Source organism: Crinia signifera, chromosome 3, assembly GCF_055691185.1.
Source record: "Crinia signifera chromosome 3, ASM5569118v1, whole genome shotgun sequence".
NCBI classification, from domain to species: domain Eukaryota; kingdom Metazoa; phylum Chordata; class Amphibia; order Anura; family Myobatrachidae; genus Crinia; species Crinia signifera.
In genome coordinates, this window is record NC_139219.1 from 159,125,737 (window position 1) to 159,414,094 (window position 288,358).

The following is a 288,358-nucleotide window of genomic DNA, read 5'->3' on the forward strand; positions in this document are numbered from 1 at the left end:
GCCTGTGGTGATCACCAGCTCCGGCTGTGCAGGAGATCTCGCATAAGTAGCAAGATCTCGTGCATGCCCAGTATTGTGGCCCATCTGTGCCCACTGATGTACTGTGCGCACAGGATGGCATCATTGGAGGATGGAGTTTTCGCTGCACCACTTCGGCGGACAAGATACATGTTGTCATTGTACTTTCCTGCTTTGCCTTGGAAGCGATGTTGGGCCTTATTCAGACCTGATTGCTGATCTGAATGTTCGGAGGCTAGCAATCAGGTAAATGCCGCCCCATCTAGGTGGATTCCCGCCCCTGTGCACAGATGCGTATATGTTGGCAGCTGTGCACACAGGGGGGAAATTATTTGAAATCACTCACCATTAAATAGTTTTCCCCCTGTTTGCAGAGCTTAAATGCAAGGGCGTAACTACCATAGGTGCAGGGGGTGCAGCTGCTATGGGGCCTAGAGCTGAAGGGGGCCCATCTTTACTGTCTAAGTAATATGTTTTAGATACATTTACCACCATCAGTTGCTAAATAGGGGGCCCTTACAAACTTTTGCTATGGGGCCTATGAATATCTAGTTACGCCACTGCTTAAATGTCAGAATCGCTGATAAGGACACCTGCTCCTAGCTGCCCGGTCTACTTCTACACTTCTACACTGATGGCCGCCAAGCCTCTTGCTCCCCACTCATAGCCGCTGGGCATCTTGGACCACACTGAGCATCTCCAGGCATCCTACTCCCCGCTGACCGCCACCAAGCCTCCTGCTCTCCACTGATTGCCGCCGGGCATCTTGGACCCCGCTAAGCACCGCCAGGCATCCTGCTCCCCGCTGACAGGCCTCCTGCTCTCGCTGAAAGCCGACAACTTTCCTCTTGTTCCCACACTGACCACCACTGCTGGGCCTCCTGCTCCCCGCATACAGGTGCCGGAAGCAGGAGGAAAGGTCAGGTGGATACGAGCCCACAGCCTCTGACAGGGTGGAGGATGGAAAAAAAAAAACTTCAAGAGGGTGCAGGGGAATGCCCTGGGGCACACAAACCACAGCGAGTCACTCCGCGCAACAGGTACACAACTTAGGTCATGGTATATAGTATAAAGATAAATGGCATCCAGCACTTGTACAATTACACCAATGTGGTTATTAGACTTCAACCATGAACCAAAGATAGCAACAATATTTTGAGCGGTTACGGTATAAATGGTAGACAATGTCTAATTCGACAGTCACTAGATCGACCACTAATGGTCGACAATGACTTGGTCGACACCATGAAATGGTCGACATACCCAAGGTCGACATTTACAAAAGGTTGACAAGCTTATGGTTGACAGAGATGGTTGACATGAATAAGGTTGACATGAGTTTTCAGGTTTTTGTTATCTGTGTCGACATATGTCAACATGGACACTGTATAAGTGTGCTTGCCATGGTTTGGGCACGGTGCCTCGCTGCACTTGGCACAATATTATATTCCCTCTCTCCACTCTATGCCCACTTGGATAGTAAAGTATGAAAAACCACCTTTTTTTAAATAAAAATTAAACATCGATTGTGTCAGTTGTGTCTATGTTGACCATAAGCTTATGTTGATATTTGTCAATGTCGACCTTAAATACGCTGACCATTTCAAGGTGTCGACCTAGTCACCCTCAAACATTAGTGGTCGACTTAGTGACTGTTGACCTAGACATTGTCCACCCAGTGACCGCATACCGTTTTGAGCATAGCTCTGCCTTTTATCAAGCACATTTATAAGTGAATGAAAAGTGTTTAAACAGGTTACAGGGTGGCCAAACTGAAGCCATACAGCTTGATGATCACTGATGGGCTGGCAGGGAGTTTCCTGTCTGTGATATCCCAGCTGTGCTGGCGGCAAATGCAATCTCGTGACCCTGACATTTCTCCCAACAATGGCAAATTGGATTTGGTAGAAAAAAAAAAAAAAACCTGCAGGTGTGGTGTATCTGGTTGTCCTTGCATAATTTTCTCCATAGCCATCTCATTGCCTCCTGGATAGCTCTCTGATAGACACTCCATTGCTGCCTACTCGTACTCCCTGCATATCTCTATGACTGCCCCCTCCATCGCTGTCTCATCGAGTTCTCCCTGCATATATCCATAGATCTCTCTCACTGCCATATCCTCCATATGATACTGAGGGGTAGATTTATGAGGCAGTGATAAGGGAGGAGAAGTGATAAAGTGCATGGTATCAGCTTCTTACTGTTAAGTTACAGGCTGGGTTTAAATAGGAGCTGATTGGCCGGTGATAAATTACCAGGCACTGTATCACTTCTCCTCCCTTATCACTGCTTCATACATCTACCCCTGAGACCCTTGCTCTATACACTGACCCCCTCACAGCTCACTCACTGAATACCTCAGTGCCCCCATCTTAGCTCACACTGACCCCCTCATTGCCACCCTAACAACACTCACTGTCCACTTCAGAGCTATCAGTGCCACCAGTGAGTATGGGTCGACTTTTCGACAGAAAAAAGAAGTTGACAGTCATTAGGTCAACCACTATTGGTCAAAAGGCCAAAGGTTGACACACCAAAAAGGTCGACATGCATTAAGTTGACATTGCCAAAAGGTTGGTGACCATTGAAAGATGTAGGAGGTTCCCCCTGCCCTGAGAATGGATGTTATTGTGTAACATTCATTCGCAAGCCCCTGCGATCGAGTCCCCCTTGCGAATTGGTTCTGGCAGCCAACCATTCGCAAGGTGGGGTTTGGTGGACTCGCAAGGCTGCTAATTCATAGCCTTGCAAATCAACCAGAATAACCCCCGTGGTGCGCACCAAGCGTTTTAAGCTAGATACAATGCAAAATGTGCAGTACATACTTTTTGGACTTTATGATGTGATGTACACGGGAGCTCTGTGTATGGGCACCTTTAGTGGCATTAAAGCGCTGTGGAATATGTGTGCGCTATATAAGAAACTGTTAATAAATAAATAAGGGGTAGATTTATTAAGCTTAGTGAAGTGATAAAGTGTCTGGTTTTGATCACTGGCCAATCAGCTCTTACCTGTCATTTTTCAAACCAAGCCTGTAACTTTACAGATAGTAGCTGATTGGCTGGTGATAAATACCAGACACTTTGGGCGGGATTCACTAATAATCCCCGGTGCACATCGCCGGCATTCGCATAGTTAATAATCGCATATGCAGTAACATATGCGATTATTAACGCAAAAGCGATGCCCGGCGATGTGCACCGGGTCCCCCCCTCTCTCTCTGCCGGAACCCTTACACAGCTGTAAGGGCTCCGGTTCCTCCTCCCTGCACTCAGAAGTGGTGCAGGCAGGAGGAAATCACTGGTCCGGGCAGCACAGCAGGAGGCTGCCCGGACACAGGTGAGGGGGGTGCGGCGCAGATCGGCGGGGGGCGCGTGGGGCGGCGGGGGGACGCGAAGGGAAGCCCATAGGCTTTCATGGGGTTACGCCAAATAGGAACTGGCGTAACCCCCGCAGCGAAGCCCCAGCAATGGGGCTTTGCTGCATATGAAAATGCGGTAAAAACCCCGAAAACTGGGTTTTTACGGCATTTTCAGCTTGCTGAATCTCGCCCTATATCACTTCACCGAGCTTAATAAATCTGCCCCTAAGTTTCATCGTTTGCGCGGTACATTGTTACACTGTACTGTTTGCCTTACACATTATCCAGAGGTCAGCCAACAGCTGTCACAGATGAGGATTTTTGATTGGTCCTTCTGCTTGCTCACTAATCACCCTAAACTAAAGTTATTTATTAAACTGATTTGCTGGTCCAAAACCTGTATGTACTGTAGCAGCAGCCGGGGTGGAGTGAGGGAAAGGCCGGTAACATTTGTGCATTAGATGGCTGTGCAGATTTTAGCGCACAGGGGACCCGAGCACAATACAGTGGCCGCACACCAGAGTGCACATAGGCTCTCAGCAGCAAGCCGGTGACAGCGGGAGACCGAAATGAGGACAGATACATGATGCTACACCGGCTGTATGTGTGCGGGGGGCAGACATGTGCTGCGGGTATAGCAGTAGCAAGGGGGCAGATGTGCATACAGGTGCGTGAAGGACACATCCATCTATTCATCTTATCTATCTATCTTATCTATCTATCTATCTATCTATCTATCTATCTATCTATCTATCTATCTATCTATCTATCCTAATCTGTCTGTCAGGCAGGCTCCTAGTACTACTAGCCTATGTAGAACAGAGCGCAACTGCTATTGACAAGGGCGAGTAACAGAGCGGCCGGGCCGGGTAGCCAATCACATCTCGCTGTAGCTGCCTCAACACAGCCAACCACTGGCGGCGTGGGTGTGAACCGTGGAGGGGGCGGGGCCCGAGTCTCCTCCCCGTTCTGCGCTGAGGCTCAGTAGTCAGTGTCGGGCAGGGGACGCGGCAGCAGCATGCCCGGCTACATGTGTACGGGGTGTGCAGTCACCTGCCCAGTGTTCCCCGCCCCGGGGCTGGGGGAGTGAGCAGCGTCCCAGACTCCACCGTTACCAGGAAGGGGACTGGGCACACCCCTCCCGCACTTCCCTCGCTCCTCCCCTACGATAAACTCTCTGACAAACTGCCCGGGAAGTGGCAGCTAGATAGACGGGAGTCGGGACAGAGCCGAGCGGCCCCCGTTACGGAGAGTGCGAGCAGTGTGCTCTGTCCTGTGTGCGGCGTTCTCCACGCTCCCTGGTAACTTTCTGTGCGCCCACCCGGGGACTAGTCCGCAGGCAGCGGTGATGCCGGTCGGGAGCCTGTTGCCGTTCAGTGTGGCCCCGCTGGGGTCGGGGAGCGGAGCGGGCGGCGTTTCGGGGGTGTCGGCCCCCGGCGGAGGGGTGCCCGGGCTGCACTGGCTGGGCCCCGCGGGGAGGAAGCTGTCCGGCTTCAGACTCACCGAGAAGTTCGTGCTGCTGCTGGTATTCAGCGGCTTCATCACCCTCTGCTTCGGGGCCATATTCTTCCTGCCCGACTCCCCGAAGCTGCTGAGCGGCGTCTTCTTCCAGGCGCCCCCCTTGTCCCCTCCGCAGAGGTCCGCGGCTGGCCCCGGAGCGCAGGATGAGGAGGACGGGGGACGCCTGGCCCGGATCCGGGAGGAGCACGAGAAGGCGCTTCGGGAAGCAAAGGACACGCTGAACCGGCTGCCGGACGACATTAAGGGGGACATCCAGCGGGACAAGGACAAGCTGGCGGCTCAGGGCAAGGGAGCTGCCGGCAGCAGACTCTCCCCGCGGCCGTTTAAAGAGCCCATAGGAGCAGTGGGGAAGGATCCGGATGACCCCGCAGTCCTGCAGAAGAGGGACAAGATTAAAGAGGTAACTGCTGCCCGCACATGTGTGTACATGCTATGTAGCTGTGTGTGTAACAGGTGATGCCATCCGTGCTGCGGTGCCCCTGCCTGCTGTACAGGTGTGTGGTGAGGGTCTAACCTCCTCCCGGTGCCCTCTGTGCCGCCTCCACCCCCAATGCAGGGATTACGGGGGTGGCAATGCCCCGTGTGCTGCTGCCCGTGTGTCAGATCAGTGCCCTGCCTGGCAGATGGACCTGCAGGCTTTAATCTGAAACACGGCAGCAGGCTGTGTGCTGGAATATTGGACTTTCCTACCTTGTTTGTCACACGTTATGCCATCTCATACCCCTGTCACTGCGCTCTCTACATTCTCTTATATCATCATCCTTTATTTTATTTCTTTGTTTTTGTATTGTTTTTCCTTCTTTACCATAATACTAGTTATATCTATAGGGGGAATGGAACACATTGGGCAATCCTTCCTAGTTATGTTTTGGCAATGTTTTATAATACTCAGTGCATGTTGTCCATAGGGAACTATGTTAATCTAATCCCATAAAGATGTCTTCTGGTTCTCTTTATAACTTGGGTCTCAGTATATATGTATTAACATGCTCGGTGCTGTGACAGACGGACAGGGTGCCATTAACCATAAGCATACTTGTAATATTAGTCAGTTCACAGTTGTTACCAGTCTTACCAAATGTAGTCTTTTACTTACTGAATGCTACTTTGTGGTATATCCAGTAAGCAACAAATGAGTTATTACTCTTTCATTATGTTTTCTATAAACACATTTGGCTTTGCCTATTCTGGAGCTACATCTGGCAGAGTAACTGAGTAAATCTTCCTGTAATAAGTACATTGAAAACAATCCTATCATATAATATTGTTTTACGAACACAGGTTTCATTTTCCGGTAAGACATGACTGCACAATTTTAACTTCTTATAAATTCCTGATTAAACTTGTATTTTGGGTATATTTTGTAACTTTAGACCAGTTGTCCCCACATTTTAGTTTTACAGTGGCTTTTTGTAAACTTCCTATTGAACTTTTCAACTCTTGCGAATGGCACATACATTAGGCACAATAAAACAATTGGATTATGTGAAATGCATCCTAAAAATAACACATAACTGTGTTGTATTTTATCTGCCAAAAGTCAGCCATATGTAGTCGAGAGTCACTTAACATCTTGGGTGCTTGTTATGGACTGTTCAAAATGTGCCAAACATTTGCTCACTTCCAAACTATGATTGTGTAATAACAGAAATGTTTAGGATGTGAAACAACATAGACAGTTGGTCAGATGATTTCGCTAAGAAGGGTTACTTCTGGGTTAAATTGCATTGGAATATACCCTGTGTTCAATATTTTTATTTACTTGCATTGTTGCATTTGTTTCTTAAGTATGTTTGAAAACTTCTGATGTATGTAGTAAAAAAGACTGTTGTATAGTGCAGTGTCAGAGAGATGATCCCCCCCTTTAGCTCATTAGCATAGTATACATGTGTACCTATTATGTATGTATTATCTGTCTAGCTCTGGGTTTGCAAAATGTAGAATGAAGGAGCCAATCACTGACTTTTTTTTTTCTAGTTTACACAACTGAGAATGATCTGTGACACAAGTAGAACTGCCTCTAGACTCTGAAGTTTGCCCTGTCCATTCCTTCTGGTGGCACAGTTCTAGTAACTTCTCCTTACTTACCATGGTGTGTTAGAAGTGTGTACTTAGGGTTAGTGTTTTAGTATCTTGGTCGCACACACATTGTGGGATTTTAAAATCCAGCAGTTTGTGCTGGATTGGGGCAGCACAGACGGTGTAAAGATTAGCATTACTGCCTCACAGCACTGAGGTCATGGGTTCAACTCCCACCATGGCCCTAACTGTCCCGATTTTGTATATTCTTTCTGTGTCTGCGTGGGTTTCCTCTGGGTACTCTGGTTTCCTCCTACAATCCTAAAAAACCTGATAGATTCATTGGCTCCCAACACCTAAACCCTAGAATGTCTGCGTATGCGAGTGTACATGTGGTAAGGAATATAGATTGTAAGCTCCTCTGGGGAAGGGACTGTTGTGGAAGTTCAGATATTTTCTGTAAAGCGCTGCGGAATATGTGCGCTATATAAATATAATCACTAAGTGGGCAGTTCTCAGCTATTTGTTATAATGAAAATTGTACTAATGTGAGGCTAAACAAAATTGTTGGCAAATGTTTCGGTCCCTGTTGAATTGCAATTTGGCATTACTGTGCCATCTATAGATTTTAATTGGTATTACGTTTTTATCTTAATATTTGTACTTTAGAGCATAAGGTACTAGCTGTATGTGGTAAATGTGAACATATAAGCAAAGTTAGCTTAGCATCTTTAAGCTTGCAGCATAATGTTGCCAGTATCTGTAGTAGTACTGTAGAACATATACCATAAATGAGGCTATTTAAGCAGTTAGTGACAGACCAAAGTACTAAGACTGCTTTATGAGATCCTGGTCACAAAATGTTTACTGCTGCAAAAGCAGTCCTAAACGTGATGGAAGCTAAGTGCTATAAAGATAATCTTTCTCCCTGCTAAAGTTTCCTCATCGTAGACACTGAAGTTTAATGCAGATAAAAATTTTCTTTCTGAACATTTATTTGTTTACAGTTTCTTATATATCGCAGCAAATTCCGTTGCGCTGTACAATAAGAAACGGTGATAAAACAACTGGGTAGTAACAAACCGACATAGAGGTCGGAGGGCCCTGCTTACAATGTAACATTAATGTACATACATAGTCTGTGAAGGTGGTGAGGATTACATAGTTGTTGTACTTTGGAGTATCATCACACCAGTGACGTCAGGAAAGCTGTAGTAAGATGTGTGTGTGCCTTTTTTATTCAGTGCTTATTGCAGCAATACAGGGTGTCTTAGCATTATTTCAATGCATCGCATCATGCTTCAACCCATGATGGCCTAAAGCACATACAGAAGATTAAGTAAATAGATGGAAGGGTGTAGTTTTGAAAGCACATTCACTATAGTAGTGTCATTATTAGTCGAAAACAAAGTTCCTCTTGAGAAGTCACTGAAAAAAAAACAACCCCGAAACGAGACTGAAGCGCTTAATGCAAGCTTTGTCTAAAGTGGTTGATAGTAGCATTCTTGATGTGCCTTTTACACTGTTGCATAATACCTTATTCAGCTAGTTCCAGTTGTTTTGCGGAGGCACTTTGGATAGCAGAAAGGATGTACACACCCCCTGATTTTACAGTGTAAACATTGTGCGAAGCCAAGAAATGCTCAGTGGTGTATCCATGATGTTTCTTTACACGATGTGCACTGGGCAAAAGCAGGTGTATTAAGCTATGCTTCAACCCGTTCAGGTCCAAAGTCTAGTCAGGCTCAACAGCCCTAGCGCTAGTAGCTGATGCAATGGTGAGCCACTTTAAAATAAGAACATTAACATCGTTTAGCATTCAATGTAGACGATTTTTGATTAAAAAAAAAAAAAAAGACAATTAATTTAAACCAACCTGTTTGAATTGCAAAAAAAAAAAAGTGGGCTGCAAAAGGTTAAATTATGGAATTGATCGACCCCTTCTCAGCTTGAAATACGTTTGCTTAATATCTGTGCCTTCATTGTAGGTCCGTTAGGGCAAAATTCAAATATGTACAAAAAACAGAACTGAATCCAGGAAGTGAGAAGTACACAAACTGATACCAGTAAGCAAAATGATCATAAACCAGTTTGTAATTGCTTCTAATACTCAACTGTCTTCTACTATGTGCAAACATTGAATTAGTTTTATAAGTAATAAACTGGAAACAGTATTATAGGTGTTGAATAAATACCTTCCTCCCAAAGTACAAAGTTGTTGTCCTGCCACTTTACCTTTTGTAGTTTCTTAAAGTATGATTTCAGCTTTGCCTGTTTGTTATTGAAGGCCATCAACAACTGGCAATTTAAGGGGAACGCTTTTATTATGTGTAGGGCATCTCATCTAAACTGGAGGCAATCAGTACCTGATAAACCAATACAGTTATAAGGTGACTGCCAGATGGCTGTGACAATGTAACTTACTGATGGAACCATTACTTTATGTACATTGTGCTACAATGCCAGCTGGACAGCCTAAAGCCAAAGTCTCATTTTTATGCCACAAGCATTAGATCCTACATGCCAGTTGTATGCACATTAGACAGTATGACTGGCCATTGCGATTACACGTGTTTACAAGGGGAGCTACAAGTGTATTGGCCTAGGGCACCTGGGACCTTTAATCAGGCCCTGGGGGTGATAATCTATATTGTGAAGAAAACCATGTACATTTTACAGTGAGGTTCCCCTAATACAGTGGTTCCCCACCTTTTTTCTCTCCCGTACCCCTTGATTAGGCTTTTTATTGAAGAGTACCCCTCCTCTCAATTTGAAATATAGACAGTACTTACGAGTGGAGTGGAAGTGAGCGGTATGCCTATCCTTATGCATATCCTTATATTAAGGAGTAACAAACAGGAATGGTGTCCTTCCATGTCTGGCCGCTGTTTGTGTGCGTGCCGGACGGGTTCCCGACAGCCGGGATCCCGACAGTCGTTTACCCGACGTCGGGATCCCGACTGTGAAAATGCCGACAGCCGGGTACCCGACGGCCACTCGCTATTCTCCCTCGTGGGGGTCCACGACCCCCATAGAGGGAGAATAGAATAGGTGGCACCACCGTGTCCGCATCGTGGCGAGCTCAGCAAGCCCGCAAGGGGCTTTTTTTGCGCTCGCCATGCTGTCTGACTCCAGGCAGTCGGGATTCCGATGTTGGGCTAATGACTGTCGGGATCCCTACTGTCAGATTCCCGTACCACACCCATTTGTGTATTGTCTCAAGGGTTCCCACTAACACCTGCAGGATTAATGCAGCTGCTTTCTCCACCTGTGTCAGCGCAGGGCAGATGATTGCTGATGTGTGAGGGCAGCATGGGAAGCTCCCCATGGATTGCTGGTCAGGCAAAAGCACCAGGAGACACTGATGATGCTGAGGACGCTAAAAGACAGAACCGTAAGTGACAAAACATGGTTCTTCTCCATGGCAATGGGTCTTCTTCTGCCATCAAAATACTTTTTTTCATTACCAATATTATTTTCAAGTACCCCCAACTGGTATGCAGAGTACCCCCAGGTTTTTTTTTTATGAATATTCACATAGGTAGTGTGTTTTTTTTGTTTATAGCCTGCCTTTATCAAAAACCCGTACCCTTCCTCTTTCCTGCCTGGGGTGCTGAAATACATACCACACTCTGCTTGCTAGAAGCAGGCAGGGAAGAACTGCTGCATGGTTTTGAAAGCTGCAGGGTGCTAGAAGAAACACTAATAGCTAAACTTTTGTCCTTAAAAAAAAAAAAAAAAAAAATTATATTGCTGAAGTTTAATATCTGATCCCTCAGTATCGCTACTGTATTCTTCTACTATTGTACACTGCAAAAACTGCATGTGCTGCAGCTGCACTGTGTTTAGATACAGTACCAGCTGTTTAATCCCACTGTTAATAATAGGTAAAGTATAATGTTATGGGTCTGTGAAGATGATGATTTTTTTTTTCCTACGGCCGATCAGATGGAATTTCATTGTGTCGGCTCAGTATGAATTAGATTGTTTTGCTAATTATTATTTTTGGTTTTGTTTTAATCTAAGTCTATTGTGCAAGGCATTTTAACTAAATGTGATATTGGGTTTCATTTCACTAAATTCTGTGCATTGTTTATTTGGAATGTTTAAGTTCTCTGTAGCAGTTCCTTAACTTGTATAAGCATCTGTGACCTTTTATTGTCTGTCTTGTCCCAGATCTAGATGTGATGAGGAGAATGCAGAAAAGTTTTTTTTTTTTCTTTCTCACGTTTGCTAAATTACTGAGCGGTAATTCCATAAAGAACTTCAGCCTGCTTGTTGCTTTTTAAAAACTTTTATTTCTTTACAAAAGTGTCAGCTTGTTATCTGACCCCAGGGTCTGCTAGTTGCCTCCACCTCAGGAAAACAATCAGCTAGCTTACATCTAGAAATTGTATTATCCTCTGCCTGTGCTACAAAATTGCTGTAGTTCATGACTTCAAGGATAGTTGTATGGCAATTTATAATGCGAAACAAACGCTTACATGGAGTTTGGTGAGACTGGGCAAGAGACATAAATACAGTTTTCTGCAGGCTGAGTGGCAGTTCTACCTTTGTCTTCCCTGCTGCAATACCATATATTATCTGCCTCACAGTATAGTTATATGGTCTCCTCTGTCCTTGCATTCCTTGATATGAAATTGCTGCTTGTGTACTGGACATGTTTCCCTCATATCTTCTGTTTGCTCAGAAGTATCACTTGTGCAAATTGATATCTGTAATATTGCTATTACTATAGTGCACTTTCATTGCGGAAGACAAACCTAATTACAGTCTAAAAGTATATTAGGATGATCATGTATGATTTATTTTTGTTTACACATTCCTTGCTTTATTTTTATTACATCTTCAGTGAAAATCACACATTGTATATAGATTACTTTTTTTTTAATTTTAAAATTTTTTTTTTTTACATGTATTTTACTGGAATCTGGAAAAAAAACTCTGGCGAAAGTTTAAATTTAGTGCAGAGAACAAGTTGTTTTGCACCTTAATCATGTGAAATGATTGCTTGGATTTACCGGCAATGACCTTTTGAGCTTCTCTCATGCAAACTAAAATAAGTGATGTTTGTTTTATGGATTTCTTTCAGCTGCATTTAAGGGCAGTATTCAATGCTTTTTGCGAGCAGTGCTGAGTAGTCCATATTCAACTGCCCCCTCCCCCCCCCCCCCCCCCCCCCCCCCTGCACATGTCGTTTCCACCTTCCTGGCTTTTTAAAACGGCGACATGGAAAGGCGTGTGTGTGGCTGCCAAAACAGTGAGGCTTGCGGCTAAACGCAGCAGCTCCCTGCATTAGCCACAAGCCTCGCCGTTTGGGGGAATCCACCGGAACCTTGAATACGGAGAGTGGCCGTATTGAATACGATCGCATTGAATACAGCCCTTAGAGTTTGACCACCTTGCTAGTGGTGCAGTCAGCTCCCGTTACCTGCATTTCACCCCCCTGAGTCAAAAAAGTGACCAGTTTGAACATTCAAATGAGATTTTTCACTTCACGCCCATTACATTGGCATAACACAGCTAAACTCGACCTCTCTGAGTGCAATTAGCACAATAAAAAAAAAAAAAGGATATGTCCTCTGATCTCACTCTATATAGACAGGAGGTCTAGCACCGTTAAACATTTGATTCTTGACCATAGAATGCTTTCAGAATTTGAGTATTTCAGCAGGATGGTGTTGACCTTGTGCAAGGCAGTGACTTGTCCAAATATTATTGGTTTAGATGACAGGACTATATGACAAAAGCATAGTACTTGAAATGGGGAAGAAAGGTTAACAGTACAAAGTACACATGTTGTTTTAATTCACATTTTAGTAGGAAAAAATATTGCGTCATCATTTTTTTTTTTTTTTCATGATGCTTAATACCCTAACCTAGTGGTTATTATTTAGCTAATTGTTTCCTTCATGCATACACACTCAAATGTGGAACCTGTAGCTATATTCATTTTAATATCCAATTAAATTCTCACTTTTGGTATGGTTTTTTTTCTCCTATATTCTATCAATGCCTGGTCACAAATGGTGTATAATGCTTTTTACCATCTGAAAACAATAACCCATGAAAAGGCATTAGAGTTGCCTGGATAGATCCTAAGAAATTATATATTCCACTATTTTTATGCAGCATATGCTAAACAAATGAGACTGCTATCTTTAATCCTATAAATTAAGGAGTCTCCCAAAGTATTCCCACTAGCATCTAAGTCCTCATCGCTAAATCCTGTACATGCTTTTCCTAAATTCATTTAAAGTAATGGGTTTTATTTTCTTTAACTCAAATTTTTCTTATATTTTGTTGGAACATGACTGTGTACATTTCTCATACATGGCAACTTACATTCTGAAGACTGCTATGTGAACATAAAATTGGGAAAAAAGGGAAATGTACAAAGGGTTCTAATGGTAATTTTAAGCAATTGAGGTTAATTTACCCACCCAGCTACTTTAAACCTTGGTACATCTTTATTTTATTTATTTACTATTAGTTATAGAGCACAGCATATTTTGTTGCGCTTTACATCTACTTTTATTAATTTATTAACACACAATGTGAGAGTATTTTATTGAAGCAATATGCACGTTAAGATCCAAGTTTCCTGGGTTGAAGCATATTTATAGGAAATACTATCATATATATCCTGTAGGTCACATTTTGCTCACAGTGCAATACTGACTTCTCTGTGTGTGTGTGTCCCCTTTTTAGCCACTTTATTTTAGTCAGTATGCTGTTTTAGGTGTATGTCTGCAGTAAAAGTGGGATTATCGCAGGCAGCATGGATGGGGTAATGGGTAGCATTACTACCTCACAGCACTGCGGTCATGTGTTCAATACCCACCATGGCACTTACTGTGCATAGTTTGTATATTCTCCTCGTGCTTGCGTGGGTTTCTTCCGGGTACTCCAGTTTCTCTCCACAATCCAAAAATATATTGGTAGGTTAATTGGCTCCCATCAAAAACTAACCATAGAATGTGTGTGTGTGTGTGTGTGTGTGTGTGTACAGTACGTGTGGTAGGGAATATAGATTGTAAGCTCCACTGGTGCAGGGACTGATGTGAATGTTCAACTATACTCTGTTAAGTGCTGCGGAATATGTGTGCGCTATTTGAATAATTGGTCATACATTTTCCAGGTTTTGTCTAAATAACTGGCACTAATCAGTTGAGCACAGATGAAAATGGCTTTAATCTAAACAGCTGTTTCCTGTAGTTGCTTGTTTCTCATGACTGTGGGCTCTAGTTAAAAAGCAGTGAAAAGCCCTTTTCACAGTGATAGAATACTTTTTCACAGCTTCGGGCTGTTCATGTAGTAGGACTCAGCAAGCTTTTCTTTTACTGCATTTTTAAAATGAAAGCATAGTGCCATCTCAGGATGGTGTTCTGCTGGACTTGCTGGTCACTGATCCATAATCTAGGTGGTACTGCACATGTGTGATTTCCATTTTGAACAAAGTTGTATTGATGAAAATAAGTTCTGACTGGGCCTATGCTAGCCACCGTTTTGGCTCACACATACATGCCAGTGTGGTCATAGTTCTCTGTTCTGCATGTTGTGGACTCTACTGCCTGTGCATGTTCTCTGTAACTGGTGAAAAGCCCTACTGAAGGCTTTTTAGTAGTTCACCTGGGGTCAAGGAAGATGTGTGGTTTTTTTTTTTATTTACTATGGGAAGAAATGTAAAGTTGTTTTTTTCTACAGACAAATGGGTACTTATGTAGTATCTGGGCGCCCGATTTTTTTGATTGTATGCCTTAAGTTAAGGCATACAATGCGATGCGATATCGCATCGCATCCGACCATCGCATGCGATGACCCGATTTTTCCATAGGATTCAATGTTAAAATGGACTGAGTCCATTTTAACATGGAATTCAATGGGAAAAAGGGGTCCTTTTCATACCCCTACTATCCAAGTGGGCATGGAGTTGGATATAAACCTGTAGCGAGCCACCGAGCCCGAAGCGTGGCGAGCGGACACAGAATACCGTCCCCTCTCGGGGCTCGCCACGCTTCGGGCTCGCTACGCTCGCCACAGGTTTATATCCAACTCCATGCCCACTTGGATAGTAGGGGTATGAAAAGGACCCCTTTTTTAATTCTATGTTAAAATGGACTCAGACCATTTTAACATTAAATCCTATGGAAAATTCGGGTCCATCGCATCCGATTTGGTCGCATGCGATGCGATGTGCCCGATCCGACCCGATTTCTAAATCGGGCGCCCAGATACTACATAAGTACCGACAAATGATTACCATAACTACAGAAAATGCTATGAAAAGATGGTTATGGTATAAAACATCTACAGTGTCTAGGTCTACAATCATATGGTCCACAGGGTCTAAGTGTACCGGGCCCCCGCAAACCTTTTAAACGGCTCTTAAGACCCACTTCTTCATTAAATCTAAATCTAACCAATTCTCATAATAATATTATGACCATGCTCACTTCGACCCCTGCTGTAAAGTACATTTTGATGAGTATTTAATTTGAACCCCTTTGGTGGTATACCTGAAAATTTTCCAGGCTGAGCTGCACTGACATGAAAGTGTGCCCGGTTGTCGCTCATCCAGTCGACCACATGCGCCCCCCCCCCCCCCCCCTTCGTCGATCATCTGGAAGCCCAAATTAGTGTTCACTCAAGGAGTGACACCGGGCAGGGCGCTGGGGGGTGGACCGGGCACACCGACGTCACAGCTGGGGGCGTGCCCGGGCACACCGACGTCACAGCTGGGGGCGTGCCCGGGCACACCGCCGTAATGAAAGAGGCGTGCTTGGGCCGCCATTGTCATCAAAGGGGGCGGGCCTGGCCCCTCCGAATACACTGTGCTGCCGGGGAAGCGCCAGACATAAAATGCACAATATGGGGAGAGAAGTGGCTTCAGAAAAGATGTTTTTTGTTGATCCTTACATTTTTTTTAATTTACTTATTATATATTAAAAAAAAGGTGCCATATCAACCAGCTCAGAAAGTGTGCTGGGGACCTTTTCTGAACCTGAGAGAAAACAGATATACACCTTTTTTCTATTTTATCTGAACACCATGGTGTTAGAAAATATGTATAAAAACAGTGTATTACCCTAATTAAACAGTGTAACGGATCATTTATTTGGAGAATTCGCACAGTGCTGAGACTTTTTACATAATTTGATCCAAGCACTCAGTATCATTTACTTTTCTTCCTCACAATCCATGACAGCCATTACTCTGGGATATTTTCCTTTCCCCTAGTTTTATACAGGTAGTTTTTTCTTCTATCTCTACCTTGGCCCACCTTGGTTATATGATGCGTGCATGCCATAGACTTCAATGGTGCAATCATCTCGGGTCGTTTGCAGTTTTCCACAATGCATTTACTAGTGTATATGCATCACTGGAAAGCTAAGACTGGATTCATCTAAATATATTTGCTATTTAATATATATTATATTGCTTGAGAACCTTGGCACTCCAACTATTATTGAACTTAACATACTAGCATGCTCTGCTACAGTTTTGCTATTTGGCCATGCTAAAGCTGTTGCAGGGCATGCTGGGATGTGTAATTCAACAACAGCTGGAGGGCCAAGGTTCTCTGTCACTCCAACCTGATGGTACTATTCTTAGGGCCCTCATACATTAGTTTGACTTGTCCTACTCCGTCTTGGCCAAATTGCATAGTGTATGGGGGCCTTTAGATCAGCTGTGGCTAAACCTGTCCTCAAGATCTAGCAACAGTTCATGGTTTTTCAAACTGGAATAAATGCAGCATGTTCAAAAATTACAGTTAGTAATAAATACAACTGAGCACCAGCTAGGTGATTTGGGAAATATGGACTGTTGGTAGATCTTGATGACCATTTTGGCCAGCCCTGCCTTAAATGCTTTGGTGCCATTATCTGTTTCCCTTATACTCTTTACCAGCTGTGAATTCACTTGTGATTTTCCTGTTTTACAACTGGCTATCAATGCTTGAGTCCCGATGGTTAAATTAGGTTTACCGAGGTACTAATTAAGTAATCTGTGCTCAAGCATGGATACCATTAAAACCTGTACTGTAATGGCAGAATTTGGGAATCTCTGCAGTAGAACAGCAGTTCAGTTAAATTTCCTGAGCCAAACCTGTCTACAAAGTAATGCAAGTAACCAATAGCTGCAATGAAGACGAAGAGGGAATTCTTTAACAAAAAAAGTGCTATTGTGACCTAGCACTCATGACTTCAGGAGTACCAGGGGAAGCCTTTATTTGTTTCTGTACGTGAACTGCAGCACAGTCTCCGATATGACTTATTGCGATTTGCTTCCGGGGTAGGGGGCTGATGTTGCATGACCTCGGTGCCAACTGTTTTATTCGACCCGGACACCGCAAGTATAGGACAATCGGCTGGCGACCATCAAATTAATTTGCCCCTGTACGCTCTCCCCTGTTAATGGATGTTTATACAAAAGATCCACTTTCAATGCGCCGGGAATGTATGTGTGGGGGGGATTCGCTTAACCGGCGGGCGGCGTTAGTTGGCTAGCTAAGCAAATTAATCAGAATCGGGCCCTTAGTACAAGGAGCTCACCTGTGTGCAACTAAAATATAGCATGCTCTGTAAATCGAAGTTTAAAGTAGGCTTTATAAATCTGGACATTTTAATAGATTTTGTAGAAGAGCATGTACAAATCTCTAAGGTAATCGCTTTCACTGGAAAGTGTGTTGCAGGCACCACCTCTATTGTTATACAGGGGTGGAGTCCTGGGGTGCACACTAATTGAGAGGCGCGACCCTGCGGAGACCTTTCAGTAGAACTGCATACAAAGTCAAAGGTGCAGGTGCACAAATTAAACTCCCAATTTAAAAATTTTTGCAATAAAATTTTGCATTTTTAGCGAGGTTCTTCGCTTATTTATGGCCATAAGTAACGGCTTGCCCACCGCGTCCAGGTGACCTCATTAGTCGGGCAAGTCCCTAACATTTTGAGGGGTACAAATCTAGGGTGTAAGACCTCTCTACTCACAAGAATAAATGTAAAACTGCTTCTAGTCAGAAAATTTTAGGGTTACGGATTGTCCTGCTTAAAGATAATTTTGCCTGTAATTTTGGCACAATCAGCAGCTACCATCATGGTCCAGATAACCATTATTATGTCAGAGATTGGATGCAAAGTTTGTTGCTCCCGGCAAGAGAAATTTGTGTTTTGCTTGAAGGTCTATAAAGTTTCACCTGACATTATTCTGTTGGAAACAAAAAATGATTTCACAAAATTAGCTAATTTTGGTAAACATCCTGAGCCACTATACTGTATATTCATTCTAGAACCTGTTATGTGCATAATTTTTAGTATGTAGCAGATATACAGCTTTTCCATATTTTGTACAAGTGTACTTTGGAAGCTTGTGAGGGAGAATAAGACTTGATTAATCTCGAACACTATCTGAGAACATTTTGTTATTGCAGAATATCCTCTTACATTTAGCTGCGTTACGTAATTTTTAGATGTTTTTTTTTTTTGGTTATCCACTTCAAATTCTTTTAAAACTAAAGAAACAAAACTAAACCTATGATTTGTTTGTCCCCCCCCCCCCCCTACAAAATCTGTTAAACAAAAGCATGCAGCACTGAGTGTACCACTACTAATTTAACATACATGTTGAAAATTGCCAATATGTTGCGGAGTGACATCTCTCTTCTCAAAATAGCTCATTAATGTGACTATCAATGGATGTACACAGCTTTTTATAAAGCAAGACTTCACATGTACTAGCGTTCTATGGGCTATTTCACACACTCCGGCTCCTGCAGGGCGGCAAAACCCCACACGGCCAGGAAGCCGTGCCACACACAGTATTTAATAATGGACACAAATTCATTCACACGGGATGGCCACGGCCTGGCTGCCTGGTTGCAGCCGGATCCCACCACTGGAAGAGACGGCTGCCGGGCTGTGGCCATCCCCTCCATTGTATACTACTGTGTGCGGCACGGTTTCCTGGCTGTGCGGGATTTCGCCGCTCGGCAGGAGCCGGAGCGTGTGAAATAGTCCTAAGGGGGGTGTTCAATCACAGGCGAGCATCTCCCGTCGGGAGAGTTGGCCGCCGGGCCCTATTCAATGCTGTCTTCCTTGGCAGCATTGAGCAGGGGATCTCGCAGAACGAGCCCGACTTCACAAGCAGTCGGGCTCGTTCTGCCGGGAATTGACAAGCTCATGGCCGCAGCTCCACTATTCCCAGCCTGTTCTCGTGGCCACACCCTTTTCTCGACCCAGAGAAAAGGGACATTAAATGGCACCTGCTTGTTCTCAGTCGAGCTGACCAAGAACGAGACTGGGTCACGGCTGTTGAGCCAGCTCGACAGCCGTGACCTCCAGATTGAATACCCCCCTAAAGCTAAGTTGCTGGAAAATAAATTTTCTTACAACCTGGCATGGATTTCTTTCCTGATCTCTATGTCTGAAGGTAAATGTGATTGAGAACGTGCTTCGTGATGTTCATTAAGGTGACACTCTTTTATGATCTAAGCATCCAACAGCATGTCATTTTACACTCGAAGTCAAAATAATCATATTTCTAGTTAAATATATTTGAATTATTTTAATGGAATTTTTGGGGTGTGGATCGTATTGTCGACCCGACTAAGGTAGACACCGGTGGGTCGACAGGCAACTAGGTTGACAGGTCGTGCAGTCGACATGTTTTTTTTTACCTGAATGTCGACAGGCACACAGTTGGAAATCAACCGCATCGCACGCTATGTGCGCTCAGCACACTATTTTATTCTCCCAACACGCCCTAGTGGATGGTAGGGCATGAAATACCGCCCGTCGGTTCAAAAAACAGTAAAAAAAAAAAACCATGTCGACCTAACACATTTGTCGACCTTGTCCCATGTCGATCTTGACACCTGCCGACCCAACGGTGTCAACCTAATGACTGTCGAATTAAGTCGGGTCGACATTGACCATATCCTGAATTTTTGTATTTTATAATTATTATTATTTTTTTTCATATTTGCAAAGCTTTTGAAAGGAGTGAACGTATACATAAAATATTTTCTTTCACTTGTTGTACATAAAACAAAATGCATATAGTGAAAGATTACACCATACAGTTACAAGTTAATTATAACAGCGTATCACATGATGATTTTCACAATCAAATCAGAATAGTTTTTGCAGTTCCATTAAAAACCTAGTTGTGGGTATCGCGTATTAAGTCTGCTGTGTGAAGAGTGTAGAAGAGTGGGGAAATCATCCTGAACTAAAAAGTGTGAAATAAGATCGCTAAAGGCTATAAGAACCGTGTTAAGCAGATCTTAGAAGGTGTCACAAGGTTGAATTTTACAACGTATATTAATGAAGGAAAAATTATAACCATCCTGAGTATTTCAGCTGAAAGTTTTTTAGTGCAATTAAATATCTCTCGTGATTACTAAGTGTATAATATAGCTAGTAAAATATTTGGAATAAAAAATTGCCATTACATCTGTAAATGAAAAGCCTTCTCCCATCAGTAAAACACCTCAGCATACAGATCTAAATAATTGAATCCACTAATCTGCCTTGAAGTCTTAAAATTAAGAAGTCTTTATTTTAAAGTAAAAATGTAAGGGTAATGTGCCGTAACCTTTCCAATTATGTGTGTGTCGGATGGGGGGGGGGGAATGCAAGAGGGTTAATACAGCTTATACCCACATGTTTTTGTTTTTTTAACCCTGATGATATACCACGTGTTTTTTTTTTTTTTGTTTTTTTTAGTTGAATCAGTTAATCTGTGTCTAATTTAGTCACACGTTGACTCTACATAGGATTTAACAATTTTCTTTGCTGCTGCTGAGCAGGTTACTGGTTTGAGAAAAACCGTATTCAAAGGAAAAACATTTGAACTTTCTTAAGAACCCCTAATTTTTTAATTGGCTCAATTTTGGCAATAATGACATCCCTTTTTTTCTGCAAGATTCTAGGTAAAATGATTGATTAATGCTGTTATACGCAATATATACATATTGGAACTAATGCCTAATGCGCCTTAGCCTGTCCTTACTCGATATAAAGCGGTAATTTTTACTAATGCTGTTTTAAAGAAAGCGATTTATCTTGCCTTCCGGTGATTGAGGAACTTCCTCCACTGATCTGATTTAAGAAGAAAAGACCATTCCTGCATGGTGTACAGGTTGAGTATCCCTTATCCAATGATGTATCTTGCATTTATGTTGTACATATACATCAAACACATGAAATACACAGAAATATGTTTTATTTGTGCATAAAACAAGGTTTCAAAACATGAAACAAAGTTTGTGTACAGTCTCAGGCACTGAATTTAAATGCCAAGCAATCATTGTCTTGCACATATATAGTGCCAGTTACATATCATTCCCTCAGTAGTGCTGTTACAGATGTCCCCAGAAAGTTTTTAGCAAAAAATAATAATTTTTGTTCACTTTCTGGAATTTATGGTTTTCGGAGTAATTCGGATAATGGATATTCGGATACGGGATACTCAACCTGTATTACATAAAATATTCATTTATGTGTCGCCACAAGAGTTCTGCAGCATCTGACGTAAATAGCTAGGCAAAAAAACAAGAGAATCCAGAATTACAGTGCAAGGCAATTTAAGACAAGTACATGGTAAATAAAGATCGTTGCAGTAGCGTATGGAACACCTTTGCAATTATCAGGGTGTGATTAGTAAAAATGTGGTATTCGGCCATGTGGGGTTGGGGATGTTAGAACATCCCACCCATTTTCTGAGAAAAGCACATGAGTATAGAAGGCCCTGCTAGCGAGAGCTTACAAATATGGCTGCCTTCTTTTCATCAGCATTAACAGCCTTTTCCTATAGGCCTTCATTTCTGATAATTGGCATAGTGCAGTTACTTATAACTGCATTCCTTTCAATCAATTTTGTTTGAATTTTATTTTAATCAGGATATAGAATTATTACTTTAGCATAAGTTAGATAAGACAACAAATTTGTGCCAGTTGTCTTGGTTGGACCTGGTTAGAATGCCAAGAATGTGTCTGGACAAGTCAGCTAGTATAAGGAAGACTGGTAATTTGCTTGTCTTTTACAATAGTGTGGCTGGGCATATGAGGGGGCTGAACATCCTACCCCATATAGGATCTCTGCACATTCCACTGGCTACACGGTGCTCGATGCATACGTCTCCCAAATGTTAAAGACTTCATGTCTTTGCATACAGGGATTTTCCATTTTAGACAAAGTATTGGGTTCAGTACTAGGGTCAGTTTTGTACAACCCCATGGTTAAGGGGCCCACACACTAGAAAGATCTGCGATCATAAGATGTGCGCGTAAATTAGCCTTGATATCTTTTGCCCGTCCTGGACGAAAGTTTCCGGAAAGCACACATCTTTACCAAAGATTTTTCTTAAGATCCCGTGTGCATTCCTATGAATTTTTAGTTAAATCTTCTGATCTTTCGTGCAGCACGTAAGATCAGAAGATTCAGCTAAAGATCCACGGGAGTGAGCATAGGACCGATATCGGCCGATTATCGGTAAACATTGGCTGATTTTTATCGGAAATGGGTCAATCGGCCCAAAAATCGTTGTAGTGTGTGGGCACCTTTAGTAGTGTCCCCTGATGGAGTCTTGTCTTTATTCTTCAACCTGGAAATGTATGGGAGCAAATGACAATCAAAAATTTGCTTCCAAATGCAGGAAAACAGACAAAGGTCAGTTACACAACTTGGTTATCAATTTCCAAGCTATTGTTTTTGCTTATTTCCAGTATTTGGGAGCAAATGCTGATTTTCATTTGCTCCCGTACATTTCCAGATTGGACAGATAAATATTTAGCTGTGTACCCAGCATAACTGTTCAGGATTTAAGTATATCCATGCTTGGCCACAGGTGATTTAATTAGTACCTCAATTTGATTTAACAATCTGTGCTGAGCCATACTTAAAACCTGGATGATTGGGGTGCCTTGAGGATCGCGTGTGGAGACCTCCGAGTTAACCTGTGAAATTATAGTTTCTCAACCCTCACTATAGGCCTCACTCAGACTTAGTCGCTGCTGTGTATATTTGCAGAGGTCTGCGATCAGATAGCTGCCGCCCAGAGAGATTCCAATTCTGCCCAGTACCAGTCTGCGAATGGCTTGATAATAGATTGCGAAGTTGCAAATCAATTCGCAGCTCACTTACCATGGAATGTTTTCCCCGATCTGTGCAAGTGTGTAATTCTGACCCTTCTACAAGTTTGCGACAGAGAGGATGATCTAGGCCGGTGCTGATGTCGCACCCCCGTACTAAAAGTGCCTGGGGATGTAATAGTTTTTTACTGCCACTCCCAGAAACCGGACGGTTACTACCCACAAACTGTGTTTTCCTGACAATCAAACTGTTGAGTGATTGCAAATGAATAATTTTTTATTTATTTTGGCTGTTTGGCATTTCACAGTCGTTAATCGATCGGCTTGTAGTTTCTCAAAACCACGATCAGCCCTGAATAAGTTACTATACCCCATGGTCTTCTAATGTGTCCCCTAGATGGACTCTGGGAAAGATTTAATGTAAGCCCTGCATAACGTAGAGGGCAATGATTGAGTCCAGATTAGGTTCAGTCATGAACATCCTGACACCGCCAGGCTCCTGGTGGCCCAAAAAGGGTCTGGTCACTACACAAAGTGGGTCAGGAATGCAAGATATGTAAGATTTACATGACCTAAAGGTGGTAGAGGACATGGGGTTTAAATTAAAAAAAAAAACCTGTGGTCAAATCCGGGAGGTGTATGCCGGTCACATCATGGGCATGGCAAGCAGTTAAGCTTAAAACAAAAGGACACATTTCAAGTAATGCTAATTGCACAACCAAACCTGAGTACCACCAAGTACCTCCGCTAGTAGAAATAATAAAAAAAAAAAATACTTTTTTATACAGTTCATGAGAAGTTTTAAGAACCATATGATTAGTTTTTTTATAATTATTATCCCTACTTCAGGCACCTTTTATCACAGCGATCCTGGACCCTTCTATCTTTTATAGATGTGTCAGGAATTGGATAGTGTAAAAACTCCTATAATAGGAAAATGTGGCAATTGAAATAAAAAACAATGGTGTAGGAATGAAGAATAATCATCCAGTATCTGTCAGCAGGTGTCACAAAGCCAAAAAGGGTTATTAATGTTGTTCAACTTTTATGGTTTTCATTTAGATTAGCCCCATTCAGTAATGATAGCATTGAATAAGCTTTTCTTCGTATACCTGGTAAAGGTTAATAAAACACTTGCTATGTGAAACCTGTTTTGTACAAGCTGCTCAGAACCTGTCTGTGATATTATGAATTGTAGTGCATGTTTTCTGTACTTGCTTAAGGGTTTTTGGTGTAGATATCCTAGCATTCATAACATAGAGCGCTTTGTAAATGACAGTCTTGAATGGATCAATCATCCCTTGTGCCATGTAGCAGCATGACCCAGGATATTTTGGATACTTTTCGATCTGATGGTCGCCACGCTGGCATTTTTTTGCTATAACAGGTAACCCGTTTTCACATTGCATAAGTATATTAAAACTTTGACATTTATTGGGGTACTTGTGTATTAGCCGGGCACCCGGTACGTAGATAGGGTACTTGTTAGTTGGGGGCCCACTAAGCTATTTGCTTAGTTTTATGCGGGGCCCGCTATGCTCACCACGCTTCAGGCTCGGTGGCTCGCTGCACTCGCCACGCTATATGAAATCAACTCCATGCTAACATGGCTAGTGGGGATATGAGCCTACTTACTATAGTGGGCGCCCAACTAACATATAAGTACCATAGTTAGCGTATCAGCGCTGTCAGAATCAGCGTAGTGTTCCCGCGAGTGTCCCTGTCAGAATTAGCATAGTGTTCCCGCGGCCGCGTAGCCAGAGTCTGTCAGAATTAGCGTAGGGTTCCCGCTGTGATCTTTTTTTTCTTTATTATTAACTAAAATCCAGTTAACACATGTTGTCATTACTGTATGATATGGCAGGTGTTAATGTGTTCCTGACACCCCCCAACTATTCACACCAGCCTGAAGCGTGGCGAGCGGACTCGTTACGTGTTCTCCCGACCTGTTCATATCCCCACTATCCACGTCGGCGTGGAGTTGATTTTAAAAAGTGTGGTGAGTGGACGCGGATTACTTCACGTGTTGAGTGTCCCCTCGCAGGGCTCAGTGCCTCGCTGCACTTGCCACACTTTTTTAAAATCAACTCCACGCTGATGTGCATAGTGGGGGTATGAACAGGTCAGGAGGACGCGTACAGTGATGGGTTTGAAAATGCCTCCTTTATTGTGCATAGGACGCACTTGCGCCCGCATACCCCCTTTATGCATGAGGCGCATGTGCTAATAATTACTGAGACCCAGAAGCGTCTGAGACGCACCTGCGTCTCAGACAGCTGGAGTGCCTCTTCGCCGGCGCCCACATGATCCCTTCTCCGCCAGCGCAGGGGATCTGGCTGTAACCGGCGCTGTGTGAGAGGCACTCACTAGACCAGTGACTTTCAACCTTTTTACCTTGCGGCACACTAAATAACCTTTTAAAATTGCCACGCACACCATGAGATCCCCACAGGGCAAAACTCATTGGCCCCCACAGGAAAAAAAAAAAACCATATTGGACCCCATATAAAAAGCAATCACACTGGTCCCCACAGGTAACAAAAATAAAATACATTGGCCCTTTACATGAAAAGAAGAGACCAGTAAATGACAGTCGAACTGGTGGTGGCTGTAAACTGGTTTGGGCATCTCTAGATCTCGGGGCACACTTGAGAACAGCTCAAGGCACACTAGTGTGACACGGCACAGTGGTTGAAAAACACTGCACTAGACTTTGCACGGATGCCGGGGACAGAGCTGGGCTGCCGTTGAGTGACTACGCTAACTACGCTATGCAGCCATTCTAAGTTTGCGTTAAGGAGATGTGATGTGTGTGATTTATTTTTTTTTATTTTTTTCTAATCATGTTTTCAGTTGTGTAGCTATGCTCTCACTGTCCTACAAAGTTTAATAATGAAAACAACCCATAATAAAAAAAAGGATTATAATAAAACGTTATAGATTTATCACGAGAGACAGCTATGTTGCAGCCAGCCACATCTAGTAATTGTAACTGCTTCATCACCCAGTCGGCACATTTAGAATTTTCAGCCATTGAGACAGGCATGTTTAATTACTGTTGTATTCTGCAGAAACCTTCTGTTATGTTGCTTCAAGAAAATGCTTTATTTTTTTTTGAAAGCCAGGTGGAACAGCAAGGACTTCTGCACCTGCGTATGCAGAAAACTTGTTGTGGAAAGAACCTTACGGGTATGAAACTTTGAAGAGCAGATTAATTGTCTCAATTAGCATAAATGTTTATCTGACATAAAGGAATAGTATGTGTCACTGATGCACAAGCTTTTATAGCATTATTTGACAAGGACCTACTGAAGGTTAACTGTCCCTTTGGCAGATTTCAGTCAGTTTAAATTTACACTCTTTCCGTGTTAAGTCCTGTTTTTAGTTTTCAAAGAGAATAGGCTGTATGCATGCAGATGTGCTGTGGTTACTGGGTTTGCTGTGTGTTCCCTGCTTTGAAGGTTTAAACAGGATTTTTGGGACATGCTATATGGGCAGTGTCAGGGCCTGTTTAAGGAAATGGGCGGGCCCGTTTCCATTTTGTAGGAGCGCAGAAGCCAGGATCTGTATATTCTGTTGCAACTTCACTGACCACAGCAGCTTGAACCTACCAGCCATCGAGTGTTACTTGTGGGTACAAAGACTCCATAGGGATGTGCATATGTATGGGGAAATTCTGTTTTAACAGCTGGGCAAAGTGACTGAATCCATCTAAGTTTTGCTTTGGACGCCCTTACTCCTGACTTATCACACCTTTACTGAATGCTACCTTAGGAAACTACAAGAAGAAGAAATGTATGCTTTTGCAGATATTTCTAACCTAATGGAGAAACCATTGAATTGCTCCCTTTGGCACTGATGGAAATAGCCACGGGCACAAAGAACTGAATTGCCTTCATAGGGTTATTAGGTTTTATGTGGTGGTAGAAATGTTAACATACTGTATCTGGAAAAATCTGAGATTTGTTTGTTTAATCAAAAACCTTGCAAAGGAAATGAGATGCAGAGTCTAAAGGTCAACACACACCGAGTATTCAGCTTGGAAAACCTGGCATGAAGAAGATTCCTTAAGACGTTGTTAAGATGTTGGCATTTCATTCTCTAATAGATTTAGACAATGCAATTACTGTAGATATCTTCATTTTGTAATTTCTTCTGATGGTTTATGGTACTGGATGTATGTGCATATTCCTGCATAATCTAGCTGTCGTCTTTTCTTGCAGCATCACACTGTCTTTGGGCAAACAATAGTGATTCATGCAAACACTAAACCGTCTTAGTTTTATGGCGCAATCAGACTTCAGTGTTTCTGGAAACACATTCAGTATAGCAAATTATCCACCATCAACCAGTGATTTATTTTGGGAGACATGCAACATTTTTTTTTTTCGGTATCTAATTCGTGGTTTAAGACCTAGCCCTCAAGATAAATGTAGTTTTAATTTTGTTTATATGGTTCGTTCCTTATGATTTATTAAATGTTAATTGTGTACACCATATATCTGTCCATTTCTATTAAACTGAAAAATAAAATAATAATGATAATAATGGGTTGTCCAAGGCACAACTAATGTTATGGTGGACACATGAATGAAGAAAAGCGGACATGGTGGTCTCTATCGCAAACTTTATGTTGGGGATCGAGAACTATACGTTATTACAGATGTCCTCATACTCTGCTCTCATGTGAATTAGTCCATTGCACAGCCAGGTTCTGTGGCAGTTGGCTTGCACAGAACCACTTCTCGAGGCAAATTTGATATGCAACACTTGTTCTTCAATGAGTCTGTGCCTATGGGAAGCTCCGCGATGTAGCAGACCATTTTTCTCCTGTGCAGTTATAATTTTGGCTTAGGGTGTCTGTTACAAGTTTAATCAGATAAAGGTTTTTTTTATTTTGTTTTGTGACCGCTCCAAATAGCTCCCTCACTCATGATAATGTACACCGCATGGTATATGAGAACACACCAGAAGCTTAACTCCCCCCCCCCCCCCCCCCCCCCCCCCCCCCCCCCACCCCCAGACTAACCAATGCTAAACCACACTGCATATAGCATGGAGGCTGACAGTTGGGACACCGGTATTGCCGTCCTTATCGATGTTGGGATTCCGGTGTGCCAGTCTTGTGGCTGCTAGCTGGGATGCCTGCATTTGTAATTTGACTGCTGACATTCCAGCTGGTTTGTTAATGAAATTCTCCATATAGAGTTTGAAAAAGGACAATATTAAAAGCTATACAGTTGCCACAGTCAGCTTGCCATTGTTTACTTTCAGGATTAGTCCATCAATAAAGGGTTACCTAGTATAAATGCTGTATGCTTTTTATGAATTGTTATTCACTTGCTTAACTACATTATTGTATATAAATTACATTTTTATTCATTTATTTATACTTATGTCCCAGCCTAAATCTAATGAGGGCAATTCCCTGACATTGATCTGTTCCGTCAGCCAAAAACTTTGTTCTAAATCCCTTGTTTTTTTTTTTTTTTTATTATTATTATTTTTTTCCCAGAAGCTTCAGAAGACTGTAAAATTGCACAGATTCTCCCTTGATTTAGGGACCCTACATCAAGGGAGAATCGTAGTTGGTATTCTTTATGTGAAAATGTTGCCACTACGTAGAATGAAAAGAATATATTTAAAACTTAATGACATCTGTTCTCTAAAAGATTCCAGATCTATAAAATGCAACACTAATATCCATGCATATGCTGCAGGTTCTCTTCTGTCAATACCTTCCTGCGTTAGTTAAAAATATTGAAGACTGGGATGCAACTGTATAGTAGTCATACTTCCCAGCATTGGTAAACTATAAATGGAAACATCGGGCTGGTTAAGAGATGAAAGGAGATAATGTAACAACCAATAAACTCCCAACTGTCATTTCTCCTACCAGCAGCAGGGGACACTGCAGTATTCACGTGTGGGATAGAGTGGGTGCATTGGTGGAGTCGGCACTTTAAGTGAAAATTTGAATGTGGCTGGCTCCTCCCCCCTCTATTCCCACCCGGACCCCAGTCTTAGAAAAAGTGCCGGAGGAGTCGGTACTCCAGGCACTGTCTCCTGAGGAGACTAGGTTTTTGTTTATTTTATTTTGTTTTCTACATGTTTGTGTAGTAGCACAGGCAGCACCGCGGATAGGGTCTGCCTGTGTCGAGTAGGAGCTCTGGAGAGGCTGGTCGACACTGCTTGCAGTGTTCCTCCAGTTCTCAGCCACCGGAGCGTCGGCTCCGGGGACCCGCCGCAGCTGCTTGCGGCTTGCGTTACGGGTCCACGGCAGTTCCCCCCGTTCCAGAGCGGTGTTGGAGGCGCTAGGCGCCGGGAGAGGGGGCGGCCAGGTTGGCGCGCTGGCTGAGCAGCTCGCGCCGGATTTTCGTGTGCGATGACGTCACCGCTCCCCGCCGGCAGCGCGCTGAAGACGCGAGTGGCTTGTGGGAGGAACTTTTCTGCACAGTCGCCATTGCTGTCGGCGTGCTGGTGAGCGGTGCTGCTGCAAGGAGAGAGTCTGCAGACCCGGTTTTCTGGTTCCTGCGAGGCTACTGAGCGCTACCTTCCTACGCTACAGGGGTACTGTAAGTTGTGGAAGGGCTGTTTAACACACACACACATATCGGGAGGGTTGTGGCTGCTCCCTCCCTGTGGACACCCGGGCCCTGGGCTGCAAATTGGTATATTCAGGGCTATCTTGTGTCTGATTTGAACTGTGTGTGTGGGTGTGTTTGAGTGTCCTAATTTGTTGCTATTTGGTACACATTATAGGACTGTGGGCAGTTATGGCTGGAAAAACTTCTTCCAAGGCTGCAGTTAAATTGTATTCTTGTAAAACCTGCAAGGGGCAATACACCCAGCATGTGAAGGGTGTCTCTCTCTGTGAGCAGTGTTATGCTGTGACAAAATCTTCTGCTCCTGTTTTGTCCCCTCAGCCTCCGCAGATTGCTGTGGATCCTTTTCAAAATGTATTAGCAGGTTTGACTGCTGAATTGATGGCGTCTAGAAAGGATAGGGAGTTGTTACAAACTCAGCTCACTAAGCTTGCTTCGTCTGAACCAAGTTGGGCAAAGACGCTTATCAATTCGGTAGATTCTCTGTCACAGTCCTTAGCGGACTCTGTACAGAAAAAGATTCCTTCGCCAGCCGTGGTTAAAAGAAAGGCACCGGCTGCTTTGTATTTGCCTCAGCATGAGGATGAGGATGAAGGGTTTGAATTTCTTGAGGAGGGAGAGGTGCTTGCAACTCAGGACCCTCCAGAGACTGATCTTGATGAAGAGGAGGCTCAGGGAGTGGATGGTCTCATTAGGGCTGTTAGAACTACCCTTAATTTAGAAGAGACACAAGTCCCTCCCCAGGTGTCTATCTTTGGACGGACTCAAAAGAAGCCTCTGTATTTTCCAGATTCTGCGGAGCTGGACAACCCGTTGCTTGATATTTGGAAAGTTCCAGACAAGAAATTTCAGATTTCTTCACGGATTAAGTCGTTGTATCCGTTTGATCCAGAGTCCAGGGGAAGGTGGGAGATTCCCCCGTCTCCTGATGTTTCTCTGTCTAGGCTCTCTAAGAAGACCACGCTTCCGGTTCCAGGGGCGGTTTCCCTTAAGGAGGCTCCGGATCGCAGGTTGGATACTACTTTAAAAGCTATTTTCACTACTGCTGGGGTATTACTGAGACCAGCGATGGCCTCCGCCTGGGTGGCTAGGGCCATGGAGGTGTGGGCTACTCAGCTCATCTCAGGCCTGGAGCAGGACTCTCCTAGGGAGGATTTGTTATCCTTGGCGGAGTGCATCAAGGATGCATCGACGTATATCGGAGAGGCATCTTCGGATGTTGCGTCTCTAGGTGCTAGAGTTTCTGCCTCAGCTGTGGTGGCCAGGCGTACAGTTTGGTTGAGGTCTTGGCAAGCAGAAGCGGAGACCAAGAAAGCGGTGGAAGCGTTGCCATTTGCAGGGGAGACGTTGTTCGGGTCTGAGCTGGATAAGCTCATATCTCAGGCCACAGGGGGTAAATCAGCTTTTTTACCATCCTCTGCTCCGGCACCAAAGAGGCAGTTCATGGGGCCTTCCTTTCGGGCCTTTCGTGGCTCCTCCAGTGGTCGAGGTAGAGCCAGAGGAGGTTTTTCCTCTTTCAGAGGGCGCAGGGGTAGAGGGGCAAGAGTTGCTCCAGCCGCCTCTGCCGCTGTTAGAAGACAGGATCCCAAGCCCACGGACAAGCCAGTGGCATGACGGGCTCGCAGCTCACGTGGGGAGTCCCACTGTGGGTGCGCGTCTGCTGCTGTTTGTCGAAATGTGGAAAACCCATTGCAGAGATGCGTGGGTATTGGACATAATATCGCAAGGTTACAAGCTGCAGTTCGCTTCTCTCCCCCCGTCAAGATTCTTTCCAATTGGCCTTCCCAAACTCGAGGAAACAAAACAGGCTCTTTTTGGAGCAGTTCAAGGTCTTCTGGATTCAGGAGTAGTTATTCCAGTTCCGGCTCACGAGCAGGGAAGGGGATTCTACTCAAGCGTATTTGTGGTGCCCAAGCCGGACGGCTCGGTGCGACCAATTTTGAATTTAAAAGATCTAAATCTGTACATTTGCTATCAGAGATTCAAGATGGAGTCCATTCGGTCAGTAGTGGCGTCCCTGGAGGGAGGAGAATTTTTGATGTCGCTAGATATAAAGGACGCATATCTGCACGTTCCCATATGGGTCCCGCACCAGAGGTTTTTGAGGTTCGCAATAAACGATTGCCATTACCAATTCAGGGCTCTGCCGTTTGGCCTGTCATCGGCGCCCAGAGTGTTTACCAAGATTATGGCGTGCATGGTTGCAGCTCTCAGACTCAGGGGTATTACAATTATCCCGTACTTAGACGACTTGTTGATCAAGGCTACAAGCCGGGAAAAGTTGGTCGAGGATGCTTTGGTCACATGCAGATTCTTGACAGATCTTGGTTGGGTCCTAAATTTCAGAAAATCACATCTAACTCCGTCCAAAAGATTAAAGTTCCTGGGACTCATTTTGGATACAGAGAACGAGACTGTTTCGCTTCCCATGGAGAAGATCACAGCCATACAAAGGATGGTTCGTCAGATCCTCGCTACTCGCAGAGTGTCGGCTCACGTTTGCACTCGTTTACTGGGCATGATGGTGGCCGCGTTCGAGGCTCTACCCTATGGTCGGTTTCATACCAGAACTTTCCAAGGAAACCTTCTGTCCCAGTGGTCAGGGTCCCATTTGCAGATCCACAAGAGGATTCTTTTGTCCAGGGAAGCACGGCTGTCTCTAAATTGGTGGCTGTCCACTCAACATCTGTTGAGGGGCCGCAGTTTCAAGCCCTGCGACTGGACCATTCTATCGACGGATGCCAGCCTGACAGGTTGGGGGGCGGTGACCCTAAACCATACCTTTCAAGGAAGGTGGTCCATGCAAGAGGCGAAGTTGTCCATAAATGTGTTGGAGCTCAGGGCCATCAGACTGGCGTTGTTCCAGGCCCACGACTTGATCAGGGGCCGTTCGATTATGGTACAATCGGACAATGCGACGGCTGTTGCATATATAAACCGCCAGGGGGGAACCAAGAGCAGGGCAGCAATGAAGGAGGTTCGGCCAATTCTAGAATGGGCGGAGGCCTTTGCCCCCAATTTCTCAGCAGTGTTCATTCCGGGGGTGGAGAACTGGCAGGCGGACTATCTCAGTCGCCAGGATTTTCACCCAGGAGAATGGGCCTTGAATCCGGAGGTTTTCGATATGATAACTCGGAGATGGGGCACTCCCCAGTTGGACATGATGGCATCCAGGCTGAATCACAGACTTCCCCTCTACTGTGCTAGGTCGAGGGATCCAGCAGCGGTGGCGGTGGACGCCTTATCAATCCCTTGGGATTTCGAGCTGATCTATGTATTCCCCCCGTTTCCTTTGATACCGAGGGTTCTCAAGCAGATAAAAAAGGGATCAGCGTCTGTAATAATGATAGCTCCAGATTGGCCGAGACGGGCCTGGTACTCGGATCTGAAGGGTCTACAGGCAGACGTTCCGTGGCGTCTACCTCTCAGGGAAGATCTGTTGCAGCAAGGACCATTCGCCTACCCAGGCTTGATGCAGCTGCGTTTGACGGCGTGGCTATTGAGGCCGACCTGTTAAAAAGGAGGGGAATCCCGTCGTCGGTGGTTCCCACCATGCTAAAGGCTAGGAAGGAGGTCACCTCTGCGCATTATCACAGGATCTGGAGGGCTTATGTGGCATGGTGCCAACAGAAGAAGGTGGAAAGAGCGGTCTTTCGGCTTTCTCGGTTTTTGGAGTTCCTCCAGTCGGGTTTGGACAAGGGGCTGCGTTGGAGCTCTCTTAAGGTCCAGATTTCGGCATTATCGATCTTCTTTAACCGTAAATTGGCACTTATTCCAGAAGTGCAGACCTTTTTGAAGGGGGTCCTGCGGCTGCAGTCCCCTTTCATTCCACCGTTTGAGCCTTGGGACCTGAATTTGATCTTGAAGTTCTTGAAGTCTGACTTATTTGAGCCTCTCGAGGGAGCGGATCTCAAGTATTTATCTTGGAAGACGGTTATGCTTCTGGCCCTTGCTTCGGCCAGGAGGGTTTCAGAACTGGGGGCGTTGCTTTGTCACCCTCCGTTTCTGATTTTTCATAGAGACCGAGCAGAACTTAGGACTAAACCTAATTTCCTTCCGAAGGTGGTCTCAAGGTTCCATGTGAATCAGCCGATTGTGGTCCCGGTTCTGTCGGGCTCCGCGGAGTCTTTGGACGTGGTAAGGGCGTTACGTGTCTATGTGGACAGAACGGCGTCTTTCAGGAAAACTGAGAGTTTGTTTGTTCTCTACGGTGCAGAAAGGAAGGGATGGCCGGCATCTAAACAATCTTTGGCCAGGTGGTTGTGCTTGACTATTAAGGAGGCGTACGCAAGGGCTCGTATGCAGGTTCCGTCACGCATTTCTGCACACTCTACTAGATCGGTCAGCACCTCGTGGGCGGCAGCCCGAGGGGTATCTATTTCGCAGGTTTGCAGAGCTGCCACCTGGGTGGGCTCCAACACCTTTGCGAAGTTTTACAGATTTGACAGGTTTGCCAGAGAGGAGTCATCTTTTGGCAGAGCTGTTTTGCAGGATCCTCAGCGCTCGCCCTCCCGGGTGTAGTGCTCTGGTATTATCCCACACGTGAATACTGCAGTGTCCCCTGCTGCTGGTAGGAGAAATAAGGAATTTGGTACTTACCGGTAATTCCCTTTCTCCGAAGCAGCAGGGGACACTGCACGCCCTCCCAGCGCTGAGTTTTGGGTTTTGTTTTTTTTCCTGCCGTAGCTGTTCAGCAGTCCTGTTTAATTTCAGTTTTAGCGGTCTTGCTAAATTTAAGTCTGTTGACAGATTTATGTGTTGTGAATTGAATGATTGTTGTCATTAATGTTGGTTTTGTTGTAAGTAGGTTCCTTCGGTGGTCTACCTCTAACTCTCTCGGACACGGTTTTTCTAAGACTGGGGTCCGGGTGGGAATAGAGGGGGGAGGAGCCAGCCACATTCAAATTTTCACTTAAAGTGCCGACTCCACCAATGCACCCACTCTATCCCACACGTGAATACTGCAGTGTCCCCTGCTGCTTCGGAGAAAGGGAATTACCGGTAAGTACCAAATTCCTTATTTTTGAAACACGGTTGGCTGTTGCATTCTCCTTCCACTTTATCTCTTCTCCAGGCTAAATAAATCTGCACCATAATTTGTAATGCTAGGCAATGCTCCGATCCTACATAAAATAAACATATTGCCATGTACTGGAGGTCCATGTGGTAGGGAATATAACTTCCCAAGTTCCTGCAAATGGAGGATGCATAGGCAGTTGCATGTATTTTAATATGAGGAACGCAGCAGGTGCTTTGACTTTGGCTGAATCACTGTCAGAGTATTAAAGCCAATCACGTTACCAGTTTGTGATACAGTACAAGTGCTGACTTGGCAACAAACATGACTGGTGCAGATCTGTATTTAGTAACTTGCTTATAAACACACCTGCCAGTTATTTACTGCCAGTTATTTACTGTCATTTCCCCCCAGCTCAGTTGTCACAGGAATACTTGTTAATACATTTACATTTTATGAAATACTACACTATGTGAATATTTTTGTTGTTGTTTCTTGAACACTTATAAAGAGGCACTTGGCAAAGCTAAAGAAAAGTTGCGGTAAGCACTGAAGAACATCTATTTGGTAAGCCTATTGGCACAAATTCAAAACCTGCCACTTTAATTGTTTTCACAAATTTCCCAAGGTATTACACTTTTGGGATTATTTTTATTTGGCTGTTATAGACACCCTATTTTGCATATGTACCACACTATAATTAATATTGATGAACACTTATGTATGGCTCTTAAGTAATTATTGGTGAACAAGACCCCAGAGATGACACATACTGCACTATTGGGTGCCTGCCCTATTTCCATTGTTTTTAGATTAACCACCAAATCCATATTTTGAATTTTGAATGGCAAGCAACCACCCTTCATTACGTTGGGGAAGTGTATTTCTTGATTATCACCATGCCTTATAGTTTGAAATTTTTAATTAGTATGTTTTATTTATAAGATGCCACAAGTGTTGCAGCACAATACATATGGTACACATTAGAACAATGCAGTGTACACAGAACTAAATATAACCTTAAAAACTTAAAACCGAGCACAGGTAACAAGTAGCTGTACAATTCCAAGTGCACCATACAGCTGAGATGTAAGAAAGCAACGTAGTTGTCCAGGGGCAGGTAACCATTCGAAGAGATGAATAATTTCAAGTAAGAAGAGAGCTGTAGTGTTCATTCTAGCACCCGCTATCTTTGAAAACCCATGCAGTTCCTCTTCCCTGCCTGGGGTGTCACTGTCTGCTGTGGTGTTTCTAGCACAGGTCTGGTTTGCATATCAGTGCCGATATATACAGACCACACTGTGCTAGAAGCACTACAGCAGACAGCAACACCCCAGGCAGGGAAGAGGAACTGCATGGGTTTTCAAAGTTGGCGGGTGCTAGAATGAACACTAAGATGGTTATCGATAGTCGCTGAGTAAAGTTGACCATACACTTGGCGATTTTATTATTTTTTTTTTATTTTTTTTTTTATGCTGTTGTGGCGATCAGTCGTACTGTAGCCTGCGAGTTGCACTGGCTGCAGAAGAGATCTGTTCAATCACAGCCAGGCAGACTTCTCTGCGATCGCATGATATATATTCTAATGCAGTCCTTTCGCATACAATATATTTCCTGCGATCCTGCCACCCGGCAAGGTCCCGGACGGCACAAGGGGGGATTGTGAGACTTCTCTGGAGAAGTTGCACTAGTGTAGAGGCCTTAAGAGGGGAGCTATAATTTAAGTGTGAGGAAAAAGATCCCTGCTCCATGCAGCTTGCAATCTATAGAGAGGGAGAGCCATAAGATTTTCAGCACCTCCTATATGTATGTGTGTAATATATATTTATATTTGTAAGTTCTTTTATGACAGTACTATTCACATGATCAAATTTGGCATCCATTCATTCTCTATTTTGTTGTTGTTCCTGTTCAGCCCATGCTACAGTTTTCCCATTGGGTACTTTTTCTTCTAGACAGGAATGGCTAGATAAGAGCCATGACAACTGAGGTATCTAGTTAAATAGCTGAAATTGAGAGCCTACTGGGTTCTTTAAAAAAAAATATCACACTTTGCACTTCCCTTTTTGTCTCATTTGCATGGAATAGCTGATGAATATTATTCCTGTTTTTTGGCAGTTTTGCCTTCCTTGGAGAAGGGACAATGGCATACTGTTTGAAGAGACACTTCACATTCTAAGCAACCTGCTGTGTAGTTTATGGTTTATTTAATACAGGCTTTCTTGAACAATGAAGCTTTCCTGTTCAGTTTGAAATGAGTAACAGCAAAAGTAAATGTTTTGTAAGACATTATATAGTTTGGTATTTAACCAATAAGAACGAACCATCAGAAGGACAAGTGTTACCTTGCCAACCTGTGGCTCTCCATGCATGCCCTGCCACAGTTGTGGTGTTAGTAAATGCTAAAACCGTGTGGCATGGCATGCTGAGATGTGGAGTTTCAGAACATCTGGAGAGCCACAGTTTAGCCTGGCCTGAACTGTGTTTCAGTGCTCTTAAATAATACAGCTTGCAAAACACAAGCGTGCATATGGTCCATTTTTTTCCCTTCTAATTATTTTCCCAAATCTATCAGGAGCTTACACTTGACTATCTTCAAAATTAAAACCGTAGTTTTTTTTTTCCATGCATCAAAAATGTAAGAATCACTGTGTCATAGGTAACCGCAGGGGAGTGTCTGGTGTGGATCCCAATGGCTAGCAGCAATAGGGTTAAATAAAGTCAAAGCACAAGTCAGAGGTTCCATAAATGGGTAGAAAAGCAGCATTGCAAAGCTATAATCAGGAATGTAGCCAGGGGCATTGGAGCGGAATGTTTGTCAAAAAGCCAAGGGTCAAAAGTCCAGGAAATCCAACAGCAGAAGAGCCTGTTATTAGGAGTATTGATTATGTGTACTCAATCCAGCAATGGCAGTACGGATACCTGCATGGATAATTACACTGCTACCCACTGATATTGCATATGTGTGTTGTATGTTTGTGCATGTGTTTTGTTTATGGCTACATAAAGCTGCTCGTTCCCTTTTGGGGTTTCCCTTTACTAGCTGATAATTAGCCTTTGTGGTTTGGACTAATAAAAAACAAGGTAATGCATGGTTCTCATGAATAGTATTCCTCAGACCCTGAACTTAAACTTCAAATACCTGCAAGCCAATCTTTTTCTCACACTTTCAATAATGTGATTAGGAGGTCCTGGGGACGACTTGTTTTGGTCACACTTAAGCAGAACTTAATTGAGTCTGTTGATTTGGACAAAAGCAAATGAACAAAGCTGGGGAACTCTCTTCATTTCATGGACCATTCATTTCAATTGAGTTTCTACATGTCGTGTGCAACTCTTGCAAATAATAGGAAAAAATATAGCACAATGCTATTTAAACCACTTGTATTAGTCCCTGAGAGTGATTTATTCCCATAGAGATGATTGTACATTTCCAAAATCTAATATACTGAAATGTAGCAAGCAGTGACCAAAAAAAGTTATGAACCTATAGTATAGATTTTCCTTTTCTCAATCTTTCCACTTTAATTAGGATCTTGCCCTTAGGCAAAACTACATAACTTGTTACAAAAGCAGATACTGGTTTGATCATACGTACACATTTTTTCTTTTTTTTTTTCCTTCCCCATATAGAACACTGAGTAACATTTTTTGGTTGCACAATGTTTGTGAGGTTTTCCAGAGCCTCTGGTCAGGGCCATGTTAGTATGACTGCCATGGTAATTCATGAGACCTAATTATAACTCATTAATGGCAGCTTGAAGAAACGGACCACAGAAAAATGGTAAATGCCAAGGTTGTTGTGGCTGACGGGTACAAAATTATGCAATTTCTTTGTTTAAAGAATTTTGCTTTTAAGAGTATGCCTTTCAGTATTTTTCAACATCGTACTATGGGTCTTTACAATTTGAATCCCACATGAGTTAAGGTGCATATCAGTAATTCTTTTTATTATAGATTTTAGGCGAATCAGTATTTGTTACCACATTTGACAGATGTGTCCACCTACATCTAGCCTCAATATGCTATGCGCTTTGATATGCCTGGCATGACACTGGTTGTATTTGTATATAAAATGCTGCACTACATTGCTTTTCAGGAAAACACTATACTATCCAGATTTAACCGCAGTCATTGTGCCCACTCACGATGAGAGGTGTGCTAGGTGCAATTTGAGCTATACAATGTGTGCTATGCTATTTGAACTTTATACACTGTGCTAAGTTTTTGACTAGACTACAATGTCATTTAATTATGAAACGTTTATATCACATGTGATTCCCTATACAGTGTACGATTTGAACTAGACATGTTGTGATGTAGTACAAAAATACCTACCTGCACATACTTATTTGCCTTGCGATATGGACTACACAGGAAAGCGCATGGCATGAAAGGAAGGCAAAATAAACACTGTGCGATTTGAACTAAAATGTTAAAATCGCATGCGAGAATGTGTGTGGGCACCTTAACACACAAAATATAGGCATGCCACATATCATTTAGTTAAGTAAGGTTTGAATTAAGTTGTGTTATATGCATAGTGCTGTGAATAAGGCACATTTTATAGAAATAGATGCACAAAGACTCTCAGCACTATAGTCACATCATGTGTCTAGAAGGGCTGTTTTATGCGTATTTAGACTGGATATGGACACATCTGTAACTGCAACAATAAAGAGGTAATGTATGACCAGCATTCCTTAATCCACCAACAAAGGAACCCACTTAAGGTCACCATGCCTTACAGAGGCTTCTCATTGTGGTTAATTTTATTTACAAATCTTAACATTCAAGTTGAAAATACAACCCCATAGGTAAGGGTTACTGCATATGACCTTTTTAGAAGGGCACACTTTAAGGTATAAGGGGAAGAATAGAAAACCCCCGGGTATGTCTCCTTCTCATGATGTGCTCCTACTTGAGGTCATTCAACGCTGTTTGTACTCTGGACTCCTTTCCTTTTTCAAAGTAAACACATACACTATATAGACATATTATTGCTAAAAAAATTAGTATATACTTTTTTTGCTTGGTTTGTAATTGGAACTGGGAAGGCTTGTCCCACGCAGCCTGGTCTTGCTTGCAGATTTTCAAATACAGCCCTATTGGATTGCAAAAAAATTTTGGGAAGGGGACTAGACTAAAAGCTAATATTGTTAACCCTGTAGTTGTTGACTAGAAGTTGATGATATCACCGGTTTCACCAACAAAATGTAAACTTATAGAATTGCAATGTAAAGAAGACTCTTGTATGCTATTGATCTAAAATAGTCACATTATTTAATTTAAAACTGGTGTTGAAACAGTAAAACAAATGTGAATGATTAATGCTAAGGTCAGTAACTTATTTGATATCTGTACTGTTGTTTTGGGATTAATTGATGAAATCGCATGGATTTTACTCCCAAATCAACACCAATGCAAATGAGCATATTAACTACTAGCTTTAATGCCACCTCGTCACTGTCTGTAACATCACTAAACTGGTTGGACAGGTCAAATACAGTGGCTGATTGGCAATAAGATACAAGGAAGACTCTTGTAGCCATTTGCACCTATAGGGCCATCTGTGACTGTGAGAGTAGAGGGTTACAGATTAATTAGCTGCTGTACTTTACCACAACCTAATTGAAGCAGCAGGGCTACTATGTTTTGTTATACAGAAGCCTCCAGTTAGATAGGATTCATTTTTGAGTCTCCGCATTAAGTGGCCTGTTGCAGGTGCTACGGCCAAGGTAAGCATAGGTCCAAGAACTCTCATTAACACTAATTTATCGGAGAAAAAGGTGCTCCAATTGAATAGCCTTGTTTGTTAATGTCCATGGCTACCATGCTGTTTCCCCCACGGTGAATTTTCACTGCCAATCAAATCCAGCCCCAATAATGTGTAATAAAATCATATTTTGCAAAGAGAAATGTAAGTATTCTGAGTTTTGGGCACTTTTTTTTACATATGGAAAGGAGTCCTGTAATTGCAAATGGTAGGTCTCACTGTTTACGCCGTTATGTACCTGATAAATCGGCAGGATGTATTGCCTCCAAACTGCATGTATTGTGCATCCCATTCTGCATTTGAATGGCCTATGTAACTTTTTTTCTCCTTTCCAATACTCTGTTTCCATGTGCTTGTTCCTAAATATGTCTGCTTACCTGTCACCTTGTTTGAATACAGGTTGAATATCCCTAATCCAAAATGATCGAGAACTGAAGCATTTCTTATAATGGATTATACTGTGTTGCAGAATTTTTTTTTTTGTATTTCAAGAAGGTATCTTGAGGACAGGACCCATCTGTGCATTTATGTTGTATAAACACATCAAACAGAAAGAAATATACACAACTATATTTTATTTGTGCCTAAAACAAGGTTTCAAAACATGAAACAAGGTTTGTGTACTCTCAAAATTTTCTTGCACATATTTAGTGCCAGTTACATATCATGTTCCCAGTTGGGTTAGTTACAAATCATACAAACAAAGTGAAAAGCAGTGCTATAGATTAAAAAAATACTATTTCACCAAGTGAATCAATAAGCATGTAAGTTTTATTCACACAATCACATTAAGAGTAAAGGAAAAAAAAATAATTTAAAAACAATATCGGGAACCTGATGCAAACAAGATGTGATAAACTGCATAGGGGTATAAGCTGCACTGAACTTGGCTGAGGGCCCCCTTGTCTTGCTGGCGGAGTCTTGTAAATGATTTGTAATCCTGGGGACCGCTTGAGGTGGTGTCATGTAGTTGGAGTTGATTATATTCCCAAGTCCACACTTCCTCCGCTATTAGGTGGATCCCATCCAGGTAGAGAACCAAGTACTCCTCAGTATAGGGGCATCCGTTTAGAAGGCATCAGCAGGTAAAGAATAAAGCAGAATTCTTGTTGCAAATAGGTCCTGGAGCCACCAACGCGTTTCACTAATCTGTCAGCTTTTTCAAGGTGTCCTGGTGTTGTGCAGATCCACATATTTATACCCAAAATGCTATTGGGTCAAATTTGCATATCTAATTCATTCACTCATTAGAAATCGGGAAAAAAACAACATATCATCAGCATGACCTCAGACAGAATCATAAATAGTATCCTAAAAGGATTATAATACAATTTTATAATAAAATACACATTTGACCAGAAATTGAGTAAATTCTAAACCTTTTACTTCCGGTTTGTACCAGGTATTCATGGGAAATGTAGTCCGATTTTGTTCAGAAATCTTTGAGACTATGGTTAGTATACATCAGAACCACTGGATAGGTTCCTAGAACAACTCTGATGCAGTTTATTACTCATAAAGTGAAGAAAATATCAGAGAAAAGTAAGGTGATGTTATACATCACTCGATCGTGTACTGGAAATTACGTTGCGTCCCCCCAATTATTGGGTAAGAGTCCAAATGTCACTTCCGGTCTTCTGGAACATCGGCTATTCTCTTCCCCGTCCGAACGTTTTAACTCTCCGGTGGGAGTCGACCTATATAGATTTGTCAATGTCCGTGTTATATTGTTTATCTCGGGAAGGGAGAAGGTGATACATGTATCGGGACCGTGTCCCGGAAGTGACGTTACGCTCCCATAGCCTTTGGGAGTACCAGACGTCACTTCCTGTTTGCGGAGCATATATCCACCCTAATCTGCCCGGAGATTGTGTCTCAGTGGCAGATGTGATGTCTACAGGGAGCTTCGTCTGTGTGGAATTGACGTTACGGTCTTCCCCACATCAGTCCCGTCCTATTAACCCACATTGAACTGGAACTTAATCAATAGTTCAGATATAGGTTTGAATTGGTTGTCATTTCCTATGTCTGGAACGCGGAAATGGCACATGCGTTTCAACTATACTGAAATGGCAACCAATGAGAGTACAAAAGATGCATCAATAAAAAAGGAATTAGTAATTTGTACAGTAATAAACTGCCATTTTCTGAATTAATCAGTTATGAAATATTTAGTGCTCTACAATATTGCATTATAGTAAATATATATATTTTTTGGGGGTACTTGTTTCCTAGCACAGCGCCCAGGAGGTATGCGATGGGACCCGACGGACCCGATTTTCAGGCTTTTTTTGAGGTTTCCCAACAAATGTTAAATCGGGTCCATCGCATGCCATTATAATGGCATGCGATGCGACCGACCCGATTTTACATTGTAAGCATTGTATGTAATGTTTAATTCCTATGTAAAATCGGGTCCATTGTATGCCATTTATAAGGGCATACAATGCGATGGACCCAATTTTACATAGAAACCCATGTTAAATTGCCCCCCCCATACCCAATTTTTTATAGAAATTACCCATCAGGGTGGGTATACAATGTCAAATGCCCCCCCATTGTTAACACCACCCCACGATGAACGCCAACCCGAAGCGTGGCGAGCGGGCACGTAATACGTCTGAAGTAATGCGCGTCCCCTCGAGGCGCTCGCCACGCTTCGGGCGCGGTGGCTTGCTGCGCTCGCCGCACTATATAAAGTCAAGTCCTCAACCAACGTGGATAGTAGGGGTATGAAAAGGTCAGAGGACGTGTACCGCTGCCACGCTTCGGGTTCACGTTGATCTTGGTGTGGCGTTAACAATGGGAGGGGGGCATACAATGAAAAAAGGGGTCTGGGGGGCATTTAACATTGGGGCCAATGTAAAATCGGGTCTCAGGGACCATTTAACATTGGTTCCAATGTAAAAAATCGGGTCGGTCGGGTCAATCGCATTGCATGCAATTTTGTTGCATGCGATGCGATTGACCCGATTTTTGCAACCCGATTGCATACAATTTAAATCGGTGGCGCCGTGCTAGGAAACAAGTACCTTTTTTTTGTTATAACTATAGTGTACTTATCTAATGGGATACAGAAAAAAGAGAAGGTAAGAGGGGGAAAAAACATCCACTTTGGTTGTTTCATATAATGGAACAGAGAATCTTAAACAGATTGCCCCCATGATTTGTGGTTTTTATATGTTCAAGTCCCAATAATTTCAATCTTTTTTTTGTTTAGAATGTTCTTAGTGTTCCAAAAATCTGACCCTTAGGGCTCTTTTTGTTCTGCCTACATACCTGAGCCCGCAGCTACAGGTTAGCAGGTAAATAACATATTCTGTGTTCCAATCAACTCTCCTGCAATGTCAATGTTTAATGTCTCATTTAAAATAAAGCTACATGTAATACATGAGTTTCTACCACATTTATAACATCCCTGTGTTTTATGAGATAACCACATACTTGTTGGATTGGTTTCAACCTTATTTGTGTTATTTTTCAGTTCACTTGGAGCTAAGTTTTTAATCTATTTTTCTTAAATATGAAGGTTGGCTCAGAAGGGAGTAGTTCTCTCAATGAAATATCCTGTTTTAAAATATTGAAATTTTACTGAATAATACTGGAAATGGATGGTAAATTCCTATTTTTATTTAAGGTGGGGATTTTCTGATTCTGTTTTAGTACCGGTTAATAATGTATGTCTATCAAGATTTCTTGCTTCATCCATAGCTCCTCTTATGAGGTGTTCTGGATATCTTCGTGCACGAAACGCCCTACCAAGATAACATGCTTGTTCCTCCATAGGTTTGTAAAGCGGAGCAATTTCTCCTTAGTCTCAACATCTGGCCTTTTTGGAATATTTTTTTATCCAATTTGGATGGATAGTTACAAATAATGTCCCCAGAAGTGCTTTAAGAGTTTTGGCCAGATGCATGGAAATAGTAGACACTTTTTATTCCAGAGTTTTGACTATGAAAATAATTACAATGCTAATAGCTTGTAGTTTTTTTATTTTTATGTTTATTTATTTGCCTCCACGAACCACACATCATTGATACATATAGATATGTTTTATTACAACTGTATTGCTCACATCAGGGCAAAGCAACATTAATGTGGAATGCAAAACATGCTGAACATTGCACTTCATGTTATACCCCTTCTATACCAAAATGCCAGGTCGCACCTGGATTTTTGGTCCCAGCTTCAACCCGGGTGCTACCCGGCGTATGTTACCACCCACCCAATGCAGGCGGTTCCTGAGCCGCTGCTTGGAGATTACATCATCTCCAAGTGCCGATCACTGCCGCCGGAACCCAGACCGTTGCGCTGGGGCAAGCCCAGCACTAAGGTAATCTGCTGGGCAGCCCCTGTGCACCCCCCAGCCATCGGTGAATGGATGCTGCACCCGTTTACACCAACCTCTACCCATGTCCTAGCCGTGTTCTACCTAGGTCAGGACCTGGGTAGAAGTCTTGTGTAAAGGGACACTGTGTGACCCATTTACACCACCGCTGACCCGGGTATGACCTAGGTTTTTGCTGTGGTGTAAAAAGGGTATTAGTGACAGGAGGACTCTCCATTGCTTTGTATATTGGTGATCATCTGAAAAGGTAGAATTTACATGTCGTAGTCTGTCATCTGTATAAAGACCGTATTTTAAGCAAATGTTTCAGTGTTCTTTGTTCAGTGCAGTAAGCCAAGGCAGATCATTGAACTATGAACAGCAATGTCATATTGGAGTCCGTGGAATTTTATTTGAATAAAGGGAACAAAGCCATTACTGAAGTTATGGATTCTCCTATGTTACGGAGCATCTGTCTTCTGAGTTAGACAGTACGAAGCACTATCATAAAAGTAACTGGAATTATTCCTTGTTGCCTTTCCAGGCACAAAATCACTTTGTAAATGGCGGCCAGTTGTCTGTGCTCAAGTGGTATTTATCATGTTTTCTTTGCCAAACGCACTGTGTGGATCAGGCTGATATCTTTGTTTTTGTTATTTGTAATAGTTTTTTTTACTTTACTGTGTAGGAAGCTCTCTTCTTTCTACAATATAAAGTGTTAATGTTATTAATACTTAGAGATGGCATGTGATCTACATCATGAACCCAAATACTGCCACCTACAGTAACTGGTTGAAAGGTTCTGTTTAAAATGGTCCTGCAATGCTGTACTTATTGCTTACTTTTGTTTGGCTGCACTACTTGATGTATATGAGATAGATTAGGATAAATAATATATACCAAGGTGTGTAGTTTATAGGAATTTGCACCAATCAGCAGAGGTAGCACTCCTGCCCTTGGTACAGTAAAAAGTTCAGAGTTTCAGAAAAAAAACACTGTACCAAAATTGTGCAGGTCATGCTTATGGCACCAATATACTAACCCACTCTGGCATGGATGCCACAATAACAGTCCTGTTTTTCCTTTGCTCCCTGCCCTTTTCTCATTCCTTTCAGTGCTGAAGAGGGGTCAGCAGTGAACATAGAGCTAATGTGACTTGTCAGGTCTCCCGTTTTGTCTCCTCTGTCTGAATGCTCCACTTACTGATTGCTTGTGGTTTTCCTGCAAAAATGGGGCAATGGCTCAATCACTTGGTGTCCGTTCACCAAGCAGGCTGGCTTTCTTTTTTACTTTCTCCTAATATATTTTCAAAGTTAGTATTGTAACTTGTGTCCACGACCCTTATTTATTACATATTGGCTAAGCAGAGTAATCGCAGAACTCTTTCCCATGTTGTATTGGTCATTGAGTCTGCAGCCAATAGGTCGACCACTATTGGTTGACAAGCCGTAGGTCGGCATTTGAAAGGTAGGCCATGGGTGTACATGGTCAAAAGGTCAACATGAGTTTGTCTGTCGATATGGACACCATATGAATATACCATGTCCCCTCGCATAGCTTGCTTTTCTCCCCTTCCTACACTCGCCTTGCTATTCAACGCTCTATTATAATCTGTCATCTTGGCTAGCAAAGTATTAAAAAATTGTTTTAGAAAATATTTGAACATTTCATGTTGAACTTTCCCCCTATTACATGTGTCAACCTTTTGACCGTGTCAACTTATGGCCTGTCTAACAACAGTGGTAGACCTGTTGACTGTTGAACTTTTTATTGTTAACCCGCCGACAGCATCCCTTCCAATGTGCAGTCTGTTCTCAACCTCTCTCCTCAAGTACCCCCAACAGTGCATGTTTTCTAGGTCACCCAGCAGGTGCACATGTGCACTCATTATTCACGGACACATTTTAAAAGCTAACAGGTGGAACTTATTATTTTACCTGTGATTCTGTGTGGAGACCTGCAGAACTTGAATTGTTGGTACTTGAGGACCGAGGTTGAGAACCACTGATATAAATCACCACCAGAAATGTCTATATTGTGGATAAACTACTAGTAAATAAAGCACAGGGAGTGAAAAGCCACTAAGCTACACCAGTGTGTGTTGTGTGGGGACAATAGTTAGCACTGTCATAAGGGCATCAGTAAGATATATATATATATATATATATATATATATATATATATATATATATATATATATATATATATATATATATATATATATATATATATATATATATATATATATATCCAATATCTGCCGGCACTCCAAGTGAATAAACAACAACTTGCCCCTGGTGCCTATAAAAGGTATACAGCAATCCAAATCCTCACGGACAGAAAGGCACTCAGGAGACGGTTTCATGCAAACAAAAATGTTGTATTGAATGGGGACGTTTCGGGGTATGAGCCCCTTCTTCAGCCCACTCCACTACTTTGGAGTGAGCTGAAGAAGGGGCTCATACCCCGAAACGTCCCCATTCAATACAACATTTTTGTTTGCATGAAACCGTCTCCTGAGTGCCTTTCTGTCCGTGAGGATTTGGATTGCTATATATATATATATATATATATTCATGCAGAAAAGTATCATGCAGCTGCACTCAGGACTTGCATTTGTTCAAAAAGAAGGCATTTATAAAAAAATGCAGGTGTTTGACGTTTCGGAGCTCGCACGCTCCATTTTCAAGGATACAGTGAAGACCTGTATCCTTGAAAACGGAGCGTGCAAGCTCCGAAACGTCAGACACCTGCATTTTTTAACAAAGGTCTTTTTGAACAAATGCAAGTCCTGAGTGCAGCTGCATGATACTTTTCTGCATATGTGTGTGTGTGTGTGTATCTCTATCTCATACATTTTGGCCCTTATTCTGCTTACTCGCAAAGGCAAATTCCTTCTCAAATGAACAAAACCATGTGCACTGCAGGTGGGGCAGATGTAAGTTGTGCAGAGAGAACTAGATTTGGGTATGATTTTACTTCAAAGTGAAATATATATTGTGTTGTAAAAATAAAGCAGTCAGTATTTTCCCTGCACATAAACAAAATAACTCACCCAAATCTAACTCTCTGCACATGTTACATCTGCCCCCATGCAGTGCACTTGGTTTTGTCCATTTGAGAAGGAATTTGCCTCTGCGAGTGAACCAGAATAAGGGCCTTAATGTGGATTAAATTGTTAGCACTTGTAATGGAAACAGCTGGAATCCTCACTAAATAAAAAGTGCAAACTAGTATTTTAACACCTACTAAGATCAACGATTTTATCCTTTGCTTATGCCAATTTTAGCTATGCCTTTTAACAATATACCAATAAAACATAACTGGGCAATCCTGACCATAGAGACTACAGAGCACTGCTCTCACATGTGTAATCTACAGAGAAATAGTAATATGTTTATGAAAATAATTGGTACATATCACAATGTAATTGTAAAATGCAGATTTGGGGTTCTGCCCTAGATTCTTCTAACATGAATATGAAAGTTCAAAGGGTGACTAACATTATATAAGGTGTGAAGTATATTTGACATCAACAGCCTGAATTGACTAGATACAGTAAGAATGCTGGCAAATAATATGGATAGATAATAAGAATTGTTGGTGTTCCCTGAAGACTTTGTTATGGGTACTCCTGGGGATGATTATCTATCTAGTTTGCCCGGTCAGTGGTTTGTGTAAGGTGTATCCTGATTTCTCTAATGGGAATTAATTAGTAGAATAGTTAATGGAGGTTATGTAGGTAGCTCTGGGATTTAATAAGCTGGTATTAAGAGGTAAATTCAGGGAATGCTTGAAGGTTATAGACTAGAAGATAATTATCTTGTGCTGGGAGGTCACTTCAGAGTGGGAATACTATGTACAATTAATGGGCAAAGACGAGCAAAGAAATGTATGTTAGGACTTTCTGTTTCCATATCCTTGCTAGTCCAGCACCATTCATATAGAAGCTTAATGTTAAGAGACTAACCAATGTGTTGTAGTGACACCCTCTGTAACACACCCATCTGTATGTGTGTTGGGGATGTTTTCATTAGATTAATTATGTCTGCCAGGCCAAAATATCTGATGGGCGCACATCATGTAGTGTGCTCCCAGCTTTAGTTTTCTTCTTGCTTTCAGCAGAACTTTATTGTTCTAAAAATAGGGAACATTCACTTTATTGGCTTTCTCCTCTTGCCCTTCAGTGGCTTTCTGCAGGATAATAATCCATCTCATTTGTTCAGAGATACAGGAGTATGATCTGGAGGGTTGATTCAGCAGAATGAATTACAGACATCTGTGCATGCCTTAATATGATCCCTGCTTATATACAATCATATGCTCAGTATTTTAGCTGGAGGTTGCACATCTTTTCTTTCCCAAAATTAACTACTTGGATGTACACAGCCCTGTTAATAGCATGGCCCTCTGTAGTTCTCCAATTGTTTACTTTGTTTAATGTCTTATCCAAATGTTGATCTGATTTATTCCAATTACTTGTTCAAGAATAAAGGACGATCAACATAAATGATTTAAAGACCTATTTTTGTTGGATGTGAACCATCAAATGATTTTGCCCCGTACGCTCCCCTGCGACATCATCTAATGGCATTGCAAATTTAAGCCGCTTAACGAACCAACCAAAATAAGGCCCTAAATGCATAAAGATCCATTATCAACTGAAGACCGCAGCAGTGAAGGTCAGAAATGCATAACAAAGGAATAAATCCAGCATTTATACAGATTTATGATGGTCAGCCTTTACAAATAAAAGATATATGAAAGGGTATATGTGTGCATATATATCTACGCATATCTATTAGCGTAAATTCCTGTGAGCAGGCAACAAATCGCCAGGACAGATTAAATCCTAATAATTGTTAATTTAAACACTCAGCAAATATATAAAAAAAACACAATAAAAATTCATTTTCTTTATTGTAATCGTTAAGCATCTTTATTGAGCAACTTTGATCTGGGGGTAATAAGAGTGCACCCCACCCGAGTTTCTTTTTCTTCTTGTTTTTCTTGTTAAACTTATTATAAACTCGGGGGTGCACCACTGACCATTACAATAAACAGGCTAAGGCCAGAGGCAGAAGCCTGTATGTAATGCTAACTATAGAAGGTATTCCTTAATTTTTGTCAGTTATATCCCCAATCCACCATCTCCACTCCTTAATCATCACAAAATTGTTTAACCCCACCTAGTGCAGACCTCCCTCACCCTTTTCTTTCATTTATACAGTCCTTTCCTGCAAAGTATTTATTTAGAAAGTGTGACAAATAGACAATTTAACAATCCTGAACACACTGTTCATTTTTTCTTTCAAATTGGCTGTGATTCTTAAATGTTACATCAATATTTTGTTTAAATGTTTGAGTCAAAGCAGAAATCTACATTTCATTGCTGTTGAATTGTTTAATTTCAAATTGCTACTGATGGGGCATATAGACAAAACTATGAAAATTGTCTAAATATATGGTTTTAAGGATATGTTCGTTTATTGATCAGTGAAGGCGTTCTTGTGTTTGTATTAATATATGATGACCTTTAATTCTTTCTTGAAATTGCAGTTTGTTCAGTTCTTGTCCTCTGAATTCACTGTAGCTTTATTCTATTTAACGTCTGCTTTTCCTGTTATTCCTGTCCTCTCCTCGTTTCCTAGGCATATGTCTGTTTTCAGACTTCAGCTTCCCTCTTCCTGCTTTTCCTTTTGTTCCAGTTTCCTAAAACTTGACATTACAAATTACCTTTGGCCTTATTACCTACGTCACACCAAATAACTCCCTGCTTGTGTTATCTTTGTAACTGCAAAAATATCTGATTGTGCATATTTTGTTTCATACCCAGATGTTCTATTTTATTTAACCCTTTCAGTGCCAACATCTGAGATGTTTTGCTATACAAGGTAAACCTTAAAAGTCATGACTAAATGTTGGTGCTTTCACACCTATTTTTGAAAAATTCACTGTCAAAGGGTTAGGTACTGTGTTTTTATTTTATTTAGTTTAGTAAGTAAAAAAATCAAATATAACTAAAACTATGCTAGTGTTCATTCTAGCACCCGCTATCTTTGAAAATCCATGCAGTTCCTCTTCCCTGCCTGGGGTGTCACTGTCTGCTCTAGTGCTTCTAGCACAGTGTGGTCTGTAGATCAGCACTGATATGCAAACCAGACCTGTGCTAGAAATACCACAGCAGACCATGACACCCCAGGCAGGGAAGAGGAACTGCATGGGTTTTCAGAGATATCAGGTGCTAGAATGAACACTATGCAAAACAAAATAATGGAGTCATTATGGAAAAGTCATTCCAAGCCTTCTCCATACTATTTTTTTTCCATCATTCTTTTAGAGCCCATTAGTCAATATCAATATTGAATGTGTCATGTCATTTAAATGTGGTATGCCTTGTTATGGTGGGATAAAGGAGAATGCATAGTACTGTAAGTTTTCTATGGTAATTGAAAGGAAGAGGACCAGAATTTGCCATTGGGACAACTAGGGGACACAGGTATAGTTAAAACAAAGATGGTGAGATGTCCTTAAAATGAATCCATTGCACACTGAACAAGATGTTGAAATCTTCAATGAAGATAAGTAAACTCTAGGGTAGGATGGATGGAGCCCAAAAGAGCAATTCCATTGGCTGTTTTGGGCGCCAAATTGTCACATTTTTACTATAGTAGGTTTATCCACTTTGAGGCTAAACCCAGACCTACAATGACATGCATGATCAGAACAAAACCCTTACTTTTCAGCTGATCTCCAGCCTCTTTAGTCAGGATATCAGGTGTTCAGAAACAACTGAATCACCCTCTCCTAAGTAATATCTTCAACTAGTAATAAATTACATGGAACTTGTATGAAATATCAAAACTAATCTGGGCAGTAGCCCCTATACATGTTATGTATCCTATACTGCCTCAGTTCATATCCCAACATTTCACTCGGACCAACCAAAGTTTAAGCACTTCAGGGATTCTTTCTTTCCTCAAAACTTGTTTGGTATTCTCTCTCTTATTAGTCAGCCTCTATTCACCGCCTTCCCAACATGCTCTGTACATCCTGTATGGGGGAAAAGTATACCTTCAGTATACCCTCTGTCTTTAGAGCAGGCATGTCCAAACTATGGCCCTCCAGCTGTGGTGAAACTACACGCCCCATCATGCCTTGCCACAGTTTTGCTATTGGGGAATGCTACATCACATTTCAGTATTACCATTTGTTGGCTACCACTAGGGGGTGGTAAACTAAGCAATTCAATTGTTCTGTTTACATTTCTGGTAGCCATGGGGGTGACATTTCTTTGCACAGCCTCCCGAGGTGCAAGAAGAAATGGAGGTAAAGTCTGCACTGTTTGGACATCTGCCCTTAACAGTCCAGGTTTCAGTGATATCCATACTACAGGTGACTTAATTAGTACTTCAGTTATTTTATACCATGTTCTCACTGCAGCCAAATTCTCGGGTCTAGCATGTAGACCCGGGAATTTTCCTTTTTACCACGATTTTTGGCAGTGTGAACGGGTCGCATACCCAGATCTCAGACACGGGTAAAACCCTTTTTACCCGTGTCCGAGATCCGGGTATGCAGACACGGGTTGACCCATTCACACTGTCGAAAAACCCGTGTTAAAAGGCAAATTCCTGGGTAGAACTTCTTCACCCGGGAATTTGCCTTGCAGTGAGAACGGGGATCCAGCGCGGCTGTCCCCGTCATTTCAATGCCGGGGAAAAGCCGTGTATTTCACAATCTGTGCTGCAGCCTGGATATCTGTAAAACCTGCATGGTTAGTGTGCCTTGAAGACCGAGGTTGGAAATGTCTTGCTTAGAGGATTATTTGCCCTTTGTGCATTCATGACCGTAGTTTGCCGGTTTGTATGCGCCATGCTTTGGAACGCTGGACTTTGGCTTCAAATTGCATTTTCATGAATAAAAAATACCTACCGGTAATACTTCAATGTTCAAAACAATATTTAATTGAATTTTATTTTTACAGTAACTATCTCACCATACTTGGTTGAAAACTATTGCTGCTGATAAAATGCCACGGGGAATGTTTTTTTTATTTAATTATGAAGATACTGGTGTTGGCATAGAAGAAAAGACTTTATCCCATTACAAAATGGGAGGCTAATAGTATGATTTTTATACAAGGAAATAGTGTGAGGTTTATGAGGTGTATTGGATAGCTATTAATACAGCTGTAAATAAAAACACTCCCTAGCCAAGATCAGCACTGAGATGTTCGGTTTTGTTCAAATATTCATCTTTCACACTTAAGCCAGTGTTAAACCCCCTTTTTTCTAGTTCTGATATACTATTTGTCACATTTATTTACACCCATATGCTGGTAGATGGCTTAGATTTTTGGCAGTATAGTTTTAACAGTCGGGACATGTTTTTTTTTTTTCTGGATTTCAGAAGTGCCAGTGAGCATGTAGTTTTTTTCCTCTGCATTTGCAAGCAGCACTTGATTGTGCAGTTTAATTTTAATTCATCAGAAACTACCCTGCTTTGGGGAGAAATGCAGTAATGAACATCCTAATTTACAAAAACACAACAATGCCTTCAAAATCTTCGATTACTGTTGTCAACAATGCTGTCTGTTTCCCTTTTTATATAGCAAACATCCACATACTGCACTGGTACAGGCTCTTATCCCATGTTGATTTACTATGTATTCTACAATGCAACAAAGGAAGCACTGGTTAACAGACCGGAGGGTGTGTGTTTCAGTAGTGATGTTTAAGCTAGCAGGGCTGTTCTGTATAAAAGAAGTTTAGGATGTGAAGTGTGAAACATTTTTTTGTGTGCCGCCTTTCAGCTGTTTCAGATGAAGGGCACTGTAGAGTATACCGCAGTGTTTATGTACACTCACAACTGGTGATCTACATTCATACTGTTGTTAGACTGTACTACTACTGTGATCTTGCTGTAGGACTAGTGCTTATGACTGGAGATTTTAGCTATGACTGGTACTGCTGCATTTTATTTATTATAGTGGGTTGTAATGAGCATTGCTGCCCCCGTTTGCATACCAGCTTATAATACTGTAGGTGTTTTATTAGGGGACATTGCTTATATTTTATCTTATTTATCTGATTACTACCAGGCAGTACATCTACCACTGGCCTACTTATAGATAGGTGTTGTATCATTGGTTGATGGTCTTTAGGTCCTCGCAATAGTGTCAATGGGTCGAGTTGTTGCTCAAATGAGTTGAGGCCACACCAGGCTGGGCTTTCCATGACATGTTTTCATCTGATGCAACCTATCAGAAAGCCCACTGTGCGATTTGCAGGAAGGGGGTCTGTGCCAAAGAAAAGAAAGAAGTGGGGCATCTCCGTTATGCCAATTAGTTTAAATGGGTTTAGCAGCTTTATGTAGCTTATCCCTGTCTATTTGGGCATGTTCAGCAAGGAAAGGGGAAGGGCACCCAATGCTGAACAAAAAAAAGTTTTAGCCATTTGATGGTTAAAGGCTAAAACTGCAAGGACATGTCTTTTATACCTGCCGACAAGAATACGGGAGTAAAATTCCAGACGTGTACCCCTATTCTTATCTGATCTGTGAGCTACATAGACTATAGATTAGGCTGAGTATTATCGGTATCTGGTCAATAGGTCGACACAGGTAAAAGGTCCACATTGATTTTTTAGATATGTTTATACTTTAGCATCCATGTGGACGAGGCACCTTTCCCAAAGGTTGATGAGTGAGCCATGTGATGGAATGATTACACTAATTGGGGGTCACTGTGATTAACGTATTGACATGAAATACTCCTATTGCCTTTAATTTGTTGTACATGTCAACCTTTTGTGGCGACCCTTTGTCAACTTCGCATGTTGACCCTATACCATACCTGTATAGTCACCATCCATTGGATTTATGGCTTGGACTGTAACTTGTGAATTTTTTTTTTCCTATGGATGTTGACAGCTGTGCAGAAAAGAGTTTTGAGACTATACAGCTTAAAGATTATGCACCAGACTAAAATTTGTCGGATGTGGAAAGTACCATTGTACAGTTTACCACAATGGCTAGAACTACATAGTTCCTCTTACAGCCTAATTTTAGGGTTTGTGATTGGTATAGTCTACTCCACCAATGGTATTTTCTCATTTGAAGGATAAGCACCTACATCTATTCATGCAAAATTAAGATGCACTACTATAAACTGTTTTGAATTCTATTACATTTCATGTCTTTTAATTGATTACTTTGTCAAGTTATGGTGAGTGCTTGGAACCCATTTACTATCAAGGAATAGAATGTCCCCGCTTTCCACAGCAGCTACTAAGACTCGGGTGTATGTGGACACATCTGTAAACAATTCAGAAACATGCCATTTACAAACTATACGAATCATTTAACAGAAACTTTTTCTGTACCCCAAAATGAGTGTAATACTTTAATTTGAGGAAACAAGTTTACTGGCATTCTACCATCCTCCCCTTCACATCACAAACTAAAGCAGGGTTCACCCTGGGCAATGTGCCGTCCGTCCGGTCAGATTAGACCAGCATATTGCTCATTGTTTATGCATGCTCCCACTTGCAACGATGCAAAGTTCGATGTACTGCAATCTAGCGGAGTCATACATGTTGGCGGGTACGGGTGATCTGGGTTGACAAGAATGTCTGAACGAATCCCCTTCTCCAGGGTGTAACCGGCCTTAGAATGACACATTGACACACTTAAGTTAATAATTTTTCCTGAAATTCTCGATCAGAAACATCTGACAATTTGTAAGTTAATGGTTTACTTGTAGCAATTTAGAATTCTCATCTGAAAGATCCTGAAATACATATGTTACTGTTTTATGATTCAATACTTGGCATGAGTGTAATATACTGATATTCATTTAGATCGGTGTGCATGTATATGTACCATATTTAACATTTTATTTTTAGCTATCCAGAATGGCAGCCTTATCCATTTCACTGTTCATTCTTTTCTTAAACAATTAAAGGGTTTACCTTTTTATGTTAACTTTCTTTCACCTGATTGTAGTTGACAACTCATTGTTAGGACCTGGGACAAAGGACCATATGTTTGCTTTATGCAACCTATATAACACTTAGAAATTAACTCTTTGAACCATATTACTTTTTCTTTAAGCATTTTTTTTTATTGAAGCAAAATATCAAAATACACAAGTCAAATAGGCATTTAAGCTATTTTGGAGGGAGAGAACAATTCAGGTCCGTTTACACTATATCAAGAGACAAATACAGTCATGGAAGTATGCCCCCATTAGGTCGGCAGTGTCTACTTTGACAATCAATGGGTTCACCACTGTTGGTCAACATATGGTAGCAAAAAGGTCTGCAGAAATGGCGCACAGGACTCCTAATTGATGTTTAAAAAAATCTGGACCCCTTAGGGGATGTATTAACCAGATAAAAATTGTATTGCGTTAATACCCATTTGCTACATATGTAAATCCCAAAAGAGTGGGTGTTACTCTTCTTTTTTGGTCAGCAGAGGGCAGCTAGGGGCTCCACAGCTAAATATAGCGCAGTTAATACCACCAAAACCCTCTATCTAGCACTGTTGGTCAACAGGCAGAAGGTCATTACATAAAAAGGCCAACATGCATTCGGTCAAAAGGTTGACTGTTTTTGTTTTTTTAAACACTTGTCCATATTTTACCGTCCCAGTGGGCATAGAGGGAGAATATAATAGTTTGCCAAGATCAACGAGGCACTGTGCCTGAAGCATGATGAGCACAGCAGTACCCTTTTACAGTGTCCATGTCGACAAAGACAAAAAAAAAACCCATCAACGTTTTTCATGTACACTTTTTTTTTTTAGTTGACCTTTTGACAATGTTGACATAATGCATGGCCACACTTCTCATGTGTTGATTGTCTGTATCGACCAAAAGGAATCAACCTTACTCTTGTCAACCTAATCCATACCCCAGGGAACATCATGGCGAATCATCGCTTAAAGCCAAATTCGTTACATGTAGAGAAGAGGCTGCAGAACCCATCTAAAGATGTTGTGATAACTAACAAAAGTGTCCAATTCATCAGATGGTACAGCAGTTCAGACTGGTCTGCCATCTGATGTGTGCAAGAACAAAGCCCAATAAGTACACAGATTTAAAAAGGTGTACATCCTATAACTTTAAATATACTGCTAAAGAAGTACTGCTTTGCTGTATAAGAAACTGTATTTAAATAAAATACCATAAATCACTTCTACCATTCTCAATAAATAGGCATGCTAGGTAATGTAATATAGATATAAAGATTTTGACACAGGGAGATCACGCAGCACATCCAGTTAGAGGGAAGAGGTGCAGTGTATCTTCTAAGCTGTAAATACGGAGTGACTGTATGTTACGGTATGACCTCCTTTATCTTGGAATAACACTTAAACTGGTATTTCTTTTTGAAGTTTGAGATTTGTAGCTGAGGCATGAACCATTACTGCTGACTGAGTACTGGTAAGTATGATTACCTACAGTGTGATTGGCTCCATCTATGATGACAAAGTTGTGATTTTCCTAAGCGGTTTTGCTGTACAGCTGCTTCTTCCAGGTTTTCTATAGAGGATAGGGTAATTTTACCACAGCATATTATGTAAAGTACACCTAACTCCATACTGGCACAATATCTGGTATACAATATTTACCAGATGTTATACAGACATTCCTGAATCAGTTCCAAACATAGCTGTGGTGTTTGGCATTTTGTGCATGTGCAATAATCTGTGACCGCTGAAAGATTGGCAGCAGACTGTCAGTCGTGGAATACTGCCATTTTGGGTTGGTCATGGCCATCGTTTTAAGGGCGTGACAAGGCCAGGAACATTTTCTGGCGGCTTTGTTGGATCTGCGGGGGCTGGCTTGCACAACCCTATAGACCATTCAGCCACCCAATGGTGGCACAGACACAGGTTAGCTATTTGTGTTTAACCTCTATATATTTAGAAGATGTGAATTTACTTAGTTATACCTGTTGGTTTAATGGGAAAAAAGAGTTTATTGCATCCAGAAATTAACTATTGTATAGTGTTCATTCTCATGCTAGTAGTACCAAAGGTGCTTATTATAAAGCATTGCAGTGCTAAATAGTTTGCTTACTAGTCATAGTAAGTTCCACAGACCTTTTATACTCTTTATGTAAAAATGTATTGAGCATTTTGAACAAAATCCGAATCCATTATTAATTGCAGTCTAGCAGTAGCTATGGCCCAGATGTATGTATCGAAGCTTGGAGAGCGATTTTTTTTTTTTTTAATTTGAAGAGAATGAAACAATCCATTCCTAACTGTCTTTTTACAAGTAGTGCTTGAAAATAATGGCAGGAGCTGATAAGTTGGTATTTCATCTCTACACTTTTTTTTATTTCTCTGCACTTTTATAAATCTAGACCTTTTACATCCATAGATGAAAATCTCTGCATACAATTTAAAAAGACCAATGGCGGTATGTCACAAAAAAAAAATGCCTGACTCAATGGCCAGCAAAGATCAGCTATCCTTCAAAACAGGGAAGTTAAGCATTTTAAAAATGCATGATTCTCCAGTCTGAATTTTTAAATCTGTTTTAATATTCCCGATCACCTGACCTGGCCGTTAGACACTGACAGCGGCACTTAGAAAAGGTTGTAGCTCTTTGCCTTTCCTGCTCACTCTGGAGACCCTTGACTTCACCACCCTCTTTACATCCAAAATTAAATTCATCCATCAGGATATTGCATCCTAAGAGAGATTGCATCCTCATCATTTCCTCATCTGATTTTGCATCATTCCACTCCACATTTTTCTCATCCATATTGGCAGCTGTAATTTCCTCATCCCATTCCACCCAACCCAAACCACACATTCAGTACCGGTCCTGCTGTTTCTGTCTCGGCAATATTTGTTGGATCACACACTTTCTTACCCTGGAAGTCACTAAGGGGCCCCTATATAATTCAATACACCTGTTATCGGGGTTAGCCACAAATATTAAGTATCACTGGAATGTATGTAGGAGGGACGGAAGCAGAAATTTCTGTTCCCTGCTGCCATCCCTCCTGCATCGTCACTGGCCGCAGCCTCCATAGGTTTCTATGGGGGATGCGAAGCTGCCTGATGTATCAACATGGGGTAGCAGTGCTTCACATCCCTGGGCTACTGCCATTCTGAGATGGCAGTAGCCTATTTTTGGAGCCCTGCCCCTGCATGGGGGCATGATACAACCAACTGATAGGATCGCATTTTGCAATACGTTCCTGGGCAGTAATATTCCGGCCAGATGGCATTGTAAATGCGATCCTTGATAAATGGGCCCCTAAGACCCAGTTATTGGTCATCTCTAAACTGGACTTCTTCAGCCTTCTATTTTCAAACCTCTCTGTCTACCTCATCTCTCCACTTACAATCTGTCTTCAATTACTATTTCTGTCTAACCCTCCTCTTTTAAAACACAATTCAAACTCCTCACGCAGTTGCAATGCCATTAACCAATTCTCTGTTTACTTTTCGGTCCTCCTATCCTATAATACTCCAGCTCATCCACTTTGCTCCACAAATGAATGCTGCCTCTCCTAATGGATTATTATTTCCCAATCTTAACTTCAAGATTTTCCCAGGCAAACTAAAACCAAATCTAATAACCCCACAATTTTTTTTTTTTTAGAATAGTTGCAAACTGATCTTTGTTTTCCATGTAAGCTGTTTTGCCTAAACTGTTAATAACATGCTTGTCCTATATGTATTGATACATCCAACCTCTCCTGGATAATCCCGAATGAACAATCTGACTTGCTGTTTAATCGGATTCCTCTACTAATTGCGTTGCCTCCTATATTTTCACTCTACTTAGTGTTATTATGGTATCTTATCAGCTGCTTCCCTTAATTGTTATTTCTATCTGTGTATAAGAACTTAAGTCTTTTCTTAGCTGGTGGAAATTGCAACAAGTATAAAAGCATACCAGCATTAAGATGCAATTCTGGGGCTGCTAGACGTTCTAGTATGAACTAGCTTATTTTCAGTTTTAAATGCACAGTATTTATTGTGTAGTTCATTGAATTTCTTGTTTGTTAAGGGTTAATAATGGTTAACTTTTTAGATTATTTTTACATGTATTATGCTATGTAATTTGTGTTAATGTCGCTAGCTTCCTGTCTTGGTGAATATGATATTTGTTAATGTTGCTAGTTGTAATAATGTTACCAGTTGACTGTCTTTGGTCAGGCTAGACCAGGGGTAGCCAACTCCAGTCCTCGAGAGCTACCAACAGTTCACATTTCCATGTCTCCTCACAGAATCACAAGTGAAGTATTTAGCTCCACCTGTGGGTCTTTTAAAATGTGTTAGTTAGTAATGAGTGCACCTGTGTACCTGGGAGGTGAGCTGGAAAACGTGAACTGTTGGTAGCTCTCGAGGACTGGAGTTGGCTACCCCTGGGCTAGACCATCACACCAGTACTACTTTTTCATACTTTTTCCATGTGAATAAATGTCAGTGGTGCCACTCGCATCTAAAAGTTGTAGAACACAGCAAAAACAGACTTACTGTACAATGTGAAAGTGCATAAAAATTTTTTATGTTGCCTATGCACGGTGGGTTGTGGTCTGCCGATGCGATGCATGCTCCGACGTACGGTCCAAAAAGTATGTGCTGCAGGTGCTTTTTGAACTAGATTGCATCGTATTTAGTTCATAATGCAGGCTGCATTAGTACATCGGATGCGTTTTGAACTAGATGAGATGTAGTTCAAAACTCACGGTTCGCATCACAATGCATTTTGTCTTTATCCATTATCCTTTTGCACTTGAGAATGAGCTCTTAAATTAATGTAGTCAGTCTAACCTATTGTCTGTGATTTTATGCTTTGCTCCAAGTACAGTTACTAATGAAATCAGGATGTACAGTTCTATCCTTTATCATGTTTTCTGTAAACAAAGAAAAGTTTCCCCTTGTCTTTTTGAAAGCTGTCATCCGGTGCTCTGTCTAGTGCAATTCAAGTCTTAAAATTGTATATATTACAGTTTTCTTATTTTGGAAAGCCTCAGTGTTTGAAAGATAAGCTTCTTAAACCCGATTACAACAGCAGAATGTTTCCATCTGGTTCAATACTTTAAGCTGGCCCCACATGGCCAGTACAACAGCTCAGTGTAAGCCCTGGGTGACGGAAAGAGTGTCCAGTTTGGCCACACACACATGATCATGCTAGATCACGTCTGGTGTCACCGGAGATGTCAACATGTACAGGCTTGTAGAGGACATCTGGTGATAACTTACAGTATACCTTGATCTTTATTATTTGAAGACAAACAAGCACCCAAAAATTTTGGGAAGCATTCTGTTTTCCCCACAGCCTTTAGAAACTATTTGCTTAAAATTCCACTTGCAAATGCTTGTAGGATCCTGATAAGTTACAGCAAAATGGAACTTATTTAGCTATTTCTAGAGGTATATCTAGGTTAATTTATCTTGAGGTGGGGCCAAGATTAATTTTCCGTATGCATGTTCTTGTAAGGACATCTTGACAAAAAAAAGAAATGTACTTTTTTTTTTTTTTTTTTTGCAAGTCATGCTTTCATTTTGCTTAACCCTTTGAGTACCAACATCTGAGATGTGCAAATATCTACTAAAAATGGCAGTGTCGCAAACGTGCGTGTGTGTGTATATGTATGTATATGTGTGTTTATATGTATGTATATCTCTATCTGAGTTAGTTTGTTGCAGTGAGTGCTGGCCCCCTGTGTTTGTGTGTGTGTGTATACACACACACACGGCCCATAACTCCTTGCAACAAACTATCTCACCTTGACATTCAAATAATCAAATAAATAATGGGGTTTTAGTTCATGAATTGATCAATGCATTTAAGCTTGCAGCCCATCGCCAAGGGACCCCATTTCACTGCAAGTCCTACACTAACAACTGGTTTTCTTAGGAACCTGGCTACCGCTTACACATCATAGCTAAAATGAACCATAAGGTAGTTGGCAGTTGGGCTTTAACCCAAGAAAAAAACACATTTAATTGATTATTTGAATGTTAAGATTATTTGAATGTTAAGTTGAGTTAGTTTGTTGTAGTGAGTGCTGGGCCCCCTGTGTTTGTAATTACTAGAGTGTGTGGTCACAGGCCACGGCACCCCAGCCTGGGAAGTGGGTGCTGATGTGTGATGAGATAGACATATCTATATATATTTCATCGCACCATGGCGCTCTTCACACTGTCATAAGGGGCACCGCCCCCTTAACACGTGGACCTCTTTATTGCGTGAAATATCGGTTGTATTATATGGTGGATTTTTTTGTATAACTACTTTAGATAGGTGACATATTTTAGATTAAAAGGGCATGTGATTGAAGAGGGTGTAGCCTATTCCGTCGGTATGAACAGTACTTAGGGCGGGATGTATTAATATTCATCACCGTCCTTCGCCACGCCCCCACCGCGATGCCAGCGTATATGTACTAACCTATGCGGCTGGTGGTGCGGTGACGGAGGGTCTCCGTCACCTCGCAGCTGCCTTCTGCTCCCCTGCAGCCGGGAAAGCTCAGTGTGGCTGTCCCTGGCGCCGCCCCCCCCCCCCTGCAGCCGGAAGGACATCTGGCTGCGTTGCTAGTGGGAGGAAGGGCTTACCTTCCGGAGTCCAGGAGGACCTGCAAGAAGGTAAGCTGGAGGGAGGGGAAGAGGGGGTCGGCGAGGCGGCAGGCAGCGAAAAGAAGCCCATAGGCTTCTATAGGGTATCGCCACCCAAAGGTGGCGATACCCTACTATGTGGTATCGGTGCGGACGGGTTTTAAAATATAGGGAAATGGGGGTTTTACCGCATTTTCAGCTTAATGCATCTCGCCCTTGGAGTAAGATGTACAGAATGGAATTATGAAGGAACGGTGTAGTAGTGGGGGGTGTGCATGGGTGGCGGAGTGGCTCGTGAAGGGGTACTTCAGTTGTGTGCAGCTTATGTGCAGTGTGGCTGTGGGAGAGGTGTGTGTGTGTGTGTGTGTGTGTGCGCGCAAGTGTTCTGCAGGTGGGGGAGCTGCGGGTGCGGTGGGTGGGATAGGGCTGTGTGGGAGGGTAGTGTAGGTGCTGGAGGGGCGAGTGCGGCAGGCAGCATGTAAATGGGTGACAAGCAGCAGCACCCTAGGGGCACCCCCTCCCCTGGCACCGGCAGGCCTCTACACTAACATGCAGACCCAGGTCACCCCCAGTCTGGGAGTAGGGCAGTGGGAGTGCTGTAGGCAGCCTCGGGGCCATGTTATATAGAAGTGAAACTTCCCACTTTGGACTTATAGACATCGTGTCCCGCACCCTGGTGGATGGAGGGTCGCACGTAAGCAGCAGCATCGCGAGGTGTGACTGTCTTTGGGGGGAAGCATTTGTCCTGTGCTCGGTTATACTGTATGCGGGCTCGCCCCTAATACTACTGTTATTGGAAGTAATGATATTATATTGGAACTTTTGTTATCTTTTACTATATATTTAGCCAGAACTGAGTGTACGTATGTTATATATATATATATATATATATATATATAGAGAGAGAGAGAGAAAAAGTGGAGTTTCAGAGGGCGCTGAGATGGTGAAATGACTTTCATTCACATCATTTAATATATAAAATGAATAAAAATATCACATAAAAAACACCTATCAAGGTGTAACAATGTACATATAATATTTCAAGTACATAAAGGATTGTAGTGGTATCTCTGGTGGATTGGTAAGTTCAGTCTGAAGCAAGAGGCCCAACGCGTTTCGTCATGAAAATGACTTCCTCAGGGGCAACAGTACAATCAATATAACTGTGTATATCCAATTGTAATAACCAGACACGTATTTCCAATAAGATCCAGAAAATGGGGCATCCAAAAACAACGCACAACACTGTTTTTCTTCAAATAAATCTTGTATAGGTTCAGCAGTGTGAGAACCCTCCAAATTTAGAGTTCAGAGGGAAGGTGCTCACTGCATAACTCCACAACAGAGTCTCGAGTCCAGCTTTTCCCAAAAAGGAAATTTAAGGTGTGGCTGATTAGCAGCACCTGTGTCTTTCTGTTAAATCTGTGATCAGAACAGAGGGTAATGGCTCCTGATGGTGAAGTAGCTGCCCAGGAGAGAGACTGGGGTTGCGGTCTATGGTAGGGCCATTGGAAGCTGTGAGGCATATATATGGTGAACTGTGCTGCTGTCACCTGTATGCTGCTGTACTGTAACCATGTGAATATACTGGAATGCTGTTGCCTACTACAAATAAAGACTCGGAGTGCATGTGCGTCAAGTGTATGTGTTTCCTTGTATAACTTTTTTTATTTGTGAATGACATTGAACATTTTTTTTTGTACATAATTTATCCGTTTATCCTCTAATGCACTATTAACTTTTCAACGTAGTCCCCATCCATTTCCTCCTATGTGCACCAACGCTTGAAGAGTCGAGCAAACCTTTACTAAAGCTGGTGGTTGAACGGCAGCTTTCACCTCATAGTATGAGTTGAAGTGTTGACCCTTAAGGTGCTCTTTCATATTTTGGAAGAGTGTTGCAGCGCCTGCAGTTCAAGGAGGTTCTTTCACACCTGTCTTACAGCCCCGGCCTTGCGCCCTGTGATTTTCACCTCTTCCAAAAGATGAAAGAGCACCTTAAGGGTTAACACTTAAACTCTGACGACAAGGTGAAAGCTGCAGTTTAATCCTGGTGTGGACAACAACCATATAAGTATCTCTATCTATTCTATATAATCCAGTAGAGAGAAGAGACGCACTTTTTTTATTTATTTAATCATGATATATATAGGTGCTGAGTCCCATATAGAATTAAATTATTTATGGCCGGAGTGGGACAAGCTGTGTACGTAGCTCCCATAGCATGTGCACTGTGGATTTTCATTTAATTATGCATTTAGTGATTTTTGTTGGACATTTGCATTTTTTTCTCAATACAAAAAAAATATTTTTTAATGTGCTGGTCCTCCTTCATTCCTTGCTGCGTATGTGGACAGGATGATACGTCTTTCTAATGTTGCTTTCACACTGCAGAAACAGGTAAAGACCCGGTATTTGTAAACGGGACTTAAAAAATGTTTGCGCCATAAAGACCCTTTCACACTGCGTGTTGTAAACGGTGTATTACTGGTCAATTACCATTTTTGTACTTTTCACATTGAACCCCTTGTGGAAGGTACAAAAACGGTAATTCACCAGTAATATACCACCCATTTCCTGGCACCTGGTCTGAAACCCCCCCCCCCCCCCCCCCCCCCTGTCCCCTGGTACCTGGCAGCTGGTACCCCAGCTCCCCCCCAGGTACCTGGCAGCTGGTACCCCCTCCCCTGGTACAGAGCAGCGTTTCTCCGCGCTGTCCTCATCTTCACTGCAATACTGTGTGTGGGCACAGGGCTAGGTAGGCATAGTCCAGCGGCATGCCAGGGTCGGAGTTGCTAGTTGGCATGTGCCCGGCTGATGCATGGTGGTGGAGGCTGTAGCAGGTGTGGGCTGGCTGTGCAGTTTGTAGCGGGGTTGCCCGCACTGGGTATCCAGGCAGCGGGTCCCTGCGGCAGATGAATATACTGATTCAGACCCATTTACTCTGCACAAATAACGGGTCTGAACCATGTAGGAGCCTTCTTTTTACCTGTTTTGCATTACCGGTTTTCTTGAACCGATAATTTAAAACTGGTGCTTTCACACTGCAGCTCTATTTTAACGGGCTGAAAATCAGCAATATATCGTTTTAGAGATGCAGTGTGAAAGTGGTATAATGTACGCACTAACCTTTTTAGATATATAAACAGAAAATGTATTGGTCACTTGTAATGGAGACATTGCATGCACGGAAACATTTATGGGCCTGCTCTTTATCTGCATATAAAGGCTTTCCTTCAGTTTGACATGCTGTTACCTGGTATTTGTGAGTATGCCTGAGCAGTAGGAGGTCTCCCATGCTGACAATATTTCATAATTGAAAAGCATTTCACAATTAGTCTTTCCTGTGTCTGTTTCCCATATCTTTAATGCAATGTATTGTTAACATAAAGTATTTGTGTTGCTGGTGGGTTATTTTTCTATATTTTATTCTTATATTTTTTATAATTAGTTTGGCTTAAATAGTAACAAAAGGAGAACTACAGGAATATTTCAGCTCCTTTCTATCACTAAATAGGATCTGAACAAAAAGGGCTGAATAAGGAACCCCTTACAGATGTCATGCAGTTTAGTATAACAGGGCTTTCGTTGATTCTGTCACATGCTTGTTTCCATTTTTGTTGCAGAAGTTGGGCATTACACAGATTCTGCTGGGCCAATTAATTATTGTATTGGTCTTTGTAATTGGGTTTCAGTCTATAAATAAAGGTCTCTTATCCTTTTTATACATTTTTCGGTACTTGCTTCCTAGAACAGCACCCACTAAGCTATTTGCTTTGTCGGGTATTTTGCGTTGGGAAATCACATCGTATAGGCTATTGTAGTGCAGTGCAATGCGTTTTTTACATGTAATATTAGGTATACAATCATATTATTGTATGTCATAAAATTCGGTTTTTCGCACCCCCCCCCCCCTAATAACACACCACCCCAAAGCGTGGCGAGCGCAGTGGTACGCATCCTACGACTTTTTCATACCCCCCCTATCCATGTCTGCATGGAGTTGATTTTATGTAGTGTGGCGAGCGCAGCGGAATACATGTAAAGTTATCCACGGGGCTCGCTGCGCTGGCCACACTATTTAAAATCAACTCCACGCCGACGTGAATAGTGGGGGTATGAAAACGTTGAGTATGCGTACTGCTGCGCTCGCCACGCTTCTGGGTGGCGTGGATAGTGGGGGGTGCGTAAAACATCATTGTATGTCATACAATCATATCATTGTATAGCTAATGTAATGTCATCGCACACCCTATAAAATCGCATGTGATGCAATTTTGCGGGAGATGCGATCCCCTGGAGCTCACAGAGCAGTGAATAAATGACAATTAAAAAAAATCGTATCTCATCGCACGCCACTAAAATGACCCATGCGATTTCCCTACGTTTGCGTACGTAGAAAATCTGGGCGCCGTTCTAGGAAACAAGTACCCATTTTTCTTTGGTGGTGCCTATGTGTGAAGGGAAAGGTTATCGAAGTGGGAATTCAATACAGCACCATGAGCTTGGAGTACCTCTGGAATAGAAGGAAGAAAACAAAGTTAGCGGTCAGTCCTATTCCCCATGCGGGGTGTGGAACATTACATCGACAGTCAATAGATTGACTAATATTGACTATTGGTCGACAGGTTTTAAGCAGTCATTGACACAAGCAGACGGTTGAACTGAAAATGGTCGACACACAAGGGCAACATGGGTTATTCACTTTTTGGGAGGGGGGGGGGGTGTAAGTGTACTTTGCCTCCACCCATGGCTTGCTGTGCTTGTCATGATTCAGGCACGGTAACTCGCTGCTCTCAGCACACGATTATAAGCTAATGTTATGCCCACTTGGATAGTTAAGATCATGTTTGAACAAAAAAAAAAATTTCAAAACTCCTTTCAGGTTTTTTGGAATGTGGACACTAATTCCGGTCTACCTCTTTTATGTCGACCTATTGCCTATCAACCCAATAATGGTCCACATAAGTACTGGCCAATCAACCGCATCCCAGTGTGTGAAGTGCCCTAGCCGCAGAGTGTAAACCTTAGCAATATCGCACCCCTCGCAGCCCCTTTTTGTGCTTGACTCTCAAACTTTTAACAGCTTTAGGGGGGGTTCAAAAGAAACATCTGAGTCAGTGGTACTGTAAGTGCTGGCACCTGTGATGGTTTTATTGGTTAATAGAATTGACCCCATAGTTTCCCATAAAGTGTGTGCATCCATGCAACCAGGCAAAGTTTAACTACACCGCACTGCATTAAGTTCACAGTAGAAACATAGAATTTGATGGCAGATAAGAACCACTTGGCCCATCTAGTGTACCCTTGATATATTTGAAAGTTTCTATCATGCCCCCCCTTTCCCTTCTCTGCTCTAAAGTATTACATACATATTAAGATATTTTAGTCTCTCCTGGTACGTTTTGTGAGGCATGCCATGCACCATTTTAGTTTCCCTTCTTTGTACAGTCTCTAATGTATTTATATCCTTCTGGAGGAAGGAAGTAGCTGTTCACTTTTACTATTGGTTCTGTTTACTGAAATTCTGCAAGATCCTTTTGGGTTAATTCAGTTGTTGCTCAGTTTGGGTGCGAATATCTTGAGTACCCATTATTTCTGTTAGTTTTCAGCCGTATTTGTTTAGGAGACACTTACATTTCAATTCTATTTGGACTATGTCGTTAAAATCTAATTGAAATGGACTCTGACTCGCACCGTGTGTAAAGGGCATTAATCATATTGAAGTGATTCAATTAAGAAGTTGTATGTATGTTTTTATTTTAGAAATGTGAATGGTAAAACTGACTAATGGTGTGTACACACGGTAGATATGCTGTGTTATGCAAGTCCCGATACGATCAGATCGGGACGCGCATAGCACGGCATGCATGCAGTGGCACATATTTGACTATATAGTGCAGATCTGCATTATATAGTCTTGCCTGCCCTCTCTATTTTACCACCGACTTTCACTCACGCGGGAGTGCGCATCGCTTGCAAGCCCTAAAGCATACAATCACCATGAGATATGGCTTCCGATGTTCACTATATCTGCAACATCGGAAGCCATATGTCACCGTGTGTACACACTATTAGCTTGCAGAATATGCTTTACCTAAAGCAAGGTGATATTTTAGAGGTGTGAAATTTGAAGACTTAAGTTCACGGAGTACAGGTACTGTAGTTGTCTGAAGTTGTGGAGAAGTTATTTTACTACAGGTTTCGCCTACACTGTTAACAACGTTTTTACAGGTTCTTCCATATGGAATGAAGGTTGACATTTGAGTTTATTTTACTTGCTAAACAGAGACTATGTTGAACATCTATGCCTGTGCAGGCAAAAGGGCATGAGTGGGAAAGCAGAGTTTAATTTTTTTTGGTCATTCGTGCATTGCATTTGGAGGGATTGATAAACTATTACACAGTGAAATTACTGCATTTTGGCATGTGTGTCCTGGAGTCCAACAATGCATTTAAATCTTTTTAGTGATTTTAAGAATTTTCTGCATAATATGGGGACCTAATTATGGTGACTAGTTAAAGAAAAATATTGTACCCTTAGCAACCAGACTTAGGGCCATATTCCCTAAACATCAAATAAAATAGTGATAGTCAGCCAATCAGCTCCTGGCTGACATTTTTCAAACACAGTCTGTGACATGGCAGGTATTCGCTGATTGGCTGTTTATCACTCTCCATTTTATCACTTTTGAAGTTTAGAGAATCTAGCCCTTTGTTCTTTTATTTTCAGTAGAATAATTGGTACTTGTGTATTATCTGGGTGCCTGATTTTTTAATCTTATGTCATTGTACAACCAAAAATCGGTCGCCTCGCATGCGATCAGATATGTATGCGTCCTCTGACCTTTTCATACCCCCACTATCCACACCGGCGTGGAGTTGAATTTACATAGTGTGGCGAGCGCAGCGAGCCACCGAGCCTGAAGCTTGGCGAGCACACGCGCATTGCTTCACATGTATTCCGCATCCCCTTGTAGGGCTCGCCACGCTTCGGGCTCGGTGGCTCACTGCGCTCACCACACTATATAAAATCAACTCCACGCCAACGTAGATAGTGGGGGTATGAAAAGGTCGGAGGACAAATCCCATGTAGTCGTTTGGGTAGCCCTTGTGATAGTGACGGGAGAGTGCAGCACTCATAGGACTTGATATAATGAGATATCCCACTGGGACATCTCTAACTAAAACCTCTTTTACACTATAACCATTCTACATCTTGTATGTGTGTTCCTTCAAATGAAAACTAATAGCACTTTAGAAATGGTCTTTAAAATAATCACTTACATCGGTAAAATAGATCACTGCAATGTTTCAGTGCCTTTTATTTAGCAGCATTTTCATCAGGACAAAGATGTATACAAAAAGTTCTTACCTTAAGTACAAAACACCCCTGTGTTCACTTCCGGATCGGGACCCGTCCATGCGGCAACTGGGCAATGACTTCATCATCTGTCGCCTAGCTGTGTGCTCCCCGTCTCCATAGTTACAGATGCTAACGTCTATCAAACATAATATAGCGAATATATAAGTTCTGCATTTGTTAGCTGTGTCATGTGAAATATATCAGACATGACACCAATAGACAAGATATTACAATTTAATTAATAAAAATGGATAACATACAAAATAAAAATACACAAAATATTATGCATGCATGCAGAAACAATTTAAAACATGTACATCAATAAAGTGCTGTTTAAAAATGGCATATATTTATCAGGTCCCGGTTGATTGCTCAATTATGCGCATATATAGAACAGGTGTAAGTGTCCTGAATAATATGGGTGGAATTCCCAGCGCTGTATTGGGGGACAACAATGGGGGGATCAGTGGATTTTTTTTGTAAGTCCTCCCAACATGGAATTGTAATCCACAGTAAAGTTCCTTAAAAGCTCCTTAGCAGAAAAGTTGAATACGGAGTAGGCACTTTATTATTACCTTTAGTTGGTACGGACCACAGTGATAAGGCTCATTATTGTAACTTGTGGGGCTCTCGGCAGGTCCCAGTCGGGGTACGTGGGTGCACTTATCCGTCACACGCCTGCAGTGTTGGTTGGTGTGGAGCGGCTACACCGGCCAGCAAGCCAGGTGTGAGCCACTGAACACTGCGGCGGGCGGAAACATCCTCTCTGTGGGGTCTCGTGCACGTTGCTGCCGTACGCCGACGGGATGGCAGGTGAGCTGTGTCTTGTCTGAAATGACACTCCGTATCTGCGCTGGTGAGATCTGGCGGGGACCGGGGTGTGAAGAGTTGTCGAAGCTCACACTGGGTGAAAGGTTCTCCGGGTCTTCGGTCTCAACCAGCAGCAGGAATTCCTTTTCCTATTTTCCTTTTCCTATTTTTCTTTTCTATTAATTAAATTGTAATATCTTGTGTGCAAAAGGCGCCTACTGGTACTTTTCTTTACCTCGCTATTTCTGAGGGCGGGATCCCTCTCCCAGAGGGCAGCCACTTGCACACAGCACCCAAGCACTTGCCCCTAGCGCTCAAGGTACATTGTTCTTTTGACACCTATAGATAAAGCCATACAATGCAAAATACGAAGTTATACAGTCATCACTAGTCATTTCGAACATATTACAATATAATTGGAATATGTTCAAAGAATGCTGATATGTTACACTGTGTATTTATATAGCGGCAAGTATATTTTATGAGTTGAAAAGTGCTCCTACTTATTTTCGATACAATTGTATCAATCCAAAATTGTAATTTAGACCTCGTGGTGAAAGAGTGACTAGTTGCATATCCATTGTGTCTCTAGCCTTAGGAAAGTGGTTCTCAACCTCGGCCCTAGGGTGACCAACTCATCCCTTTAATCCAGGACACACATTAATTACACAGGTTCTGTGGCAATTTAAAACCAGGTGAAATGGAGGTTTGAGGTGTTGCAGTTTAAAACCAGGTGAAAGCCAGCCACAGAACCTGTGTAATTAATGTGTCCCGGATTAAAGGGATGAGTTGGTCACCCTATTCGGCCCTCAGGACCCCCCCAACAGTATACGTTTTCCAGGTCACCCGGCAGGTGCACTCATTACTCACTGACACAAAAAATCAGCAGAAGGAACGAAGTATTTCACTTGTGATTTTGTGTGGAGACCTGGAAAACATGCACTGTGTGGGGGGTCCTGAGGACCAAGGTTGAGAACCACCACTGCCTTAGGAGCTTAGCTTCTCTATCTGCACCGAAAGCGAAGGGGGGATACAATCAATATTAAGATAATAGTGTTCATTCTAGCACCCTCTATATTTGAAAACCCATGCAGTTCCTCCTCCTTGCCTGGGGTGTCGCTGTCTGCTATAGTGTTTCTAGCACAGTGTGGTCTGTATATCAGCACTGATATGCAAACCAGACCTGTGCTAGAAACACCACAGCAGACAGCGACGCCCCAGACAGGGAAGAGGAACTGCATGGGTTTTCAAATATGGCGGGTGCTAGAATGAACACTAGAAAATGAATGGATGCAATGAGAAAATGGCGAGGTACTGTTTGGTCACTTTTTGTTTGGAGGAAAGGGCTAATAGAATAGATGAGCAATTCACTGTCATGCGCTCACAAAATGTATTCTCAGTTTATCAATATCCGTTTTGCCACATGGTCAAATCAATTGGTAAACAACAAAACAGGATTTACATGCAATTCCGTGTTTAATATGTAAAGTTATTCCTCTACACAGATGCTGAAAAGTATCTCCTGCAATTAAGAATTGGCATGTGGTACATTCACATCTAAAACACCCATTGTCTGGTTGTGTAAAGAAATAGGTGGTACGATCTGTGGTGTCTGTTATAGCATTTTCAACAAGTATATCGCAGAGACTACTCCCACCCTTATAACAAGACATTAACCGTGTATTTTGCAACTGGAGTTCAGGATCATATTAAACTGTCATTTGGCAGGATTATAAGTATACACCCCGGGTATAAAAGGGATGACATTGGATTTATCTGATTGTTTGAAATTCAATTTTGGTGTGGCTGATATTGATGAAACACATTCTCTTCCAGGCCACAAATATAAAGTAACACCCCCTCTGCGGTGATTTATTTGCCATATGACAGTATATACTGACTTCAATGGAATTGTGGGACAACATCTTTTGCAGATTATGATACCATAGTTACTTCATGATATCAGTTACTTGTATGTTATGTTTCAGTTAATTGAGAACGGTATACAGCCACAGTTACTAACTTTACAATTGTGTTTAATATATTTTGACCCTATTTCCCTCTCCCCTGCAGATGATGAAATTTGCCTGGGATAATTATAAACGATATGCATGGGGATTAAACGAGCTGAAACCTGTACAAAAGCAAGGGCATTCAAGTAATTTATTTGGTAAGTATCGTCCACTACATTTACATTACTTTATGGACTATGATAATTTTGGTATAATCTAAATATGTACTTCACTAGGGCCAGTGCCACATGAACACAGTCCATATGGAAATCTTTGGCAATTTACACCATTTGGACATTTCTTTTGCAGAATGTAAAGTTTTAGATGTAAGTGTATATACATGTGCCAGGTGTGTGTGTGTGTGTGTGTGTGTGTGTATAAAACTTATTTTATTTTTTACTAATATATTATACCTTTTAATCTGAGACGCCTAGGATTTCCACAGGTTTCTGCGACATGTAGACTTAAATTTAGCCAGCCATTGAACTGAACCTGCGGAAACTCATGTATTTCCTAGACTAAAGGGATATTGGACCTAATTCAGACTTGACCGCTGGGCAAATTTGTTTTCAAAATGCGCAAAACCATGTGCAGTGCAGGTGAGGCAAATGTAACCTGTGCAGAGATTTATATTTATGTAGGGTCTGTTCAAACTGAAATCTAAACTGCAGTTTCTTACCATGGCTGCTACAAAGTCACTCATCCACTCACTTTTCATTTGCATTTTGAACTACTATAATATCCTCTGATCTGGCCTCCCAGGCAAACGCCTCTCTCCCCTCTAATCTATCCTCAATGCTGATTCCTGGCTCATCTACCTCTCCAAACGTACTACATCCTTGTCACCTCCCCTACGAGTACTTCACTGGCTCCCATTTTCCCTTTTGAGCCTATTTGATCTACTCCCACCCAATGTTCCCTCTGATTTTACGAAGGCTGTGTGTGGCAAAAGATTTTGGCTGTGCAACTTTGGAAGGAGATTTGCATTTGTGTTAACTTTACTTCAAAATGATATTAAACATGTAAACATTCAAAACACTGCACACAATGTAGTTATTGGTTGAAACACACAATAATTGAGTCCACAACTGCAAAAAGGGACCACTGCTGCTTTGTGCGCTCTGTCTGTGCGCACGCTCGTCGAGTTGTGTGCGCGCGCACAGCTTAGAGGGAACACTGCTCCTGCCCTCTTCGCTCCACCAATACATACCAATTCTTCTGCAAATGTTTATTTACTTCCAATTCTGATTCTAAAAATTTTAGCCATGGTGCTCCCATGGAATTCTCTACCTCTCCCTATACTATTTTCCACCTCTCTACAATCCTTTTAAATAGGCTAAGATGCCCTTCATCAAACCAAGACATTTCTCGTCACTGCTATATTCTCACTTGTACCCCATCCATGTCACCCCTGTCTGTCCCTCCTTCCCTTATAAGCAGGACCCTCTTCCATCATGTGCTTTAATTCTGTTAAACCATTGTGTACTCGACAATCCTTGTGGAACATCACCTAACCCTGTTTTTATGCCACCCTGGTGACTGTTTAGGTGTCCTGTAACCTAATGCAGAATTGTTTATACGCCATGTACTTTTACTACATTGTGTAACCCTTGAGTCACCGTTTCAAGGAATAACCCTGTTTATCAAATGTACACTATATACGGTACTTGTTTCCTAGCACGGCCACACCGATTTCCACATAAAGTGTGGCGAGTGCAGCGAGCCACCGAGCCCGAAGCGTGCCGAGCGTACGCGTATAACTTCACAGGTATACGCGTCCCCTCGCAGGGCTCGCTGCGCTCACCACGATTCGGGCTCGCTGCGCTCGCCACACTTTATATTCTCAACTCCACGCCGACGTGGATAGTAGGGGAATGAAAAGGTCGGAGGACGCGCACCGTCGCCCCTCGCGGGCTCGTCACGCTTCGGGTTCGCGTCAATCGTGGGGTGACGACGGGGCCATATATAATGTGAAATGGGTCATATTGGCCCATTTCTCATTGTTTCCTATGTGATATGGACTAAATCAAGTCCATCTCATTTTGTGCCATTATAATGGCACAAGACCGACGCGATGCTCCCGAGTTCAATGTAAAAAATTATTTTAACATTGAAGCCTATGGAAAAATCGCGGGCGTCGGGGGCAATGATAATGGTTGCGACCGACGCGATGCCTGCGATTTCGCCTTTGCCGGCAAAATGGACCGGATTTCGAAGGAAATCTGGTCCATCGCGGGCATCGTGTACCTTAACTTTAAGGTACACGATGCCCGCGATTGTGGCCGTGCTAGGAAACAAGTACCCTATATACTTAGATATATGGATATCCATCTATAGATAGATCTCATAATCAAGGAAGTGCAATATGGTGAGATGATGGAAATCCATAATTCACTCATTTCAACATAAAAGTGATCAGTAATGTGAATTTGCTGGGTCGATGGTTCCTATTTTTAGAAATAATCAAAATGGCACATGTTGGGAGCTACTTGATAGGAGAAGTGTGTGTGTGTGTGTGTGGCTTAAAATGGTTCTGTCATGTTTAGACCAACTGAAATGCTCTTTAGTTTGTAGGAGTAATAAGTTGAGCTAGATCCACCTATATCCTTGTGACATTTGGGAACTTATTTTTAGTATCTGAATGAAGGCCTCTCCCATTGTTATGAAATGTGTTTATTTTTAGAATAGCATTGCATGATTCAAAATGCTTGCTTGTTGTCACAGGCGGAGTGTTGTGGGATTTATTGTGTCTTGTTTAATTAGCGAAGTTAATTGTGTTCTTATTTATAAAAAAAAATGTTGTGACTTGGGTCTGTGTCTTCAGCCTCAGGCATGGCTAGCTGTTTAGGCTGACACCGGAGTAAAGGCTACAGATCTTACCCTCTTCTCCTGCAGGGTTGATACTGCTGTGTGACTCTTGCAGTCACACAACTGTATTAATTTATTTTTTAACCGTTTCTTATAGTACAGCAAATTCTGTTGTGCTTTACAATTGGAAACCGTGATACAACTGGGTATTTACAGACAGTCAAAAAGGTAGGAGCGCCCTGCGCGCAAGCTTGCAATCTATAGAAGTATCCAGGAAGTTGTTGACTGTCAGGCAGGTACTGCCAAGTCTGCTGCTGTTGGTGAGGAGGAGGGGACACAGGGATTGTGCATCCTTGTGCTTTACTTCATGGCTTCTATAGACTTCTATAGATTGTAAGCTTGCGAGCAGGGCCCTCCTACCTTTTGACTGTCTGTAAATACCCTGTTTGTTGTATCACTGTCTCCTTTTGTAAAGTGCAACAGAATATACTGCGCTATATAAGAAACTGTAAATAAATAAATAAATTAATGGTGCTTTTCACGTTATGCCTATTACTTTGGTCAGGTTTACCTTCTGCTAGTGGCTAAACCTGATCAATGGGTATATTGAATGCCTTTCCACAAACTTTATCATCATTATACTGAGAAAGTGGTTTTTTTTTTTATAGTCTTAAACGGGCAGCTCTAAAAGCGATCATATCACCAGATCTGAAAGCTTTATTCTTTATGAGCTCTTGACAATAACTGTGCCCCCTACTGGCTGATGGTGGTGTGAGGGGTTGAGGTATAAGTGTGTTGAGTGGATGTGATCAATACCAGTACATGTTTGTTTTCCTTCTGCATTCTCATAAGGTGTGTGTGTGTGTGTTTGTGTGTGCTCAAATCACGATGTCCTAAATAAAGGGAATGCCATTTATTGTTCCAGATGATTGTTTCATAGCTTGTGCTTGGCAAGCCACAATGCATTTTTAAAGTAGATTGTGGACAGGATGAAACATTTGTTCTAGATTTACACTAGGCGACATGCAAGCGATTAGATGTTTATGAACAATGAAGTGCATACACACTGAGCAAACTTGCAAAATATATAGTCAGTGGCCACATTGATTGCTATGAGTATCCTCACACTGAGTTGCATGAACAGATGGCAGGCTGTGTCTAGTGACCCACGGAAGTGAGCATCGCTATCACATTATTGTACACACAGAACAATTTTTTTCTAGGGTGTACCTGGCTTTATAGTTTTGGGTTTTTTTTGTGTGTGAAAGAAACTGCTACAATGAAGGTAGTTTTTCTTAATTTTGATTCAACTAAACCTGGTTTAATGCTGGTTTCTTATACTGCTTTCATATTGCAAACCTTCTTTAGACACGGTATTGTATATGTTTCTCAAAACGGGTTTGAGACTGTTAAACACCATTCACATTGCTAGTTCTAAATGTTATATAACAATTTTAGTACCATTTATGTACCTTTCAGTTTCAACCCGTTTCACCCATAGAAAGCCATACACTCCCGCAAATCAGGGCAAGGGTCCGGGTGTAATCCCTGGGGAAGTGCAGCAGCAGATCCTGTGCGCCCCTCTCCTGCCTGGTGTCCTGAGCCAGCTGCTGGCAGGGAGATATGGGATCCTACACTGACCGTGCCTGCAGCAGGCTCCCAGTAAATCCCCTTGAGTCAGCGATGAGCTGCAGGGGGGGCACACTTCAGTCTCCCCAGTGCCACATAGCGTGGGGTCCCTTCAGCGAATGGGTAGTGAGTGGTGGGGTCCCCTGTGTCAGATGGGAACTAGTTCTCATCCGCCGTGGGGATCACGTTGCTCACGTCCCATTCACCGTAGGGACCCCGCTGCCTCCATAGCGATGCATGGACACCCCCTGCCTGGAATACCGTGCCGGCTGTCCATGTACCAGGGAAGGGGAGGGGGGGGGGGGCCTGCTTTGGTCCAGGAAGGGGGGGGGGGGATTGGACTGCGCTGCCCAGTTACCAGGGGAGGGACAGGCCAACATTGGTCAAGGGGGGGGGGGGGGGGGGTGTTTGATCGCACTGCCCAGGTATCGGGGGGAGGGGATGACACACCAGTGTTGGGTACTAAATACCGGTTCAGAACCATTCACACTGCAAAAATAAAGGGTTTGAACCGTATAAGATCCTTCTTTATAACCATTTTGAATTACTGGGTTTTTTGAACTGGTCATTTAAAACTGGCGCTTTCACACTGCAGCTATAACCGTTTTGAAACGGTTTAAAATCTGCAAAATACTGTGTGATGGGGTATTCGCTTCTTATATCCTATCCATCCAGGCTGCTTGCAGCTTACAAATAAAAAAAAGATGTTTGGACCAGTCCTGCAAGCTTATGAATAATAGTTGCTAGTTTGGCAGACAATACAGAATATTTTAAACAGAGGGTACACTGGGCATGCTACATGGCTTTCCATTTTTAATATCAATGTCAAACCTCAGTTGTGTAATGGAGCATTGGAGTGCTAGTAAAGTTTATTGTAGATATGAAAGTTTAGTGATCAAAGTGACCAAGAGTTTTGTAGGATCCATCCAAGGCAGGAAGGATAGCCCTGTACTTCATAGAGTACAAGGAGGTGAAGGCCATAAACATAATAGCTAGAAAATGTCAGAAGTACATTGATCAGTGACTTGGAGTAGTTCAAAATGTCTTATTGCAGACAATAAGCCCCCCCCCCACCCCACCCCACCCCCCCAAGAAATAAATAGAAATCCAACATTTTTATGGATCATGAACAGACCACAGAGAGAGCATTGGACTCTTTCACTCCTAGCTGGTAGGGGGGGGGGGGGGGAGCAGCAGCATAGTCAGGATCACACACATGTTTAGGAAGCTATCTGACCGTTATGCACCTTGCCCCTAAAACAAGCACTTAGGACAGGGGTTCCCAAACTGTGCGCCGTGGCTCCCTGGGGTGCCTCGGGACACATGCAGGGGTGCCCTGGGTTGGTAGTCCAGGACCAACTCAAATTATTAATGGTTAATTATTTATAAGCAAAACCAGTGCTGGTGGCTGCCAATCATAAAATGTGTACAAACAGAAGCAATTCCTGCCCTTTTCCCTATAACTGACCCTAAGAATCGCATATAAACCAATCTAATTAAAATAATTTTGGCCTAGGGGTGCCGCAAAAAAAATTCTTATACTTTAGGGTGCCGTGATTAAAAAAGATTGGGAACCCCTGACTTAGGACCTTGTGGGTTAGTACTCTGCTTACTGCAGATGCTGGCAGTCATTGTACCAACGTTACTGCTGAACGTTGGCAAATTTGTGTTGATTACACAAAACAAATATCACCTGGCAATGAAATGGAAATACTGCAGGTGCTGATGAAATCCCAGAGGGTGCCCATGGGTGTTTACACATGTACTCTAGTTTCTAGTATAATTGTGAGGGCTGTGTACACTTATTTTTTTATAGGTGGTTGTGACCTAGCAGTACAACTAGATCTTACACTAGATGTCTTTTTTGAATAGACATGTTAAACCCTAAGTTACAGATAGTCAAGTATGATTTTGTAAATCAAAGAACATGGTAAAAAAAAGTAGTGTTGGTTCTAGCACCCTGCATCTTTCGAAACCCATGCAGTTCCTTTTCCCTGCCTGTGGAGTTTTCTCTGCTGTGGTGTTTCTAGCATATCAGTGCTGAAATATAGACCATCCTGTGCTAGAAACACCACAGCAGAATGCAGAACAGGTAGATGAGAGGAGCTGCATGGGTTTAGGAAAGATACAGCGTATTAAAATGCACAAAGGAAAGTGTAGCTTGAGGTATGAATTCAATACTTAGGCTGGTATTAAAGTACCATGGGTGAAAGAGGTATTTTCAGGCTTTAACTACAGAGCTATTCAATTATATTCCTTTTTTCCACCATTTAAAGTAGTGTTTTAATAAGCATTAACAGGTCAACAGGCGATAATATGCAGAATGTATAGTTTGGATTTGTGTGTTAACAGGGTCGTGGCACCCATTAACCTACTGGTTATTGGGGAGGCAGGTGAAAAAATTCTGGAACCTACTGGATTCGGTGCTCATTGTGGCATAAGTTATCCAGTGTCAATAAACTGTGGCTAATTGAATCCCAGCCTTTTGCTGGGTACACATGGGCAGATCTTTCCACAGATCAAATAATCTGAACATATGTTCTCCATACACAGTCCGATCCTTCTGGTTCGCCTCATAACTGTTTGGGTGCACTTACATATGGCCGCTCAGTTGACCTGTCATTCCCTGACTGCTACTGTGCGCGTGTACAGGTGTATCACCCAAACAAACAGCAAGAAGCACTGATCTATCGGGCACCAGCTGCGTTGCAAAGCCGAGGCAATTTGTTTACATATTGGTACACACTGGCAGATGTTCCTTTGATATATCAGCCAGTGTGTACCTAGCATTAGTCTTGCTGATATAGTTTGATACACTGTTATGATTTGAATACTATGTTATGATTTCCAACTAATGTCTTGTAATGGATCAACATTGTTACAAATCTGTATGTAACAACGTTGATCCATTCTGTATGTTCTTTTGAGTTTGAGTAAGTTATTCTATAAAATGTGAAACCGTTTCTGTCTGATTTTAATTAGCTGCGAAATGCTTAACGCAGGTTAACTTTGCGTGCCATGCAGTTGACCCTTTTTCATGCCTGTTAATGAGTGGTTTTCATTGCGTGCTGTATTTTCCATTGAAATTATACTACCACACCATAAAGTGATCTAATTAGTTGTGAATGTTAAATGATCCCAGTTTTCTGTTTGCATTGTAGGAGTATGTGTGCAATATAAAAATCATCTTTGTCATTTGTAATCAAAATAAAGTAGTATACTTGATCTTTTCACCTTGCTCTTTGTCCCTATTGCTGCCACTGTATATGAATTGCATACCATTAATGGGTCATCATTTATATTTTTTTAACTTGGTTATAAAATGTGGTGTTCTTTATGTTTAATAGCTGTAAATGGCTTTTTGTTTTCCAGTACACATCCAAACAAATCCCCTATGTTAGCAGTTTGCCTTACCCTTCTAGAGTAGTGACTGACATGCCAACGCTGCAGCTGCACAACCATGTAGATGGTAAAAAAAAATTACACCAGCACCCACAGCTTGCTAGCTAAGCCACCCTAGTAACTTGTCACTTATATAATAAGCATACCTTTGCCACTATACACAGGGTGACATTTACTAAACCTTAATATTTACATTTATTGTTCTAAGCTCCAGAATGTGATGCATTCCAGTCTTGGTCCTATTGAATAACTTGTTGGCATTACATAGAAGCCCATGGGCTTCTTTTTGCTATTTTCCCCCCTAAGAGGGATCCAATCTGATTCCTCCCATCACCACCCACAGCTCTGCACATGTGCAGAGTAACTTCTGGTTCCTAAATATGGAAGTCCTTCTGTCTCATTGGGAGTGCTTTCCTTTGCACAGGTTTTGGTACACACCTGCATTATTTATGCAAATAAGTGTTGCACTGTACTGCGTTGTGAATGCGATGCTTAGTACATCCCATCCATATTATTTTTGAGTTTTATATTAATCCATAGAGAAATGCCATCTGCAGATACTAAATGGCAATTTAACATTTCATATGAGATCTTTCCTCCGATGGTCAGACAGTGATCTGTCCTGTGGATATTTACACTAGCTCTCTTGTTTTAACGGAAGTCCTGTATTGCCAGCTTAAATCTCTGCACTGTTTAAGTATGCCCCACCTGCAGTGCAGCATGGTTTTGAAAAGGTACACTTATTTTTTGTGTTCCCAACTCTGAGTTAGCCCCAATAGCTGTTTCTATAGCTTCTAAACTTTCAGTTTGTAATATCACTTTAGGTGTAATATGTACATTCAAGTTTAAGACCTTACACTTCTGATTATTCAATTTATATCAAGCATGAAGTTTCTCCATTTGCTACTGTACATCTTTATTTGGAAGTTATAAAGTTGTCATTACACCGACCTCTGAATTTGGACTGCTAAAAGCCCGACAGATGGGCAGCAGCTATTTTCCCTCATGGGGGTCCATGACCTCCATAGAGGGAGAATAAAATAGGTGGCAAGGGGCTTCATTGCACTCACCTCGCTGTCTGAGTCCCTCAGTCGGGATTCTGACGTCGGGCTAATGACTATTGGAATCCCAATTGTCGGTGTTTATTAATATTCCTTGATAAGGTCAGGTGTAGGATGCATTAAGGTGTATAGAAAAAACAAGAATAGCAGCGCTGTACAATAATAACTATTTGAATAGCAAGTGAATTCAATTTGTTAAAAAAATAACAATTTATTGGCACATATAAAAATTAATGGTCCGGATATTAATGATCCGGGTATGGGTAAAAAGCATATATAAAAAAACAATTGATAAAAGTTAGGTGTGGTGGATTACCAACAATAGAACCAAGGTGACCTTGATAAAGCTGACAGAGGTCAGCGAAACGCGTAGGTGCTGTGGTGCTGAGTGGAATTTACTTTCTTTATCCATACACTGGACTTCGCTACCTGCTTACTTCTCTGGACCTGAGTTCACAATCCTGGAAAGAACCTATTTGCAATTGGGACATCCTTCACCGCATACATCGTTGAGGTAACTTCAAGCGTGGATAATCTTCATCCTAATCCAAAAAGGCTTCCAAACCTCCAGCGGCTTCGACTATTAAGGAACTCCCATTGGTTCACCAAGGACCTTTATCCAAAGGACTCATACCGAATCCAGAGCAGGTTCTATTGTTGGTAATCCACCACACCTAACTTTTATCAATTGTTTTTTATATATGCTTTTTACCCATACCCGGATCATTAATATCCGGACCATTAATTTTTATATGTGCCAATAAATTGTTATTTTTTCAACAAATTGAATTCACTTGCTATTCAAATAGTTATTATTGTACAGCGCTGCTATTCTTGTTTTTTCTGTGTTTTTATAAGGGAGCTGACTACCCCCTTTTCAGCAGCTGCTTAGTTATTGAGGAGGCAGCCGGTGCCAAGCGCTCCTAAATCAACTTTGGTTGAAAAACTTCTTTGCATTATGGTGTATGGCTGGCCAATGAGCACTGATATGCGCTCCCGCATCATCACTGTCCACCGCCTATCATCGGATGTGTAACAGGGTGGATGGCTTTCCATAGCGCCTGCTATGAAAAGCTGTCTACCCCTGCGAAAATTGCTTGATGTGCAGAAATTGCTCAGTGTGTATGCACTGAGGTTTTCAGATCAGCAATTTTCCACATCATCGCTGTGCATACATGCTGCCCAGTGTGCATGCACCTTTTTTAATGTTTCTACTTCTAAAGCTTTCAAACATGTTCAGTTTGCTTATGTCCCTTTAAGTAATGCTTCTAGAAACAGATTAGAGTAGGTGTTGGTATATTAGGTTGATAATGTCTAAGGCAGGGGGGGCTAATTCTATTCTCAAGATCTACCAACAGTTAATGTTTTTCAGGCAACATATCGATCTATAGTAGGAACAAATGCAGCATGTTTGCAAATGTGACTGTTATGACTACAGCGGGGCACCAGGTACGGGCTTTGGAAAACGTGAACAGTTGTTAGATTTTAAAGACTATGTTGGCCACCCCTGGTCTAAGTCAACACCAAAAGGTCTACACACACAAGTTTTTCAGCAACAAAAGGTAGACACATGAAAAGGTCAATGTGGGTTTTCATATTTTTTGGTGTCAATGTCGACACTTGAGCAGGTGGACCCCTGATTAGTGTAGAGCAGGGGTGGCCAAACCTGTCCTCCAGATCCACCAACAGTTCATGTTTTCAGGCAACCTGTGGATCTATAGCAGGAATTGAATGCAGCATGTTTGAAAATGTGACAGTTAGTAATGACTACAGCTGTGCAGCAGCTAGGTGATTTGGAAAGCATGGAGCGTTGGTAGATCTTGAGGACCGGTTTGCCCACCCCAGGTGTAGTGTCCTCGCATGGCTATCTTTACTCGCCACTTCATCCGAGTCAACGTGGATGGTAAGATATAGTAGTCCATCAATTTGAAGAAAAAAAAAATGCCACAACTCATGTCGACCATAGCCATGTTGACCTTTTGGCTTGCTTTAACCTTATGATCATGTTAATTTATTAAAGGTTGACCTAGACGTTGTTGACCTGCCATCCAGATACCAATATGTCTTTTTAGTATTCTTTAATCTGCTTAGTGCAGTTAAATATCTATCAAACACTGTTTCTCTATTGCCCTTTCGTTACTTCTATATTGATGGTTAAAAATGGCAAATGTAAAGATTTATATACCGCACACTTTCTATATCAAACTAAACTGTACTACATTTTTCCCAATCCTTTATGATGGATTCTCTTCATTTGCCCTCTAGTGGTAGGGTTGGTTATATTAAAAATACATTGAACATATAAATACATTTTTTTGTTTTTTCCTTTGACCAGCAATTTTTATGCTTCTAACACACATTTTGGGTACAAATGTTTGTGTGGTGAATGTTACATCTTCTTTTAAATAATATTGTATGGGATGTTTCCAGCATTTTTACACCATTGATGCGGAAACTCTCATTCTCTGTATGCAATTGGATTAAACTTCTAAAATGTATAAATGTTTCATGAAATGTAAATATTATAGTGAAAAGTAAATGCAAAAATCAAATACACAATTAATATAATTACAAACCAGAGGTATCCCTTTTATAGAAAAACAATGTTTGGTACTTGTTTCCTAGCAGGGCGCCCATCACATTGTATACCATAAGACTAAATAAGGCATACGAAGTAAAGTCCCTGTGCACTGGGTCCAACTTGTCCTTAGGACAAGTCCAAACAGTTTGCCTGGCAGCTCCCTGGGAGGCTGCTTACGATTTGGCAAATTATACATGCAATAAATCGCATGGGGAGCTGGCGGGGTCCCTCTGCGGCACTGGTCAGCGGGCCCGGCAGATGGGAACTGAGTGAGTAGCGCTATTTGCCGGGCAGCGGCACGAAAGCGATGCTGAATTTGAAAACACTGGCCGGAAGCTGATTGGTTGCGATTCATCCAATCAGGGTACGGCCAGTGTTTTAAAGTTCAGCATCGCTTCCTGCACCACCGCCCCGGCAATAGCACTATTCACTCAGTTCCCATTCGCAGGACCCGCTGGCTAGCGCCGCAAGGAGTCAGAACCCAGGCCCAAAGTGCCCAAATTGCATGTGATTGACAGCAGTTCCTATGCAATGTGCGGTACCATGCACATCACAGTAGCCTGCGAGTCACATCAGCTGCAAAAGCAATCTGTTGAATTGCTTCCAAGCTTGACTGTGATCTATATATCGCATGCAACCCGGAAAGATACCGGGTGGCTCAATTGGGATCTCGGGCATTTCCCTAGTGTATACACAGCTTTAGTTTACAGACACAACAGGAAAGGGTTATTTTATTGCATCTTGTACTTTGTTCCTACTCCATTTTTTATTTCCAACCGAATTGGCACACATCTAAGCCACATAAGGGGAGAGCTGCTGACTCTTGGATTAGGAAGATGTGCATGGGTCTTGCTCTTATGTGCTTTTACTTAGTATATTCTAATGAAACTAAAAGTAAAAAAGATGTTGGTTATAGCTCAATAGAAATATTTTATGTTTTGTGACAGATTTTTTTTTTTGCAATAAAAAAAGGGAAACTAATGGGTTTTCTTCTATCCTGGCAAATGGCAATGCCTTTTGCAGAGTACCATTATCCATTGCTTGTCTAGGTATGTGCTGCTCAGCCTCAAATTTGTAACTGTGCAGCCATATTTGCTTGTGTAATAGTAATTTAAACAGGGCTCTTACTTGTGTCCTGCAGCTGTAGGAATCCTGCCTGCAATGGATGCTTTACAATAAACAAATGTTATTACCGTAGGCGAGGAAATCAGTGCGGAGTAATAATGTGGAACAAATGCTCTAAGCAACACTGTCAAAAATGTGATGGAGTACATTAAAAGAAACTTGAGCAGCTAGCAAAAGAAAAAACTTGCCTCTGTATAGAACCCTGAGTTAATTCACGGCATGGCAAGACTAGGAGGGCTAGGAGGATAGATCTATGTGGGCGCATTTGAGCTTAGTCAAAGTAGACAAATGAGAAGATGTAATATATGTCAAGCTTTCAGTGTAACAGTTTGTATTAGAAAAAGGAGGATGCAAACAATTTGGGTGAAAACCAAAAACTTACTGTAAGATCTATCTGACACTGTGCTGTATTATGTCTGGTTTGTTCGCTATGTAGAATGATTGGTTTAATTTTAAGACCATTAAACTATTGTGTGAATAAAATAAATCTCTTACATACAGTAACATTTACCATAGACAATGTAAGTCATTTTTACACAAAAATAAATAAAAGAAATGAAAACAAATAAAGAACATTGCTCTAAAATAATGTCTGTAAAATGTGTGTTTTTTTTTTTTTTTTTTTGTTTAAATTGGGTTGTGCAGTTAGTCTCGGTGAAGAGAGAACAGCTTGGTTTAGTTCTGCCAGTTCTTTACTCTTGAAATTCATTTATCACAATAATTCCTGACCTATGACAGTACACAGTATTTCAGTCTGCTGCCTTATGGTTTGCCTGTTTGTCTTTGAACTTCAATAAACCTGACATTTGTTTTCAAAAGTTCTTGCCTAGCACCCTATTACATGCCAAGAATCCACAGGATTTTGGATGATTTACATTTTTTAACTATTTTATACTGCTGATAAACTCCCATGATATTAACGCTTTAGGAAGGTCAACTCCTTGTTCTAAATATAACCAGTTTATCTGATGCTTCTATGTAATAAAAATATTATAAAACTGGAATTTCTTAAGATTTCATATTTTAGAAATTACACTGTGCACACACACTCCTTAAAAAACAAACTTGCTTCTTAACCAAACAGTACACAATAAATAAATGGCTTTTTTTTTAGTAATTGCAACAAATTAAATGTGAGGTATCAGTACTTGTAAATTGGCTATTGTATTTAGGATGCACTGTGTATCACTCTTATCAGACGATGGAAAAAATATATTATGGTCCTCAGTAGAAGGTATGGTTAAAGAAAAACTCATTGTTTAGAAATTTGCATCCAGTACAGCAGTTTATACATATGTGGAGGTCAGGTGTTCAGACTGGCTGTCACAGGATCAGATTCTGTCCTGTGTGATCCCCACGGTCTTCTGGACTCTGGACACTTGCGATCAGCTGACCTCTGATTCTCCAACCACAGCCTCCATAGCCGTGAGCTGACATGGTCTTCTAATCACTGCTGGCCAAGGAAAATAAAAGAAGCTTAGACCATGCAGATGCCTTGGACAACCTCTCTACTTAGAGCTGCGTCCCTCGGATCCAGATTTCAAGTTCTACTGATGCCTGTTCATCCCTTACTTAACTCTCTGCCTGGATGTCTCAAAGACTTAATGCCATTGCTTCTCTTCTTCGAAAATATCACTATGTACATTATGTAACCATTTCAGTTTACCTTGATTCCCCAAAAGTCTTGTCTGCACTACCTTTGCTTTTACTTCTACAGCTTTTCACATTGTTTCTTAGGTTTTTTTCCCCCCTACTCCATTTTTTTTATTCCCCCCCCCCCCTCTCTAAACAGCACTACTGTACAGCTCTACTGTACTATGGCTTCTCATCCCTGTCCCAGACAATCCACTGTGCATGCTCATAACTCCTCTCCCCTTCCAGACCAGCATTCACAATCCAGTCAACCTGAGCTGCGTCATCCCTCCCATTCTCTTGTGCACTATGGAATGCCAGATCAAGCTGCCCATTATCAAAAACATCCATCATCTCATACTCTTTACCACCTTCCTATCACTGAAACGTGGCTCTCATTTTCTGACTCTACCTCCCCTTTTGGCACCTATTATGGGGGCTTCTCCATCACCCACTCTCAGGCCTGATGACCACCAAGGTGATGGAGTGGGCATCTCCCACCCCCAAACTACAGCTTTTAATTCATCCAAACCTCCATCACTTTCTACGCCTTTTGAGGTCCACTCTGTTTAACACTTCTACACCATTCACCTCACTGTGGCAGTTATCTGCTGCTCCTCCCCTCTGTTTTAACATTCTCATTGACCTCACTAACACAGCATCCACGCATTGTCTTGTCCTTTATTTATTTTTTTCTCCTTTGGCCTTTCCCACGGAACCTTTCTCCCTACAACCAGACCCACCCTCACCAGATGCATTTTCAGGTCTCTCAATCCCCCTATCCTAATCCTACCTTAGTACTCTTTTTCCTCTACCCTCCATGGCCTGTCCCAACCAGGCAGCCTCATTCTATAACTCTCTCCTCTGCACTCTATTTTGTTGCTCAGTCTCCTCTATTCTACACTCTAACTCTGGCACTCCAAACTTGTTCCTGCAAAAATGGTCATACACTGCCAAGCACATCCTGGAGGAAATCTTGTTCTACAGCTTTTCTCTCTCCCTCACCAAACAATCCTTTTTTCATAATTCATTCCTGCAGTTTTCTAGTCCCCACCTCTTTCAGACTTTCGACACACTCCTTCACCTGCCATTGACTTTGTCTCAAATTTGACACAAAATCACCTGCCTCTCCTCAGAAGACCTGCTACCCCCCACCCTTCTCCAGCCTTCCCATCCTATGTTGCTTCAACCCCACCATAGACAAGGAAATCCACTCTCTCATTTTATTCTCTCCCCCCTCCACCTGTTCCCCTGGACCCCTTCCTTTCTTGCCTCCTCTGCAATCTCTCTATGCTCACCTTGCTCAACTCTTCAGCCTATCACCTTTCTACCAGAATCTTTCCATCGCCATGCTCTTGTCTTGCCTAGATCCTGACTAACCCACTAGCTGCCTTCCCATCTCTTTTCTCCTGTTTACCTTCAAACTTCTTGAGTGGCTTTTATACAGCTCTTTCATAACTCTGTCCTTCATCCTCTTCAATCTGGCTTTTTCCCAGTCCACTTCACTGAAATTGCCCTGCTTTTGGCTAAATCTAGAGGTCGCTTCTTTTTGTTCATCCTCCTGGACCTCTCTGCTGCCTTTTGACACTGTGGATCATTCTCTCCTCCCCACACTCCAGACCATTGCCACCTTTATCACTGTTCTGGCCTGCTTCACCTATTCCCTTGCTTCCATCTTGGCATCTGCCTCCAGCTCTTTTTCATCCCATTCCATTGCTTACATCAGGCCGCACCTCTCCCAGAGTGTAATTAAACTTACTATCCACTCACTGGTCATTCCAAACCTCGACTAGTGCAACATTCTCCTCACTGTTCTTCACTCCACAGCTAGACTTCTCTTCATTTCCCGTTACTCACAACCTTGAATAGCTTTAAACAGACACTGAAAATGTACCTGTTACTCAAAGTGCATCCTTCGGCATAATATTGTGTTAAGGCTGCTCTCCCTGCCTCATGCCTTAACCATCTCTGCCTCTTGATTCCTTCCATGAGTCCATCTTTCTTGTGCCTGTCTGTCTCCCCCTCCCTCCATATCAGGCATGGTCAAACTATGACCCCTCAGCTGTTGTGAAACTACAAGTCCCACCATGCCTTGCCACAGTTTTAGCACTCCCTAATAGAAAAACTTTGGCAAGGCATGGTGGGACTTGTAGTTTCACAATTAATGCAGGGCCACAGTTTGGCCATGCCTGCTCTATATTGTAAGCTTCTTAAGGCCTAGCCCTCTTTTCTCTGTTTTCACAACCCTCTTCTCTCTTGCACTTCAGATAATGCGCTCTCCTACTCAGTCAAAACCTGCTTTTCTTCTCAACTGTAATTTGTTAAGCTCTTCCAGTGGGATGCAGTCAAAATCCCGACATATAGAATGTACAAGTGAAACAGTCTACATGCCTTTTGGTCGACAGGTGTGAGGTTGACATGGGTTTTTTCACTGTTTTTTTTTTGAACCGACGTGTGCCGAAAGGCGGTATTTCATGCCCTACCATCCACCACGGCGTGGTGGGAGAATAAAATAGTGTGCCGAGCATAGCGAGGCACCATGCCCGAAGCGAGGGGCTGCGGTTCACTTGCAACTGTGTCCATGTGGACTGTGTCGACATTGGGTGAAAAAACCCATGTCGACCTCGCACCTGTCGACCGAAAGGCATGTAGACTGTTTCACCTGTACATTCTATGTCAGGATTTTGTCCTTGTCTGTATTTTGACAGTCGGGATTTCATACCGAATCCGTTCTGAGAGACCCAAATCAGAGGGCTGCAACCTGCACTTCGGGTGCAGCAAAGTCCAAATACCATTTCAGGAGTCCCTGGGGAAAGCAACCTGTGTGCAACACTTGAGTTCTCACTAAGCTCCTAATTCAGATCTGATCGCAGGACAAATTTGTTCTCAAAATAGGTGAAACCATGAACAATGCATGTGGGGCAAATGTACCATGTGCAGAAAGCGTTTTTGGGTGAAGAAAGATTTGGGTGAGTTACTTTGTTTTTATGCAGTGTGAATGCACTCTGCTTTATTTTTACACTGCAATTTAGATTTCAGTTTGAGCACACCTCGCCTAACTGTTTCTGCACAAGGTACATCTGCCCCATCTGCAGAGCATATGGTTTTACCCATTTTGAGAACAAATATGCCCTGTTATCAAGTCTGATTTAGGCCACAAGTCTTATAGATTCTAGCCATTCCTCTCCTTGATGCTCATCACAGGAACTACCTCAAGCCTCCCAACTTTAAATACCAAGAGACGCATGTAATACAATGTGAGTCCAGTGGCTGTGCAGGATGCAGCCTGAACTTGGAGGGTATATTTATTGCATTGTTTTGCTCAGCCACCGGATTCGAACAGCATTTTATCCAGCCCCAAGTTACTACCACTGGTCCACTAGAGTCACAGCCAGGAATACCTAGAACCCAAGACCTGTCACTCATCCTATAAAGCTGTGATCAGTGGTCGCACTAATCCTCGATCTGCAGCCAAAAGCATAGACTGCTTACCTGGGTGGCCCTCAGAGCAAGAAGTTGGAGGCGGTAGTTTGATGTGGGAGTGAGGAACACTGATTTGTTTGTTTCTGCGCATACCTAGGACTACAATGATAACTGTCACAGATAAATTGATATGTTTCTACCATGTAAAAGCAACCTCTGTAGGAAGTCCCATGAAAAAACAAAGGGTGGTCAATAAATTAAAGAAACTCAAACGTTGATATACCTGTACTTCTGTTGGCATAAGTCTTGCAGCTGTGTTGGAACAAATTGTGCTTTTTGAATTTTCAAAATTATTTGAAAGGGTAATACAAGCCAGAAGCTGTGTATAGTATTCGTTGAGAGATGTTTTGTTTTAAAACTGTTTACATGCATTGGTGGTACTTTTACTGTTGTTTGACTCAACATTCCTATAGATCTATAGCCGTGATGTAGATAAGCAACCTTGCTGTCTTGCCCAGACACAGCCTACAGTTGTTTGACAATAAATGGCTTCACCTAACCTCTAACCATGAGTGAAAGAAAAGTTTGTGTTTAAGTTATCATTCATATTCTGACAAATCGGCAGAAAATCACAAATGTAGATCTAGGAACAGGGCATTAAAAGGTGCAAGAAAAAAAACCTGTTGTATAAGATAACAGAAATAGTATTATTGGTCCTAGACTACATTGTGGTAATGCTAGAGAGCACCCCCCCCCCCCCCCCCAAAAAAATGCAGAAAAAGACAAAACATCTAAAATGCAACCACATGTAAAAGCAATAATAACAAACAATATTTGCCCTTATTCTAGGATCTTAGCACTTGTCCTTCTGGTTTTTACTCTAATATCACTTGACCAAGAAGATTACATGTTTTACATCAATATCATCAAACAAAACCAAAGGAGGATTTAGTCCTTTTTCAGCTGAATGGAATGTTTCTGTCATTGCACAATAAATAGCCTTCGTGTTTCACAGTATGCCTGCCAATTCCAGCAGTCGGAGCCGCTGTATCTAACTTCAGGGGGATAATTTGGTGAACATAAAACATTTGGACACATTTATAGTATTATATTTACTAGATGATCAGAACATGTTATTTGTGGTAGTTACACTACTAAAATGTTTTTATTATAGTATTTGACTTGGTGTTTTTTTTTTAAAGAAACAGTTTAACACTTGTTACAGCATAATGGAAATAACAAAATACGTATGTATGTAAATACATTTCTGTACTGCATTGAATAATTGCTTTCAGACCTTCAGTAATGGCAAATAAAGGTGCAATCTATCTATCTAGACCTCGCCTATTATCACACATCTTGTCTTATAGCAGCTGTATGACTGTCACATTGTATTCTCCAATTCAAAACCATTTTATTGTTTTTTCACCAAGCTAAATTGATTAAGTTACAGACAAAACCCTAAAGAAATAAAACTGCCGGCTTCTTATTAAGAATGCAATGAGTTTGTTTTGAAATTGGGACAATCAAATATAAAATACATTAGTCTTTTAGTGTGTGAATAATATATTTTTATAGTCGTCAAATGCCCACATAAAATATGAACAATTCACTAAATTCAAGTGTAAACAAAGCAGCATATACAGGAACAAAAAGAAAGACAACATCAGAATACAGAACTATCTTTCATTACCACCAATACTCCCACTAATTATTTAAAGTGCGAATTGCCACTGGGAAGAAACTACCCCTAAAAAGTCTAGTTTTACACACAATTGAACAGTATCTCCTGTTCGATGATAATGGGGAGAACAACTCTCCAATAGGGTGCAGGGGTATCCCTCAAAATACTTTTTCACTTTTGACAGGAGACGTTGTTTCCGTATACATACTAGATGCTTATTAAAGCAACCCCAATTATTTTACTTGCCTTTGAAACAACTCCTCTGAAGAGATTTGCGTTCAGTGGCAGAGGAATTTTATTTTCCAGAAGTCAGATAGACCTTTTTCAAAAGGAAATCCAGAGATGTCTCTTAAATTAGTACAGATTGAGTATCCCTTATCCAAAATGCTTGGGACCAGAAGCATTTTGGATAACTGATTATTCCGTATTTTGGAATATTTTTGTATTTCAATGAGGTATCTTGCATTTATGTTGAACAAACTCACACAAATATATTTTATTGGTGTATGAAAGATGGTTTAAAATCATGAAATAAAGTTTGTGTACTATCTCAGGAAGTAATCTTGAATGCCAAGCAATCATTTTCATATTTAGTGCCAACTACATATCATGTCCCCAGTAGTGCTGGTGCAGTTGTCCCTAGCATTCTTGAACCTATGATTTTCGGAATAACTGATATTTGGATAAGGGATACTTAACCTGTATTTCATAAATTCATGAATTAATACAATGACTGCTCATCTGCAAGAATAGTTTATGATATCTACTGTATTTAGATTGACATGAACATTTATTTTTTGGTTCAAATCCTTTATGTTTTGAAATATTGTCTATAACAACCATCAATGGTTGACTTCTTTGCGCACCATTCTTCAGGCAAGTTGATGAGCTACACTTAGCGGGTTACTTTTCCCAACCATAGTCCACATGCATTAATAAATCACACAACTGTTGGGAAAGCATGAAAAAAAGTGTTTTTTTGTGTATTAGCCTTAGCCCATATTGTGTCGACCTGCTGACTGTCCACCTAGACATTGTAGATCTATCACCTGAAAACCTTGCCTCCCAACCTCTTGTACCACTCGGTGTGAGAGGAAATGATTCAAGGGCGAATCAGGCCACCAGGAGGACAGGATAGTCCCTGCTGGGCTGGCTCATTGCCCCTCTGTGGCTTGCACCTCGCATATGTGCCAAAAGTGTTTGAGTTCCAGTATAGATTTAGACATACAGCAAAGTACTGTAAGAATTACTATTATAGGTTGCAGGGGTTTAGCTAATCAGATGTACATGTAACATAGCCTGAGAATATTATAATATGACCTTGGTGTGGTGATGAAAGTTGGTGCATACAGATATGCTGAATCTCTCACATCGGATTCCATATTCTGGCTGTTTCGTTTTTTTTTTTTTGTCTGTACTACCAATGGTGACGTCTAAAGTCTAATCAGCAAAAAGCATGATTGCAGCATCTATAGATACTGAAAGTGGGTGACTGTCATTTAAAATTCGGGCAAACCGATGTACACTATGGGATGGTCTTTGTGGTGACATTTAGCATATAGTCCAGGGATGATGAGCCTTCGGCCCTCCAGCTGTTGAACAACACATCCCAGGGTGCCCTGCTCCAGTTTGGCTATTTGGCCATGCTAAAACTGTTGCAGGGCATTCTGGGATATGTAGTTCAACAACTGGAGTGCAGAAGGTTCCCCATCCCTGATAGTCACACACAACTTCAGCACAATGCAAGGGAAGCTGAGACTACCTCCGAATAGACTGTAAAAAGAGGCTCAAATCTCCCCCCCCCCCCCCCCCCCCCCCCCCATGAGGACTCCACCCAGAAATTTCCTGACCTAAATTTCCATCCCAATCTGCCCTGAAAGAATACATTTACTGGTAGGAAATATCCCTTCCATTTATTGGTGTTGCTTTTATTGTCTTTTTCTTTACATTTTGAAGTATACATATATATGTGTGTGATCAATCTGAGTGATATTTATATCTTATATTACGCAACATAATCATCCTGTTTCAATATAAAAGGGTTCACTCCATAAACTCCACATAGCAATAATTTGTTTTGTAATTGCAGTTAATATGTGCGGAAGCTACAATGTGACCTCCCTCTTAATTGAATCCGTCCCATAATACGTAGGTTAATGTACAATGTGTTGGTTATTGAAAACTCTGGGTGTTTTATATTATATTGTATTACCTGAATATATATAAACAATTCATTTGTATACACCTTTTTAAAAAGAGTAAACATTGTTTGTGGGTTACTTGAGCTGCATGACAGCTTCTTAAGTAGAAATATATACAATGGTAATTACTTCTGCGAAGGAAAATAGTGTTCGACATAAGGGATAACTTTTTTTTCCTTCTATATAAAATGAGATTTGGCAGTCATAAATATTAATGTAAATTGTACTTGCCATGGCAATTTTAGCAGAAGTGTTACATAGTTTTTGATTGTCATGCTTCTTTTACAATTTATTACAGCTACAGTATCCTAGGATTTGCAAATTATCCCTAATAAAACACTGCATGGGAATAATAACACCCAAGTCACAATTTGTTTATTTTTTTATTGTAGCCCTTTTTGTATAGCAGTGTGTTTTTTAAGCGATCTTACTTCCTCATGTATGGTTAAGGAGCAGTTCAGTGTGTGAATCACTTCATGCAATATACATTCACTAGGCTTATTTTAAACCTCTCTTGGGAAGAACTATAATGTAGTGAAACTTTGGGTTCTTCTCTGTGGCCAAGGTTAAGTGCACATTTTGCTATAAAAGAAAATGAAGGTTAATACTAATCAGTACATCTGGGCACTGTGTAATTGATTTATTAGTAAATGTCCTATAAATACTACTTTATTCTCTTCAAGGTACAGGCACCCTCTGTTGAAAAATCATTTAATAGAGAGTTTGGCTCGTGTATTGTTACTAAGATACACAAGTTTTATTTTAAATAATTCAATTCTGGGATGATGACTATACCAAAATAGCTTGTGTGTGTGTGGATAATATATATACACTGGGCACTCACCATACGTCAAAAAAAATGCAGGTATATTACTTATACATAGACTTATACATAGACTTCTGTAGGTGTATGCGGATATATATATCTCAATGGGAAGGGGGGGTTGTGACCTTGTCCTGCGCTTTTTGGATAGCAGCACTACTCTAGGGCCTCGCTGTTAATAGAGGTCCAATGAAAAAGATAGAGAGAAAGATGTAGAGGTGCGCTTAAATGTGTTTTCACCAACAACAGATTCATGTTTAAAATTTAGAATATATTTATTCCAGACAGTAAAAAAAAATATAAAATACATTTATTCTGAACAATATACAGAAGCTTTCCAGTAGATCCTTTCACATAGGTGTATAGATTCCTGATTTGACCTTAGGTGTGTGTGGGTCTAGAAAAACCCTACGCGTTTCATCCCTTAGGGACTTATTCAGGGGTAATACACCGAGATCAGTCGGTTTGACAGCTTTCACAAGTATATATAAGGTGTGAGAAAACACTCTAGGGTGTATAGTTTGAAGATGAGGCTGGTATTCATATATCACAATACGGCTTCGATCACGTATATTAATATGGTCAGAAATGGTAAATATAATTAAACACCTCTCCAGCTGGTGTCTTTTCCGGTTCTGCGGTATATTCAGTGTCAGGGTAGAATAGCGTGTCCGCAGTCAGGGTAGACTACCCTGACTGCGGACACGCTATTCTACCCTGACACTGAATATATATGAAAATGTATTTTATATTTTTTTTACTGTCTGGAATAAATATATTCTAATTTTTAAACCTGTATTTGTTAATGGTGAAACACATTTAAGCGCAGCTCTACATCTTTCTCTCTTTCTCTATCTATATCTATATATCTCTATATACACACATATACAACTATCACTTTAAATGGTGAATGAGTAATAATGGTTTCCTGTTTGTTTTGCATGATGAAGTAACTTTTTTTTTTACAATTGATTTCAGGTAACATCCAAGGCGCAACAATTGTAGATTCTCTTGACACATTGTTTATCATGGATATGAAGGATGAGTTCAAGGATGCTAAGGAGTGGGTGGAGAAGAACCTAGAGTTTTCTGTGGTGAGTTGGCCTGCATGTATACCGTACACTTAAGTTTGAAGGAAATACCAGGTGCTAAGTGCAGAGATTATGGAGATATGTATCAAAGCTAATGTAGCTCATTCACTACTAGTGCGATATGGCATACCATCCTTCGATTTTGACTGCATCTCTGGAATAAATCAAAGGATTTTATGCACAAATATGTAGTCCCCTGACACGATGCATGTCGCATTGAAAAATATAATTGTGCTGCACATCATATTTATCGAATTGCATGAGCGATCCAAAACCAGCATTTTACCGCATTTTTGTCTAACTTGAGCTTTACACCACTCTGCTCTTTGGCATGTGCCCGGTTTACCAGTCTTGGCAACTGTAGCTCACTCATGACTATAGTCTTTTATACACAAACTATGCACTGTTGTTGTAGACATTAGGTTTGGAATACAGGAATTAAACTCCGCATTCACTTTTGCAGCAGCTTTCTTAATTTTGCCCTTAATAATTCTTGCCCATATGTCTCTGGTGCTCAGTTTGCACTTTCGTCCACACTGGCACAGTAGCATATGGTGCTTTTTTTGAACCATAGAACATTTGATACAGTTCTCTCATGATATTCCAAATAAACTTGCTAGTGTGGTCACACTCATCCAATCAGGTGCCCACAATTTGCCCTCTGTGCAATACGTGGCCGTGTGTTTCCGACTGTTGGAAATGAGATTTATTTGCTGCCGTTAATCTTTTCATACATACAAATGCATGCAACATAAGCCGTTAATGGGGTGACGGCACAATCTAGTACAACATATGCAGTATGTTCTGTGTGCAACCAGGGCATTCCCTGCCAGCAATTAAATGAGTTAGGCAGAGCCTTGTAAATCTGCTCCACTATTCTGTCAGTATCTTATAGCACTGAAATGAAAGTTTGAAGAGATTGAGGAATAGAAGTAGAGGAAGCTTACAGAAGCCAATACTTGACTAAAATTGTATTAAATTATTACATTTCAAAGAAAATAGCAGGGATTTAGGGTACAGAAGTAAAAAAGGGAGGGGGCAACAGGTACATATAGATGACCTTATTCTGGTCCACATGCAGAGCTGCCAATTCCGCAGCACTGCGTGTGGTATTAACGCTGCTCGTACAGCTGGTTGCCCCCACTCCCGTGCCCACAGAGTTCCGCTTACTGCTGCGAATGGATGTATTGAATAAAAATACTTCACAGCCGACCAGCGAATGATTTCGAATGAGTACGCAAAACTAAGACACTCTCAGGCGCCTTCGTTTTGTGTGTTCCCTGTAGGGGAACAGGGTGACATCTGGTGATGTTAGCTGCCCGCACCCGGCAGCTAATTTCCATGGGAATGCCCAGCATTGTCATGGGAAAATTTTCAGGACTGCACTGCATTAGTACATAGAGCTCTATATTAACAACTCTGCTTAAACCTATTTATTATGAAATGTATACTTTCTAGCCCTTATGCAAATACATACATTTATACATTCTGGCAATACTGTTTTATACAGTTTGTTAGGATGACCATTTAATACCATTGTGTTTGAATGCATTTCTTGTACAAATCGCCTTGCTTTTGACTTTCTGTAAGATGGTTTTTGATATGCAGCCAGTGTTAATACTTTTTAATTTTTTTGTTTATGCAAGTCTATTTTTGTAGTCGGTTACAGTCCAGTACATTATAAATGTAACCGCATGGGGTTGAGTCTCTCCTCTAAAACTAGTATGAATTCATTTGTGCAGGTTCGGTTTCTCAATTTAATAATTTAGTGCAAACTCTGAGCTACTGTAGATTGTGTCAGGCCCCCTCGAGAAGAAATTAGGTTGTTTTTTTATTTATTTTTTGGGGTTTAATTTCATAAATGCTAATGCAGTAAGCAGTGTAATGTGCCTTTTTAGTTTATCCATCATTCTAATATTCTCTGTCGTGTGATACCTTCCAGCAGCTTTCTAAATCATCCAAGAAATCTCTGCTGGTGTGAAAATTATTATACATATCGCTTCAGGAAAGGTTTTTTACAAACAGTAAATGTTAGCTCCCTAGACAAACTTGGATTTGAGAATTGTATGACTACTTCTGTTGTATTCTAAAAGTATGCTGCGTTGTCCACACTTCATCTTGGAAATACACATATTCCTTAACATGCAACAGTACTTATAAAGTGCAAACACTTAAACACTGTAATAGTCTGTTTAAAATGCAATAAGTGGAACTTATTATTAGCAAAGACTTTAGGGAGGAAGTTATGGTATCTCCTTGAGTAGTAAAACACTATGATAAAGGAAGATGCCGCTTTCCAGCAGCTAAAAATTCATTGGTGGTGTATAAGTGGGTTGGTTCTTTTGTTAGTGGGTAAACAGTCACCACCAAGAAACAGGACCATGAGATTGCAAATGAACATCTACATATATTTGCTGGACTTTCTTAAGGCGGACCAGTTTGCCCTTGAGAACCCCCTGGCAGCTCCCCGGGAGACTTGCATGCGATCTGTCACTTGATGTGCCATTTTTACACACAATAAAACATGCGATTTATTGCATGTATTTCTCCCAGGGAGCTGCTGCGGGGGGTTGTCAGCGGGGTCCGACCAGCTGGTGGTGGTGGCGGGGGGTGATCAGCTTGTAGTTGCAGGCTGCGTGCTTGTAGCCACTTTTCGCCAAGCGGGATGCGGCTGCTGAATATTTCAAAATAACTGGCCAGACACTGATTGGCTGAGAGATTTCTCTCATCCAATCAACGTCCGGCCAGTCATTTAAAAATATCAGCAGCCACATCCCGCCACGCTGCCTGACAAAATGCTACTACAAGCTCCCAGTGGCCGCTGCTCGGATGCCCCCGCCACTAGGTGCTGCTTGCCCCCCACCGAATGGGGAGGGACATCCCAGGTTGGGTAGTTGGACAGCCAGCAGGTCCAACTACTGGCTCAGGTCCAGTGTGCATCGGACCTGAGGGGACATCAAACTGCACCAATTTGGGGAGATTTCACGGTCCAATTCATCAACATTGTCCCAATTCGGCTCAGTTTTATGGGCACCTTTATCCGTTTACACAACTTAACATTTAACATAAACCAGGGCTCGACAAAACCCCGGGGTCCAGATTTTCTTGGGGAGGAAGCAGAATCTGGTCATAGCTGGAGCACTTGCGGTAACAGCCGGGCAGAGAGGCCATTGATCTACCCGGCAGTATGAAAGCTCCGATGTTAATCCCTAAAGAGCAGGCCCGCCGCGGCATTGGGAGCCAATCACAGTTTGAGGTTTGGCAGCCAATCAAAAGCTGCAGCTCCTTATTGTCTTGTCTGTCAGACCGCAGGGACCTCGGCAGTGTGGTAACATTAATGCTGTAGCCGCTCGTGTCTGCCCTGGCAGCTCTGAGCCGCCCCACTGCCGCACATCAGAGCCGCCCGCTCCTGAGCCAAGTGGTGAGGAGAGAGCTGCATTAATTGAGTTAAGAAGTATGTGAGCTGTGAGGGCCAGGGGGAGAGTAGTGTCAGGGTCAGAGCTGCGTCTGGTATGGTATTGGGGGGGGGGGGGGGGGGGGGAGTCCTGTATCAGTGGAAGAGCTGGGTCAGGGATATGGCACAGGGGCAGAGCTGTGCTAGTATGGCATCATGGGGAGAGCTGCGTCAGGGGTATGGTGCCAGGGGGAGAACTGCGTCAGGGGTATGGTGCCAGTGGGAGAACTGCGTCAGGGGTATGGTGCCAGTGGGAGAACTGCGTCAGGGGTATGGTGCCAGGGGGAGAACTGCGTCAGGGGTGTGGTGCCGGGGGGAGAGCTGCGTCAGGGGTGTGGTGCCGGGGGGAGAGCTGCGTCGGGGGTGTGGTGCCGGGGGGAGAGCTGCGTCGGGGGTGTGGTGCCGGGGGGAGAGCTGCGTCGGGGGCGTGGTGCCGGGGGGAGAGCTGCGTCGGGGGCGTGGTGCCGGGGGGAGAGCTGCGTCGGGGGCGTGGTGCCGGGGGGAGAGCTGCGTCGGGGGCGTGGCGCCGGGGGGAGAGCTGCGTCGGGGGTGTGGCGCCGGGGGGAGAGCTGCGTCGGGGGCGTGGCGCCGGGGGGCGAGCTGCGTCGGGGGCGTGGCGCCGGGGGGCGAGCTGCGTCGGGGGCGTGGCGCCGGGGGCGAGCTGCGTCGGGTGCGTGGCGCCGGGGGGGCGAGCTGCGTCGAGGGCGTGGCCTCAGCGGAGAGATGCCAGGGGTAACAGATATATATATTACTGTTGCCATGTGGGGGGGGGGGGTGAGCAAAATTTATAGTTACGCCACTGCGCAATGGACCTGCTTTCATACAGCCGGCTGGATTGATGACTTCTCTGCCTATCTGTTGGATGGTATGCTATGGTAATCACAGGGAGCAGGAGGGATAATTCCCTATAACGAACATGGTAACCCCATTGCAACTAGCATGTTAACCTCTGACAGAGCATGTAACTCCTGGCAATGAGCATGTAAGTAAGCAGAACTTATGTGGCATAATATGTAATGGGCATTACAGAGTTTGGTATTATGTGATTGGCATGATGGCATGTGGTATATGTAATGGGTGTGTGACATGTGTAATAGGCATTACAGTGTAAATTTTTGGTGCGCGGCTTTGGCACGCACTGTTCCTATTTTTTAATCTGTCTGGCTCCTACTTTTTCATCCTGGCTCCTAGATTTTAATGAAATTTGTCAAGCCCTGCCATAAACTATATTCTCTTTACATAACTAACCTGAAAAAATAAGAAAATTGTTTTCATTGGAATTAGATTTTTTTTTTTAACGGGTAAAATCTCCATAAAACCTTTTTTTGCATACATTTCTAGTAGTAGTAATTGGTAATGTAGGACACCATATGGTAACAAAAACATGGGGAAGCTTAAAGTGGTTGTATCATCTAAAGAAAATCCGTATAAGCAGGCAACTTATAAATAACATACATATGTTGCATGTACTGTCATAGGAGGTAAAGCTAGGAAAAAGGCAGTGCAGCTGTTAGGCAGAAAGCTTGTAAGTTTTAATGATCAGTATCGTGTGCTGTGTACAAACAGGCTCCCTGTGCTCTTCATAAACCTTGTGACACCATCAAATGTCTGCCAGGATTGAGGTTTCGATTTGATGTATCAGGATCTCTAGCTCGTAGAATAGCTAAAATATTAGTAATGCACATAGTATTATTGCAGGATGTACAAATAAAAGTGTAACTGCTTTAATGTACTTCCCCCTGTATTAACTTGGCATTGTGATTGGTTTCTCATGGCGTTATTGAAGTTAGTTATTTATAGTAAGTCCAGCGTCCAATTAGGTGTTCATTTACCATGGCTAATTAACTCCTCCAGGGCTATCCAATGAACCTGATGCTGGCATCTATCTGGGATTTTATTTTGAGTGCCTCAGGCACACAAAACATAATCCCTGATAACCATTACTTAAGAACCCCATTTATTTTTCTTTTTTCACAAAAACACATTGGTTCGGAACTGATCCTAGATCCCATGTGTTTATGGCAGAATATAGAACGTTTTTCATCTTAAAAAAAGGGGGAATACTTGGATGAGGTGAAAAAAAATAGTCGCTAAAATAAACATCTGTTGCTTCCAAGTGAATGTATGGATTTTCCAATCAAACAAAAAGAGGTACGGTATAGATAATAGACCAGATCAGTTACTAGGTCAGTGGTCGGCCCTCATTACCCCACACAGTGCATGTTTTGCTGGTAACCGAGCAGGTGCACCGGTGTACTAATTACTCAGACACATTTTATAAGGTCCGCAGGTGGAGTTAATTATTTCACTTGTGATTCTGTGAGAAGACCTGCAAAACATGCACTGCGTGGGGTAATGAGGACCGAGTTCCCTGACCACTGAACTAGATCAAACACGTATGGTTGACAGTGACTAGGTCAACACGGAAAAAGGGTCGACATAACATAACACAAGCTTATGGTTAACTTAGGCACGGTCCACACAAGTTTTTTAATGATTTTTATTTTTTTTTGGTATCTTTGTAGTCGTACGTATGCTTCCGGCAATATGCCTCGGGGCGCTCAGCAAATTATTATAGTCCCACTATATGCCCACTTGGATAGTGAAGGGTCGGTCGTTATTCAGATCCTACTTGCAGCAGGTAGGATCTGGAAATGACCATACACCCGTGTGCGGGTCGCCATCAGATCGGACCCACTCACGGTGCACATCGTGTGCGGGTCGTGCCTTCCGCGTTATTGTGAGCGGTCGGAAGAAACACTGACAACCCCCTCACGATGTGCATCGTGAGGGGGTTGTCCTGGTGTGTACCCCGTATTAATGAACATAGTTGGTCCTAAGGGGTATACACACTGTGAGATTTTGACAGGAGATTTTGATTGACCATACAGTCACAGAGGGTAGTACATCTCCAGGCAATAAGTTCTGCTCTTCGATCCAGTAGGCAAACAAGGGATAATTATCCTAAGTGCTAGCAACAATAATGTATGTGACAGCAGAGGTTCTGGCAAGTTTAATTGGCGTCTCCAACTGGCACAGGGAAGCAGATTAAGTGGTTGTAGTTGGGTTCCATATTTCCTTTGGGACTGGGCTGTGACCCCTTTTGAAAAGCCACTTTCTATATTTACACTTATGTTGCAGCTACAACAGTCCAGAACCAGGTGTAAAGATTTTCTTTCCTTTCACAAAAGCAATAATATTCAATTGTTAAACAGAAAATTCTTTTTGTTTCCCTATCGAATGCCCTTGCTAATAAGCATGTGGGAAAATTGTAGAATTTGTTCTAACATTTAAAAGATAAGTCTTAATCCCCAATCTTAAATGTAAAATGTGACGTTCCTCTGTGATCTCCTAGCAGAAAGTGCTGTGTTACTGCCATAGGCAGGATAGCAATCCCAGTGGTTCACCTTCAGAATAGGAGATTGCTTACTGACTAGGTGATCAAGGTAACGTTGCACTTTGTTGTAGACAGCAGCACCAAGCTTTAACCCCTTCCCGACATTTGACGTACATTTACGTCATGGCCGGGAGGTACTTCCCGACACATGGCATAAATGTACGTCATGAGTTTAAACTGTCACTGCGTCTCGAGACGCAGTGACAGAGGGACGATGTCTGCTGTCCCTGACAGCAGACATGTCCCTGCATGCCCAGGGGGGGCTGCGATGCCGCCCCCCCGTCGGCGATCGCTGTGATTGGCTGTTCAGTGTGAACAGCCATTCACAGCGTTTTCCTGTGTTACCAGCGAATCAGACGCTCGGTAACACAGGTGTCAATCACCGCCGGGCGTCAGGGGGCATGAGGGGGTCATCGGTGACGATGACACCTCACCCCACCCTCACCCCACCTGCCCCCAAGGCTGTGATTGGTCCGTGGGACCCACGGACCAATCACAGCCAAGGCGCGACATTTAAACTGACGGTGACTGCGCTGCAGACGCCATTCCGGTCTGGAATAGCGTGCAGAACGGTCACCGTGCCTGCCTGCCGTGAATACCGACCTGATCCTTGCTAATACTTACCTGATCCTTGCAAATACCTTACCTGATCACCTTATCACTGCTTGTAGCGTGCTGGACGCTTCCTGGATCTGACTTCCTGAGACTTCCTGCTGCTGCTGCAGTGTGATAGAGAGAGAGATAGAGAGAGAGATAGAGAGAGAGATAGAGAGAGAGATAGAGAGAGAGATAGAGAGAGAGATAGAGAGAGAGATAGAGAGAGAGATAGAGAGAGAGATAGAGAGAGAGATAGAGAGAGAGATAGAGAGAGAGATAGAGAGAGAGATAGAGAGAGAGATAGAGAGAGAGATAGAGAGAGAGATAGAGAGAGATAGAGAGAGATAGAGAGAGATAGAGAGAGATAGAGAGAGATAGAGAGAGATAGAGAGAGAGAGAGAGAGATAGAGAGAGAGAGAGAGAGAGAGAGATAGAGAGAGATAGAGAGAGATAGAGAGAGATAGTGACAGAGAGAGCTATATTTTGTGTCTGCTACCCCCCCTTTTTGGGGGTGCAGGGGTTTTCTATATATAAATAACTGTCAGTGCTGCTGCTGCAGTGTCATACAGTGATAGATAGTGATAGATAGTGATAGATAGTGATAGATAGTGATAGATAGTGATAGATAGTGAGAGGTAGTGAGAGGTAGAGAGATAGAGAGATTTGTGTCTGCTACCCCCCCTTTTTGGGGGTGCAGGGGTTTTATTTTATATATATAACTGTCAGTGCTGCTGCTGCAGTGTCATAGAGTGATAGATAGTGATAGATAGTGATAGATAGTGATAGATAGTGATAGATAGTGATAGATAGTGATAGATAGTGATAGATAGTGATAGATAGTGAGAGATAGAGAGATAGAGAGAGATAGTGACAGAGAGTGATAGAGAGTGTATATTTTGTGTCTGCTACCCCCCCTTTTTGGGGGTGCAGTTTTTTTTTATACATATAACTGTCAGTGCTGCTGCTGCAGTGTCCTAGAGTGATAGATAGTGAGAGATAGTGAGAGAGAGAGAGATAGAGAGAGATAGTGACAGAGAGTGATAGAGAGTGTATATTTTGTGTCTGCTACCCCCCCTTTTGTGCTGATCAGTATATCTGTGCTGATCAGCAACTTTTTGGGGGCGCAGAGGTTTTTTTTTTATATATATACCTGTCAGTTGCTGCCAGTTGCACTGTCAGTTGCACCAAAGGTTGTGCACCTGCTGTCCCTCACTGGTAATCAGTGTCGCATCACTGATCACCTTTTTTTTTTTTGTGAGTGCTGTGGGGTCTTTTTTTAATTTTTTTTTTACACACACTGATTTTGTGGGTGTCCTGTGGCCACTGTGCGCCGATCAGTGACGTACATCACTGATCAGCTTTTTCGGCACAGGGTTGATCAATTTTTTTTTTTTTTTTGATCAGATTCCTGTTGCCTTTGAGCGCTGTTCAGTGACAGACGTTACTGACCAACATCTGTGCTCAATTTTTGGCGCAGGACCTTTTTTTTTTTTTTTTAACCCCTTCAATTTTTTATTTTTAACCCCTTCATTTTTTTTTTTTTTTATTGGTATAAAGTATTTTTTTTTTTCTGCACCACATACACACTACACACTACATACCCCCCGGATTGAAATAAAGTTTGTACCCCCCCCTACACTATACACGTGTTGAAACATTTCACTACCAGTAACACAAAAATAAAAATGGCATCCCAAATGTCCTCCCAAATGTCCTCCCAAATGTCCTCCCAGTCATCCAGGAGAATGTATTCAGTGGAGGAGGCATATGCCATGCTTGCCTCTGACTCTGACACAGGCAGTGATGCAAGCGGGGAATTTGAAGGATTCGTCTTAAGCTCCTCTTCCTCCTCTGGTGATGAGGGACCCCCTCAAAGACGCCCCCGTAGATCAGCTGAGATTCCCCCCCCAATAATTGATCTAGTATGGACCCCACCACCAGACAATTTTGAGCCCCAGGTTCCTGAGTTTTTGGCCATGCCAGGAATCCAATTTGATTCCACAGGTCTCAGAGAAATTGACTTTTTCAAATTATTTTTCTCTGATGATTTTATAAATTTAATGGTGGACCAAACTAATTTATATGCCCAGCAGTTTATTGCTCAAAACCCCACGTCATCATTTGCTAGGTGGACCCCTGTAGATGCAGTAGAGATGATGACGTTTTGGGGTCTGGTGTTTCATATGGGCATAGTAAAAAAGCCAGAAATTAGGCAATATTGGAGTACAGATGTTCTGTACAGTACTCCATTTTACCGTATGGCCATGCCCCGGACTCGATTTGAGACAATTCTTAAATTTATACATTACACCGATAATGCACAGTGCCCACCCAGAGATGATCCCACCTTTGACCGGCTATTCAAAGTCAGGCCGGTCATTGATCATTTCAGTGCCAAATTTGAAGAGGTGTACATCCCTGAAAAATTTATTTGTATCGACGAGTCCCTTATACATTTTAAAGGAAGGGTTAAATTCCGCCAGTACCTTCCCAGTAAGAGGGCAAGGTATGGCATAAAAATGTATAAACTGTGTGAAAGCACCTCAGGGTACACCCACAGGTTTAGGGTTTATGAAGGGAAGGATTCAAGAATTCAACCGCCAGAATGCCCCCCCTCCCTCGTAGGTGTTAGTGGGAAAATTGTCTGGGATTTAGTGCACCCCTTCCTGGATAAAGGTTATCACCTCTATGTGGATAACTTTTACACTAGCATCCCCCTGTTTAAGGCCCTTGGTTCAAGAGGTACAGCAGCTTGCGGTACTGTGCGCAAGAACCAAAGAGGCCTCCCAAAAACGCACATTGCCCAAGTAATGAGAAGGGGTGAAAGCAGGGGAATATGCAACGAAAATATGTTGTTGGTCAAATATAAGGACAAGAGGGATGTCCTTATACTGACAACAATTCACGGAGACAGTACCACCTCCGTCCCTGTACGAGGTACCAGTACCCACACCTCAAAACCTAATTGTATCCTGGATTACAATAGGTACATGGGCGGAGTGGATCTTTCAGATCAGGTACTGAAGCCGTACAGTGCCCTGCGGAAAACAAAAATCTGGTACAAGAAGGTGGCCGTGTATATCATCCAGATGGCACTGTATAACGCTTACGTGCTATTCCGTTCTACCGGCCAGAGGGGGACATTTATGCACTTTCAAGAGGAAGTCATAAAGGGCCTAATATTTGGGAACCAGCAGGCAGAGGGCCCCAGTACTTCTAGTACTGGCCCCCGTATTGTACCAGGGCAGCATTTTCCTGATGAAATCCCCTCCACTGGAAAAAAGGGCAGGACACAAAAAAGGTGCAAAGTTTGCTATAAAAAGGGAATAAGAAAGCAAACTATTTTCCAGTGTGACACTTGCCCCGACAAACCCGGCCTATGTATAAAGGAGTGTTTTAAAATATACCACACATCTATGGAATATTAGGTTCATAATTTCACCGTGCTTCGGGGGTCTTGCTAATGCCACATAGCACCCACCATTCATTCCACCAGAATCTGTGCTGCAAAATCCAAAAATCACTCCTTCCCTTCTGAGTCCTGCCATGCACCCAACTGGTATTTTTTGGTCACATGTGAGGCATTGCCGTACTCGGGAGAAATTGGGGCACAGATTTTGGGGTGCTTTGTCTCCTTCATTCCTTGTGAAAATGAAAAATGTTGAGCCAGAACTGCATTTTTGTGTAAAAAAATGTAATTTTTCATGTTCACTGCCCACTTGTATCAAAATTGGTGAAACCCCTGGGGGTTTGAAATGTACACTATACCCCTAGATGAATTCCCTGAGGGGTGTAGTTTGCAAAATGGGGTCACTTGTGGGGGGGTTCCACTGTATTGGTGCTTTGGGGGTCTTGCTAATGCGACATAGCACCCACCATCATTCCACCAGAATTTGTGCTGCAAAATCCAAATATCACTCCTTCCCTTCTGAGTCCTGCCACTTTTTGGTCACACATGAGGCATTGCCGTACTCGGGAGAAATTGGGGCACAGATTTTGGGGTGCTTTGTCTCCTTCATACCTTCTGAAAATGAAAAATTTTGAGCCAGAACTGCATTTTTGTGTAAAAAAATGTAATTTTTCATTTTCACTGCCCACTTGTATCAAAATTGGTGAAACCCCTGGGGGTTTGAAATGTACACTATACCCCTAGATGAATTCCCTGAGGGGTGTACTTTGCAAAATGGGGTGACTTGTGGGGGGGTTCCACTGTATTGGTGCAACATAGCACCCACCATTCATTCCACCAAAATCTGTGCTGCAAAATCCAAAAATCACTCCTTCCGTTCTGAGTCCTGCCATGCACCCAACTGGTATTTTTTGGTCACATGTGAGGCATTTCCGTACTCGGGAGAAATTGGGGCACAGATTTTGGGGTGCTTTTTCTCCTTCATACCTTCTGAAAATGAAAAATTTTGAGCCAGAACTGCATTTTTGTGTAAAAAAATGTAATTTTTCATTTTCACTGCCCACTTGTATCAAAATTGGTGAAACCCCTGGGGGTTTGAAATGTACACTATACCCCTAGATGAATTCCCTGAGGGGTGTAGTTTTCAAAATGGGGTGACTTGTGGGGGGGTTCCACTGTATTGGTGCTTGGGGGGTCTTGCTAATGCGACATAGCACCCACCAAAATTCCACCAGAATCTGAGCTGCAAAATCCAAAAATCACTCCTTCCGTTCTGAGTCCTGCCATGCACCCAACTGGTATTTTTTGGTCACATGTGAGGCATTGCCGTACTCGGGAGAAATTGGGGCACAGATTTTGGGGTGCTTTTTCTCCTTCATACCTTCTGAAAATGAAAAATTTCGAGCCAGAACTGCATTTTTGTGTAAAAAATGTAATTTTTCATTTTCACTGCCCACTTGTATCAAAATTGGTGAAACCCCTGGGGGTTTGAAATGTACACTATACCCCTAGATGAATTCCCTGAGGGGTGTACTTTGCAAAATGGGGTGACTTGTGGGGGGGTTCCACTGTATTGGTGCAACATAGCACCCACCATTCATTCCACCAGAATCTGTGCTGCAAAATCCAAAAATCACTCCTTCCCTTCTGAGTCCTGCCATGCACCCAACTGGTATTTTTTGGTCACATGTGAGGCATTGCCGTACTCGGGAGAAATTGGGGCACAGATTTTGGGGTGCTTTTTCTCCTTCATACCTTCTGAAAATGAAAAATTTTGAGCCAGAACTGCATTTTTGTGTAAAAAAATGTAATTTTTCATTTTCACTGCCCACTTGTATCAAAATTGGTGAAACCCCTGGGGGTTTGAAATGTACACTATACCCCTAGATGAATTCCCTGAGGGGTGTACTTTGCAAAATGGGGTGACTTGTGGGGGGGTTCCACTGTATTGGTGCTTGGGGGGTCTTGCTAATGCGACATAGCACCCACCAAAATTCCACCAGAATCTGAGCTGCAAAATCCAAAAATCACTCCTTCCCTTCTGAGTCCTGCCATGCACCCAACTGGTATTTTTTGGTCACATGTGAGGCATTGCCGTACTCGGGAGAAATTGGGGCACAGATTTTGGGGTGCTTTGTCTCCTTCATACCTTCTGAAAATGACAAATTTGGAGCCAGAACTGCATTTTTGTGTAAAAAAAATAATTTTTCATTTTCACTGCCCAGTTGTACCACAATTGGTGAAACCCCTGGGGGTTTGAAATGTACACTATACCCCTAGATGAATTCCCTGAGGGGTGTAGTTTGCAAAATGGGGTCACTTGTGGGGGGGTTCCTAACTTTTAGCATCTTATGGTGCCTTGAAACCTACATGGTGCCTAAAAAATAATCTCATAAAAAGGAGGCTCCAAAATCAAGTAGGTGCTCCTTCTATTATGAAGCCTGTGGTTTGGTCACCGTGCACACTAGGGCCACATATAGGATATTTATGAAAACAAAAGAATTGGGGGAATCAATTTTTAGTCACATTTCTCTAGTAAAATGTACTGTGTTCCTTATAAAAATGTATTAAAATTGCAAATCTGCAAAAAAAAAGAAATTTTGAAATTTCACCTACACTTTGTTTTAATTCCTGTGAAACACCTAAAGGGTTAACAAACTTCCAAAATGCTGTTTTGAATACTGTGAGGGGTGCAGTTTTTGAAATGGCATCATTTATGGGGGTGTCTCACATACAAGTCCCTCAAAGTCACATCAGAACTGAACTGGTCCCTAAAAAAATCAGTGTTTGAAATTTATTTGAGAATTTGCTATTCATATTGTAAGCCTCATAGTGTCCCAAAAAATTAAAAGGAAGTTGAAATAATGATGTCAACATAAAGTAGACATATGGTCTATGTTAGTTATTCACTATTTTGAGTGGTAAGATTATTTGTCTCACAAGCAGAAAATTTAACATTTTGCAAATCGCTAAATTTTCCATTTTTTCACGATATTTTGGTATTTTTCACAAAAAAACACAGACTGTATCGACCCAAATTTACCACTAATTTGAAGTACAATGTGTCACGAAAAAACAATCTCAAAACCACTGGGATAAGTAAAAGCAAAAAAAAGTTATCCCCACTTAAGTGAGACATGTCAGATTTGAAAAAAAGGGCTCTGTCAGGAACGCAAAAACTGGCTCTGTCAGGAAGGGGTTAAATAAAATAAATTAACCATAAAAAGTAAATACTTTGATATAAAACAAATATATTATATTTTGTAAGGTACAATTTTCCTATAGTCAGACTGTTCTTCCATTATGCTTAGCATATTAACAGCTTATCTGTCCTTTTTAATGTTACGCATCATTGAAAAGACTAATTTTAAATGAAGCATTTAATGTGGCAGTTATTGCTCATAATCAGCAACTTAAATGTAAGGATTATGTTTTCCCTTTGAAAGACAACCAAACACCTATTCTGACAGCCCAAAAAACAGACAAGGGCAGCAAACTGTATGATTGGATGTTTGTAATTAATGGTTACTATCAGCCTCACTGTGTCCTCGGCATTGGCAAATTGGACTCCCCTTTGTTTTGCAGCTACGCATCCAATTCCAGACCACACGAGTCCTTTGCTACCTGTGCTTATATTGGATAGCTATTTTAAGCATGTACTGAAAGGCAGCAGCATGCGGCTTCCTCAGGCTGCCAGGGGCATGTATTTGAAATGCTAGTGGTACAGCGAAGATGCATCTGTATGTCATTCCTACAGTAGGCTGTTCTGCTACATCTTATGCTTTTGGAATCCACTCTTCCTAAACTTCTTTGTATTTTGTACTCAAAGTACAGTGTTTTACAATTTGGTTTCATCATTGTTTCAATATTGCTGGCTTTCATGGAAGCTATGTAAAGAGATGGAAGTGACAATAAATGTGCATATTTTAATTGGAATACATTAATATTTAATCTCTTCATCTCTTTGGAAGTAAATTTTTATCATGATCTTGAGGTTGCACCAAAAGCTGGTCCGCTCCTAGGTAATTGTATTCATCCCAGTCTCGTTTCATTGTAAGATTTATGAACAGATATTTAATTGTATCAATTTTTAAGGCTATAGAAGTGTACTTTGTGCTACTTTTCCTAATCTTAAATACATTTCAATTAACTTGCATAACTTTGTATTTGGATTATCCCCCTTAGTAGTTTTTTTTTTTCCAAAGTAGAAAGGCTGTCCCTATTGCTATTGCAAATTGTAAAAAATGTACATTTTTCTTGCAAACGTGCTTTTGAAACATCCAGATATTTTTTTTTATTTTTTATTTACTGGTGGTTAGCTGCACGTCCATGGTGGTGTATTCCCTTGTAAAAGAGGTCACTGTCCCTATCAGGATCTGGAACTGCTCGATGTACTAGGGTGTAGCACATGGGTCTTCAAACTGTGGCCCTCCAGATGTTGTGAAACGACAAATCCCAGCATGCCTTGCAACAGTTTTAACACTCCCTTATAGCAAAACTGTGGCAAGGCATGCTGGGATTTGTTGTTTCACAACATCTGGAGGGCCACCGTTTGAAGACCCATGGTGTAGCATAATGACCTAAAATGTGATCTTTATTTATTGGTTATAGGGAGCAGCAGTATATTGATTTGAGAAGACAGATAAAAGGAGTGTTAACTGCATAATACAGTAGATAAGTAGAATAATAGGATTTTGCTGTCTAGAGGGCCCAACACATGGAGAGATTTGTGCCAGAGATTCTTAAAGGGAGATGCAGCATGAGAGATTAAAAGTCTCTCACTGAAAGGCGACTTCCAGGGAATAAAAAAAGTATTCAAATTTAAATAATGGGTTGGAATAAAGCTTGGGGGAGTGTCTTCTTCATTTGTCTATAATAGAAAAATAAATAATGTAATAAATTGGTGTGGGGTCCTATCCATGAGCATGACCAACCCCGAGCTCTCTGAGACAGTAATGGTTTCTCAAATACCGGGGGAAAATTAAGGTCCTATTATATTCAATAAACCAGCACCGGGCTCTTGGACTGGTCCTAGTTATCAAAATATGAGGGACAAAGTGAGTGGGTGTCCCCCGTATTTTAGGGATCACCACCCGGCTCCACTAGCAGGGGGTGTAATGACCAGGGACGTGCGGTGAGGTAAATGGATGAGGTGTACCTGGCAGGTACCAGAGTCAGATTTGCACACAAATTATGAGCCATGGGGTACATATGGGCATTATACACAAGTGCAGCAGTATATACTTTTTTTTAGTAAGAGATGTGTAGAAAAGGTAGCAGGTGAGGCACTGCCTCATAGTCTTTTTACGGTACTCTTTACCTAGAACGGCGACCATCGTATGCATTAAAAAACGGGTGCGATGCGATGCCCGCGATTTCCCATAGGGATCAATGTTAAAAGTGAGATTGGACGCGATTTTAGTGTTCAATGCCCGCGATTTTTCCATAGGAAACAATGTTAAATGGGCCACAGAGCCTAAATAGTCACCCTAAAGTCTGAAATGGCCCCCACAATTGTTAACGCCACCCCACGATCAACGTCAACCCGAAGCGTGGCGAGCGCAGCGGCGGTACGCGTCTTCCGACCTTTTCTTACCCCCACTATCCACGTCGGCGTGGAGTTGAGAATAGAATAGTGTGGCGAGCCCGAAGCGTGGCGAGCGGACGCGGATACCTTCACAGGTAAACGCGTCCCTTCGCGGGCTTCACAGGTATCCGCGGGGCTCGCCACGCTTCGGGCTCGGTGGCTCGCTGCGCTCGCCACACTATTCTATTCTCAACTCCACGCCGACGTGGATAGTGGGGGTATGAAAAGGTCGGAGGACGCGTACCGCCGCCCCTCACGGGCTCGCTGCGCTCGCCACGCTTCGGGTTCACGTTGATCGTGGGGTGGCGTTAACAATTGTGGGGGCCATTTAAGACTTTAGGGGGACTATGGCTCTGTGGCCCATTTAACATTGTTTCCTATGTAAAAATCGCGGGCATTGAGGCATTTAACACTAAAATCGCGTCCAATCTCACTTTTAACATTGATCCCTATGGGAAAATCGCGGGCATCGCGTCGCACCCGTTTTTTATGTGCATACGATAGCCGCGATGCCCGCGATTTTTTCCCGCGATGCTAATCGCGGGCGCCGTTCTAGGTAAAGAGTACCCTTTTTACTCCAGAATATTGACTATAAAATTATTTACATAAACAAAATAAGATTTTTTTTAAAGATTCTGTGTATTTTTGACATACTTTATAAACTCTGGCGTATATGTTAGTATGATAGGAAAGGCTGTGCCTCACCCCACCGCACGCCACTGGTAATGACCTAGCCAGGGGACACGCTTAACAGGGTCCCATGGCCAAAGCTTTACCCACCCTAACTAGTCAGCACAGGCCGGGAGTTTGGGGGGAGGTGGTTTAAAGAGTAATATTGTAGGACTACAAGACCCAGCATGCCTGCCCCACATGTTGGTAGTTGGGAGAACCACAGGAACCAGCATGTGGGGCATTAAAAGCCCGCCATTACCTATAGCCCCCTGTAAAGGAAATAAAATATTTTAAAACCTGTTTTTAATTTATATATTACACTGTATCTTTTCACTTCAGCCAGGCCCCCCAGGGCTTCAGCGGTGTCTTCCCATGGGGGTGGTGGCCTTTTAAGCACATTTGCATGGCTGCCACCTCCCAGGGCTTGTTCTTTTGAACCTCTTCTCTGCTCCTCCTCCCGCCATTGGACTGCCTGCCCCCTGTCTCAAACTGGCTAATATAGCCGGCTCTAAGGTTCAGGACGATGACCTGGCAGCCATGACTTTTTTCTGCTGGCGCCGATGGATAAGAGCATGACCCAAACCACCGCGCCTGGCCTGGACTGCTGCCGCCGCTAACTAAGTGGGTGAGTAGGGTTGGGGGGTGGTGAGGGGTGACCGGGGGGGGGGGGTGGAGGTGCCGTGGGTTAGGAAGGGGGGCTTGGATATGCCATTTGTCTGGGAGGGGGGATGGGGGTGCCACATTGCCCGCTCGGAAGGCCCTGCTCATCTGCCCACATCACACATACAGGAGATGTATGTGTGATGTCTGCTGAGAGACTGCACTTAAATATCCGAGAGGGCTATTCTGAATAGTGAGCAGATTCAGAACGGCAGAACCGTGCATTTAAATTGATGTGTGGGCTACACACACACAGCGATTAACATATGTTTTCAGGCATCTTCTGAGTGGTTTGCTCAGAAAATGCCTGAATGTTGCCCAGTGAGTGCGGCCCACTCGTTTCCGTTTAGTGAATTAGCATTAAAGGCAAAATAATACTGAGAAAATGATTCTAGTGTAAAAAAAAAAATAATAATTATGAAATGTATGAGATGTAGTAATATTGGAATGAATAATAGGGTATAGTAATTGTGTGTAAACTAGATTAAGCAATTTAGGCAGGTATTCAGTTACTCCGATCATTGGTCAAGGATAATGGTCTGCCAGGGGCTATTAAATTAAGCTGCAGCATGGCTTATCAGAGCTATCAGGGATTCTGTTTGTTTGGAGCACATTGAATACCGATTACAGGTTTAGACTGGGCCACAGGGTAAAATCCTCAATGCATTCCCCCTCCCAACCGTAATACACTGTTACAGCAACCTAAGTTCCCTGCTAGTGCCTAAACCTTATCTCCATGCCCCACAGCCTTTACCCTAACTAACACACACACCCCTTCCCCATCTGGATGCTAGTGCTGCCTAAAAAATACTTTCCATTTGGGATCCTCGCAGTAAGGATTCCGGCGACTAGAGAAACTAGCCTCATTTATTGCTCAGGTGTGATTTTGGCCCATTCTTCCACACAGGTTCTTAAAGTTTGTCATCGGAACCCACCTGGTGCATGTTTTGCAGGTCTCACAGAATCAAGTAAAAAAATTTTGCTTTTGTGATTGGATGGTTTCAGTGGATCTTTTAAAATGTGTCAGTAATGAGTGCACCTGCCGGATGAACTGTGTGGGGTCCTGAAGACAGAGTTTGAGAACCACTGGGCTAGGCCACAGGCCATTGTCATGGGGATCTGTGTAAATCTCCGTAGTCATTTCCGGAAAACTCCGTTACCATGGTGACGCGGAAATGCCATATGTCTCGGTCATCTGTTCATAAACAGAATGAAAATGTACCTCCCCTGATGACCAATGTTTGGTAAATTCTGCACATGCATTATGTTAAAAATCTGTGTTGATCAGAGGGGTTCAAATTTGTAAAATATGATACTCTTGGGAGCAGGACCTAGTTGCAGCTGGTTCATGGTGAAATTATGTTCTTTCCACTTGCAAATTATGGGCGTTCGCACAGGGGACCGATTTTTAGCGGCTGCGTAGTTATAGACATGTGCAGATGCTTTGCAAATTGCATGTTTGCCATCCCACTCACAGCTAGCATTGCGGGTGGGAGGATGGTGGCAGGGGGCACAGCGTTACCATGGAAACTGATGTCAGCTTCCCACACAGGGTGTTCAGGCTCAGATCTGCGAGAACTGGAGAAATCTTTTGATGGTTGCAGGAGATCGTGGCATGCGAGGGGGTGTTGGTTGCGTCTGGGGGACTGGCAAGGCTGCAAAATTCTTACTAGAACCTTCAGAAGTTTAGAAATTCTTTTAATGTTAATGAGATGTTTCATGTTTGACAACTTTTTCTATAGGCCGTCAGTTGGGGCTGAACCAGTTTATATTAATTTGCTCTTACAAGGAGCAGGGTTGCTTTCTATTTACTGATAAGAGTTCAGCTGGTGGCTTGGCTTTCCATTCCTATTTGCACCTTCCTTTTTCAATTTGTTCAATACTTTTACCCTGTGTCTATTCACATTATTACAGAAACTTATGGGCATCTATGGTTTGTGTGGATTGCATGGTTTGTTACTGGCATTTGGTGAAAATGTAATTAAAATAGCCCCATTACAAATATATTTACTAGGAAAAATGTGGATATGTTCAATATTTATTTTACCAATGTATACATGCAACTACAAAATATATGAATACTTATTCTGATCTTTCTGCCACCAAATTCTATTTTTAGGCATTTTCATGTGAGTTTTAAATGATGTAGCTAATATATTTTAATCTGTTTAAATTAATTCATATTAATGTTTTGCCCCTTTTTTAATTACACTTCAGTTAATACTGTTATATTATGTTAATGGATGCTTGCACAGAATTTTAAGTCTGAAGTACTATATTTTCTTGACTTAACAGGGTTTCGGCAAAGGCATATATATATGCATATATATATATATATATATATATATATATATATATATATATATATATATATATATATATATATATATATATATATATATATATATATATATATATATATATACCGTGTTTCCCCGATAATAAGACACTGTCTTATATTTTTTTTTCAGTCCAAAAACACCAAAGGGCTTATTTTAGCTCCTCAGTCCTTCTTTTAGCTACATCATGCCCCTAAATCTCCTTATACTTTAAACACAACTGCCGCTTTCCTTTCCTTCTGCATTTTTCAGCCACTCAGCCTTTCCTCCGCTGCCGCTCAGTCACTCCGCTCCCGTCTGTGAACAGACGCCACTCAGTCCTTGAGGTGCGCAGTGACGTCACATGCACAATGCATCCCTGGGACCGCTGATGCGAGCAGAGGCTTTAGCGGTACCAGGGCTGCTACCGTAGCAGCAGCATCCATTTCATGCGCGTGGGTGGGGGGTTTAGCGGAGCTGGGAGTTTAGCACAGGGACTGGGCAAAATGGGGATTAAGCTAGGGCTTATTTTCGGGGTAGGGCTTATTTTGGACCGTTGTCCAGAAATAAGGGTAGGGCTTATTATTGGGGTAGGTCTTATTATCAGGGAAACAGGGTATATATATATATATAAATATATATATATATATATATATATATATATATATATATATATATATATATATATATTTTTTTTTTATTATTTCTTTTAATACCAGTTTCTCAAATTAGAGAGTTTGTGTATATCTACAGGCAATGCTTATAGTTAGGTAATTATTTACCAGCGATTATATACAGAATATAAATATTTCTAATATAAATAACTACTTTCAAATAAAGTTTTTAGTGATTTTTTTTTATTTCCTTCTGCTTTGTCCTACTTTATACCCATTATACACATTATGAAGCTCACAGAATCTGATGTTTGAAACCTCCTTGTCGTATGTTTAAGACCATTAACTATTTTTATATTTTTTTTTTTCCTGCAGAATGCTGAGGTATCAGTCTTTGAAGTTAATATCCGTTTTGTTGGAGGCCTCCTATCTGCATATTATCTCTCTGGGGAAGAGGTAAGGCTTTCTGATTATTTCTTCAGAAATATTATTTTATTTATTAAGAGTTATGGTCTGCTTTGTCTTTATAATTTGTGCTATGTGAGCTCTTGTACATTCCAAACGCATACTGGCAGGTTAATTGGACTCCAGTGGGTGTCTATGGGCATACGTGTAGTTGTCTGTGCATGAAAATTAGATTATAAAGTCCTTCGGGACATTGATTCATTTAAATAAACAAGCATTTCCTGATTGTAACATGCTGTGTAATAAGCTACTGCTGAATAAATAAAATTAGAATATTTTGGCTTTGAAAGGCAAAATAAACTTTAGTTTTCTCAAAGTAAACTTCTGGCTAACTTTTTTTTCTTTGGGTTACAAAGAGTCTATTGAGGGGGAGGTGGGTATGACCACGTTAGTAAGGAATACAAATAAATCTAGAGGATAAATTAAACACAATGTTAGGGACGCAACTAAAAATAAACTAAATGCCTACTGGCTAATGCAAGAAGCTTAGCAGGTAAATCGGGGAACTAGAAACTGTGGTCACTAGGGATGATTATGACATTATTGGTATTACAGAAACATGGTGTAACGAGTCGCACAACTGGGCATTAAGCACTCTACAGCAGGCATGTCCAAACTATGGCCCTCCAGCTGTTGTGAAACTACAAGTCCCATCATGCCTTGCCAAAGTTTTGCCATTAAGGAATGCTAAAACTATGGCAAGGTATGTTGGGATGTGTAGTTTCACAACAGCTTGAGGGCCACAGTTTGGACCTGCATGCTCTACAGGAAAGAGGTAAAATAGAAGGGGTGGGGGTGTGCCTATATGTAAATAATAACTTAACATTGTGTGAGAAAGAAATGAGCACAGGTACAGCGGAAGATTACACGGAGGCCATGTGTCCAGAGATAACCGACAATAACTAAACCTAATACCAAAATTTTAATAGGGGTATGCTATAGACCGCCAAACATAAACAAAAGGGATGACTCTCTTTTAAACCAAATCAAACAATCATCAGATCAGGGTCAGGTATTAATTATGGGGGATTTTCATTTACCTGATATTGATTGGAAAAATGAAACCTGCAAAACAGCAAGAAGCAGTGGGTTCCTAAGCTTACTTAAAGACATGTTTATCACACAAACGGTAGAAACTCCAACTCATAATATGGCACTATTTGGATTTTGTATTAACAAATAACATAGATCTAGTTTCAAACACAAAAGTAATTGAACATCTAGGGAACAGTGACCACACTATGGTTTCACTGGAAATCAACTTCAGTAAATTACATCATAAAGGATCAGCAAAAATACTAAACTTCAGAAAAGCTAACTTCGAATTATTCAGGGAAGCACTAAAAGGAATTGTGTGGGAAACTGTTTTTGAGGGGAAAAATGCTGAGGAAATGTGGGATACTCTAAAAAATGTACTGGAGTCATTAACTATTAAATACATTCCTGAAGTAAATAAGGGTAAGTTAAATAAAATAAAAAAGCCACCATGGTTGGACAAAAAAGTTAGGTCAGCAATCAACAATAAAACAAGAGCATTTAAATAAATAAAATAACTTTAAATGAGGAGGCGTTCACCAAATACAAAGAAGCAAATAGGTAATCAAAGTAGCTTAAAGGGATTATGAAGAGTGCATTGCCACTGAAAGCAAAACTAACCCCAAGAAGTTTTTAAAATACATAAATAGTAAATGTATAATTAAGGAGTTTTTTAAAAGTTTTACGGAGGATAAGGGAAAAGCAGAACTGTTAAATGAGTTCTTCTGATCAGTGTTTACTAAGGGAGAGCAGACTGTGGAACGCACATGTACCATAAATGGGATGAACAAGCCGGAACTTAATATTGATTTCTCGACCAAGGAAATAATATTGAGGCTCAGCAAAATCAAAACAAATAAAATCACCAGGGCCAGGTGGGATTCATCCTATGGTACTAATGGAGAAACTAGCTACCCCTCTACATTATATCTTTGATAATTCACTATCATCAGGAAAGGTACCAAAAGACTGGAGAATAGCAGAAGTAGTGCCAATATTCAGAAAAGGAGGATCCCGCTAATTACAGACCTGTTCGTTTAACATCAATAGTGGGTAAACTATTTGAATGATTTTTAAGAGATGGTATCCAGGAATATTTCGACTTTCATAGTTTACTCTGTAATAACCAGCATGGGTTCGTGAAAAAATTTACTTGGTTTCTATGAAGAGGTTAGCAAACACCTTGATAATGGAAATGTTGTAGATGTGATTTTCCTAAAGCCTTCGACACAGTACCACACAAGAGGTTGATAAATAAAATGGAGGACCTGGGATTGGGGCAAATATCTGTAGATGGGTAGGGAACTTGCTGTATAAAAGAGTGGTTGTGAACAGTGCAGTATCAAATATGTTACCAGTACTAAGTGGAGTGCCACAGGGTTCAGTTCTAGGGCCCATTTTATTTAACATTTTTATTAACGATATTGGGATGGGGTTACTCAGCAATGTATGCATCTTTGCGGACGATACAAAACTGAGCAGAGTTATTAAATCACCAGGAGATGTCACCACGCTTCAAAATGATCTTGACAATCTAGATGAGTGGGCAAAAAAGTGGAAGATGAGGTTCAATGTGGATAATTGCAAGGTCATGCACCTTAGGAGACATAACCAGTGTGCTAGTTATAACCTAAGCTGGGAGGAATTGGGTAATTCAGTACTCGAAAAAGATCTAGGAGTCCAAATAGACAACAAACTGGGGTGTAGTGCTCAAAGGACATCATAGAAGTAGAAAAAATCCAAAGAAGAGCAATAAAGCTTATTAGGGGAATGGAGAATTTAAGCTATAAGGAAAGATTAAACAATTTGGGACTATTCACACTAGAGAAGAGACAATTAAGGGGGGACATGCTCAACCATGTACAAATATAGCAGGGGCCAAAATAAGGAACTGTCAAACACCCTTTTTTCTGCTAGGAAGGAATCTAGGACGCGAGGGCACGAGTTTAGATTAGAAGGAAAAAATCTTTACGTTCAGAGCAGTCAAACTTTGGAACTCTCTTCCTGGAGAAGTAGTGTCGGCAGACACAATAAATTAAAATAAGGTTGGATAAACATTTATTGGTTAAAAACATCCATGGGTACAAATAAGAAACATAATCGGTCTTTAAAATAGAACATACTATACAACAAGGGATAAACTATTATAAACATAGGTTGAACTAGATGGACGCAAGTCTTTATTCAGCCTTAACTACTATGTAACTGTAACAAGGAGCGATCGCTTTTTTTGTAGTGGTGGGGGGAGGGGGAAGCACTTTTGTAATAAAACATAACACTTTTTGTTCAGTATTAAAATATAAGGACACAAACTAAGAAATGATTGATGGTAGTTAGTAGAATATTTGTTATTATAGCAATCGGGCATAGGAGATACAGTATATTCCCTTCTCAGAACAACAGATCTGTTGATCACGTTGTTTAAGCCTTGAGGTACCTGGTAAAATAAGAATGGAGGTTGAGCAACTAGATACCATTTTGTTTCTGAACTAAACCTACAATGGGGTACTGCTCACCCCCATCAATGCCTTCTGGTATATGAAAAGTAGCAGCATACAACAACTGCATACGCTGATTCCCAATTGCACCGTTTCTGGAGAAAGGGGGTATAGGCATATGCGGCTGCAGAAGCAGCGAGACCGCGGCTAAATGCAGCGGGCTCCCTGCATTAGCCGCGGGTCTCGCTGTTTGGGAGAATCGGATTTCCCTGGAAAGTAGAAATGGGTGAGCAGCTGGCGAGGGGGGTTAAACGGCGAGGATCGCTGGCTTTCTGTGATCCCTGCCGTTCAACCCCCTCGATGGCCGCTCACCCCCGGCAATGAATACTACCCTATATATTGTTCTAACTTATAATAACATACTAACCCTACCTCTATAACTATATATCTGCTACATTCAGGGTACCCTCATTGTATGATTGTCCCTGCGCTGATTCAACAGTAATTACTGGGACCATACTGCAAACACAGATACCCTCTATACTTACCTATATACCGGTTTAAGGTAAGAACACGCTCACCTGATATAATGCATAGCACACAGTGGGCAGTAGCTGCCCTTTCTTCACTCTGAAATGGAGAACAATTTTTCTCTTTGCGGTCCACTGTTACAGTACCTGCTGATTGTCTTAATACCTGTATTTAATGTTCTGTGGGTTTTATAGACCATGTACCAGTACTTAGCGTTTTTGGAATTGTGCATATAAATTAGTACTGTTTTATCGGAAACCGACATTTCCCTTGAGATAAATGTGCATATGTCATGTTCTATTCCATTGTGGTATCTGGCTGCTATTGGTGGCTGAACCTCAATACTTGTTGTTTACCAGGTGCATCAACACTTATGCAATGTAATCAATTAATTTTGTTTGGCGGAGAAGGTGATCTATTTCCTAAGACCTTGATTGCTGCAATCTGTTGTGAATTTCCACTTTCATAGATAATAACTATTATTTTGCTAGCTTGCCCTTAAACATAGAATCTTTTTTATTTTATTTGGCAAGGTTGTTTTCCTCACGCCCTATCTGACCACAATTGGTTGCATTGCTGAATGTCAAATTACATCCCCAAAGTTTCTACATTTTGTGTTAGCTTTGCTCTCTATTAAAAGATGTTGAAGATTACCCGAAGAGAGCAAAAACCTTATGCTCACTGTAATGTACTGTAGCTGAGCGAGAATAGCTTTCATGCTGTTTCAGCTGATTGGTGGTTGGGGCAAATGCTAAAATGTATTCATCTCCTATTCCTTAATGCACTGGCTGAAGACTGTCCGTTCATGTTAGAATGGTAAGCAGGGTAATACAGGGGTTACGGATAGAATTGTCAGTAACATTGTATTGATTTGCTGCAGTTGATGTAGCGATGTCTCTGGTATTGTTTTTTGGACTTAAAAGGGACAGTGTGTGGCGTGTGTGCAGGGGCGGATTGGCCATTATCTCTACCGGGAACTTTCCCGGGAGGCCGATGGTAGTGAGGCCGAATTTATAGCTGCAGGCAGCAGGGGCAGCAGAGAGCACAAATATCCAGCAGCTGCTCACAGAGCCGGCTGCTGTCAAGTGTCAGTCATGCGGGCTCTGAGCTTCTGACTGACGCCTCACCCACCCACTCAACCATGGAGGCGCTGGGCAGGAGAGACATCCTCTCTGCTGTCCTGCTATTGCTGGTCCGGCTGCTGCACTTGCCTCAGTGTGTATGAGTGCAGCGCCGGAAGCATAAGATTTCAATCCGGAAGCTGATCTCTCCTTCCCCGCAGTGCCTCCCCTGCTCGTCCGCACAGGCTGGCAGTGAAAGTCAGCATCTCCCTGCTGCTTTCTGTTCCTGCTACTAAGCACGGAACGCTTCCCCCTGCACTCCAATTACTAGCCCTCCCCTCTACATGCTGCTGCTGCACGGAAGACGGAGAGCCAGACAGATTTAACACTTTGACTACTATTTTACTACAGTAAGCTAAAGTACAAGTGTGTGTGTGTTTTTTTTCCAAAGACATATAGGGTCTGTGTGTTTGCATGCATGTGTGTAATAAATATATATATATATATATATATATATATATATATATATATATATATTACACACACACTGTATATATTGCATATTTTAGATATCTGTTGTACCCCAAATTCCATTCTCCTGTCACTGTCTCCCCCCAAGGTCTCTACCTCTCTCCCACCCAGCCACTGCTGTTGCTCCCAGTGGTCTCTACATCTCTCCCACCTAACAGCTGTTGCCCCCCCATGATCTCTACCTTACCTCTCTCCCACCCAGCCATCACTGTCGCCCCCGTGGTCTCTACCTCTTACCCGCCCATCCACCGCTGTCACCGCCCCATTGATTTCAGACTGACTGCATTATCTCTGTGGGATTGGTATGAAATCCTGGCACCAGATCCCGACCGTCGAAATCTCCAAAAGGGGGGGAAGTGGTTCGGGATAATAACTGGTAATAATAGTCTCTGTACAGCGCTGCAGAATATTTGTGTGCTATATAAATAACTGGTAATAATATTCTCTGTACAGCGCTGCAGAATATGTGTGCGCTTTATAATAACTGGTAATAGTCTCTGTACAGTGCTGCGGAATATGTGTGCGCTATATAATGTAACTGGTAATCATATTCTTTGTACAGCGCTGCGGAATATGTGTGCACTATATAATAACTGGTAATAATAATCTCGGTACTTGTGAGTTATCCGGGCGTCCGATTTTTTTGATTGTATGCCTTAAGTTAAGGCATACAATCAGATGCGATGCGATGCGATATCGCATCGCATCGCATCGCATGCGACCATCGGATGCGATGACCCGATTTTTCCATAGGAATCAATGTTAAAATGATTCCTATGGAAAAAGGGGTCCTTTTCATACCCCTACTATCCAAGTGGGCATGGAGTTGGATATAAACCTGTGGCGAGCGTAGCGAGCCACCGAGCCCGAAGCGTGGCGAGCGAAGCGAGCCCCGCGAGGGGACGGTACTCCGTGTCCCCTCGCGGGGCTCGCTACGCTCGCCACGCTTCGGGCTCGGTGGCTCGCTACGCTCGCCACAGGTTTATATCCAACTCCATGCCCACTTGGATAGTAGGGGTATGAAAAGGACCCTTTTTCCCATTGAATTCCATGTTAAAATGGACTCAGTCCATTTTAACATTGATTCCTATGGAAAAATCGGGTCATCGCATCGCATCGCATCCGATGGTCGCATGCGATGCGATGCGATGTCCCGATCCGACCCGATTTCAAAAACGGACGCCCGGATAACTCACAAGTACCATAATCTCTGTACAGCGCCGTGGAATATGTGTGCGCTAAATAATATAACTGGTAATAATATTCTCTGTACAGCGCTGCGGAATATGTGTGCGCTATATAATATAACTGGTAATAATGGTATCTGTACAGCGCTGCGGAATATGTGTGCGCTATATAATATAACTGGTAATAATGGTCTCTGTACAGCGCTGCGGAATATGTGTGCGCTATATAATAACTGGTAATAATAATCTCTGTACAGCGCCGTGGAATATGTGTGCACTATATAATATAACTGGTAATAATATTCTCTGTACAGCGCTGCGGAATATGTATGCGCTATATAATATAACTGGTAATAATAATCTCTGTACAGCGCCGTGGAATATGTGTGCGCTATATAATATAACTGGTAATAATGGTCTCTGTACAGCACTGCGGAATGTGTGCACTATATAATATAACTGGTAATAATGGTCTCTGTACAGCGCTGCGGAATATGTGCGCTATATAATATAACTGGTAGTAATAATCTCTGTACAGCGCCGTGGAATATGTGTGTGCTATATAATATAACTGGTAATAATGGTCTCTGTACAGCGATGCGGAACATATGTGCATTTGTATGTACTGGCATTTTATCCATGCCTTATTTAATTGCAATTTTTTTTGCTTTTTAGGCCCTTTTACAACATAATTTATATAGTATTTGTCCTATATATGTAGCTTGTTTTCTGGACCAAGCTATAGTTGTAGCTCCTGTTCATTATGTTATAGTTTTTAAAAAAATAGAAAATAAGGATGCATGGAGAATTGCATCACTCAGTTAAGTTACAGTGGTGGCCAATATTGTGGACACTTTTTGAAAATTGCATTGTTACTGTAGGTTGCTTACTTAATGATACAAACACATAGTGTGTAGTTTTGTTACAAATTAGTGTGTAAGTTTTAGGGCCTGTATTTTGTTTCTCTAGTGTGCATGGGTAGATAGTGGTAGTGCACCTTTGAGGGAGGACTGCTGTGTTCATTTAATCCAGCCGGTGCTGAGATACCATGACATATCCATCCATCTGAGTGACTAATGTGAGTGACATTTTACAGTGTCACCAACAAACAAAAGTTAATATTAATCAATCTGATATTCAGACACTATTGATGCTTTAGTTTTGCCTGTCAAAGTATAGTGATGTGGTAATCCCGCCTACTGTTATGTTGGCTCCGCCCATTATTGAATTGTTGCCGCCCACATGAGGCCACTTCCAGAAATATTCCAGGGCCACTTTTAGTCCCCAATCCGCCCCTGCGTGTGTGCAAGTATTCCTAATAATAACATAGCTAGTAACATAGTAGTAACATACATATGAGAATTGTAGCGATAGATAGATAGGAACTACATCTTTCTCAAACATGCACAAACTCAGAAGAGAGCCGATTATCTTTCGAAGCTTTTTCTTTGAGCGGGCTTACTCATTAAGGGGTATATCTTACTATCTGTGCTGTGTCCAAATTGATGAATAGGGACTCAATGTGTTTATAAGCATCTGGTTACAGATCTCTACAGACAAAAATAATAATCAGCAAGCAGCGGTATGTATGGTGTCCTTAGAAGGCAGCGGCTCACTCCTCTGCTGACTACACAGTCAGAAGCATCTCATGATGTTGTCTTGGTGATGCTACTGATAACCATGTTACCTTGACATGTTGATTATTAATGGGGTAGTGGGATTGTGTCCTCCCTATGTCTTTATCAATCTGCTCCTAGTATTCTAGTGTGGTACTGCAATGACCTGCAGGTACTGCAGAGTAATTTGCACTGACAAAAATCTGTCTGTACCGGTTCAGTGCTCTAACTTTCCAGGGGGAGAAAAGTCTGGTTGGCTTTTTTTTTTTTTTTTTGAATAACCGGTATTCCCCAGCTACTACCACAGTTTGTACATGTGTATTTTCCCTCTCACCATTGTTTTGCATTTAATGGGGAACTTGTTCTAGTGCATTGTTCCTATGTTGCAAAAACAAACTTGCAGTGCTACCACAATTCTTTTGTGCATAAAATTGCTAAATAGGCTTGCCATAATATTTCTTTCATTTGGGACATCTGATTCACACAGGTTCTGTGGCTGGTTAATTTTAAGCCTACATTGACCTGTGATTTTTTTTTCAGCCACAGATCCTGTGTGTATCCTAGATGTCCCAGATTAAAGGGATATAGTTGCAAGCTAGCTACATTGTATTTGTGTAAAAATGCATAAACAGAGAGCAGATTGCCCTATCTTATTTCCAGTAGCATGGTAAGCAATTTCTGATCTATTTAAGTTTAGATATTAATAATTTCCACGTGACTATTTTATCACCAGCTTTTTGTAGTTAAATAAGACCTTTCTTCTCAATTTGCTTATTAAGTGGAATACTCACTTATGTGATACCATTTATCTCCAAACTTTCCTCCTTTTTTTTTTTCCTAGGGAAGATCCTTCAGCTTGTTACCCCACAGGTCAGCATCATATGCAAAAAGTTGGTGTGCCAATTAGCGAGCACCACATTTGGATTGCTAGCAAATCTATCCTCCTTATGTAGTCCAACTTTTAAACCTAATTTCCAACTTGAACATTTTAAGATAAATCTAATATCTTGGAGAGCTATCACAATCCCTGTAAAATAGTTATTAGATCTAAAATGCCAATTCAGTTTTTAAAGGCCTTTAAACTAATTTCCATCATTGCATTGTCCTTAGTATTCTAATTTCTCTATTTCATTCCATATTCTTTTTTTACTGTCTGCCTGCCTTTGCAAAATGTTCTCTGTACCCCACCAGTCCTTTACGTCTTTTTTATAACCTCCTCTCGGTCTCCTTTTATTGGTACTCAGCTCAAAACCTTCTTCTGTACCTTGTGCACCATTTATCCCAATGTCTCCCAAATTCAAATGTGTTAAGACCTGCCTTAACATGGATCTCTTCTGCTAAACAGATTGCATAGGTCACTCATAATTTAAATCACTTTCATTTAATTTCTACTTCTTAAACCGCATCTTTCCAACCATTCTTAACCCCTTGAGTGCCAACATCTCTGCGAGATGTTCAAAATATCCACAATAAAATGCCAGTATCACTCCTATTTGTTACATGTATTCAAATAAACAATGTTGCCTAAAAAGAGATTATATTTCCTATATAAGGTAAACATTACAGGTCAATATGATGAATAAAAATGTTTGCTTGGCAATTTTCACACTTATTTTGATAAATGAACTTGGCACTCAAAGGTTTAAATATGTACAGTACATTAATTGTTCATTCATGTGATTAAGCTACAGATGGGGCAAGCCTTATGCTTGCTGGCGAATCGCCAGCAGCATGCCGCTGGCGATCCGCCAGCAACACGGCGCGCCATCTGACTGAGACGCGCGTGCGTCCCCCACGCACGTGCGTCTCAGTATCCGGGCGGCCGGCGGGCGAGGCGGACGCAATACTGTCCGCCTCCCGCTCGAGGGGGGCTGGGGGGACCCAAGGCGGCTGTGGGGGGGTGCGGGCGCCCGGTGTGGGCACCGGGCGCCCGTCGGAAGGGGACGGCAGCACCGTCGGAAGGGGACGCGCGCGCACCTCGTGCGCGCGCGTCCCCTTCCGACACACAGATGGCGCCGGAGCAGGGAATGGCGAATGGCGTCGCCATCGCCATCCCCTGGAAAGATGAGCCCGGCCCCATCTGTACTTAGTCTTTGGTATTGTGATATCCTGGTACATGGAGTTTAGATTTATAATTTTTTTACACCAAGGCATATTACATCCCATTCTTCAAGAGTATTTTATAATAAAACAGAGCAAGCCTGATATTTTATTTGAAAATCCATTTACAATTGAGTGATTAAGAAATTTGTTTCACAGTTTATTGCTAGTGCTAATTAAATTAATGGGTTACTTTCTATGCGCTTTACAATAATTTGTGTAAATGTGTACTGTTTTAATCTAGACCTATTTAAATTCTATTCCATTTGTAGCACTTACAACATGTTCCCCATGTCAACATTTTTAGCGTGAATGACAGACAGAAGGAAGCTTATGGGAAATAGTTTGTCATCTGACATGACAGGCATTGCATGAACAGATGTCAGCTTTCCCTGGAAGGGTCGATTGCATGAGCCCAGAAGAACCATTTTTTTAACTGGGCATCAAAAAATCTGTTTTGTTTTTGAGCTGACAGATTTAAGGAACAGGATAAAACCTAATTATGTTGGTTCATTTCACAATTGCACAACAGATCTGCAAATCTTGTGACTGCACGTTGTTTCAAAATTGAATTTATATATATATGTGTGTGTGTGTGTGTATGTGTGTGTATATGTGTGTATGTGTGTGTGTGTGTATATATATATATATATATATATATATATATATATATATATATATATATATATATATATATATATATATATATAAAAAAAAATTATTTATTTTTATTCCAAGAAATTGCAGCACTCCAGCCTATTAAGATAATAATTTTAATTTCACCACCGCTGTGGTGAAATAAAAATGATCTAAAATGGCTGGAGTGCTGCAATTCCTTGGAATGTATATGGACTATTTCGAAAGTAGTTTGCGGGCACCTGCCAAGCAAGTTTGAAAAAGTGCTTGTGCCGGACCTACACGTGTGTGTGTGTATATATATATATATATGTGTGTGTGTGTGTGTGTGTGTGTGTGTGTGTGTGTATGTATGTATGTATGTATGTATGTGTGTGTGTGTGTGTGTGTGTGTGTGTATGTATGTGTGTGTATATATATATATATATATATATATATATATATATATATATATATATATATATATATATATATATATATATATATTCTCAAAAACTGGAAGATCCGGCACTCAGATAAACATGGGCAACTGCTCCAGGTGTCCTTGCTAATAATAACATATGCACACTAGCTCAATGAAGAGCAATGGCCGGCACTCACGGAGACACAAGAATTTAGAAGCAACCCCAAAGTGTGGTCAACATTTCTGAGGCGTTTAATAACCTCTTTCGTCAGGAAATCCCCAGTGTGCATATAGATAGATATAAATCATTACTAGGGGCACCAACTCACTACTGTGCTCCATATCTTCCCCATCTTCTTTATATCCGCCATCCAACAGGGAATCTTGTGAGATAGGCAGCCCCGCAAAATTACATAATTTCTCTGGGCGCGACACAAGAGTCTGCTCTACATTTTGTTCTTCTGTTGGTAACTCTTCCTGGCAAAAGGATGCCTCTCTTTAAAGATCGCAAAAAAAAATCACTGAAATGCAAATCGATTTTTATTGAGTGAGAACAGGTGACAGACGATCGTGAACAATGACGACTACAAGTCTATTTAATTATATGGAAAAAATCTCTGTTAAAGAACTGAAAAACTGGTATGATCTCATTACCTTAGAGAAGTGTCTAGAAGTTGGGAGGATCCCTAGAGGCTTTAAGTTGAACAAGACCCCTACTATGTGTACTATCACTAAAGAATTCTTGGTAAATTGGAACAAGATACTAGATGAAAGTGCAGATAAACTCGTGGGCCTAATAATTAATGAGAGAAAGAAAGAACTAGTGAACTTAGATGAAGAAATGGCAAAAATCAAATCTGCATTGGCCAAATTCGAGAACGATGATGAATTCCAATGGGATGTAGAAGACCTCGAACAGAAGCTTGATTCCCTAGAGAATGACATCATCACCCGCAAACAAAAAAAGTTTGCAAGAGATCAATTGGACTACGATAACGGCAAAGTCCATGAGAAAGCAAATAACGATTACCACAGAACCAATTAGAGGAACAATAATCTGGCCCATAATTGGCAGAGGCAAGGTGATGACTATAATGAAGTATTTGTAAGAAAGAGAGAATAATTCCAACCCCAATATAGACAACAGAACTACGCACCCAATTATGGAAGGAGGTCCAATAGAACACCCTCATATGGCGAGAGAAGGGCCACACAGGGCTATAGACCCAGGACACCACCCAGAAGGGACTACTTTCTTCCATCAAATAGAAGATACCAACCCAGATCACCAGGTTCTCCATTAGGACAGACTTTTTTTAGGAGAAAGGAGGAGGGTTGGCTTTCCCCATCTACTAGAAGAAGAAAAACTCCACACCAGACTGGATTCCCCACAGGGGAGGAAGCGTTCACTAAAAGGAGAGGATGTAGAGGAGGCCGACTATTCCCCCCCCCCCCCCCCCCCCGGAAATGAAAAGACCTCTAGCACTGGAAAAGGAAGCAACATCTTCAACCTATCCAAGTAGGTTCTATCAAAATCAGGGACTGCAGTACTAGAAAAAGGCCTAATATTTGCTCCTTACAAACATGCTGACCCGTTACAATTATTTGTCAACCTCAACAAGTACATATGGAGGCTGACACTGCAATGTCACTTTATTAAGAACCCCACTAAAGGGGACTCCTCTTCTCAGCAAAAAAAAACATTGGTGGCTTTACCATCCAAATATTATCCAGTAGAGTCCAGAGGAAGCCATATAGATATATTCTATGAACAGTGAAAGATTCCTTTAAACTTATGAAGAACGTTGACAAGTACAATAGGAACCTCCTTACCTCCAACAAGAAGCACTAAAAGAACTGAAGAAGGACAAAGAAATAGCAATCAAACCGGCCGACAAAGGGGGTGCCGTTGTGATCCAAAGCAGGGCTGATTACATTATGGAAGTCAAGAGACAAATCGAAGACAAATCCATCTACTCCAAAATCGCTTACTGACCCTACACAACAATACAAGGACGATCTACTCAAAGTGCAAAAAAAAGTCACAAGATTGTCATCTGTCAAAAAGATTTTAACGCCAAATATGGAGGATCAGAACCCATTAGAGGATTAAATCAGAAACTCAACTGGTTCATATAAGCATTAAGAATTCTCTTACCTCACATTTACCAATAACTGGGATTTTAATCACCATACTCTTAAGCACCTTTTTGTTTTATGTTAATTTTGAAGATTCATAGCTGAAGACTCGTACAAGAGAACCTACTATTTATCATTGTTTTATTTCTTGATTATATTCTATGTAAGTGATTTGAGGGATATTTATATAGTGTATGTGTATATGTATATATATTTTACAAGATTCCTAGCATGAGTGAGCAGCCATGTCCCGTGCACCTCTGCTAACTTGGGTGTCCTTTTTCTTTTCTGGCACTGGTAATACAGAACATCTAGTGTGTGGAGCTGAACAGAGTAGCAGGCAGCAGTGCTCCCGCTTACTTGTTAATAGAGGCAGTAGGCGCAGGTAGTGTAGCGCAAGCATAACCACCCTGCATATGCATGCTCTCAATAATAATAGGACAGAATTGGGGAACTGTGGCTGGGGGAGGATTTATATATATAGTAGACGGGGGCGGCGGCACTCGGCGAATAAATAGACAGCAAGGCAGGGTTTTCAAAACCCTGCCTTGCTGTCTATTTATTCGCCGAGTGCCGCCGCCCCCATCTACTTATCTATATAGGAGACGCATCTGCACCCCCTATCTGGCAGGCACCAGCCATTGTTTGGGGCTCCATTTATTGCCCAGTACAGCACACTATCCTGGAGTGCCACCTAAGGAACATATATATATATATATATATATATATATATATATATATATATATATATATATATAAATTAGAGAGCGCTAAAGAGCCAGCATATCCATTGCAAAAATCTTCTTTATTATATTTTATTAAGCATACTAAATTATTCACATGGTGGCAAATGGACACATCCAGGAGTAGATGTTCTTGTTCAGTAGTGCAACATACAGTTCTAGTGTTCATTCTAGCACTCACGATCTCTGAAAACCCATACAGTTCCTCTTCCCAGCTGGGGTGTCGCTGTATGCTGTAGTGCTTCTAGCATATAGAGGTCTGTATATCAGCACTGATGTGCAAACCAGACCTTTGCTAGAAACACCACAGCAGACAGCGACACCCCAGGCAGAGAAGAGGAACTGCATGGGTTTTCAATGTTAGCGAGTGCTAGAATGAACACTACAGTACCATATTATGGTTTTAAAGTGCAGACTATATAAGCTTTAATTTCAGGGTATTTCTATTTTTAAACTTAAGTTTAGGAATTACGGTACTTATGTAATATCTGGGCTCCCGTTTTTCTTATGAGACCGCGTCCCCTCGCCGGGCTCGCTGCGCTCACCACGCTTCGGGCACGGTGGCTCGCTGCGCTCGCCACACTATATAAAGTCAACTCCATGCGTAGTTGGATAGTAGGGGTATGAAAAAATGGGGTGCATTTAACATGGGAGCCCAGATAATACATAAGTACCGGAATTACAATGGCTTAATATGTAGCCCCCTCTGTAACTGGGCAGTTGACACAAAAGCGGTTTCGTGGACAGGTCAGGGCCATTGCTTTATTTCTTCATAAATGAAGCAAGCTTAAGGTGTGGAGTTTATTTCCAATGTGAGATTTTAGTTTTCAAGTGGTTGATGTGATCCCTTGAAATGCGGTCAAAAGAGGTCTAAATGCAAATGAAAGAAGCCAGGTTTCAATAACCTATTGGAGAGATAGCACGAACCTTAGCAGTGGCCAGGTTAACAGTTTGGTACATTCTGAGGAAAACAAAAGGCACTGGTAAACTCGGCAACAAAAAGGTGTCTCTACATCCACAGTGATGGGTAAACGTAGGATCCATTCCATGGTAAAATGAAGCATCACAAGATCCAACCACAAAATAACTCTCTCCAGGGGTTAAGCCTACACATTATCAAAGTCAACCATTAATTGGATACTTCACATGAGAAACTACAGATATACAACTGTCATATACTAAATTAATAAGTAATTAGCAGTTTCCTCATGTGCCATAGTGTGTCTGTATATGTATGGAAAAAACGAAATTATATTATTATATATATTTTTTCATATTTTCAAACATACCCTGCTAATAATGGATGCAGAATATAGTTTGGAGTGATTATAATATATATGGTGAGTGTAGCCCATACCCAGTCCAGTCAAGGGACACACACTCTTGTTTATGACCAGCTGTACTTATACAAGTCCTATATAGTTCACCTGCTAGTTATATATATGTGCTGTGCCAAACATGCCATACACTTCAGTTCTTCACCTTAATAGCTGTGTGGTGGGTTTTTTTTTTTTTTCTGATCAAGAGAGGGGGGAGGGTGTTTAGGTGGTGAGTTTGCACTTAAGGTTTCCATGTGTACAAATTATTAAACTTAATTTGATCCGTCTGCGCAATCAATGGCGGTGTAGTTAGGATTTGTTCTATTGCTTGTAACTAAATCTGCTCAGGATATTACAAAATTAGAGCTCCCACTTCCCAAAAAAACAAAGATCTACATTGCATCATGCCTCCTATAGGCAGAGGAAGCATGGTCTAGAATATCATCTAATCTATCACAGAGTATTGATTGGATTAAGCAGCCTGTAACACAGGAAGTTAAGTGGGCAGCTGCAGTACTTATAAGAAAACAATCTCTCTCATGTACGCATGATTAAGGTTGTCGAATGCTGAGAAAGTCAGTTAGGAGTTTAGGATTGAATGCTCAGAACAGTCCACTTGTATCGAAAAGGGGCACCGACACACAGGGCAATAGTTTGATCTGGCTCACGTAGAGCTATCCACGTATAATCAGAGTTTATCGTTTCAGATGATTGCTTCAATTCTAGGACATTTACTACATGCGTTAGTGGCCTAATTGCATTGATCCAGTCACTTGGCATTCATAATCAATATGTGAAAGCCCCAGTTTCCTAATGAATTTATCATATACCAACAATTCTGCTAGCTAGTCTGTTGACATGGCAGTTTGTTGACGTTTGATAGTTCTGATGCTTTCATTGATTTCAAGTCGGTTGCAGCACTATATACTTTATAAAGGCTTGCACGGGCATGCAAAATATTTCCTTTATAAAGTCAGTAAATAGCCCAGTGTTGGCTGGTTTAAACCAAATTACTCTTTAAACATATTTTTTATTATTATGCTGTGACTATAGGAATGGCACCGCAACTTATTTAAAAAAAAAAAGGTACTTGTGTATTATAGCGGCGCCCCTGATGTTGGTCGTGTAATGTTTTTATCGCATCGCATGCCATACACCCAATGGCATGCGATGCGACGCGATTTTTTCCTCCAAATGGGTGCTTACAATGTTCAATGCACCCCCACGCCACCCCCCGCCCACTATAAACGTGAACCCGAAGCGTGGCGAGCGGCTGTACGCGTCCTACGACCGTTTCATACCCCCACTATCCACGTCGGCATGGAGTTGAGAATAGAAAGTGTGGTGAGCGCAGCGAGCCACCGAAGCGTGGCGAGCGCACGCGGATACCTTCACAGGTATCCGCGTCCCCTCGCGGGGCTCGCCACTTTCTATTCTCAACTCCACGCTGACGTGGATAGTGGGGGTATGAAAAGGTCGTAGGACTCGTACCGCCGTCCCTCGCGGGCTCGCTGTGCTCGCCACGCTTCGGGTTCACGTTTATAGTGGGGGGTGGCGTGGGGGTGCATTTAACATTGTAAGCACCCATTAGGGTGCTTATACAATTTTTAATCGCATCGCATTGTATGCCATATACAATGTCATACAATTTTAAAATTGTATGACATTGTACAACATCGCGCGATATCGCATCCCATACCATCGCATGCATTTTGGTATGCGATGCGCGACTCTATAATACACAAGTACCAAATAAATAGCCTATTATAAGGGATAATCTGCATAGCATCTTAGATTCAAGAAACTCCTCCCCTGACTATCCATTTTGATAGGAGAAAGCAACAAATAACATTCTCGTTTTCCATTTCGTCTATTTCTGAGTATACTTTATTTATTAATACATTCGATGGATTATTAATAAAAAGCAGTTAAACTTTGTTTTATTGACGTATGCTTTGTTTCCAGTGGGTTTTACTTTTTCTCAACCCAGAAATAGCCTTAAAAAGGTGAACTTGGTAAACATTCTCTACCGCCTTTCTCCTGTGAAGGCTCCGGTATATTAGGTAAGAGCAGTGTTTGTTGCAGGGGGGGGGGGGGTTAAAGTGATTAATGTAAGAAGAGACGGCAAGAGTTGGTCTTTTTTCAAGGAGTGATTATTTAGTTGTGCTGGGTTTTTAGGTTTTATAAACTAAAGGAGATTCTGCTCATTTTAAAGAGGTATATTTGCAGCAGTGGTTGTAGCACATGTTTACATAGAATGAATATGATTTCAGTTTTCCACTAGATGATATTCTACCTTTTGATGTCTTTGATGCATTTTATTTGTAGTATCTGTGTAAAGACCTAGAATGTGCACTGTAAATCAGCATATATTCTATTATTGAAAGTGATGAGACTCCGCAACTGTTACCATAGTCTCTGTATTTGTGTATTTATTTACTAGTCCATCAAAATGACGGAACAGCATAACAGTAATGTGTGCCCCCAAGAACAGACTTTCACAGTCTGTTGCCCTCCAGTGGCCACAGCATGCAAACACTTGAATTTGCTCCATAGAGTTGTGCAATGGCCTTTTACACGTATGTCAGATGCTTGTATGTTTACAGTGAGAAAATTGGAGAAATATCTAGACTTTGTTTAGATTACACTTATTTTATTTCCTTCTGCCTTTTATATTTTTGTTAAACTTGAACTTCAAAGAATTGAACAATAACATTAAATTGTTTAAGATAATTGCTTCAGTGTCCTGTCCCCTAATGCAACTATCTGTATTAACCATGCACTTAAACTGTCTTGTAATGTAATTTGTAATGTGTTTGCTCATAACTATGGTCTGTACAGTGCTGCGGAATTTGTATGCGCTATATAAGAAACTGTAAATAAATAATAAAATAATTATAAGTAGCAGCCTAGTCTTCAATGGTAAAAATTAGATCTCCTGAAGTTTACAAGGTATGGTAAAGCACTATATGCATTTTAGTTACTTGAAATAGGGCTTCATTGACTGGCTGTGATATGATCCTCTAAGGAAGTTTTCAAAATAGGGGGTCCTCTGTAATTCATGAGATTTGATCATGTCCATTTGCCACACCTTAATTTGGATGTGAGACCTAACCAGGTAAAAAACTTGAGGACCTAGTGCCCCAATTTTGGATTACCATGTGTATGTGCACACTCAATACCAGCATTACCCAATTTTGAAAAAAAAATATGCAATTGTCATCTCTGAACCCTGTGGCATGAGTAAAAATAAACAAATTGGCTTAAGCCACATACACACTAAAAGATGGTGAAATATCTTTCATAAAGCCCTTTCTGAAATATATATTCCACTTTATCTTCTATTGTGATGCACGCTTCCGTACATAGTTGGCGACCCTCTCCCTCATCAAGCATGTTTAGTCAAAGGATGTCCTCGTTAATGACTGCCATGCTGCCATGCTGTAGCGACAGCGCCGCCATCATCGCAATAACTATTAACAATGAAACCTTACCAGTACAATGCTTAAAAAGAGAGGTGGTAAAATAAATTTGGCAGGCTCTTACTGGCTTATCCCAAAAGTGATGCAGTGGTGGTGAAGGGCTCTCGTTTTCAAAATCTGCATGAAACAGGTTAAACTCACTATTGTGAAAACAATAGCATTCGGTGTCCCATAAGGTTCTCCTTCTGTCTTGCTCAAAACAGGCTCACAAATTCCTAATCTATACCTAGGAAACGCAGAAAGCTCAAATTGTTGACAAGTGGTTCACTACAGCTGGAGATTGTGGTCATCCACCATTTGCACATTCTTTAGAATGTGAGCTCTAACAAGCAGGGCCCTCTCTCCTCATGTGCTTTTTTTAAGAATATATCTCTGCCGCTGTTATAATTGCCTCAGTGTCTGTGGCTGCAACTGTCTTTTATTTACCATGTATTTGTCCTAATTTGCATTTGTACTGTAAATCACTATTTTCTTTTTTTTTTTTTTTCATTCTTTTGATCATCTATATGTTGTCAGGTGCTGCGGAACCCTTATGGTACCTTATAAATAAGATTATGAATAATTCCCATTTTTTTCAGGCTTAGATTCATCTTTTTGTTATGTGTAACTAGTTGTATAAGTAAGGACTTATTGTACTTAGACTATATTACAACCATACAGCCTAGTCAAGGGTGCTTTAGAGGGAGTCACAAAATAGCATGAGCAAATATTATGGGACCCACTGATCTAGGCACATATAGTGTGCAAACGTAAGCAGCACAGGGAATACCTGCTGGTATAGTACACCCTACCCACCCCAGTGTGTTAATTCCTAGGTGTAGATAACTGCCATCTGTTAGAATTAAAATGCAATCTCAGATTATATCTTCATACATTTTGAAAACAATTATTTTTATTAGCACGTATTTATACATTCTTAACTCCCCCAAAAATTAATGATCAAACTAAGAAAATATCAGAACCAGAGTAAGTAATTTACATACTGTATAGTATGCAGTAGCTATTAAGTGTTCGTCCCTTTCTGAGATTAATTTTTGGTCACAGTAGAATCCTAAAAGTAAGCATAGTTGAAAATGGAGGGCTACAGATGAGTCCCCTTAAACATCCTTTCTACTAATGCCAAAGATCCGGGATGTCTTTTTATGCAATGTTATGCACTGAAATGTATACTACTGTATTTGCTAAGCGAGTAGGACACAACCAGCTTACACTGACTAAAATGATATGCGGCATGACTATTCTCCATGTGTGACTTCCGCTGTGGCTGCATTTGAAATGCCACGCTACTGTACTTTTTTTTTTTTTGAAAGAACATACGAACATTATATTTGTTTTTTGTTTTTTTCAGTCATAACATTTTTATTGAGTATATAACATCAACTATTAAAAAAAAAAAGGTACATTTAACAGGAAAAGATAAAAATATATATATATGATGCCTTGCAGTGGTTGGTGAATTATTAATGAAAAGTGAACCAGGAAAGAGAGGCATATGTAAAATAGGTCAACAAAAATTCCTGAGTAATACAACAGTGAAATTAAGTCTAAATCACCGGGTGACATGCATAGATGACGGGGGAGGTAATTAATGACCCGCATGACAGTACATTGTTTGTGATTTGTAGCATACACACTAGACAATATTTAAAAGTATATTATTTAGAAGTGCCAAAATTATCAACCTGCTTTAATAAATTGCCCAGTGTGTACACATGTTAAGATGCTGCCATAATCCTGGATCTCCCCTTGGTCAGTGAGAGTCTGACCGAACAAGTCTGCTCTCCTCCTAGCAATGAAATAATGTCCTTCTCTACATCCGTATCCCTGTCGCCAGTATTTGCATACACTTCAGTGGTGCATGCAGGGGGGAATATAAGGTCCCTAAAAGGGCCCCTCTTTCCATGGGTACAAGAATTGTAAGAATCGGCCCTGGGGAACCTGGAGATATCTGACTTCAAAGCCGTGGTCCCCATCCAAGCCTGTTAATTGCTTTTCCCAGTCAGATATTTCAGGTTCTGTTTGATGGCTTCTGAGGGTATATTCCAAAATCTGGGACTCTCCCCCTTTGATGGACACTAGTAGCTTGTCTCTTCTGTGCCCAGAACCAGAGATATCAGCCTTCCAGCAGCTTGTTACTGCTCCAGCTCCACACACCTGGTATGTAGTTTTATATTCTCATTGGCGGATTGCTCTGCCTCCTGAACTCTGATCCTAGTCCCCAGTACCATTTGGTAGGTGGGATTCTCTAGTTTTTAATTCCATTAAAAGCTAAGAAATCTAGTTCTGGGAACTGGATATATCTGCAGTCAAGCAAGCTGTCCTCCCACCAGAAAATTATGAATAATAAGCCCACTCCACTACACACCCCTCCTCTGCATATTAAACATCCTCTACCACCCTGGAAGTTATGTATCAGGGCCCCTTCATTCAGCACAATGCCCCCTTCTCCCACCCAATCTCCCACCATCTGTGCAGTAAAGGGGTAATTAGTGGAAATTACTGATCCAGGCCCTACACACTGAGCGGTTGACAGAATACCCCCTACCACCCGTGGGACATCAAAGCTTCTGCTCATAGCACCCCCCACCCCTACCACTGGAGGATAGGTAGGGGCCCCAATACATTGCTATGCCTAGGGGTCTACACTGCTGTTATGTATGTGTATAATATTATTATTATTATATACATTTGGTCTATCTATAATAGTTTAACTGACCCGGCATATAGTGGGTCACCTAAGTGTCCATCTCCGTGCTTTGCGCCGCCCCTCTGGAAACCCACTTTTGAAAATCCTGTGTTTGCCCCTGAGCATGTTCAGTAGACATTGCTCTGACAATGAACTTAAATAAAAAAAATGAATGTAAAGTAATAGTTCTTATATACCTTCTCAGTGAATATGTTTTCTCTAAAATCATTGTTTTGTGCATCTTTAAACATTTTAAAATTCATGACCTGTCTTTCAGGAGAAACATTAATTTTGCTCAGTTTAGAGATTACTTCAGTGCATTCTTCCCTCATTTATGTGTCTAATTCAAAGTGGCAGTTTAGTTACATGGCTGCCTTTATAATGGTTTCCTAATTTAATTTTGCTTCATATTATGTTTAGAAGCACAAAGGAACACAATGGAGAATAGTCACTCTATGCCTATACATTAAAGCAACAATAAGTGAATTACGTAGATACAAGAACATGTAAATATTCAGTGACTTTGGTTCCTATATTTTATACCGGATTTAAGCTTTGTAAAAAAATATATAAAATCTACAGAAGGTCACCTCTAAGGATTAGGCAGTAGGTAAAGGGTATCTCCTATGAAGTCTCTGTAATGGTCCTTTAGATACAGAGCCAGAAAGTGATTCACAATATCACAACAATTTTCTCCTTTTGATCTCCTTTTTATGGCGTTACTTCAAACTACAACTGGGCCAAAGAGGACTGATCGTAATATGGGAAATCCGATTTGTCAAAATCAAAATTTTTTCTGTGAAATTTGAAGTGGCAAATAAAACCAAAAAATATCAGTAAACACCATAAACTGTTGATTACCAGAGTAAACTTTTGATCCCAGATAATGTATGCCGCAGCCATCTTAATCTGAATGATGTTGGAAGGTACAGCTTCGATGTCACTTAGGTTTATATATAACATTTAAGAAGATGCAGTAATGAGTGGGCAGATTAGGATTAAGTACATTATACTACTTTATACATTAAATGTAATTACTAGTGTAAGCTGTATGACATTACTAGGTCATATGTCATCCAATGTATTTTTCAGACTCAGGGACAGATGCATCAAGCTTCAAAAAGTGAACTACGCACCGCTGGCGGAGCTGACCCAGGCAGCAGTGAGCGCTGAGCTTGTCCCGCTCCATGCATATGTAATGAGCGGGGACCCAGCGCAGTGCATATTTAATGAGCAGGTCCCCGCCCCATGTATATGTAATGAGGGGGACCTGCTCATTACATATACAGGGGGTGGAGACAGGATCATTCAATATGCACTGCACTGGGTCCCTGCTTATTAGTTATGTACATGGTGAGACCACCTCAGCGCTCACTGCTGCCTAGGTCACCTGTCAATTCAGCCAGTGGCGCCCACCGCAGACCTCACTGGCGCCGCTCCCCTAAGCCACCGAAGTGTCTGCTACATATGTAGCTACACCACTGTATTGATGCAAGTGCAGACCAGCAATCATATTACCTTTTGGGGCATACAGTATATAGACCTTTGGGATATCTTTTGCAGCTGTTATATGGCAGGTGTAAGTTTAAACTGATCATGAGAAACAGTAGTAAACCAAGCTCCAGTCTTATTTCTATGGGTGCCGGATGACGCTCCGAGTGGGGATCCCGACAGTCAGTATCCTGATGTCGGGATACAGACTGCCGGTGCTCCAACAGGGGGGATCCCGACTCACAGGGGCTATTCTCCCTTGTGGGGGTCCACGACCCCCATAGAGGGAGAATAGAACCTGTAGCAAGCCACCGGGCCCGCAGCGCGGTGAGCACAGTGAGCCCACAAGGAGCTTCTTTGCGCTCGCCTACCTGTTGAAGCACAGGCAGTCGGGATCCCCACTGTCAGAGCCCCATACCACAGCCGGTTTCTATACAGGTTCAGTCTCCCATATACTAAATACATAATATTTAAAGTGTGACTAAAATAGTGAAACCTTTTTGATTTCTGATGGTTCATTGTAATCAAACAATTAAAAATAGTGTATCAAATTACCTTTAGGCTATGTGTATAAAATGTACACAAAAGAAATGCACTGCATGTATGTACAGTATACAAACTTTAAAAATGCTATTTAAAATATCTTTAGGCTAGTGCAGAAGTTCTCAAACTGTGGGTCCTAACCTTCTCAGCATGGGGTCCCGACTCCATGTTGCTGATCATCAGGTTGATGATTTTTGTAATCTGTCAGTGATTCAAGGAGTCTGAAAAAGCTGTTGAATTGTCTTAGACTTTTCCCATCATGTTGTGCCTCCACAGTGCTGCCATGTATGTGCTGTCTGCTGACTACATATGTGATGTGATGACATCCTGCAGTAAATTGCCAAAGTCCCGTAATTATTTTTAGTGTCTGATGGGGTCCCAGAGCAAAATAGTTTGCGGACCCCTGGGCTAGTGTATAAGGTGTACATAAAAAGCATTGTGTTTGATATACAGTAGGTCCCATCCTCAAAATATCTCATTATGGTATTCAAATGTTCCAAAATATAAAAAAATAAATCTGATATCCCAAATACTTCTAGTCACAAGCATTTTGGATATGGAAGACTCAATCTATATATGCAAAAATAGGCAAAATGTCCATCCGCTTCTCTTTTGCATAATATACAGTATACTTGTCAGTCCCTATCTCTCTGATCATCACACAACTTTCAATGCAAGACTAATAATACACAGGTGAAGTGTTCAGAGAAGCTATATTACGAGTTAATAATTAAAATGTATGCGTAAACTCATGCTAATGACAAAACTGGTCCTCGAAATTCAAATCTAGTCATAAACTAATTCTAACATTTTCCCTAATATTAACACATGCAGATTTTTCAGAGCTACTGTATAATCTTTCACCAGGTTTAAATATCCAGCTGCAAATATCAAAGTATTTGTTACTATGACCCCATAAAGAAATTTGATAAATTCTTTGAAAGTCTCCTGTGTGAACAAGCATTAAATGAAGACCTTAAACAGCCCAAGGATATGCACATGTCGCAACCCAGTATGCTCAGACAGGGAATCCTGGTATGTCCAGCAATGTCATAGGTTGCCTACCCCTACAACAACCTAACACACTTTTTGATTAAAACACACCAAGGAACTTGAGGTGGTAGACACATGTCGCAGCATCTTGGACTAGCAGTCCAGAAACCAGCTACATCCGTCCTTGTACCTGCTCCAATCGGTGTGTTTGCTATCACACACCTGGAGAAAGATTGGAGAACCTGACGTCAGCACGCACCGTCACATTCAGTGAGCCACAAACAGAACTCCGGTGGGAGCAGGAGCACGAGGTAGCACAGGTGAGAGAAGCGCTAGCCACCTCGCTGCAGTATCATTTGTATGCAACATTGTACAACTGGTGAACGATACTTAATCAAATACTTCACTCGGTGGGTACCGCAGCCCGGCACCACTGTAATTGTGATTGAGCAGGTCTCGATTTGGAGATCTATCCATTCTTATTTTGAGCCGGCAAATACAATATACAGATAAAAAGTAATCTGTGCTGGATTATGGACTGGGTATCAATTTATATAGCGATATATACACAAAATTATCCCAAGGCTCATTTTTAACTATATGAATTTCTTATATTATATTAACTTTGATCAATAATGTATTGCAATTGTTGTTTTGTAGGTGGCCGCCTATAATATGTAATTTTTTTTATTGCTTAATAATAAAATGATACTAATTATATTAATTAATACGCTGAGTGTCCGTGTGAAGTGCATTCATCTGTGGTGCCTAAAATTAATAGCGCAGAAACTTGTGCGATATGTGCCCTTTTCATCCGATTCCAAGGCATTGGGCAAACGGATCTGATGAAAAGGCCTTAAATTGCTTTGGTTTAACATCTGATTCCGATGTGGTCCCATAACTGGATATGGTTAGTGCTGCACCAAGGATCCATTGGATCCTGCAGCAGGGAATGGTATTGTATGTGATATATTGCATGCAAAAGGTCCTCATGCTATATAGCGCATGCAATCCTGCCGCCCAGAACCTTCCCTGGCGGCTAAAGGGTGGATCAGCAGTGACATCTGCCCTTTAGAGAAGTCTCTGTAGTGCGTGGGGGCAATAGAAATCCACCTGCCTTTTTTAGCTTCTCACACATATGCCAGTATGCTAATGTTTTTCTATTCTGTTACATTATTGCTTTTTTGCAGTGGAAGTGCGGTTCTGTGAAGGCAGGCAGACCTGGGTCAATAATTGCTTGATAGGACATTATTAACATTCATTTTTCTAAAACAACTAAATCTTTATATATCGGAGATGGTGGTTTCGATTTGCTAAAGGTGTCATGGCATTAAGTCACTAAATAGCATTAGAATTAAAAGTGTCAAATTTATGAGGCAAAGAATGAGCATTCTGCATGCAGTGTTTACTGTGATGAGCGTCTAATTGCAGTTCCACATCCCGGCTCCTATTTGTTCTCTCCATCAGCCTTACTGCAAATCACTGCTCACAAGCAGTCTGTTTCAGAGAATGGTTTATATGCAAAGTAGCACCTTTTTGTTCATACCTCAGCTCACATTAATATAATGACTGTTTGCTGCTGCAGTTTTTGTTCCATACACAGCGCTAAATGTTATAAGAAAATTGGGAACCAGATGCTTGAAGCTTGACAGAGAGTATGGGATAAAAGATGCTTTCGATTACTGGCAGATCTAGGGATTGCTCATTGAAGAGGCAGCTGTGCTCTTTTGGAATACAGTCTTAATACTGCTGACCTTTTCTCAGTATTGTTTGCATTGTCATTTATTTGTGCCCACCACCCAAAACCAGGCATTTAATAAACCATAAAAATTGCTTTAAATGTATTTGCTTCATACCAAAAATAAATGTACCAAAAATAAATGTACCATAAAAGCACAAATATAATCTCCCCTAAAAACAACTACACCACATATAAGGGATATTCAATGTGAGGGTCACGGCAGTCGAGCTTGCTCGACCTCAGTGACCCAGTCCCATTCTCGGTCAGCTCGACCGAGAACATACAGGTGGAATTCATTTCCCACCTGCCTGGGAGCGAGAAGGGGGCGTGGCCGTGACTTGCAGCTGGGAAGAAGCGAGCTGCAGCCGGCAGCTCGTCACTTCCCGGCCGTTCTCGGCAGAACGAGCCCGACAGCTTGTGATGTTGGACTCGTTTTGCGAGATACCCTGCTCAATGCTGTCGGGGAAGACCGCATTGAATAGGGCCCGACGGGAGATGCTCGCTGGAGATTGAATACCCCCCTTAATGATGGTAGTTAGATTTGTTTCTGTGCAGGGTAAATACTGGCTGCATTATTTTACACTGCAATTTAGATTTCAGTTTAAACACACCCAAATTTAACTCCTCTCTGCACATTTTACATCTGCCCCACCTGCAGTGCACATTTGCCCATTTTGAGAAAGATTTGTACTGCGATCAGATCTGAATAAGGGCCGAAACCTGTATGGAACTCACAGTATATTACGTTTACCTGCAGAACATTTACTTTGTTTTCTGTAAATAGTTAACAACATAATCAAATATTAATAAAACAAATCATAACCTTCCAAATCATTTCCCATTGTTGAGATTACTAAGTTCCCTGGGTACACACTTATTAGCTCCAATGCAGTTTCGTCCTATGGTCATAATCACAGTATACAATTAGCAGCCGTTTTTAATCACCTGAAAATAGACCCACGATTGGGCAAAAACGCATAGAATCGTGAGAAAAAAAATCCCCAACCTCATGTGTCTTGTTGCTGATCTCAGTGGCTGCTTATAGGCAATTATAAAGCTTTTTAGGTACTTGGGTATTATCTGGGCTCCCGATATTTTCATTGTACAACCAAAAATCGCATCGCATTGCATGTGACCATATCACATGCGATGTGATGCGATTGGACCCGATTTTTAATTGTACAGGCACCCAGATGCCTAATGTTAAATGCCCCCCCAGACCCGATTTTTTTTTTTTTTATTGTACACCCACCCTGATGGGTAATTACGATGTTAAATGGCCCCCCATTGTTAACACTACCCCACTAACAACGCCAACCCAAAGTGTGGAGAGCGCAGCGGTACGCGTCCTCCGTCATTTTCATACCCCCACTATCCACGTCGGTGTGGAGTTGATTTTATATAGTGTGGCGAGCCACTGAGCCCGAAGCATGGTGAGCGCAGTGGATTACTTCACATATATTCTGCATCCCCTCGCGGGGCTTGCTACGCTCGCCACGCTTCGGGCCCGGTGGCTCGCTGCGCTCACCACACTATATAGAATAAACTCCACGCCGACGTGGATAGTGGGGGTATGAAAAGGTCGGAGGACGCATACTGCCGCCCCTCGCGGGCTCGCCACGCTTCGTGTTCGTGTTGATACTAGGGTGGCATTAACAATGGGGGGGGGGGGGATTTCACATAGTAATCACCCATCAGGGTGCCTGTACAATGTAATATTGGGTATAATCGCATAATGGCATGCAACGTGATACTAAAATGGTATACTCTGCCCGGGAAAGCCTCAAATCGGGTACAATCGCATTGCATGCCTTAATTAGTGGCATGCGATGCGATATATCGGGTGCCCAGATAATACACAAGTACCGCTTTTTATATACCTGATCACAGTAGGTTGTTGAGGGGGCATACTGCATCGGGGATAATAGAGTTGTCCCAAGCAAACCTATTATCAGCAATGAATTGCCGATGCTAAAGGATACCCCCTTAGTGGTATACCCAGCCCAACATCACTGCCGGCAGGAACTGGTATGCGGCTTGCCAATGCCAGGTCCAACGGCTGGCGGGGCCATGTTAAATTCACGTCATCAATAGCGACATCCCTTGTGTCGCATAGCAGATGGTGGATGTCATTAGCGACATTATAGGTACACACTAGATGACCCAAGCAGATATGTCACTGTTCCGTGCAGTCGGTCATCGTATTGTCTGATGGTGTGCACCCAGTTTTAGTGGGGATTTCCAAATTATTTATTTTTATTTATATGTTTGGATGTTTAAGCATTACTCTCCACATAATGACTTTTGCATTATACAGTACCAGTTTTGTATGTTATATGCAAAACTATATGATGATCATTCTGTAAACTATATAATTGTCATATTGTCTGTATTGTAAAAAAAGGGACACTAAACCTGTGGAGTCGCAGATTCTTAGGTTGCACAATGAATAGTTATGAAAGAGAAATTGACTGTCTCTGTCCATTTTTTTTCTTTATTGACATTAAGATTCTGGTTATGGACTCCTGGGATCTGGTTCTGTAAGAAAGTGATGCATCTTCTTTAGTGACATGTCTGGTCCCATCAGTTTGCCTAATGCTAAACATAGGATCGGCTTTTGTTTTGACAGCCTTAATAGTGTACATCTTCACAATAAAATAAAAAATAATTCTTATGGGTTCTTATTTCATTACTGCCTGTTTGTTGGTGCATGGGGTGACATAATTCCAGAGAAATTGGTGATTTTTTTCATTCCAAAATAGATCATGAGATGTATATTTGATAAATAATGCTTTTTATGTGCACAGACAAAAGTAATGATTATCTGTCAGTTTTAGAAGACGGGCTTCTTTCACAGATGTTAATGTATGCTTTCTGTATTCAATTGTGAAATAGTTTTGCCTACCCCTGCACATTATGCCTGACATTAGCCGATATAGACTGCCTGAGTTCATCCTGTTTTGTACCTGTACTAGAATTTCTAATACCCAGTGTGTAATTTTCCTGATGTCTGTTATTTTTGTTTTGTCAATATCTGTTTGCTGTAGATTACTCTAAATATGTAAATCTTGGAGTGATTCCAATCTACAATATTTCTCTAAAACCTTATGAATGATGTGGTCCCAAAGATATTAATTGGGACATATGCTAAGTTAGATACTCTTTATCTGTGCTATTTGACAGTTACATCAAGCGTTCCCCCCCCCCCCCCCCCCCCCGTGTCCATTCCCTGGCTCAATCCGGTCTGTTCCAGCATCATAGCATTGCTCACACCGGGCCTTTTCTCTCCCAGATTGAGACTTAACATATTATTCACTCACTGGTCGCTTACTGCAACTTCTCGTCACTGGACTCCCACTTTACCAGCTTGGTCCCCTCCAGTCTGTAGCCAAAACTGCAGCTAGACTTCTTTCTCTCCCACCACTCCACTGGCTCCCATTCTTATACAGAATCTACTTCAAACTCCTCACCCTTTTGAACTCCACTGCTCCCTACATCTCCAACCTCCTATCCCCACACACTCCCTCCCGCCCTCTCCGGTCCGCCAATGACATTTGCATCTCCTCTACCCTTGTCAATGCATCCCATGCGCATATGCATGGGTTTGCCTGCACTGCCCCACTTCTCTGGTTAGAGTGCTCACACTTTTAGTACGCTCTCTCCAACCTTGCAATGCTTCAAATGTTCACTGAAAACCCACCTGTTCATCAAAGCATACCCTCCTGAATAACCTAGTACAGATACTTCTCTCCATACCTACCACTTTATGTCCTGGGCATCCCTGCCAAGCTCACTTCTTGCCTTTTTGAACCTCATTTTGCCTGCCTGTCTCTCTGTTCCTCTAGACTGCAAGCTCCTTGGAGCAGGGCCCTTTCCCCTCCTGTTCTCACTTCCCTCTTGCATTTAAATTACTGCGTTTAAATCAGGGCTTGACAATTTTTCTTAAAATCTAGGAGCCAGGATAAAAGTGTAGGAGCCAGACAATCTGAAGGCCCCCATACACTAGTCCGACTTGTCCTCAGGACAAGTTGGACCCAATTTCCCCTGAGCTCCCCTGACAGCTCCCCAGGAGATCTTGCGAATGATTAGGCCATGGGTCCTCAAACTGCGGCCCTCCAGATGTTGTGAAACTACAAATCCCAGCATGCCTTGCCACATTTTAGCTATAAGGGAGTGTTAACACTGTGGCAAGGCATGCTGGGATTTGTAGTTTCACAACATCTCGAGGGCCGCAGTTTGAGGACCCATGGATTAGGCCCTTGATGTGCCATTTTTAATATGCATGCTATTTATTGGGGAGCTAGGCAGTGACAGGGTCTGGGCTGCACTGAGCGCCCAAGGGGTGTGGTGCAGGCAGTCCGGAGTGTCCGGGAAGAGCTGAGCGGACCTGCGGCCAGCGGAGGCAGAATTTTTTTTCAATATTCAAAAGATAGGCCGGACGCTGATTGGCTAAGTGTACTCTATCTCTCTGCCAATCAGCAGCAAGGAGGTTGGTATAGAATGATGGGAGATGCACTGCTGTTATCTTTCAGCAGGAGAGGGGGGTCAGGCTTTGCTGCCGCTGACCTCCAGAGGGCACAGGGGGGTACTGGTCTGCCCACAACCAGATTCTGCTTCCTCCCTGCTTAAAAATCTAGTCGCCAGGAGGCAGAATCTGGTCGCCATGTCGACCTGGCCCCTGGGATTTGTCGAGCCCTGATTTAAATTACTGCTCTTATTCACTTATCTATATCCACATCTCTTCTAACTTTTCTAACCTCTCTATATGACTGGCAACTTGCCTCTTGTAACATACAGACTGCTCCTCTGCATCCCTACATCTCAGCTGTATTGTGTACTAAGAATTGTGCTGCTAATTGTTACCTGTGCTCTGTTTTTGTTCTTCAGTTACTGATATGATGTGTGTACCCTGTATTGTTCCAATATGTGCCCTGTGTACTGTACCGCTTGTGGCACCTGTATAAATAAAATGTAGTAATAATAATATCAAAATAGATATCCTAGAGAAATCATTTTTCTCAACAGTGTCTGCAATCACTCAGTAAAAAGCAAGGGTCTAACCTGCCAGTATGTGTACAGTGGCGGCATCCATTGGTGCTAGTCTGCACACAAGATCTCAGAATGTTTGCAAGAGCTTGCGCATGAGCATACAGACTTTCAAGAAGCAACATATCCGCACTAGGCTGATGCATTGTGGGCCATGCACAGATTGCCAGAGGGGAATATTCTCTACTCTACATTGGCGTTATTGCGTCTTGCTTTGCCATAATAAGTGCAGCTACAGTATAATAGACCCCCCTCCCTGGAGTGTGATTTCATTGTTTATTTATTTACAGGTATTTCGCAGCAAAGCCATTGAATTGGGAGAAAAACTTCTGCCTGCTTTCAATACTCCAACTGGAATTCCATGGGCACTGTTAAACATTAAGAGGTAAATTTACATAAAATATGTTCCTTTTGGCCTACTTTATCTTCCACATTTCCTTTTGCTTTCTCACTTTTACATGTGCTTAAGTGTGTCCATGTGACTAGTGTCATACTGACAGATGTCTGCTAAAAGGGAGTAGTTCCTCAGTCTGCACTCTGCGCATACCCGCTGCAGCTCCAGAAAATGTACCAAAGGCCTTTCTTTTTCTTTTCTTTTTTAAGGTTTTGTCAGTAATGTTGTTTTTGCTCAATAAAATGCCAGCTGTAGCTATTGCAGGAAGGATAATAGAGACAGAGGAGAAACTGAAACTTTAGTATGTATTTTGAAGGTTTATACAGATCATTTTTCATAATCTGTTCTGGCATACAGATGTGTTCTCATACATCTTTGCTGCAGTTGTGCCAAACAGCCAGTCTGTGTATATTTGTGTACGACTCAAGTCTCTGATCTGTATATGAAATGCAACAATGTAGCACCTGTACATTTTTCCATATCAAGTTCTGTTGCACTTCATACACAGAGTCCATCGCACATATATATACATGTCCCGTATCAAGTTAATCTGCACAGTTTACTGGTGTCCCCGTCTCATCGCGTTGCGACTTATGGATGAAACTGTTTAATATGTTTATACTGTTAAAAAAAGAAAATTAATTTTCATTGCATTGATTTTTGTGTGCTTGTTTTTTGCGTCCGTCTGATAATAGTATTATAAACTTTTCGCCTTTTAGTACTGATGTGATTTTGTGCCTTCCTTGACCAGTGTTTTAATACTCTGAGGAAGTATTCAATGTGACAGTCAAAAATATCTGCGCACACACCTATTCAATATCTGTTGTTTCAGCCTTTTCTCCCCCATGCAGAGTCAACCTTTTTTAAAAGTCGAATTTGCATAGTCCAAAACGGCCGATAGATTGTTGAACCTGCAGCTGTTTTTGACAAAGGATCACGAGTTTTTGCCTAGACCAGTGTTTTCCGACTGTCTTTAAAAAAGAGATTGAATACCCCCCCTCCCCCCCCCCCCCCCCTCTGCTTCTATAAACATGGATTCTAAATATACAGATGTGTATACATACATCTATCCAATACCGGCACTTCAGTGTCGGTATAACAGTCACATAGAAATTGTAAACTGTTTTTATTTTCTTATTTGTACATTAACGGAAATTATGTACCTTTTCTCCTAAAAGGAGGAGGGAGAACCATAAAAACAGTTTTAAATATAAAAGTGAACCGACAAAAATAATAATATATTATTTAATGAAAGATTGAGGTGGTCTTATTTGAAAGATCAAGTATGGATTCAAAGGCAAATTTGTACAGGGAACTGGTAGTTGTATAAGACCTGATGTGAGATTCTTTGCTTTCTAGAAGTAGTTCTGCAACAGAAATTTTATGTCCTTTGTAATAAAAGGGTTAAAGCACTTGTAACCATAAATAACTGTATTGTGTTTGGCACTTTAAAATAGTGTGCTGTCATCCTTCTTGCAAAATTGAAGAGTTAAATGGTTTTCTCTTTTCATTGATTTGCAAATGGTACATGTTTTAAAACCACTGTGACCATGCAAGAGCCTTGCACAGCAATCGAGTATCACTTTGTGGTATCTCTTGCTCTATTTGCTCAAATAGGGCTTGTCTAGGTAGATAATTGCTTTTTCAATGTACAGTACTTTTACAGTACCGTTTAGAACGCAATGAAAGTAAACTGCAGATACATTTCTACAAGAATCCATTGACCTCTGCATAGACATCCCACCTGGATAGCAATAAAATTAGCTCACAGGGGTAAACACAAGGTGAGCTAGTGTAATTTAAATACATAAAGCAATGTTTCCAAAATGTTTTGAATCACTGCACCATGAAGTATCAGAATTTGTTCCCTGGTACCCCTAGGATAAAGTTTCTTATTCAAAAACTTAAACTAAAAATATTAAACTAAATATTTTTAGGTCATCCTTAGGTTTTATTATTTTGTGGGGATGGACAGGGTACAATTATGTTTGTCCACATAGTTTGATTTGCAGCCACCAGCACTGGTTTTGTCTATTATGATGACCATAAACAATTAGCATTGCTCCTGACTTAACAGCCCAAGGCACCACTGCAAAGGTTCCAAGGCACCCCAGGATGCCACGGCACACAGTTTAAGAATCACTGACATAGAGCCTAATCGAATCACAATAATATATGTCTGTAATGCAAATCCCTACAAAATAGCATTTAAACAATGTGCCTTTTACATCATCGCTGTCCATACACGCTGGGCAAAGTCGCCCAGTGTGCATGGACCTTTTATACAGGTTCTGTGTTTTTATCTCACAGCATCGGACAAAAACCAGAGCATTGTGCCAGCGGAGCAGAGGGCAAGCGTAAGCGGGTGGTCTGATCGCAGACCATAACCCAGCCCCCTACAGGCACACTCCAAACATGTTTTCAGAGTTGTTAACCTAAAAAGTTTGATTGTGAATACAGTATTAAGATGTTAAATCTGTAGGGGAAAAAGAAACCATATTTTCAACATTGTTTTGTTTTTGTTGTGTGCTTGAAAACACATTCATATAGATAGATAGTATCGATCTAGTTTTTGTTCAAATTTTATGTATTCACTTAAATCATTAGCTAGTATTTGTAGTAGTATGTATTGCTTTGTGTGTATGGGATCATGCTACAGCTGTTCTCTTGGATCACAAGTTATATGAGTGTTCCTTGTCCTCCAGTAAACTGCACATCCTTTACTTGTTGATTAGACATTGGTATACATTACATATTGTGCATGTGGGTACAAGAACAAATTAATTTTATAGTTCATTTTTATAGCAGCTCTTCATGCTGTAGTAGACAAACTTACAAACCTTGCAAATATGACTTTGGAATTATGAAGGAAAATGTTAAAAAAAATTGGTTCTCTTTGTAAAAGGAGACTTTAAAGGTTTAAGATGCAATTAAGACACCATACTGATGTTGTGCGTGTGGTGTGTGGTCAGGGTTTGTCTGGTTCTATTTATTCTTTAGCAAAAATCCTAAACTTCTTTCCTAATCTAATTAATTACACATGTATAGAGTTCTTGAGTATTTGTCAGACAATAGTCTCTGTGAGAAGAAATTGGCCTCCAGAAGATCTGATAGTATAAGCTCTGTGTTGTGTAATTGCTTCATAACAAACCATCTTTATCTGGTTTAGGATTATAGTTATACGATTCTATCTTAAAATAGTTTGCTCTGTAAAAGTTGTTGATTATGGTTAGAGATTGCTAGTGAGGCAATACTGAAATGGAGCCTTCTAATCGGCATGGGATTCAGACAAAGGAATTGCATATCCTGTCGTGATTTGTTAAGGAGATTGCTCAGTTTTCTTTTCCACTTAAACATGCTATTTAGCTGCGCTAATCAGAACATTATAACCGTAGCTGACAAATATGCTCATTTCATCGGAGACAATGGCACCTGTTGTCTTCAGTTGGTTTAATCATTTGTACAACACTTCATTGTTTCTACAGGTATCATTATGTTGGTGTTTCAAGCAGGTAAATTGTAGAAGTGCTTTGCTTGATTAAAATCTGCTTTAATACATTTTTATATTTTGGGGTTTCCGCTCTATTTACAGGCAAGATCGTAAGTGTGCTATTATCTGTAAATTATAACTTTAGTTGGCTTACTTTCAGTACTTTGAAGGCATTTTCTTAACGTGCCTGTAACCTAGCGTTTATAAAAATAGTATGTAATGTTCTCTAAATTATTCAGCATAACTAGAAGTCTATAATAGGGATGATTGAACACTACAGATGGGGCCGTTCTCCCCTTTGCCGCCAGTGCACCATATCTAAGTATCTGGCTGAAGGGGATGTGCGAGTGTCTCACATGCTTGCGTGTCCCATTGCCGAGAATAGGGTGTGTGAGTGCCCCATTCTGGCAGGTGGCACGATGGGAGCCACTCTTGAGTGGCCCCATGTGTATGCAGAACAAGTGTTTAGTGTGAATGCTAGATCACTCGCAGATAGCCCATAATTGCTAAACATTATGCGGCACGACAATCATGTTTATCCCTAACTGGAGAACGCATCGTTAACAATAAATTGGGTACACACTGATTGATATGCATGATTATATTGTTAATGCATATCATTCATGAAAATTGTATAGTGTGTGTTTGTCCAGCTTTAGAGAATGTTATTTCACATCTCATTCTAGCTGGGGTTCACAGTATAATATTATTCAGCTGAAGAAATAAACCATGGACACTTTAAAACATTTATGTATGCAACCAATACTGCTGAAAGTTTGTTTAGTAGTTTTAAAGGTAGGTAGTTATCATTTTGTAGAATTTTCTTTAATTCCCTAAACTTTTAGTCCACCATTGCTTTTGCTGATATATATATATGTGTGTGTGTGTGTGTATAATTATTTATCAAAAGAAAAGAGGGAGCGCACACATGAGCAAAGTAGTGACCAGTATTAACTTGGAAAAAGTGTAGGCTCACATACAATTCAATAAACAGTAGTCAGCATGGGGAGTATTCACCGCTCGCTAAACAGCCTGCAGCACGCGGACTAGAGGATATCCAGCAGAACCGGCACAGAAGGATTGGCGGCAGCGTTCTCTGCACTCGGACCACGGACGGACTGGAAGCAGGGATCCGGTACATCAGACTACCACGCCCAATGCGTTTCGTCACAAAACTTTGTCAGGAGAAATGCTCCTGTTGACATCAGCAGGGGATCTGTGTCTTGTTGCTGACGCCGGATGGAGGCTAGGTGTATGCGCCCACAGTGCAGATGTGCTGTGGGCAAGGCACTGATGGGATGGCACACACCTAGTTATGGCCCTGCATACTCCAATAGTTTTTAATTTAATCACTTTACAGATATGAAGCTTTGTTTTAAAAAGCTGTAAGAATATCAACACATTTCTCTACATCTGTGTTTAAGGTTTGGGGTAGTCTTCCTATTCTCAATTAAAAAGAATGAAACCTTTCAATTGGGTAATCTCTGGCCTAAATAAGATAACCGATGAAATGTTAAGAGGAGCCTGTGTCAGTTTAAGAAATTAAGTTTTAACTATATGGATTCTTTAAAAAAATATATTTTATGGCTCCGAAATATGATACATTTCAGCCATTTTTTGACATTTACAAAGAATGAAATGGGAAAGGATACGTTGCAGCATACGTATTTGTTTTATGTTATCTTAAGCAACAATGGTATGAATCAGGTGCAGTTATATTCTGAGAATTCTTAAGAAATGAACACACGGGGCTCAGCCCAGCAATTTTTGGTTGATCCCCATGTGTATAAAGATGTAGTTAAGCCGTCAGAGATGGCAAACTACATCCTGCCAGCTCCGGGAGTCACAGCCAAATACACAGTGTAGCAAGCATATTCTTGCCTGCACTGATTATTTTGCCGGGCGATAGGGATGTTGCGGGGCCGCGCATTGCTATCACCCACTGTGTACACATGGGGCGATTCAGGCAAGCCTACTAAGCAATTTTGAGGATTTAGCCAAAATTGCTTAGAAGAATACATACATCAGGGGTATTTAACACTCGGTCCTCCCGCTGCTGTAGAACTACATATTCTAGCATGCATTGCTACAATTTTGCTGTTGCAAGTAAAGCATTCTAAAACTATGGCAGAAAATGCTGGGGTGAATAGTAACAGCAGTTGGAGGGTCTCATGTTGAAAACCCTTTCATCCTGTTTAAATAGTTCACTTAACATAATAAAAAATTAAAATGGCTACGGATAAGATTATTTTTTAAATGTCTGCAATTTTGCATGCTACTTAAGTCTTCAAATTGTGCTTGCATGTTTATATGTTATATGTTTATTGCATGTTTTATACCCTCCATTCATTTTGTGATTATGAAACATGGATTGACATTTACAGACATTTCTTCTTGACACTGTCAAATTATTATGTCTATAAGAAGAATGCGTTTCTAACTACTTTTATTAGATGCGCCAAATCTAGATTGCGCATTAATTGGACAAACTCCTGAGTGCTACGGTAACCTTTGTTTTTAGAATAAATATTTTTGTATAATGTCTCTTTACAAAAATCTACGTTACTACTAATCCAATTTTAGGGTTTAGGTTTCCAATTACAATTTAGTTAAAGCCAGCAGTCAAATTTAATTTTGAACCACTTCAGAACAAAACAAAATGGCATTGGCAGGCAAGTTGGCAGTAATGTAAGCAAAGCTATTAAATAAGCCTGTTTTTTTAAATGAATGTTTCACTTTACTTTGCTCCATTTTACAGCATTTCTAATCGCATTTGTCCTCAACTCTTGAAAAATCCATTATTAGATATCTTTAAAAACCATTTCCTTACCAACATTGTCTATATTGTTTCTGTAAAATTACCAGTTCACGCTGCTTCAAGGTCAATCCGATACTAGATGTAATTTGAAATGCTGTGTTTAGTAGAGAAAGTGCTACCCTAAAATGAATTGCATTTATCGATTTTCAAGTGTTTTTAACTAGCATTTTTAAGTATACAGGTCCCATGTGTTATGCAAGATGGCCACCGTAAGTGGCCCCTTATGCAAGATGGCCACCGTAAGTGGCCCTTGTGCAACTTTTGGTTGCATGTCATCTACAAATACCAGCCACTCATGGGACACTATCACCTTTACTAATCATCCACAGGTGGTAACAATATCTTCTTAATACCAGCTACAGTATATTGTCTAATAGGGATGTATTTAGGAATGCACTCTTTCAGCTATAGAAGTTTACAAGTGCAATCATTCATTGTTGTTTTTAATGTGTGATATATAGAAGTATATATAAAATTCTCAATTAAATATATTAGTTGTAAAGACAATCCAATGTTTTCCTTTTTTTTTTTTTTTACATTTCATTAGCGCTTCTTTTTACTTGCCCTAACACAAGATGGCCACCATTCCAACCACACATACTCGTTGACCCCTGGGGCCTGATTCAGATGTGAACGTAGATGTTATTGATGCTGCTTACATGGAAGCAGCAGTGATGAGTCTAATATGGTAATCCGTCTCCTATGTTTCCCTCCCCTCAGTGGTGGTGATATTTGCAAAATGGAGGCAGTTGCTGCTCCCTAACACCCCCACCAGACTGTCAATGCACATATGCGGTACATTTCTATTGCCTGGGCAAAGTTCCAATCATCTATATTTTATGCTATGTGTACCGTTTATACTCTACTCCACATCTCCTGGTGTGCAGTGGGTTGGTTCTAGTACAAATGTGTCCTAATATATCCTTGCTGCAGTCACCCTAAACAGCCCTTGTAGTCACACAATGCTGTGGCATGACTTTGTAGCGTAGAGCATCTTTTCAGGTGTTCCAGATTCTGTACAATAATATGCTAATCCTACACTCATTGACAAATCTTTATTTTTAAATCCCTTACCATGGTTGCTGCTACCAGTGTCTGGTAATGTGTCATTAATCTAGTTTGTTTGATTTGTTGTTTGCTTAATTAGTGGATTTGCAGAAGATAATTTGAAGCTAAGCCGTCGCTTACTCATATACCCTGACAGTATCTGGAGTAGCCTCTAATGACAGTTGCGGATGGCCTACTCTAAAGAGATAGAGGGACAGATTTATTAAGCTTGTGAAGTGATAGTGTCTGGTTTTTATCGCCGGCCTATCCGCTTCTAAAGGTGGCCATACACACGCAGATTTATCTTCAGATCTGGCTGGTTGGAACAAAAACATGGTTATGGATAAGAGGAAATGACAGTTGACCATTTGCTTGGAAATGCTGTCAAACTGACAAACTGTCACTCATCCATAACCATGTCTTTGTTCCAACCAGCCAGATCTGAAGATAAATCTTACTAGTGTATGGGTATCTTAACACTAGGATCTGATGGATGCGGGGTAACACTAGAATCTGATGGATGCGGGGTAACACTAGGATCTGATGGATGCGGGGTAACACTAGGAGCTGATGGATGCGGGGAAAGACAAGGGAACACTAGGATCTGATGGATACACAAGGTAAAGGTGGCCATACACACGCAGATTTATCTTCAGATCTGGCTGGTTAGAACAAAAACATGTTTATGGATAAGAGGAAATGACAGTTGACCATTTGCTTGGAAATGCTGGAAAGCTGGAAAACTGACTAACTGTCACTCATCCATAACAATGTTTTTGTTCCAACCAGCCAGATCTGAAGATAAATCTTACTAGTGTATGGGCACCTTAATTGTGAAGTTACAGGCTTGGCTTGAAAAATTACAGGTAGGAGCTGGTTGGCCGGTGATAACAACAAGATACTTTATCACTTAGCCGAGCTTAATAAATCTACCCCATAGTTTTATACAGCATGTCTATGTAAATACAGCAGTAGTGTTATTATAATGTTCCAGTGAATGTTTGGTCTTGAAAGAGTAAAAGCAGGTGGTGTGGGGTTTATTATCCAGAATACACTTGGCCTAGTATTTCCAGAATTATGATCCTATGATCCATTGCCTAAAATATACTTTATTATGTTTAAGAATTGCCCTATTACAAATGTCCATTTTCTTTGCCCGGCTCATTAAACGGTCTAGCAGTTCTCACAGTGACCGTATTATGAAACACTGGAGGGGGGTGTAATAGGATGTGAGAATCGTTAAATTATGGTTTGTGAGTGCAAATTCTCTCGCTTTCTGATTCTCATACCCCATTACACACATATACATATATATATATATATATATATATATACACACACACACACACATATGCAGGAACAACTGGGTATGGACAGGGTCAGCCAACCAGGCTGGCTGACCCTGTCCATACCCCGGTTGTTCCTGCGCTGCTGACTTCTAGATACTTTAATGATAAACGCTCCTTGATAAAGGTCCATGTTGGGACCGAAACGTCGGAGCATACATACCTCAGATGTATATAACCTTGTTGAACCAGTTGTGATAAAAAGCAAACGGGTATTTTAATCCAAGGCTGATTTGTGATTTCGGAGAGTGCTCCACTTCCGCACATTGTTGTGTGGATTATCTGGACTATTTTTGGGTACATGCAGTTGCATGCACCTTGGCCGGGCACCCCGCTGTTGTCTTAATTGGGTGAGAGTGCGGTCTTTCCACATTTATTTATTTATATATATATATATATATATCACCAAAAGAAAAGTCCAATTAGCGCGCAAGTCCTTGTTCTTTTTAAATAGCAGGAATGAAACTGGCTTCTTCCACACAGAATATCACAGCACTTCAGATCATATGAGACCGGCAGCTTCCTCAAATTACCCTTGCGGGCACCTGGATTCTCAGGTAGTGGATTTTCTAAGAGAAGAAAAGAGGAGCGCTCCAAATAGTGCTTTATCTTTTTTTTATTTTTCAGCACAATAAAATATCCGACAGGTACACTTCAGAATGGCATCACGCACCGCAATAAACGGTTAGGCACAACCGCGGGTGATAAACAGCATAAATCAAAGCTGACAAGCAGCAGAATAGCAGGATGACTGGATACAAGTGCTCTCACCACTCTCTCCAACACGGAGTTCAGACCGACGCCAGGCCACGCCCCTACGCGTTTCGTCACGAGGACTTCGTGACGAAACGCGTAGGGGCGTGGCCTGGCGTCGGTCTGAACTCCGTGTTGGAGAGAGTGGTGAGAGCACTTGTATCCAGTCATCCTGCTATTCTGCTGCTTGTCAGCTTTGATTTATGCTGTTTATCACCCGCGGTTGTGCCTAACCGTTTATTGCGGTGCGTGATGCCATTCTGAAGTGTACCTGTCGGATATTTTATTGTGCTGAAAAATAAAAAAAAGATAAAGCACTATTTGGAGCGCTCCTCTTTTCTTCTCTTAGAAAATATATATATATATATATATATATATATATATATATATATATATATATATATATACATACATACATACATACATACATACATACATACATACATACATACATACATACATACATACATACATACATACAGGCAAAAACGGCGGTACTCTCCAGATTTGTTTTCAAGGATTAAAAGAAAGCCTTTATTGATCCTACGGCGTTTCGGGTTTCCCCGTTCTCAAGGACATACAAATGGCAAATGAACAGTACACACTTTTAAAACAGTAAACCCCACCCCCATTACCCACCCCCTGTCATTAGATTTAAAAGAAGGCAGCTGGACTCATCACCTCCTGCACACCGCTCCTATCTCCACCTGCTATAGCAGGATTTTCAGCATAAGGGTAATCACCCCAGTGTGTCGGACACGCCGTAGTTCGGCGCCAGCAGGGAACGCTGGATGTCAACGTCATTAAGCTGGAAACAGCATGTAGATGCTGATTGGAGGAGCTGAGCGCGGCTTGGTGGGTAGTCAAGACGCCGTATCCAGGCAACCGATCCCGGTACCTGGGAGATATATAAAATACAGAAATTAATAAAGAAAAAATATATACAATTAAAATGTCTAGACTATGTGTGCAAGAACATACTGCCAGAAGAGAAACAGCACGTGAGATATTGGATACCATAAGGATTTAACCATTTAAGACAAAAAAGGAAAAGGTCGACACAATGACGACACTGTAAAATATAGCTTAAATTGTATCCAAAATCGCACAGTGAACAGAGGATGCATAAAGGACTAGTATAATAGAAAACTATATAAGACAATATGAATTTATATATTCTATATACTTATAAATGATGTTCCTGAAGCATAGAATTTCCTTAACAATTATCAGACAAATTTACACAAGATCATCAAGGGCAGTAATGCATAACATGAATGCTAGCAAGGAAATGAAATAATTTTTTCAAAGATAAAAAAGATGAAGAAAAAGGAATGCAGGAAATATACAAGGGGAACATGAGTTTATAAGAAACATTGGAGCCCCAATGTCTCATTTAGCCCTTTTGGGGATATTGTATTTAATCTAAATATCCACCTACATTCAAGTTGTAGTAATTTTTTATTTCGATTACCCCCTCTCAAAGATAAGGGTACTTGGTCAATGATCATAGACCTCATACTGGCGACACTATGACCCAGGTTAATACAGTGACGTGCGACAGGTTGGTCGCTACGGCCACTCGTGAGACCCTGATGTATGGCTGACCTATGCTGGGCCATACGCTCCTTAAAGGAGCATTGTGTCTTCCCAACATAAGTCACGCCACACGGACATGTAAGAGTGTATATTACATGTGTGGAATGACATGAGACAGAATGGTTAATCCGAATTTTCTTCCCTGAATGTGGGTGATTAAAAGTAGTACCCACTGACATAGAACGACAGGTAAGACAACCGAGGCATCGGAAGCAACCGTTTTTTCTTCCTAGAAATTTAGGGCCACTTGGTTTATTCCATCCACTAATGTCCAATTTCACTACATGGTCACGTATATTCTTACCGCGGGTATAACTAGGCATTAATGTAGTATTACTTAATTGTGACAGATCTTTATCAGTGGACAGGATTGGCCAAAACCTCTTGGCTTGAGCTGTATTTTTGTTACTCCTGATATTATACCTATTGACCCATGGTATACGGGTCTTAGTATTATCTCTGGGCAGATGTTGACTATTTAATAACTGCGAACGCGATAGTTGCATAACTTTCGCCTTGGTCTTAATCAGAGCATCTACTGGGTATCCTCTGTCGACAAAACGGATAACCATGTCATCCAGGGCTGAGTCTATCATCGACTCATCGGAGGTTTTTCTCCGCACTCTCAACATTTGGGAGTACGGTAACCCCCTACGGGTAGGTACAGGGTGGAAGCTTTCATTGCGGAGGACAGTATTGCGGTCAGTGATTTTCCTATAAAGGGATGTTTGTATATGACCTTCCTTGACACAGATATTTACGTCAAGGAATTGTACCTCACTTGCATCCATGTGCGTGGTGAACTTAATCACATCAGAAGACAAACTGTGTGTATTTAACAAATCTGTGAGGGCCTGCGGCTCTCCCCGCCATAATAACAAGAGATCATCTATGTAGCGATGATAAAGAATGAGCTCGGTCTTTAAACAGCTCTGCTGATAGAATAAACGCTGTTCTACCTGGTGCATAAATATGTTTGCATATGCCGGAGCCACAGGGGACCCCATAGCACACCCCGATATTTGTAGAAAAAACCTTGCATCAAATACAAAATAATTTCTTGTTAAAATAAGACTCAGTAATTTCAACAACAATGACACTGGAGGACCATCATAGTCATGCAAGTCCCCTATAAATTTGCGAACAGCCTCTACACCTGCATCATGAGGGATGCAGGTGTAGAGGCTGGTTACATCAGCAGTACAAATGCAGGTAAATTGAGACAGTTCTGTACTATCATGAAGTCCATCCAATTTTTTCAATAGATCAGTGGTATCCCTTAAATAACTTGACATTTTTTGCACATATGGGTTTAACACACTGTCTAAATATGCTGCTGTAGGGTGGAATAAGGACCCACAGGCCGAAATTATTGGCCGGCCAGGTGGGCGTTCCCTATTCTTGTGTACCTTTGGGATTGTGTAGAACAAAGGCACAACAGGATGCTCAACCATCAAAGCTCTACCCAGTTCATTTCAAATGTCACCTTTAATAACTGCCTCATGCAAGACAATATCAAGCTCACGTTTATACAGAGAGGTGGGGTCTTGTGATAATACCTGATAGATGTCGGCATCACCCAGTTGACGATTACATTCCTCTCTGTAGTCTTGTACATCTTGGACAATTACAGCTCCCCCTTTGTCTGCACTTCGTACCACTATGTCCCTCCATTTTATTAAGTCCAATAAGGCACTTCTTTGAGCGCTAGAGAGGTTATGATGGTAGTGGTTTGCGGGCGTCTTGGTGACTTCTCCCATCTGTGACAGAAGGCGTGAGAGTTTTTATCGAGGGGTTTGTGGAAACCGGATCAAATCTGGATGGTGGTATCAATTTTTTCACTTGAGCTGGAATGGTGTTCTTTATAGGTTGGTCAGTGGAATTTGACTGATTTTTGCCGAAATATTCCTTTAGTCGTAGGGAACGTTGAAATTTATATGCATCAACCTTCCATTGGAAGGGATCAAGTTCACATGTGGGTATGAATGATAGTCCCAAAGAAAGAACATCCTCCTCCTGTTTAGTGAGGGGTACTTGCGATAAATTAAAGACTAATTCTTTGCCTTGCGGGGCGGACATTGCCTTAATTCGACGGTTTTGTCCCGCCCTCCGCGTCCTCTTCCTTTTGGGTAAGGGGGAGGAATTTGCCCCCGTCCACCTAAAGGGCCACTTGCCTGGTTTGTGGATGACGTGGTTGCATCAGATTCATTAGCCGACGTGGATGAGTCATTAGTGGGATGTTGTGGTCTGAATCGGCCCCGGCGTTTAGCAGGTTTAGATGAATATTGTTGCCGCTGATTAGACAGGATCCAATTGTAAACTTGCTTCTTAACATAATAGAGTTGCACCTTGCGCATTTTTTCTTTTTTAAAGGTGATCAATTCTCGACGATATTTGTCCAATTGTTCCTGGATTTTGTCCATCCAATTATTATTAATCTCTTCTCTTCACAATACTTTAATCTGAAGGTTTGCTTATACTTAAAATTATTCTCATATGTATAAACATAGAGGGTAGGCTCCAAAGTGAATAAATGGTCCCCTTATAATTAAAGCAAAAAAATTCGATCCGATAGAAGACCTTATCAGTGGTCTTCTAACACTTAAATGTGTTTGTCACCAAGGTGCAGACGACATTACTTTATGGTTTTAGAAATATATACCCCGTTTAAGACTGCCAAATCAACTTGGGTTATTGCCATGTTAACCCAGGTTGGTCTGCGGTGTGGATGCACCACACACATTTCCTGGGTCGAGCAAGCCAGGGTTGAGCATGGCTGTGACCTGGGTTGCTGTAAAGTGTGAAAGGGTATGCCGGGTCGAGCAACCAGGGTCCCATTCACACTATGGAAGAGGCAGTGCTTGAATACAGTGTCGGCTCCAAGCTCTGCCTCCTTCTCCACCCCTGATTACGCTCTGGCCTGCCCCCATCTGACATCAACTGCCCAGCAATAAGCGCAGATGCCGGGTTCGCTCCCAGGATTGACCAGTGTCCAAAAATAAAGCTGTCCATATTTTCCCTGCACAGAAACAAAATAACACCCAATTCTAATTATCTTTGCACATGTTAAATCTGCCCCCTGCAGTGCACAAGGTTTTTCCATTTGAGAAGGAATTTGCCTTTGTGAGTGAACCAGAATAAGGGCATATATGTAACTGATATGATTAACTCTATTTTTATGCATGTATGCAGCATTATTTAAAGTCCATTTATATCAACTAATAGGCAATGCAATATTAAAGCCATTCAGCAGTGAGGTAGTTAATGGTTGTGTAATACTATTCAAGCACATTAAAGATAATAATTACTTCTGCTAAAGTTGGGCTGTATTTTAATGTGTGAACATTTATCAGTTTGCTTTATACTTGATGAAGGTTACATAGCCCCTGGCTGCACATATGGGTGATTAAGAAATGCTAGAACTCCTTAAGAGTTTATTAGGAAACAAAATATTCTGTTTTATTTGGTTGTCCTACAGATAAAATGCTATTTTATTTCTTTTTATAATTAATTACCTCAATTTGTTTGCAACCATTTTAGAAATAAATTAAGCATTTCCGTATTGGCATCATCAGAACGTGAACTTTTCTTCTCGTTGGTTGTCTAGGAAATCTAGTGTAAAGTGGGAGACTTGCTCCCTGCAAAATACATAGTAGTATAGTAGTTTTTGTCTCATTTAAGGTGTGTACAGCATTTACAGTTAGATATGGAATTCGATTCAATATGCTATTCTATTTCTACTATATAGTCTTTTTTTTTTGTATTTGTAGTCTTTTTTTTTGTATTTGTTTATAGAATTTTTAGAAATATATAAAATACAACATTTGGCAATGTAGCCAGCATATCAGAAAATATGGAACAAATTTAACAGAAATGGATCATGAAGCGTTGTACGTAAAAAATCGTCAAAGTCCATATATAATGTCCAAAAACAGATCGCACAACTGGAGTATGAAAAACAGACAAACTACTAGCTAAGACTGACAAAAAGACATACAGAAGAAGGGAAGGAGTGAGAGGAAAGTGGGAGAGAGGGGTAAAGGAAGGGAGTGCCGATGGAGCCTCAGTGAATATGCAGATCTGCCATTTAAGTGTTGGCCGAAAACAACCGGGAAGACTTAAACTCCAACCACAGATACCACGTAGCTGTAAACTCCTGAATCCATTCTGGAGCCACCCTCAGATCCTCCATTGTCCTATACATATCAATTCAGGCAAACCAGTCTTTATCGCTGGAGGGAAAGTAGACCGCCAGCATACTGGGATCACCGCTTTAGCAGCACTATTGAGGGACTTCAGTAAAGATTTTTTATAAGCCTGTACTGGGCCAGGGTACAGATTAAGGAGCCAGAACGAGGGAGTAGTAGGAGCCCCGTCACCAACTATGGACTTAGTAATAGACATCACTTGATCCCAGAAGGGGCGGAGTAGTCTGCATTCCCTCCATATATGTAAAGAAGAGCCTGTCTCCATTACACCTCCAACAAGTGTCAGGCATCCCGGGGAACATCTTTGCTATAGTAAGTGGGCATCTATACCAATGTGAAAGTACCTTGAACTGGGTCTCAATCACAGATTAGCTGGAAAAACAAGCAAATGTAGCCTGAAATATTTTTGTCTGAGTCTCATCTTCTAAATCAATGGGAAGGTCATTTCCCCAAGCAGAGGCGTACTTAGGTAGGGAAGAATACATGTGTTCAGTTAGGAGACCATAGCCTCCTGAGAGAGAATGCGCTGGACGTGATGGTGTAAGGCACATGTTCTCAAAGTGAGTCAAAGGTCTGTTGGCTGCTGTGCGTACATCCCTCCCTTGTGCATAATGCTTTATTTACAAGTATCGAGGGCAGATCCCATTTATCTTGTAAAGCAGGAAAGGGCATCACTTTGCCCCCGTCCATCAGCTGACCAACCCACTGCACCCCATGTTTTTTCCATATATCAAGTGCGGAGCTAGTAACTCCTGGGGGGATTTCAGGGTTACCAAACAATGGGGGGAGAGTGGAGAGGAAACGCAGGAAAGTTTCCTTAATCTATTCCAACGGGTCAGGGTGGACCTATAGTAGGGTGAGAACTCGGAACCTAGATTGCCAAGTGTAGTGTTCGATAGGTGTGGGCAAAAATTAATTTTCCAAATGAACCCATTGTTTTATGTCAGTTGTCCGTGACCACTCCAACACCCTACCCAGCATAAGAGCATCATAATAAACTGAGAAATGTGTCAATTGAAGTCCACCAATATGTTTCTGTCTAAAGTATTGCATGCTGGAATCGTGGTCTTCTATTACCCCATACAAATGATCTGACCTCATTATGTAGGTCACGGAACCATATTTTTGGGACATGGATAGGCAATGTTTGTAGTACGTTCATTTTGACTACGCTAATTCTACCAAGCCACGAGAGGCGTTTATGCCCCCAACTTCTAAATTCAGAGTGGAGTGTGAGAAGTAAATGTTTAAAACTTTCAAAAAGACTGGATAGATCAGAAGACAGTGAGACGCCAAGGTATTTGAGGCTAGTAGGGTGCCAGGCAAAGGACTGCTTGAGTCCTTCCAGGCAATGGGGTAGGGTAGACACATTCAGAGCTATGGATTTTGATAGATTAATCTTAGTGTGAAAGCGAGCCAAATCTCTGAAACTCAACCATGAGGTTGGGAATGGAAATAGTTGGGTTGGACAGCACAGCCAATAGATCATCTGCAAACAGGGCAAGCTTATAGTCAATATCCCCGACTTTTAGGTGAGTATTATTTGGGTTCAGTCTAATAGAACAGGCCAGGGCCTCCTTACATAGTATGAAAATAAGAGGGGACAGCCCTGCCTGGTTCCATTACTAATCAGAACCGGTTCAGAGAGAGCCCCATTAATTCTCACCCGGGCTGAAGGGAGTCTATAAAGTGCCAAGATGCGGTGTAAGCTAACAGGGCCTAGGCCTATATGTTGCCAGACTCCTTCCATGAACATCCAACTAACCCTGTCAAATGCCTTTTCGCTATCTGTGGACAACCTCACCACAGGGACATCCTTCGTAGAGGCAAGATGGATCAGGTCAATACTCGTGCCTCCCTCCCAGGTATGAAACCCATTTGATCCGAATGTATATAGTCTTGTTCTATACTCTGTTGTTCTTGTCCTTTTTTTTTCCATTCCTATTTAATTTATGTGAAAAATTATAATTTTTTGGGCAAAGAAACCCTATAAAAACTTGGTTGAAAAAAAATAAAAAGCCTATTGCTGTAAAATTCTAAATTGCTCCTATGCAAAGCCAGGCGTGGTCACTAGTGTTGTAAACGCAAACATTGTATTGGCAGGGACTGATGTGAATGTTCTCTGTAAAGCGATGTGGAATGTGTGTGCGCTATATAAGAAACTGTTAATAAATAATAATCATATAGTTATAGATTCTTTGATCCCACTGGTAGGTAGTGGGATCTCCAAAAGTAGGGTATGGTTGTTCTTGCTGCATTTCAAAAGTGCATGAACACTTTCTTAAACTGGGAAAGAGCCATATCCATAAGACTGAGAAGCTACATTTTAAGGTTGTCAGAAAGTGTAAATCTTGTGATCATCTCCGAGACTGACTGGACTGCAAGCTAGCATTGGATATTGCCACCAAAGTATGGTACTTTGTGCCTGACCACATCTCCAACAGAGGTCAGAGAGATTTGGAAACATTAGGTGGAGTTGGGCATGGCACCTATACCACCGAGACAAAATTTGCACTGTCTCCAGTACCTGTAATGAAGACTAGCAAATGCAAATTTAAGTATCTGGGACCAATGGTCCTTAGTTAAGTGTTTAGTCCATTTCTTGTGCCATGCTGAACTACTTTTAAAGGTCATCCCTGCAGGTGGGCCATGATGAGGGCACATCACTTGTATCATTAGGCCCTGCGAGCTCACAGCAAATTACAGTAAATTGTGCATATTGCAATGGAGATGGTCCTAAATTACGCAATTAACCTAAAATCATGTCACTTGGCCCTGCACAGACTGCAGATTCTTATTCTCCCCATTCTGCCCACTTCATTAGGAAGTGGGCAGAATGGGGGCTGCTCAATCTTTTGTCTGTGTAGGGAATTACCCCAACAGTTAAGAATCCTCCACTGGATCCGTGGGAGTAGGCTAGTATGATGAATGCATTTGGTGCCACTCATTTGCAATTTTATTGATGTATGAGATATAATATCTATATTTCTTATATTTCTTTATTTGCATTTTCCAATAGTATATTTTATACCATTTTTGGTTTTACATTTGTTAAAAATGTCTTGATGGCACTAATTAATACCCCTTTCAGACAGAAAAGTCTAAAAATCCTGGCAAATGCACGGCATTTCAAATGCCATGTCATTTAGCCGGGAGCAGCCTGACCCCCCTTCACACAGAAGAACAATTTACCGGGTTGAACATTTCTACCTGGTAATTTGCTGAATAACACGGGTATTTCTTCTGTGTGAAAGGGTCAACATGGGTTATAAATCCTGTGTCCTAGACCCTGATCAATTCCATGGTCGGAGACGGGATTTACGACACGGGTGTGCCCTTTCACACCAAAAAAGGACCTGTGTATTTAATGAAATTCCCGGGTGGAACTGCTTCACCCAGTTATTTCATTTTCTGAGTGAAAGGGCGTATAAGTTTTCTTTTTCTTTTCAATAAACTGAGAAACTTCAATCTGTATATCGCTGTACTGAGAGGTGTAAATATAGGACCTGTAGCTTATTATGGCCTATAAAAGGATCAAAGCATGCATCGAAATATGCTGCACTATATAAGAAACTGTAAATAGTATCTGTCGGCCATTTCACAGATTTGTAGCAGACACACAAACGCGCACACACACACGCAAGGCAGAATACACTGTAAAAATCCAAGTAATGTCACAAGTCCTAAAAAAATTAGATTTTATACACGCCTAGCCCATCATTAATATAAGACTTTTTATAAGTATTTTGATTTAAGCATCTATTAATGATTTATATTTTGCCGAATGTCATTTGTTTACAGCATGACCTAGTAAAAAAAATACCTTTCTCTACCATCACATGACCATCAATAATCTGGCTCAGGAAAGAGGCCTCATTATTCATCATAGCCGCTAGGCTATATAAACGAGTGTTCTTTGTTAAATATACACATCTTGCTTTGTAAATTAAAAAAAAAAAATCCTGCTGTGATTCCACCTTTTAAATATATAGACTTGTACCAAAACATTCCCCAATTCACGATTTGAGGGTAGTGTAATGAGGGTTCTTATTGATACACATTTGCATTCCATGGTGGCTCTAGATTGGATTGAAGCTGAGCATGTGAATAACTGGGATTTGTTAAAGATTGCAGCTGGAAGGTGTCTAATACTCCTTTCACATTGCAACTAATTACCAGGCACAAACCTGTTTGATCCGGTAATTAGTGCAGTGTGAAAGGGGTTACTGTGTCCTGTAAACGGGTAGCAACACGGCAATAAGAACTGGTAAGAAAGCAGAGCTTTTACCTGTTTGTTGCCGTGTTGCTTGGTGTGAACAGGTTAAACTGGTCAAGCGACCCATTTCCCATTCCATGGAGGAGTATTCCAAGGAAAATATGCTAATGGGAGTGTCCCATGAGCATAAAAAGCAGCGCTAGACACTTATAAAATTAAACACTTTTAATAAAATACAAAAAATCATCACATAGATAAAGGCACAATCACGATTAAAAAGGGGTCTGAGATAAAATAACCACATCAGTATGCGATGGGTCTGGGGATAATGATAGCAATGTTTTTCCAATTGTATATGGAGGAATAAAGCTGCTATTCTGAGCAGGGAAACGCGTCAGTTGTTTTCATTGGATCTGAGAGACTACTCTGGGGACCAGCCTAGGATCTATTCCACACAAGGAGGATGATATTCACTTTAAAGGTGGACTTTTCTCTGTTAGAGGAACTGCAAAAACATCTTCATTTGGATTGCATGTATCTAAGGATGACCTTTCCATCCAACTTGTGGCGACAAAAACCTCCGGAGCTACCCCTTTATTCCTCCATATACAATTAGAAAAACGTGGCTATCATGGTCCCCAGACCCATCACATATTGATGTCGTTATTTTATCTCAGACCCCTTTTTAATCATTATTGTGCCTTTATCTATGTGATGATTTTTTGTATTTTATTAAAAGGGTTTAATTTTATAAGTGTCTAGCACTGCTATTTATGCTCATGAGACACGCACATTACCATATTTTCCTTGGAATTTACCGTTTTGTGAGGACTGACTATCCAAATAAAGCAGCTGCAATAGAGAAAACACACATTATCAAGCGCTCGGAAACATAACTCTGGTTATTTTACATTAAGGAGGAGGCAGGGCTTGGACCAGCGCCAGCTCGCAGTGCTGCCTCCTCCCCCGATGACACACCGACTCCCCGCTACGCCCTGTATGACGTCAGCTAACCGGCAATAATGCTGATTTGCTGTGAGGATGTGAACATCCCAAAATGCAGGTTCGCGACGCGACTTTCAATGTGAAAGCAGTATAAATCTTCTCTGCATCCAGGAAATGCTGTTTTATTAATTTCTATTTGTTGCTTATTTGGTGGTTGTGAATTAATTTTTGTACTTGACAATGTCTAGGTCAACACCTGAAAATGGCCGACATACCATAGGTCATCATTGACACAAGCTTAAGGGGGACATGGTCGACACAAGGTTTAATATTTTGGTGTCTGTGTCGACATGGACACTGTGTAAGTGTGCGGCGTTGCCAGCATGTCCGTCAAATTTGATATTTTCAAAGTTGAAAAGTTGGCTGCATTGGGTAGTAAATACCCTGCTGTGGTAGACCACCGGACATTTCCCCTTGTGCTTTACATTGGAAGGAACAGGTAAATATCTGTCCTCCCCAGGGCAGAGCGCCTATATTATGGCCAATCCACTGTGAGACCTTTCACAGTGATATCTGTGCTATCTGAGGCTACCAGGGAAAATGACTGTCCATCTGACTGGCATTTTATCTGTATGTATATGCCTGACATCAGTTATACAATAATTGCCACAGCAGCAAAAGCATTTTGGAGGTTTGTAGTACATACATCTGTATTTCAAGTGTATGCATTGTACAGTATTCTTACATTTGGGCAGATTTTTTGAAAATGCTGAAATATTACTCAGCACTGTACATTGAGGGGATCCTGATTCACACAAATTACATACAATGAGGAAAAACATAAGGTATGTCCCTGCCTGATTTATGCGTAAAAAAAAAAAAGAAACCTTACAAACAGAAATAGTTTATTTGATGTTTTTAAAGACTTTTTTGTTATTAATTTAATGGGGTCTTTTTTATTTTTTTTGGAACAAGCCGTGTGACTTTCTAAACACAGATTCAGCAAGCATAATAGACCTCTAATAATACTTTTAGATTAGGAACACTGTTCTGACTTTGGCGTGTTCTGTATTATGCAATGCTGCATATTATATGATGTACTGTAATACAATTTGCAGGTGCCGTGCTGTCTGAGTCTGCTAGTGGTCCTAAATGGGTAATGATATTGTTTGTACAAATAGACCTCAAATGATCCACTGAGCTCACTGCCTCCTGCTAGCTAATGCTCGGCAAGTCATGTTGCCATTTCTTTTTGCACATTTGGCATTTTTCAGAGCCTAAACATTCACAAAGCTGCTGCTTTCAAATTTTAAATGACTCAAGTGAGATACATTGCCACATGTAATCTTTTGACAGCAATTTAGATTCTGAAAAAAAGATAACTTTTTTTTTACATTGCTACCAGCTTCTTATATAATGCGTATTGTCATCTGTGCAGCTTTGATTAATCCTGTTTGTAAATAGACTATTGCCTGCTAGCACAGACACAACAGTTGTAGGACCATCTGAGTCATGGCTCTCCAATGCCACATAATTACCAGAGGCCAGTTAGAGTGGCTGGGAAAATCAGATGCTCAGAGCGTCAAGCAGAACTTGTCTCTGTCAGTGAAGTTATAAATAGATGGACCCAGAGTTTTTACTATTGCTTGTCTGTCTAGTACTATGTCAGAGCACTGTGTATCACTCTAAACTACTATGTGTGTGTGTTCGTTCCTGGGGCAGTCCAGCACTTATGGATGGCACGCGTTGAGTGACCCCCGGAAGGTCTCTATCTGCACCTCTGATTTGATGTCCAGTTTGAGCACACCCAGATAAGCGGTTTTCTTTAAACTTAAATGTACAAACCTTTATCATTGTATTGAAGTGTCTTTACTATATTACAATATCATTATCCATTTCCTTATGTGGGCATACGTATGTACTTATATGAGAAGATCCTGACGCAGATTGCCACGGAGAGAAATGCTGTATGTACGCAGAACATCATTTATTTATTAGCAGTTTCTTATATAGCACACACATAATCCGCAGCGCTTTACAGAGAATATTTGAATATTCACATCAGTCCCTTTATATTCCCTACCACATGTACATGCGCACACATTCTAGGGTTAATTTTTTGGGAGCCAATTAACCTACAGGTATATTTTTTGATTTATGGGAGGAAACCAGAGTACCCGGAGGAAACCCACGCAAGTACGGGGAGAATATACAAACTCCGCACAGATAGAGCCATGGTGGGAATCGAACCCATGACCTCAGCGCTATGAAGCAGTAATGCTAACCATTACACCATCCATACATCATGATACTTCTAATTGACAAATTATGAACAAGAACACTTAGGAGAACTAGCAGCTGACCCTTCGAGCAGGGGGAATATAAAGCCTTATTAGGTCTTTAGCTATATATATATATATATATATATATATATATATATATATATATATATATATATATATATATATATATATATATATATATATATATATTATACTAATTAAGAGGTTCTTAGCACGTTCTACACTGTGGATTGAAGTCTCCAGAGTGCCTTCTCATAAAATATATATACATACGTGCCAAATGAGGGACATTTGTTTTCGGGAAGTGGTGCATAAACTACTGGTGGCGTTTTACATGAAGGTGGTTCTATTGATGCGGAAGAAGTAGATCCAAGAGGGGGACAGCATCTTGGAGACCAATGAGGAGAAAGGTGTAAAAGAAGAAGTGGTCAACAGTTTTGAAGGCAACTGGTTATGGAGGATGAGGAAGGAGAAGTGCTTTTGGATTTGGTGATGAAATGGTCATTGGCAACCATGGTGGGTGGATACCAGATAGAAGGGTTGATAAGGGATTTGGCACATAGGAATGTGGAAATAGACGCCATTCTATTGGAGCTTTTTAGGTCAAGGCAGAGTTTCAAATGCAAACCGAGTTATACAATTCAACCCAAAAAAGTAATATTTCCCAATCCACCGGTGGATGAGAGGGAATACTGCTGCCCAGCAATACTATCACCATCACATTGGAAGCTGCCCTGGAGACCGGACCAGCCTTATACAAATATTATTTGCACTGCCACTTTACCATTGCTCCTCCCAAGGACTAGAGGGAGTACTTGCAGACCCATCCAGTGGATCTCCTTTACAATACGGCCGGGGTGTGCTATCCCTTAAGTGAGAAGATTCCACACAGGTCAACAGAGCAAAGCAGTTTGCAAAAGCCTTGGACTCCCAGTCTATGGGATTTATCCAGGACACAACTAAAAATAGGCACTATAGGAACGGACTCCATCTCCATATCAAGACTGATACGATACCGTACAAGTTGATAACACTACATATTCCCTCTCAAACTATTTTTCTAGCAGCATTTTTATTTTTAAATACTGTCTTGATTGATTTTAAATACTATCTTGATTGTCTTTAATTGTATATGTTATTAAATGTCTTTTCATTTAAATGATAATACCAGTGTCACCTTAGTTGCTTATTTTATATGTAATCTTTGTTAAAATTGTTTACTAGATTATAGCGCAGTGTACGCCTTTCTTTACGGTTTTATTGTTTACCTGATGGGTGTGACAACCCTATACCAGTACACCACAGCTTGGCAAGGCAACCCATATTCTTGCGCCCTTACCTGATAAGTTATCACAACCATGTCCATCCTAGATGTGAATGTACCTGTGCCTGAATGGCGGCCAGTCTGTTCGTCTCTGAAATTGTAACATTTTAAAAAAAAACTCCTATTCATGTACAGCATTGTTTTATAATGATTTTCTGTGTTCGTTTACAATCTTATTACAGGCATGTTCAAATTTTGTCCTGAACATGTTTTATTCTTGGCTGCAAGTTGGTAAATCTTTACATACGTTCCGAAGAATCTGTCCATTAACTGCATCCAAAGCAACAAGCAACAAGTCATAAGCTGTTCTGAATATTTGATGTAATGTGAATTGGCCCCTCTCCCAGTACAGAATGAGTTTACAAGATTTGAGCCATGGCAAAACACTGCAATTGAGGTCTTGTTCTGTTGTAAAACAAAGCAGTTTTTCATTATAAAATAATATAGTAACAAGCATGTGGCGAGCAGAGTCTTAATATTGGCTACTGTGACACTACTGCTGGTCAATAGAATTCTTAATCCACTAAAATAACAGAAAAGGTTTTGCGGCTTATCCACAAAGGGTTCATAAAAACAAACGTTATACTCAAATTGTACAGTACCTGTTCGCTGATTATATGTACAATTATTTTTGTACTTCTGCTGGTAAAGCAAGAAATATACTTTTACTTCGACTTTATACTTTTTTTGAATTATGCAACAGGTTTTTTTTTTTAATTTTTTTTTATAAATATGCTCCTTTTATGGTTTTTTGACTGTTTTGTATTGGTAATGAGTTGTTATGGCATTCTGGTAGTACGCATCTAAACCAACACTAGGCAGCACATTTCACTATGCATCAGAATGGACAAATATTTTGTAATGGAGCAACTGCAAAATCAAATTATTCTGATCGTTCTTAAACTTCACTGACTTACTCCTGTAACTTAGATTTAATGGTTTGTTTAGTCCTTCTTTATAACCCCCTGTAATTCTATTTCTTGCTGTATTTTTATATATTTATACGTGCATATGAGTAAAATATGTCTGCATTAATCTGTCACCATCATTCTCACCAACCTAATTACTAATGGTTGTGCTTGCTCTCACTTTCTCTATAAGAGTGTACATGTTCTGCTCACACTATGCCAGTGACCATGATTTTTCTGTTCCCTACTGGTGTTTGCTCTTTATAAGGGTGCCCTTGTTTGCAATATATATCTCCATACTCCCACTCTCTCTACCTGCACCTGTACTGCTCTATATCTTCGGCCTGGCTTTCTATATCATTGCTCTCAGTCTTTATACTAGTGCAGGGGTGGCCAACCCGCGGCTCTCGAGCCGAATGCGACTCTTCTCCCTCTCATGTGCGGCTCGCTGGCTCCCTACCTTTCATGTGTGGCTGCGGTGGGTTCCTCGCTTTCATGTGTGGCTGTGGCTGCTTCCTACCTTTCATCTATAGCTCCGGCGTACACAGCGCCGACGAGCCGCGGTGACCTGGCGCATGCGCAGTGTCCATGAGTGGCAGCGTCCACGGCGCTGATGTGCTGCGGTCGCAGTGACCCGGCGCATGCGCAGTCGCCCAGGAGGCAGCGTCCCCGGTGACATTTTAGTCACTGCGGAGTGTGTCCTTATTGAGCTCTTGTGCTCCGTCCGGGTCCCGCTCCGCCTCAGCCTCCCGCTCCACCTGCAATGCTGAGCCCTCCTGGGCAATATTACAAGTATGTAATGCCGCCTGCCTCCCTGAGCTCTCCTAGGCTATTTTAAATATATGTAATGCCACCTTCGACGCTGAGCCCTCCTGGGCTATATTACAAGTATGTAATGTCACCTGCCTCCCTGAGCCCTCCTCGGCTATATTAAATGTATGTAACACCACCTTCCACGCTGATGCCACCTTCCCTTGATATTTTTTTTGTAGCAGCGCTGCCTGTACCGTACCTTGCCCATTCCCCTGATTGTCTCAATTATTTTAAGCTCCTGCTCCCCCTTCCCCCCCCCCCCCAACCACACGCCCCACACAAATAGACCACACCCCTTTTTTGGTGCGTGCGCCGAAGGCGCGCGCATGTTATTGGCTCTTTAGCTTGGCTTCAGATATTTTTTTGGCTCTTTACCTCTGACCGGTTGGCCACCCCTGTACTAGTGCATGCTCTCTATACTCGCACTCACACTCACTCTATGTAACACTCAAACCCAGCCACAATAATGGTCGGTCCCTCCTTTCCTTCTAAAGTATATTGATAGTATTTTATCATTCTGCACGTAACTTTGACACACTTGCTGAATACATCTATATGATTCATTCCTTGCTCTGTGAAGGCTACAGTTTGAGAAGATTTCAGTTTTGCATAAAAGTTTTTCTGCTGGTTATATTTCACTATACAGTATAACATCCTTGCACTGAAATTCGGTTCTCCCATGGTGTGGTGATTGATTATGTTGAACAATCTTTGCTCATCTTTCCTTGCACCTGTACAGATCTCTCTGTAAAATACATTGGTGACCATCGTGGAGAACTTAATTACCTCCCGTGAAGTCCAAAATATACTTCTTTGAGGGCAACTTTAAAAATAGAAAAAGAGCTTAAGTAGTAGCAACAATTTTATCCTATTCTGTTTTTATTGTAGCAATAAAGCTAAAGTTTATGGTGGCATTTGAATTCATACTTTGTTCTCCAGCCTTGTTCTATGAAATGAGTACGTACTATATAGGCCTATATTTTATGGATTTTTATGCTTTTTTTGTTTTTCTATTCAGCGGCATTGGCCGAAATTGGCCCTGGGCTTCAGGTGGTAGCAGTATCCTGGCGGAGTTTGGAACCTTACATTTGGAGTTTATCCATTTATCTCAAGTATCTGGAAATCCAGTTTTTGCCGAAAAGGTTTGTACATTCTTTCTTGTTTTGGGAATACTAAAGCATACTAAATTGTTACAAATACATAAAGGAAGCTTCCTCATTCCATAGCCTGTGACTAATTGCTCTTCATTAATTGATATTTGCTGTTTAGAGGCAATGACCTTTTAATATCTCAACAAATTTGAGGTCCGCTGTTAACAGATGATGGTGGTTTTTGTAAAATGTAATTCTCTTCTAATATTTTGTTGACGTTTCTTGGAGAATGCCATCTTTATTTTTACCTGCATACACTTTCCAGCAACTCTAAAGATGAATACAGAATAACAGTGTGTTGACAATTGGAAAGCCTGGCGCCTGCTGAGAGCCGTAATTTACAAACAGCATGCGAGCGCACCTTGATTAATGAATGATGTAGACTGTTTGAATAGCAAGCCAAGAAGAAAATATTAGCATTTAGTTTTCAGCTTCTGGAAATGGTTTTTTAGTGTCTCTTCATAAGCATTTTCTTTCCCCTTTTACCTTACCAGTAACATCTATAACACTGTGGAATATTTCATTCAAGTGGAAGGTGATAACGCACCAGCCAATCAGCTGTGCTTGAAAAAAGACAGAAGCTGATTTGCTGGTGCGTTACCACTTTACACTTTATCAATTTACCAGGCTGAATACATATGACCTTTTAGTGTGATATCCAGTTTGTATAGACACCTGATAATATACTCACTCAAAGCAAAAGATCTTCCTTTAGACTGAATACATATAATGCATTATAGCGTTCATTCAGATGATCTAGGATATTGTTGAGTAAATTAGTGTGTGTACACCCAATATATCTGTGAGCAACATCATTCACAGGTATATAACATGGGCTGCAGAGCGCATGCCAATAGATCCTGTACAGGTGACCAATGTTCCTTCTAATTTTACGAAGGCTGTGTGCAGCAAAAGATTTTGGCTGTGCAACTTTGGACGGAAATTTTAATTTTTGTGCGTTACCTATATATAACTGGAAAACAACGTTCAGCATTTGTGTTAACTTTTCTTCAAAATGGTATTAAACATTCAAAACATTTAAACATTCAAAACACAGCACATGATGTAGTTAATGGGTGAAACATACATTAATTTAGTCCGCAACAGCAAAAAGTTGACCACTGCTGCTTTGTGCGCTCTGTTGTAATGTCTGTGCGCATGCTCGGCGAGTTGTGTGTGCACGCACAGCTTAGAGGGAACACTGCAGGTGACCCATAGGCCACTTGGTGTAGTCAGCAACTATAATGCCAATAGGTCTCTTATGAGAGAGAACACCAGGCCAATTTTTAATTTTTTAAATATAAAAAATATATATTTATTGTACATATATATAGCAATAAAAAATCAGCAATTAATAAAAATAAATCTAAAGAATTAATAATAAAATAACATATCATGTAAATCAACCAGCATAACCATATTAACCCCTTCCCGACATTTGACGTACATTTACGTCATGGTCGGGAAGCACTTCCCGACACATGGCGTAAATGTACGTCATGGATTTAAACTGTCACCGCGTCTATAGACGCGGTGACAGTTTCAACATGTCTGCTGTCCCTGACAGCAGACATGTCCGTGCATGCCCAGGGGGGGCTGCGATGCCGCCCCCCCGTCGGCGATCGCTGTGATTGGCTGTTCAGTGTGAACAGCCATTCACAGCGTTTTCCTGTGTCACCGGCGAATAACGTTCGCCGGTGACACGGGATCAGAGGTGATTGGTGCTGTAAAGTACAGCACCAATCACCGCGGGGTGTAAGGGTGACACTGGTGTCACCCCACCTCACCCCGCCCGCCCCCAAAGGCCGTGATTGGTCCGTCGGACCGACGGACCAATCACAGCCAAGGAGGGGGATTTAAACTAACGGTGACTGCACTGCAGACGCCATTCCGGTCTGGAATAGCGTGCAGTGCGGTCACCGTACCCCCCTGCCGCCATACTGACCAGAACCTTGCTCCATACTTACCTGATCGCTGCTTCATCACTGCTTCCTGGATCCTGTTGCTACTTGTGCCTTCCTGTGCTGTGAAATTGTGCTGCTGCAGTGTAATAGCTAGATAGAGAGATAGATAGAGAGATAGAGAGAGATAGAGAGAGATAGAGAGAGATAGAGAGAGATAGAGAGAGATAGAGAGAGATAGAGAGAGATAGAGAGAGATAGAGAGAGATAGAGAGAGATAGAGAGAGATAGAGAGAGATAGAGAGAGATAGAGAGAGATAGAGAGAGATAGAGAGAGATAGAGAGAGATAGAGAGAGATAGAGAGAGATAGAGAGAGAGATAGTGTCAGAGAGTGCTATATTTTGTGCTGCTGCAGTGTGATATAGTTATAGATAGAGAGAGAGAGATAGAGAGAGAGAGATAGATAGAGAGGCCTAGTGACAGAGTGCTATATTTTGTGCTGCTGCAGTGTGATAGTTATAGAGAGATAGAGAGAGAGAGATAGATAGAGAGAGATAGTGACAGATTGTGCTATATATTTTTTATATAACTGACTGCTGCCCCCTCCTTTTGTGCTGATCAGTATAAATTAACTGATCAGCAACTTTTTGGGGGCGCAGTTTTTTTTTTATATATAGATATACCTGTCAGTGCTGCTGCTGCAGTGTCATAGAGTGATAGATAGTGAGAGATAGAGAGATAGAGAGAGATAGTGACAGAGAGTGATAGAGAGTGCTAAATTTTGTGTCTGCTGCCCCCGCCTTTTGTGCTGATCACTATATCTGAGGTGATCAGCAACTTTTTTGGGGGTACAGAGGTTTTTTTTTTTTTTATATATACCTGTCAGTTGCACCAAAGGTTGTGCACCTGCTGCACCTCACTGGTAATCAGTGTCGCATCACTGATCACCTTTTTTTTTGTGTGTGTGCTGTGGGGTCTTTTTTTAATTTTTTTTTTACACACACTGTGATTTTGTGGGTGTCCTGTGGCCGCTGTGCGCTGATCAGTGACGTACATCACTGATCATCTTTTTCGGCACAGGGTTGATCTATTTTTTTTTTTTTTTGATCAAATTCCTGTTGCCTTTGAGCGCTGTTCAGTGACAGACGTTACTGACCAACATCTGTGGTCAATTTTTGGCGCAGGACCTTTTTTTTTTTTTTTTTAACCCCTTAAATTTTTTATTTTTAACCCCTTCATTTTTTTTTTTTTTATTGGTATAAAGTATTTTTTTTTTTTCTGCACTACATACACACTACACACTACATACCCCCCGGATTCAAATAAAGTTTGTACCCCCCCCTACACTATACACGTGTTGAAACATTTCACTACCAGTAACACAAAAATAAAAATGGCATCCCAAATGTCCTCCCAAATGTCCTCCCAAATGTCCTCCCAGTCATCCAGGAGAATGTATTCAGTGGAGGAGGCATATGCCATGCTTGCCTCTGACTCTGACACAGGCAGTGATGCAAGCGGGGAATTTGAAGGATTTGCCTTAAGCTCCTCTTCCTCCTCTGGTGATGAGGGACCCCCTCAAAGACGCCCCCGTAGAGCAGCTGAGACCCCCCCCCAAATAATTGATCTCGTATGGACCCCACCACCAGACAATTTTGAGCCCCAGGTTCCTGAGTTTTTGGCCATGCCAGGAATCCAATTTGATTCCACAGGTCTCAGAGAAATTGACTTTTTCAAATTATTTTTCTCTGATGATTTTATAAATTTAATGGTGGACCAAACTAATTTATATGCCCAGCAGTTTATTGCTCAAAACCCCACGTCATCATTTGCTAGGTGGACCCCTGTAGATGCAGTAGAGATGATGACGTTTTGGGGTCTGGTGTTTCATATGGGCATAGTAAAAAAGCCAGAAATTAGGCAATATTGGAGTACAGATGTTCTGTACAGTACTCCATTTTACCGTATGGCCATGACCCGGACTCGATTTGAGACAATTCTTAAATTTATACATTACACCGATAATGCACAGTGCCCACCCAGAGATGATCCCACCTTTGACCGGCTATTCAAAGTCAGGCCGGTCATTAATCATTTCAGTGCCAAATTTGAAGAGGTGTACATCCCTGAAAAATTTATTTGTATCGACGAGTCCCTTATACATTTTAAAGGAAGGGTTAAATTCCGCCAGTACCTTCCCAGTAAGAGGGCAAGGTATGGCATAAAAATGTATAAACTGTGTGAAAGCACCTCAGGGTACACCCACAGGTTTAGGGTTTATGAAGGGAAGGATTCAAGAATTGAACCGCCAGAATGCCCCCCCTCCCTCGTAGGTGTTAGTGGGAAAATTGTCTGGGATTTAGTGCACCCCTTCCTGGATAAAGGTTATCACCTCTATGTGGATAACTTTTACACCAGCATCCCCCTGTTTAAGGCCCTTGGTTCAAGAGGTACAGCAGCTTGCGGTACTGTGCGCAAGAACCAAAGAGGCCTCCCAAAAACGCACATTGCCCAAGTAATGAGAAGGGGTGAAAGCAGGGGAATATGCAACGAAAATATGTTGTTGGTCAAATATAAGGACAAGAGGGATGTCCTTATACTGACAACAATTCACGGAGACAGTACCACCTCCATCCCTGTACGAGGTACCAGTACCCACACCTCCAAACCTAATTGTATCCTGGATTACAATAGGTACATGGGCGGAGTGGATCTTTCAGATCAGGTACTGAAGCCGTACAGTGCCCTGCGGAAAACAAAAATCTGGTACAAGAAGGTGGCCGTGTATATCATCCAGATGGCACTGTATAACGCTTACGTGCTATTCCGTTCTACCGGCCAGAGGGGGACATTTATGCACTTTCAAGAGGAAGTCATAAAGGGCCTAATATTTGGGAACCAGCAGGCAGAGGGCCCCAGTACTTCTAGTACTGGTCCCCGTATTGTACCAGGGCAGCATTTTCCTGATGAAATCCCCTCCACTGGAAAAAAGGGCAGGACACAAAAAAGGTGCAAAGTTTGCTATAAAAAGGGAATAAGAAAGCAAACTATTTTCCAGTGTGACACTTGCCCCGACAAACCCGGCCTATGTATAAAGGAGTGTTTTAAAATATACCACACATCTATGGAATATTAGGTTCATAATTTCACCGTGCTTCGGGGGTCTTGCTAATGCCACATAGCACCCACCATTCATTCCACCAGAATCTGAGCCGCAAAATCCAAAAATCACTCCTTCCCTTCTGAGTCCTGCCATGCACCCAACTGGTATTTTTTGGTCACATGTGAGGCATTGCCGTACTTGGGAGAAATTGGGGCACATATTTTGGGGTGCTTTGTCTCCTTCATACCTTGTGAAAATTAAAAATTTTGAGCCAGAACTGCATTTTTGTGTAAAAAAATGTAATTTTTCATGTTCACTGCCCACTTGTATCAAAATTGGTGAAACCCCTGGGGGTTTGAAATGTACACTATACCCCTAGATGAATTCCCTGAGGGGTGTAGTTTGCAAAATGGGGTCACTTGTGGGGGGGTTCCACTGTATTGGTGCTTTGGGGGTCTTGCTAATGCGACATAGCACCCACCATCATTCCACCAGAATTTGTGCTGCAAAATCCAAATATCACTCCTTCCCTTCTGAGTCCTGCCACTTTTTGGTCACACATGAGGCATTGCCGTACTCGGGAGAAATTGGGGCACAGATTTTGGGGTGCTTTGTCTCCTTCATACCTTCTGAAAATGAAAAATTTTGAGCCAGAACTGCATTTTTGTGTAAAAAAATGTAATTTTTCATTTTCACTGCCCACTTGTATCAAAATTGGTGAAACCCCTGGGGGTTTGAAATGTACACTATACCCCTAGATGAATTCCCTGAGGGGTGTACTTTGCAAAATGGGGTGACTTGTGGGGGGGTTCCACTGTATTGGTGCAACATAGCACCCACCATTCATTCCACCAAAATCTGTGCTGCAAAATCCAAAAATCACTCCTTCCCTTCTGAGTCCTGCCATGCACCCAACTGGTATTTTTTGGTCACATGTGAGGCATTGCCGTACTCGGGAGAAATTGGGGCACAGATTTTGGGGTGCTTTTTCTCCTTCATTCCTTGTGAAAATGAAAAATTTTGAGCCAGAACTGCATTTTTGTGTAAAAAAAATGTAATTTTTCATGTTCACTGCCCACTTGTATCAAAATTGGTGAAACCCCTGGGGGTTTGAAATGTACACTATACCCCTAGATGAATTCCCTGAGGGGTGTAGTTTGCAAAATGGGGTCACTTGTGGGGGGGTTCCACTGTCTTGGTGCTTGGGGGGTCTTGCTAATGCGACATAGCACCCACCAACATTCCACCAGAATCTGAGCTGTAAAATCCAAAAATCACTCCTTCCCTTCTGAGTCCTGCCATGCACCCAACTGGTATTTTTTGGTCACATGTGAGGCATTGCCGTACTCGGGAGAAATTGGGGCACAGATTTTGGGGTGCTTTTTCTCCTTCATTCCTTGTGAAAATGAAAAATTTTGAGCCAGAACTGCATTTTTGTGTAAAAAAAATGTAATTTTTCATGTTCACTGCCCACTTGTATCAAAATTGGTGAAACCCCTGGGGGTTTGAAATGTACACTATACCCCTAGATGAATTCCCTGAGGGGTGTAGTTTGCAAAATGGGGTGACTTGTGGGGGGGTTCCACTGTATTGGTGCAACATAGCACCCACCATTCATTCCACCAAAATCTGTGCTGCAAAATCCAAAAATCACTCCTTCCCTTCTGAGTCCTGCCATGCACCCAACTGGTATTTTTTGGTCACATGTGAGGCATTGCCATACTCGGTAGAAATTGGGGCACAGATTTTGGGGGGCTTTGTCTCCTTCATTCCTTGTGAAAATGAAAAATTTTGAGCCAGAACTGCATTTTTGTGTAAAAAATTTAATTTTTCATTTTCACTGCCCAGTTGGACCACAATTGGTGAAACCCCTGGGGGTTTGAAATGTACACTATACCCCTAGATGAATTCCCTGAGGGGTGTAGTTTGCAAAATGGGGTCACTTGTGGGGGGGTTCCTAAATTTTAGCATCTTATGGTGCCTAGAAACCTACATGGTGCCTAAAAAATAATCTCATAAAAAGGAGGCTCCAAAATCAAGTAGTTGCTCCTTCTATTATGAAGCCTGTGGTTTGGTCAACGTGCACACTAGGGCCACATATAGGATATTTATGAAAACAAAAGAATTGGGGGAATCAATTTTTAGTCACATTTCTCTAGTAAAATGTACTGTGTTCCTTAGAAAAATGTATTAAAATTGCAAATCTGCAAAAAAAATGAAATTTTGAAATTTCACCTACACTTTGTTTTAATTCCTGTGAAACACCTAAAGGGTTAACAAACTTCCAAAATGCTGTTTTGAATACTGTGAGGGGTGCAGTTTTTGAAATGGCATCATTTATGGGGGTGTCTCACATACAAGTCCCTCAAAGTCACATCAGAACTGAACTGGTCCCTAAAAAAATCAGTGTTTGAAATTTTCTTGAAAATTTGAGAATTTGCTATTCATATTGTAAGCCTCCTAGTGTCCAAAAAAATTTAAAGGAAGTTGAAATAATGATGGAAACATAAAGTAGACATATGGTCTATGTTAGTTATTAACTATTTTGAGTGGTAAGATTATTTGTCTCACAAGCAGAAAATTTAACATTTTGCAAATCGCTAAATTTTCCATTTTTTCACGACATTTTGGTATTTTTCACAAAAAAACACAGACTGTATCGACCCAAATTTACCACTAATTTGAAGTACAATGTGTCACGAAAAAACAATCTCAAAATCACTGGGATAAGTAAAAGCAAAAAAAAGTTATCCCCACTTAAGTGAGACATGTCAGATTTGAAAAAAATGGCTCTGTCAGGAACGCAAAAACTAGCTCTGTCAGGAAGGGGTTAATATATAGCTCAACTTTGGTATTTTATAGAAAGTTCCTTAGAAGGTGAATGCACTTTTATACTTCGAGTTTATTTAAGATAATAATTAGTTTTGCCATTAGAGAATGCTAAAACAATTGCAAAGCATGCTGGGATATGTAATTTCACGGCATCTGGAGGGCCAACGTTAGACATGCCTATGTTGAGCCTTAACAAGTGATGAATGCAAGGGTGATAGAGAGATAAACGTCCAGCCAATCACCTGCTTACTGCCATGTTACAGGCTGTGTTTGAAAAAAGTCAATAAGGAGCTGATTGGCTGGATATTTGTCTCTTTTTTACCCTTGCATTTATCTCTTGTTAAGGCTTAATACATCTGCCCCATTGTTGACTGAATGCAGGGGGGGCGGAGGGGCACAGGAGGATTCTCTGGAGATGGTTCAGCTGGTAGATCTGAGGAAAATGCAGACACCTGCCTAGCGAAGAAACGCGTCAAGAAAGAGCTTAAATCTACCAGCTGAACCAGCTCCATAGAATCCTCCTGTGCCCCTCTGGTCCCCCTGCATTCAGTGGACTGTGTATGTTCCAGAGTGACAGCAGTTGACTCCCTGCCTTACATCTGACAGCCACCTTGGACGCCAAGGAGAGCGAGCAGCCGGATGGAAGGTGGTGACAGTGGCAACTGCTGGGATTATTAGCACATGGTGAATGGCACATACCCAACACATAATCCCTTTACTAAAAGAGACACTACAGTTGGTATTTCGCATCTGAACACTGTGGCACATGTCACTGTTTCCAAACATCACCCTTTGTAACTGCGATAAAGCCTATCCACAAAAATTCTCCCTCCCAAGACAGGAGGTGCAGTGGTGAACTCCAACCAATTCAATTAATCTGGAGGCACAATTTATACCAATAAGGACAAGGACTGATCTGAAAATCCATAAAATAAGGATTATTTCCTTAATACACTCGAATTATAAAAGTGCATTCACCTTCTAAGGAACTTTCTATAAAATACACAAGTTGAGCTATATATTATGGTTATGCTGGTTGATTTACATGATATTTTATTATTAATCAAGTAATTATGTTTATTTTTATTAATTGCCCCTTTTTTATTGCTATATATGTACAATACCATATATACTCGAGTATAAGCCTACTTTTTCAGACCATTTTTTATGCTGAAAATATAAACCGCAAAGAGGGTTATTTAAGTGTTGTATGTGGGTGTGGTATGACTGGCCGACGGTCAGTATACAATTGGAATCCCGGTCACCGGGACTCCGACAGGGGTAGAGCATAAAAAAAAGCCCCTTGCTCTCACCACAGGTTCTATTCTCCCTCTATGTGCATCATGGTCCCCCACATGGGAGACTAGCCCCTGTTGGTTGGGGTGCTGATTTCTTTGTGGTTTTTGGAAAGAATAATAACCAGTTATGTGGATAAACAGTTCTGACATTGATGGACAGCCTTATAAATACATAGTCGCAAGAGCTCAAAATAACATTTAACCCTGTACAACGTGCGATATTCATTATTTTAACTTTGTTGAAGCTGTGTACTGTACTGGTTGAATGGTACATTGTGGGCCTTTTAATAATGAAACTTTTTATTTTTTCAAATGCATCAAAGTGAACTACGTATGCTTATTTTATTTTAGGTTTTGAATATTCGAAAAGTATTAAATCGATTGGACAAACCTCAAGGGCTTTATCCCAACTACCTGAATCCAAACAGTGGCCAATGGGGACAGCGTAAGTGTATTCATTCCTTTTTAGAATGTAGGTTAATTTGTAATTCATTCAGCATGGTTAGTTTTTTTTTTTTATCTTCAGGACAGATAAGCTTTTGATTTAGTTTGATAGTTTATTGAAATGTAAAATATATATACCCCTTGAAAAAGTCTCAATGATAAAATGCGTTCGGTGGTGCCTACTACCACCTCCTCTAAATGAGATAAGCTACCTTTTATCTTTTTGATTGTTAATATGCAAAAAATGTTAATCTATTTTTTATTGGTTGCTGTATTTAATTTGATATAGTAATCTTCTATAGCTTCTTTCAGTTTTTTCACCACAAAAAAATGCCTTTTTTTATTCTACAAAAATATTCTTTTATGTGTACCTTTTTTTAAAATAAATACTTTGTTTTCTTACATTCAATATAGTTTCCAGCGTATGACCTATTAGTTGCTGGACCCCTATTACTTACTTCACATATCTTCCTTACACAGCATGTTACCACGGCTGTAATATTTAGGGGATAGCTGACGCTCTATATAATTAAGGGATTGTCCATACAACCTCACTACTTTTTAATGATTTTGTTTACATATTGGCAATTCTGCACATACACATATAACAATTTTTTTAAATACAGTTACGGTACAAGTGGCGCCCTGCATCTATTGTTTGTTTGTGTGTGTGTAGATATATATATATATATTTTACCTCTGTGGTATAAGGTGAGCACAATTTTATGTAATTTGTATCCTGACAATATTTCCGTGTGGGAAATGAAACGTTGATAAGACAAACTGTCTGCCTAGTGTCTTTATTTGGGAGGATCTGCGTGCCGCTACACGGTTGTGTATGGGCTGCATTGTTTGGACGGCGGGGCACCGGAACCGAGCTGACTGGGCTTTGAAGAGTGACGGCTCTACTTGTGCGTGTATATGTATGTGTGTGTGTGTGTGTGTGTGTGTATATGTATATATATTTATATGTGTGTGTGTGTGTGTGTGTGTGTGTGTGTATATATATATATATATATATATATATATATATATATATATATATATATATATATATATGAGGATAGAGAGCCCCTCTGTCCTATGCCACCACCATCAAGAGTTCAAATAGCAACCATAATTTAAAACATTTTATTTATTTATTTACAGTTTCTTATCTAGCGCAGCAGATTCCGTTGCACTTTGCAATGGTAGATAGTGATAAAACAAACTGGGTAACAGACAGACTTGGAGGTTAGAGGACCCTGCTGCAAGCTTACAATCTATAGGGATATAGGAGGGAAACACAAGGACAGGCATCAGTAATAGCAGAGCAGTCCCACCAAGTTACAAGTCCAGAAGGGAATCTATATAATACATAAGTGCCTCAGAGGGTTATGCGTGTAGAACTTAAATATGATAGGCTTGCCTGAAGAGGTGAGTTTTCAGGGAACACTTGAAAGTTTGGAGGCTAGTGGAAAATCTTATTGTGCGTGGAAGGGCATTCCATAGGATGGGAGCAGCCCGATGAAAGTCCTGTAATAGTGAATGGGAGCTAGTGATCCATGCAGAAGAGAGACGCAGATCATGTGAAGAGCGGAGTGGTCGAGATGGGAGATATTTTGTGATAAGTAAAGAGAGATAAGCTGGTTCAGTATGGTTAATAGCTTAATATGTGAGTAGAAGTATTTCATATTGAATACGGTAAGATACAGGCAACCAATGAAGGGACTGGCAGAGCGGATCAGCAGATGATTAGCGTCTTGCAAAAGGAAGATCAGCCTAGCAGCAGCATTTAAAATGGATTGCTGTGGTAGTTAGAAGACTATTGCAATAATCCATGTGGAATATAATAAGTGCATGGATAAGAGATTTGGTAGTGTCTTGTGTGAGAGAGGGTCGTATATCAAAATAGCAATATTTAATAAAATATATAATAACCAATAGAACATTCTCATTTGTTTGACATGGTTGAACTTGTTCAATACCCAGGAAACAAGCACCCAATGTGTTTCGTCATAGCGACTTCTTCAGGGGTAATGTGCTATCAGATGTTCATAAGGGTGGAAAAACTACTTTTTTGTTCCACCTTAGGTGTGTCACCACCTGATCTATATATGCTGGAATATCTCAGAGTTCCTTTTGGAGAACCGATCAAGTGATATCAATCCAAATTAATAATTTGGATTGATATCACTTGATCGGTTCTCCAAAAGAAGTTGGAGAAGGACATTTGTTAGATCCACTTCTAAGAGATTTATCTGTGGAAAACCTATGAATGGTGGTCCCTTTCCAGACCTGCAAATAGCTGGTTTTGAAATTATTCATTTGGATTGATTTTCCTTTTGGAGAACCGATCAAGTGATCTCTGAGATATTCCAGCCTAAAGAAACGGTCTTCAATAAATTCACAAATTTACCTCCTCACTGCTAAATCTAAGAGCACTTCTCTTCTGTTCCTAGATCTCATGGATCTCACTAGCCCCTACTTCTGCAAATCCTCCATTCTTTTTGCTACAGTAATACCGGTAATCCCACTCTACCTCTTCACGTGGAGTTCTCATTGGAATGACCTTTGGTCTTCAATACCATCTGTGTGCTGACAGAATACAATTTTGGATATTTTTAAAGCCTGTACCATTAGCGTTCCTTGAGGACTGGGTTTAATCCTCTGGGATTACCTTGTTGCCTCTGCCTACACTTAAGGAAAGCTAATTAGCAGCTCATGGGCGGCACTGCTATCTTTAACAATGAGATGATGTTGCTGTTCAACTTCCTGTAAAGTTCTGATAGAGGCTATAAGCAGCTTCATGCTCTGTGAAAGATTTTACTGTATCAGTGTCGGTAGTTGAAAAGAGGCTACCATTCCAAGGATATATTTGTCTTAAGCATGCATGATCTTAAAATCACAAAAACCCTGGAATGACAGATGGTCACCATTGAAACTTCCCCTTCTTCCTTTTCATACCACCCTGCCCTCCCCCATATGTAGTTCATAGTGGTCCACCTCTTGCTTGTGAACCCTTCAAACTAGTGAACCCAGGTTCTCTCTAGAGGTTCTATGTAGGCTAGAGTCCTCATGCATGTCCTCAACTAATGCTTTTGCTCTAAAATGTATAAATAAATGCAATACCATAAGTTAGCGCTTTGTGATAGTATTTTCTATGGCGCTGCTTAGACACACAAACATGGTGGTGCAGTAAACAGTCTATATTTTGTATTATTTTGCTTTACTTTCAAAACTGTGAAATAGGACCATAAACTGCAACCAGATGAGTATGCATTGAAATTGGCATTGGTTGCTGTTTGAAGTCTCTAATAATAGTCTACCTTTTAATGCCAGTATGCTGTACGGATGAGTAATTGTTCCTTACTGGCTCCTTATATTCTGGTTCCTATATTTTGATCTTGGATTATGGAATTTTATGGACAGTATCTAGTTTGGAAAACCTAAAAGGTTTGAGATTTCAAAAGTATTTTTGGGGCATGGAGTAGTTGTAATATACTGGATCTTGAATGTAAATTAACCCAAGAGATCAAAAGTGTTGTATTTGGTTGAAAAAGAGATGCACAGTTTGTAAAAACGACATCCCTTGAATAATGTTTTGTACACAATAACAAGTAATTCTAAAGCGAGTCTGTCTGTATGTGCTGATGGATAATGAGCTGAACTGAGCACATCAATACAGTGGGCTTAAAAGAGCTTTAACAATAAAACTTTTGTGCCTTTGTCAGTCTTTCTGTTTCTCTTAATATGTATATCCCTATTCGTAGTACTATTACTTCAGCAGAAATATTTCTGTCTCCAGTAACGGTAACCAAGGGACAAGTAAAGGTGTTTTTTTTTTTTTCCAAAGATGGCTTTGTAATGTCTAAAAAACCAGCCTGCTTGCTTAACCTCAATATCAGTTTATCGGATGCCTAGATTTTAAACCTACACTTTGTTTGTTCTTTTGCCAAGTTATTCTATAATGAGGATTTCCATTGTGATTTTTGTGTACAGGAGTGTGAGTGTTGCAAGAAACTTTTTTGTTTGTTTTTAGTTTAACATGTGACCATAGTTTACATTAAACTCAGCCTTTTTGTGTGCTCACTAATGTGACCATTATGTAAGTGGTTGCGACTGAAGCTGGGTACATAGTTGGCAATCTAGATTCGACATTCTATTGAACAGGGTTGCACAAGTTAAATCAAATAATTAAATCAAATGATTAAATCATGGATTTAAGTCAGGAATGGGGAATGCCCTGCAACAGTTTTAGCACGGCCAAATAGAAAAACTTTAGCAGGGCATCCTGGGATGTGTAGTTCAACAACAGCTGGATGGCCAAAGGTTCCTCATCCCTGATTTAAGTCAAAACATTAAAATTAGAGATGTGCAGGTTCGGATTTACTTGGATTTTCCCAGATTTACCCGGAACTCAAAGCGGGATCTTATTGGCTATCCGCTGTCACATGATATGGAGTCAAATCATGTGACAGCCGATAACCGATAAGTAAATCTGAACCGGCACATCTCTAGTTATAATACAACTTTCTCTTAGAAAGAGATAGCTGTGTAGGCACACAAAAAGTGACAACAAGGAATAGTGAGCGCTAAATAAACCCTCAATGTACGGTGTTCCAGCTGCTAGCTAGGCAGGATTACCAATCCCAGTGAACAAGACAGAAAAAATAAAGATGGCGCTAGGAACAGATAAATAATAGAAATATTATAAAAGACAGTCAAATGGATTATAATCAATATAACATTTATATTAATGAATTAAATAAATATACATAAAAAGGATATAACATTTAATAAGTACACAAATATGTACCTGCCAATATGGCAAAACAAGAACATAATAAAAATTAAGTTAAAAAGAAAAAATTTAAAAAATACAAATAGCTGTAAAATACAAAAAGGGGGGGTCTATTTTCTGGCTTAAAGCCTGATTGGTAGTCCACTGACATTCAATTGCTCAGTAGATGGTGAGCCGATAGATGTTGTTTGCTCAATGTACAAACATTTAAGTTGGAATAATGCTGGAGTAGTGGCTGCAGCGAACTAATTAGTTCCAGAGTACCTTGATAGTAAAAGACCATACCCTGGTTCACAGTCCAGACTCCCGTGTGCCGGCCGGCATTGGATGGATGATAGAAAACTCAAGACCTGACACGTTTCCCCGCCTACATCTGTCGGCGGCTTTCTCAAAGATCAAGTGTATCCATCACTTATCATCCCTCGTTTAAATAGGGTACTCTGTTTTCCCGTCTGTGTGCTGTTGCGGTAATGGGACCGGAAATACATTTATCGGCGTGTCAAGCCTCACTCGTGTTGGTGTAGCTGATTGAATCTGGTGTCGGGACGTCATTTAGCCTGACGATTGCGTGTCAAGCCTCAGTTTCACTTACATCCCCTCCCGTATGAGCACATCACTCAGTCCTGCCCATCATTAGTATGGCATTCATATGGTAATCAGGATGCCGTCACAGAGTGAGGTCACTCAAGCCTCCCATATTAGTCATATAGCCAATAGTATCGATTATAATGTTATTTTCGGCATCTGTGCAGATAATAGCTCAGTGAAACCAATGCTGTGGGAAGCAATCAAACTACAGTAGAAACATATATTTTATTATAGTTCTGTTCCGTGTTAACTTCCCTTAGGTATGGCGATGTGATTTTGAATTCTCCATAATTTTGGCATCATAAACTCATATAAAGTTCAATAGTATTTTCAAATATAAAGGTCTATTGGGGGTTTAGATTTTGTTTAAAGATTATTGCGATTACTTTCTATAGCAGTTATTTTCAACCTTTTTCAACTCGTAGCACACCAAACAAGATTTAAAAATCGCCAAGGCACACAATGAGACCCCCAAAATGAAAAACAATTTAGACACATCGGGGAAAAAACAGTCACAGTGGTCCCCACATGTGACCAAAATAAAATACATTGGCCCTCACATGAGAACAAGAGACCAGTGAGTAACAGATGTACTGGTGGTGGTGGCTGTAAACTGGTGTGGGCATCTCTAAATATAGTGGCACACTTGAACAGCTCAAGGCACTACTAGTGTGTCATGGTACAATGGTCCAAAAATGCTGTTCTATAGTAATGGGATAATGATCTACATGTCAGTGTGCTGAGTCTCATTGAGAAAAGTAATATCTATCTAATGTAAGTTAGTACAGATTTGCTCACCTATATCTACAGTATACTACCTTAATTTAGAACAGCCTTTTTAATCCTACCATGCCGTGACATGACATGGAAAAAGCCATGTGTAAACACATTCTGTGCTACCATTAAAATGCATCTTATTAACAAAACAATGCAAATAGGACCCACAAGCAGCTTTTGTTGATTATACTATGCATCATGCTTATTCTGTGTGTCTTCTGCAGCTGTATCTGCATACAAAATGCAACACTTCAGTGTTTTCCTAGAAAGGAGGGTCTGTTTGTGCATCTCATTTGAATAGGATGCATTTTTGGCATTTTCACGCCTGGTGATAACGGAATCTGGTATAATATTAAGAGTGCGTACACACGTGGGGAGATATATTACTTGCAATATATTGCTCAGTGTCTCCTTTTCATCAGCGACCAGAGATGGTCGCTGATGAAAAGGAACCTCTGCTGGGGGAGCCGCAGAGGTAATTAGCTGGTCACAGGAGCTTGCCAGCGATTACAATGGGGCAGAAAACGGGAGCGCGCACCCGGCGATTTATCGCTGGTGCGCACTCCAATCACTGGCAATATGGTCGCCTGCGACCATATTCCCAGTGATTATCGCCCCCGTGTGTACACAGCATAACAAAGTAAAATCTCTGTCTCTGCGCTCCCTCTTGGATGCTGCAGGGTGCCTGATAGTACCACCCCCTACAGTTAAATTATTAAAAAGAATAGGAACACGCTCTTCCTATTGGGGAAGGTCCTATCAACATCTACCCCAATAGGAAGCACGGGTTCCTATTCTTTTTACTTTCCCCTTAGCTCACTCGCCTGGCATCTCCTACAAAGTGGTATATTTAAATAAGATGTATGAAGACACATATGTACCTTGATCCAGTTTGATGGGATTTTAAAACCTAATGCCTGCTTTATCCTTCCCACATAGTAATTGGGAAGGTCTCTATAGTATGTTTTAGCTTGGTTGTAAGTAATCTATTAAAGAGAAATATAATTAAAAAAAACATGGAAACTATTTGATTTTTTTTGCTATTGTGAGCATACAAAAATAGAGCCATCAAAAATCTGAAACCTCTTATAGCATGGCGGCTGTAGGTGGAGATGGACAACACAATACAATATTCGTATGTATTACAAAAAAAGGTAGTGCATGCATTAAACACTTAATAATAGTTAAGTGTTAAATAGTGCCAGAAACATTTTACTTGTATATACAGGCAATTAGAGCTTGCATTGTACAGGGTTGAAAATGAGAAAATTCACAATCCCCTCTATTTACAGAGCAGAAGGTCTGAACAGTAAGTTAAAGTAGGCTTTTCCTCAATGTCTGCCAAGTTAAATTAAACCAAGTACCCATTCTACAGTATGGCCTTAAAAAAGACATTTCTAAGAATATGGGGTATCTACATCTTTAGCAACAGAAACTCATCTTCTCTTCTTTTAGGTGTGCCGCATTCTCTAGCATAGTGAAATATTTGTTGCTGTTGCTACCCAATATATGGAGCCATGCATGGTATGACAAAGTACAATTCTGTCTTATTAAGTTGAAGGCATATTGGGGAGATTTTATTGCATAAACTTGTTCCATCTGCCCAGTAAACTCAAAAAGCCAAGATGTATGTTTTTTCTATTGCAATGTTTCCTGTTTCTTTATGGCCAACTAGATAAAAAGCGTTTATATAGTTGCTTCTAATCCTAAGCAGGGCACACATTTCCTGTTGAGACTCTTCTGGATGTAGAAGTGTCATGCTCTTGGTTCTGTTACAGTATTTGTAAATGTTCTTGATTTGTATAAGAGGTTACATAGTTTCAAGTATGACTTGGACAAGTTCAGTGTTTGCAACTTGGCTGCTGGAGAAGTCTCTATGAATGTATCTGTTTTGCATATGGAGAAGTATAAGTGAAGGCTGTAGGAGGTTAAATTTAGTGGTTATGGCCTGAATAAAGATTCCAGGTGCCCTAGGTTAATACACATGTAATGCTGCTAAATCTGTGTATAGGCACTCATGGACTTGCCATTCACTCTAGGATTCAGCCTATTGGTTAATCATGCACTGTTTGTGGTAACTTGTAGGTTTGTAATTACACCCTGTATGTCTTAAAGTGCAGTGTACAGAGTATTGCAAACAGGCATAGCTACCTCAGAAGTTTTGCAATTAGAGCTTTGGAACCCACGCACTCCTATTAGACACCCCCATAATCTCTGACAGTAATGAGACATGTGTGATGGCGTTGAAGGCAGAATTACCAAAATAGAAGCTTATGGAACTGCTTTTTATTGAAATAAAGCATGGAGCAATCTACAGCTTTTGTCCAGTCGCTTTGATGATCCAACTTTACCTCCACACATAAACGCACCTCAATTGAGATGAATTTCTCTTAATGTATGATGAAAGCTGTAAGTCCAAGTGTGACTAATCTTAATTACATACCAGTCAGATAGTATGTGTAATGTATTAAGTAGCTATTTTACACGTCTGTTTGGTTTATACCTTAATTTCTCTGACATGCAGCAGGGGCCACTGGGATCACATCGGGTATTAGAGCTGGGAATGCCGGGAGCAAGGCACAACTGAAATTAATTAGGGAAGACTAGCTCCTCCCCTCTAAGACCCATCAGCCCCCAGTGAGAAAATTGTGCCGAGGGAGCAAGATCACAGTTTTCACTGCTCTTGCTTTTTGTACAACATTGTTGCAATTGCTCCAGGTTCCCTTCCCAGCCTCCTTGAAAGGTGTGGGTCCGGGTTCCCTGCGCCCCTGGTTTACCAGGCTTCCCGGTCAGGACCTCCTGAAGGTGCCTGCCCGGTATTCCGTGCTCCTGCCGTCCCTAGCTAAAGGGCTCGCCAGCCACGACGTTTGAGTCTCTGAGGTGAGTGTATATCTCTTATCTACTGCTTCCCTGCTTCCCTGGCTCTGCCGTGCTGTAGCGCGGTGCACCTGCTTAAGCGTCACCATTATTTCGCCGGGTGAGACACGCTGTGTCCCAGCGCTCCGGCGTGTAGCTGCAGGAGTCTGCGGGGACGCCGGCTGTGTCTGATTAGCCGGCTACGGCAGCGCAATAGGCGGCTGCGAGGCTTCAGTGGCGGCAAGTTCTGAGGGAGAGGGGAGCAGAGTATGCACAGAGGCGGGCATGGCGCGGCCCGACTTTTAACACACACACACACACACACGCTGATTTTAACAACGCGGTTTTCCTTTTTAGGTTTCTGCGTCCAGCGTCTTCTGTAAGCCTTGCTGCAGCAGGCACAGAAGGGTTTTGTTTCACACACGGCTTATTCTCCTCTAGGACTCGCAGCCCCTGAGGTTTTGGTCCTACTGCTCTGTGTGTGTGTGTGTGTGTGTGTGTGTGGAAGGAGTTTTTTTTTTCTGGGAAGGCTTCTGTCCTTTTCAGCTACCATGACGGGCAGGTCCAAGGCTTCCCAAAAAGCTTATACTTGCACCTCTTGTTCAGCTAAGTTTGCGCAGTATTCAGCAGAGGGTAAGGCTACTGTTTGCCAGGCCTGTTCTGATGATATGTCTACATCCGCCATAGTGGAAGCTCCCACTCCGCAGTGGGCCTCTGTCCTGGTGGGCACTATGTCCAAGTTGTAGGCAGAACTGGCGGAGTCCCGCAGAGCGGAACCTGCCTGGGTTTCTACGTTAGCTAAATCTGTGGATGCTTTAGCTGGGTCCATGAATAGGCCCCAGAGACCGACGTCCTCAGGTCAGAAGCGCCCTTTTCAAATTCTTTTGCAGGATGACTCTGAGGAGGAACCCGAACCATTTGAAGAAATGGATGCGGGGGAGTGGGAGGAGGTACAGGATGCTCTTCCAGAGGCGGAGCCGACTCCAGGAGGGATTGAAGCCCTTATTTTGGCAGTAAAGGAGGTGCTTAAGCTGCCGGAGGATCCTCTTCCTGAACCTCAGGATTTGGACCTTTTCGGCGTCTCTCGGAAGGCTTCGGTTGTGTTTCCTTTCCCTAACCAGGAACAGCTTTTGGCGGCTTGGCAACATCCGGATAAACGGTTTCAGATTCCTAGGCGGTTTCTGTCGTTGTATCCGTTTGAACAGGCGGCCCTCAGTAAATGGGAGACGCCTCCGCCGGTGGACACATCTGTGTCTAGGTTGTCTAAAAAGACTACTTTGCCTGTCCCTGGGGCTTCTTCTTTGAAGGACCCTTCGGATCGGAAGATGGAGGCGATGCTCAAGACCATTTACACTGCAGCAGGAGCCCAGCTTAGACCAGCCATTGTGTCAGCATGGGTGAATAAAGCCAACGTCAAGTGGGCAGAGAAGATTATTGAGGGTCTGGACTCGGGGTCCTCGTTGGAGGAGCTGCGCCACTTGGCGGAGCATATTAAGGAATCCGCCTCATTTTTAGGTGATGCAGCCAAGGACATTTCCTTGGTATCGGCACGGATCTCCGCAAACGCCGTTTCAGCTAGACGAGCCTTGTGGCTTCGTTCGTGGCAGGCGGATGCGGAATCTAAGAGGGCCGTGGAGGGCCTCCCTTTCACTGGAGATATCCTTTTCGGACCCGAATTGGATAGGTGGATTTCTCAGGCCACTGGAGGTAAGTCAACATTCCTGCCTTCGTCGGTGCCTCCACCTAGGCGTCAATTTACAGGTCCGGCTTTTCAGTCCTTTCGGCCTCAACGTTCCTTTCGTGGCAGAGGAAGAGGTTTTCAGCCTTCCAGAGGTTCCAGAGCCAGGGCACGTCCTCAAGCCGTCCCCAGAGTCCAGGAGCCCAAGCCGGCCCAGAAGCCAGTGGCATGACGGTTTGCCAGCTTCCTTAGGCGATTCCCCTGTGGGAGCTCGCCTTTTGGAATTCAGAACCCAATGGTTCTCCTTCTTGGAGGATCCTTGGGTTCGCAGACTGGTGTTGGAGGGATATCGGATTCAGTTCGACACACCTCCTCCCAGGCGTTATTTCACCACGGCGCTCCCGGTTTCTGCGGACAAGAGGTCCGGCCTTCTTCTAGCAATTCAGACTTTGCTGGAATCGCAGGTTATCATTCCGGTCCCGTTTTCAGAAAGGAACACAGGATTTTATTCCAACCTATTTGTGGTCCCCAAGCCGGATGGGTCAATGCGGCCCATATTGAATCTCAAGTCCCTCAATCTACTGGTGACCTACCAACCGTTCAAAATGTAATCAATTCATTCGGTAATTGCTTCCATGGAGCCAGGGGAATACATGATATCGTTGGATATCAAGGATGCTTATTTGCATATCCCCATTTTGAAGTCTCACCAGGCCTTTCTGCGATTCGCCATCGGTCGGGACCATTTTCAATTCAGGGTTCTCCCGTTTGGCCTATCGTCAGCCCCCAGGGTCTTTACCAAGACTTTGTCGGTGGCTATGGCATCTCTCAGGAGCCGCGGGCTGACGATAATTCCATATTTGGACGATCTCCTCATCAAGGCCCCGTCACCAACGTTGTTGGAGTCGCACGCCAGGTTGGCGATTTCAGACGCTCACCAGTCTGGGATGGGTCATGAACTTCAAGAAGTCCTCTCTGGTTCCCACCCAAAGGATTCTATTCTTAGGTCTTTGGCTGGATACAGAAGCACAGAGGGTGTTCTTACCGGAGGACAAGATCCAGGCGCTGCAGCTTTTAACACAGAAGGTTCTACTTCCCCAGAGGGTCAGCCTTCATCTTTGTGTACAGCTCTTGGGGAAGATGGTGGCTGCATTCCCGGCATTGACGTGGGGACGATTCCATTCAAGGCGGTTTCAACTCGATCTTCTCAGGAAAGGTGCGGGGTCTCATCTGTTGTTACGGAGATTGATTCGGTTGTCGCCCCATGCGCGAGTGTCCTTGCTTTGGTGGCTCCGGAGGGATCACCTGTGCCAGGGACGTCGGTTTGCGATAGAGAACTGGATCGTGTTAACGACAGAAGCCAGCCTTCACGGATGGGGGGCGGTGGTGCTGGAGCTTCGTCTACAGGGCAGATGGAAGCCTCAGGAGCAACTGTTGCCCATCAATGTGTTAGAACTCAGAGCGATTTACAACGCCCTACTCCTGGCTCAGGAGCATCTTCGGGGTCGTCCGGTGAAAATTCGATCGGACAACGCGACGGCGGTCGCCTATGTGAACAGACAGGGCGGCACCCGGAGCCGGTTGGCAATGGAGGAGGTTACAAGAATCCTTCAATGGGCAGAACGAATGGAGGTCGTTCTCACAGCCGTGTTTCTCCCAGGAATAGAAAATCTAGAGGCCGACTTCCTCAGTCGGGAGGTTCTGCATCCAGGGGAGTGGGCGCTGCACCCCGAGGTGTTCAGGGATCTCACCTCTCGGTGGGGCACTCCCGAGGTAGATCTAATGGCCTCCAGAGGCAATCATCAGCTTCAGAATTATGTGTCACGCACAAGGGATCCCGGCGCAATAGCGGTCGATGCCCTGTCAGCACCGTGGGAGTTCAGGTTCGTGTATCTGTTCCCTCCTCTGCCTCTCTTGGGTCGGGTTCTCAGGAGACTGAAGAGGGAGTCAGTGCAGGCAATCCTCATCGCTCCTTGTTGGCCTCGCAGGACTTGGTTCTCAGACATCCAGATGATGCTAGCAGACGAGCCGGTCCGTCTGCCTCTCAGGCACGATCTCCTTCAGCAGGGCCCATTCTTTCATCAGAATCTCTCGGCTACATTTGACGGCGTGGCTGTTGAGACCGCAGTACTCCGGGCAAGGGGGGTGCCTCGGTCAGTAATACCTACGATGTTGAGGGCTCGAAAACCTTCTTCGGCGGCTCATTATCACCGCATTTGGCGCTCCTATGCTTCGTGGTGTGAGTCAAAGGGTTGGTCTTTTCGAGTTTTTAGGTTATCCCGTCTGTTGTTGTTTCTTCAGAAGGGCTTGGATGCGGGTCTGCGGCGTTCCCTCAAGGTCCAGGTTTCGGCCTTGTCAATCCTGTTTCAGAAAAGGTTGGCTCTCCTTCAGGAGGTTCAAACCTTTTTTCAGGGTGTTCTTCGGGTTCAGCCGCCCTTTGTTCCGCCAACGCCTCCTTGGGATTTGGACTTAGTTTTGTCTTTTCTTCAGTCGGACACCTTTGAGCCTCTTGATAAGGTAGATCTGAAGTTTTTATGTTGGAAGACTGTTCTCCTCTTGGCTCTGGCTTCGGCTCGCAGAGTGTCGGAGCTCAGTGCCTTATCATGTAAGTCTCCGTACCTCATTTTCCATGAGGACAGGGCAGAGTAACGGACACACTCGGCATTTCTTCCTAAGGTGGTTTCTTCCTACCATGTAAACCAGCCTATTGTGGTTCCAGCCTTTAAGGGGGATTCGCCCGAGCAGGTCTCTTTGGACGTGGTCCGAGCTCTAAGAATATACGTCGCTAGAACACGTGCGTTGCGAAAATCCGATAGTCTGTTTGTTTTGTATGACGCGTTCCGCAGAGGTTGGCCTGCGTCAAAGCAGACAATTGCACGGTGGATAAAGTTGACCATCCGCAGTGCGTATCTTCATGCGGGAAGAATCCCGCCTTCCTCTTTAACGGCTCATTCCACCAGGTCGGTGAGTACGTCATGGGCTGCTAGGCGAGGGGCGTCAGCCTCACAGCTTTGCAGAGCAGCCACTTGGTCGTCTATGAACACTTTTGTTCGTTTTTATCAGTTTGACACCTTTGCAGCTTCATCGACAGCTTTTGGGCGGTTGGTGTTGCAGGATCCCCAGCGCTCTCCCTCCCGGGGCCTGGTCTTTGGAACCTCCCCGATGTGATCCCAGTGGCCCCTGCTGCATGTCAGAGAAAAGAGGATTTTGGTACTCACCGGTAAATCCATTTCTCTGAGATCAGCAGGGGCCACTGGGCGCCCTCCCAGCTTGTGGAGCCTGCCTGCCTGTTATGGTCGCTGTTTGGGGCGGGTTCTGTTCCAGACTGTGTGGGTGTTGATTTGTGTGGTGTTGGTGTTTTTTTTTTTCTGTTACCTTCTCCTCTAGTGGGCCAATTTCCTCACTGGGGGCTGATGGGTCTTAGAGGGGAGGAGCTAGTCTTCCCTAATTAATTTCAGTTGTGCCTTGCTCCCGGCATTCCCAGCTCTAATACCCGATGTGATCCCAGTGGCCCCTGCTGATCTCAGAGAAATGGATTTACCGGTGAGTACCAAAATCCTCTTTTACTGTCCATCAAAATATTTTCCTGCTTTGCAAAAATGAAACTTTTTTTTTGCTGATTGTTTTGATTGGAGTACACACTCACCTCACCTTCCCCCAGTGAGTAAATTGGTGAACAAAGGTTTGGAGGGTAATAAGAGTTTGAACAGTTGTTTCTGTATGTTAGTCACATTGTATTCATGTAAATAGTGTGACTGTGGCAATGTTGTCTAGTGCTGGGGCTGGTAAAATAATTTGTATGATAACCATCCACCCAGTTTTAGGTTTTCTGAATTTGTGGAATTTCTGGCCAGTTTCCTCCCACATTACAAAAATATACTTGTAGGTTAATTGGCTCCCAACAAAAATTACCTTATGGTGTAAGTATGTCCATGTACTTGGGCAGACCTCCCAACTGTCCCACTTCTAGTAGGACAGCCCTACTGGTCGAATACTGTCCAAAGCACAGGCAGCAGTGTCCCAACTGGTGCTGTTTGGTGGCCTCCAGCACACACAAAACTTGAATTCCCCTCTCCCAGAGGTGAGAAGCAGCATTAACCGTACAAAAAAAAAAACAAATCCTGTCTGCCTAAAGTCTAAAGGGGCAGTGGTGAAAACTTTTGTCCAGAAACAAACAAAAGATTCCAAGGCTACTTTTATGTGAACATCTTAAGATCGCAGAACTTTCTAGTGTGTGGGCACCTTTAAGTCCTATTTCTTCCAAGATAGTTAAGTTGCCCACACACTAGAACTTTTTTTTGGTTGATTGCCGACCGATCGGACGATTTATACTGCAAAAACGGCCTATCTCGCACTGATCCCAAGGATCTTTTGCTAAATCATCTGATCTTACATGCTGCATGAAAGATCAGAAGATTAACTGTAGCAAAAGATCCACATGGGATCTTAAGAGACTTATTTGGTGAAGATGTGCACTTGCCTGAAATTTTTTGTCCAGGATGGATAAGATTTCATGGCTAATTTTATGTGCACATCTTAAAATCGCAGATCTTTCTAGTGTGTGCGCACCTTTACATATGGAGTTAGCTTTTTTTCTGCCAACAGATTTTTGCACATTGAAGGTGCATACACATGGAACAATGCCGGAAGCATTCACGGGTGTATCAAATTGTTCATTGTGCGTACACACGGAATGATTTCATACACTTTACAAAACATTGGTCTTTGATCTAGACCATGGGTCTTCAAACTGTGGCCCTCCAGATGTTGTGAAACTACAAATTCCAGCATGCCTTGCCACAGTTTTGCTGTAAGGGAGTGTTAAAACTGTGACAAGGCATGCTGGGATTTGTAGTTTCACAACATCTGGAGGGCCACAGTTTGAAGACCCATGATCTAGACCAGGCATGTCCAAACTGTGGCCCTCCAGCTGTGAAACTACACATCCCAGCATGCCTTGCCATAGTTTAAACATTCCCTATTAGCCAAACTGTGGCAAGGCATGATGGGACTTGTAGTTTCACAAAAGCTGGAGGGCCATAGTTTGGACATGCCTGATCTAGACAATCGTTAACGATCGGCAAGTACATGCATCTGTAACGATGCAAGGAATGATTTGAACAATTGGTCATTCCCATAGATCAGGAATACCCACATTGTCCTAAAAATCATTCTGTGTGTACGGGTACACACACAGTTCAAATGGGATGTCTTCAAATGATTGCTGTAATGCATTGGTATAATAATTAAGAAAAAAATGGGTATTCTTTGAATTGAATCTTTATTTTACTTAGTGAACACTTAGTGAATTATTTGTTTAAAAATGTAGTACATTTTCTTGATTTACCAAAAGAAGAAAACCATTTCCACACAAACACTTCCAAACTCGGATCAGATGCAATACATTGTTGGTGCTAAAAAGCACCCACGATGTACAGCTGACAGCTGCACATACGATTTATCTTAAGTACAAGCCTGTCTGACCTCCAACTCTGATCCAATGTGCATTGGATCGGATGTCAGGCACATCCGATTTGGAACCGATCCGTCGGAATCAGGTTAAATCGGGCCCAAATCGGACAAGTGTATGGGCAGCTTTTTAGTTTATGGAAAATACACAAACAAGTAAATTTATACACAACAACACTGAGAAAGTTTTATATGCATATTATAATTGGTTTGTAGTTACAACAAAAAGACAATACAGGATTGTTCAGAGGGGTAACATTTATCATAATGGATGAGTTCGTTCTTGAGCTTAAAGGTTAGAAAATCTAGACTCTTTAAAACTAAATACATTAAAACTTAGATTCAGAGCCAAATGCTGTACAGTTGTGTTGTGTCATTTTCCATTTTCCCCGTTAGTTCTTTTAGTTTTGTTAGTTTTGTTTTTGCCAAAGAATGTCTGTTGCATTGGATGAAACTAGAATAGATCTGGAGCTTGTTCTGATTAATTTGATATGCAACACTTGTATATCTGTCACCAATCTGATAGGAGTTATAGATTTTATGCAGCATAAACAATTGTATTTGCTGAAACCTAGGGCCTGATTTTGGTTCACTTGCTAAAGCATATTTTCTTTTTAATACCCCTTTCACACAAAAAATGGAATTCCTGGGTTAAGCATTTCCATGCGGAAATTTCATGAAGTACAGGGGTAATTTCTCTGTGTGAAAGAGTCAGTCCAGATCTTAAACTCCGGTTCTCCAACCCCGCAAATAACCAGGGACGGAGACCCGGAGTTTAAGAGCCGAATTGACCCTTTCACACAGGCAAAAACCCTGTGTAATAGAGAAATTTACCGGGTATAAATGTTAGACCTGGAGTTTTGCTCTCCTGTGTGTAGGGGGTCTGACAGTGCGCAGCCAAATAATCCGGCGCATCAAAAGCCGGGTTATTTGGCCGCCGCTGTTTGAAAGCGGTATTATAGACAAAACCATGTGCACTGAGGGGGGCAGATGTAACGTGCAGAGAGCGCTAGATTTGGTTGAGGTTTTTAGTTCAAACTGATATCTATATTGCAGTGTAAAAACAAAGCAGCCAGTATTTTTCCTGCACAGAAACAAAATAACTCTTCCAAATTTAACTCTGCCCATTACATCTGCCTCCCTGCAGTGCAAATGGTTTTTCCATTAGAGAGAGAGCTTGCTCTTGCAATTGAACCAGAATCAGGCCCCTAATGGTTGGAAGTTTAGTGTCTGGTATGGCAAAGAGTGATACATTGTAGTTCAAGATATGAATTTATTTTCCATATTACTCATTCTCTTATCAGAAGTGGTTGGGAACAATGTATTTTCCAGTATGTTGTGAAACCCCACTCCTCTGTAGCCTGGAAATTAGTATAGTATTTTGTCTGTATTCTCAAAGGCTGCCAAGTGTGACTCTATGCTTTTTACTGGTAAATGAGTGTTCTAGTCATGTGTATTATCATAACAATGATACTTTAATGATATCTGCTTTCCTTCAAAATTAAATTTTGGGTACATAAACTGGCAGTGTAGTTTTTCAAGCCAGACGTCTACAGCTTTGGCTTCATTCATTATTTTTTATTTATTTTCTTACTAAGGTTTCCCAGCATGCTGGCGTTTGCCGTATGACACATTTAATTGATTACAAAAGGAATGTATAAAATATATTGATTGAAAGTTCAAGAATTGCATTATGTAGTAAAAGGCTTTTAAATCCAAAACACATTGTTACCAGTTGTCAAATGTCAATTTTTATAATCAAACTTATTTGATAAGTTATGTCTAGTTGTTAAAAAAACAAAAACGCTAGAAGTAAATAAAGTTGACATTTTTATATGAGCCTGTGTATGTGCATATGAAATATGCCATTCTGTTAAATTTACTAGGCACCTACTCATAAAACATCTCAGATCTCTTTAATATCCTATAAAATAATGCGGTTATGCTGCTTCTCACCTGTTTGCAGGAATATGAGTGTTGTGCATGCCAGCAGCCACTACATGGTGCCCACTGAGCAGTTAAGCGTTGCTTCATTCAGACAGCCACCGTGTAGTGTAGTGTGACACCTCATTTGGCCTGAACCATGGTGAGCGAAGGTTATGAAGTTTATGGGCTACACTAATTGGGGGTCTACATGCTATCGTACTTAACACCAACTATACCTGAAAACCTCCATGTTGACATTTTCATGTGTCAACCTATTGTCACTGTCGACCGACTGCCTGTCTACCTTGTGTTAATTTTGACCTTTTGGTGCTGACTTATTGACTGTCTACCTAGACCATTTCTGTGAGCTAATCTACACCTGTTTGTAGAGAGATACAATGTGTGCAAATAGGAAGAATGTAGCTGTTTAATAAAGTGTTGAACATTGCAGTCTTAACCAAATGGCTAATTGAGTCCACCCAAAAGCCTCCACACTAGCGATTGCCGCAGGTTAATGGCAGATGCATACACACTTTCCGATGCCGGCAGGGGGGAGTGGCCTTGTGAGAGCGGGGCTCATGTTGCCTAATCTGCTCCCTCGTTAAGGAGGCATGAGCACAGATAATGCAGGGGGTTGTTAATGACCCCTGGGAATGCACACACTAGGCCTTATATTGAAATATCGTCCAGTGTGTACATAATGTAAATGTCTGTGAATGAAGCAGGAACATTGTCCATCAATAAAAACATGTAGTTACTGACATATATCTCATAATTTTGCAAGGCTGGTTGGCCTGCATGGATTAATGAGATCTGCTATGGAGGGAGTTGCAGCTATGTACTTTCTCACACTTAAGATACATATACGGTAACATAACTTGTACAGAAGAAAGTCTTTTATTTTCTTTGTTTCCATTTTAAATAGATTATGATGTGTCCTTTATTTTGCCCTTTTCTTTCAGATCATGTGTCTGTGGGAGGGCTTGGAGATAGCTTCTATGAATACTTGCTAAAGGCATGGCTAATGTCAGACAAGACTGATGAGGAAGCCAAGAAGTTATATTATGATGCTGTTCAGGTAAATCAAAATTACACGTCCTTTCCATATACATGTATGCTTTTGCACACGATCCATCATTTCTGCCATCTCTAACTGCATCATATAAGTTTTTATAAATGATGCATACTGTATCTGGTTGATGCTAAAACTACTTTTGTTGCCATGTATCATGAAGTGATAAAGTGAATGTAATCATAGTCACATGACTTATTGTTTCCTTGCAGTTACTGTAACAATGTTTAGCATGTATGTTAAGTTTACTAGTTCATTTTTATAAAAGCACACAAAGATGATAAAGCGTTAAGTACATAATATCCAAGTGTGTTGCTTTTATTGTCTTGAAGTCTTTATTTGCATATAATTTTAAATATGTGGGGTAGATGTTTATGGCTGTTGCTTTGCTAGTGGAACAACTGTATAACTGTGTCAGACATGTATCTGACCATGTTAAGCAAAGAGCTTTTCGAAATTTTCAATGAGTTTTCCAGTACGTAAATCAATCATTTGTAATGAATGGGTTATATAAAATGAGTAATATGCTAGTATGTAACGATCAGTGCTTTACACCCTGGGTGTGTTCTCAAGCATGCAGACAAAAAGCATGAGGATTACCCTCTAATACCCCTTTTACACCAGAGCCGCAACTTGGATTATTGCCGCTCCAGTCTGGGCCGGGGCTTGGTTCTGTTACCCGGGTCCGACCCGGCAAATGTTCAGGGTCGGACACGGGGCTTCCCCGGAGTCAGGGGCTGTGTAAATGAGTAACCCGGGTCATCCGACCCAGTGACCCATTTCCTCCAATTAGGGAGCCTCAACCTCCGGACTGCAGGGCCCTGAGGTCAGTCCAGAGGTTGGGCAGGGGCTGCATACAGCCTCCTCTCCTGTTTGTGGTACTATTCAGACAGCAGCAGAGATGAATGGATGCCTGTGTGCGGCATCCATTCACCTCATGCATGGAGGCTGGGGGCAGCCCAGAAGCTTACCTGGGTGCTGGGCTTGCCCCCAGCATGTCCGGTCGACGTTGCGGGGGTGTCAGACGGCGCTGCCGGGGAAAAAATTGGAACTTCCTGTGGTGTCTCTCCAGATGCTTTCAGCCATCCAGCAATTAGCATTACCTGTTTGTCTACAGGCCGGTAGAGAATGTTTCCCCGCAGCTCTGATTTTGTGTAATTCACAACCAAAGCAGCTGGGCTCCCCTGGCCTCACAAGAAACTTCAGGGGCACCAGCAGACCCTTGCTCGAAGGCCCCTAGAATTGTGGGGCCCGAAGGCAGTTGCCCAGTAATCCCATGTGTTAAGATGGCCCTGGTCCGGTGTGCGATGGAGCCTATACAAACTTCACAACCACAGGGTTCCTAGCAGATGTTAAGGGGGTCCCTAGATATAAATATTGTTAAAAAAAAGCATATTGAAATAAAACCAAATACAGTCCGCAAAGCACTGCTTATACTGCAAAACTCCATTCGGATGTCTTACATCTCTAATGCTATAGGAAAGAAAGTTTTTGTCCAAATATGTGCGCAATGAAATCAATGTGCAGCTATTCACCAATTCAACAGGTAGAAACACCTAAGACTACCAAACATACATAGGCAAAGACAGGGAGTGAATTGGAGGTAACAGCGCTCACAGATAACCAAGCAGCATTTACAACCAATACAAATCTTGGCAAGGTTCACAGGTATGTAGTTGGGAGTAAATCAATCTCCAAATTCTTCCTGTTATGAATATATGGAAGACATAATAGAAAGCAACATAGTGCAATTCAGTAAAATCAAACAGAAGGTTTTAATTGAGTAGGATACACTCACAATAAAAACACTTGTAAAACAGCATTGAAAATGTGTCACCCAGGACAAGCAGCATGCAGATGGTATCAGCGTTAAAGTCCCTCAGACTGGGTCCCTTGATCCGGAATACAAGGGGGAATCAGCAAGGTCTCACCGCTCAGCAGCACTCTGTCCACGGGTCCACAAGTCCACACAAGCATGCAATCACGCTTAAACGCGTTTTCGGAACGAATCCTTCATCAGAAGCGTAATTTGCATGTCCAAACCAGGGCATTTATATACCCCAGTAATCCTAAAACATGTGTACAGCATTTGCCGCTAATCGGCACACAGCGTCCGGTCTCCGAGTGAAATCCAAGATGGCGGTGCGTTCCAAAGGCCCGGAAATACGTCACCGCATGCGTTTCAAATGGCGGAAGTGGTCATCTGAAGCTGCTGTCAGACGGCTGTGCGCTCCATCCAGACAGCGCTTGCGTTCCAGCTCATAGCAAACTGTAAATACTCATTGGGAAAGCTTTTAATTCATTGCCAATCCTTCACAGGGAGATCGGATGCTGCTCACAATATACACCTAAAAATATATTATAAAAAACAGTATAAAAAATACATGAAGCATTTATTGCACATCCCAGCACCATTTCTATATCAAAAGATAGTGACGGGGAGCCTTAAAAAGAAGTATAATGGAATAGATACCTAATTAAGGAATGGTTTTAATTCAAATTCAGTGTTAAGGCCTCTAGGTGTTAATGTGCCCAGATTATAAATCCAGCGCATCTCTGTCCTAGAGAGTCTTTTAGCCAGATCATTAGAGCGGCTCTTTGGTAGTACTTGCTCTACAGCGCAAAAACTGGTAATTTGACATTCATTAGAATTATGAACCAATCTAAAGTGTTCGTTGTGGGTCCTGTCTGGCATGTAGGACAGTTAAATCAAATGAAAAAAAGATAGAACAATTTGCTGTTAATGGAGTCCATTACCCAATCAAACAATTCCTGACTTGTCATTCCAGGAATATTGTGTATGTGCTACAGTGTAGTTGTGGTTTAGCGTATGTTGGAAAGACTTGTAGGCAGATGAAGGCCCGCATCGCTGAGCACATCTACAATATTAGAAAAAAGCTACAAACACACAGTGTCCCTGAACACTTTAGATTGGTTCATAATTCTAATGAATGTCAAATTACCAGTTTTTGCGCTGTAGAGCAAGTACTACCAAAGAGCCGCTCTAATGATCTGGCTAAAAGACTCTCTAGGACAGAGATGCGCTGGATTTATAATCTGGGCACATTAACACCTAGAGGCCTTAACACTGAATTTGAATTAAAACCATTCCTTAATTAGGTATCTATTCCATTATACTTCTTTTTAAGGCTCCCCGTCACTATCTTTTGATATAGAAATGGTGCCGGGATGTGCAATAAATGCTTCATGTATTTTTTATACTGTTTTTTATAATATATTTTTAGGTGTATATTGTGAGCAGCATCCGATCTCCCTGTGAAGGATTGGCAATGAATTAAAAGCTTTCCCAATGAGTATTTACAGTTTGCTATGAGCTGGAACGCAAGCGCTGTCTGGATGGAGCGCACAGCCGTCTGACAGCAGCTTCAGATGACCACTTCCGCCATTTGAAATGCATGCGGTGACGTATTTCCGGGCCTTTGGAACGCACCGCCATCTTGGATTTCACTCGGAGACCGGACGCTGTGTGCCGATTAGCGGCAAATGCTGTACACATGTTTTAGGATTACTGGGGTATATAAATGCCCTGGTTTGGACATGCAAATTACGCTTCTGATGAAGGATTCGTTCCGAAAACGCGTTTAAGCGTGATTGCATGCTTGTGTGGACTTGTGGACCCGTGGACAGAGTGCTGCTGAGCGGTGAGACCTTGCTGATTCCCCCTTGTATTCCGGATCAAGGGACCCAGTCTGAGGGACTTTAACGCTGATACCATCTGCATGCTGCTTGTCCTGGGTGACACATTTTCAATGCTGTTTTACAAGTGTTTTTATTGTGAGTGTATCCTACTCAATTAAAACCTTCTGTTTGATTTTACTGAATTGCACTATGTTGCTTTCTATTATGTCTTCCATATATTCATAACAGGAAGAATTTGGAGATTGATTTACTCCCAACTACATACCTGTGAACCTTGCCAAGATTTGTATTGGTTTTGTTATATCGGTATCAGGTTGTAAATGCTGCTTGGTTATCTGTGAGCGCTGTTACCTCCAATTCACTCCTTTTCTTTGCCTATCTCTAATGCTATGGCAGTCTTGATAGTTTTAATCCTAAAGGAAATGGACATAATGTTTAAAATTGGATAAGCCATACATTGTTAAAAGTTATATAAACACAATATCTAAATATTAATGAACCGGAAAATCTTTCAATTTACAGAATTTTTAAACTGTATTTGTCTTCAGACAAAATAAAAAAATGCTACTTGTCACCTTAGCTAACCCAATTGACCATGATTCCCCTCTTCTGCTTAGCCAGCCACACTACCCACAGTGTACTTGGCTGGTGGTGAAAGGGAATTACTGGGAACTATTTTTGAAATCTTTTTGATGTTGAGGAAAAAAAATAATTGCTGCATTGACTCATACAATGTTAATGGAGTTCCTACATGAAGGTCATAACACCGTTGTAAAGAGCTTTAGTAATCTGTGGGAACAGTACTGCCAGTGAATATGTGCTTTCCCAAAGACATACCGGTAGATGGTTTTCTGCAATATGTGTAGACAAGCTCTGAACACACTGACGCCCGGTGTGAACCCAAATGGATATGCTATCCTATAATGTGCCTTTTCTAACTTGCAGGCACATGTTTTGTACTTGCATTTAAACTTTGCATCTGCATTGCGTTTTAATGCCAGTGACTTCTATAACATCACTTTTTAAAATCAAATTGCGGGCAGAATGGAAAATATGTAGTATATGAAACAATCACATTGGTCATCACCATAGATGGCACTTCTTCATAGGGTTCTCATAATATTGACTGTGCGAATTGGCCCTCTATCACTCATTTATTTTGAATTTAGGATTGAAAGTACTGGCTTGTGTGTTTTGAGAGGCTCTTAAACTTTATTTTGTTGTTTTACGCTTGTTCAGTTTACATCCATCTGAGAAGCAATATTTGTGATCTATGATTAGTTTATGCGGTTGACTTGCTTTAAAATAACTACTTTCAGCAGTCCTGTGTCTGAAATGGCAACACAGTGAAGTAATAATTTCAGAAGTGTTTCAATTCTCACTTGGGAACCAGTATTCCACAAATTCCTCTAGATGGTTTTTGTTTTTAATGTTCATTCAGCTAGCGAGCGCTATATTCTGTCTTCTATTCCTGACAATTGACTGAAAATAGATACTGAGGGGTTTCATGGTTTTGCAATATTTTTCTTCACCAGTCTTCAATTTGCCGCGTTATATGTTTTGTATTTCAAAAGCTTATTGGTTATATTTGTCATATCTGTGGTATTGGTCTTTGCTCACAACACAGGCATAATTGTATACTGATCAGCTTTTTTATTGTAGAGTACACACCTAAACATATATCTGCAGATCAATTGATCTGATTATATCTGCAAATGGATCGGACTGTGTTCTTCATACTCACTGCCAGATCATACCTGTTGCACGGTCAATCACTGCCAGCTTGTTCAGCGAATGTACATGGTCAATCAGACACACTGCTGGTACACACGGACCAGCAATATATCGGCCATTCAGTTGTGTATTTACCATCAGGCAGTAAATGTAACGTAAACAGGATTTAGTTCACATTTGATTACAGCTGTGAGGTATGTAAGAGCTGCACCATTAAAGAGTTATTTTTAAAGACGCAAGGGGACTGTTCTAGAACCCTGGAGCACCACTCATACTCTGTGCTTGGCACCACTGATTTTGGCGTTGAGACACTCCTGATATTGGGCTGTGGCTTTTCCCTTTTGAGTGTGTGTCCTTCCTTTTACATATTGTCACTGTAGGTTAATCTAGCTGCTCCCCTTCATCAATGCATATTGCTCATAGGGAATACATATATATGACCGGCAGTCAGAATACCGATGCCAGCATTCAGATGCAGGCAATCCCATTAGGATTCAGTAAACTTACCTTCACCCTGCCGTCCCCTAACCCTCTTTTCCCCGAAACCTAAAAGTAACCCTCCCTGCTAGTGCCCAACCTTAACCTTCTTACACGCAGCCTTAACCCTAACTGGCTCCCCTGTATTCTAACCCTGTGCCCCCTAGTGCCTGATCCTAACCCCAACTCAGGATTCCGCTGTCTACATCCTCATCCATGTCTGCATTCCGGCACCAGTCTATTAGCCTCTAGTCTATATACTGAATGGCAGCATCCCATCCACCGGGATGCTCACCGCATCCAGCTCATACAGGTGCAGGAGGTGAACAATGAGAACAAAGCTGATCTAACCCATATTATACACATGTAAAAAAAATAATGGTCCTGATACTGGTCAATTTTTAAAAGTTACTGAATTTGGTTATCTGGTTAACACGTCACCAGCTAGTTTCTGACTTCTGCAACTGTTCATAGTTTCCCAAAACCTTGCTTTTAAGTTGTATAGTGCAGGAATGGGTTATGGGGAAACGTCTTGCTTTTTATTAATGTGCATTCTTAAGTCGATTACCTCTTTCAGGAATAGAACATCTTTTTAAAAGCCTGCTGTTTCCAGATTTACTATAAAACATATCTCAAAACCCCTGTATAAATAAAGGCTAATAAAATGTCCCTCACTCATTGGGATGTGTGATAGTTACACTATGTTTTGCTCATTGCTGCAGAGTTGATAGACACAGCCATAAACCAATAAATTCCCACTGCAATAAAGAGGAAAGAAACAAAGTATCTTCTGCCTGCAGAATGCTGGCGTTCTTCATTATAAGCTTTCATTAATGCTATATATCTGTTGTTGTACAATTATTGCACATAAAGACTGTCTACTTATCTCCCTCTACAACTTTCCTAGCCCATTTTCTTTGGTAGGTGGGAGATGGGTTTCTCCTGCAAAAACAAACATTATTAGACTTTTCATTTGACCCTTGTGATTGTGAGTTCCCACAGGTTATCCTTCATGTCAGTAATGTCCAACACTGTAATGCTTACCATTGTAGGTACTGTGTATTTGCCTGCTAGTATTAACCCAATCCTGTATCCTTTTTGGCTTTTACTCTAGGAAGATGAAATTGTAACCCAAAATGGAAAAATAACATATGATAACTGTATAGAGGCATGCTTGCCTACCTGACCCTCTCCATGAGTGAGAAAATGCTCTGTTCCTGGACTTCCCTGGTAATGTCTGATTGCCATCACCTGTGGGGATCTTGGTAAAGGTGTTTCACCACAGGTGATGGCAATCATACATTACCAGGGAAGTCCAGGAACAGAGCATTTTCTCCCGCATGGAGAGGGTCAGGTAGGCAAGTATGATAGAGGGCATAATAAAAAGGTTTTGGGGACCTTAGAGGTGTGCAATATGCATTTAAAAATAAAAACTGAAAAGATAAGGCAAGCTTTTTTTGTGTAAGTAAATGGTCTCCTAAAATTTGGGTTACATGAAAATGGTTAGAAGTATGTATTCGGGTCAAAGACACTTTCAAAAACCTTGCAAAAATAAGATTACTCCCACCTACAATCCTAAAAACACTTGTCCCACTCATAAAGCACACAAATATACCTGTCCCATACCAAAACTGGTATCTCATTATTGGCTAATTAAAGATAAATAAAAACTTCACAGTGCCTAATTATTGATTCTGAACCCAGTCCTGACATTTTAACCCCAAAATAAGGATTCTCCCCAACTTTCACCTGGTCTGAGTAGGTGAAGACCAGTCGCAATAAACCATATAAAGAATTATTGCATGCGGATAATAGGATAAAAAAATATTTTATTAAACAACATTTTTTATTTGAAGTTATATACAAATGTAAGCATTTTTGGTGGATGATTTGTACATCTCTCAAAGATGATCAAATATGATCCCAAATATTAGTGTATTGCAGTATTTTAAGAAAGGTAAACCCTTTTTTCTACATATTGCTCGATTGATGCCGTATATCGCTAGCACATTGGTGGTTGTGTACACTCGATAATTTGTGAATGACCACATTGACAGCCAGATGTGTGTCCGTCCGTCTCCTCCCCCCCCCCCCCCCCCCCCCCCCCCAACTGGGCAGCATCTCCTTGAAGCGGAGATGGCGTTCGCCAGTGAAAGGGATCTGGCGGGCACCGGGAACTGTACATGTAGCTCAATCTGAAGGTAATGTCAAATATGGCATACTCCTGGATGTTGCCTCTAACAAGATAATTTGTAAAACTGTGTGTGTACTATATCAGTTGCCAGGGAGTTCAGTGGCAAATCATTGATTACATTGCAGTGTTGTCTAGTGTGTACCCAGTTTAAGACTGGCTGCTCAATAGGTACTGTATGCCTAAGCAGACCTTGAATACATTGTCTCTAGGGCAGGCGTTCCCAACCACGGTCCTCAAGGCACAACAACAGTGCAAGTTTTAGGGTACTTAGGTACTATCACGGCGCCCATGATTTCCATCGTATGGGCTCCTAAAAATCTCCTGGAATATTGCGGCATGCGATGCGATTTTTAATTGTACAAGCACCCATGCCATGAGATGTGATGGGTGCTTACAATGAGATGTAACCCCCCCCAGTATCCACACCATCCCGAAGCGTGGCGAGCGGTGGCGGTACACATCCTGTGATCTTTTCATACCCCCACTATCCACATCGGCGTGGAGTTGTTTGTAGATCGTGTGGCGAGCGCAGCGAGCCACCGAGCCCGAAGTGTGGCGAGCGGACACGGAATACGAACCCGAAGCGTGGCGAGGGGACATGGATTACTTTACATGTATTCCGCGTCCCCTCGCGGGGCTCGCTGCGCTCGCCAAGCTTCGGGCTTGTACTCCATGTCCCCTCGCTGGGCACACTGCGCTCGCCACGCTTCTGGCTCGCTGCGCTCGCCACACTATATAAAATCATCTCCATGCCGACGTGGGCAGTGGGGGGGTATGAAAAGGTTGCAGGACGCGTACCGCCGCCACGCTTCGGGATGGCGTGGATACTGGGGGTTACATCTCATAGTAAGCATCCAACACATCTCATGGCATGGGTGCTTGTACAATTAAAAATCGCATCGCATCCCATTTGCTGGCATGCGATGCTATGCGATATTTAATTGTACAAACATCGCATCGCACACCACTAAATCTGGTACACGATGCCATGCGATGGGTGCCGTGATAATACACAAGTACCGGTTTTAGTGATATCCAGGCTTCAGCACAGATGGTTTAATAGGAATCCCTTAGGTACTAATTGTCACCTGTGCTTAAGCCTGGATATCACTAAAACCTGCACTGTTGGTGTGCCTTGAGGACCGTGGTTGGGAATGCCTGCTCTAGGGGATGGGTGTTTTTAAAAGGATTTGCTATTAGACCTAAAGCAAGATGTGCTAAGCCATAAGAAGTGATAAAATGAGCATGATAAACCCCAACCAATCAGCTCTTACCTGCCCTTTTTCATATACAGCCTGTGACAAGGTAGTTAGCAGCTGATTAGCTGGTGGTTTATCACTCTCCATTTGATCACTTTTCAAGCTTAGTACATCTGGACCATATTGGGCAGCAGATTATTTAATTTATCTTCATAAACTACTGTGCAAATGCCATTACAAGATGCCTGATCAGTAGAATAAGTGTATACCCAGACTTCGTTGTTCACTGTAGTCTTAACGTAACGTTGACTTACCTGTATTCTGCACATTGCAATGTCTATGTATACTTGCAAACCTTACTACATATGTGTATGTATAGTAAATGAAGTGTGTGCAGTGCACACCCTGCATCCATGTTTAATTACTTACCTTTCAGAAGTCCCACCATTGGTGCTAACGCAAATAACACCAGCAAAATGGTTGCCATGTATGAGCAGTAGTGTTAAGTCATCAGAACATGGTGGGTGCCCTGTCTCAGGAGACCTATGCATGCACAGAAGACTCTGGCAAAATGTCAGTCTACTGCGCTGTAGAGAGGAGGGGCCCACCCGAAGTCTGCCGCCCTCCTCTGTTAAAATGCCCATGCCTATATGTGACCTGTAATAAAATATTTGCAAATTTAAGATCAGCAGTATGCTTCAGTGTAATGGTCAATATATTATAGAAAAGTATTGTATACTGGCTTGTTTTCTTAAGCAACAACTACCACAACAGATTTTTATTTAGTCTGCGGAGCTCCTCAGAGAGCAGATTGCTGCCAGATGAAGTATTCTTTTTTTAGTCAGGACTGGGCATATCCCAGGAGCCTGGAAGCCAATACACCTAACAAATTATTGTTGGCACCTACACTTAGAAAGTGATTTCTATTGATGCCAGTAATGATGCACGTCTTCCCAGGCACATAAGCTTCTGACTACTCCTTCCTACTTCAGCCCAGTGTTTGGGGGGAAAAAAATAAACTTTTTGATATATGTTTTTGTCAAGTGTTCCACGTTATAAGTGTGCATTGATGAACAGATGTGGTTATAAAATCTGTAAAACATTGACTGTATCGCTCTACAACATATTGCAACCACAGTCTTGTTTTCTTTTAAATGAATATATTGTAAGAAAGAGAAAAACAAAACCTGTTTTCCGAATATCTATCTAAAAGCCTTTTTAAATGACTTTGGAAGCATGCTGCAGTGTATAGTCAAACACCATTCATAGGTGGGAATCGCACTATTGAATAGTGCCAGAAATGAGTGCATGTAGTTATTCAATTTGCTGCATTTCATCCATAACTCTGGAAATTCAAATTATAGTGCCTAAACAATGCTGTTTAGTCATGGCAAACTGATTTAGGGGCCAGGTGCAATGCTGTTGGCACGGGCGGTAAGTTGGCAACTCACAATGCAGCAGTAGCTTTGTTGTATCTCTACTCGCACCTCAGGAGGTCATAAGGAGAAATCTGTGGTTAATTGAATCGCATACATTTCCGTTGCTGTGTTCAATAGCCCAATTGTTTTGGTTATTTTTGGTACCCTAAAAAGTACATATGTGCAAATGATCTCTTCACATACATAGTGTTTATTCTAGCACCCGCTATCTATCTGGTTTGCATATCAGTGCTGATGTACAGACCACACTGTGCTAGAACCACTACAGCAGACAGCGACACCCCAGGCAGGAAAGAGGAACTGCACAGGTTTTAAAAGATAGCGGGCGCTAGAATGAACACTAATACATTTCAATTCTCTAGAAAGAAACAATGGTTAAAATGTCACAAATTTCCTGAGTGATATCTTGCCAAAATGGAAGCATTTAACTTGAAATAATTTTCTTTATCTTTCCATTGAACTGTGTGAATTGCATCAAAGAGGTCTTGTAGGAAATGTGTAATTGCTAACCTTCTATCTGTTTATTTGGGTTAGCATTGCTCTCTCCGATTTTGCCCTTCCAATTAGGTTTTTTTTCCTGGTAGCTCAGTTCAGTAATACTGTGGAAACTAAGTGGTGAAATAAACTGTTGATCCCTTATGCTTAATTACAATTAAGTGGGGTATTCAATTAAGTGCCATTTTCTTGCCAGTTGAAAAAAACTGCAAATTCGCCATTTTTAGGTCAAATTTAGATTCCACCAAATCAATCAAAGTGCCGATTTTTTAACTAACCTAAAATACGTGGAGCAGCAAATTACTTGTGGCAATTTTTGACCATCTTTAAGTAATTTTTTTTTGCCGATGCAGGTTAAAGTGAAACCGCAATTTTAGAAAATGACTAAAAATAAACAGCCTAAAACATCAGCATTTGAATATTAAAACCTATTTTTAATATTCAATCAAAGCGCATAGCAATATGTCTGCTTGTTTTTTGGCTAATAAAATAATGATGATTATTTTAATTCTAAGCAAGCAACCTCGTAGTGTATCATCCATGCATACTTTGGAGTATTAATCCATCCATTCTCAGAAGTCATATGTCCTTTTCACATAACTCTGTTTTTATGAAGTGAGCCGATTCAACAAACAGGATAAATTGCTGCTATTATTTGCAAGGTAATGGGTTTATATCTTCGCCACACACTCTCCATGTGTTCATTAAGCAGCCATGATTCTTGGCACTAACTTTTTCCGTAATGACAGTCCCTCATCAGTATTCTGTAAAATCTGTGTCCACCATGCGTCCATTAATCATGACATAAAGAAACCTCAGAGGTAATGCTGATCTGTTTTAGTGTATTGTCTGGAACGGCTTGATATGCAAAACATAAATATTTGATTGTTTTGTGTTTGTGATGGTTTCATTTGTCAAAACTGGTGCCAAAATTACAAGCTTTATTGTAATGATGACTTATTAGCATAGCACTGATGCTTATTCCAAGTTTGAATATGGTCCTTTTGTTGCGAAACCTTTTCTTGTTATCAATATAATTTGCATTTATGTAAAGCATCTACTGTTCTGTGATTACTTAATGTAATGGAGATCTCACTGGTTATATTAATGTCCTTTCCTGTACTATAGCTTATTGAAAGTAGACTTATTATATATGGAAACTGCATAATCTTAAAACAAGTACATTAGTCACAATAATTAACCAGCTATATATAGATATAATTGGTGTTTGTGTATGCTTGTTAATATGCAATAATTAAACCATAGCATTTATTTTTGTTTAATCTATAGAACGTATGTATTTATGGTCGAATTTTTCTTTATTCTACATAGCGAAAATAGAATGAAAAGAAAAATACATACAGTAGCAAGTAATCTATTGGCCAGAACAAATTTAGACATACAGCACTTGTTTTGTCCCTAGTTACAGCACAAACTCACTGAGGATGAAACTATTGGACAACTCTTGACCCAATATTATTGTGCAGGAGAATCTCTTAGCTGTTCTCAATGTCAGCTGATAAAGAATATTGAAGCCTGACTGCAACAACTGCACTTCCTATCAGTAAATGTCCATTTATCTCTTCTTAGGGGGGAATCTGTGTACATTAGTACAAGTCGCAGTGCTGCAGAGGCAACGTGAAACTATTTGGTGGGAAGAATGGAATGGGTCATTGGGTTGACCACTGAAGGTTGAAAGGCTATAGGTCGACACAGAAAAGGGTTGACATCAGCATTAGGTCGCCAATCAAAAGGTTGACATGGCTTTTTCGCTTTTTTTTCCCCGAATGACGACATGGGCACGGTAAAAGTGCACTGCTAAGCTCAGCCTCCACGCCCTAGTGAATGGTAGGGCATGAAATAAGGCCTGTCCGCAAAAAAAAAAAGGTTAAAAACCCACGTCGACTTTTTGACCCTGTCGACCTTAGTAGGCATGTCTTCCTTTTTCATGTATCGACCTTAAGTGGTCGTCCCAATGTATGTTTACATTTAACTGTCGTCCTAACGACCGTATACCAGGAAGAAAACATCAGTCACAATTGTGTTTTTACACAATAAAATTAATTAGAATGTTCTGTATTTGGATTGGTTGATAAACGGATAGCCATATGTCAATGGTTCGGAGCCGTAACTACTGGTTGGTCATGACTGCAGGTAAAAATGGGGTTATCATCAAGGGAAGGAGCATTCCTCACCAACAAATTTTAACACCAAGCTCCATGGCAAATTACCTTCAACTGACCTTTGGTTCAAGCTCATGGCTCCCTAAATGAGCCTTCATGATGTTGAGGTGCAAAAGTGCATGTCAAGAAAGAAGTTTAGCTAGATGAATTCAGCCAGTGATGCCCAGACTCCTAGATATATATACTGTATGGATATACTTAATAGTCTGGTTATATCATAACAAGTAATTTTATCTATAAATATTTTTAGCAATTTCCCTTGTATTGTGTTAGGAGGCCTTTAAATGTATGCCTGTTTTTTTTCCCTCTAGTGCATATAAATGTACTATTTTTTACATTGCTGACTAAATTGAGCTCAGAATTTATATTCCTTCTCACTTTTTTATTAACCATTTTATTTTCCACAGGCCATCGAGACACATTTGATCCGTAAGTCCAGTAATGGCCTGACGTACATAGCTGAATGGAAAGGCGGCCTCTTAGAGCACAAAATGGGACATCTAACATGTTTTGCTGGTGGTATGTTTGCTCTTGGGGCTGATGGAGCACCGAGTGATAAAACTGGGCACCAAATAGAGCTGGCTGCGGAGATTGCCCGCACCTGCCATGAATCCTATGATCGCACAGGTGAGTCGTGCATTGAATTGTACCAATAAAACAGACCCTTCCATTTGAATAGCACCAAAGCTAAAGTTCTTATGAACATATGACTTTATTTAACCCTCACAATAATGTAAAACGGCAATAGTACGCCATTTGCTTAATCAAGACTGTTGACGAGTAGGGCTGTCTGTCCTGAGATGGTCGCAGTGCTACCAGTTCTGTTTGCAGTTGTGTACACAAGTATCTAATTGTAGCCAAGACCACCAAAGCAAGGGAGAAACTAGAGGGTACATAGGTCCCTGGGTCCAGTTTTTAGAAGACCACATGATAAACATATGAGTTGAGGAGACTATTTTGGATGGTGACACCTTCTTCTTGGCAGCCATTTAAAAAGATCACCAACCATATGCAGTTGGGCTCCAAGTTAAGCCCAGACCTGACATTCCCAAACAGAAGTAATATCAGTATAAAGCTAGCCAGAGTCTCTGAACCACCCATGACATAACCCTTATTTGATAAGAAGTCTAATCTCTTCAAATGAGAGCTGAGCTTTGGGAAATATGCATACTGCCATTCCAGTTTCTTTCAAGTTCTGCCCTATTATACTTCTGAAAGGGTTGAAACAAAAGTTTATATATTTTGTGCATCATATTTCTCAGAAAATGTAGTTGATTTGAAATAAAATTGGCCAGTGTAAGAAGGACGATAAATTGTTACTTTCATCACATATTTTATCTTAATAAATGGAATGTAATGCAATGGTGAGCTCTCCAAAACTGTGAATGCAGCGTTCTATCATTCCATTATTTCTTTCCAAAGACATGATTTAAGTCTTATATTTTATGTTGTCTTAGTTTGCTGTTAAAAGCATGCTAAAAGTATAGCAGTATTTGTTGTACAAAGTTGTAAAAATGAATAATTTTAACTTTAATGATTTTATTGACCTGGGTCACTAAAAGGCATTTTTTGCCACCCTTGAAGGAAGTACAACGTGTACTACTTGGCTATGCGTTTGATTAATAAATACATCAAACCATCTAAACTGTGTGCAGTAAAGTAGTATGAATTAATAAAATATTAATCTTTATTGTGCCCTTTTGGCAGTTCTAAAATGCCATTGCACAATGTATACATGTGAGTAATCTTTAAGCACTGGAATTATATAGAACTTAAGATCGGTTTTTAACCCCTTCGAGTGCCAACATCTCTGAGATATGCAAACTATCAGCTAAAAATGTCAGTGTCGCTCACATTTATTATATAAATTCAAATTTAAAAAGTGTAAACATTTTTTTACTATATAAGGTAAACATTACAGGTCATTATGATGAATAAAAAAGTTTGTTTGGCAGTTAATTTTCACACCAATTTTGACAAATTCACTTGGCACTCAAAGGGTTAAGGTTGTGACATCAGGTATTTTAAAACAAAATATTGTCACATTCTGTATTCACTTTATCCCAGCTGCACCGGTGCTATAGATTTTTAAGCCAGTAAACCATGTGCCAATGCGGTTAAAAATGTAAAAACATAAGATTGAGCTTGACAACCTTTTTTTCCAAAGAACGTGGCAGCCCAACACTTAACTACTCTGCTTTCTTGCATGTGCTTGTTGTCCTCCGCTCTTATGTCACTGACTGAATTTAGATCCGTTTCTTTTTTCTTTTAATTGCTTGTTTTGATCAGCAACGAAGCTGGGGCCAGAAGCTTTCAGGTTTGATGGGGGTGTAGAAGCAATCGCTACAAGACAAAATGAAAAATACTACATTTTGCGACCAGAGGTGATCGAAACCTATATGTACATGTGGAGATTTACACACGACCCAAAATACCGGAAATGGGGTTGGGAAGCAGTTGAGGTAAGTGTGTGGTGTTTTCTATTTATTTTGTATTATCCCAGCATTTTAAATTGTGCATTCAACAATAAAATTTTCTAACGTTCTCCTCCCTGCGCATAATAGGTGTCAATGTGTGCACAGTGATAGAAAATTCTTTCAATTATAGTGGAACTTATGACAATATCTAAGCATGATTGACCTGTCACTGCCTACAATAATGCTCATAGGACTGTAATCCTTTCCCCCTATAGATTGTAGTTGTTTGGCTGTATCTTGTAGTTTGCTACCTTAAGTATACAAATTACCCTTTTTGACAACCCTATAATCACCTCTTCTTTTTTTCATGCAGTGCTTTCATAGACAAGTTCATAGTATTTAAGGAATTGTTTAATGCAACGTCTGTATTTGTGTTGCAATTATTTATCTGGCACAGGCATATTTCAAACGTGAATAGGACATTATTAATTATACCATTCAAACAATGCGCCTAATTCAGACCTGACCGCTGCTGTGCAAATTTGCACAGTGGTCAACTATCGCTACACAGTGCATGCGACTGGGCAACAATGTGCGTGCCCAATGCCGTCCAGTGATGAAAATCCTGCAATTTTTCTCCATCGCTAGCCGTTTGTAAAGTGATTGACAGGACGTAGGTGTCTGGCGGTGCTTACCGGCCATTTAGCGGGAGTGCCAGAAAAAAAAGCTAGTTATGCCTAGGAAAAAGCATGTGTGCCCAAGCATTTTAGGGGAGGGTGTGCGGCGTCGGCTCCAGCATCAATAAGCCTGTATTCATCGCAGACTCAGTCAGTCCAGGGCTACGTGGCACTTGCAATGAGTGGTGACCAATGGAAAGATCAGTCAATGCCTCTACCTGACCACTGGCTGCTTCCATTTCTCACAGCATCGATCAGGTCTGGGTATATTTTCTCATCTGGGTATATTTTCTCATGCACTGCGTGGGGTGATGAGGACCGAGTTCCCTGACCACTGTCCTACATCTCTCCTCATTATTCACGGCAGCACAAGACATATGCAACTCTTCTAGCATCAGATTTTTTTTTTTTTTGTGCCAAAAATGCATCTCGCTAACAATGCGGGAGAGATGGCTGATTATTTAATGTGTGATAGTTGTATATCTGGGTGCGACTTAAGCCCCATACCCACTAGAAGATAAAGTAAAAGATAGCTTTCAGAAAGCCTTTCTGAAAGCTATCTTTTACTTTATCTTCTAGTGTATATGCTGGATAACGACACCCTTCCTCGTCCAGCATTTCCATGCGACATGATGGCCATGCTGCAGCGGGAGCACCCCACCCCATTGCAGCCCACCAGCAGTAACCTGAGCAATCTGGCTGGACCAATATGCAACCAATGGCTAACTGCATTTTAGGTTATCTAGTAACTGAGAGCTCTCTTCAGAGTTCCTGTTCCAAACAAGGCAGGTTACTGATGTCACAAGGAAAAGGCATATAGCACCTATTAAAATCCTGCCTAATGGCTGACAGGAGTTGTAGTTTATTGCTTTAATCATTTCACTAGTGTACGTTTCATGCAAAGACTCCCTTTTGTAGAAATATAAAGCCACAAAGACAGCAATAAAGTTACCACATTTTTTGGCAAATGGAATTCTTTAAATGCGCACCTGAATGGTGCCCAAGCTATTGGCTTTCACACAACCCTTTCTCTCATACCTAGCCAACACAGCCAACACAGACATCTGCATTGTAATTCACCTCTGCTGTTCTACACTTTGAGTTATTCTTTAACATTCATTTAAGGTACAACTATTATCTTATTTCTGGACTTAATCTTAACTTAATCTTAACTACAGCATTAGCATGTATATATTTTATGGAAATTAGGATTTTTATGCACAGGACGACAATTTCCTATTGTGCTGGTAGCTTTTCATGCAGAGTGAATTTATTGAGAAACATAAGTTCGCCAAGTAAATGAGTAAATCTATCTACTGGACCTGTCCATACATATTGCATGTGATAAATGGCCAGCACCCTATATGTAGGCACTAATGCAGCACATGATTAAAGAATATTGATTGTCTTGTCCTAGTGGTATACAATTATGGGTTCATGTTCCCCTCTGTAATGAACCTTTTAATAATGCATCACATGGTGGAGAACATAAATACCTAATGTTATTGCTTTACAGCAGTTTAGGTCTGTGGCCATAAGAAGTATCTGTTCCTTTCAATGCAACGTGTGTGTGTGTGTGTATTTATTAAATAAATGAGGCCAAGTATTTAAGAAATCACTCCTTCATACCAACCAACATTAAAGTGCTCTGTGCGTGACAGTGGGCCACGGGCCGACATTTCAGTCTGCCTTCAGACCTTTTTCAGGGCCCCCACTACCTCCTCCTAAAGTGCATAACTTTTATATGCAAAGTGTGAGCTTTTTATAATCCAGTATTCCCCTCTATAAACTCTGCCCACACATATCCCATACTACCTCCAGGCAGGGCTAGGCTAAAAACAGTATATACATGCATATATACGACCAACAAGCACGTTACCTATCAGCCATTCCGTGGCCAGTGGCTGACACTTGCATTTTTAGCACATAAGCTGTGTGTAACTACAGCCGCGCCGTCCATTCCTCCTGTCTCCTTGCGTGTGTCCACCCCAGACATTTCACAAGCCTGCTTCTGGGTCTGTGGAACGCAGAACCCGGAAGTGTGTGTTTCACTTCGCTCTGTGCACCTCTCTCATAGAGTTTAAGGCTCTAGAGACGATGATATGTCACACAGCTCCTTGTCTATTAGCTCATATAAAAACGTATTAACTATAGGGGCACCCATAATCTTTTTATTATATAAATGCCTGGTGCCGACTTACCTAAGATGCCACTTAGCACTTACAACCATAATATCAAAAAACATAGAGAACAACTAAATAATACAAATAAAAAAAATAAACTAGAAGAGCGTATTAAATATTAGAGCAGCTCAGACCATCCTCACATCCTATAATAAAGGGGCTATCAGAGAAACAGATGGATAATTATACTCCATTTAAGCCCCTTGGGGCCACAGTGTAATTTTTAAAATCCATTTAGCCTTGTATTGTAGAAGAATCAATCCCAGATCCCCTCCTCGCACCAATGGGGGAACCCAATCGATAATCCTGTAATTGAGAGTAGCAGTCTCGGAAAATGGGCTGCCACCGGTTTGTCAGTAGATTTATGATCATATAACAACCGAATTGATGACTGGTGCTGGTTCATCCTCTCGCGAAAAGTGTGAATGGTTTTACCCACGTAAAACAGCCTTCATGGGCATCTTAAGAAATCTATCACTTGATCCAGTTGGCACGCCTCATGCTGACATATAGAGATTTTGCTCCCTGTGTGAGGGTGGTGACAAGAGGGACCACTAATCATCCCTCTACAGGTGGTGCAACTCAGATATTTGTAGCACCCAGGTGTAACGTCAGGCCTCAGCAAATTGTCCTTCACATTTTTTCACCATTTGACACCAATCAAAGGGGGTGTCATAGTAACACTTTTGAATGCTGGATCAGTAACCAAGATGTGCCATTGCCATGGCAGCTCCCATTGTGTTTTTAGCCTGGTGTCTCATTTGGTCACCACTGTCATGCGGTTAGTAGAGCTTTTGTTCTTCTTTGTTGTTGGTGTCTGATGCATCTGTCTTGCTCTCTTGAGACTATTCTGAATGTCTCCTTATTGTTAACCACGCTCCCGAAATCTCACAGCATTCAGAAAGCTGTATCTTCACCACATCTGGAACAAAGTTGTTTCTGAGAACCCTCAGCATTTGTGATATGGGAAGCTTTGTCTTCAAATTATTAGGCTCTTCCTGTCCGTGGGGTTTCGATAGAGGGTATAGTCAAGGTGGGTACCCTTATTTAGGACTGTCACATCCAAAAAATCATAATATATCTATCTATCAAATATATATGTGTGTGTGTGTGTGATCATCCGCTCCACCAGGGTAATGAGAAATGGAGACCACCATTTTCCCCAAGAAAAAGTTGTATTAAGAAAAAAGCAAATGTCCAATGCATAATTAAATAAATATCCACAGTGTACTTATATACTTATAACTGCTGAGGGAGCTGTATACACAGATTATTCTACTCTGGCCTGACAGCTGTTTCGGTGCGCCAGCATCTTCCTCAAGTGCCCTTAATTAAACTTGTTGAATTGTTATGACCAAAAAACACTTGTATTTAATGTAAAATGCATCATTTGAGCCAACCACAGACCTATGTATAGCCACGGTCATAAGAAAGTCCATGTATTGTAGCTTTGCCTGCTTGACTCAGTTGAAACAAAATCCCTGAAAAGCATCAGCATTGGGACTAATAGGATAGACCTCAGCGATACAATTACCCGCTGTATATTACCACAGGTAATTGGATAGCCACCATTTATTTATTATTGAATGCACCGATAATGTAAAATATTTTAGGTTTTTGTTCAAAAAAGTATCCAGTATGTACACATGTATACATGTAAAACAAAATTGTCCAGAAAGATGAGTAAACCTGAATATCCTACATAAAGTAAAAAAAGAAGCCATTTGATTAATCTGAGCTACTGTATAGGTAAGCAAGTTCAGCATGTTCTCGCTGGTGCATTATAATCCTATGGTAAGAAACATGTTACTTTATCTTCGATACTTCTCTTGTCTGTCCAAGTATTGATTGCTGACAATTGCATCTTTTATCATCCGCTTTCTCATCACCTCAATTTTAATGTGATGTGAAAATAAGATCCCATTCTTTTAGTGTACATTATGAGCCAAATGACAAGACCTCTGAACACTCTACTTTATTGCTATGAAATCAATTCACTGTAACTTTTCAATTATATTCATTTAATGTAATTTCTAATTGAATAGTCAACAGATCAAGAGCCTTCCACTTGCTTCGGTAATATGTCCTGCAATTGGAAGTCTCACAAATAAAAAGCTCTGTGCTGTTTCCTTTTAAGTTATTATTGGCATGTTCCAGGAAAGGGTTTTCGCCAAGTACATCTGAGATACGTTCACTAGGTCTGCAAGCATTAGGTCGACATGGCTGAAGGTCAACAGGGTCATTAGGTCTACACAAGCATTAGAACGACATGGTGAAGGCTGACAGTCAAAAGGTGGACATGGGGTTTTTCACGTCTCTTTGGAACCGACATGTGACGACAGGCAGTATTTCATGCCCTACCATCCACTAGGGCGTGGCAGGAGAGTGCAATAGTGTGCCGAGCATAGCGAGGGGACTCGTTGCTACATTTCAGTGTCCATGTTGACTGTGTCGACATTCGGGACAAAAAAAATGCTTGTTGAACTAATTGCTGTCTATCCAATGATATATACCTGTACATCTTTGACAAAATATGAATTTTCCAGACACCAGATTAGATCGTCTGTGGGGTGTGGTAATATGTATTTGTATTATTACATTTAACTTGTGCCAATGACTTTTAGGGGTGAATTTAATTTGCCACAATGTTTTCTCATGGCAAATTACTTTGATCCTATTCAATTATCCCCTACAAACCAGATTGAGATGCAGGCAAAACAAATCTTGAAAATAGCTCAGTTAAAGTGTGGAAAAAGGCCGGTTTCTCACATAAACATACAGGCTTTACTGTGTGTTCATCAGAATTTATTATTTTTTTTTTCCCCGAAGACCTAATATGAAAAAAATATTGGAGAAACATGAGGATGTTTCTTCTTCTCTAATTGAAAAATATATGCTCATAAATCTGACATAGTGTTTTAATATATAAGCTTTTGCTGTGTTTTACAAGAAAATTACTTTTTTAATAGTTACATACAGATGCGTACACTGAAATCTATTCTCCCTGCAAATTACACCCATTCTTTACTCCCAACACTGGCCACCTTTAAGATGGCGGATTGCTTTTAATGGCTTAATGACTTTCAAAGCCTAAAATTCACACCACGTACTAGAAGGGCTGTTTAATTTTAATAATAATAGAAAACACTGTAACATAGTATTTTGTATGCAGTTACAGACCCCATTACCCACAGAAAATAGGCATGCTGTAAATCATTTAAAGAGCCTTGTGCATTTTTATTTCACCTATTGATGCATGGAGTATTGCGGCAAGATGTATGGTAACATATCAGTATCTTTTATTATTTAGTCCCCATTTATGCTGCTTGGTGCACTCATTTAAAGTTGCAGACTGTCCATTTTCGAATAGGTAGTGCTTATCTTAGCTTTTATGCCCGAATGACCTGCCGCATCACTTACTACTGGCTAAATTTAGCCACAGGGAGCAAAAATACTGTTTGCAGTGCAGGCAGATGGCTAAAGTACATTTATGGAGACACTTATTGTTAACAATGGTTGAATGGTTATTTAAAAAGCTATTGAAATTGTATTTTATTTTATTATTATTGCCATTTATTTTTGATAATGTACTATGACTAATATTGACCATTATGATTGCTGCTAATTTAACTTTATGTGGCAATATACAAGGAATATTATTCCTGCCATAAAGCATCTTAGCAATAGACTTAAGTCACGGGGTGTTTCCTCTGTTTGAAGAACTGTAGAACTTAAATAGAATTGAACAAGCTCTTAGAGGAAAACCTTCTGCAGACCACAAGATGCATCGGAGTGACTGAAATAGATAACCAATATCAATGTCTTGGAATGGATATCGATTGTGTGTAATGCTTTAAAAAATTACAACCAACCAATATCCCCAACAATCACACTTAGTGGTCCCACATTACTGAGGTATTTGTGTAACTCCAGAAGAAAATTTAGACAGTCTTAAGTTTTCCAACAAAAAATATCCACGATCAAATACACTTCTACTGTACCAATACTAGTCAAGTTCAGAGCCAAAGCAATTCTGTTTAATGACCTCTTCTTTGACCACAATGTTGTCAACAGTGGCACCAATAGATTGGTGGAAAATGCACATTGGTTCTGAAACTGTAGCTGGTAATGAAAATCTCATGGTAGTAATAGAGCAATTGCTAACAGCTACAGTATCGTCCGCTTCAGTAGAAAGAATATTTTCCACATTTGGTTTGGTGCAGCCAATACTGAGAAACCGCTGTCAATACTGACAGCTGCAAAACTTGTTTTTCTTAAGGCATTCCATAAACCTAAGGTGTAATCTTATTCAGATTTGCACATCAGGCAAGGCAATTGCCAACTATTGTAACTTTTGACATCATTGCTGTTTCTTTCCTTTTGCACCTCGTGATGTGTGTAGTTTGCTGTGCCATGATTTATGGTGACATGGTCAAGTCATTTAAATGAAATATATTAAAGTTACAGTATGATGATTTTTTTTTAAATCATAAGTTTTTTTTTTTTTCACACCTTAAGTCTATCCTCTTTCATCCATCCGGGGAAGCTCAGCAACCTATGGGTACATAGTACGGGCTTTGAATTCTAACAATAAACAAGTTTAAATCGGTTGCCTTCACTCCATATAACCCCTCCAGAATTACAGTACCTCTGTCTTTTTTTTTTGTAACTTGGAGCAGGGCATGATAGTCTAGCTTTAAGTTAGGTTATAGTTCTTTATTTTTTGTTTTCAATTGGGGTACTTGGCCTGTTTACAGGTAGCAAGAACTGACCGAGCAGGTGTTATATAGATAAAAGGGATTTTGTGAGCCCTCTGTCCCACTCTGACTTCTGCCTCTTTACAGAGTCACCAAACTCCCTGGGGCTCTACCTATTCCAGACATTCATCTGAGGAGGCATTGGGGGAAGCAAAGCTACAGGCGCTTTTTTTTTTTTTTGCCAGAGCTTTAGCTGTGTCCTGCCTTGTAAACTGCTGGGGTTTTTTTTTAAACTGAAGGCAGGGTGTCCTGCCTGTGTACCAGCAGAGCAATTATAGCTGCAGTCAGGCAATGTTATGGCAGTTTCATAAACAAGTGTAGTGTCATGCAATGATGGATGTTTCTCACATCTTTCATTGGGAAGAGCCTTGGATTCCAGAAATCTCCGCAGTTGACATTCCAGGTGTGAGTGGAGGTAGGATATTTGCCACCACAAAGTACATCCAGGAGAATAGGATTCACATCGCAGCAAGAAGCTTCCACAGTACTGTACTCTTGCCTCTGGAACCTCAGGCAGTTCTAGTAGATTCCTGCTCCTTGGTTGTTCCACCTGGGTTGTCTCTTCCACCCGTTGCAATGCTTCTCCAGTACTTTCGTGGATTAATCTAGAACAGGGGTGGCCAAACCTGCCCTCAAGATCTACCAACGGTGCATGTTTTCCAGGCAACCTGTGGATCTATAGTAGGAATTAATGCAGCATGTTTGAAAATGTGACATTTAGTATTGACTGCAGCTGTGCACCAGCTAGGTGATGTGGAAAATGTGGACCGTTGGTAGATCTCGAGGACCGGTTTGGCCACCCCTGATCTAGAAGCTTGGCAGGTCCTTCTCATTGCCCCAGACTGGCCTCACAGTCATTGGTACCGCATACTTTAGAACATCTTTGCTTCTGATCTAAATGGTCTGCCTCTGTGTCCAGACCTTCTTCAGCAAGGTTGATCTATTCACCCTCATTTTTCTTGGTTGGCTTTGACTGCTTGGTTTGAAAGACCAAGATCCTGAGGTTTTCCCAATCTTTTTAGAAGATGATCCATGGCCGCAAACCATGTAATCATGTGCACAAAACCTTCCTTTCTCCTAAAAGTTGTCTTATTTCCATATTTGTGTCTTCAACTCTGTTCCAGCCACCATTCTGGCTGCATTTTGATCTGTGTGGTATGGTGCTTCTGTTGAGCAGTTGTGCAGGGCATCAACCTGTTATTATGCTTACTGGATGTGCACACTTTAACAAAATTCTACAGTTTCCATATTTTTGAATCTCGTATCACTATTGTTGGGCTAAGAGGAGCTAGTTCAGATGCAAAACACCACCCCTTACCAGTTAGCTTTTTGGGGGGGAAAACCCAGCTGTAATGGAGCACTCCCCAGATGTATGCAAGAGGATATCTGATTTTTATGGGTTTTTTTACTTATCGTAAAAGCCATTCCTCAATTTCCAACTATGGGAAAGTAGAGCTTCTTCTAGGACTCCTTTTTTTGGTTTCCTGCCAGTTTATCAGTTATTGTTACAGGTAGTTTTACTTTAGTTTTTCATTCTTTCTCTGTGTGGTTATGCTAAATGCAGGCTGATGTATTACTGGAGGGGGAGGGGTTATATATTGTGATGGAGACAGTTTTAACTATTTTAGTGCCAGACTCCAAAGCACACATTATACACCCAGATGTAATGTGAAGTGTCCCCCAGATAGATAGACTTTGAGGAATGGATTTTACAGTGAGTAAAAAAAACAAAAATATAAAAGTGTTTTGTACAATTAATAGAAATTATCTTATGCTTTATTATGCACAGAGTAATGATACATATTACATATCAGAAAACAAAATATGGCATTATAGGCATGTGCAGAAAATTAATATTTAAAAAATATGGTTTTTAATAGGAATTTCTATGCGTCTCTGTGAATCTTATTATACTAATGCTCTTATATGTTCAGCTGTAAATCCAAAATGTCACTGAAACCTTGCGGTGTTAATTGACTTGCTGCCCAAACTGAAGCCGCATACATCTTCTTCTTTTTCTTATCTGTCTTTGTAAATTGAAACCATGCCCATATTCTTGGCGACAAGGTGCTTTCAATTGGCAGAAATGTGAAAGGTAATTGGATTTTGCAGGCTAATCGAAACATTGACAGTAGATTCATGTGCCTGAGCGTGATTGTATTCTTGTGCTTGTCAGGCATTGGAAAAGTACTGCAGAGTGGAAGGAGGCTATTCTGGTGTCAGGGATGTTTACGCTTCTCACCCCAATCACGATGATGTGCAACAAAGTTTTTACCTTGCGGAGACACTCAAGTAAGTATGGACAGTGATTAAGAGGTCAATTAATGTTATGCAGCAGCACAGATGAGCACAAGCCATTATCACACTCCACATTCTCATCATATTTTTTGACCCCAGAGCAGCAAAGTTTTGAATGATGTGAAGCAAGTTGGCCACGGTGTGTAGTAGCAGTGCAAGGTCTATTTGCAATAATTTAACAGGTTGTCAGCTCAACTGTACTGTATGAAGTATTTTTTTTCAGTGATAGTATTTTTATTTTTAAATACTTTGCAATGATTGAAAATGGTGGATCTACAAAAACCAATGAGGTGTTCCAAACAAACATTTTAAATGGAGATATATCAATATAGCACACCTTGGTGTTTTCTGCATAAACCAATACAATAAAATTACACTCATACCCCTTTTACACCAAAAACCCTGGTCGGACCCTGGTCTTTGAATGCTGGAGTATCCAGGGTCTGACCCTGCTTTATACCCCATTTACACAGCACTTTGACCTGGGTCGGACCTGGGTCTGCACCATTTACACTGAACCTGGGTCAGCCCTGCCTTAAATAATATTTTATATATATATTTATAGAAAAATATATATATATATATAGAAATATCTATATATATATATATATATAGAAATATATAATATATAGAAATATAATATATATATATATATATATATCAGGGCTGACCCAGGTTAAGTGTTTTTTTTTTTTTTTTTTTTAAGGTGCTGGGGGTGCCGGAGGGTACCTGTCCTGCCTGCTGTGCTTGGTGTACCTGGGGGTACCGGGGTGCTGGGGGGTGCAAGGGGTGCTGAAGGTACCTGTCCTGTCTGCGGTCGGATCTCAGCGGAGAAGATGATGTGCGCCGTTGCTGTACCACCCCCCCCTCCCCGGCAGACGGTCCCTGCGGCGTGCGGCGTATGGAGTGTCAGTGGCGGGGGTCCCTCTGGCGCATGGGAACTAGTACTAGTTCCTATGCGCTGGAGGGACCGCCGATACTGACACTCCATACGCCGCAGGGACCGGCTGCCGGATGCGGGGGGGGGGGGGGTGATACAGCAGCGGCGCACATCATCTTCTCCGCTGAGATCCGACCGCAGGCAGGACAGGTACCCCCAGCACCCCTAGCACCCCCGTACCCCCAGCACAGCAGGCTGACAGGTACCCCCCTCTCCTCAGCAGCCGCAGGGACCCCCCTCCTCCCGCAGCAGCTGGGAACATCTTCCCCAGCGCTGCACGCTGTGGACCCGCTGCGGGTGCCTGCACCCGCAGCGGGACCATTTACACCGACATTTACACGGGTCCTATCCGTGTTCTACCCAGGTCAGGACCTGGGTAGAGGACCCGTGTAAATGGAAACGGATACCCCCCATTTACACCGCCGCGGATCCGGGTCTGACCCGCCGCTGACCCGGATTTTTCGGCGGTGTAAAAGGGGTATCAGAGAGTGACATAGTATGCCCACAATAAAGATAAAGGTCATCTCTTTTTTTTTTTTTTTTTTTTTTTTTTTTTTCATGCCTAATTATGCCTCCTGTGGAAAACAGTAATCGCTTATGACTATTACTTCTGTTTAGGATTTATGGCTAAAAATTAGCTATATAGCGTAATCAGCATATACATAGCATTTACTATATTATTGCTATAAAATAAACTGGAATAAATGCCTGGAATTTTTAAAAGCCATTATAGAGATGTTTATAAAGGTTTAGAGAGAATTTTCCAACCATACCGCTACTGTAATGTTACAAAGCTAAACTTTTTAGTGCCAAGGGAATTTTAAAACCATAGGTGTGATAATTGCCAAGCAAATCTTATTAACCCTTTGAGTGGCGGTGTTGTAAGAGATCTTAAAAATATTGGTTAAAAATTCCAGCACCACTCCCACCGACTGTTCTTTTTTTGGGTGCAATATTTAACTAAACTTCAATTAATTGACCTGGCTGTGTTTGTATTTATTTATACTAAAAGAACAGACGCTGTGAGCTGACATTTTTAACAGATATTTTTAGGATCGCTCACAGCAACACTGGCACTCAAAGGGTTAACATCTGGTACTTTAAAGCAAGGTCCCACTTTGGGCAGTTAACATTTATTACCCTAAAGGTTATGGTTTGCATTGATTGGCAGACCTCATACTATTACTATGGAGACGCTTGTTTTGTAGTCTTTGCAAACTAGAAGCAACAAGAACAGCAAGTTCCGTTCAGAGAATAATTACGAGATTTATAATCACGCACTATTTGAAATAGACTTTAAATGGATAATGAAACAGATGCTAGTACAAGCCTGTTTACAGCGTAGTTGTACATAGAGTCCTAGATTGTCCTTCTCTAGTCAGTGTGTGTTCCTCAGCCTAAGCAAGGGATGGGTGCTGCGATTTTCCTTTTTGAAATTAATAGTTATAAAAAATGTTCTGTGGGACAACACACTGAAGCACAGACCATTTAAAATGAGAGAGGAAATGTATTTCATATGAGCATTGTACTGTGCTCGCATTTTGTGTAGTGGACAGGTAACCTCAAAACATAAATAACAGTTAATTAACCTTTTTAGTAGGTAGTGCACAAAGCTTACATAGAATTCCAGTTTAGCATGTGTTCAGTGCTTCTCTTTGCAGTGTGAAGTTAAGGAGAAAGTCTCCATGAATGCTCTAATTAAATCCCAAAAATACAGGTGTATTGAATCTGTGCCTTCATAGAGAATGACAATACAACCTATACATTTAGTAGGGACCAACATCTCATGTTGGTTATGAAGTGCCTCAGCATTGTCACATGTTTATATTGATTTAGTTGGCTGCACTCTCAGGAATAGGATTTAACCAAAGACTAATTTATCCAGTGGAAAATTGCTGTCTGGCAGAAAATAGGGACTAAACCTACTACTTTATCCCAGTTGGCTAAAAAAGGACCACATATGATCCTAGAATATTGGGGAAAGATGATTACTATCCGCTTTCTTGTAAATTACAATATTTTTGGAAATCAGGTATTTAATACAGATGTGTCCTCATACAATTGCTGCAGACGCGCCAAACAGTCCTTCTCAGAGCGCAATGTGACTCAGCTTGCATCTTTCTGCTAGAATGAGTCTTAATCGCAATGCAATGTGACAAAAACAATTCATGAGACTGCACTCATTAATTTTATACCTAACACTTATTTGTCTGTATCATGTATTCTGGAGTCTGAATCTATGCAGTAGCTTTTTTTTTCCCGCCAAGTTCTGTTGTGTGATGTATACAGATTCAGATTCCGTCACACACAGATGTACAAGGGTCCCATATCAAATTAACCCGTGCAGTCTCCTGAAGTGATTCGTGCGCATTGTGATTTAGATATCTTTAAGCAAATATTAGACATATTTAAGAAAAATGTTGGAGCACGGATTACTCATTCCGCATAGCGTAACATTAGGACACATCTGAATGTGCACTGATGCTCAATTTATTCTGTAATAACTGGTGCACTTACTGGCAGTAGATCTTTTTTTATATAATTTTCTGTGACGCCATAAACATGACGAGAGAGAGAATAAGAACCGTATTTTACTAGCAAATGCATAAACTTTGCTTTACATTTTTCAGGTATCTCTACTTATTGTTTTCCGATGATGATCTTCTACCATTAGAACATTGGATTTTCAACACTGAGGCGCATCCTTTGCCCATTGTCCTAAAAGCTGAAAGAACGATAGAAGGCATAGCAAAATAAAGGCGTTGACAATTGCTTTTCATACACTGCATTCCTTCAGCATTCCATTTTCCAAAATCCAGGACAAAAGACCTTTTACATCATGTGAATTTTTTTTTCCTGAAATTGTATAACAACATTTTGCAGTCTGTCATGTTTACTTCAAGATCTCAGAGTGGTTCCATTCAATAGTGATCTACTAATGACTGTGAATTTTAAAGCACCTTTCTACCACATGGACATTCTTTTTAGAGTTAGAAAACCATCTCTTGCCAATATAGAATAGAACAGTCTGCAAATTTTGTTACTAATTGTTCCTTTTTTTTTGACTGCAAAGATCTTTCCTCCTCTGTGAGGAGATTGTCCGCTTTATGCTGTAATATTTTGCCATGTTGCAAAAAGCCATAATGAATAGTACAAAAGAACGGTTTTCTTTCCTTTCCAGTTATATGTGAATCTGATTTGTCTGAAACTCATCTAAGACAGACTGAGTAACTGTGATATCTTCCTTTTCTGCAAGTTTTATTTGGTAACATGTTCAGAAGTATTTCATTTCTGAGGAAAATGAAATAGAAATAACCGAATCCCAAGCAGACGTAACTCTATTTTTTAGATCCAAATATTTTTTGTTTCTCTTAAATTTTTTTGTTGTTGAATGAATTGTTAGCTAAGCTATCCAATTCGCATTTGTAAAGCATTTTGATTAAAAAAAACTACATTTATCTGTATATAAATATAGCTGATCTATAGACAATCCAGGTTGTGAAAAATTTAAATACATTTTAAAATGTTCAGGTTTTTTCCAAGGACAGTATATTGCTTGTCCTTGTAGTGGAAATATTTCATGATTTTACATATATTTTCTGTACGTTCGAGCTCATCTTTCACCGTTTGACTATTGAAAGTTTGTAAGTTTTTGAATTTCTTTTGTTTAGTTCAACTTTAATATTCTGCAGAATTTATTTTAGTATTTTTTCATTCATTTGTATTTGTACAGGGGGTGTGACCACACTTCCTGATAGTGGCCATGCCTCCAATACTCATGGCCCATTCTGTTATAAACTCAAGGCTGCAGAGAACTGAACTATAACACCTATGAAATTGTGGTTGAGTCGGCACAAGTGAGATTAAGCTGCCACCCACTCAATGAATAAAAAGTACTTGATCCAACTGGAAACCTGTAAGCCAGTGGTTCCCAACCCTGATCCTCAAGTACCCCCAACAGTGCATGTTTTCCAGGTCTCCACACAGAATCACAAGTGACATAATTAGCTCCACCTGTGGCTCTTTTAAAATGTGTCTGAAGATTGAGTGCACCTGCTGGGTAACCTGGAAAACGTACACTGTTGGGGGTACTTGAGGACCAGGGTTGGGAACCACTGCTGTAAGCAAATGCAGTTATTGATATAGAACATGCACTGTTTCCAGAATGTTTAGTTAGAGGCAAGACAAGATGTTGGCAGTTACTATGGTCAACAAGGAAGCACTAATGGATTTATAATAGGGTTTGAAATATCTGCACATGACAATACAGGTGTTGCTTTTTTTATAATGCTAATACAAAATCAGAAACAACGCTAGTTAAGCATAGGAAAATCCTTGTACACTGTATTTCCTATAATAGTACATAATGTGCTGAATGAGTGATGTCAAAGTGCTCCATTGTATTTTCCTGAGCATTAATGGTAACCTTGTTACAAAGTGAAAGCTTTTGAAATAGAGGGTGAGATGTTTAAAGCAGTGATAAGAGTGGAGATATTGCCCATTGCAATGAATCAGTTTTGGAAGGTGCATTTTTTAAGTGCATTCTATAAAATTATAAGTAGAACTGATTGGTTGCCATGGGAAACGTCTGCACTCTTCTCTGCATCATTCATCTCTTAGGTTTTTGCTTTAACACTAGTTTTCTAACTCAGGTAAGCAGTAAAAGGATGTATTGTCCCAGTGTACAAGGTTTGTTATAATTAGTAAAATTAGGACACCCATATTCTAGCTTTACAGTGTCTGATGCCGTTTTTGATATTTCTATTGATCCTGTTATACCTGCATCGGGAGTCTTAATCCTAGGAAAATAGCAGTTTCTGAATTCCAGTGTCACACACCAGTAATTACCGATACGCTATATAAAATCGTAAGAGAAATTTTTTTACATGTATTTTGAAAACTTTATTTTTTTATCTTAAATGTTTTTAATTTACTCTTAAGATCAGTTTTTTGGTTCCAGTAACGTAGCGAATCATATATTTTTTTTTTTAGTGTCTGTTAACCCTTTGAGTGCCAACATTTCTGAGAGGTGCGCAAAATACCTGCTAAAAATGCCAGCGTCACTCATTTGTTATATAAATTCAAATAAAAAATGTGTAAAAAAGATCATCTTTCCTAGAAAATGTGATTATGATGAATACAAATGTTTGCTTGGTAATGTTCACACTAATTTTGACAAATTCGCTTGGCACTCAAAGGGTTAAGGGTACACATTAGCTTTTTTAGTTAATGATGTGCACAATAATGATACTGTATGGTTTGCATTTTTAAGCATATTGACTGTGTATGCACAATATCATTAACTATGCGCGCTATAGATGCCCTTTCTCTGTACATGCAGTAAAATACAACAGCATATTCCTGGATGTGGTCACTCGCTGAACAATATAGTTTGTGTATACTGTACACTATATAGTTTAACCAGACATTCCAGGCAGTTCAAGGAGAGTAGTTAGCGATGTTGTATCGTTTGCACGGCCAGTTAATGTGCACCCAGCTTACAGGAGTGTGGATCGTTTGGTCTACAACAGGCATGTCCAAAGTCAGGCCCAGGGGCTAATTGCGGCCCGTGCTGCCATTTCAAGTGGCCCGCAGCCTCCAGCTGGAAGTGGGCAGAGCATCAGATGTGGGAAGCACAGGACACTAAAGGTGGGACCCCGGCGAGCGCGCCTTTACCTTGCTGTCTACTGCAGTGAGGAGGTGCCGGCCGCCACAGTCAGATGTGTTTGGTGTCCTACCCCTGCTGCTGCAATCTTATATCACCCTACTCCACAATCAGTGACAGCAGTGTTTGGGGAGGGGGGCAGCAAAGGGGAAGCTTGCTCCCGTAACATGCAGAGCAGAGGAGGGCAGCAGCGGGAGCCAAAGCATCGCCTTTCCTTGCAGTGCCTGCTTTGCCTCTTTCCTCTGGCTCACACAAGGGGCTGAGAAACATACAGAGAAGGGAGGGGGCAGGCTGGGGGACATACAGTGAATGGGGGTAGGCTGGGGGAAATACAGTGAAGGGTCAGGCTGGGGGGCAGAGTTGGGGGACCATTCTGATGTGATTCAAAGAATGTCAGGCTCAATGGTCGGCCCCCACACATTTACACTTCACCAAATCTGGCCCTCGTCACAAAGTTTGGACACCCCTGGTCTACAACAACTAGGTCGACAAGCATTGAGTCAACCTGGGTCTAGGTCGACACAATCATTAGGTTGACATGGGCTAGGTTGACAGTCAAAAGGTCAACATGGGGGTTGTCACAGTTTTTTTACACAAATGTCGACATGGACACAGTTTGAAGTGCACCGCACCCCCTAGCATCACACGCTTCGCTCGCCATGGTGCCTTGCTACGCTCGGCACACTAATTTATTCTCACACCACGTCCTAGTGGATGGTAGGGCATGAAATACCGCCTGTCAGCTCAAAAACGGTGAAAAACCCCATGTTGACCTTTTGACTGTTGACCTAGCACATGTCGACCTAATGTCATGTCGACCTAGTAGTGTCGACAAAATGCTTGTTTACCTAGTTGTTGTAGACCTAATGCAGAGTTGGGGGACCATTCTGATGTGATTAATGATTCAAAGAATGTCAGGCTCAATGGTCGGCCCCCACACATTTACACTTCACCAAATCTGGCCCTCGTCACAAAGTTTGGACACCCCTGGTCTACAACAACTAGGTCGACAAGCATTGAGTCAACCTGGGTCTAGGTCGACACAATCATTAGGTTGACATGGGCTAGGTTGACAGTCAAAAGGTCAACATGGGGGTTGTCACAGTTTTTTTACACAAATGTCGACATGGACACAGTTTGAAGTGCACCGCATCCCCTAGCATCACACGCTTCGCTCGCCATGGTGCCTTGCTACGCTCGGCACACTAATTTATTCTCACACCACGTCCTAGTGGATGGTAGGGCATGAAATACCGCCTGTCGGCTCAAAAACGGTGAAAAAACCCATGTTGACCTTTTGACTGTCGACCTAGCACATGTCGACCTAATGCTTGTGTTGACCTAATGTCATGTCGACCTAGTAGTGTCGACAAAATGCTTGTTTACCTAGTTGTTGTAGACCGAATGACCGTATGCCGCTTACAGTATGTTGCACTACACAGAAGAGCTAATTATTTACCTTTTGATTCCATATTGATCATTAAGTCTTAAAATGCATCTTTAGGTCCCACTCTTCTGTCTTTTATTAGTCTTTCTGGAAAATCACTGACTTGAGGTCTATAAATGTATTTCCTTCTTAAATTGTTTATAGTTTTAAAATTATCCCATCATTAAAATTGGATATTACTTTGTGTCTATATAAAAAAAAAGTAGTGTTAGCAATGTTTTACACTGACATGTGACCCATTTAGTTAAACACCTTTAAACGTGCATAACAAGTGACTGTATAAATCATGGGTCTTCAAACTGTGGCCCTCCAGATGTTTTGAAACTACATGTTCCAACATGCATTGCCACATTTTTTCCTATAAGAGCATTCCAAAACTGTCAGGGCATACTGGGACATGTAGTTCCACAACATCTGGAGGGCCACAGTTTGAAGACCCATGGTATAAATGGTTATTCATTGCTACAAAACAAGAAGTAACATACATTCCGGTAATGTGAGCTTAAAGTCTTGAGGTATTACGGATGAGCTTACCACGGGAACCCTCTTAAATATATATTGCAGTAGCAAACACTATAATTGTCCATAATTGTCCACTGATACTGAGAATGTATGTTCATTTAGTAAGCCAGACATTGCCAATCCGTTGCGGAAAATGGCAGTCCAGCAAAAAACATTTAATATAGCAACTGAGAAACACCAATCGCATTGCTCATAGAGCAAGTACTAGGGTTACAGTTGCTATGGGGATTGAAGCATTTCATATTTACTTGTTATGTTGTTGAATGTGTTTATATTGCATTCATATTTTTGACCTTTATATTCACTTTGCTGCACAGAATTGACCTTTAAGTACTTATCGTGCTAATGGGACTGAGAAGGTCGTTCATTGAAAGTCTCACATGTACAAGTGGTGTGTCTTCATTATCTCCAATGTAAACAGTATCCAATAAGCTGGCCAAAATAACTATACGCAGTTTTACCAGATAAATGGTTAAATATGATAAAAATCAGTGTTCAAAGGATAAAGTATGTGGAGTGCGGTCTAGAGATTCTTGTGTCCTAATTAGGAGCCCAGCAATACAACTAGGACCTTGATGGCTAACCTTGAAACTCCAGCTGTTGTTGAACTACACATCCCAGCATGCTCTGCATCAGATTTAGCATGGCTAAATAGCAAAACTGAAGCAGAGCATGCTGGGATGTGTAGTTCAACAACAGCTGGAATGCCAAGGTTAGCCATCAATGGAACTAGGATGATGCTCTTCATCTAGCTTAATCCTAGACCTTGTACACTGTAGTAATGCAAATGATAATGGGTGTTGAAGAAAATCATATAATATATATATAAATTAGAAGTAACAAGGACCCATGACCGTAAGGGATTGAGAGCACCAGCAGATCTAGTGTGTGTCATATTAAAAAATATGGTTAGTGATATCACCACCTCTTCAGTTATTTGAAACAGACCTATATTAATGGAATTTTAACATATGTATACTGTAAGTTCTGGTCTTATTTATATAGTAACTGCCCTATTGCTAAAGGACAGTATTTCAGTTATCCTGAACCTCCATACTGCCTACACTTTAATTATTTTCTTTAGGGTTTGATTCTGTTCATCTACTTTATTTTTTTATTTTTAATCCTTCCTATTTCCCTTACTAATACTTCATGGAGGACCACGTTCAGTAGTATTCTGATGCATTTAATTATTCTGTGGGTTATCTGCCAAAAGTCTCCGACAACAAATGAGGTGCAGAAGTCCTAGGCTACTTCACTGACGTTTTATAAGTGGGATACACAAAAAAAACCCAGTAAAATAGAGATGCAAAACCATTTAATAACTAAAGGAGGATCGAGGTTGGAGTTTATGGTTATAACTAAGCCAGGAATACAGTTAGAGTTCATCGGAGGTGCGGCACACAGGCTGAAGAGGCAATCATTCACAAGACATGGTTTTGCCTTACAGATTGGCACTTTAAAAAATATATAAATATAAAATATAATATGCGTTTGGACAGCATCCCTCATCTCCTGTGAACTCCGACTCTATTACATCCCACTGTAAGTATGTGTTCATATAAACTTTAAATATTGTGTGACTTGAAATGCTAGGACATTTCAGGCATTAGTAGACCAGTTTTCATAATGATATTCTAAAATACCATATATACTCGAGTATAAGCCTACTTTTTCAGAACATGTTTATGCTGAAAAAGCCCCCCCATCGGCTTATACTTGAGAGGGTCCCACTTGAGTCAATAAGTTTTCCCAGTTTTTTGTTGTAAAATTAGGTGCCTCGGCTTATATTCGGGTCTACTTATACTCGAGTATATATGGTAAGTCAGTCTTTTCTTATTGATTTTGTGAGACATTCCTCTCTACCTCAGTTTTATAGCTATTCGTAATAACAAAATGTAGGTGTAAAAAGCGGTCAAATAGTCATGCTTGGATGTTTTCACATCTTCGGAGAAATCTGAATTCTTACCATAGTATTGCTGCAAACTAATTGTACACTTGTTGGACTGTTTAAATTGATAGAAATCCCATTTTATTGGTTGCGTTGAGAGTGGATTTTCAGCAATATCCAACTAATTTGTTTAAAAAAAAAAAAAAAAAAAGTGTTTTGTTGGCAGAAATCGAACCAGCAGTTTCCATAAGCTCAAAGTACAGATTTCCCGCCAAAGCTTGCTCTTATTTTCCAATAATAAGCGGTTGGCATAAGTGGATATTTTTAAGAGAAGGTGTGTATATGAAAACACGTGTATGGGATGTCATTATGATATTCCATATGATTGGTTTTGTCAGTGAATATCTCTTGATTTCTAACATCTAGCATGAATACTGCCCAATACTGTTGTTGATGGATTATCCGGATTTACATGCTATATATATGGCTCATTTGCAACCAGTTTACTCCTACATACCCTATAAAATTATCTTTCTAATTGTTTTGGGTGTTGTGTGTCTTTATTAAGCTATATTTCTAGAGCAGGGGTGGCCGAACCGGTCCTCGAGATCTACCAACGGTCCACATTTTCCAGATCACCTAGCTGCTGCACAGCTGTAGTCATTACTGTCACATTTTCAAACATGCTGTATTCATTCCTACTATAGACTCACAGGTTGCCTGGAAAACATGAACTGTTGGTAGATCTTGAGGACAGGTTTGGCCACCCCTTTTCTAGAGCATCAAAAGCTTCAATTCATTATTTTGGTGATATGGCATTACACACATCTCCCAAATAATTACAGGACCTAAACATTAAGCATTTTCCTTTGTACCATGGAGGGAAAATGTGTACATTGGTGGCTTTACAGTGCCAGTGGTGCACCTCGCTGCCATCACTTCTAATTGACTAATCTCCAATTTGGCTTGGTGCTAAATGTTGAGAACATTCAGGGTCTATGCAGGATTTACTTTACTCACCACACACTGTATCATTTGTGACACTGCTTTTCAGAATGATCCCACTGCTACCTTATCACAAAACCAAATGACAAGCACAAACAACATTTTAATAAAAAAAGTTAATGTATTCATATGTAAAATTAACCTGTTGGGACAGATTCTCTAAGCTTTAAAAGTGATAAAATGGAGAGTAATAAACAACCAGCCAATCAGCTCCTACCTGCCATGTCACAGGCTGTGTTCGAAAAATGTCAGACAGGAGCTGATTGGCTGGTGGTTTAGCACTCTCCATTTTATCACTTTTGAAGCTTGGAGAATATGGCCCTTTCAATCATCATTCCAAAAGGCCACTTTTCTTATTTTATTATACAAGACCATCACAATATCATGTGGCCTGTATGAAAGGGAGCATGTTTTTACCATAAATAGGTGTGACCTGGATGGGCTGCTAACTTGCCGTAATGTTTTAATCAAGTTACTTAAGTCTAGGGCCACAGTGGTGGCATTCAGGTCAGGTCTGACTTGTTAATTAAAAAAAAAAAAGCTCCCCTACTGTAAGTCAACATAGTTTTATTTTATTTTTTATAATAAACATTCCTACTGGAAAGAATATGTTTGTTAAAGTTTTTGAAACCAATATCGCAGGTGGTATTGTTCAATTAATTGAAAAATCAAATCTTTTGGTAATGCCATGTGTTTCTTTGCATTGAATTTTATTTTTTACATTCCACCTTTATACAAATCTTAAATTTTAGAGTTATGTAATAGATTAAAATGCACAATTTATAAGAATTATATTTGTAAAATTATACTGTGAATAAAGTCTTTTATTCTACATGAAGCGGTTGCAGTGAATAATTTCTAGTATTTTTAATGAAAAGCTGTTTTGTATAAGAGATTATTCAAAATGAGCGTTTGAAAAACAAAATGGTATAAATTTAAAGATCATTTAATGTAATAACATATGTCCGCTACTTCCATGAAAACATTTCCCTTACCATAACATTGTCTCCACCAGTCAGAAGACTCAGTATGATGCAATGAGAACCCACGCTTTTTATGTTTTCTCAGTGTTCTCAAACTACCCATCTGCATGGTGTTTGTAAACTGGTCAGAAAGCATGACCAAGTTCCTAAAATTTGCTGTCCAAATCTTGTTTTCCTGAGCAAACTGGAAATGTTTCACCTTGTTTGCAGCAGAAATCAATGGCATACATACAGGCCTGCTTCTGTAACTCATGTGATAAAATAATGTACAGCATACTGTTCATTGGGCATCTGGATCCTGCATACTGATTATTTGTAACTTGATGCACTGTCTGTGTGTGGGAATGAGCAAGTCTGTCATTGTTCCACTCAAGAATCCAGTGGCTATTTTTGAGGGCAGACCTTGCACTTGTACCCAGTTGTTTGTTTCTTGGTCCACTTAATGTCCATTTTATCAACTGCCATCCTGCAGCCATCTTGCTAATGCACACATACTGTTCTGAGTGCCAACATTTAAATCCATGTTTAAATTCCACTAGATTGAGTTTAACAACGATTATTTCATGTGTGCACATACACTTTTCGAGTCTCTGCATACTTTCTCCTTTCTGTTCTTACACAGATTGAGAAGGTGGGGGAAAGGGGGATTGGGTGGAGAACCCGCGTACAAGTTGCACCTTATGGATGTAAAGGTTATTATAACTCAGATAATTATTTTTAAATTGTTATTCGATCCACAATAAACAGATTTTCAATGAGATAAGGGAGAATCACTAGTGTGGAGGTGCACCCCTTAGAGTAGAAAACATTTAGATTAAAGGGGAAAAAAGAGTAGAAAACATTTAGATTAAAGGGGAAAAAAGACAACAAAGTACTCTCCTTTGTTTGGGGGCACACTTGAAAAAAAGACTTAATAGTTACAGAATGGTTACAAATTTAAAACCTAGCTTTTAATGTATAATATTTAAAAAAAACTATCAATAATAGATAGAGCATTTGGGAGCGTTTGCATCAATAATAAATAGAGCATTTGGGAGCTGGTGGGAATGTGGATGCACCCCGCTATCACAAATATTGTATGGTAACAAATTGTAGGTAATTAGGACCTCGAAATTAGGTCCAAGGTAAAGTGTCTGATTTACCTGGATAGCCAATTGAACACTGTTGAGTTTTTAAAAAAAAGCTTGCGAAATGTTAGAAATTTGTTACCTGGTCACATCAAATAATTGGTATCATATATATCGGAGTGTTTAAATATTATGCTCCTCTAAATGGTTAATCATCTAAGAGTATTACCTTAACCCCTTCCCGACATTTGACGTACATGTACGTCATGGTCGGGAAGTACTTCCCGACATTTGACGTACATGTACGTCATGACTTCTAACTGTCACTGCGTCTAGAGACGCAGTGACAGTTAGGTGATGTCTGCTGTCCCTGACAGCAGACATCCCCCCTCGCCGCCCAGGGGGGGCAGGGGTGCCCCCCCCGGTCGGCGATCGCTGTTATTGGCTGTTCAAATCTGAACAGCCATTCACAGCGTTTCCTGTGTTACCGGCGGCTAAGCCGCTCGGTAACACAGGGATCGGTGGTGATCGGTGCTGTCAAGTACAGCACCGATCACCACCGATGTGCAGCCCCCCCTCGAACCCGCCGGGCACTCACCCGGCAGCAGCAGCAGCTCCCCCGGCTCCCCCGGAGCGTCTGGAGCGCACGCAGCGCTGCCCCCCTCCCCCCCGCAGCAGCAGCATCAAGCTGCAGAAAAAGTTAAAAATTAAATATATGCACTGAAAAAATATATTTATATATATATATATATATATATACACACATATATATATGTGTGTGTGTGTATATACCGCACCGATTACCACCGATCGCCAGCCCCTCCCACCCGGCAGCCCCCCTCCCACCCACCCGGCTGCCGCAGCGCCAGCACCCCTCCCACCCCCCCGCCAGCCGCAGCGCCAGCCCCCCTCCCAAAGCTGGTGACTAAAATGGGGTCACTTGTGGGGGGGTTCCACTGTATTGGTGCTTCGGGGGTCTTGCTAATGCGACATAGCACCCACCATTCATTCCACCACCAAAAATCACTCCTTCCCTTCTGAGTCCTGCCATGCACCCAACTGGTATTTTTTGGTCACACGTGAGGCATTGCCGTACTCGGGAGAAATTGGGGCACAGATTTTGGGGTGCTTTGTCTCCTTCATTCCTTGTGAAAATAAAAAATTTTGAGCCAGAACTGCATTTTTCTGTAAAAAATTACATTTTTTTACACAAAAATGCAGATCTGGCTCAAAATTTTTCATTTTCACAAGGAATGAAGGAGACAAAGCACCCCAAAATCTGTGCCCCAATTTCTCCCGAGTACGGCAATGCCTCATGTGTGACCAAAAAATACCAGTTGGGTGCATGGCAGGACTCAGAAGGGAAGGAGTGATTTTTGGATTTTGCAGCACAGATTCTGGTTGAATGACCCCCGAAACACCCATACAGTGGAACCCCCCCACAAGTGACCCCATTTTGCAAACTACACCCTTCAGGGAAATCATCAAGGGGTATAGTGTACATTTCAAACCCCCCGGGGTTTCACCAATTTTGATACAACTGAGCTGTGAAAATGAAAAATTAATTTTTTTCATTTTCACTGCCCAGTTGTACCACAATTGGTGAAACCCCTGGGGGTTTGAAATGTACACTATACCCCTAGATGAATTCCCTGAAGGGTATAGTTTGCAAAATGGGGTCACTTGTGGGGGGGTACCTAACTTTTAGCATCTTATGGTGCCTAGAAACCTACATTGTGCCTAAAAAATAATCTCATAAAAAGGAGGCTCCAAAATCAAGTAGGTGCTCCTTCTATTATGAAGCCTGTGGTTTGGTCACCGTGCACACTAGGGCCACATATAGGATATTTATGAAAACCAAAGAATTGGGGGAATCAATTTTTAGTCACATTTCTCTAGTAAAATCTACTGTGTTCCTTAGAAAAATGTATTAAATTTGCAAATCTTCAAAAAAAATGAAATTTTGAAATTTCACCTACACTTTCTTTTAATTCCTGTGAAACACCTAAAGGGTTAACAAACTTCCAAAATGCTGTTTTGAATACTGTGAGGGGTGCAGTTTTTGAAATGGCATCATTTATGGGGGTGTCTCACATACAAGTCACATCATAACTGACCTGGTCCCTAAAAAAATCAGAGTTTGAAATTTTCTTGAAAATTTGAGAATTTGCTATTCATATTTGAAGCCTCCTAGTGTCCAAAAAAATGAAAAGGAGGTTGAAATAATGATTGCAACATAAAGTAGACATATGGTCTTTGTTAGTTATTAACTATTTTGAGTGGTATGTTTATTTGTCTCACAAGCAGAAAATGTGACATTTTGCAAATTGCAAAATTTTCCATTTTTTCACGACATTTTGGTATTTTTCACAAAAAAACACAGACTGTATCGACCCAAATTTACCACTATCTTGAAGTACAATGTGTCACGAGAAAACAATCTCAAAATCACTGGGATAAGTAAAAGCAAAAAAAAGTTATCCCCACTTAAGTGAAACATGTCAGATTTGAAAAAAATGGCTGTCAGGAACGCAAAAACTGGCTCTGTCAGGAAGGGGTTAATATAGGGTATGGAGATCGACGCTCTGCAGTAAAGTCAGGTTCACGCGAGTAAAACCAACAACAAGTGTCTGCGGCGCTAGGGAATAGTGTAGTGTGAACTGGGCAGTGTACCTTCTGCAGTCACCGTGTTGGAGGATTGCCAACCTCCACAATTTACCACAAGAAAACAAATAGCATGGGGCGCTGAAGTAATACAACCAATAAGATCAATAAAATTTATTAAGTACACAATGCATAAAATCAGATAGAACTGTACATAAACATATCTTGAAAATTAGTTGGAAGGAAAAACGAATAAAAAATATAAATGAAAATAAAAAGAAATGTGGGATAGAAATAATATTAAAAAGTAATAAATAACCAAAATGACAAAACCAGATAACCGCACTTGATTATCAGCTTGATGATAAACACATAAAATTGAGTGCAGTCATCCGCGTCCGGGTTCTAATAGTGTGTCTTTACGTATGTAGTAAATAAGCTGCAGATATCTTAATTGATGAAACTCTGTGTTAAAAGTGCATCCAGCGCTTTAGCAATTTGAGCCAATGTGCCTGGCAAACTTCTATATATAATGTCAAAGTGAGCAATGGCTATTAAGTTACCAGTCCTTGATGATTCACTGCTCAGCTGTTAGTGGGGGGTCTTGAAGTGGACCTTTAGCGCCGCTTAGGTGTGGGGCGGCAGTGTGTGTTACACCTTGCACATGATCTTCTCTCCTGTGTTGGTGTCTGACCTCAATATGTCACGGCGGCTGAATGCCGTTGTTTATCACCGGACCCTCGTGGTGTGGCAGCACTGTTGGATCTCTGCCACAGTTCCAATTGTGTTGCAGTGTGGGGTCACTTTCAGTGATGGTGTATCGGGCGGTCAGTTTCCAGATCACAGACAGGAAAATGCGTTTCTCCGCTCACAGGGCGGCTTTTTTAATTCCAGAGTAGAAGTCTGGTTATTTGGCAGGCATTAAATACCCGTCTTCTCATTTGGGTCAGGTGTTTTTAGGTCTCAATTAACCCATCATGGGTTTCTTTTTCAGAGCCGGTATATGGTCCCAGTATAGCTCTATTTGTAATCCATTTTGTTTGATATTCTGTATTAGCAACATAGATTCAACCGAAGACTCTAATTTATGTCATATATAGTAGATAAAAATTCCCAGAAATAATAAACATGAGAATTATGCTTATAAATGAAGATAATAATAATAAATATAGAAATAAAAATAATAAATAAAAAATGAATGAAAGAAATCGAAATTGTTTGATAAAAGTGACTAAAAATAATAATAAACACGTTAAATGAACAATAAATGGAAAAAAGGAGCCTGTCAAATATAAAAGCTAATAATATATAAATATACAGCCCATCGGCGGGCCATCTTACAGATGTAATACATTAATACACCTTTATTTATTGCAGAGGAGGTATGGATACTCATAAATATAAAGAATTTATCAAAGCTGAATAACCAATAAATGATATCGTATATTATAATATATCATGTTGGAATTATGCCAGCAGATCGCAGAAGTTACTTTGATCATATTTAATCTACACCGTTATTATTTCAATATTTAGTAGATCAACAAATGTTGTTTTTATGTAGTTGGTCAGCACATATATGTTAAATTTCTATGCATTTGATAAAGCCCCATTTCCCACTAGATTGTACCCGAGTATAATGGCAAAATACATATAAACCTGTTATCCGACTATCAGTATTGCATAGGACGGGAAGGAGAAGAGTCTTACAAGGGAGGCCTAGATGACAAAAGAAAAGGGGGGAGTTTCCACGTGCGAAGATATCTGGAACATATGAAAAATAAACGGGGTTGAAACAGAGTTACACATGCATTATACAGGTTAACCTTTTAAGAAGATCATATAAACAGAATTTCTAAAAAAAAAATTCAAGGTCAATATTCTCATTTAAACCCTGTAGTTTTTTAGGGATTGCAGTTTCAGGATCCACGCAGCTTCTTGTCTGCATAGCCTCCTGGCTAGTAGCTGGAACATGTTCTACCCCAACCACTACCATTCCTTTGGGGTCACCATTATGTGCCTCCAAGTAGTGTTTCAGGACACTATGGTTAGTGCAGTGGTTTAGAATGTTTCTTCTATGCTCCAGTATCCTACTTTTTAAGGGTTTGTGTAGTATGTCCAATGTAGTACATTTGACAAGGGCATATCGGCAGATAAATAACGTACTTGGTGTTACAATTAATGATTGATTCTATATTATATGACTTTTTAGAAACTGATGCTTCCACTGTACGCCTTTTATTACTTACAAATGTGGTCTTAAGAATTGGATCAGTACCAAGAAGTTTATAGTTCCTCTTAATGATACTGGTTATCTTTTCACGCAAGTCTCAGTGTCACGGCAGCTGAGCAGTGTCTCCCTGCCCGTCTCTGCTTCAGGGAGACGCTGCCCAGTTCGTGGGGGGGTCGGGGTGGCAAGGGGGACCGGCTGCAGGCTCCGTTTGCATGGGGCGTCTGAGCCCCTGGCAGTAGCCGGCTGCTGGCGGGGGCTGGCGATAGAATCGCCAGCCCCTGCAAAGATGTAGCAGGCTACATCTGTAGATTGCAAATAGGAAAAAGAGAATTTGCAGCACCCCCTGGAGGGTGATGCTAGTAGCACTTGACTGAGGGTGTTTCACTAAGCTGCTGCCAGAAATAGGGATAGTCTGTCCCTATGCTGAGGGTGAGCAAAAACGAAAGAGGGGTTTAAGCAGCACTGGTTGGAAATACTCTAATCAATTGGACTGGTTTCACAATAAAACATACAATTTATTATAGACAATATGGTCAAATACTTAAAAGGTATATGCAGTATCTACGTTACTTGCAAAATATCAAAAAATGAATGAAATAAAAAATTTCTTTAGTAAAAATGCTAGTGCACTAGACTTTAAGTCCCATGATTCCTGGTGTAGTGGGGGGATGTGAATGTTGAGGGATCTGTCTGTTCCTATTTTGCCCTTTTTACAGCATTCCCAAGATTGATGTGGGATATCGTCCTGTGCTGTTAACGACCTCCTCAGCAGATGTTGTGCTGGTCCAAGTGGATGTCCAAATTTACTTGGCAGCTGAATGGCGCTGAGGGTAGATGGAGAAACTATGCTTGAAATCCAGTGGAACTCATATTTAACCTATGTAATGCAAGGTTATATTTGTAACTGTGTCCTGTCTAACAGTATAGCTGGTGATTTATGGTTTCTACCAAAGCTACATCTGTAGATTGCAAATAGGGAATGCCCAGGTGAAAAGAGCACAGTTACTACTGCTGTTTAACAGGATCGTCCTGGTCCTCCGGGTATACAGTGAGTGAGCAGTGCTGTTTAACCTGTCTGTATGGAGTTAATAGATGGAGTTGAGTTAAAGTATCTGTTGTCTCCTACCTGGGAATAAGGTGCCCTGTTGACACTAGATCAGTGCAGGGTCTAGCCCAGGCATTCCCAAACACGGTCCTCAAGGCACACCAACAGTGCAGGTTTTAGTGATATCCAGGCTTCAGCACAGATGGTTTAATCAGAATCCCTCAGGTACTAATTAAGTAGCCTGTCTCAAGCCTGGATATCTACAAAACCTGCACTGTTGGTGTGCCTTGAGGACAGTGGTTGGGAATGCCTGGTATAGCCGAATCCTTTACTGCGGAGATGAGAGTGCTGTTGAAAAGGAGATATTGAGAGTGCTAAAGTAGTGTGAAAAAAGAGGCAATTTATGTTTAATGGGTTAGTAAGCTGCTGCTTCCCATTGCCCAGGCATTGATGGAGAGTGGAGTATCTGCTGTCCCCTTTATAAGGTTTAAAAGTTCCCTTATAAAGATGAGAGAGTGGGTATAGTAGTAAGTAAGAGGCAAAGATACGACTTAAATCAAGCAGGTCAATAAGCTGCTGTGTCCCATTGCAAACAGCATTGGTGGGAGATGAGCGTTATATCCCAAAAGACCGCGTATGTAAGTATGCAGGGGGGTGGTGTTCTATTTAACCACTGATTACACACGTTTAAATATGAAGAGACAAAATTGCTACAAATGTTGAGTGGTTATAATGACACATGTGCCCCCGAGTAACATAATAGTGGTTACTGTATCTCTTGATGCCTTTGAAATGATAAGTTTAAAGTCGGGAAATAGCAGAGTAGAGATAAAGTTACCTGGTGGTGGCTAGGTCACCTCCATGCAATAGCCCAGTGACTTGGCTGCCGCTGCTTTCGCTATGGAAAGCTTCATCAGTGACAGTCACTGACACAGCTTTCGTTAGTGGCGGCAATGCGCGGTTGCACATCCCGCATCGCCTGACTAGATTGTGACTGCATGCTGTCAAAATCTAGTCAGATCGCCATTGTTATCACCAGAGAGCACTGGTCAGTACAGATCGCTCAGCATACATCGCTAGTACATAGCATGTGTGTCAGTCATGTGTGCTGAGGCAAAAGCACAACGGGTCTTTGGTGCAAGAGCTATCAGCAGGTGAAGATCATTGCAGCATAGCAGAATTTAGACAGATGAATAGTTATACGTGAAAGATGGTCATATTCAGGGGCGGATTGGCCATAGACCTTACAGGGAAGGTAGGTTCCCGGTAGGCTGATGCACCTATGAGGCCACTTCTCGAACAGTGAGGTTTTTTTTTTTGCCAGAGTAGTGGCTCCATACCCTTCCTGTCTCCCACACAAACATCCTTTGCTGGTTGACAGAGCAGAGTCCTGACAATGAAAATACTCATCTAAGGCGGTGCCATCTATATCCAATGTTACACCTGTTTTAGGGACTGTTGTGGATGCTATCTGGTATGTAACAATATCTGGGGTGTTTCTTGGCTCCACTGGGTGAGGGGTGGAGATATCTGTGATATTCAGGGGGATTGGTTGTTTCTGCTTGATGCAGGTTTTGGAGTCTGTGCTCAGCCTCAGTGGGGGGGAGGTGGGGTATTATGTGAAATGTGAAGGTCTTTGGTTTGTCACAGCCGCATAAAGGTCCGGGTGCAGTTACGACAGGTTGATCCTGAAAAGGCTGGTATGATGAGTGAGATGCAAAGTGGATTGTATAATGAACAGCGGAAAGCGAGATGGAAGGATTAGAATGGTTGGCAGCAGTGGGACAATGTAGATGTCCTCATTAAATGCCCCAGTGTGCAAGAAGAAACCAACATATAAAACCTAACAAAAGCTTAAAGAACATAAAAACCAGCTATATAGAATCTAAAATGAAGAACCTTTGTGGATAGATCACAGGCTGTTCTTATGGAATATGTTGGAGCTGTTTCTCATACTTTCAATGCCCATGAAGCAGATGCCCAATATATCCAAGAGCTATGAGCATGATTTAAAGGGGCAGTTGGCCATCAAAGCCGTGAGATAAAGTTTGTAGATCATTGGAATAAACACTTGAGTATGTTATGTCTGAGATAAATGGTACCAGTATGTCTGCTGACATAAAGCCATGGTCTGAAGATTATGATGCTGGTTGGACTCAGGGTTATAGTGGCTCCTTGAAAGAAAGAGTTGCCATTGAAGTATGCCCTTAGCCCAGAGGTTCCCAAATGCGGTCCTCAAGGCACCCCAACGGTCCAGGTTTTAGGTATATCCATGGCTCAGCACAGATGGTTAAATCAGACTGACTGAGTTACTAATTAAGTCACCTGTGGCCAAGCATGGATATACTTAATACCTGGACCGTTGGGGTGCCTTGAGGACTGCGTTTGGGAACCTATGCCTTAGCCAATACAGTGTTCCAAGGCTGAATATTACAGCTGTTACAGCCAGAAGCTGGCCAGTGGATGCTGCTATAAATTCAGGGAATGGGAATAATGGGAAGAAGACCTAAGCATTGTTACAGTAGGCCTTCACATAGTTGAGCTAATTAGCCCCAATACGGAAATGTTTATAGGTCATGGACATGCTCCTATGAGAGCAATTTAGAGTAAACAAGAGAACCAAAAAGTGGGAAGGTACTCTTAGCACTAACCTACCGAATAGTAAATAAAATGTAACTTTTGTATTTTCCTTTTTTTTATTACCAGTGGAAAAGTTCTATTACTGTTGGGAAGTTAATTAACTTCCCCAAGTAGGCAACTATCAATATAATTGCAATAACTTAACTAATTACTCTCCTATTTTTCCTGAACAGGTTTTCTGTGCATAGATATGGGAGTAATTCATATTAATGAGTATATCATAAAATCTAAATATATATAAACAATTCAAGGTTGTATCATTAACCAATACTAATAATTAATTCATAAAGACACAATACACACACATAAAAACACACAAAGGACCTTGACCTATAAATAGTTAAGCAGCTCCCCTAATTTTGTGGATTGTGCACTGATTTAATTCAGCTGCAATATTAAATCTCGAACTATGAGATTTCCATAATACATAACATAAAACAGGTGTTCTAGGCCAGAGGTTCTCAGTCATTCCTCAGTGCATGTTTTGCAGGTCTCCTCAAAGAATCCAGTGAAATAATTAGCTCCACCTGTGGTCCTTTTAAAATGTCAAAATGAGTGCACCTGTCGGGTGAACTGCAAAACATGAACTGTGTGGGGTCCTGAGGACTGAGTTTGAGAACCACTGTTCTAGGCCCACACTTGCCCTACTTTTGAAAAAGCATTTCAGAGATATTGTGAAGGTGGAACTTATAAGTGGGGACATGTTCTGCTACATCTGAGAGGTGTGTCAACAAATGGACAGTCTAATGCATGCAGCAATAGGGATGATTGGGAAAGATGTATTTAAGCTTGGCAAAGTGATAAAGTGGAAACACACCATCAGATATGCTCCTAACTGTCATTTTTCAATTACAGCTGATCGGCTGGTGAGTTATCACCTTCCACTTTATCACTTCACCAGGCTTACTATATCTGCCCCATAGTGACTTATAACTAATGCAGGGAAATGGCACTGATGATTCCATATGAATGTGCATATCTCTGATTTCAGGGAGTCATCTGCAGAATGCAGGAGGGTGGACAGTTATCCTTAGGTCTCTGCTATCCACTGCATACTGAAATTAGGGTACTTGTTTCCTAGCACGGCCACAACGATCATGATCGTGGGCATCGTGAGGAAAAATCGGGGGCATCGCGGCCATCGCATGCACTAAAAAATCGGGTGCGATGGTACCGACGCGATGCCCGCGATTTCCCCATAGTGAACAATGTTAAATGCCTCAATTTACCCGCGATACCTCCGATTTCCCATAGGAATCAATGTTAAATGGCTTAATTTACCCAAATCATCATAGGGAACAATGGTAAATGGGCCAGAAAACCCAAAAAACACTGCTGAACAGTGAAATGTCCCCCCAAAAGTAGTTTACGCCACCCCACGATCAACGCGAATCCGAAGCGTGGCGAGCGCAGCGGTACGCGTCCTCCGACCTTTTCATACCCCCACTACCCACGTCGGCGTGGAGTTGAGAATAGAATAGTGTGGCGAGCCCGAAGCGTGGCGAGCGCACGCGGATACCTGTGAAGCCCGCGAAGGGACGCATTTACCTGTGAAGGTATCCACGTCCCCTCGCGGGGCTCGCTGCGCTCGCCACGTTTCGGGCTCGGTGGCTCGCTGCGCTCGCCACACTATTCTATTCTCAACTCCACGCCGACGTGGATAGTGGGGGTATGAAAAGGTCGGGCTCGCTACGCTTCGGGTTCGCGTTGATATGATGATTTGGGTAAATTGAGCCATTTAACATTGATTCCTATGGGAAATCGGGGGCATCGCGGGTAAATTGAGGCATTTAACATTGTTCCCTATGGGGAAATCGGGGGCATCGCGTCTGGACCATTTAAGCCTTTTTTAGCCGCATACGACGCGACCGACGCGATATTGACTTTTTTCAATGCATTTTTAATGGAAAAATCGGGGGCATCGCGTCGGTCGCGTTGCAGAACACTAAAAATGACACCCGATGGCCGCGATTGTGGCCGTGCTAGGAAACAAGTACCGAAATTAGTTTTCAGCATTTGAGAAAATAGGTTTACCCAAAAATATTAGTACAAAATATATTTAGTACAAAATTTAAAGAAAAACAGTTGCAAACGTATATGCAGGTAAGCTCAGAGGGGTCGTGCGGTACCAGCGGGGGTGTCATCGCCAAGCGTGAGGGGGGGGGGGGTAGGCGAGCGGAGGTTATTAGGCTTAGTTAGAGAGCCTGTTGCAGGCAGCGTGCATGCATTGAGGATTCCCTGCCGCTGCGGAGCTAGACACTCTCGTGAGATGATGATATCACCTTGCAAGTTTTTGTCTGCAGCAGGTTGAAGTTGCGCTGATGGTCGGACTGTGAGGACTGAGGACGCATGACTGAGTGGGCTCCGGGTGGCCTGCTGTGCGTGTACTCTTCTGAGTGCAGTGAGTCACAACCTGGTCTCTTTAAATTGTCACACAGCTGGTACTGTACTTCCATTTTGGTTTTAGTCTGAGGTATATGCGGGCTCCATAAATGCAATATTAAACTAGTATCTCTCCTCCTGATTCTCTGGCTGCTACTCTGGCAACCCTAGGAGCAGCCTGTGGTGTCCTGTTATTATACAGGGGGATAAGCCTGTGATGTCCTATTATTATAAGTATACAGGGGGAGTAAGGGGGTTTCCCAGCCCTCAGACATCCCCCCCCCCCCCCTTTACCTCACTACCGATGGAGCAAATGTTTGAAAATAAATTTTTGTCTGATCGCGGGTTGCGATAGTAGCCCCGCCCTCTTACAGAATTAGTCTCCGCCCACTTGCCCCAGTTTCTCCAGGAATCGATGATGCATGAGGTGGCAATCCTATTTACAGACCTGGGTTAACGGTACAGCCCCTCCCACACCCTCTTAGCACTTCCGTCCAGCATACAATATAAAATCTACAGTATTTGGTGAGTAAGGAACACTGATTTATTAAATGCAGAGTTGCCTACCTGACCCTCTCCTTCATGGAGAAAATGCTCTGTTCCTGGACTTCCCTGGTAATGTACGATTGCCATCAGCTGTGGGGAGACACCTTATCAATGACCTAGCTCCCCACAGGTGCTGGCAATCATACATTACCAGGGAAGTCCAGGAACAGAGCATTTTCTCAACATAAAATTCTATCCCCACATTAACTATGTGTTGTGCAAATTCCCACTTTACCTCAGGCTGCTGCCAATTTGTCTACGTGACTTCAAGAAAGTCCTGTCAATTGCATTGATTCTAACCGCCTCATCCCTATCTAACCCCAACAGCCTCTGTTCTCCAAACGATTGACTGCTGATGTGTAACAGAGGAGAGGCAGTCAGCATCTCTTCTAATGACTTTCCAGGCTTCTTATAATGTGCAAAGTCAATGCAGCACGTAGCAAATGCAGTGTAAGGTTTTGCCACATGAAAATCACAAATGTGATAGAAACTGCAGTTTAACTAATTAGGAGACGTACTCAATAAACGTATTATAGGATTTCAGATTGCTTTTTTTATTATATATTATACATGGTAACAAACAAGGAATATAATAAATTATCTTTTCATTTATTTGATCTTTCTTTGGGCGTGATGCACTAAGCCTCGAAAAGGGATAAAATGGAGAGCCAATCAGCTCCTATCTGTCATTTTCAAACACAACCTGTAACATGACAGTTAGGATCTGGTTCGCTGGTGGTTTATCACTCTCCATTTTATCACATTACAAGCTTAGCACATTTGGTCCTTAATGTTTGCTTGTCCTCAGGCTTCAAGTCTCGTACTCCATGTCTCAAATCTCAATTTTAATCCAGGTTTTCCTTTGCCCACTATAAGATTTGTTTTTGAAAATAATATGCTTTAAAATCTGATCTGCATGTGCGGCAATTTACCACTTTACCTTCCAGCGAGTTAAGCCTTTATGACACTTCACTTTTAAATAACTTTTGCAAGAGCATACTGTATTTACTATGCAGCGTGTCAGTCTGGAAAGTGCTGCTGGTCTTCTCCATTGTCAGTTTCTTTACATTTTGGTCATATTCGAGACAGCTAAGGGCAGCAAGGTGATAACCTTGCAGCTCTCCAGGTTCTACAATTGCCTTATGAAAGGCTGTTAAAATGCAATTTAATCAAGAAGATTGATGGCCTTTGCACCTGGTGAGTTGATTCTGATGACCTGAGAGAAAACTGAATATGAGCCACTAATTAACCTCTGAACTATGCCTTCAGCAGTTCATTTAACATGAACAGTTTATCTGCTGTTTATGCGAGAACAACATAGTACTACAACTTCATTACTCCTATAATAATCTTTAGTTTTGTACACTTTTGCTTTATTACTTGCAAATTACTGGTTTTATAAATTGCAGTAAATGTGTAACTGCTGAAGTATTGGTCTAACATTCTAGGATTAAAGTATATCAAGCTGACCACTTACTGTAGGTGTAAAATACGTGCTCTTTTAAACTGAATGGAAACCAGGGGGTTTACATAGTCCTGTTTAAAAATCTGCAGGCAGAGCCGGATTTAAGCTGTGTACACACGCTTTGATTTTTCCCTGTTTTCGCTTAGATTTTGCTTAAAGAATGGTTTTTAGGACACTATCGATCTGCATTCGATTCGATGCGCGCTCCCATTTTATCAAAATCAAAAATAAAAATAGACTGTGCAGGCAAGGAAATCTCGAATTCCATCCAGTAAATCGAATGAGTACATTGTGCCTACACTGTGAAATCGAATCGAATGCAAAAGTACAGGTCTAATGCCAAATTGAATGGGAAGGCCTCTAACAATTAAACACATACAGTAGCATACAGTACATAGCTACGTGCACACACATCATACATGCACATACTACTTACACTAGGGTGTCTAAACAAAATAGTTTTTTTGTAACACTCCTGCTCACTAGGGTTTATCCCATTCCTCTTGTTCCCAAAAGTGAGTATACGAAATTTGAGCTTCGTAGATGCAGGGACTAGTTTGCCCAAAGTTTAGAAATTTTGTCTATTTTCTATTTTTCTCCCTCACACACCTGTGACCCAGCCACCTCCATAACACACCTGTGACCCAGCCACCTCCATAACACACCTGTGACCTAGTCACCACTGTAACACACCTGTACCTCAGCCACCTCCGTAGCACACCTGTGACCTAGTCACCACCGTAGCACCCCTGTACCTCACCACCTCCGTAGCACCCCTGTACCTCAGCCACCTCCGTAGCACCCCTGTGCCTCAGCCACCTCCGTAGCACCCCTGTGCCTCAGCCACCTCCGTAGCACCCCTGTACCCCAGCCACCTCCGTAGCACCCCTGTACCCCAGCCACCTCCGTAGCACCCCTGTACCCCAGCCACCTCCGTAGCACCCCTGTACCCCAGCCACCTCCGTAGCACCCCTGTACCCCAGCCACCTCCGTAGCACCCCTGTACCCCAGCCACCTCTGTAGCAGGTGGTGGCGGTACTCTCACAGGCTGGTTTTGAAGTTTAAAAATCCTTTATTGCGGTCCTAAGCCATTACGGAGAAGATACTCCGTCATCAGGGACACAAATGCAAATAACAAACACAGGTAATAAATACCTGAAATCATACAACAAACCCGCCCCCCCATGTCCCACCCGATTGGCTACACACTCATCATCCACCATCCAGGTCCCGCCGCACACCTGTCAGCCCAGCACAAATCAGCATGCTTCCAGCATCCCACAGCGACGGAGAACAAGCCACTCCCCCTGACCTGAACTTCCACCCCACGTGACCGTGATTGGCCCAGACAGATGCTCGTCATCGGCCCGCACCAGAAAGTCGCAGTGTCTCACCAATCAGTTTCTATGGAAACAAATAAAACATTATATTTACATGTAAAAAACATTAACATAATTAAATGAAAGAAGCGTATCCACATATGTATATTAATTCAAGATAACACTCATATTATAAATGAGCATTTAAACATTATGAAATTATTATATATTTAAACATTAGTCATGCAATTAAAGGAACAATCTCTAAACATGATCACAGATGGAACCAATACAAAAATGCATTTTAATAAATTTTGATGAAACCTGATGGCTAAATGAAGCACTGGAGCCCCAGAGTCTTATTAAGACCACCAGGAGACATAGTTCCTAATGAAAAAACGGCTTTCTTTTTGGAGCAAGGCCTTGTTCCTATTTCCCCCTCTAATCAGAGATGGAACATGGTCAATAATCATGGTAAGTATGCTTGTCACATTATGTTTGAACATCAAACAGTGGCGAGCCACGGACTGGTCACTGTGCCCACTGGACAGGGCCTGGTGGATGGCTGACCTATGCTGGGCCATGCCCTCTCTGAAAGACTGCTGGGTCTTCCCAACATAGGTCATTTCACAAGGGCAGGTCAAGGTATAGATAATGTAAATAGATGTGCACGTAAGGGGAAATTTTATATGGATTTTATTACCCCTATGTGGATGGGTAAAAAAATTCCCCACTGACATAGACCTGCACGGGAAGCATCCATTTTTCCTAGAAAGGAAATTTTGACCAGTATTCTGTTTATCCCACCCCGTGATGTCGTATTTAACTACCCTATCCTTAATGCTACTTCCCCTGGTATAACTGGGAGAACCCTAGAAACTTGTAATAAAGGTAAATCGCTGTCAGAAGAAAGGATAGGCCACAGGTTTTTACTTTACCAGTCTTCGTTTCTGAACCAATTTAATAGCGGTTGAGCCAGGGGATACGTTTTGCAATCATTCTATCAGTAGACACTGCTTTAGGAATCAGAAGTTTTTCATGGGGCATTTGCATAACCTTTTCTTTCAGAGCAACCAATAGTTGCGAGTAAGGTAAACCTTTCCGCAGGGGTGTGGGATGAAAGCTATCATTTCTCAGTAGGGTGTTTTTGTCTGTTGCTTTCACAAACAGGGATGTGCTTATAACAGCCCCCCTCCTTGAAATTGCAATGCCCAGAAACTCCACTTTCTCTGTCACCATGGTGTAGGTGAACCCCAACCACACTGCCACTGTGGCTGTGGTCCTCAAACTAGCTTTCTCACTACTCCAAAAAATTAAAAGGTCGTCGATCTAACGTTTGTACAGCAAAACCTCAGTCCTAAGGATGCCATTACTGAAAATAAGTTTTTGCTCAACGTGATGCATAAAGGCATTAGTATATGCCGTGGCCACTGCGGACCCCATGGCACAGCCTGCCACCTGTAAGTAGTACTTGCCCTCGAAAAAAAAGTATGTTTTAGTTAATATGAAGGTCAACAAAATCATGAAAAATTCCACAGGGGGACCTTTGTGCTCTAAATCATTAGAAATCAAAGAGCACACTGCCTCTACACCTGCATCATGTGGGATACAGGGGTAGAGGCTAGTGACATCTGCTGTACGCATAATCCAATCTCCCTTGAGGACACTCTGTCCTGAAAGATTCTCCAGAATGTATAACAAGGATGTAGTATCTCTCAGGTAAGTACTTAATCATTGAATGCAAGGATTTAAAATGGTATCCAAATATACCACCACCGGGTGCATCAAGGACCCCCTAGATGATTTGATAGGGCACCCAGGAGGGTGCACTGGATCCTTGTGCACCTTCGGTAGGGTATAAAACAAAGGCACCACAGGGTGCTCTACCATTAATGCCTGCTTCAATTCCATATCAATATAACCATTTCTAACAGCTGAATTAAAAATATGATCCAATTCCTGCTTAAAAATCACTGTAGGATTTCTGTCCAGCAATTTATGTCCTGGTGTCACATGTTTCAGACATTCAGATCTATAGTCCTGTAAATCTTGAAAAATGACCGCACCCCCTTTATCCGCATTGGCAATTATAAAATCCCTCCTCTTAGATAAATTATTCAAGGCTAGTTGTTGAGTCTTAGAAAGATTTTACCTGGTATACGTTGAAGCCGAATCACCCATCCCCAGCTGTTCCACCATTCGTGTGAAGCTTTTAACTGAGGGATTTATAGAAGGGGGGTCAAACCTCGAGCGAGGAACGATTTATATAATACCTAATTATAGTACCTAATTGTTGACTCACCTATCTGCCCTATTTTGTATTCTTTACCCAAAGTCCACAAGAGGCTGGACAGACCCCCTGACCAATTATATCTGCCAGGGGATCTGTAATGCAGCCAATGGCGCAATTTGTGGACCAGATACTCCAACCGGTGGTAAAAGCTATACCGAGCTATATTCGTGACACCCCCGACTTTCTGATGAAAATCAGGAATATTGATATCACTGATAGTAATGTAATACTTGCAACCATGGATGTCTCATCCCTGTATACGGTGATACCGCATACAGAGGGGATAGAGGCAGTAAGGAGTAGATTGGTGAGTGTTAAACATCGAACACCACCGATTGAATTTGTTTGTACCTTGATTGAACAGGTTTTGATTAATAATCATTTCCTATATGGCGCTAATTATTACATCCAGCGGAAGGGGACCGCCATGGGTTCCAACTCAGCCCCTGTGTATGCCAATATTTTTATGGCGGAGTACGAGGAGAAACATATCTTGGGTACATATGGACATAACATCATGAACTATTACCGCTTTATCGATGATATTTTCCTGATATGGCGAGAAACCATGATGACATTCGAGGAGATGGTACACGATTTGAATGCACTCCCGTCACCTATCCAATTCACACACTCAGCCAGCGATGTGTCAATTGATTTCCTGGATGTGACAATGTATCGAGATGGCAACCATATGGGAACGAAGCTGTATAAAAACCTTCTGATCAGAACTCATTACTACACTACACGAGTTACCACCCCACTAACCTGAAGAATGGGTTGCCAATTTCGCAATTCTTGCGGGTCCTCAGGACCAATTCAAACATGGAAAATTCCAGTGAACAGATTGATGAGATGAAATACAAATTTTTGGACAGGAGCTACTCACCACAAATTGTTGACAGCAGTTTGAAACGAGCAAGGAAAAAGAAAAAGAAAAGTCTCAGACAGTAAAGCAACAGGATGATCGGATGATCATAACTACTACGCATGATACCAGAGCACCATCGTTTAGAAGGAGTGTTAAGAAACATTGGAACATTGTCGCATCGGACAAACGATTAAAATTCAACAATAAGCGACCAATGATAGCATACCGTCGAGGACAAAACCTCCGGGATATGCTAATGAGACCAACATTGAATTTTAGAGAGAAAACCGGCAGTCAGTGGTTGAGGACCACACGCACAGGATGCTACAGAAGCACAGGGTGCACTACGTGCCAATCTATAAATATTGGTGGATTGTGATGACGCGATCCTGGATATGGATGCACATCATGATGATGCGCCTTGGAGACGGACGCTCTCAACAGCTGAGGCTGAGGGACACGATCACATCCACCCTGGTAGGATTACATGTATGGATGCGCACCATGATGATGCGCCTTGGAGACGGATGCTTTCAACAGCTGAAGCTGAGGGACGCGATCACACCCACCTTGGTATGATTACATGCATTTAGACACTTGGATGGCCGATACGGCCCTGATATTTTATACACAGTACCTTGTTGAATATGTAATGGTTATTATACATCGATAGTGAGGTGGTTTTCTGTGATTTTTCTGGTGTATATATATGCAGTGATTGAATAGGGGAGTGTTTGACACCTGATCTGGAAACACAGGTGTAGTAGGTCATTGTAATTATAGCCCTATTTAAGGCTGTGGTTTGAGACGAGGTCAGATGCACTTTGGTATGGGATTCAGATACGCCATGATTAAGGACCATGCTGGGTCCGAAACGTCGGCTTACTGTCTGATTTTTTTACATGAAAAATTAAATAACTAAAACAGCTGTCTGGTGAGTGCCCTGGTTCTGAAACTCTCTCTCTCTCTCTCTCTCTCTCTATATCTATATGTATATATATATATATATATATATATGCGGATGGGGCTTTGACCCTGATAGCGCTTCCAATAGTAGATAGCAGCTACCTCTACAAAATCTTCCCTGTTAGCGGGAGACAAAACAAAGACCAAGAAAAAGATGTAGATGAAATTACCACCACCTTATTATGTGCTAAGGTTAGGCAAATGAACAATTTGTCATTTTTAGTAACATTTATTTAAAAGACATCTGTAGGTTTAGATTCTTTGTAACCGCATGGATAAACCCGACGCGTTTCGTCTCCGAAGAGACTTCCTCAGGGGTACACAAGAATGTGCGGTATGTTGGTCTAATACCAATACCGGAATATTTTGGGTTTCTTTAAAATTCAATATCTCAGAAGGATCCAATGGCGATGAACCTTTAGTAAGGGCCCTTGAAAAAACAGGGCACTTGAAAAAGGGGGAGAAGGAGTTTATTCCAGAGCTGCACTGAAACGAGTGTGTCCTCCAACACCTTTTCAGAAGTGAACAATGACTGCGCCCCCTTTATCCGCATTGCGAATTATAATATCCCTCCTCTTAGATAAATTATTCAAGGCTAGTTGTTGAGTCTTAGAAAGATTTTACCTGGTATACGTTGAAGCGGAATCACCCGTCCCCAGCTGTTCCATCATTCGTGTGAAGGTTTTAACTGAGGGATTTATAGAAACAGGGTCAAACCTCGAGCGAGGAACGATTTATTTATATATATATATATATATATATATATATATATATATATATATATATATAGTAGGAGCCCATCTCATCTATCTTCCTTAGGCCATGGCTCACCATGGCTATCCTATTGTTCTCAGCTGCAATACAATACATAGAACAATAGAATAGGGGATTAGCAGAGTAATGGGCCCCATACATCAGCAATCACAATTTATGGATTTCCAGATACAGGGATTTTTTGGCCAGATAAATGGATTTTACAATCTATCTGACTTTGCCCACACATTTCAGATTTATTTCAGTGATCGGCAGATTTTTCCATCTAAAGATTGCATCTTCATATCTGGAAATTGCCCAATCGATTGTCATTTTAGCTGTTCATAATGTAAGTAGATGAAGAAGACGAATTGGGAATGCCCACACATATAAAAAAGATCCGCAGATAATACCAGATTATTAAACATGTTTAAAAACCTGATTAAGCAATCGATTGGCGATTTTGATTGGGATTGCCAAAATTGGGAGCCCACACATCTAAAATTAATTGTGGCAATCATCTCCATATCTGAAAATTGTCACAATTAATTGCTGATGTATGGGGCCCTTAATCCAATTACTCACTTAATCCTATTATAGAGATAGATGGCAGTGGCTCCCACTGTATATATATCGACAACAATCAGCGTCACTCCGGTCTTCTAGCAAAACAATGTAAAGAAAATCACGCCATGCACAGGGTTTCTTAAAGCAACGCCATGCACAGTGAGCAAGGACAGGTGATGGTATAAACCACAAACTTTGTGGAGCATGTCAAGAAGTGGTTAATGCGGAATTTCTTTCCTGAAAAAGGATGGAAAACACTGGACCTGTTTGGAGGAAACTACATGTGGTGCAGTTGGGGCATTTGAAACACCCCAATTTTTTGTTCCCAAACATGGAACAAGTCATGGGCTTACTTAATTTAGAAATGTCGTTCTTTACCACCAAATCCTTAATGTTAGATCCCCATTGATGATAGGGCAGAAGTTTGGAATGAAGCAGGGGTTTGAGGTCTTTATCTGTAGCTATTAACGGCCATAACTCTTTTGCTTTTCCAACTGCTGTAGGTGTCAGATGGTTGAATTTATTGACCCAAACATGGCAATTAGACTGCTGGTTATTACCCAGCTTTTGATGTAACTGATGGGGCGGAATGTCAAGCACTTTTTTTCTTACAGTTTCCAATAAGGACTTACTATAGCCACGGGTCAAAAACTTCTGGAACATCACCTCTATTTGTCTAATGCCTTCAATTCTGTTGGAGTATTCTCTCAGGGCACGTAAGAATTGTGACCGGGGTAACACTCTTTTGAGGGGGGCAGGATGTGCACTTGAGGCTAACAGTAAATTGTCTCTGTCAGTCGGTTTGCTGAATAATGTGGTTTCCAGGTGGCCATCCACCTTAGAAATTGTAACATCGAGGAAGTTTACCTGTACGCTATCAATGTTGAATGTAAATTTCACTGGATTGTCCAGTCGGTTGTGATCTTCAATTACAGTACTGAACTCAGCTGCTGTACCCCCCCCCCCCCCCAAATAATGAACAGATCGTCGATATAACGAAAGAAGGCAATAACTGACATTGTAAAAAGACATGACAGCAATAAGTGAATTTTTATCGCACCATTTAAAAGTAGTAAAAAGTGCAAACAACCTTATTGTGGGATATGGCCCATTCTGTATTACTAGACTTTAAGTTGAAAAAATATTAAAGTGTGTATAGTAAATAGTATATAAAAATACTGTTCCTAGGCAACGTCGGGCTCTCAGTCTGAGCAGGAGTCTGTGTCCCAGCCAGTGTCCCTGTGGAACTTGCCTCAACCACATCCTCAGCTGTATTAGTTTTTTTTTTTTTTTTTTTTAATATAGTCTTTATTTTTTCCTTTTTTCAATAGTAAAAAAATTGAACATTAGAAAATCACACAGATCACATACATCATTCACAATTTAACATATCTGGTCAAATACTATTATTTCATAATTTTCCTACTATATTTTCCATTTGACCAAACATTATTCACATCTATATTAATACATAATATTTCCCATCCACACCCCTTCCCCCCCCCCCCATCCCCCTCCATCCCCCCGGAATCTGTCTATATCCTCTCATTCATTACTTTGTGTATTTTCCTTTTAACCCTCTTATATTTCTTCGTGCTCTTTGTGCCGTGCTTTATTTCTATTCTCCATTATAATATTTTGATTTTAACCATATATCCCACACCTGGTGAAATTTCTCTAGTTTTCCTCTTTTTGTGTACATATATCGTTCATGTTTAATAGTGTTATTAACTAAATTTACCCATTGCTTGATATTTGGGCTGTCATGTGCCAGCCACTTCCTAACTATTAGAACTTTCACCAGTGATATTAAATTTGTGATACATTGCGTTTGGTGCTTATTCATACCTACTATTTGTATTCTATTTAACAAACATGCTTTTTTATCTATAACAAATTCTATGCTACCCATTTGTCTAATTCTGTGTTCTACTTGTTGCCATATTTTTTGGATATGGCGACATTCCCATAACATATGTAAAAAAGTTCCCTGACAAATACTACATTTCGGGCATAGGTCGTTCTTACTTTTATCATACTGTCTAAGCTTCACTGGGGTGACGTACACTCTGTGCAAGATAAAGAGCTGAATTTGTTGGAACCTGATCGAATACGTCGCCTTCATTGGGGATGCTAGTATTTTTGTCCAATCTTGATCAGTTATATCTCCTACATCTCTACTCCAATCCTCTCTGTTCTTGTCTATCTGATTGTTTTTTAGGTTTCCTAACAGTATCTTATATATATCCGCCACTTTCCTTTTCTTTTTTGGGTCAACCAGTTGTTTAATCATTGACTCTTGGATAATTACCCCTTCCTTCCCATACGTAGCGTTTAAGCTATTTCTCAACTGCAAATATCTATAGAACATATTCCTCCCCACATTATACTCCTGCGCCACCTGGTCAAATGGTTTCACCCGTCCTCCCTCATAGACCTGTTGTACACTCTCTATTCCATATTTACTCCAGCATATCCTCATCTCTTTACTTCTTATATCCTGATCTTTCCCTCCTCCACCTGTGGCCCAGATCGGGGTCTCTGGATCTATCCCTTCGCTTCCCACTAATTTGCTAGTTGCTTCCCATACTCTTTTTGCCTGTTTGATCAAAGCTCTATTTGTTTTCCCCACTTTCTTATCCAGCAGTATTTGTTTTGGGGAGTACCCTGTCTTGGCCTGCCCTACCAATGCTTTTAGGTTTTCACCTTCACCTTCTCCTCCCATCCATTCCCTTAGGTGCCATACCTGTGCGGCAAGGTAGTATAGTTTTATATGTGGTAGACCCAGTCCACCCATTTGTTTATTCCTGACCAACGTATCTAATTTAATCCTTGCTCTTTTCCCCCCCCAGATCAGTGATGATGTTATGCTATCTATTTTTTTAAAGATCCTACCTGGTATATATACCGGGGACTGCTGGAGTATATACAGCATCTTTGGCAGTACCACCATTTTTATCAGGTTGATTCTACCTGAAACAGATAAGGGTAGTTTCACCCAGGTTTTTATTTTCCCTTGGTACCATTTGATTAGAGGTTCAACATTCATTTTTATAAAATCTTCAGCAGTATTTGATATCCGTACCCCCAGATATTTCATATTTTCTACCCATTTTAATGAGCCCTCCTGATCCATATTTGAGGGGCACTTTCCTCTAAATGCTATTTTGTTAGACTTGTCCCAGTTGATCTTTATTCCAGATTTGTTTCCAAACTCTTCTAAACTTGCTAGTACAATTGGCATTTCTGTCCCTTGATCAGCCATATAGATCAACATGTCGTCTGCATATAGTGATATTATTTGCTTATGCCCTCCTTCCTTTGTTTGACCAAGACCCCGCAGTTCCGGGTTTTGTCTTAGGGCACAGGCCAATGGCTCAATTGCAAGGTTGAACAGGGCTGGGGACAACGGGCACCCCTGCCTCGTTCCTCTTGCAAGGTCAAATGTATCCGTTATATATCCATTGACCTGTACCCTAGCCCTTGGTGCCGTATATAGAGTTCTTATCCACCCGATGAATTTTTCTCCAAATTTAAATTTCTCTAATACTTCCCATAGATAGTTCCATTCTATGCTATCATACGCTTTTGCAGCATCTAGCGAGATGATGGCCGGCTCCCCCCCTTGTACTTGTTCTATTTGTGTATTCACATAGAACCGCCTCAGGTTCCTTGCCGTACTCCTGTTTCTGCGAAAACCAGTCTGATCCTCATGGATTAGGTTGGTGCTAACTCTCTCCAATCTATTTGCCAGTACTCTGGCTAGTATTTTGGCGTCCGAATTCATCAAGGATATGGGTCTATATGCCTCTACTGTTTTCGGGTCTTTGTCCTCTTTTAGTATTAATATAATAACTGCCTCACACATTGTTTCTGGGAGTTTCCCATTTTGCATGCTCTTATTAAACATCTCTACCATTTTTGGGGCTATTTCTTTAGAGAATTTCTTATATACTTCGGACGGTAGCCCATCACTCCCAGGCGCTTTCCCTGTTGGGGATAATTTAATTGCTTGACTTACTTCTTCTAATGTTATGGGTTGTTCTAATCGTTCCCTATCTTCTTGATTTAGGCTGGGTACTTCTATTCCACTTAGAAAACCATTTATTTCCCCATTCCCACCTCCTACTGTCGTGGCATACAGTTTTTTAAAATATTGCAGGAATGCATTTGCAATGTCTGGTGTACTGTCTGCCACTTTCCCATCTTTATCAATTATTTGCACTATATAGTTTTGTTTTTTTTCCTCTCTAGCCAATTGTGCCAGGAAGCTGCCTGGCCTGTCATACAATATGTACCTGTTATGTGCCAGAAATGATTCCTGCCTGACGGCTTGTTTTTGGGTTTCCTCCATCCACATTTCATTTGCCCTTAGCCATTCTCTTTTAGCATCCTCCGTTCTCTCCTGCCAATATTTCCCTTCCAGTCTTTTACTTTCTCTCTCCGTCTCTACGCTCTTTTCCCTGGCACTTTTTTTAATATGTGCAATTCTTTTAATAAGTAGCCCCCTAACACATGCTTTTCCTGCATCCCATACAATTTCCCCAGCTACTGATCCCTCGTTATTCTGGAAGTAGGTAACCCATTCCCCTATTACCTCTGTTCCTGCACCCATCTGGTCCAGCCAAGATGGATGGCATTTCCACAGCCTCATCCCTTTCTCTACCTGTTCCTTTAGTTGGATCCTGATGGGTGCGTGATCAGATATTCCTCTGGGCATGTATTCCACCCTTTCAACATAAGGAAATAGTATTTTGTTCATGAGGGCCATATCTATACGAGACAGTGAATCATACGAGTGTGAATAACATGAGTAGGTGTTCGTATTTGGATGTTTCTCCCTCCACCAATCCTTCCATCCAATATCCTCGAAGAAGTTATGTAGCCCTTTATTCCCTGTAATTTTCCTGGGATCTCCCTTCCTCCATCTATCCAGTGTGGGGTTAAGGACATTGTTCATATCCCCTATACATAACACTGCAGCCCCCTCCGCTTTGGCCGCAAATTCTACCGCCCGTTTCAATACATCGTACTGAAATGGCGGCGGGATATATACTGCCAATATACATACTGAGACGCTGCATAGTTGTCCCTGCAAAAAAATATATCTACCCATGTGATCTATTTCTTTTCTCGTACAATTAAATGGTGTGTTTTTATGAAACAAAACAGAGACCCCTCTGGCGGCGTTTGAGAAGCATGAGTGATACGCATTTCCAACCCACGCCCTTTTTAAAGCTTTAGTTCTTTCCTCAATAAGATGTGTTTCCCCCAGACATACAACCTGCGCCCCATATTGCTTGATTTGGTTCATTACTGTAGCCCTCTTTATCCTATCATTCATTCCACGTACATTCCAATATATTATCTTAACCATTCTTTATTTTATTTATGGTATATTATTTTGAAAAACCACCAACCATACTTCTATTTTAGACAGATTCCTTCCCATTCCTCCCCCCTCCCTGTATACCACCCTCCCTGTAGTATACCTTCTGCCCATTCCCTTCCCCCCACTCAACCCCCCATACACCAACTATAGAAACAAGAAGAAAGAAAGAAAAGAGAAAAAGGAACACCTATCACTTGGGGCAATATTAATTCCTAGTGATCACTCTCTCGAGTGAGCCCTCTGGCCAATTTACTTTACAATACTTATTTGATTCAGTAGTGGAAAAAAAAAAAAAAAAAAAAAAAAAAAAAAAAAAAAAAAAAAAAAAAAAAAAAAAAGCAGCGCCTGCCGAGAGGACAGCAGGATATTTTACTGTCAGCAACAATATTCCAGTCATTTATTTTCCCTCTTTCGGTTTATGGCTTTCCAGCCATCCTGCCGCATCCTCTGGACTGCTAAAGAACTTGGTTTGTCCATCCACAATAATCCTTAGCTTGGCAGGGAACATCATGGAATACTGAATATTTAGCTCTCTTAGCTTCCTTTTGATGCTTGCATATTTCACCCTTTCTTTTTGTACCTCCTTAGCAAAGTCTGGGAAGACCATTATATTGACCCCATCGATTGCCAAGTTCTGGCTTCTGGACTTCCGAATAATAATGTCCCGGTCTCTATAATTAAGCATTTTAGCTATCAGTGTCCTTGCTGGGGCTCCTGGTGGCTGGGGTTTCATTGGCACCCGATGGGCTCTCTCCACACAAAACTGCGTCGTGAAGGTCTCCCTACCAAACTGGGCTGTCAGCCATGTTTCTAGCCAGGCCTCAGGGTTGCCCCCCTCTGCTCTCTCCGGTATACCAATCAGCCTGATATTATTTCGTCGGAGACGCCCCTCCATTTCTGCCATCTGGCTCTGGATAAGTGCCACTGATCCTGTTAGTTTTTTAATTTGCTCCACCATGGGGCCCTGTGTATCTTCAACTTGGGAGATTCTAGTTTCAGCCTCCTTAATCTGAGTCTGCATATTCTGTACTGACTGTCTTAGGAGGACTATTTCGGTTTGGGTCTGTTCAATCTTACCACCTAGCCTTTCCTCACTGCCATTAATAGCTTCCAGAAGCTTCTGAAATGTGGCTTCTGGCACGGGGTCTGCTAGTGTTGATTTAGACAGTGACGATTTATTTGGGGACAGAGATTCACGGGCCTCCATATTTATAGATTTGGGCTGGCTGTTAGTATTTCTGGCAAATTTTTCTAGCTTTGCAGCCGTTGCTGCCTGCCCGGTCTTTCCCATAGTCCTTGTATTGTATTTGGGGGACAGCTTCCCTTCCCCCTCTACCCCTGCTTGGTTTTAGGCAGGTACGGATACAGTATGTATTTACACAGTCCACCAGTCAGCAACCCCCAGGCCAAATATCTTGTTTCACACTGGCTTTATAATATGTCCCAGTACCTTAATACCATCACTGGTCGGTCGTCTTCTCTGGGCTGACAGGATATACTTCTTCCCTTATACGGGCTGGCAGGGACTTCAGCTGTCTCAGAGACCGTCCACAAGCTCTCTCTTTGCTCCGTTTTTAAAGGACCCAGCTCGCTTTCTCCTCCACTGCGGGGACACACCAGCACCTTCTTCTCCCACGGCTAGGTCGGGTCTGGTCTGCTGCTGCCTTCTACCACGTCTTTCCAGCCACCAGCTGTCTCTGCTGTCCCCTTCTATTTCCAGCAACTCTCCGGCTGTGTCTCCCGTCCGTCTCCGTCTCTCCCGACCGCCGGGCTGACGTCACACTCCCGCGCCACACTCCAGCGCTCGATACGTCAGGCTGCCGGGACACTCGTTCAGATCTTACAGCCTCTATCTCTGTCCCCGTCTCCGTTCCCCATCCAGTATATTCGGCTCGATATGCGGCAGTTTCTCTGTCTCTCTGATACAATCCTTCCGGCAGCACGCTGCTTCACTCCCACTACTCACTCGGTGCACAGCATGCCAGAGGGCTCACAGGCTCCCGCCCTACACGGAGACTTCCGTGATCACGCCCCCCTCAGCTGTATTAGTTACTGGGTCCCCCATAACACACATCGGGTTGGTGTCGCTGATTTATGTGATGTAATAAAAAAAAGCACTGATGGCGTCAGTGGGCTGGATTGACTGTTCTACGAAGTAATACTTCGTGAGGACGCACAACTGGACGTTGAAATGGGGTTAACCAGTGCCGAATTTCCTGATTGTAGTAAACTCATTCCATTCTAGAAGCACCACTTTTATGCAGGTTGTGGTTGTGAACGTTGTTGTAGTATTTTCGGTGAGCTTTCAATTTATTCACCACCTGCTGCTGTGTCCTCTCTATGCCCCTTGAGGCAAGTATCTTTGCAATGTTGGTGTATACTGTGGTGTCCTTCACTGTTCCAGTGATCTGTTTCCTTATCTCTTCTTCCCTCTCACTGCCAGCAACTCACCAGACCTCCTCCTCCTCCTTGCAATGCGCCATACTCTCTATCTGCCGCTCAACCAGTGCCCCGCTGTCTCAGACAATCAGCGCTGTTAACCATGACCCATTTCTAAAAGCCCAGGTCAGACCTTTAACACAGCCAGCAATACATGTAAGATCCGCGAAAACACAGGTACAAATCTGGGTTGAAGTGTCAGTAATTCCATCCCGGAACGACCCGGGTCAGCCTGGCTCTTGCCGGAAAATTACTGGGTCGCTTTGCAAACTGTCACATCCAGAGGTCTTAATAATAATTTGGGCTTACATGCCCAGGTATGTCCCCTTTAAACTTGATTCACATAATGCTCTTTCTGTTGATTGGGTTCAGAGATTACTGTAATCTAATGCTATTGCATATATTTATGTTGCAGTATTTTATTCTAAATTACATTTAATTTAGCCAGTCTCCAACGGGCATGGGAGTGACATCATCTGTGGGTGTCTCTTCCGATTCCATATGCTGCTGACCAGTGGAGATATAAGGTGAGTGTATTTTTGTATGTTATTTGTGCCTGATGATGATGAGATACATCAAAACTTTGCATAACGACTGCCTGCTGCAAAATGTCTATGTGGTGCACCTGCTGCTGTTGCAGAGTTAGTCAGCTCTGTCCCCGGAGTCCTGTGAACACTTAAATTTAGGGAAAGGATGACACCTGCCTGATACCAGTTGGCCTGCGCTGCAGCAAGCAGTGGTGCACCCCACAGAAGAATGCTGAATCATACTGCAGACAGCTGAATTTCTTGAGTGTGACTCTGACCTACCTTTCGTTGTTGCATCTTTTTTAAGGGAAGAACGGCACCAAATTTCAACTTGCCTCTGGGCAACTGGGATGAACGTTTGCATCTGTGGTCCAGGTGAGGTAATAAACAGGCAGCACTCAGCAGAATAACCAGAATAAGGGCCTATACGCCATAAGGCATTTAAAGCTCTAGGTAATACTGTACTAGTGGGTTTTGTTGTTTCAAACTGTATTATTTTATTATTTGATTCTATTTTTTTCTAATAAAATGATCAAATAATAAGTTGGCAAGTGGAATTGGCTCCCATCAGAGATGATAGAGTAGAGTAGAGCAATGTAAACATGCATAGGATAGACATAGGGCTTTCCTTACAAAGAAATAAGTATAAAATAGGGTTGAAGTAACATTTTGGTGGAAAAATGGTACAATTGGTTCTTGTCTGCCATGAAATGTAATGTTTCTATGTTTCACGGAGCACACACACAGCAATTTAACCACTTCAGTGGTATGCCCGGAAATTTTCCGGGCTCAGCTGCGCTTTGCAGTAGGTGCGCGCCAGTGATGCCTCCAGCGGAGCACCACTGGTGCACTACCTTTAGGGGTCCCCCCGTCACCCCCCCCCCCTCCTGTCGGTCCCACCCCCTCTGCTCCAGGGATCGTACGCCAGGGCTCCCCTGCTGCCAGCCACGATTCACTATTTGCATCAATATTTAATAAATTTATTAAATAAACTTATTCCCCATCCATTAGCCCTGAAATAAATTATATTCATATGGAAAGAAAAGTAACTTATTCATCGTCCAGTACATGCATGGTCTCCAATTGTGTAAGAGGACCTCTGAATTTTCTTTTTACTCCATTTTATTTATTTTTTTGGTCTCCTTCTGTTCTCCTTATATTGATAAATCTTTCCCTATATAATTTTATTTGAATCAATCTTTTTTTTTTTTGTATTCACAAATACACACAGACCATTGGAATACTAGAAACAACTGAGAAGTGAGTGCTCTTTCTAAAATAACAAATGGAAGTGGAGAAGGAAACAAATTTACAGACAAGGAAACATCCTGTTGGTGTGGCGGGGGAGGAGAGGAGGCGGCAGTTTTTGTAGCTAGAACCACTTTTGTTTCTTTACTTTTCATGCACTGGGGCCACATATACCTGGAGGGAGGGATATAATCTCTGGTGAGCGAAGCAAGCCTGCAAGGGCACAATCAAGCTGAAACAAAAAAAATAACCTACACCTTGAGGGCATCTTATAACTTCCATTCTCACCTAATGTCACATGGTACAAAAACAGAACTGGATCTAGACAAAACCCTGAAAGAGTGGACCCAAAGTAGATAAAGTGAAAAAAGAAATAACTTTCACTTATGCTGTATTTTGTTCATGGCATTTGTAATTTCATTCTGATATTTCAGTCCTCATTACTAAATTCATATTGTATCTCCTTACAAAGTTTTATTATGATTTTGTGGTATTCCTTATATCCGAAAATACTAAATGGAGATTGTTTCAGGCTCAATTAAAGTAAGAGGGTTATTGGAACAATTCCAAATAAATCCATTTTAATTAGTGGGGAAAGTAGAATAAAAGAAAGCGTTAGGAATGGATTTTAGGAAGGAACTAAGTCTATGTGAAATTAAATAAAATTATAACTGAAATGTTCAAAGAAATTTAATAAACACATGTGAATGTTAATACGACTATGAATTTAGAGCACATCTATGTAATATATAATATAGATAATGTATCAATGGCAAAATGTGAATGTATCCATGGTGATATGATTAACTGCTGTTTATCATTGGTCTGTGTAATGGATGGATGTACAATATAGTATGTGGCTCCATAGTTACTAAAATATATTTCCAGAGACATTGTTGTGGTGGGGTGCTAACGCTACTGCCAGGGGGGGGGGGGGTGTTTAACGCTACTGCCCTGGGGGTGGGTGAAACCGCTACTGATGGGGGGGGGCGGCTCTCCACGCAGGTTCCATCCACGCTGCAATTGCTTCCGATGGATGTGACCGAACAGCGACCAGCGTCCGCATCCTGGTTACAAAGAAGGGCAGTACAGCCCAAATCAAATATGGCTGCCGCATATATTCCCCGCAGGATGACGCCAGCACCAGCCCTAGTAAAACAGTCCGTGGCCCAGCCAGGGGTAAATCTGCACCGGCCCATCGGGATATGGCTCGGTTTCCCGGTGGGCCAATCCACCCCTGGTACACAGGACACTATGATCAAGGTCAACCTTAATACACTACAATAATAATAATAATGCATTTACTGAACTTGGATGTTATGTAATTTCTCAGCAGTAAATATTAATGCGTGCAGCCCATGGAATGTGAATGGATGGTGCAAAAAACTGTGTTAAATATGCAGAATAGAAGGAATTGTACTTTGTGATTTCTTACTGTGGAAACCCATTTTTAGGAACAAATCTTTCAAATTGGTGGACATTAGTTGGCATCTATGGTGCCTCTGTGTTCTTGGTAATTGTACACTGTGGACCTCATTTATATTAGGATGCATTTTGCATTGTGAGCTTATGCAGAATAACTTTGCTGTAAAAAGTTTCAATGCAATATGTAGCAGAATTACTATTGAATCAGATGTATATACAAATGTATATACATAACGAACATATAGGGCCTGAATTAGACCTGTTCACTAAGCTCAAGAGCCGCCCCCGCTGAGCATCCACACACACACCCCCCTGCCGCTGAATTCCCTTCACTAGCATGCAAGGGAATGTATGCGTGGACACATCCCATCAATAATTTTACTGCTGTTTGCAGAACTAATATCTTGGCCGGACATTTGTGAATTTGGGGCGAGTGCTGATGTCATGTGACCTTAACTGCCTGCCCCATGCAGGCATCGAAATTCCTGCATTTCCTGGGGAACTCTCTGCATTTTTATGTAGATGCTGAGAAGCATTATTACAACCGCCAGTTCGTCCCACTGCTTTCTAGGAACTTATGGATAAGGTTCCAAAAGTTTGAGTTGATTTTGAAGTGTTCTATGATAGAAAGTTGCCAGAGTATCGAATTTTGCTGCATAGCTCCAGACCAGAGTTTGTGCATGCTGACCCCTAGCCACCAACAACATTGTTTACAATAGGAACTTGACCATGAAGCAATGGAAGAAGGTGACTAGTCAGTTGAATAACCTTTTTTTTACATCATGTGGATTATGCACTGCTTACCTGGAGTATAGATGGAACCAAAATCCACTATGGGAAAAAGGTCAGCAGCAGAGGCAGTGTGTTGCTCTGTGCAATTTTCTGCTTAGAGTCTGCCATTTATGTGGCTGTGGATGTTACTGTTTGCTTAACATCGCCCGGCCAAATACCCACCAAATCACCTCGGTAACATGCGAGGGGATGTATGTGAATACATCCCCTCGCATGTGGCCATCTGTCTTGACCACACATACAGATGGAGCTCCTCTCAGCCAGCACTGGGGCTCACTAGAACGCCCCTACTGGCGAGCCGGAGCTCCATTTGACTCCATCTGCCTGGTGGCGGGGGACGCAAACCCTGCCCGTCTCCGCTTCAGAGATATGGGCAGGGTTAGGGGGGGAGCAGGTAGGTGGGATCGGGCAATGGGGAGCTCCGTAGTAAGGGGACACACGCGCGTCCCCTTTCGGTGGTTGGTGGGGGCTGCCGACTGGCGAATCTACCGCCAGCCCCTGCAAGAATAAAGGGCGCTATATCTGTTCATCAGGAAGCACCAGGAGCTACTAATCAGCCAGTGATTCCCACTACATCCTAGGAAAACATGGGTTGGATCTCCCGAGCCATGCTTCTGTTCTAAATACTGGACTGGATCTTCCAAATTTCCCTCTTGTGGAAGTATGCTGTCCCCGTCACATTATATTATGGAGAGAGAATTATGTGATCATTTAATCAAATACATATATTTGACATAGATTATCATTGCATTATATGCAAATGAATGAAAGCCTGCTTATAATAGTATACTTTTGTCCTTGATCACAAATCACAATTATATTCTTTTATAAGAGCACTTCAACTTATTAATAAAACCAACATCTTGTACCTGTGTTGATTTTTATGTTTTGGCCTCTACAGTATGTTCATATTTTCACAGAATTGCTCTCAATTGCTGCCAGTCCAAGCTAAGAAGAAAATTCCTAGTCCATTTGATATCTGAATTTCATTGGTGAAATTGTAAATTGTTAGGTTCAATAGAATGGAAGCTTGGTCAAATACTTTGCTAAAGTCAATTACAGATTGCCTGAGCAGGGCTCATTTAGTTTGTGCTGATTGGAGGACTGGGTCAGGTGGTAACTGCAACGTCAGTGAATGGTCGAATCAGAATCAGCATCCTAGTAGTACCTGGAGTCAAGTGACTAGAGTTGAGATGCCCACTGAAGGACTAGATGTCAGATGATCAAAGTGTTATGGAGGCGCCCAGTACCTGGAATGGCAGGCACTACAGTATGTGTGGTATACTCTGTTGCTCAAATGAGAGCTTGCATAACCTCTACAGACAGGCACACAAGTAGTTAGCAGCTGGTATGTAATCATTGCAGCAAACTGGATTTCTCACAGGTGCATAATCAATGATGAAGCAGTACATAGTCTCACACTAAAAATATGGCAGTTTGGAAGGTGCACATAGTATGGAGTATTACAGCAAGGCTGGGAGAAAATCTAAAAATACTGTAGAACAAAAGGAGCAACTACCCCAATCAAGATCTTAGCCGATCACAGCAAAACATAATTTTTCTCTGGAATTCAATAGTATAGTGATCTTTAAATATGGCTATTGTAATGGAAAAGCTGACATTTTTCCTGTCATTTTGAAACAATGGATGTAGTTCTTGAAAACCTTTCCATTTTGTCACCAGAAAAAAATCTGTTCCATTGTAGCCAACAAAAGGATGAAGTTTGGAGATGATGCCTTGGAAATAGAATGGGTGAGATTTAATAAGATGAGAGATTCAGAAAGCGGCAATCATTTACACAGCAATACCAGTTTGATTTTGCAGTGTAAATGATTGCCGCTTAAAAAAAACTGGAGATTTCTTCCCAAATCTCTCACTTTCTGAATCTCTAATCCTATTAAATCTCACCCATGATCTTTCTAGGGTTTTTTAGAGAGTTTAAAGGATATGACTAACCAGATGGTAATAGCTATTCAGTCTATTAGTTTCAGATAGAGAGCCACAGCTTACTTCACATTTTTCAATGTTTCTGTAAAATACTATGGGGGGTATTCAATCTCATAAAAAAGTTCGAATTGTCGAGCACATTTTATTTCTCGTTTTGCTCGCCTGTAGTTTGATAGCTCGACAAAATGCGTGCTCGCGTATTCAAAGTATCAATCACGTGAAACCCCACCTGTCGACGTCATCGAAAAGTATCGAGTTGTTTGTCCCATGATCTCGCCTTCCCGCCTCGCCGAACCCTATATAAGTGCATGGTACTGGTGATCCCGTGCATTTTCCGCTCATGAAGACAACTGGATATTTGCTGCGCACGTGTTTCCATGGCCTCCGATCTGCGTATTTGTAAGTATATGCTTTTCAGCTGCGCAACCTGCGGACTTTTATTTCTGGAATTTGTGCCCCTGATACCTGTGCTTTGTACTAAAGTATTTCTCTCAAGAGTGTTTTTTTTCAATCATTTCTATTTATAATGCTTTTTTGGATATGGTGTATTTTATGGTTATTAATGGAATAATATCTTTCAGTTAGTTCTTATGGTTTTGTAATCTACAGTAATTATTCCGATATTCTGTTGATGGTTTGTTCTATTCTTATTGCTGGTAATGATTTGTTTTCTCTGGGTAGATGTTAGTTATCTTTTCTGTAGTGGTCATGATATTCTGTTCAGACTGTTTTTTTTATCAGTTCATGTGGCTGTAGGCAACGTTTTATATCTGATATTAGTTTTACATGTGAGCGTGGTGTGGGGTGGGTTACAATTTGTCTGTCTCGGTTTTACTTGGTTAGGTCCATGTGCTTGCAAACCAATCATCGATGGTTTGCAATTCGATGCATACCTCCCAACTGTCACGATTCCGTCGGGACAGTCCCGATTTTCGGGTCCTGTCCCGACGTCCCACCCGCGGCAGGCATTGTCCCGCTGCGGGGGGTGGCAGTTGGGAGACCCCCCAATGTAGTAGAATAGACGCTGTGCGCATGCGCACAGCGTCTATTCTCGTATGAAAATGAGGTCGCGGCTAATTAGCATAAGCCGCGCCCTCATTTGCATATGCCACGCCCCCTTTTCGGGCGCTCCCTATTTCTTCACATGAAAAGTTGGGAGGTATGCGATGGCTGGTTTGCATGTCATGTTTTGCTAGCCTGGGGTCTGGTTATGTCTGATATGCTTTCCCCAGGTCATGCACATGTGCCACACCCAGACTGTATGCCGATGGTGCCATGCAAACCAATCATCGATGGTTTGCAATTCGATGGCTGGTTTGCATGTCATGCTTTGCTAGCCTGGGGTCTGGTTATGTCTGATATGCTTTCCCCAGGTCATGCACATGTGCCACACCCAGACTGTATGCCGATGGTGCCATGCAAACCAATCATCGATGGTTTGCAATTCGATGGCAGGTTTGCATGTCATGCTTTGCTAGCCTGGGGTCTGGTTATGTCTGATATGCTTTCCCCAGGTCATGCACATGTGCCACACCCAGACTGTATGCCGATGGTGCCATGCAAACCAATCATCGATGGTTTGCAATTCGATGGCTGGTTTGCATGTCATGCTTTGCTAGCCTGGGGTCTGGTTATGTCTGATATGCTTTCCCCAGGTCATGCACATGTGCCACACCCAGACTGTATGCCGATGGTGCCATGCAAACCAATCATCGATGGTTTGCAATTCGATGGCTGGTTTGCATGTCATGCTTTGCTAGCCTGGGGTCTGGTTATGTCTGATATGCTTTCCCCAGGTCATGCACATGTGCCACACCCAGACTGTATGCCGATGGTGCCATGCAAACCAATCATCGATGGTTTGCAATTCGATGGCTGGTTTGCATGTCATGCTTTGCTAGCCTGGGGTCTGGTTATGTCTGATATGCTTTCCCCAGGTCATGCACATGTGCCACACCCAGACTGTATGCCGATGGTGCCATGCAAACCAATCATCGATGGTTTGCAATTCGATGGCTGGTTTGCATGTCATGCTTTGCTAGCCTGGGGTCTGGTTATGTCTGATATGCTTTCCCCAGGTCATGCACATGTGCCACACCCAGACTGTATGCCGATGGTGCCATGCAAACCAATCATCGATGGTTTGCAATTCGATGGCTGGTTTGCATGTCATGCTTTGCTAGCCTGGGGTCTGGTTATGTCTGATATGCTTTCCCCAGGTCATGCACATGTGCCACACCCAGACTGTATGCCGATGGTGCCATGCAAACCAATCATCGATGGTTTGCAATTCGATGGCTGGTTTGCATGTCATGCTTTGCTAGCCTGGGGTCTGGTTATGTCTGATATGCTTTCCCCAGGTCATGCACATGTGCCACACCCAGACTGTATGCCGATGGTGCCATGCAAACCAATCATCGATGGTTTGCAATTCGATGGCAGGTTTGCATGTCATGCTTTGCTAGCCTGGGGTCTGGTTATGTCTGATATGCTTTCCCCATGGTCATGCACATGTGCCACACCCAGACTGTATGCCGATGGTGCCATGCAAACCAATCATCGATGGTTTGCAATTCGATGGCTGGTTTGCATGTCATGCTTTGCTGGCCTGGGGTCTGGTTATGTCTGATATGCTTTCCCCAGGTCATGCACATGTGCCACACCCAGACTGTATGCCGATGGTGCCATGCAAACCAATCATCGATGGTTTGCAATTCGATGGCTGGTTTGCATGTCATGCTTTGCTAGCCTGGGGTCTGGTTATGTCTGATATGCTTTCCCCAGGTCATGCACATGTGCCACACCCAGACTGTATGCCGATGGTGCCATGCAAACCAATCATCGATGGTTTGCAATTCGATGGCAGGTTTGCATGTCATGTTTTGCTAGCCTGGGGTCTGGTTATGTCTGATATGCTTTCCCCAGGTCATGCACATGTGCCACACCCAGACTGTATGCCGATGGTGCCATGCAAACCAATCATCGATGGTTTGCAATTCGATGGCAGGTTTGCATGTCATGCTTTGCTAGCCTGGGGTCTGGTTATGTCTGATATGCTTTCCCCATGGTCATGCACATGTGCCACACCCAGACTGTATGCCGATGGTGCCATGCAAACCAATCATCGATGGTTTGCAATTCGATGGCTGGTTTGCATGTTATGCTCCATGCATTGACATGTTTAATTAACTGTTACCTATAATATATTTTCAAATCTTATTTCATCTAGGTTTTGAAATATGTCAAATCATTACAAACTGCTAACTTCCAAAGATTGTGTTGAGTTCACAAGTGGTGAGGACATGGAGTTGACACAACCAGTTGAAGGCCAACATACAAAGAAGAAATTAAAAGCGGTAAATTTGAATATGTTTATTTATTTATTTTTTGAATATTAGTTAACTTTATGCTAATTTGAACTATATCACATTTTTTTTTTTTTTTTATTTTTGAAAATTGTGAAGATATCCTCATCTTCCGAAGAAATGGATATTGAGAAGGTTCTTCCAAACAGCTTGATGAGAGACCGTTTACAAAAGAAGTCTAAAGTGAAAAAAAATGTTGTAAGTTAACAGTTCATATGATGAAAAAATTGTAATTATGCACTGCTAAATATTCACTCTAATTTATATTTTCAGGGACAATGTCAATTATTGGCTACTCAATAGTGTAGTATCGATTGTCTCGCACAATATTAAATTTATTATATAACTGAAATATAGATTTATAACAGATGAATTGATACAGGATAGTACCCGCCAGTTACCTTGTAAAATGGCGTTCATTGGCATTGTCCAAAATAATTGACACGTGTTTATTTTTACTTTATAAATTTTTATATTTTTTATGGATAATAAACTTATCGTTCACAAGGTTTGGAAAAAAATTGCAAAACAATATTATCACTAAAGATGTGGCTCAGGAAAATTTCAGTACTCATGATGTTAGTCAACCACATTGATGCCCTTGAAGTCCAATTTTTGGATCCCTATAGCACTGTGTATATCAGATGTTCCTTGACCATGTCCGCCTGGACTCCAGTAATTATGGTTTTTCATTCAAAAATTTCAATCTACTTATTCAAAAATTGGATTACTGTTTTGTTGCACATGTTATAATTCATATAAATAATATATATTATCTATCTGTCTGTCTACATATATATATATATATATATATATATATATATATGTGTGTGATAGTTTCAATGTACTTTCTTTTTTGGATTTCTAAACAAAGGTTACTCAGAAAGCAACAGATTCTGAGGAAGAATCTCTTTCGAACACTGAAGCAGATGTATTTGGCGACAAAATAGTGAGCTCATAATTTGTTTGATTTTTTTTTAATATCCTTTGTTTTTTTAACAAAATATTACTTTAAATTATCTAAACTTATATCTATTACAGGTCTCTGATAATGCGAAGAAAAAAACACCTACCGGATACCATTCATCTACTGATTCAGAACCAAGTGAGGATGATTGGTTAAACAGTCCAGAATATCGGCAGTGGATGAAAAGTTCATCTGCAAAGAAAAAGAAATTATTTTTAAAAGTAAATATATATTACCTGTCGAGAGTAAAAAAATTATATATTTTTGCAAGATTTTTACATTTCTTTTATTTGCCCTTAGAATGCACTTCAAAACACCGAATCGCCTATGACAAACATAACGATGTCCGTTGGAAAAAAATCAAGAAAGCCTCCACCTCCAAATCCACCAGAAGATAATCTCGACCAACCAGATACTGATGGAGAGATGGAAACAAATCTAAAACTTCCTAAAGGAGTACGATATAGTGAGGCAGAAAATCTGGCTCTGGTGGAGGAAGTTGAACGATTCTATGACGTTCTGTATGGTCCACGCTCCACAATTACAGCTGGTAAAGCAAAAAGGAAAATATGGGCAGATATTGCTGCAAGAGTTACATCTGTCGCAGGAAACCGTAGAGATGCGAGGAATTGCCTAAAAAGGTACAGCGATTGTCGCCGACAAACGAAGAAAAAAATGGCTGCACAACGTCGACATGATTTGGAAACTGGTGGTGGTCCAGAAGTAATACTAAAGTGGCAATCATGGGAAGAGGTAATAAAACGTCGAATGAATCAGATTATGGTGGAGGGTGTTAACGGAATACTAGATGCCAGACGAATTGCCAATAATCCTAACATCGATAAAGAATATACATTGGCCAAAAACAAACGGATGGAGAGGGAGAGAAACCTAATTCAAACTAAAGGTATAAATTTTTAATGTATTCTAATTGACTTATTTTTATTTCCATAAGATGTGCACAAATGTATTTCATGTCATCATTTGCATTGAATTGAAGTTACAGCATTGAATAGGGTTGGTTGAGCACTCCCCTACGGGAGAAGATCAACTGCGATTGCATTATACTTTTATTTGTAAACATTGGTTTTTCATTTTTTTTTAATAAGCTAATATGTAAATTTCTTTAAAATTATAGATATTGTACGTAAAAAGAAGAAAAATCTACAAAGTAGTGAGAATATAGTTCACCACAAGGATGATGTTCAGGGGCATAGCACCCCAAATAGTAAATATCCTGTCAATGAAAAATTTCCAACTCCCAGTTTATTTGATGAGAGTACAACCACGGATGCCACTTTTTTAGGTTTTGAGAGTACAAGGTCTGAAACAAATGTAGGAAAAGAGGAAAATAATCCAAGAAGAAATATACCAGAAAGCATAAATAAAGAACCACTCAGTTTAATTGCCGAAGGTATATATATTTATATATATTTTTTTCTTGTTTTTAAAGTAATTGTATTATCGTTAACCTTATGTTTTAATTAATTCCAGCTTGTGAAAGATTACAGAAATTTCATGAATCTCAGGAAAACTCAAATGCCAAAACGCAAGACATTGTTTTTGAAATAAATTCCGACGAAATGCTTGAAGTAAATTCTCAAACAAGTGTAGAACGTAAGTATTCTATTTTCACATTTATCTTTTACTAACACTTTTGATTTGGTGATTGCATCATGGCAAGATGAAACTTGAAAATGTTGGTATAATTTTAGGTCCAAACTGCAATAACATTACCGTAAATACTATGGACAGATGTGATAAATAACCTGCCCATTGATCTTCATTACTTGACTGTTTGTTAATTCTGTTCTAATTCCTAAAGTTATTCCTAATAATTATATAATATCTAATTATTAATTAAAATTATTCCTAAAATTATTCCTAAAATTTTTTTTTTTCTTTAAGATACAGACATAACGGAAACACAACACACGTCTTGTAAAGACCAAAATTCTCAAAACCCGGAAATTCGTGAGATCCACAAGGTGTTAAATTCATTCAAAACAGGTCAAAAGCAATTTCGAGAATTAATCGATATTCGCCTACAATCAATGGATGAAAGTTTACGTCAAATTGGCAGTAATATCCATGCATTAAGTGAAAATGGAAATGTAGAAAACTATCTGCAACAAATTTATTCTGAACATCAAAGAAACACCGGAGCAATTCAGATAATGGCCCATGCACTAACAAAATTAGTTGATAACACATCCTGCATTTCAGAAGCAATGCAAGATATGAGGGAAAATCTTCGTCAATCAAATGCAACCAATGCACTAATGGCCTCTGCACTCAAGGTAATCGTTGACACACTGGGTCGAATGGCAACTGCCCCAAATTCATTTCTAAGTCCTCATCAACCATTAATTCACCGCCCAGGTTACACTGCACCTCCGCCTAGAATGTACACTCCGCTACAAAGACATCAAGCTTACAAAAAATTCTTTCCCACTTACCCAGGACATTCAACTCCAGAAAATGATTCAGATCCTACTAAAGATGAAAATGAGAATTCGAAAGAAAGTCCAGATAAAAACACACCTGGGGATGAGGATGATGATAACCTGTAAGTTTTGCAAAAGAAATGTCTTAAATTAGTAGATTTTAGTCACTCATATTAAAGTCCCCGTAGAGGAGATGCCCAATGGACCTGATTCAATAATGTCTTCACCGGGTCGTCCGCCAATCAGAGCTCGTGGGCCAGCAGCCAATCAGGAGCCGGCCAGCGAGCTTTGATTTTTGGATGGCCCAGTCACACGTGATTGCTTCTTATGGGTAATTTGCACTGTGAGGGCATAGACGTTTGTGGCACTGTGGGGGGAAAGCATGTTGGGGCACTGTGGGGGCATAGCAGTTTGTGGCACTGTGGGGTGAAAGCATGATGGGGCACTATGGGGGCATAGCAGTTTGTTGCACTGTGGGTGCATAAAGTTTGCGGCACTGTGGGGGCATAGCAATTTGTGGCACTGTGGGGGCATACCAGCTATCTGGCACCGTAGGGGCATACCTGGCACCGTGTGGTGCATACCTGGCACCTTTGGGAGCATATGTGTATCTGTCACTATTGGGGGCATATGTATATATGGCACTCAAGTATTGGAGTCATATTTGTATCACACCCACCCAAGGAGTCAAAATAGACTAGACCCATTTTTTTTGGCGCATGTGCCTTCGGCGCGCGCATGATGTTGGCTCTTTAGCAAGACTACCGATATTTTTCGGCTCTTTACCTCTGACCAGTTGGCCACCCCTGTCATAGAGTATTTAAAATGTTTGTGGAGTCATTTTTTAGAGGAGGTTGGTTGGGGAAGTTAACAGAGATTGAGTAATATGGTCATTATTTTCAACCAAAGAGATTTTTTTTTGATAATTGATGCCAAATATGGTAACATTCGCTTTTTTCTCTAAAGATTATTGTTAATACATTTTAAGAAAATTACATATATTTGTAATTATTTTTTTACATTTTGGGTATGAGTGTCAATGCTGCATATTTTTTTTACCTTTTAATAATATTATTCCTTTTTTTTTTTCCAGGTAATTCAACATATCTTGAACAGACAACGATTGCTAAATGTGGAAGAAAGTTGATTAACATTTAAAAAAATGTTTGGTTCGGATAGAGCAATAGACAAATTATCCTTAGTTAATTGCAGTCATTAGAACGTTATGTTATAAATATGGGAAAAACATTTTGTTTAAAAAAATTTAGTTTTAAAAAAGGCTAGATAAAAACATAGAAAAACTAGAAACAGGTGAGTATCACCAAGGTTACAAACGGGGGTCGGTCCTCACTATCAGCGCTCACAATAAAAGATTAAACCACACCTTCCCTATGGTTTTTGTGGCGATCATCTTCTCCAAAACATCGACAGCGAGAAGAAGATAGCCACAAAATCCTAAGGGAGTTGTGGTTGAATCATGTATTGTGAGTGCTGATAGTGAGGACAGACCCCCGTTTGTAACCTTGTTTCTAGTTAATTCACAGCCATTGGGAAGGTGGTTAGTGATTGGACTTCACAACTAGCAGCCACCGAACGTATTGTTAGTTTATTTTTGGTACAGTTTGGGCAGAACCTCAGAGTTCCGGTTGAATTTCTTCTTTCTTACATAGAAAAAATATAATGACATAAACGTGGGTAACAGGAGCATTTGATATGTAAAATTCCCGCAGGTAGAGTGTTATTGCATTAATAATAGCAAATTCATGTTTTTTCTATACACAATAATAAAACTATACATAAGGTTTGTAATACCTAAAAAATTGGATTTTATTGCTAACATGCATAGCATGTTATGATTGTTACGTAATATGTTAATACTTAAACAATGTAACCATTGTTAAAAGCAAAGTAAAATAAAAAAAAACCTGCATGTTTTATTGATGAAAAAGGTCCAATAAAGATTGTTTTTGCATTCCAAATTTATATTTATTTTAATTTACTATTAGATATTATTAAGATTATTCATATCATGTTTAGGTTTATTACTATAAGATTTCATAGGGTTATATCTTTGAACCCAAAAATCACATATTGAAAATGATGGTAATTTTTTTTAAATCTCACATGTTCAACGTTGGCCCTCCAGATGTTTAGAAACTACACAGTTCCGCATGCTTCACAATAGTTTGAGCATTCTCTATAAGCAAAACTGTGGCAAAACATGCCGCAATGTGTAGTTTTACAACATCTGGAGGACCAACGTTGGGCATGTGCCTTCGGCGCGCGCATGATGTTGGCTCTTTAGCAAGACTACCGATATTTTTCGGCTCTTTACCTCTGACCAGTTGGCCACCCCTGTCATAGAGTATTTAAAATGTTTGTGGAGTCATTTTTTAGAGGAGGTTGGTTGGGGAAGTTAACAGAGATTGAGTAATATGGTCATTATTTTCAACCAAAGAGATTTTTTTTTTGATAATTGATGCCAAATATGGTAACATTCGCTTTTTTCTCTAAAGATTATTGTTAATACATTTTAAGAAAATTACATATATTTGTAATTATTTTTTTACATTTTGGGTATGAGTGTCAATGCTGCATTTTTTTTTACCTTTTAATAATATTATTCCTTTTTTTTTTCCAGGTAATTCAACATATCTTGAACAGACAACGATTGCTAAATGTGGAAGAAAGTTGATTAACATTTAAAAAAATGTTTGGTTCGGATAGAGCAATAGACAAATTATCCTTAGTTAATTGCAGTCATTAGAACGTTATGTTATAAATATGGGAAAAACATTTTGTTTAAAAAAATTTAGTTTTAAAAAAGGCTAGATAAAAACATAGAAAAACTAGAAACAGGTGAGTATCACCAAGGTTACAAACGGGGGTCGGTCCTCACTATCAGCGCTCACAATAAAAGATTAAACCACACCTTCCCTATGGTTTTTGTGGCGATCATCTTCTCCAAAACATCGACAGCGAGAAGAAGATAGCCACAAAATCCTAAGGGAGTTGTGGTTGAATCATGTATTGTGAGTGCTGATAGTGAGGACAGACCCCCGTTTGTAACCTTGTTTCTAGTTAATTCACAGCCATTGGGAAGGTGGTTAGTGATTGGACTTCACAACTAGCAGCCACCGAACGTATTGTTAGTTTATTTTTGGTACAGTTTGGGCAGAACCTCAGAGTTCCGGTTGAATTTCTTCTTTCTTACATAGAAAAAATATAATGACATAAACGTGGGTAACAGGAGCATTTGATATGTAAAATTCCCGCAGGTAGAGTGTTATTGCATTAATAATAGCAAATTCATGTTTTTTCTATACACAATAATAAAACTATACATAAGGTTTGTAATACCTAAAAAATTGGATTTTATTGCTAACATGCATAGCATGTTATGATTGTTACGTAATATGTTAATACTTAAACAATGTAACCATTGTTAAAAGCAAAGTAAAATAAAAAAAAACCTGCATGTTTTATTGATGAAAAAGGTCCAATAAAGATTGTTTTTGCATTCCAAATTTATATTTATTTTAATTTACTATTAGATATTATTAAGATTATTCATATCATGTTTAGGTTTATTACTATAAGATTTCATAGGGTTATATCTTTGAACCCAAAAAATCACATATTGAAAATGATGGTAATTTTTTTTAAATCTCACATGTTCAACGTTGGCCCTCCAGATGTTTAGAAACTACACAGTTCCGCATGCTTCACAATAGTTTGAGCATTCTCTATAAGCAAAACTGTGGCAAAACATGCCGCAATGTGTAGTTTTACAACATCTGGAGGACCAACGTTGGGCTTGCCAGTTAAACTATTGAAATTAATCATTTGCCTTAGCTGTTACTTCCCATTTACATTTGGTTCTTTTGGTATTAGAGAAGAAGGTAAACCTCTGGCATGGGGGCAGTATCATCCTCCCATAGACTGTGTCAGTAAGCCACCATATCTGTCAGT

At 41.3% G+C, this 288,358-nt stretch overlaps 2 protein-coding genes across 4 annotated transcripts; both read left to right on the forward strand.

The window, feature by feature from the left end:
- Positions 1-4,355: 4,355 nt before the first annotated feature.
- MAN1A1 (mannosidase alpha class 1A member 1) lies at positions 4,356-242,941 on the forward strand. Its single transcript, XM_083176799.1, has 12 exons — positions 4,356-5,300; positions 72,585-72,681; positions 95,871-95,986; positions 117,067-117,147; positions 149,168-149,262; positions 176,060-176,183; positions 185,679-185,772; positions 204,811-204,926; positions 218,709-218,928; positions 220,591-220,763; positions 230,512-230,627; positions 234,204-242,941. Exons 1-12 carry the CDS (start codon positions 4,728-4,730, stop codon positions 234,328-234,330), a joined length of 1,932 nt encoding a protein of 643 aa, XP_083032925.1. The 5' UTR covers positions 4,356-4,727; the 3' UTR covers positions 234,331-242,941.
- A 38,123-nt stretch (positions 242,942-281,064) lies between these two features.
- On the forward strand, positions 281,065-285,798 carry LOC146062604 (uncharacterized). Of its 3 annotated transcripts, XM_083174693.1 has the most exons (9): positions 281,065-281,170; positions 281,847-281,921; positions 282,014-282,160; positions 282,240-282,846; positions 283,078-283,353; positions 283,434-283,556; positions 283,848-284,239; positions 284,403-284,508; positions 285,480-285,798. In XM_083174693.1, the coding sequence occupies exons 1-9, from the start codon at positions 281,093-281,095 to the stop codon at positions 285,542-285,544; spliced, it is 1,869 nt and encodes a 622-aa protein (XP_083030819.1). In that variant the 5' UTR covers positions 281,065-281,092; the 3' UTR covers positions 285,545-285,798. The 3 variants fall into 3 exon arrangements, with proteins under 3 accessions (XP_083030819.1, XP_083030816.1, XP_083030817.1); XM_083174690.1 differs by having other exon boundaries at positions 283,848-284,508; XM_083174691.1 differs by having other exon boundaries at positions 283,854-284,508.
- The last annotated feature ends 2,560 nt before the right edge of the window (positions 285,799-288,358 follow it).

Coding starts and splice junctions, on each gene's coding strand:
- MAN1A1 (XM_083176799.1), top strand. CDS start 4,728: ATGCCGGTCGGGAGCCTGTTGCCGTTCAGTGTGGCCCCGCTGGGGTCG. Junction 117,148..149,167: donor ATTATCTCTCTGGGGAAGAG/GTAAGGCTTTCT, acceptor ATTTATTTACAG/GTATTTCGCAGCAAAGCCAT. Junction 185,773..204,810: donor CAGTGGCCAATGGGGACAGC/GTAAGTGTATTC, acceptor CTTTTCTTTCAG/ATCATGTGTCTGTGGGAGGG.
- LOC146062604 (XM_083174690.1), top strand. CDS start 281,093: ATGGATATTGAGAAGGTTCTTCCAAACAGCTTGATGAGAGACCGTTTA. Junction 282,161..282,239: donor AAAAGAAATTATTTTTAAAA/GTAAATATATAT, acceptor ATTTGCCCTTAG/AATGCACTTCAAAACACCGA. Junction 283,354..283,433: donor ACTCAGTTTAATTGCCGAAG/GTATATATATTT, acceptor AATTAATTCCAG/CTTGTGAAAGATTACAGAAA.